General features: G+C 44.2%; 3 protein-coding genes and 2 pseudogenes across 7 annotated transcripts; 3 read left to right on the top strand and 2 right to left on the bottom strand.

Annotated features, from left to right (window-relative positions):
• The first annotated feature begins 41,032 nt into the window (after nt 1-41,032).
• LOC147608266 (uncharacterized) lies at nt 41,033-43,146 on the top strand. Its single transcript, XM_086788880.1, has 2 exons — nt 41,033-41,384; nt 42,012-43,146. Exons 1-2 carry the CDS (start codon nt 41,371-41,373, stop codon nt 42,802-42,804), a joined length of 807 nt encoding a protein of 268 aa, XP_086645006.1. The 5' UTR covers nt 41,033-41,370; the 3' UTR covers nt 42,805-43,146.
• A 28,853-nt stretch (nt 43,147-71,999) lies between these two features.
• On the bottom strand, nt 72,000-205,646 carry LOC147608263 (uncharacterized). 5 transcript variants are annotated; one of them, XR_015264428.1, is made up of 12 exons: nt 204,784-205,646; nt 178,350-178,575; nt 168,425-168,572; nt 167,567-167,689; nt 167,218-167,369; nt 166,853-167,030; nt 163,619-163,755; nt 122,336-123,023; nt 94,529-94,641; nt 74,861-74,931; nt 74,195-74,759; nt 73,570-73,717 (listed from the first exon to the last, which is right to left on the bottom strand). XR_015264428.1 is itself a non-coding variant. In XM_086788879.1 (11 exons), the coding sequence occupies exons 1-11, from the start codon at nt 205,076-205,078 to the stop codon at nt 72,393-72,395; spliced, it is 2,640 nt and encodes an 879-aa protein (XP_086645005.1). In that variant the 5' UTR covers nt 205,079-205,646; the 3' UTR covers nt 72,000-72,392. The 5 variants fall into 5 exon arrangements, 1 of the variants encoding a protein (XP_086645005.1); XR_015264429.1 differs by having other exon boundaries at nt 74,195-74,756; XM_086788879.1 differs by lacking the exons at nt 74,195-74,759; nt 74,861-74,931 and adding an exon at nt 72,000-72,716 and having other exon boundaries at nt 73,462-73,717.
• Nucleotides 97,744-99,746, top strand: LOC147608265 (uncharacterized; annotated as a pseudogene).
• Nucleotides 187,733-191,172, top strand: LOC147608264 (uncharacterized; annotated as a pseudogene).
• Nucleotides 205,647-241,772: 36,126 nt separating the features above from the next.
• On the bottom strand, nt 241,773-244,401 carry LOC147608262 (uncharacterized). The gene is made up of 2 exons (XM_086788917.1): nt 244,253-244,401; nt 241,773-243,953 (listed from the first exon to the last, which is right to left on the bottom strand). Exon 2 carries the CDS (start codon nt 243,858-243,860, stop codon nt 242,007-242,009), a length of 1,854 nt encoding a protein of 617 aa, XP_086645043.1. The 5' UTR covers nt 243,861-243,953; nt 244,253-244,401; the 3' UTR covers nt 241,773-242,006.
• Between the last annotated feature and the right edge of the window lie 18,349 nt (nt 244,402-262,750).

The raw sequence follows: 262,750 nt of genomic DNA, 5'->3' as shown, positions 1-262,750 counted from the left end.
AATAATCCCATTGCATCCTACAAGGCCTTAGTAGGTGTCTACCAAATGATACCAAATGTTCGTTGGACATGCACCCTTGTATATTGAGAACATGTGATCTTGCGCCACCATTTTCAACCATCTCATCGTACATCAGTTTGATTATCTCAAGGTAAATCGGTGTGACCACAAGCTTTTGCTTGCCCTTCTCTTTACCTAGTGAGAGTAAACATATTGCTCAATGAAATTCAAGCCTTAGAAGCCAAATCCTAGTTGTCATGCTACCCATTATTATCAATAGGTCAAGTGATTGTTCTCTTTGCACTTGACTTGTATGCCCTTTTGACGTTTCATATTCATTTCTCTCTTTGAGGTGGTTTGTTTCATTCACTTGTTAGGATATCACTTTAGTTAATGTTGAGCTTTCAATGTCAAAAAGAATCTATGAGGGGAAATCAACAAGCATTCAATTGCCAAAAGACAAAGTCCCCTACCTACTTAGCAAAATTACTTTGAACAAAAATGAGGGGTCCATGATCTTTCAAGTTTAAACAATTTGTGGATAATATTGAAGGCTCGCCAATTCCGCCAATGTTTACACCCTTTTGGCGTAAACACATTTTTATACTTACTTGTACATTTATATACATACATTATCAAAAAAGCTTAGCCAAGAGTTGTAATCTTTGAGTCCATGTTATAAAGCCTAATGCCATTTGTTCTTAGTCTTTTTTAAGTTTTGACCAACCATAGTGTGAATATGAGGTGTGGTATTCAAGTCACTTTGTGATTATTGTATAAACTACATAATTACAAGTAATTACAAGATTTCTTGCTTCATGTGTGTGAGAGAGAGATGGAGTGAGAGAGCTTGAGTAAGAGAGTGAGCCATCTATTGGTGCGGAGCAATCATGTGGTGAGTGACACACTAAACCAACAAAGTAAAGAGCATAGGAGAGGAGCGACCAAATGAAAGTTGCACTTTGGAGCTCGCTTAGTGTAGGTGCTCGGTGTGTGTAACAAGTAAGTTCTCAACAATAATTATATCCATTCTAGCCATAGATTATAGTTGTTGTTTTTTTTTGGGGGGGGGGGGGGGGGCTAGGGATATATTTGTTCTTGTTTCCTCTTTTGGATTCCTAGCTTGGCTCAATATAGTAGATAAGTAGAACTTGCCCATGGCTCTTGTGAGCTGGTGGTTATGTGTGTGTGAAGGAAAAAGGGTTTGTTAAGTGTTTTGAAAAAGGGTTTGTTAAGTGTTTTGAAAAGAAGAAAAGGTTGTTTTTGTGTGGTGTGTTTTACAACAAAGGGTTATGACCATTGGAAAACAATGGGGAAACCTTGTCAATGGGTGTCATTGTGGATATTTTTAGATTACATTGAAGGGTTATGACCATTGGAAACAGTGAGGGAAACCTTGTGAATGGGTGTCATTGCATAAATTAGATTCATTTGCATCAATTTTGTAACTTTTGTTTTTTGTTTGTTTGTGACAAAAAATCCATAGAAATTGTGATTAATTGCATACAAAATTGGGTGCGCATAGTCCTTATCTACTCTCATTGATACAAAAACAGCTTGAAGCTTGAAAACTCAATTTTTTATTTAAAAAATAAATGCCTATAATTACAAATCCAAATACCCACAAATGTTATGTCGAAACATTCCAACAATACGTTATGAGATTTAAAAAATTGGATAGCATTATCTAAATCAAATTAATTAGATTGTGACATGTGGCATGTGAATCATTAGCTAACATGTGGCATCTTATCGATCTAATTGGATTTATACATTGGTACTTTAGAAAATGTGTATCTATATTATGTAAGACCAAAACATACAAAATTTCCATGTATAATTTGGTTGGTACATTGTACAATCAAGTATACAATTGTACAATGGACAATTGAAAGCGTATGTTGGGAAGGTTCAATGGTACGTTAGACTATTGATTTGGAAATATCCTAGAAACATAAAAATGCTAGAAATTTATGAGAGATCGGTTCAACTTTGAACTAATCCCTTTAATGCACTTGTGTTCGAACGAATTCTTGAAAACGAACCCACCCAAACAACAATACATCAAAGAATCCAAAATCCTCATATAAGTCGAGCTTTGGTTCACGTCACTCTACTAAAGGGAGTGTAAAGTTATCTTTCATTGTTATGATGTTAAGTTTCTCACGAATTATCTTCAAGAACTTTATATTCCTTATCCAAAGAAAGCATTAACGATTCACATCTCTTGGAGTGTTAAATTATTTTGATAGATAATTTCAATCACACCATAACAATGGAGGTATGTGTTGACTTTATTTAACCAACCATTCACATCATTTAAATTTTCTTTTATTTTATAAAATAAGCATTCTCTTCCAAAACAGTTATACTCTATGTGTCAATTATTAAATGGATACCTGAGCGGTTTTGTCCCACCTATCCCAACCTCACCCAACCTTACTTTCAAACACGGGCCAGTTGATATGATGCAATTGAGGATAGTTGCTATCCTGGGCAGGAGGGATGCCACGGTTTGTCCGTCCATCCTTTTGTGGTGTTGGGGATGCCTAATAACTACTATGTTTGAAGCATGTCACTTGGGTGATTCCGAATATTCCATGTGTAGGACATATGAAATTAGGAATGGTTGGAACTAAGTGTTGGATTTAATGCTTATGTGTTGTCGTGTAACTTTAGCATATGTTGCTAATGTGAATGTGTTTGAATGGATAACCTTATGTAGGTTGCTGAGATTGATGGGCTTTATGCTCGTAAGTTGAAATGGTTAGGACGTGATGGTGGTGATATGGCATGAGTAATTACCGGGAAGGGTTTTCTCTATCACACACTGGATGAGAGTTGTTTTCTCAAGAAAGATGCACTGATCTGGTGTGTTTGATCACCCTTTGGGGTCATTGGGGACGCCCATGTCTTAGAGAAAATTGGACTTGAGTACAGGTTAGTACTCATGATTACTATCGGTGTTAGTAGTTGTGAGTTGCTAACATTGTGTGATGGTGGAGACAACTGGTATAGTTGGAGAGAGTGTGAACATGCGTTGCTCATTAGCTAGGGTGAATATGGCATGAATATAAGACAATGGATCGAGATTGTTAATATCTTAACAACAATATTGGGTTTTTGGTATGATGGGTATGCTTCTTACCAACTGTTATTGTTTTTGGAAATACAAAATAAAAAAAATAGCAACATGCATACCTTGTTGATGGTTTTAGTAGGACTTGCCAAACACATTTTATTGGTAATGTATGATTTAATGTACCATGTGCACAACCCTGCTGGTTTGTTGGACTTTTCTTTTGTCAAATTTCTAGACCAGGTTTTGCAAGCTACGCAACTGTTGAGGACAATTGCTTTCTTAACCAGGAGGATTGTTATGTGAGTGAACTTTCTTGAGAATTTAATTATATTTATTTAATAAAAATTATAGTTAGAGATGAGAGTATATGAATATCTCTAAATAATTTAAAAAATATAAAGAAAATAAATTTATGATAAAAATAGCATATTTATGATAGAGATCCCAAAAAGTAGGTCGGTTTTTGTATACGGTTGAATTTAGCGAAACGGTTCATGCGGAGTTGTAGACCAAGCCTATTCTCGTAATTTTAAGTACTGACTTGACTATATTCTGACAAAAAACCAGAGAGATACAGAGCGGCTACAAGTTACAGGCTTGTACTTGTATATAAGGAGCCAAGACAGGCAAACGTCTACAGGGAGTATTAGTTCTCTTATTGTTTTCCTTATATGGATTAAATATTTCATAAGAGAGAGAGAGAGAGAGAGAGAGAGAGAGAGAGAGAGAGAGAGAGAGAGAGAGAGAGAGAGAGATTAAACATGGTTTGTAAGAATTGTAGGTTCCTTGGATGAAGCTCTCTTTTCTTTCCATCCTCTGTTTTCTCCTTTGATGATAAGATGTATTGATTGTATCAAATTACTTCATACCTTAATATATCATTGAAATACTCATACGTGAGATCGCGGGTCTCGCATATGGGGGGGAGGCAAATTGGACCCAATGCTTTTATCTTGTATTCATAAATATTTTTCCGTTTAAGTTTTCCGTTCAATTCTTCTTCTAAGGTTGATGTATTAACTTAGTTAACTTATTTAAAATAATTTGTAAAATTTATTAAAAGCTTGTACTTGGAGAAAAGGTCTTGTAATAGACAAGAAAGGGCTCTAGTCAAGTATACGAGCATGGATGAGTTGGCAAAAATAATCTACTCACAAAAAACTATACCACTGGTAGGGACAACCCCAAGGGCAACCATAGCTACTTTCACAAGGCGAACACTGCTCAATTCAAGCTCCTCTACACTCAAAGATTTCTCTAACTCCACTACTCTCTTCGAATCTTTTACTCCTTTCCTTGACATTTACTCAACATCTCTTTTCTTAGGGAGTCAAGATCAGTGGTCTTTGTCGATACCTTCAATGGAGTTGGGTGACCTCTCTCCCTCGAGTGATATGGCATTATTGAGAACTGAAGATATAGGCTATTTGGAGCAATGATTAGTGTGGTTGAAGAAGAGGCCAAGAAAGGTTCCTACTAATTTGGGAAAGTTCCATTCAATGCATCGTACCATGGGCCAGGCGTGCACCCACCATGGTCCTCCCATCTGGAGATATACCTAAAGAGCTCTCTATCGTATCACAATGAGGGTTAGTTAAGGTGCTTGAGATAGTAGTGCCTATTCTTGCTAGATAAGTCTACAAAATGTTGAGATAATGTAGAGAATGTGTGTATATTGCAGGTGTCATCATGCAAGGGAATTGGTCTAAAGGTGTGACCGTGTAGAAGCTCCTTCCAATAAAAACTCTAACACACCACTTTTCGTGAATCTTATTTTTCTACTTTCTTCGACTCTTTCCATGCATCTTGTTTTGGTGGCATGCATGGATGAGGGTTTTGTATTGACTTTAGGACCATGAACAATTTTAAGGTAGTAGATGAGGCCTAGAATGGGGGTGAGACTTATCAAGTTGCATTGGTTCCAAACATATTGCTGTCGTCTCATAGAAAGATGTGATGAAGGGCTTGCAAGAAAGCCAATATCCAAAGCATTGTATGATTAAAAAGATACCACCGGTCATCTCATAGAAGGATGTGCTGAAGGGCTTGCAGGAAAGCCAACATTCTAACTACCACATGATATCAAAGGGTTTCTAGAGCCTGATATCTAGAATGTTTTTGAAAGTTACCACCCTTGTGGACCGTGGAAACATTTGACCATGCCATAAAGTGGACGTTTGGACCTTCATCAAAGGCAAAGACCAAATTCTCTTTGCTTGTTTATTGGTTCTTGAGAAACTCCTCAAGGATGAGAAAAATGAGCTAGAAGAGCAGGCATGTGGCCAGTATAGTAGGGCCGAGGAGACCTTGTGGGTCTAGTCCGTTTGTATGGGAATTTATAGATGGGGCCTTTGCCTTTCACATCCGTAAGAACTTGCACTAAGACCACCTTCTTTTGATTAGCATGAACCTAGGGGGTTGATTAGACTTCTTTGTGTGCAGCCATGTACTCTTGCCACATTTAGTGGTTGGTGAGGAGATAGGGCATGCACCACTTAGGTTGCAGTCCTATGTGACCAATAGCTGTGTAGTCCCTTGGATTGACAAAGTACCTGCCTCCTCTGCCCACGAGTGGTTGATCTTCCACTGGGAAAATATATTATCCATGTGTTGATTCAACCAAGTAGATTTTGGCCATGTCAAAAGGTATATCAAGGCTATTATGAAAGTTTTCTTGGAATGTGAGGTCTGAAACATTGGGTGGGTATGTGAGTTGATGTTTATAAATAAGCAACTCTCGGGTCCTTCCCATCATCTTCATTGTCTTATGGCAGTCATGCCTCATTGAGATGCAACACCTTATGGAATGATTCGATGATGGGTGGCTCATGGATGTGATTGAAGAGGTGGTTAAGTTGAGGGAGAAGCTCTAGGCTCGGGGTTTGAACTGTGAGATGAAGTATGTAATCCCATGGGAAGATAATGTGGATGGAGTTGTTAACCCATTCTTAGGGTTAACAAGAGCCACTACCATTATCTTATATCAAGGAGTCAAGGTAGATACACCAAAAGGTCATACATTCAAGATATGAAGCAATGGTTTCCAAATCTACAACTTGGACGGGCGCTCGTAATGGTCCGATGGAATATCTATAATGATTCTCGCTAGCGTGTGGTAGTAGTGAGTTAGGATAAAGTCTCAAGTGATATACTCATTGTAATAGCATTAGGCCTCTTCTGAGCTTAAAGTGCCCTGTCGGCCAAAGTTTAAGTGAGTGTGAACACTTATAACCATGTATATAAGTGAATTTCTCTCATAATACAAGCATACTCTCCCATTGTGCAATAGAGTCTTGCTCTTGCTAATCCTCTTGCTAATCTCTCTCTCTAATGCATGCTAGTGAGTGTGTGTGTGTGTGTGTGAGTGATGTGAGGTGAGAGGAGGGACGAGTACACATAGTGCAACGCGGCGGTGTGACAACACTCACGGTGGAATTGCTTCTCAAGGAGTTGTAGAGCTTGGAGACCTCAAGGGTTACGAGCTTGGCCATCGGAAAGATCTTCACAATAGTTGTGGTTCAACATGCAATCTCTTGTTGGATGTGTTTCAAGGAGGGTTAGGGTGAGTGCTTCCCATGTGTTGTTTATGTTTATATTTATATGTAATTGCTCTATGAAGCAAATACACATGAAGTTCAAGAATTGAGTCACATAGACTCTTATTGAGCTACTCCTGTTGAAGTAGCCACTTGTTGGTGAGGCTTGAAAGAATTATGTCATCTTGCGAGGCTTAGATAGATATCATTGTGTTGTGAAGATTCTAGCTTCATTTGGAGAGGTTTGGCAATTTGAAGGAAAATTCCAAGCGATGGGTTGTACTATTGACCAGGATTTCACCCACCATGGTCCCCCCATCCAGAGATGTACCTGGAAAGTTGTCTCGATGATGAGGCCTTGGTGCAAATATCATCCAATGCATGAGTATGAATATGCACTCATGGATCAGCTCTGCTGTGACATTAACTTAGTCCAAAGAATAGTAAGCTTTAAGCTTAATAAAAATGTAATGGCTATTGAAGATCCTTGGGAGTTGCTTGTGATATTGAAGGCCATATGTGTGACTCCCTTGTGTTTTTGTTTTTTTTGTTTCTCTCTCTCTCTCTCTCTCTCTCTCTCTCTCTCTCTCTCTCTCTCTCTCTCTCTCTCTCTCTCTGTTACCACCTTACGAGTAACAGGTTCTCGTGTCTACTCTCCATTTTGAGAGTATAGGTGCGTATGTCTGTTGTGGAGCTTCTGCTTTATAATTCACATCCAGAGGGGTGAAAAGAGCATTGTGAGTTTGTCTTTGATGCACTCATAAGTCTCTATTGCTAACGTGGGTATTGATTCTTAAATTTTTGGCTCAAATGTTGTCAAAGCGGTAAGACTGCTAGTTGGTTAACATTGGGGTTGCTTGAACACACATGCTCTTGTGTAGGTGCTGAATGCACGAGAGGGGTTGAGTGACTTGCTTGGTGTTGCTTGGGCCTCCATTCTTGTCGAACTTTAGGTGAAGCTATTGGGGTTAAAGTTGATAGTGAGACTGTCTTCACTTTGTTCAATTTTGGCCACCATATGATGGGAGTACCATCATAGTATCCTTGTTGTTGAAGCACGTGCCTATTGTTTTCATTATACCAAGAAAAGTTATAGAAAACAATAAATTACTTCCTACCCCACCGGCACAACCTTAGTCATGTGGGCTAGGCTAGGGATGTGGTAGCTTAAGTTATTGGTCCCTCTTAAAGTGTGCGATCTTAAACTATCAATCAAATGCATAAAAATATAGATTTTTGAAGAGACAAAATCGATTGCAATACTTCCATTAAAATCAAAGGGTTACAAGTAAATAAATGATGAAGTGATAAAAAGCAACTTCTCTATTTGACCTCTATCATAAGATACAATCTCCACAAATTCTCTTAACTAGATTGTTGTTGCATGTTTTTGTCTTTTATTGTTAGGTTGGTGTCATATGCTCTATAGCTTCTTGCATAGCCTCTAGTGCATCTAGGGTGAACCTTATCCCAAGACTATAGTCTTGAGCTATTTTAAGAACCACATGTTGGAAAGGTACTCTCTGACATACCTAATGATGATGAGTTTTTTGTATCGTTCTTATTTCCCTAAGTTCTTTGACACCATTGTTCTTATTTCCCTAAAATCTTTGATACCATGCTTGGTCCTTGGCTTCTTTAGAAATGTTGGGGGTGCTAGTGGTTTCACTTTAAGTGTAATTGTTAGTGTTATTGTTGGCTTCTTATCCTTTCCCCAAGGCCTAGATGGCCTAGCTTCTTCTTTTTCTTCTCTTTGCTATGGAGGTATTTCATGAACCACACATAGGAAAGGTACTCTCTGACATACCTAATGATTATCCCAAGTCTATAGTCTTGAGCAATTTCACAAACCACACATTGGAAAGGTACTCTTTGACATACGTAATAATAAGTTTTTTGTATTATTCTTATTTCTCTAAGTTCTTTGACACCATTCTTGGTCCTTCGCTTCTTCTTAAATGTTGGGGGTGTTGGTGGCTTCACTTTAATTATAATTCTTGGCTTCTTATTGAAGATCTCCTTTCCCCAAGGCCTAGATGGCCCAACTTCTTCTTCTTCTTCTTCTGCACTTTGCTGTGGAGGTTTTACAAGCTTCTTTTGACCTTTTTGAGAGATTTTCTTGGGCAATGGCGGAGGTGGTAGAGACCTGTCTTGGTCAATGGTGGAGGTGGTAGAGACCTCTCTTGGTCTACTAGTTGCTTTTGTTTCTTCTATAATATAGACTTCATGATACTTGAAAGGGATTTCTTTCTCGCTCTATGGTGGCGGTTCTTCCCTTTGTGCTCCATTTGATGGTCGTTTCTTACTTGGGGACCTCCTTATGGTCTTTATTGGAGGCTCTTGTACTTCTTGGCCTTGAACCAATTTTTCTATTGAGGAGGCTCTTTGTTCGTAGAGTAGTTTTCTGTTTTTTCTTTATTGGAGGCTCTTTGTTCGTAGAGTAGTTTTCTGTTTTTTCTTTGGTTGCTTTTATACTTGCTCTTTGTGGGGGATCCTATGGTTGATGTAGCACTTTTTCTATCTCTTGGACTTGCCTTGGTGGGGGGGGGATTGGAGAATCCTTCTCTTACTATGGCTCTCCTTTTTTGTTTTAGGATGTTTAGGTTTCTAGAGGTATGGACCTTTGAAGGCAAAGGTCCATACCCATTTCCTTTGAAGGCAAAGGAAATGGGTATTGCATATTTTGTTGTGATCAATGAACTTTTTTGCCATTAGCTTTGTTAGTGGAGCAGACTCTATATTTTGTATGTCCTCCAACCCTTTTACCACATCACCATATGCTGCAAGAAAAGGTTCAAGTTGATCTTGTGCTCCGACAGCTTGGAGCTCTTGAACAGGCTCATTGAAGAGTCCGTGGAAGTCTTTATATCTCTCCTCCTCTCCTTACTGATGAGGAGGTGGGTCTCTCTTCTTGTCTTTGCCATGCTTTATCAGAAACTTCTTTCTCTTTTCTCATGTAATGCCTTCTCTTTTTTCTTCTTTGCTAGCTTTGCAATCTTCCCTCTTTGTAAAGCTTGTACATGTGTAGTAGTAGTCACATGTCTAGGCTCAACTTTCCTTGTTGTGTCCTTAGCTCGAGCCATCCAAATCCTATAAAATGAGGAGGCAAAGCCTTTTTATAACAGTACAAATTACTTTTTAAAGATAGTGCCTAAAATAGTAGTTTTTGATACTAAAAAGAGAAAGTATATTTAAAACTCAAAATTTGATATTTGAATGCAAAACCACACATTTTCTCTAGCAAAATAGTGTCTAGCATCTTGTGCCTTAATCTTTTAGCCTACAAGTCTTCATGTAATAAGTAGCTTCCTGTTTTTCCACTACCATGTCGTGTAGTCTAGAAGTATGCAGTTCTTGCTTGATAATGTGACTTCTCTATGCCTTGGGTATTCCAAATAGCTAGGGCTCCATTTCCTTAATAAAATATAGTCTATATGAAAATAGAATGTGCTTCACAAACATAAAGAATTCATATAAGTAATACATCTCAGATTTCTATCAAATTTGATATTTATGTTAGTATATGTTCAATGCCTGCCTCTCTCAGCATGTATCTCACATTAATGTTGGTACACATTTGTATGGCCCCCATTATGAGGAGAAGCCATTTGTGCACATATCTTTACTGGGAACCCCAACTTAGATGCTGGAAAGGGTCGTAGTTGTGACTATGGATGGTTAGGAGATGATGAGGGGTACAATGTTAGCTGGGGTCCGAAAAGGTATAGGAAAGATTTCTTAGAATATTCCCATCAGATACTAATTTCATCGTTAGTAGGTGGTGGTCAAATTGGGATGCATTATGAATATGTGGGCGGAGCTACATCAATGCAGCGTAGCCACCTGTCTTGGACACATCCATCACACTATCTGCAACACTATAAGCTAAGGCATCCAATGCTTCAGAGAATATATTCCCTATACTCTCAGTACACTCTCTTTCCAGAGTCTGTCTAGATCGCCATCTAAGCTCTACACTAGAGCGCATGGGTGGACAACACTATCATATTGCACCTATCTCTTGTTTGGTATAGTCAAAATTTTAAAATTCTCTCCATTCTCTCTATTCCATTGTCTAGTGTACTTTCTCTTACTGTATCTTTTTTCATTGTGCTATATTCTTACAATTTACTCATAGAAACTTACCAAATAATATGTTATGTCCTTTTCTCCCCATGCCTCCACAATTGTTGTTATGAGGTTATTGATGTTACTTTTATAGTCACCTTCTTCTCTAGGCAGTCTTAGGGATTTAATGATTTTATCCAACTTTAACTAGACTTTTAGTCTTGAATTAGCCATTGTTGGATTACTTTCTTGATTGGTTGTGTGCTCACAAAGAGCTTTCCAACATTCCCACATAGCTATCACTTGTTTAACATCATTGGCTAGATATAAATTGTCTAGCTTTTGCTCCTTCTATAGATATTTATGATGACATATATGGCACATCACCTATGCCACATGAATTTTTAGCATCCCACTTATTCGTCCATGGAAACCCATGTAGGATTACAAATCCATAGAGGGAACTATGTCACTATAATACAGAAAAAAGAAGAATAACAACACATTCGAGTACAATATATTCAATAATGTTTTTATGGATGTAAGAGGAGAGTACAAGCTTCAATAGTTAACTATTACCAAATTACAATTGCAAGTGATATATTATTTGAAACCAAAAAAACATTTTTCATTCCTTTTGTTTGAACATCTATTAAGTCTTATTTTAAATATATTATCTTTATTTTTTAGAGAGTGTAATGGACATCTTTCCTTTGTGGTTAAGATTGTCTTTGTCTTTTCTCATTCCTTTTGTTAGTAGGAAGAGATATCTATTAGGTCTCATTTTAATAATATTATTTCTTTTTTATAGAGTGTAATTGACATCTTTCCTTTGTGCTTAAGATTGTCTTTGTCTTTTCTCATTCCTTTTGTTAGTAGGAAGAGATATCTATTAGGTCTCATTTTAATAATATTATTTCTTTTTTATAGAGTGTAATTGACATCTTTCCTTTGTGCTTAAGATTGTCTTTGTCTTTTCTCATTCCTTTTGTTAGTAGGAAGAGATATCTATTAGGTCTCATTTTAATAATATTATCTTTCTTTTTTATAGTGTAATTGAAATCTTGTCTTTGTGCTTAAGCTTGAGAAGACTCAAGTTCTTAACCATTAGAAGATGGAATAAATAAATGTTTCATTAATGAATAGAGCTTTAGATTACTCCAAATACAAGATTGATTCACCTAGATTTATTGTGCAATCTGAAATGGAGTTATAGTGAATGGCATCGACTCAAGTGCCAAATGGATATTCTCACACTTTGAGATTCCATACATTATTATGCTCAAAATAGATGTGAGTTACTATAAGTGAAAGATATAGGGACCTTCATAATAGAGTGGCATATGAGTGAAGAGATTTAAAAGCCTTAAAATGCATGTTTGGCATATCTAAAGATTTAAATGCAACACACCTCCTTGCTATTATTGCATGGTAACTATGGAAGACATGATCAACTAGTCAGGTTGTATGGTGGCTCAAGGAAATCCTCTAACTAGAGATAAGATGAAGGTCGTGCAACCTGATGTTCACAACTTGTACCCAAGGATTTGTCTTGGGATCTAATATTACCTATCTATAAGTCTAGAGAGAGTGCATATATATACATTGTATGTAGAGATAAGGATACTCAATAAGCTACTATGACTTCATCTTGATTATACTTACTCTATTATACTTACTCTATTATACCACCACAACTATTAGATATATGCATTGAACAACTACTATGACTTCATCTTGATTATACTTACTCTATTATACCACCACAACTATTAGATATATGCATTGAACAATGTGAAATTTTTATTGCCTTACCTTGCACACACTGTATAGCCTTGGTAGACCAAAAACTTGCAATCGACGAGGCTTGAGCTACTTGAAGAACAGCTTAGAGATGGCATGATATCCTTTCCTACTTATTCCAACTATATCACAAGCCTCCACATCACCTCATTTGGCTTAACCAATTCATAGAAATCTTGCAAGACTTCTTTTATAACAATCTTACATAGGTTTATACTACTTGGAAGCTTAAGCAACTTAATCAATTCATATTTACTTATCAAAAACTTAACCATAGAGACTTTATCACCTGATTCTTGAATTGCTAATTGTTGAAGGTTAAACCTTGCAACATTTTGAACATAGCTTTGAGCTATACACACCATTTATTAGCACCTCCTCTTTCTACCAAGCTATCAACATGCTTCATTTGTTTGTACCTCACCTTAAGGCCCATGGGTGTGCTTTTAAGCTTTTGCATGTTGTCTAACCATTTCTTCGAAGGGAAAACCAAAGTCTCCTTCTCTTCTTTTAGCTCCCTCATTGCTTCTTGAGAAGATTGAAGGAGTGACTTCAACTCCAAATATATATGCATTGAGTGGGATCAATACAATCATCAAAGATATATGCATTAAGTGGGGTCGTTTGGTTTTGCTTCATGATGGTGAGAGGGCAATTGGGATCAATCTCCATACACTTGGGCAATGAAGTTAATGGTGCTTTGGGATTTTGGTCCACATTTAGACACTACAAAAAAAAGAAAAAAGAAAAAGAGAGCACAAGTAATTTTGAATATAACATCCACAATGATGAGGACATCATCTAGATGCACAAGTTTGCATTGATGGATAGTAAAGATGTAGAAGAGTTAAGCTTAAATGGAAATCACAATATGTTAATGAGCCAAAAAGTTAGATGTAGGGTTATATTCTTAATGCAAATTTATATAAATGGATAGATGAGAAGAACTAAGATAAATTGCAAGTTGAGGCAATGATCCTAAAATCATTAGCCTTCTCAATAAGAGCTTATAAGACAAAGCCAATGATGATTATGATAATTATTCGCACAATTGTGAATGTTTAACATGGTGGAATCACTATCCATGTTATTAAGCATATGAGCTTAGGATATATGGGACATGAATAATTGGTGTGGACATAGGGCTAGGGCCAAAGGCAATATGACATAAATAATTGGTATGGACATAAAAGGGTTAAGGGCTAAGGCCACAAGGGTGGACATTGATAGGACATGAATAATTGGTGTGGACATAATAGGGCTAAGGGCTAAGGCCACCCACAAGGGTGGACATTAATAATGTAGTGTGCAATGGAGCTCTATGTATAAGACAACTATGAGCTTAATTATGTAACTAATCACTTTTAATAATAAAAGATTAATCATGTAGGGTTGCTTCATGCAAGCTTCCAAGGTGGTACTCCCACAATAGTGCAAGCCTATGGTATTTCATGTCATGAGTGCATTCCTTCTCTCTGTCATTACTATATCAGAGCTTGGCTTTTGATCCATGTTTGACCCATTTTCTTTCGAATATTTTTTAGTTCTTGATATTTCTTAATTTTAATTTTTTTTAAAATAATTTCTTCAAATCCTAGATCACATTTCCATCTCTATGCTACTTCAGTTTGTTACAAGATCTAGTGAGATTAGGCTTTTTTGAGCAATCTTTGAGCCTTTTCTTGATATTGAGGTAAAAATTAGGCCTTTTCAATTTCTTCACAAATTTGATTTTTTTTTTCTTGAGGCCATTTTCTCCAAACCTAGCCTTCTCCCATGCTTCTCCAAGCAAGAAGGACCAACATTGAGCCATTCTTGAGACTTTTATGAGTCTTTGTTGGTGATCGGGAGCAAGATTTTACCATTTTACAAGAAAATATGGCTCCCACCACAACAAATTCACTATCCATGGAGCTAAATTTTGGAATCACCCCTTCATCATGGTTTTTGGAGCTTCACTTGAGACTTTACAAGGCTTTACTAAGCAATTTTGAAGCATTTAAACCATTTCTTATGCGATTTGAAGCATTCTTGAGGCAAATGGGCAAAGATTTAGGGGTTTCTTGCAAGCTTCATGGCTTTGGTGTTTTGGAGAGCAAACCCTAACCCTAGGATTGTTTAATCACAGAGATTTTGTGAGATTATGCTTGTAATAGTTTTTAATGGCAATAAACTTTCTGGCTTGAGTACCAATGGCTTGATTAGCACTTAATTTGATGCTATGTGATGGATTTCATGAAACTTACTTTTCAAAAATTCATGGCATTATCATGCTTCTTACAAGCATTGGGTGACTATTCATGTGGTTGGTAAGATTAGGAGATAAAGCAAGCCTTCTTGGTGATAAATTTGGAAGCATTTTCATGCATTCTTGGCTTCATTAATGCCAATGGGTGTGCAATGATCCTTAGATGCTAATTGAAGGGTGGAAATGTAGAATGTGGCTTGTAATTAGGCACACTCTTTTTATCCTCCTTTGTTTTTTTGAGCATATTGGTAAGAGGCCTTGATAATTTTGATGGGAAATATAAAGCTATGGGAAGATGATGGTGCAATGGGAATATAAGCATGAGTTCATGTACTTGATGTTGAAGCAAAGTTTCACTGTAAGCTCCATTCAAACCAGAATCTAGTATGTGGAATAGGAGTACCCTTGGCTAGAGGAGTAAGAGGGAGCCATGGGGGGAGTGTTTTCGTGAATCTTCCTTTTGGAAATATAAACATGAGTTCATGTACTTGATGTTGAAGCAAAGTTTCACTGTAAGCTCCATTCAAACCAGAATCTAGTATGTGGAATAGGAGTACCCTTGGCTAGAGGAGTAAGAGGGAGCCATGGGGGGAGTGTTTTCGTGAATCTTCCTTTTGGAAAAGTGGTAAGGAGGAGGGTGAGCTAGATAGGCAGTAGTGAAAGTAGCTGCACAACATTGACTTTCTTCTTCATTGGTTGCTAAGTGTTGGATCACTTGTTGGGGATCTATGGGCTATTTTTCTAATTTTAATTATTATTTATGAATCACAAAAGTAAATGGTTACCCTTAGACTGAAGTGAAATGGCCTACATATTGGGAAAGTAGAGATTGCAAGCTTTCTATCAAGCTACAAAAATCTTGAATTTGACATCAATTTGGGTTTCAGCCACTTGGAATAAGTTTTCAGTTATGCTAAGGGGAAGATTAAGGAAGTTTTCGGAAGCATTGCAAGATGCCAATGTTGAGGATAATAATGTGGATATAATTGATGAAGATAATGTTACCCAAGTGCATTTGGGTGATGGTAGTCACAATACTATGGATCAAATACATGACATGGATGAGAATGTGGATAATGATGTAATCAATGATAATGATGATGCATTCTACGATGGAGGACATGATGGATAGTTTCAACAAGAAATAAGACAAGTTGATTGTAGAAATGATGATAAAAATTTCTTAACTTAGAAATGATATTAAGAGTAAAGACATGTATTATGGTGTCAAATCATCTTTTGGTGTGACTCACGGTGTAAATACAATGCATGGTACACAAGGAGTGGGTTATTCTTCTAGGGTTTATGAAGAAATGACATCTCAATCAAGCAAACAAAGATAAAGGAGTTCTCATGAAATTAAATCCAAGTAATTCTAATGCAGAGTTTGAAGAATGGGTCAACAAAATGGACATGTATTTCCAGCTCAATCCAAGGAGTGAAAGGGCCAAAGTCTATTTTGCCACTCTTCACCTTGAAGGATATACTCACACTTGGTGGAGACATTTCTTCTCACGATTATGAGGCCACTACTTGTACATACTTGAAGAAGGAATGAAAGAGACTTCTACATTAGAATTGCACAACAATAAGGCCATTATTACGTAGAATGATTTGGAATAAAAAGAAACGACTATTAAAGAAACAATTTCTCAATCTTGCTTTGCATGTGGAGGGGGTGAGTGAAAAGTACCAAATGATCAAGTACACCAAGGGCTTGAAGCCTAGCATGGGTGTCGATTTGAATACTCAAAGGCCTCTTTCTCTCATTGAGGCTATGTGTTGAAATATACAAGTGAATAGGGTGTGTGTGAGAACAAGCCCTTAGCAAGAGGCTGTAATAAAAGAGAATCTGTAAATGTGAGAGAAGCTGTGAAAAGGTGAAAAGTATCTACTGAGAGAGAATAAAGGGTAGAATGAGGAGATTTAGGAGGTGTGGAGATATTCTGGGAAGAGGTGGAGAGAATCAAGCAAAAGAGGTGGAGTGAATCAAGGAGAAATCAGTGGGATTAGATGCTTGGATGTAAACCCTATAAATTGAGGCATTGGCCTAATGAGAATTTGTTGGTTTTTGATTATACATGCCTATCAGTTAATTGCTCACTAATCACTAATCACTAATCACTAATCACTAATCACGTCTTAATTATCATTTAATCTCTTTTCTAATGATGTTGCTTCTAGCATTTGATCCACCATAGCTCATCACATTGTTGCAAATTTAACATGGTATCAAAGCCTAGCCTAGAATCCATCAATCTTATGAGCCCATTATCTTGCTAATCACTTAGCTAATTAGGATTAGTGGATAATTAAGTTTTTTTAAACCTTTTTTTCAACAAGCTCTCTACACCCCCAGCTAGTGGAGGGGCTTGATCTCCCTCCAGGCTTAACAATAGCCTCCAAGATCTTAGCCAAACATAGCCACCTTGCCCACCATTCAGCCCATCAAATCGGCGTGCCGCCAAACCGCCAAGAGGAGCTGCTGAAATTCGCGAATCTACAACAAGCACCTTTTTTCTGAGGAGAATTGGAGATATTGTCTACACCAGATGGAATGGTTCTAATTCCTCTTGGCCCTAGGGGTTTTCAAGGGTGCTCTACAAGCTGGTGAAGATAGTTTTTGATTTGATCAAGTCTACAGTGAGATCCAAGCTCTTCATCAAATCTGCAAGTGACTTTGGTAAAACAGAGATTAAGCATTCAATGTTTGGTCAAATCTTGTGTTTCTTGGCTTAATCCTCTACTAGACTAATTGCTATTGATGGCCTTGAAAGGATTTGAGCTCATTTGAAAACTAATGCCCCATATCTGGACTCCCCGCATACTCTATTTTTTGCACACAAAATAGAGGATTAATTTACTAATCAGTGATTAATCAGCACTAATCACTATTTTTTGGTGCAATTGGGGGTTCAAATTAACCATTAGGTATTTGATACAGATCCCTATAACTTCAGATTGTAATTCGGAGATGGTTTGATACTCCAACCATTCCGTACAGATTTGTTACCCTTGGTTTAATGTAATTTTTGATGAATTTATGCTGATAAATCTGTTGTAATCATCACCTAAACACCAGATTGAGTTGTAAGAGGGTAGACACTGCCCTTGAATCTTGAAATTGGATCAAGAGGTAAGACCCCCTTCACATCATTCGGAGTACGGCATAAGAGATAGCCAAATTTAATGGGGAGCAGTTTTACACATGGCAGACAAAAAGCATGTATTTGCTCATGAGAAAAAATCTGTGGTGAGGGAAGAGATGAATGCCCAAAAGTTAGAGGGAAAAATGAGTGGAAGAGCAGGAATGAGAAAGCATTAGGACTTATCACACTCAGTTTAAATGATGAAATCATTCATCACATCATAGGGATACAATGGGCAAAAGATGCATGGGATGAATTCAATAAATTATTTGGCACTCAAGCAAAAAATTCAAAGATAAATCTATTAATGCAATTCTACAAACTAGATATGAAGGAAAGTGAACCTTTAATCACACACGAACAAATATAAAAGCATTAAGCAACAACTGTTAGCTATTGGCAAAAAGGTAGAAGATGATAAGGCACTAGTAGTGCTTCTGAAGAGTGTGGACAAAGGTGAATATGAAAACATTGTAGCAACATTAAAGAATGTACCTGAATTGAAGCTGCATGAGATAGAAGGAGCTCTACTAGAGCAAGAGACCAGAGTCAAAGAGAAGAAATGGTTGGACTCAACAGCAGGAGAGGAAAAAGCATTCTTCACCCGAGGAGGATTCTCTTGAGGACAAGGACGAGGAAGAGGCACCTTCACTTGCCACAACTGTGGAAAGCTAGGACACATGGCAAGAGATTGCTACAGCAAACCTAGTGGAGAGGGAACGACAGCAAACTTCATGGAGGCTCCTAAGGAAGTGGAGTCAGATCATCTTTTCTGAGAGAGAGAGAGAGAGAGAGAGAGAGAGAGAGAGAGAGAGAGAGAGAGAGAGAGAGAGAGAGAGAGAGAGAGAACCCCACATCCCAATGTAACCTGCCCCAACAGAGTAAAACCACCTTTGAGCCACCGATGATGTAGGCCATGTGGTAGATGTATGTGTGAGCACTTTAGTCAAGGTCACGGGCACTTGAAGTAGCCTTGGACACATAGAGAGAGAGAGAGTGTCAAGGACTATGAGTTTAGGGACTTGAGGTACTGGTCGCGGACTATCAAGTAAGAGGGAAACTTGGTATAGGGTCCAAGTGTGCTAGGAGTATTCACTTGAGGGGAGGTGTTGAAATATACAAGTGAATAGGGTGTGTGCGAGAACAAGCCCTTAGCAAGAGGCTGTAAAAGAGAATCTGTAAATGTGAGAGAAGTTGTGAAAAGGTGAGAACTATCTACTGGGAGAGAATAAAGGGTAGCATGAGGAGATTTAGGAGGTGTGGAGATATTCTGGGAGAGGTGGATAGAATCAAGCAAAAGAGGTGGAGTGAATCAAGGAGAAATCAGTAGGATTAGATGCTTGGATGTAAACCCTATAAATTGAGGCATTGGCCTAATGAGAATTTGCTGGTTTTTTATTATCCATGCCTACATTAAGCTATCAATTAATTGCTCACTAATCACATCTTAATTATCATCTAATCTCTTTTCTAATGATGTTGATTCTAGCATTTGATCCACCATAGCTCGTCACATTACTACAAATTTAACACTCTGATGTTGGCCAAGATATATGAGGTGAAATATACTCATTATTAACAATACAAAGGCCCTCAATAGAGTGATTCGACTCCTATCTCTCATGTAAAGGCTTTATATGGTTCTACAATGGGACCTACCATTTTGAGATACCCTGCGGTCTATAGAAGAGATGCAAACTTAAATTTCACATTTTGGAATGCTTCTTCCAAGTGTTCAAGTGGGGATGGAAAGCCTTTAAGTGGCTTGACCAAGAGTAATGTGATTAAGGAGGATCACATTAATGAGCTCAACAATAAAGGCTTATGTTTTAAATGTGGGAAAAAATGGAGCAAGGATCATTATAAAGCATGCAAGGCTAAGAAGTTATCTTTGAGAAATGTGGGGAGAAATGGAGCAAGGATCACTATAAAACATGCAAGGCTAAGAAGTTATCTTTGAGCATGATTCTCTTCATGGAACAAGATGATGAAGGAATTGAGGATGAGGCTCAAAATTTTGTGGATGGCAATGAGCATGAGGATGATGATCATGATCATGAGCTTAGAGGGGAATTTCCTTTCTATCCCAATGAAATTCATGATGGGGATTATGATGATGTATTACCCACTACCTTGTATAGACTCATCAAGGAGTAATGCTACCTTGTGTTCCCTCCCCTTATGATGGATATGCCAGTTTGCAAAGGTATAAATACCTTGAGACTTAAAGCTTTGGTAAATGGAAGGGTGGCACATGTATTTGTGGATAGTGGTATAACACACATAGTTTTGTGAACCATAAGTCATTTTACAACCTTAAGTTGAATCCTATGGATTTGTCTTCCTTTTATATGGTTTAAGTGGAAAATGGAGCAAAGAACTATTGTACAATGGTTTGCTATGACATGGATGTCATGCTCTCTAATGAATATACATGAAAAGTTGATTTACTAGTGTTGGACATGGGGCTAATAAGCATTGTGTTGGGATGTAATTGGTTGTCCACACTTGGGAAGGGTGAAGAGGTTGGTGGGGTTGTCGAGGGAAACCTAGTTTTGGAAAAAGAGGGTGACGAGGAGGTTAAGGGAGATGTGGGGGATTTTGATGATGAGGTAGTTAGGAGAGGGTGGATGAGGTGAGGGGTTTGTCGAGAAAAATGTCGTATTGGAGAAGATTGAGCTAGATGTCTTGGTAGTGGAGTTCGAGAAGTTGAGGAGGGTTTTAGGGTGCAAGGTACAGAGAGTGGGAAATTTGGTGGGAGCGTCCATCAACTTTTTGCTACAGGGTGCTGGATGTCTGCCTCATAGATGCTGGCTAGGATTGGAAGGCATGCTTCGCTACTGCCCCCTGTAAATTGGGCATCTTTTTTCTACAATGTTTGCTCAACCACTTGCTTATATGAGTCGAAGGAGGCAGGGATCGTGTTATAGCCATCCTCAGCGGTTTGGGCTCAGTCCGACGCATGTCCTAAGCTTCTTGCTAGGTGAGGGAGCAGGCGTGGTGGAAGATTGGGCGTGCTCTCAGGCCGCATAGAACTGTTTGTTGGAGTTGGGTGATGGTGCCTAGGGTGGTTGCGAAGGTATGCTCTTGATCCTCTAGGGATGTTTGTAGGTGGAACTGTTTGCTGGAGTTGGGTGATGGTGCCTAGGGTGGTTGCGAAGGTATCCTCTCGATCCTCTAGGGATCTTTTTTCTACAATGTTTGCTCAACCACTTGCTTATATGAGTCAAAGGAGGCAGGGATCATGCTATAGCCATCCTCAGTGGTTCGGGCTCAGTCGACGCATGTCCTAAGCTTCCTGCTAGGTGAGGAGTTAGGCGTGGTGGAAGATTGGGCGTGCTCTCAGGTTGCATGGAACTGTTTGCTGCTGTAGTTGGTGGGTGATGGTGCCTAGGGTGGTTGCGAAGGTATGCTCTCAATCCTCTAGGGATGTTTGTAGGTGGGTGTTGATGAAGAGGGCTACTTGGAGGTCTTGTTGGGTTTGGAGCTGATGAGCTCAGGCCAAGAGCATCCAGGCCAAGAGCATGGCCTATTCGGTTGTGGCTACCTCCTTGTGTTGCCTTTGCAGAAGCTTTGCAGGTAGTGCATCATGGCTGTGACAAGGACCCTAGTGAGGATAGAAGCCTTCCGCATAGCTTCTTCCTTGGTAGTATCCTTGGGTTGTTAGTGACCTTTGTCACCCATCCCTATGTGCATGGATCACTGATTAGCTTTTGGCTTCTTTTTAGGGATCTATATCAGCTTGTCTTCGACCTTGATTGGCAATTTGGGGATACTTTCCTTTGGAATCCACACACATTTAGGCTTTTGGCTATTTGGTGGGCACATTAGTCAGCTCCCTTAGCACCTTAGCACTTTCCTTTGGAATCCACACACATTTAGGCTTTTGGCTATTTGGTGGGCACATTAGTTGGCTCCCTTAGCACCTTAGGTATCGACACTTGCTTTACCTAGTTCGTTTGAGACTTTATGGGAGAGTAAGGTAATAGGATTAGCAGAAGTGGTTGTTAGCCTCTGGTTTCCCTTATGGTGTCTGCTTGGTTTTCCAAAAAGCTTTTCCTCTTTTGGTTGGACTTTTACCTTCTTGACTTTTGGTTTTATAAGACGTGGATAGGGCTGGTTGGAGGAGGCCTTGAGTTTATGGATAATTGCACTTACTGGATCAATGGGACCTACTTTTAATAGCATAAATAACTTTTAGATCTCATTAGAGATATGTCTTAGCTCTCCTTCTATGAGAAGAACACTTACAGTCTATTGTGCAAGCTTGATTGTGGCCATCCTCACATTGTCCAATGTATGCTGCATAGTCATGTTGGCACTTACTCACATAAGAGAAAGCCCCATCCTCATCACCTTTTAGAGAAGCATTTTCTTGATTTCTTCACATAAATTTATGAGAAAAAACATCAAAATCAGCCCATAAGCCTCAAGAAGACTTATCATATCTTCTAAGCTTGTGAGAAGGGTAAAGATCAAGTAGTTTAGCCCATAAGCCTCAAGAAGACTTACCATATCTTCTAAGCTTGTGAGAAGGGTAAAGATCAAGTAGTTTAGCCTTTATTTTCCCTTTTTGAACATTCAAGCCTGGTAATACTCTCTATTAACTCCCATTATGTAAAATCTTCAGGAAACCACCATGAATGCTTGCTTCATTTAGCCACCAACTCCATAGGGAAGCAGTAGCTTCACATTGTTTGAAGAGAATGTCCATTAAGCCTTTACTTGTTCTCACAAATCCTAAAGGCAATTGTGGAAAGCCTCAAACACGATATTAGAAGAAAAATTGTAATACATGACTGTTGTAGCTTGCCCTTCAAACGTGCATTGAACTATGTGGTAGTGCTGTTGAAACCCTAGAAGTCCATAACCACAAAGACTTAAGTGTTTTTTTCTGAAAAACAATCTAAACAAGGCTTCAAAACTCCTAATGCCTCTCCATGGTTGTCCACGGCCTCCCCACAGTTCAATGGCTTGTCCACACAACCCACAGTGCACCAGCCCCTCCCATTTAGGTTAAGAGAATGAAGAATTTGAGATTAAAGTGCTTTCAAAATCTCCAACTGGCTAAGGGGTTGTGTAGATCTAAGAATTAGAGAAAGCTAGGATTTGCGCAAAGAACCTATGGAAAAAATTAATTAATTTGAAAAATTCAAAAGAAATGACAAAATCAAGCTTAAATCAAGGGGCATTTTGCTCAAGAAGACCCTAAGCATAGCTAGAATATGGATCTCGAAGAAACTTGAGAAAAAGGTGCACGAGATTAGGGTTTACAAGTTTTGAGAGAGAAATTAGGGTTTCCTTACACTAAACCTAGCAAGAAAAAGGACCAAAGCATTGCCCTGATACCACTAAAAGAAAGCGGAACAGTCATTATAACTGAAGTTTTTGGCATGGTTACACTCAATAGAGGAGGGCACACTCTTCTTCTTAAGTGAGATAAGCCACCATAGCCAAGATTAGAGAGAAAATTGTAATTGTGATTAGTATATTGATTAGCCTTATTTTCACTTATATAAATGGCTCCCCTTTTTACACTACACTTAAAAATCTCCATGGGCATGCCCAACCTTTTTCCTAGCCCTTTCCCTATTCACATACACTTAAAACTTTGGCCTTGGGCCCAATTTACCCATGAATTCCTTCTAGCCTTGGCCTTATGTCCAACCAGCTTGACTTGAGCTCTTTTAAGTTTTGTTATAGATGTAGATGAACATGCACATACACAACATTTTTAACTGAACGTGCATAAAAAATCCAAGCAAAAATATTGTGTGTGTGTGTGTGTGTGTACATATGTGTGTGGGTGTGTATGTATTTATATATGTGTGTGTGTATATGCATTTATATATGTGTGTATATATGTACATATGTATATATATATGCATGCATGTACGTTAGTACGTATACACACACATAAATCTACATGTGTGTGTGTGTGTGTGTGCGTGCGTGCGTGCGTGCCTATTCTTCTATCAAAGATCACATCCTAAAAAGGAATAGGGTAGCTATCAAGCCCTCAAAAGGAATAGAGTAACGATCCTTCTTTGTTGCCTTAACTTCTTATATTCAATGTAAACCCTCCATTTACTATTCTTCTTTGGTGTCACTACTACAGGAGATACCCATTGAGAATTTTTATAGGAACAATGAACCCTACACTGAGAAGTTTTGTCACCTCCTCCTGTAATACTCGAGTTCAAAGAGGCCCCAACATTCTTGGCTTGTGAACCACTCTTCTGCAATCCTCTTCTAATTCTATCTTTTGTTGTACACCATAAGTTTGCCTTGCTTCTTCATGGCAAATAGTTGTGGGAACCCCGCCTATCATATCCTCATACTCAGATAATTCTTCCTTGGTTAAAGTTTTGTCAAGCATGAGGCTGCTTAGTGAATGTGGGGGAGGATTTACCTTTTCATGGCTAATTGGATCCTCCATACCAATTGTGTATATCTTTGCATCCGCATCACTAAAATCACTTTCTTTAATCTTCCTCCTCACTTGAAGAATTCATGGCTTCATTATTCCTCTAGCTCTCCTAGTTGCACTAGAATTTTTACTAGGAAATCACCTAGGGCCATGTGCCGAGTTCCCAGTTAACTTACCACATTGATCTTCTGTAGTAACCATGATCTTCCCAAGGTTAATGGATAGTCCTCTACAGCCTCTCCTAGATCAACAACATGAAAGTCCACAAGTGTAGTTACACACAAACACCGTTCTACTAGAACTTCTTCAACTGCACCCCTTGGAGGAATCCTCCGATCATCACCCACTCTTATTCATACTAGTGTTTTTGTAGTGCATTTTAAGCCCATTTTATCATACACATAGGTCGACATCACATTGCATGAAGCTCCACCATCCCCACAAGCACCTTTAATCCTTATCCCTTTAAGTTTAACATCTATTGTGTGAGCAAAATGGTCAACATCATATGAGAGCATCTTAACTTCTTCAATCAAGCCAGGCAAGGCTTTCTTTTTCTTGTGTGTCCTGAGTGACACACATTGAGACATTTCCTTCCGGCTGAGTGCATAATCAACATTAGACAGCACTTTTCTCTCACAGTGGTACCATTGCTCGTGTAGATGCTTGTCGGGAGAGAGACAGCAATGGAAATGATGAAGGGGCTGATTGAACCAGCACTAATGGCTTGTGCAAGGATCTTAAAGCTTAGGTAGAAGCTCCCCTTTAGTGCCAAAAGACACTATCTTGAATGATAATGCACAGCTTTCATGTTTAAGAACACACTTAGTGCTTACCAGCACCCTCGGGAGCGTAAAGGCAAGCTTGATGTAGAGGTAGTCATGAATTCTTGAGTGAACGGAATCTTATGATGAAGCCCACCTTCAATGATTGAGCTCTAGACTGAAAACAAGCTTTTTTCTTGAAGAACTTCAAGTGATTAACTTTACTTGATAAGGGTTAGAGTTTAAAAACACTTAGAGTTGAAACTTAGAGCTTACAAGCTCTTTGGTTATGGTGAGAACTGTTGTACCCCTTCTCAATAAAACAGCTCTCACGGCCTGTAGAGGGGGTAGAATATGGTGAACCCTCTTAGAGGAATGAGAGAGAACCAGCCAGAATGAGAGAGAACCATCCAATGTTTAGCCACGCAGCCAAAATTTTTCCCTGAGGTGAGGAAGAAGTTCACCGAAAGACACCACATGCTTATTCTTTCCTTGTTTGGCCACTCGAAGCCCTCCACTAAAAATAGGCATGAGCTGCAGCTTTTGTGGATAGGATTTAGTGATATCTTATCCCCACTAATCTCTCCCTAATGACCCACTAATGATGCTTGGTGCTCATTGAGTTATGCAAGAGGAAGCTTAATGAGAGGATCAGCCAGGCTCTGATACCATGATAAAATGTTGAATAAGCCTTGCTTAGAATGGAAATGTATGTAAGGAGAGAGAGGGATAAACATGTACAAGAAATAAACTCTTGATTATTAATTTGCTCAAAGTACAACTAAGGCACTCTCTCTTATGATGATGAGGCCTTATGTGCCTTTATATAGGCACCTTGCCAACGTGGAGGATAAGGCTCCCCTTTTGGTTCACACACTCACACACCTCTTATAGCACCCATTTACAAGTGACATTCTCAACAAAAAGAAGAACCAACCTTTGATGATAGCGAATTTTATGGTCCAAAAAAATGTTGATGGAGAGCTAGCATTGAGGTTGGCATGGTTGACTAGGTGGAAAGGGTTGCTGATGTCAAAAAAAAAATGGGGAAAGAGATGTATGACTAGGTGGAAAGGGTTGCCGATGTCAAAATGTTTTGGGGAAAGAGATGTATGACTAGAGCTTAGAATGCCGATTCGTGAACAGGTTACACACAAAAGCTTTTTGTTTAATTAAGGAAGTTAAGACTGTCAAGTAATGCCTTTGGTGATCTCCCAAGAAACCCTAAAAATAGGCAATCAAACCTAAAAACCTAGCAAGGTCTAGATAGTTTGGTGGAGACATTGTCATGCCTTGGCAAGTATTATTAACCTTACTTCAAAGTTGTCCAACTTCATTGAAAGTTTATTAAAAAATGGTGTCAAATTTCTTTGAAAGAAATTCTTTTAGGATGGTCCTCACAAATCCATGCATATTTTAGGAATAAGTGCCTGCTTGGGATTATCAAAGAAATATGTGATACTTGGCCCACACTGTAAGATAGATGATTCACCAATTTAATCTCTCTCTCTCTCTCTCTCTCTCTCTCTCTCTCTCTCTCTCTCTCTCTCTCTCTCTCTCTCTCTCTCTCTCTCTCATAACACATAAGTGCGCCATGCGGCAAAACACTAACTCGCAAGAGCTGGAACCAGTAAGGCAAAGCTCAATCAAGCATGCCAACAAAGCTAACCCTCGGTGGCATCCAAGCTTTCATCATGGATGGGTGGATGATTCTCTGTCCTTCCTTGCTGAACGTGCACACAATAAGTCTAAACCTTAAGCCCATGTGTACATATGTAACATACTACCCCCGCTCAAGTAGACATTACTACTACCTTCACCAAGAATGATTTATATATAATAAAGCACACACGCACACAGACACACACACACACAGACACACAGACACACAAACCCAAAAACATAACAAGAAACGTCAAAAATAACTAAAAATATGCACATGCACACACATTTTTATACTTGCACACACATTTTTATACTCGCACGTGCACACACATTTTTATACCCGCACGTGCACACACATTTTTATACTTGCACACACATTTTTAGACTTGCACGTGCACACACATTTTTATACCCGCACGTGCACCCATCTTACACATTTTTATACCCACATGTGCACCCACACATTTTCACATGCACATGCATATGCATACCTACACATGGGCACCCACATTTATGCATGTCATATACGCACACACTTGCACCCACCTCCATGCACATGCACACACCCTCTTGCACATTTGTATGCACACTCTCACGTGCATACCACACACTCATTTACTCTTACATGTGCCCACACATTCACGCATGTGCACCCACATTTGCACTCCACACCTTTCCATCATGCCCACACATCGTGTATGTACACTCACCTTCACATGTTTGCACATGTGCATCCATTCACCCATGTGCACTTACCTTTGCATCATGTACACACATGATGCATGTGCACTCACCTTTCACACATTTGCACTTGTGTGTGCCCATTTACCCATGTGCACTCATTCATACATGCACGTGCACACTCTTACACATGCATGTAACCCCCACATTGCGCGTGCACCTACCTTTGCACATGAACTAGTATTTCCATTTGCACATCATACACGCACTTTTGTGTGTGCATGAACACATTCACACATACATCCCATACACTTACACTGCGTGTGCACATTCCCCCATGTGTAACATTCTTTCACTCCATGTGTACTCATTCACACATGCAAATATGCACACACCCATTTACTTTCATTCGTGCATGCACAAGCGCACACCCGTTCGCACATGCATATCCCAGTGCACCCATCCTTACATGCACAGATGCGCTCACGCCTTTGCATCCGCACATGCACCCCGTTCATTCACACCCGCATGTGTACATGCTTGCATGTTGCATGCATGCAAGCACACACTTACACCCCACGTATGTGCACACACTCAATCACATGCCCACCTCGTGCGTGCACATTTACATCCCACACATCTATACGCATATGCATATGCATAAATACTTATGCCCCGTTCATTCGTACCCACACGTGCACACACTTGCACCTCGTGTGCATGTGAATACACACTTACACCCCACACAAGTGCATACACTCTTTAACATGCACACTCCCCATTCATATTTGCACACAAATGCTCCTGTGCATACCACACTTACATGCAGGCATACGTGCACATTCACTTACACCTTTCCACGTGTACCCCATACACTTACACTCGTGCACACTCATGCACGCACCCATTCAGCCACGTGCGCACACACCCAGTTCATACACATAACACATTCATTCACATGCATGCACTTAACGTGTGTACTTTCTCTCCCACATTCCCACTTACACATAGTCTTACATTCACATTCGCACATTCACATCATGTATCCATTCACTCATTAGCATGCGCACCTACACCCCTCGTGTGGCATGTGCACCACACCACGCATGGGCACACATGTGCACATGAACACACATTAATACTCACACGCGCATGTTCACATGTGTGCATGCCCACACCCTCTTTCATCTCCCCCCCACTCAACCTTCTTTTATTTTTCTCTTCTTTTTTATTCTATTTTATTTTTCTTCTTTCTTCTTTTTGTGTTTTATTCTTCTTTTTATTTTCTTCTTACTTCTCCTTGTACTTTTCAATCCTTCTTTTCTTTTTCTTTTTTCTTCTTCTTTGTTTATAATTGCTAAAGTGATGATGATGCAAAGTTCTGAGCTAAGGTGGATGATGCCTAAGTGCACTCATGATTATGAGAACATAAATTAATTAGACTTTCGACTCAACTTTAATTAGGTTACAAGACTGAAACTTGTCCTCATAGAAAGACTTGAGAGTTTTCTTAACTTGATCACTTGAAAGTAATCGCTTTTATATGAGGTGGATACATCTTGGCTTTGTTATCTCATGTGGGGAAATTCCTACTTGGTCATGTGGTAGCTTATTAGACTTACACTGCTCCATGGCACCATATTGCAAACCCCCCCTTCTCTTTACTCTTATCCTCCTCTCTCTCTCTCTCTCTCTCTCTCTCTATCCTTCTCTTTACTCTCATATCCTCCTCTCTCTCTCTCTCTCTCTCTCTCTCTCTCTCTCTCTCTCTATCCATCTCTTTGCTCACTCTCTCTATCTGCCATTCCTCTCTCTATCCGTCTCTTTACTCTTATCCTTGCTCACTCTCTCTATCTGCCATCCCTCTCTCTTTGCTCACTCTCTTTCTCTTTGCTCGCTCTCTCTATCTGCCATCCCTCTTTCTATCCTCCCTCCCTCTCTCTCTCTCTCTCTCTCTCTCTCTCTCTCTCTCTCTCTATCCTTCTCTTTACTCTTATCCTCTATATCGTCCTCTCTCTCTCTCTCTCTCTCTCTCTCACTCTCTCTATCCATCTCTTTGCTCTCTCTCTCTCTCTCTCTCTCTCTCTCTCTCTCCTTCTCTTTTCTCACTCTCTCTATCCTCCCTCCCTCTCTATCCTTCTCTCTCTCTCTCTCTCTCTCTCTCTCTCTCTCTCTATATATATATATATATATATATATCTTTCTCTTTTCTCACTCTCTCTATCTACCATCCCTCTCTCTATCCTCCCTCTCTCTCTCTCTATCCTTCTCTTTGCTCTTATCCTCCTCTCTCTCTCTCTATCCTTCTCTTTGCTCTTATCCTCCTCTCTCTCTATATATATATCCTCCTATCTCTCTATCCATTTCTCTTCGCTCAATCTCTATATCGTCCTCTCTCTCTCTCTCTCTCTCTCTCTCTCTCTCTCTCTCTCTCTCTCTCTTTGCTCACTCTTTATTCTCCCTCCCTCTCTCTCTATCCTTCTCTTTGCTCTCTCTCTCTCTCTCTCTCTCTCTCTCTATATATATATATATATATATATATATATATATATATATATATATATATATCTCTTCGCTCACTCTTAATAGCCTCCTCTGTCTCTTTCTGTCCTTCTCTTTGCTCACTCTCTATATCCTCTCTCTCTCTCTCTCTCTCTCTCTCTCTCTCTCTCTCTATCTATCTCTCTCTATCCATCTCTTCGCTCACTCTCTATAGCCTCCTCTCTCTCTTTTTGTCCTTGTCTTTGCTCTCTATCTCTCTGTTAGCCGTAGGCTAGCCTGAGCCGTGGGCCAGGGCCGCAGCAGCCTATCGCATGTCAGCACCGTCAACCATCAAGGCTTGCCTACTTTATTACAGGAAACGGCACTTCCTTAACACTTAACCGGCGCATCTTATCATCACAGCCCTGTCAAATACTGCAAGAAGGCACTATAAATAGATGAGTCCTGAGCCTTGCAGAAAAAGGCTGGGACTGCCGATTGTATCACTTCCTATTTTTGATTAATATAAGCAAGATCGTTCTTTTTTGTTATCTTCCTCTTGTACATTCATCTTTCTATTACGTCTATGTGTATTTTAGTTCTGTTTTCATATGCTATGATCGTTAACGTTATCTGTTAAGCTTTCATGTTTTTACACTGTTTATTAAGCGGTTAGCCCGGTTAGTTAATCTGTGTGCTGTGTTTGTTTGTTTTGCGTTAGATACGTATTTGTCTAGTGTATGCTATCTGCATAACTAGTGAACCTCAGTAGGTTGCAGTGGGAATAAATGGTCACCTTTGGTGACCATGATGCTTTTTGTTGCTTCTTGTTATTGCCATTTTGCTTGCTACATGATTGCCATAGTGTTTGAATCTCTTTCCCTTGTTTTCAAACCCGTCCCTCATGTCAGCACGTGAAAACCGCTACTTGCAGCACAACCAAGCTCAACAATTCTTGTTCGCCAATCCTAAAGACCAACCCGACGAATCTGAACCAGAATAACCCACATCCCACTCAGAAGAAGAACCACTCACCCCTACTACCCCAACATCACCACCATTGTTCATACCACCTCCACCACCACCACCACCACCACCATCACCCTCACAACCCCGTCTCCTTGGCTACCTCAACATCATGCATCGACTAGCTGTCAACGTAAAGTACCCCAATTTTTTTTTGGAAAATCCTCGGATGATGATGCAGATGCTCACATCCTGATGTTTGACACCGCCTCGTGACCTGGCTTGGTTGATCAACAACTCAAAAAGGTTGCCTTTGTCCCACACTCCAGAAGAGTGCCGCTCTTTGGGTTGCTCAGTATGAGTATGCCCATTTTCCCACCTATGATGCCATCTGAGATGCATTCCTTCAACGCTTCAGAGAAGACAAGACATTGCATGTGTTGGATAAGCTGTATAGAATGAACCAGAGAAGAATGATAGTAGAAGATTATGATGTAAAGTTTCAGAAACTCATCGGCATAGGCTAGATGCATGTAATCGACCCACGGAGGAAATTCTCAACTCTTATTTCGTGAAGGGCCTAAGTAAGCAACTCAAATGCTCCATTTGCTCTGGTGCTGACCTTGCTAACAGCTTGTAGACTCAACTCTAAGAGCAGAGTGGGTACTGGTAGGCCTGAGCAAAGGCAAAAGTCCAAGAGTAAAAGCAAATCCAAGAAGTCCTCATCCGCATCTTCAGACGAGGAGAATGATTCTGATGATTCCACAGCCAGTGAGGAATCGGAGGAGGAAGAACATTGCAGAACTAGGTCCAAGAGCAAGAAAGTAGGGAAGACAACCAAGGAACTACTTGCAGCCATGGCTCAGTTGGCCAGTGTGAAGGTGCAAAGCCCACATCTAGTGTGTGAAGTGTCACAATTATGGAAAATAAGGCAAAGTGGCCTCGCCAATCAAGATGCAACGGCCCTAGTGTAGAGACACCAGGGTCAGAAGAATGTGCAAAATCACAGAAGCGGTTACCCAAGAAGGCTCACAGAAGCAGAACACCAGCCGTATGATCTATGGGAAGATCTTAAGCGGCAATCAATACACATGTCAGTGGAACAGTTACTCACATTGGTACCAAGTTTCAGGGAGCAGCTAATTGGTCACTTGAAACCTCAGAGGAGAGACGACGCCACCCTTGTAGTCAAAAGCCCTGAATAATGAAAAAGTAGATACCCCACCAAGGGAAGCCCCCATCCCAATGATCCAGGTCAGGTTGGCCGGAGTGGATATACTAAAAGTTTTGTTGGATGGAAGTTTTGGAGCCAACATCCTATCAGATGATGCAACATGCAGCATGCTCGAATTGGGCAGATGGGAGCCCGTGCCATTCGTTGTTAAAATGGCAGATCAGCATGGTGAGTGTAGCCACTCGGATTGATCCAGGAGCTCACACTGGAGGTATTTGGATATAGTTTCCAGATAGTAGTTGTGGTGCTCCAAATGAAAGTATCAAAGGTGCTTATCCAATGTTGCTGATCATCGATAGACCCTGGCTCCACCAAGCACGAATCAAGCAAGATTGGGATGCAGATATGATCACTATCCGATGTGGAAAGAAGAAAATAAAGATCTATGTTGCCAACAAGGGGAAGGTGAAGAAACCAGCCCCCCCGGCCAGAAATAGCCGAAGGAGTTAGCATGCTGGAAGGGCTAGACCTCGATGAGAGGAGGAGGAGGAGTATCTCCAGCAGAATGCTGGAAGGGCTAGACCTCGATGAGAGGAGGAGTATCTCCAGCAGAATGCTAATTTGATCAGCATGTTTGAGATTGATGTAGTTCGGATAATGGATAGGTATCAACCAAACAGTCCACACAAGGATAAGGTTCCCAAGGATCAGTCCACTCCATGGATGGAAGTACACAATCCAGAGAAAGCAAAATATTTTTATGAGGCTCTGGCTGAGGAAGGCACTACTCCGAGCCTATAGCAACTCATTGCAACAGAAAAAGCTTTTGACAAAGATCTCAGGCACACCAAGAGGCTCAAAGAGGATGAATTGATGGAAATGAACCTTGGAACTCACAATGATCCCAAGATGGTCTGGGTCAGTGCCAAGCTGGACACCGAGTTTCGTGTGAAGAAGTCCGGGTGTTGCTCACTTCTTTCAAAGATGTATTTGCTTGGAGCTACACCGAGATGAAGGGGATTGATCCTAGATTTTACCAACACCGGATCAATCTAAAAGAAGATGCCATCCCTATCTGGCCACAACATGGTTGTCATAATAGTGCCCAAGAAAAACCAAAAGTTGAGGGTTTGTCTAGATTATTAGAATCTAAATGCAGCAACCATCTCAGATCCTTTTCCCTTGCCTTCACAGATTCCATGCTTGATGTTGTAGTAGGCCATGAGATGTATTCATTCCTAGATGGGCTTAGTGGATATAATCAAGTTCAAATGGCCACAGAAGATCGGGAGAAAAAAACTTCCATCATAGAATGGGGAGCTTTTGCATCAAACGTCATGACTTTTGGTCTCAAGAATGCTCCCGCCACATTTTTATGCATGGTCCAAGAAATTTTTGTTGATTTCCTGACCACCTTTATGCAATTATTCATTGATGACTTAAGTGTTTTTGGCAAAACATCTCAACATTTGGTGCACCTACAGCTATGCTTGGCCAAATGCAGACACTCCATCCAGGTTAAGCCTGAATCTAGCCAAATGTGCCTTTGCTATCCAAAGTGGAATGCTATTAGGCCACGTTATTTCCAAGGAAGGAATAGAAGTCGACCCGACCAAGGTCAAGGTGATCTAGAAAGCCCCAACTCCAACAAATGAGAAAGAGCTAAGAAGTTTTATGGGACAAGTCAAATGGCACAACCTAATGCTCAGATACCTTGCCCATGTAGCAGCCCCCTTGAATCAAAGGATGGTGTTGATCAAAACACCTCTGACCAAGCAGTTAAGGTAGGCAAATTTCAACTGGACAAAGGAATGCAACATCGCATACTGGAGTCTCAAGCTCATGCTATCAGAAGCACCAATTGTCCAACCTCCAAACTGGGACCTGCCCTTTAAGGTCTTTGTGGATGCCTCTGATGTCGCAATTGGCAGTGTGCTGATGCAAGAGGCCAAAAAGAAATGGTTTTAGCCTGTCTACTATGCCAGTCGAAGGCTCCCTAATGCTAAATGGAACTACTCAACCATACACAGAGAAGCCCTTGGCATGATCTACTTAGTAACCAAGTTTCAGCACTACCTATTGGGTAATAAATTTACCTTTCATGTGGATCACTCCGCCTTGTTGTATTTGGTAGATAAGCAGAGTCTAGAAGGAAAGCTAGCCGATGGATACTAATACTCCAAGAATTTTAGTTCACAATAGTGCACACCCTAGGAGCCAATCATACAGTGGCAGATTATTTATCCCGGTTTGAGTCCGAAGAAGCCCTAACTGAAGTAGTAGATGACCTACTGGATGCTAAGCCATTTATAATAACTGACACAGTCATCCCCATCTCATAGACATGGTATGATGAAATGCTAACATTTGTTGTCTCACATGTCTAATGGAGGATAATCTTTCCAGAGATTGCAATCCGCAGCCACGACACTTCCAAGTCATAGCTGCACAAGCTATACAAGAAAGGGATCGACCAAATCCTCCAGAGGTGTATCCCACCACTCGAACAGGACGTTGTCCTCAATGAAGATCACCAAGGAATCAGTGGAAGGAACTTTGCCGGAGAAATCATCGGGAGGAAAATCCTCCAAGCAGGTCTTTGGTGGCTAACAGTACTTGGTGATGCACACAGATGGGCTAAACAATGTGACGTATGCCAACGTCTTGGCCAACTGATGGAGACAGGATGCCACACAAACTAATCCTTCCCTTAGAGCCATTCCAGAAATGGGGCCTTGACTATGTAGGTCCATTTAAGTTCCCATCCCATTTTACCTGGTAGCAATAGACTACAGCACCAAATGGGTGGAAGCCGGCGCTCTCTGGGATAACACAACACAATCAACTACCAAATTCCTATAGGAGATGATAATCACTCGTTTTTTCGAATGCTCGATCGAGTTGATTAGTGATCAAGGCAAGCACTTTGTCAATGATTTCATCAAAGAGTTGGTCACCCAACATCTCATCATTCATAAACGCTCCATAGTGTACTATCCTGCAAGCCAATGGTCAAGCTGAATTGACCAACAAAATACTCAAGAAGATCCTCACAAAGTTGGTCAATCAAAATCAGAATGATTGGGATGAAAAGCTTTATTCAGCTTTATGGGCATTCCGTAGATCCTACAAGATTTCGACCGGAATGACCCCATTCAAACTAGTTTATGGTACCGAGGCAGTCATACGAATGGAATTCCTAGTGCCAAGTCTCCACATCACCATTGTAAAAAAGTTAAGCCTGGAAGAGTCCCTTCAGCACCGCCTGGACCAGCTCCTTGCACTAGTGAAGCCCGCTTCAAAAGTTTCTATGTCACCCCACAGTCGTTCAGAAAATAAGGAAGAAATGGGTCGATCACCACTCCAAGTTTCGGATGTTCAAGGAAGAAGACCCAGTCCTCTTATTTCAGTCTTGCATGGGTCCACATCCCAGAAAACTGAAGCTCCGATGGTGGACAGGACCGTTTTGGAGTCAAAAAGTTCTATGATGGCACTTTCCTTCTTGGCACGCTCAATGGAAAACGATTCTAGAATCTGGTCAACGGCTACTGCCTGCTGCGACCCTACCACGCACCAATGTCGTTGAATCCCTTCATTAAGGTGACAAAACCACCAATCCACTACCTAAGCATCCATCACCATCATGACATCGCCCCTCTCCAAACAATCATGAAAGATTTGCCTCAAGTGCTGGGCGATATAACACAGTCTCATTAAGAAATTTCAACCGATGTGCGCTAATGCTACATGTTTACTCCTTATAAACCCCCCAAAAATCCAACTAATCTTGGTGTATTATCTTTTTGCATGCAGAACCCCTTCTCGCCCCCAAGCCTTAACCCTTCGCCTACAATGACCTTCTACACAACCATGAAGAAAACCATATATCTGCCCAAAGGCCAACTTCTAACCCTAGAAAACCCAACCCCCATGTCCAAAACTGAAGTACAACTCGTACTATCAAGATTCTCTCTCACATCAAGGAACTCAAGGCAAGTATGCTGGGAAGAAGTAAGTACTACCCCGAAATTTTTCTTCCAGATGTCTGCTTCCGGGAAGCAATCCCCGGAATTCATCTCGTGGAAGCCATACGTCGTCCTCCGCCTTCCAGGTGCACTCCTCCATGATGTGCATGCTACCCACAGCATTCAAGATCCGGCCTCTACAAGTGTTGAACCAGAGGTCATCACTAACACCTCCATTTGTTGTGATCAGAACTCACCCAGAAGTTAAAAGGCATCTAAAAGTCTGAAAGACGACAACATTGTAGGTTGGAGTCGTCGGATTGGGAATCCGACCCACCGGGTGTGCCAAGTGTTAGCCATAGGCTAGCGTGAGCCGCCGGACCACATGTCAGCACCATCAACCGTCAGGGCTTGCCTACTTTATATTGCAAGAAACGACACTTCCTTAAACGCTCAGTCGGTGCATCTTATCTTATCACAGGATTGTCAAAGAGAGAGAGAGTATCATGTGTGTGTGTGTGTGTGTGTGTGAGAGAGAGAGAGAGAGAGAGAGAGAGAGAGAGAGAGAGAGAGAGAGGTTTTTCCAAGTTTATTAAAATGTTTTTATTTAATGCCATATTGTGGATGTTTACTAACATATGGGAGCTTATAATTTTCTTTTGAATAATTTGAAATATTTTTGAAGTTTTTAAAAAATGTTTTTTAAATTTTGACTAGAAGTGTATTTGTGTGTGTGTGTGTGTAAGAGAGAGAGAGAGAGAGAGAGAGAGAGAGAGAGTGAAATAGTTTTGTGTGTGTGTGTGTGTGTGTGTGTGTGTGTGCTTGGGGTGTGATTGTGTGTTGTGTGTGGTGATTTTATCTGTTTATGTATTTATATGTGTGTATGTGTATGTATGTATACATACATATATATATATATACATACATATAACACACACATTTATTTGCTTACATTATTTTACACACACACACACACACACATTTATTTGCTTACATTATTTTACACACACACACACACACACACACACACACACACACACACACACACACACATAATGTCATTACATACATACACACAACTCTAAATATTATAGTCCTTCTTAAATCCCTAATCAATAACATTATAAGATGGAAGTTTATTAAAATGTTATTTTTGTAAATTCTATATTATGAAAGCTTATCAAAATATGGATTTTTTTTTGGAGTTACATGTATTAATTCAAACACACATATGCACATAGTAGTTGCAATTTGTTATCTACACATATGCACATAGTAGTTGCAATTCAAACACACATATGCACATAGTAGTTGCAATTTGTTTATCTACACCCATGTGCATACATAGATTAGTTAAAATTAAAATTTACACTTACGCACATAGTAGTCATGCGTCTACTTATATGTATGTATGATTAACATAGATGGAAGAAGTTACTTGCATATTTTTTGTGCACATGAGGAGTACTCTTTCCGTTGAGGAGAGGGTGAATTTGGCTACTGAATTTGAGCATCATTTTTTTCATAGTCCCAACTTGGTCTGGACCATGGCCGTTGAGGCTATTGGATGGAACGATGTTTATCAAATTAAAATACGTTTAGATTTAGACAAATTAGATGAAAATATTACACTTATGATTATTAAAGAAAGCCTGGGCTTGATTGATTGTTATAAAATAGACCCTATTGTCCATGTTGAAAGAGATCAAGTACGACAAGTATTTGATGAAGTTATTAAGTGTATCCCAAAGCATAAGCTCCTCCGAAAATAAATATGTTTGTTTTCTTCTCGAATGGATTTGGTTCTAGATTTGTTTTTGTATTTGAATGGATTTTATTTTTTCATTCTTTTCTTATAATGTCTCTTTGCTAAATACAAAAAAGTTCATGATTGTTATTAATGTATAGTTTCATTATGTTTTATGCAGAGACATGTCATTAAATATCTTAAAGTTGACTTATGACAATAATAAATTGTCAGATACTGTCTTCTTTGAGGAGATGCCACATTTAGGCTTTTTTGGATCCTAGCCAAGCCCAAAATGGGAAGTGCTTGGATTTGATGGGTGGGATGATGTTAATCCTCGGTATATATATATAGTTTTGGACCCTTATAGACTAGATGACAATCTCAGGCTCCTCTTAATCAAAGAAGCATTGGGATTACTAAATGGCTTTTACATTGTGGGTAGTCGATGTAGGAGCTCTGAGGAAAAGCGTTTCATTTCTGGTGAAATTCTGAAGTGCATTCCATTAAGGAAGTTGGTGAAGATAATGTAATAAGCTTTTAGATTATTGATGGGCATGTGTTTCTCACTCTCTCTCTCTCTCTCTCTATATATATATATATATATATATATATATATATATATGTTTGTCTTTCTCTCTCTTTGTCCCATACAATCATGTAATACACAAATAGTTATTGTTATGTTTTATTGTGTATTTGGATTAGAAAAATAGAGAGATTATAAGTTTATTATGTTTTATGGTTTTTTCGTGAGATTTGTGCAGAAGAAAGAACAAGGACGATAGCATCAAAACTGGTGATTCGAATCCAATTCTCTGTTCAACTTGAGGTTGGTTCCTTTGTTGGCATTTTGTCTTTATCTATTTGTGTGTCTATTGTATGGATGGCTAGAGAGAGAGAGAGAGAGAGAGAGAGAGAGAGAGAGAGAGAGAGAGCACATTAAAACAATATTATTGTGCTTAACTATTATTGAGGTTGGTTCCTTTGTTGGCATTTTGTCTTTATCTTTTGTGTGTCTATTGTATGGATGGCTAGATAGATAGAGAGAGAAAGAGAGAAAGAGAGAGAGAGAGAGAGAGAGAGAGCACATTAAAACAATATTATTGTGCTTAACTATATAAACTATAAAAATTCCATTTATTAGACTATTGCCTTTGAGATTGTATACAGAGCTCTGTAGATTGTTCTAACAAATAGTTATTTTAACTTCAGAACATTCTCAAAAAGTTTCGATAAATTTATGATTTTTCCCATACATAAAATATAGAGACACTTAAATGTATCTATGATAGTTTACTAGGAGGAATCTACATTTGTATAGGTAGGTTTCTAGGGTTGGTTATATATTGGTAAAGATATGAAGAGAGATTTGGTGAGCCTTAAGATATTAATTTTGAATTTCAGCAAATGGAGATTCTGAATGATAACAACCACTCGAGAGATGTACTGGCTATTTGTCTACTCCACCAGAGTTGATGAATGTTCGAGCTGCAAAACACCTCGCTAGGTCAAGGTCTCCATCCAGACAACCAAGCTCTAAACGTCTATAAAATATTGTGGAGATATGCGAGCGGTCCGAGAAAAATGAGGTTGCTTGCAAGGAGTACTTAGAAGTCCTTTGGGACGAGACCTGTGGAAGTGGTAGCCAAAAGGGAGATATGCTAAGAAACGAGTTGTCTCATCATCTCCATTGTGTCCTTGACAGCAATGGTCGGATGGAGGCTAGATGGAGGCTAACCAACTAGACCTGATTTCTTACATGGAGAATATGCATGTTGAAATTGGGGAACGTCAAGTCGGATGTAATGGACAATGTAAAGAACAAGTGGTTTCTCTAGAAGAGCAAGTACGTACTTTAGGTTTGGAGGTATTGAGTCTTAAGATATCTATTAATCGACTCAATGCTATTATAAAAAAGATGAGTCGTATGTTAGAAGCCCGGGTAGTTGCCTAGGGTTTTGGTTAGAGTATTGATGTTTTTACTCAAGGCACAAATTGTATTGCGACTTTCAGAATCGGCTCTCTCTTTTAGCTATATGTCTGAATCGGCTCTCTCTTTTAGCTATATGTCTGAATTTTTCATTTTCTTAAATTCCATACTTCTCTATTATTTTGATCTCTCGCACTTTTTTTATTGTATCTCAACTTCTATTTCCTGTGTGTGTGTGTGTGTGTGTGTGTGTGTGTGTGTGTATCTATCTATCTCTGTGATTGTATATGTTATTACCCTTTATCTTTGTATGAGATGGATTGAATAATTTATGCTCACTTATTCATCTAGAAAATGGTTTGTATACATTATACTCATGTATGAATTAAAAACTTATCTACAAGCCTGTTCAAACCCCATTCACCTCAAATATTGATCCAGCAAATGAGTTCTATAAGTTTTGTTATTTTCCACGAAAAGTTTATCTTGGACTAGCTAATGTTTTTTCCTTTAATATTTTTTTGCTAGATGGAGGTGAGGAGTATAGGCTTCCAAGGAGAGATAATCCAGTTGTTCGAAGATTGTTTTAAAGCTTTGTTCAGGTGTGTTGAGATTGTCAATCTTATTTTGGGTTGAAATGACATTGAGTGCTTTAGGAGTATATATATGGCAAGCATGGTGTGTTTATATATAGGTTGGCAAGTTAGGGACCATGGGGCCCATCATGGGCTTCAAATATACAGCTTATCCCTACTTACCCTTCGAAGATGAGCGTTTTTTTTTCAATTGTTTGGAATTAGAAAGTAAGAAAAAAAACACACCCGTGCGTGCCATCGCTTTCGCATTGAGGGCTTGAACACATGATCTTGGAACTCTAGAACAACACCTCTCTCTATGCACTGATTTGTGATCGACAAATAAGAATACTCTTGCCCGTCAGGGACGGGTCAAGCCACTAGTTCTCCTTTATGTGAAAGATCTCTCCTTCTCTTGCCAAGTGGGGCTCTCCTTTGCTTGCCACATGGCAGGTTATAAGTAATATATTTATAGAAGATATAGATATAGATGCTCATAAGTGGGTGCGTGAGTTGGGGCGAGTTGGTGTAGCCAAGCGAGGAGGCCTCTCGATAAGAATGTTCTTTAGTAGAATGGTCGTGTTCGATGCCTCGGGACCACACCCAGAAGAAGCCGGCGTGATCTCAGAGGAGGTCATGAAAACGCGTTCGTTTCGTGCGTCCGTAAGAGTTGGATCCCCTCCGTGCCCCCCCCAGGACCACACGACGGATGGTAAATATCCTCGTAATATATATGCCTACATATACAGAAGTAAAGGCTAATGTTGTGTGGAGAGGGGCAAGTGGATTCTCGTCCGCCTGTGAAGATCCTGTGTCCGCCGCCGGGTTAACGGGCAAACAGATTTTTAGGGTTTGCAGGTTCGTCCATCGCCATCGCCATCGCCATCGCCATCGCCATCGCCATCGCTTTGGTCCATCGCTTTGGTTGCTTGATTATCTTCTCCAAGTAAGGCCGATCTGCTCTGCTTTGCATACCCATATTCTCCTTCGAAGGCCAGTGGCCGGCGCGCAGAGTCCCAAGGAGGGAGACACAGGAAGAGGTTTGGTTCTCTCTTCTGGGCAGGGTGTGGCCGGGTTTGGTTGGGAGTGCATCTCCAGCCATTATGTACTCCAGAGGGTAAGGGGGACTCGCTCACTCACAACCAAAAAGACATGGTGATAATTCGTGGATAACTTATGCTTTTCTGCTCTTCTAAGGGGCTTCTAAGACAGTCATCTGCCTTCTGCTTTTTTCTGGTCTGCTATCTCAGTCTCCCTCTGTTAGTGTTAAAATCCTAACTTTGTGCAGTGCTTTTTTTTTTCCGGGCGGTTTACATGCTTGCTAAGTTCAAACCCTAATTTTGGGCTTCGTAGTAGTGATAGGAATAGAACAGTAGACACATAAATATGTACATGGAGTTTTGGTAGTCTACCCTAACCCTAGTTCCGTGCTGTGTTTGTTGCATATTTATGTATCTCGAACCCTAAATTTGCAGACATCCTTGTGCTTTCATGTCTCCTTTTTGTCATCAACGGATTGTCATCTTCTACAGTCTACTTACATTAATTCTTGATTGTGCAACTTCTCTGTGTTAATGGAATTGTAATCGGGTTTTGATGGTAAAAGATAAATAAATTCTGCATTAACTGTAGAATATATCAACACCACGGAGAGTCCCTTTAATACAGAAAACAAACCAGAGGTTTTATATTAGGAGGGTTTTATGTATTGACGGGTGGGCTTTGGGCGGTTTCTGGGTTGAAGGAATATGTTTGGGAGCATGGGACATGGAGATGGATACGACATGGGGTTCAAGAGGCGGCGTATGCTAGATGACGACCCTTACCATGGAACCTCCTCAGGGCTTCGATTGGCGAATGGTTATGGAAGTAGCCTAGGCTATGGTGGGCAGTCTCATCCGCTTCCAGTGGTTCGACTCCGAGGTCTCCCTTTCGACTGCAGGGAGCGTGATGTATATGAGTTCTTTGCAGGACTGGATCTGGTGGATGTGTTACTGGCCCACAAGCGTGGGCGCTTTACTGGCGAAGCATATGTGGTGTTTGGTATGCCCATGCAGGTAGAATTTGCCCTCCAACGCAACCGGCAGAACATGGGGCGCCGCTACATCGAGGTGTTTCGGTGCAAAAAGCAGGAGTATTATCATGCTGTTGCAGCTGAGGTTCATGATTCGAAATCTCCTCACAATGACGATGCACCGCCTCCTGCCAAGGCTGCACCGCCTCCTGCCAAGGCCGTGTCTGAGAAGGATGACACTGAGCACACAGGTGTACTGAGGCTTAGGGGCCTACCATTCTCTGTCACCAAGCGCGATATCATTGAGTTCTTTAGTAATTCTGTCCTGGAAGATGATAATATACACATCGTGACCCATTCCGATGGCCGTGCTACTGGAGAAGCATTTGTGGAGTTTAGTGGACCAGAAGAATCAAAAGCTGCCATGAAGAAAGACAAGATGACTCTAGGAAGCAGATATGTGGAACTCTTTCCATCTTCCCTTGAAGAAGCCATGCGTGCTGCTGCCAGGTCTCAGCAATGAGCTTTTACATTGTGGGGAACAAGTACAGGTCTGCATGGTTTTGTGGACAGGGTTTTAGATCTGGGAGTTACAAGTCTCAATGCAGAGTATTTGATTAGGTCCTTACTGGTTTAAGGCTTTTCAATGTGTAAGGTTAGACACCTTGTAGTGAGGATTATTTTGGAGAATTCAGTTTGATCCTTGTTTTGCATGCAAGGAACAGTTTTCCTTTTGTTTTTGGAACCTTCACATAGGAGAATGTGTTTCTACTCTTGATTATGTGTGAAAGGAATCATATAGCTTGCTTTAAAGCGACTATTAGTACGAAACTTGTATCTTTAAATGTTATGTCTGGGTTTTGGATGTCTTGCATTTGGTTGTTATTGCAGCTCATTCTGCTTTGTAATTTGCAGCAGAAGCTAACATTGTAGTTTTATTGCTGAGCAGTTAGGCATCTCTATCATTGTCAATTGAGGGCAGGTGTTCATAAGATGACAGTTCTTTTTATATTCCATACATGAATTTTGCCTTGTGATTTGAATATACACGAAGTACTCTCTCTCTCTCTCTCTCTCTCTTTCTCTCTTGGGATACTTGCTAGATTCTATTGAATTGGCGAAAGTGTGCAAAGCTTGCCTCTTAAACTGATAAACTTTGGGTGTCACTGCTGCCCTCCTATTTCCAACATATGATGAGCTTGAGCCATTGGGCATTTCATGCTATTATAGGGGAAGATGCTCTTTTTGAGGTTGGTAGCTGTGCTATTGAGCTGACATGGTTTGGTCAGGGTCAGCTGGTTGTGAAGATCAGTGGGGAATGTTTTTATTTGGCCTAGGTGGTCTCGGTAGGGTGGGAATCTTTTTCCAAGAATAGGCTGGTTGTGAAGATCAGGGGTGAAGGCTTTTGTGTGTTTCTAAGGTGGTCTTCATAGGCTGGAGATTTCTCTTCGAATGTTATCTGACTTAGGATTTTATGCTATAGCTTATGTGGGTACAGAAGCTTTTGTAATCACTATCAGCCTTTGTTGAGATATGAAATGCTTTTTTTGTGGAACAATTCGATGCAGGTCAGCTACACCAGTGTAACTTGCTACTTTTACACACCCACACACTCTCCTCTCTGTGCCGGTGGTTTTATCGATCACCCACGTCCACTTCTCTCCCTCCTTGCATACCTCTGCCTGACCTTGAGCAGCATTCCACCTTGTGGTCTCATAGACCCATTTCATAGACGTTAATAAATAAATAAATAAATCTCTCTCTCTCTCTCTCTCTCTCCCCAAATTTTATTTTGGGTAATTTTAACTTGTTTGCTTTGGGTATGGAGGAAGAATACATTTAATCAAAGCTATGATCAAAAACGGCAAATTTTTGGGTGTAGAGGAAGAACGCATTAAATAATCAAAATGAAGAAGTATCTTTAAAATAATATGGAGTGGAAATGTGGGATGCAGCATGCCAACCTCTACTTGGATGGATGTTGGAACATTAACAAGAAATTCCAGCAATCAAACTTATACTGAATTCTCCTTGAAGTAAGGAAACTGCACATTGAGGCATTCGAAATGTAAAGCGTGGATGCACACTTCAAAAGGTTGCCAAAGATGTAAATCAGAATTCAAGAGAAAGGTGGAAAAGACAGAGCAGGCTGTTTAACAAATGGATGGCTGACAACTAACAATGCTTTCGTGGGTGCTACACCTTAAGACTTTCTAATCCCTTGGAGGACCTCCTTGTTAATGAAAATATCTTGATCAATTAGGTTTGACCTGAAGGTACAGGAAAATTCTAACAATACAATTTGCACACTAGCTCCACACACTTGTTCTCCATTTTTGCAGAAAGAGCAACATGCAATTCACAGAGTTGCTGCCATATAGCTATAGGCTTTAATAATTTGCAATGTTAAGCAAAAGTAAGTGATGGTATGTACGTATGAGTTAGAGGACGTGTAAGGGACCATAAGACAAAGACAGATTAAGCTATACCTTTTTTGGAATTCCCTGATGGGAGTGGTTGGGCACATGAGACACTATGTTTCATGGAGTGATGATGGGGCTTTGGAGGGATGCACTATGATTAGAAAATACCTAGGACTCATGCATTTTCATGTAGAGCTATGCTATTGCATTATGTTTTCATGTTCCATGTATAGATCAAGGAGGGTGTTGGATATGCTCCATCACATGCACACACGACTTGATATAGTTCAAATCTCAAGGGTTATTAAGACATTAGTCTTGGCCCTTTTGCACTTATTAAAGTTCTTAGATATACCACAAAAATGAGACACCCCTTAGATTAAGATATTATTGGAGATATTCCTGCCCCTAATCAAGCAAACGGTGGCAAACGGTGGAGACAAATTATGAGAAAGGATTTGTATCTAATCATCATTAGAAGCCAAGATTAGGCGTGTACCTCTGCCTATTTAAAGAGGCATTAAATCAATCTAAAGTGTGTCTCTATTTCAATACTCTGCAGTGTTACTATGTCTTTATCTAAATATTATTATCCTCCTTAATTATCATATGGTATTAGAGCCACTTGCGCACCTGTGCATTCTTGTTCGATTAAGAGCAGACTGAGCTGCCGTACTTCACTCACTGCCGTTATTGATGATATGACTAGTTCATGTAAAGAAATCATACAAATATCATGTGACTCTGAAGCTTCGGTAAATCAGCCAGCTAAACGAACCCTTAAGCTAGGAAAAGAGTGATTAGAAAATCAAAATCAAGGCTCAATAGAAAACCATGGTATTTTAATTATGCCAAAGATATTGGTTTAGGTGATTTTCTTGCCACAAACATGCATTTGTATGGAACTGGAATGGATAACTAATCTCTTTCTATCTTAGTATCTTTGTACAAGGCATTAGACACTGCTTGAAGAGAGTCTCTCAAGTAAGACCTTGCCATCATGTCTCAAACTTCACAGCTAGAAACATTTACTGGGGGAAATTTTCATACTTGTTGGCAGACAAGGCACAGGTTTATCCTTCAAAAGAACGATTTGTGGAAAGTAATTACTACATTTGAAAATGATAGACCCACCACAAGGGAAGGAAAAGCACAATGGGAACTCTGTGACACTAAGGCACTTGCTATTTTAGCACTTGGGCTTGGCGATCAATATTTACATCATATTTCAAACATAGAGACATCTAAAATAGCATGGGAAACTCTTGATAGGATTTTTGGTGCTAGAGCAAAGAATTCAAAGATAAATCTCAAGCTACAAATCTTTAGGCTCACTATGAAGACCGGAGATTCTTTTCCCAATCATCTTAAGATGAAAATTCTCCTTGCACAACTAGCAGATATCAAGGCATCTGTCAGTGAAGAAGATACAATAGCTTTGTTACTAAACAGTATGCCTGAAGAATATGATAATATTGTAACTACACTTCTGAATGTTCCTGATCTCAAAATTCAAGATGTGGAGTCCTCTCTTATGGAAGAATATAAAAAGAAACAACTACGATGGATCAAGAATATGTCACTCAAAAGAAAAATATCAAACCTCCTCAATGCACTCATTGTGGTAGGATTGGCCATCTTGCAAAGAATTGTTATCACAAGGATAAACCAAAGCTTCAATGCACAACATGTGGGAAACTAGAACATCTTGCAAAAAAATGCTACAACAACAAAGAATCAGCAAACATTGCCAGCACATCTACACTTGAAGAAAACGTTGTACTATGCAACAATGCCTCTTATGATGATGAAGAGGCATCATGGGCTAAAAAAAGAGAGCCATGTAATTCTCTCCATTGCCCATATGTAAAAATCACCTCTAACCACCAATGATGTAGGTTATGTGATATGTCTATGCCCACATTGTCTCTCACTTGGCCATGTAGCCCTCAAAAAGGGGAGATTGATGGGAGTGTTGGGTCTCCATGCCCAACTCATGATAGTGCACATGAGGCACTATGTTTCATGGAGTGATGATGGGGCTTTGGAGGGATGCACTATGATTAGAAAATACCTAGGACTCATGCATTTTCATGTAGAGCTATGCTATTACATTATGTTTTCATGTTCCATGTATGGATCAAGGAGGGTGTTGGATATGCTCCATCACATGCACACATGCACACATCCCCTCGATATATTTCAAATCTCAAGGGTTATTAAGACATTAGTCTTGGCCCTTTTGCACTTATTAAAGTTCTTAGATATACCACAAAAAGGAGACACGCCTTAGATTGAGATATTCTTGGAGATATTCCTACCCCTAATCAAGCAAACGGTGGAGACAAATTATGAGAAAGGATTTGTATCTAATCATCATTAGAAGCCAAGATTAGGCGTGTACCTCTGCCTATTTAAAGAGACATTAAATCAATGTAAAGTGTGTCTCTATTTCAATACTCTGCAGTGTTACTATGTCTTTATCTAACTGTTATTATCCTCCTTAATTATCATTCCCAGCTTTTGCTATTATTCACATAATCTTCACTCTCATTATTGTTGAGGGATATGTTGACATCAATACATTTCTCTCACAAAAGAGGAAGCTTATTTCCATTGATGCCTTGATCAAAGAGGGGTTGTTTCTCTTGCATTTGCGTAAGAGTTCATAAAATTGTATCAATTTTATTGGAACCTTAGCTGATGGTTCAAAGGTAGAAAGGGTGTGTAAAACCTTAAATTGAAAATAACTAGTTGGTAGGAGTGGCTAGAGAAATTAGTTGAATTGGAGAAATTTTAGAACTTGATTGTAGGTTTAACTTTGAGGATTTTTTTTTTTGGGATGTAGGTGCCTTCTCTAAGGCTACAAGTACGTAATTTCTTTAGAAGAAATTAAGCAAGCAAGTAATTTTGAGTTTTCCCACCTGAGGGGCCTCTTAAAGGCCTTATGGGATATAGTCCTAAGGCTCAGGCTTGGCATCTTGTAGAAATTCGCTCTAGGCAGGTCCCAAAAGGCAAGTTATAGGGGCGTTATCTCACGTGGACCAGTAGCATTAGGGGACCTTCACACATCACGGACGGCATTTTCAAAACGTTATAGGCGGCATACCAAGGTTAGATGCGAACCCGTCCGCCATAGAAATCAACGCGGACGGCACTCATTGGGCACTGTACCATGGGTCCAGTGTAATTGCCTTACCAACTAGACCAATCACATGGTTGTGGTGGGGACTGGTGGCCTTTACTATGTAACCTATTTGTCCAATTGTGTGAACTGCCAGTGCCCTAGACAACCTTTACTCCCTCAATTTCATTCCCTGCCAGGCGCCCGCTTGTGAAATCCCCCTTACTTCTCTATATCCCTCTTTATATTTCTATATCTCTTCTCAATATTATATAAAGGACGAGTGTCATGGGGCTGCTACGTGGCATTATTGTAAGAATTACGGTAAAATTTCTAGAGGCTCGGACACGCATTTTGGAGGTTTAAGGAGGAGGTTCGAAGAGGGACAAGCTCTTACTCGGCAAAGACATGTGAGGTTACTCGTTTATTTTATGATGGAAAACTCTCTCCATGTCACCACCCATAAGCTTTACTTTTATTATACAACCTCACACCCTCTCCTTGTCCCATGCTTCGAATGATGATGTGCCTCTAGATTCTAACAACAAAATGGAATGGGAGCAGAGATATTTATCCCCATATGTCTCTGCAAAAATATAAAGTTTTGAGTGAACAGCACATGAAACTACACAATTTAATAAACCTCCAATTTCATTTGTTAGCATTGCTTTGTATTTTGATACAGAGTAACAATCCCAAAAATACTTCACAATCTTGCTATGTTGGTGCATAGAGACGTGTTAATGCCAAGTATCTACAAAATGCAACTAAAGGGGAGGTAGCTTATAAGCTATAACTGCCTTAGAATGTGAAAGTTGATCCTTTCATGTCAGTAGACAGAAAGAGATGTCGAGTGTTGAGGATAGCATTGTGACTCCTCAAGAACTTGTTGAGGATGAGGACTTATGTTCACATGAGCCGGGAAGTGCTCATTGATTTTAGGGAAAGATAGGTTAAAAATAAGCTAATTCCTAAGTATAAAATTAAGTGAAAAGATAGGGCATTGTAGGACTCAACTTGGGAGATAGTTATTGGTATACAACATAGGTTCCCCGATTTTCTTTCTTAGACAACTTTTATTTCCATGAGTGGAAATGTCTAAGGAGGTGTAGCACACCTCTTTGCCTTGCCTACGGTTAATATGGATCTTGCTCTGAAGGCAAAGGTTGTGTAAGATTCATATCAACCGTAGCAAGGTGTGTCCTAGTAGACTGAAGCTCTACCTCCAGCGTGGCGGCATGATTCTGAGATGCTGTAAGAGAGGCTCTGAGAGTAGCAACTTCATCACGTAGTTGTGTCATAGTAGTAGTAGCTTGTGTCAACTTCTCTTGAAGACGGGTTACTTCCTAAGAGCGTAGTTGATGTATGGTGTTATTGGCATGGCAAAGCTCTCCATGTAACCTGAACCATTCCTGTGATAGTAGGATGAAAATATATGTCATATACTCAGAGTAGATGCATGCCTCGAGGGACACACTATTAAAGTTACGCACAAGACATCGAGCACATGGGGCACGTAGAAGATCCAAGGTGTGCAGAAGCCTGGTGAAGGGGAGATCATCCCATAAAGGGTCGGGAGTGGCACATGTGAAAGGAGATTCTCGGGGATCCTGAAATGTGGAGGAAGAGGATGCCAATGGCGAGGATGCAGATCAAGATGGAGCTAAAATTCATGGTACCTCCTACAAGAAGCTAATTAGACTAATGACACATTAAGCACACACTAATGATACATGATTAACTTAATCCTAAGATGGGTGATGCCTAAGCAAGTTCATAATGAGTATGTGAAACAAGTGATGATCACAAGCTAATTAGGTTGCAAGATAGATTAACTTGCACTCATAGAGAAGCTTGAGATGTGCTTGTATTCCATTGCTTGAAATGTCCCCCTTTTATATGAGGAGAGTACAATTTGGCTTTTCTCTTACATGTGGGATAATTCTCATTCTCTCTAGCTCTCATGTCACCTCAAATGTCAACACTCCCCCTTGATGGTGACTTGACCTATCTTTGAGGCCTAGAGGTCATCTCTAAGAGTGAGGTCTTCCCGTTGATAGAGAATTGACCTATCTTTGGGGTCTAGAGGTCTCTTCTAAGGGTTAGAAATTTTCGATATATCTTTTACCTTGGCTACATCATCGGTGCCAGAAGGTAGGACATATAATGTATTTAGAGAAAATTTTTGGAGCTAGAGCCATCTTGAATTGCATTTTCTAACATAGAGTGATCTTCTTCTATATAGTTGTTTTCTTGATTCTGTTTGGAGTAGCAGCGTGTGCCCAATCCTTCCGCAAGCATTACAAATTCTTTTTGGGCAACAATTTGCAAAGATGTGACCAAGCTTGCCATAGTGATTACATCTGACAGTTTTTCCTTTTCCAATATACAAAGCATTTTGATTGATTCCTTGAGTGACATTTAATGTTTTTCTTTTTCCAATATACAAAGCATTTTGATTGATTCCTTGAGTGACATTTAATGTGTTTTTGAGTTTGGACTCGTGCTCAAGTAGTGAAGACAAGTTCAGTTAGAGTTTTATCGACATTTTTGAGTGTGGACACAAGAACATAGGGGACTTTGTCGACGTTGTTGAGGAGAGCTGCAACTGCTGTATCTTCTTTAATCTTCTTCTTGATTCCCGCTAGTTGTTGCTTGAGTGCCTTGAACTTATTGATGTGAGCCGCCATTGTGTCAGATTCTTCCTTGTCTAATCTATAAAACTGCATCAAAAGGTTAATTGTGGAGCGCTTTCTTTCACTTCCACAGACTTTCTTGAGTTCTTCCCACGCCTTCTTGCAATCTTTTAAGCCTACAATGTGATGTATAACTTCATCTTCCAAACTCTGAGCTATTATGCCAAGTGCTTTTTGTGATTGTTAAATGTGTTAAGTGATATGCCATCACTATCTTCACTAGGCTCAATTAGATTCCATAGCCCTATTCTCATCAATGTGTACATGGTTTTCATTTTCCAAGTGTAAAAGTTATCCCCATTAAACTTAATTTGCTCTAATGTGAGTTTCTCCATCATGTACGACAAGGGGGTCTTACCGATAGTATTGGTAGTGTATATCCCTTTTTGCAAAATGCAATGAGAAGGTCTTTGCATGTGATAATGATTCACGGCCACCAGTGTCTAGTCCCGGTACAAGATAAAGAAATGTATTGACTGTGTGGTGAGCACAGAATCTGCTGCCTGTCAATGCACTCACCCTATCCCCTCAATATCACTATTGGCGGCTCAAGGGGCGATGGCATATTTTATGGTCAATGCCGCGATGGCCAGCACTGCGCCAAGAAGTCATCCATGCTGCAGTGCATGGGCCAGAAGTGTGAGTGCATAGCTTTCACCAACATTCCTACCTCTCGTTGATGGGCGTTATTAAGCACATCAAAGCAAAGAAATAATAGGTCGTAATTCATCAACCAGCTCGTAAAGCAAAGCAATGTATAGCTTCAAAAGCCGGTGCAAGTCGATGGCAAGGATGAAATAAAATAAAACAAAAATAAAAAAATAAAAATAAATCGTAAACTTGTGCTTAAAAAAAAACAAAAAGCTTCACCAAAAAGGTGGGTTGAATGTGTGGCCCGACAGTGCAAAGTGGACTTTTTTTTTTTTGGGGGGGGGGGGGGGGTACATGGACACCATTGATGAGAATAAAGAATGCAATGGAAAAACGGTTTGGACTTTCCTGAAGATTGGCAAAGAGGGGGTAAGTGGGGAGGTGAAGAGTAGGTTTAAGATGGTGTTGGAGGGTCTACTAACCGGTACCGTTTGATCCAGGTTCCATTGATCAATGGGCACGGTTGACCATCCATGGTTGTGAGTTGAATAGTTCCGTGATCCAGGATGTGCTGAATGATGAATGGTCCTTCCCATGCTGGTACTAGCTTTTTTGCCCTTTTGAGGTACTATGCTTGGTACACTAGTACTAGATTACCTGTGCCAAAGTGTGGTTGGTGCAAGTGACGATCATGCCATGCTTCTCTTCTATTCTTCTCCGCTTGAAGTGCTTGAGAGGCTCTTGCCTGTGTCCCCTCCAAAACAGAGAGATGGAGGATGTTGGCGGTGTGCATGGCCATGGGTTGAGTGAGGCGAGAGGAACCTCTGATCCACTATTGAACTCAAAAGGAGCAACTCCCTCCAAGCCAAAAGCCAATTGAAAAGGGATGTGTTGAGTTGTGGCCTTATAAGCATTGTGGTATGCCCAAAGGATGCAAAGGAGAGCTTCTGGCCATTTGTTTGGGCGTTGGTGACACATCTTTTTTAAAAGCTAGCACAAAACTTTGTTGGTGATCTTGGCTTGTCCATTCGCTTGGGGATAGTAGGCACATGATTTCCTATGCTCGTGATTTCAAGTGGACATCCAAACCTGGTGAATATATGCTCGTACAGAAATCTTGCCACTATCTTAGCATCGTAATCTTTAGTGGCTTGAGCATTTGCCCACTTTGTTGCATAATCTGTGGCCACTAGAAGGTACTTGCACCTCCTAGGATGGGCACTGGGTTTAAGTGGTCCAACAAAATCGATTCCCCACCTCTCAAATGCGGACCATGCTAGAGAAATATGTAGAGGACAATGAGATTGTTTGGTGGGCTTGGGGCCACACCTTTGGCATGTGTCACAGCACAGCATAAACTCTTTATAATCCTTGAACATGGTGGGCCACTAAAATCCTGATTGAAAAAGATGGACAGTTGTGGTCACACCTAGGTAGTGTCCACCTGGTGCTGGACCAGCATGAGCATCTTCCACCAAGTGCGGCACCTCATGAGGACTAACACATTGGTGGAGAATCCCATCATATCATGCTTTGTACAATTGAACAGCCACCAGCTATAGAAGGGGCTGCTTTTGACTAGCAGATGAGGCTTGTCTTTGGGAGAGAGGTCGATTGGGTAGGAGCTTGTAGACAAAAGCAAGAGCACATCCCCGTACCAGTATGGGGCAGCATCAACTTTGAAAAGGACATTATTAGGTAGGTCATAATCAATACCTAAGGGTGTGGCTGGTTCTTTGGAGTCGATTCTAGAAAGATGATCGGCCATGACGTGATGTTTGCCCGAGCAAAGAAGAATTTCTAAGTCAAACTGTTGAAAAAGGAGGAGCCACCGCCACACCCTCCCAGCCACTTGCGGTTTGTTGAGAAGGTATTTCAATGCATGATGGTCGGTGATGAGAATGAAATGAACACCCAAAAGATAGTGCCAAAATTTTTGACATGCAAAGACAATTGCTAGACCTTCCCGCTTAGTGGTGCTGTAATTCCTTTCTACAGGGTTGAGTAAGCAATTGGAATAGTAGATTCGCCTGTCCACTTGATGCTCCTGGTTGGGCTGGGCCAAAACTACACCAACAACAATGTGGCTTGCATCTGGACATGAAAGATGACGTACCAATCAGGTGGGATGAGAATGGGAGCCTTAGTGAGCCATTTTTTGAGATAAGAAAAAGCGTTGGATTCTGTGGTGGACCATTGGAAGGAAGTGGAAGGGTTGACTACATGGGTTAATGGTAGGGTGATGTTAGTATACATCCTAATGAATTGTCTGTGATAACAAGTGTGGCCAACAAATACTTGAGTGCCTTTGGGGTTGATGGGAGGGGCCAACTTGAGGATGTGCATCTTTTCATATGTAACAATCTTCCATTGTAAAATGTTTCCTATCTTCCTCACTGAGGACGGTGAGCACTTTAGTGGTGGAAAACTATAGCCACCAAGGGTGCCCACATTGGGCCGGACCATATCTGGCATCACACTACCACACCGTAACACCATAACACCGCCACAATGGGTTAACCCTAGTGGAACCATCCTGGAGCATTTGATGGACTATCCAGAAGCAGAGGCGCAGATACATGAGAGGTGTATGCACTGGGCATCTTCCAGAGATAGGAGCTTCTACCAAAGGCCTCCACTCTGAGGGCATCTACCAAAGATAGGAGATGCCACCAACTCCGCCAACTTCACCATGTCTTGTAGGAATGCTTATATGGTCCCTTGACTCATCTTGAAGGACATCCTTCACACTATATTGTAGCCTTATCCTTAAATGGTCCCTCGACTCATCTTGAAGGACATCCTTCATGCTTCATCCTACATTGTAGCCTTAGCCTTTGGTGCTGTAGTCACTTGACTCATCTTGAAGGATATCCTTCACACTATATTGTAGCCTTATCCTTAAATGGTCCCTCGACTTATCCTGAAGGACATCCTTCATCCTTCATACTACATTGTAGCCTTAGCCTTTGGTGCTGTAGTCACTTGTTAAGCATGTGTGTCATCCTACTCTCTATGACTCTACTGAATGTGCATGGTATAGTGAAGGTCATGTAACAATGTCTTGGAGTAGTGTAAGTGTTATCTAGCCTTCTTGTTCCTCTTGCAATCTTTTCACTTATGTTGTGTTCCATGCCATTCTATCTATTCGTACATGTATTGCACTGTGAGCATTGAAGACTCTGGACATACTGTCTAGAGAAGAGCTACCACTTAGTGTGTTGGGCAACCAACACTGCTACGATGCCCCCTTTCTCTCCCACTTCCCACCCTCACCTCTGACTCGTCCACTCGCTCCAATTTTTTCTACTCACCCCCTCTTTCTCTGTCTAACTCACCCCCTCCTCGGCTTCCAACTCGCCCCTCCTCTCATCTCTCACTTGCTCCCCTCTCCCTCTGCCAGTTGACTCACCCCCACTCACTTGCCCCCTTTCCCTCTATCTGACTCACCCCCTCTTCCACTTTGACTCACCCCTCCTCTCATCTCTCACTCGCCCCCTCTTCTACTTTTGACTCACCCCTCCTCTCATCTCCCACTTACCCCCCTCTCCCTCTCCCTCTCCCTCTCCCTCTCCTTGACTCTCGCCTCTTCCTCTATCCTCCGACTTGACCCCACTGGCTCCCCTTTTTTTTGACTCGCCCCCTTCTCTCCCACTCCCCACCCTCCCATTTGACTCGCCTCCCCTTCTCCCTCCTACTCGCCTCACTTTTGACTTGCCTCCCCCTCGCCCTCCTACTCGCCTCACCCTCACCCTCGACTCCCCTTTTCCGCCCCTCTCCCATCTCCCCTTGACTCACTTCTCCCATATCCAACTTGCCCCTCCTCTTCGCTTCTCATCCCTCCTCCCTTCCTACTCGTCCCCTACACCGCTCCACTCCTCACAACTCAACCTCCTCTCCCACTCTCCACCCGGCCCCACCTCCCCCCGCTGATTGTCTACGCATAGGTTCCACCCAAAAATAAAGGAAAAATTTTCCTTTTGCCATCTCTGTATCTTCATATTTTGGCTTCTCCTCTTTTTATTTTTTTCTCTCTACCTCATCGCTTCCCTCTCTCGTCATTCCCTCATGTCAGATGGTTTACCCAAAACTCCTGTGCCATACAAGCACTCCGTTGTTCGCTTCTTACAACTAGTGGGGTGCTATCCCTCTTCACTAGTGGTGCTGCCCCTCTTCGCAGGTGGTGCTACCCTCTCACTCAGGAGCTTTGCCACCATAATGGAACATAATGTGATAGCATCATCCTCAAATGGAACATAATGTGAGGATCACTATTGAAAGATGATGTTAAAGAAGAGGCGTTCTACCTCACTGCCAATCTCATCCTACCTCCCCCTCCCCCCCTCTTCGACCCCATTCTGCCCGCAACCCAGCTTCTACCCCTATCTCTATACATCATTTTCACCTCTCTGCCTCCACCAACCGCACCACTCCCTTCACCATTAACTTCATCAACCCATCCCCCTTCCACCTTCCTCAACTTTCTACTTTATTCTCCCCAATCGAACTTGCGACCTTGGGCTTGCAAGGCCTGGCTTCTAACCTAGCTTTTCCTCACATGGAAGCCAGGCTCCACTATAGTACCGAGATTGAATTCCTAGATGGGGTCTTGGTAAGAGGGAAGGCTAAGGGGTTCCCTTGTCTTAGCTACTTTACAGAGGAGGGTGGGGTTATGAGCCAGTTGGTGGTAAGAGGGAAGGCTAAGGGGTTCCCTTGTCTTAGCTACTTTACAGAGGAGGGTGGGGTTATGAGCCAGTTGGTGGTAAATTGGGAAGGTGCCGTAGTGTTCTTTTGTTCAAGATTTAGGACACTCCCCCAAGGGAAAGGTTGGTTCTTCTACAGACAATTGTGTCGGTTATCTATGCTAGGGCAGTGGGAAATCAAGCCTATGGGTTGGGTTCTTGTAGGCCTTGTGTGTGAGAGGGATTTGTTTTGCACCCTCTCTTGGCGATCCATGGACGGGTTTCCCTAGCCCTATAGCCTGATAGTGCTTGGAGGAAGGGTTGGTGGAGTCATTTGGTACCTCCATGATGTCCACCATGTAGGATGTCAGGCTTTCCCCACCGCTTGGAGCCAGTCAAGTAGTTCCAACTCATCACCATGGGGAAAAAGGCCTTCTATAGGCAAGGCCAAGACGTGGTCTTCTAAGGGTTGGAAGATGAAGTTAGGGCTACTGTGGCACAATAGATCCAGCTCATCACCAGTCAAGTAGATCCAGCTCATCACCAGTCAAGTAGTTCCAACTCATCACTATGGGGAACAAGGCCTTCTTCAGGCATAGGCCAAGACATGGTCTTCTGAGGGTTTGAAGATGAAATGCCCTGGGGCTATTTTAGTACCATGGATCCCTTGGTCCATACCTTCCTCCAATTTTAGCTCCTGTGGACCGTGCTCCTAGGGAATCAACAAACAATCAGAACCCCGATCGTGCAGTACACCTGTACTTCTAAGCCATGGTCGTCACCAATGAGTAATGTGTAGGCCCCTTTGACTTCAAAGAGCCAGATCACCAGGTCACAATGAGTAAAATGACACATAGGCTCAAATTGATGGCAAGTGACTATAGCACCTAAGGCTATGGCTACAATGTAGTATGAAGGATGTCCTTCAGGATGAGTCGAGGGACCATTTAAGCATTATTGTAAGAGTTGGTCGAGTCAGTGGAGTCGATAGCATCTCCTATCTTTGGTAGATGCCCTCGGGGTGGCGGCCTTTGGTAGAATCTCCTATCTCTAGAAGATGGCCGTTGGAGTGTCGATGTGGTACCTTCAATGCTAGTGTATGCACCTCTCATGTATCCATTCATGGTGTGTCTGCACTTTTGGAAAGTCCGTCGAATGCTTCGAGATTGTTTATCTAGGGTTGACCCACTGTGGTGGTGTTACAGTGTTTTGGTGTGACGTTGTTATAGTGTGGCGGTGTGACAACAGCTAGAGATGGTCTGGCCCAATATGGGCACCCTTGGTGGCATCAAGAGCTAAATGCCAAGACCAGACCATTGGAAGATAGATGGAGAATAATATCAATTTATTAAATAAAAATATTCATTAAAAAATATCAATTTAAATAGTACGTGTGATATAAGAAAGTAAATTCAAACCTTAGAAAAGACCTTGCTAGTATTTAAAACGTGCCCTTGGAGGTTTGGGAAAGGAAATAAAAGCTACATCAAGTGGAGTTGCTTACTAAATGAGCCACAAAGGTGGTAAAGTCCATCCAATTTTTTCTTTTCAAAATACCACTTTGATAATGTGATAGAACTTGGGATAGGTAATATAGGATTGAACTTCCTCTCTTGAGAGATAGGTAGTATATAGGATTGAACTTGGGATATGTAATATATGATTGAACTTCCATACTCTCTTGAGAGATGACGATAATATTAAGAGATGAGGATAATTTTGAGAGATGAAGCTAATATAGGATTGAACTTTGTCTCTTTGAGAGATGAGAATAATCTTCTTTTCCCAAGATTCTGAAACAATCAAAGCTTTCTTCTCATTTGATTAGGTTGAGCCTCAAATAAAAGAAGGTGGAGGAGCTAATGGACATCACAAAACAAAAATTTCATTAACACTTTCCTTCCAAGAGAACATAACAAAAATAATTTTTAAAAAATAAAAAATTGGTAGATCAGGAGGTCAAGGAGATTCTACTAGCCAGAGCTAGATGTTTGAGTCTTGAATTCAAGCATCTTGGATGGTCAAGAGTACCTATTTTTGATGATAAATAGAAGGATTTATGTATTAGGGAGGATGAGGCTCTCTCATAATAGAAGGATTTATGTATTAGGGAGGATGAGGCTCTCTCCATCCTTGCAAAAATGGAAGGCAAATCAATATCAATTACCTTATAAAATCCTTGGAGTACATGTCCTATGTCGCCAAGCAAAGTATATAGAGGAAACAATTACTTCTACCTCCTTGTAATGTGGAGCCTTTCTACATACAAATCTTGGATGAGTAACTTAATAAAAATAAGAAGGTAACTAGTACAAGACCTATATATTATCATGTCCTCTGATGCAAACCAACATTTTGCCAAGCATTAACATCACCAAGTAACAAATAATTCAGAAAGATGAAGTGTTAAGTTGTAATCCACCTTCTTTTTTACATTGTGCCATTGATAAATCTTGTCACACAAAGCTCAATTTTTTGTAGGTGGCATTTCCCTTTAACTCTTTTATAGCAAGATATGGGGGAAAGAGGAGGAAAAGAGATCATTTTAGGACGTATTGTACTTGCATAGTACCTCAAGAAATTATCCCATGTGTGCTAAGTGTTTTTCATGCTGAGATTTTTCACCACCAAGAAAGAGTTGTTTAAATGCTACATATGTTTGTAAAGATCCAATCACAAGAAATGTATGCAAGGTAGTACCTATGCTTCAGAACTTAGCCTTATCTATTACATATTAACCATGGACAACCAAGGCACAAGGAGAGGAGAGAAAAGAAAAATCCTGGATTTCTAAAAAATAAGAGGAAAAAATCCCTTCGATTGACCCTTTGTATTCCGGCTTCCATTCCCGTGTTCCACTTCTTAAGGTCTATTATATACCACAGCAACGCGTGGGTTGAGTACTAGTATAGTTTTTATAGAAACAACCCAAGAAGATTTTATTAAGTAGAGTTTAGCATTTTGATCTTTTGGCTCACTAATCATGGCCTAATCATGTTATTAATTCTTTTTTATCCTCCATGAGTATTCATTGATCTCGTCCATTATTCTAGCAATTGGTGCTAGAGCTATAGGGCTATTAGGGTTATCACAAAGGTGATGATTAGTGTCAGTTTAAACTAATCTAAGTGAGGATATCATTGGTGATACAAAGAGTGTAAGCATGTAGTAGTTGATTCAACAAGTTCTTCATGGCTCACCACGTCTAGCTAATAGTGTGGAGACAATACAACAAGTAAGGTGGAAGAAGCTAATCAACAAACAAAGAGGTGAGTTGAATAGCCACCTTGTGTTAAGTGGATAAAGTGTGAGCTATCCATTTGAGTGGACATATGTTTTAGAATAGAATGTTCTCTCCTTGTTTGTAGAGGAAGATGATTTCCTATACTTTAGGAAGAATATTGCTATTATATTTTAAATGTAACAACTCCTTGTCAAATGACCACTACTATTTGTAGTAACTTTGGTTTGTATAAAGTGACACACTGTATCATTTGGAAATACAATCAAATTTCACATGCTATCAGAGCTTTGAGAACTCTTTAGCCATTCACAAGCCTCTTTCATCTTGAGATCTCACATCTTAGCTTCACTCCTCTCTAGCTCTAAGCTTAAACTCCTTCTCCTTCAATCAAGGTATCATGGAGGTAGTCTCTTCTTCTGCTGCAAACAACCAAGCCAAGGTTGTTCTCCATTGACAAGCTCAATGGCAACAACTACTTAGTATGGAAGCTAAGAATGAATCTATATCTTAAGCAACTCCAACTATGGAAGTACATCAAGGCTAATGGTAAACCCACCACTGAGGAGCAACCCGAAGCACTCAAGATTTGGAAGCAACAAGACATCACGACGCAGATGGAGATCATCCTTCACTGTTATGGAGATTGGCAAGTGCAAATGGTGAGAAGCTTGAAATCCTCACAAGTAATATGGAAATTCTTTAAAGATTGCTATCTACACACTTACTTGATTTATCAAGTGTCTCTAGTGAAGAGACTTGTCAACTTCAACATGCAAGAAGGTCAAGAAACTGCCAAGTTCTTGGATTCTTGGTAGGGTCTTCTAGATGAAACCCTTCTCTTTGGCCTTGAAATCCAAGAGACTTTACAATCAATGTTCTTGCTAGTAGCCTTACCATCAACATGGAGGGCATTCATTAACAATACATACTTCAACAACGGAGCTCAAAATTTAAAGCCTGGTGGCAAATATTCAACAAGAGGAGGCCTTAAAGGAGCAAACATCCCACTCCAACATCAAAATAGTGGCTCTAGCCACTATTTTGATGTTGGCAAATATTCAACAAGAGGAGGCGTTAAAGGAGCAAACATCACACTCCAACATCAAAATAGTGGCTCTAGCCACTTCTATCCATGCTCATAAACATGGTCATCCCAAAAGTGGTTCTCACCACTCTCAACGGCCTCATCACTTCAATCCAAAGGGGGGACACCACAAGCATTCTTATGGTAAACATACCCCTTACTCAAATGTGCAATGCACATATTGCCATCATCATGGGCATGAAGAGAAGGACTGCCGCACAAAGCAAAGGGCACTATCCAACAACAACAATCATCACAACAAGAGGCTATTTGGAAGAGCTCACTTCATTGAGGTTCAAGAAGGTAATCAAGATTCTATAATCCCCAATTCTATAACCCTCTCACTTCTCATGATTACCCTCTTCATCTATTTGCTACTAGTATCTCACATAAAGCTCCTTCTTCTACTATATATGGTATTTAGATACTGGTGCTACCCATCATATGACCATTAATCTCTCTTGGCTATCTAATTTTACTTCTCTTAACAACCCCTTAGATGTATGCTTAGGGGATGATAGCCTACATCTCTCTCCCTAATGGCCAATCTACCTTAGTTAAGAAGGTCTACTATGACATTGAAGAGATCTTATCTCATGCCAAAATGTCGCATTCATCTTTTTCCCCCACCCATGGTCACCAATGCAAAACTTTCTCTTGAAGATCTCCCCTATACTCATGTAGATAGGAGCTTCATGCATGACTTTCCATATGCAAACATACTTGGTAAAATTAGGTATTGCATTACTTGCACCTATTTGGATGTGTGTTACACTAGCCACATCCTTTCTCGTGCATTACATGAGCCCCGTAAAGTCCATGGCATTGCACTCAAAAGGTGCCTAAGGTACCTCCATGCCACCAAAGCACACAGGTTGACCTATGTTGCAGGAGGAGGCCCCCTCGCCTTGGAGGCCTTCACAGATGCAGATTGGGGGAGACATGTCTCCCACATGAGGAGTATCTCCGCGGCTATATCTTTCGTCTCGCTACTGGTGGAGCCATATCTTGGCAAACCAAGAGATAGCTCTTGGTGGCTTCCTTTACAACCGAAGGCAGAATATGTAGCAGCTTCCCTCGCCGCATGCGAGGCTCTCTGGCTTCACCAACTCATCAATGAACTTCAGCTCCCTTATGATGTGCCGCATGTCACAATGTTTTGTGACAATAGATCCACCATCACCATCACCAAATCTCCCAAAGTATCTGATAAGCTCAAGCACGTGAACATCGCCTATCATCTTCTAAAGCAGGTGGTTGAAGAAGGATATATCGACATGAAGTTTGTCCCCACTAAGGACAATATGGCGGACTTCCTCACCAAGCCTGTACCACATGAAAAGCACCATGCCTCTTGCCTTGGTGTTGGCCTTCTCCCCGGTCTCCATTTGAGGGAGGAATCTTCCAAAGAAGATGCTTGATGCTATTTTGTTATGTTTCAAATGTCCACCTCTTACCTTAAGGGGGGATATTAAGTGGATAAGGTGTGAGCTATCCATTTGAGTGGACATATGTTTTAGAATAGAATGTTCTCTCCTTATTTGTAGGAAGATGCTTTCCTATAGTTTAGGAAGCATATTGCTATTATATTTCAAATGTAACAACTCCTTGTCAAACGGCCACTACTATTTGTAGTAACCTTGGTTTGTATAAAGTGACACACTCTATCATTTGGAAATACAATCAAATTTACAAGGTGCTACACATACACGTCTCTCTCTCTCTCTCTCTCTCTCTCTCTCTCTCTCTTTGTGTCTTCTCTACACATTCTTCTCACTAACCTCACAGTTCTCACACCCTGCACACCAAAGCAGCGCCCTACACACTCCTCCTTTGCAGATAATTTGTGTGGAAGTCTGTAGCAAGTACCCAAGTGGCTCTCTTCCTCGAAGATTGCAACAATAATCTGGGCGGCTTTCTATAGATATCCATATCCATTGCTGGGCCCAGTGGAGGTGAAATGACTGTGCTAATCAGGAGCTGTAGGCTGTGAATGCCATACCCATTTGGGCATTGCCACAAAGAGAGTGAGCTCAATGGGCTGGCCGGTGTGTAAGACATTAGGATACATTTCAGCGGGCTCACTTTGTCTTATTCACACATGTAGGGTGAGATCGCTTTAAAAAATGCTCCCTTGTATAGGTGGCTTGGTCTCACCCTTACATTTGTCAATACGAAAAATATAGGTTGCTCAGATGTTAAGCCTTAGTATACATTTCTGATAGATTTTTTGTTAAACGTCACGTAGAATCCAACGTGCTCAAGAAGTTAATATTGGGCGCTCTAAGGTTCATCTTTAAGGTTTGAAAGTATTTGAGTATAAGACAACCTTAGAATTCTAAGTAGGACATAATCAATGGTTTTACTCCAATGCCTAGCTCACATGAATCATCTAATTAGAAACATCTCAATATCACTAAAACCATACAGAAGGAAAAAAACAAAAACAAAAATTACAACACCTCATTATTTCTCATATGCCAAATAGGCTTTAGGGTTTTTGGACTTTCTTCGGAATAATATGCACATGCATGGTGGTGAGGGAGGATTCTGGAAGCCAAGTTTTGATATTTTTGTAAAGAGCTAGACACTGTCTTTGGTAAGACCCTGTCAAAAATGGCATCCACACCGCTTCTCATTGAAAAGTTTTCAAGTTATGCCTTCCACACTTGGCAAGTTAAATGAAATTCCTCTTAACGAAAGAAGGTGTTTGGGATATAGTCAAAGGTCAAGTTCCCAAGACTCAAACTAGAGATGGAGAATTCGCATAGCCAAACAAAATGTGACAAAGCATTAGCCATGATTTCCCTAGGACTTGATGATAGCTATATCCATTGTGCTAGGGATTGTGAGTCATCTCTCAAGTTGCATGTGAAAATTTAGACAGCTTTTGGAGAACAAGCAAGGAAATAAGCTTGAAGGTAGAGTTTTAAACTTTAGACATGATGGAGGAAACATTGACATCTCAAATCATCAACAAAATGAAGAGCTAGCTAGTTGCCATTAAGGAAGAGGTAAAAGAGAGTGACACAATTGCAAAATTTGAAAATGTTTTGCCTACTTTGAAGTACATGAAGGATCCCTCACATGAAGGCATAGAAAGTGCCTTGCTTTTGAACAAGAAAAGAGGATCAGAAGCAACTCAAATTTTGGATATCTTTAGTCCTTCTACACCAAATCCTAAACAAAGAGCATTGGAATCGGTACAAAATGCACTCATTACAGGTTTAAATACAAACCAAAGTTGAAGTGCACCTATTGTGGGAAACTAGGACACGTTAAAGATAGATGCTACCACAAAAACAAAGCCAAAGTCAACATTATTGAAGAAGCCAAAGTCAACATTATTGAAAAAGCCAAAAGCCAATATGATTGGAGAAGTCCCCACAAAATACCCACTATGATGATGAATGGACTTTTAAATTCACATCTTTTATGGATGGCCATGTAATAGTATGTTAATCCTTAATAGTACATGAAGGATCCCTCACATGAAGGCATAGAAAGTGCCTTGCTTTTGAGCAAGAAAAGAGGATCAGAATCAACTTAGATTTTGGATATCTTTAGTCCTTCTACACCAAATCCTAAACAAAGAGCATTGGAATCGGTACAAATGCACTCATTACAGGTTTAAATATAAACCAAAGTTGAAGTGCACCTACTGTGGCAAACTAGGACACGTTAAAGATAGATGCTACCACAAAAACAAAGCCAAAGTCAACATTATTGAAGAAGCCAAAGTCAGCATTATTGAAGAAGCCAAAGTCAGCATTATTGAAGAAGCCAAAGCCAATATGATTGGCTTTGACTTCTCCAATATGATTGGAGAAGTCCCCACAAAATGCCCACTATGATGATGAATGGACTTTTAAATTCACATCTTTTATGGATGGTCATGTAATAGTATGTTAATCCTTAACAGTTTTTTGCTTGAGAGTCCACATAGAGCCCAAAATATGGGGTGTTAGAAGTTGTCCCCTAATGGCTATCTCCAATTATGGTTTTGTAATGGATATTGGGTGTTAGAAGTTGTCCCCTAATGGCTATCTCCAATTATGATTTTTAAATGGATATTGGGTGTAATGGTGATGGTCTTAGACATTAGAGGTTAATGGGGGCACATTTGATTTTGTTAGTAACTTGAGTAAAAGCTCAAGAATATACTAGAAGTGGTTGCCTAACACAAGTGGGAGAGTAGAAACATCTATTACATTTAATGCTTAAGAATATGGTGGCCTTGAACCCACATGGGTCCCAGATCCATGGGAGAGAATGTAGGGAATTATTTGACCTCATCAATGATGTCACACACCTTGTACCTTAAGCCTATATAAGAGGCTTCATCTTAATGAAAATTATGAGGGATTAACTTATTGATCTTGTCTTAACACTTTGATTATGAGGGATTAACTTATTGATCTTGTCTTAAATATGTGATTAGGTGTGTCATTAACACTTTGATCTTTTGTCGGATTAACTTATTGATCTTATCTCAAACATGTGATTAGGCGTATCATTAGCACTTTGATCTTTTGCCTCACTAGTCGGTGTCTTGATCATGTTACTAATTCTTTTTGATCCTCCATGAGTATTCATTGATCTCATCCATTGTTCTAGCATCAAAGAAGTTTGCGAAAAAGCAATTAATGTTCAACAAGGCATGATGAATTATGGATCATTGATAGGGAAACCTGACACCTTAACCTATGCTCTAGTGCCAATAAAACAACCACTAGCCCTACTACCCATACCAAATGCTTCTCAACCAACACATAATCCAGTGCCCATTTATGAAAATCCTTTATTGAGAGGTATGTACAGACCACCACCAATGCCATACCTACCTCTGGTATTACCACCCCAACTAGTTCCTTCTAGATCCACACAGATATAACAATACTCGTCGCTGATTTTTCTAGGAGACTCTGAGAGTAAAGAACAGGAGAGCTATGAGTCATATGAGCATTTCGATTCATATGGATATCCGGAACAACCCCTTGCCATATTGACTATGCCTCCTTGTTTGAAGCTATGGTGAAATAAAGAGCAAGAAACTTCAATAACCTATCACACATGCTACCTCTTTGATGTTTCCATTGCAAGGGCCCCACTGATTGTTTAGTCAATTGGTGGAAAAAAACTACAACACTCGAGCTTCCCCATGGTTATTGTACCCTTGGTGGGGATGAGGGCATGTTGCACCTATTAACATCCCAAGCCTCACCCTTGCTTATAAGCCATCACCTTAGGTAACCCCTAACACTCAACACTCCTCTTGCCTCGCCTTCCCACCACGAAAACCATTATGGAGATCTAAAACCTAACTGACATAAAGATGAACATACCCACACATACACACACTTTTTTTAGTGAAATACACACATACATACATATACATAGCATACACACACTAAAACACACGTACACACGTACACATACACCCTTACTACACGTGCTCACTCTCTACTTATGGTAGCACACACACACACACACACACACACACACACACACACACACACACACACACACACACACACATGCACATGCACACTAAAAAACTGTGTAAAAAAAAAGAAAATTTATATTTTTAAAAAAAGAAAAAGTGCTATGTGGCGATGATCAGGTGTGCCATGTGACAACGTAGGCTCATGAGTGCCATGTCATAAAAAAAATATTTTTTAAAGAAAAAAAGTGCCACATGGCAAGGTAGGCTTATATATGCCATGTGGCAACGTAGGCTTATAGTGCCACATCATCACGAAAAAAACTCAAAAAATAAAAATAGGTATCATGTGGTGACGTAGGCTTATGTGTGCCATGTGGCAACATAGGCTCACAATACCATGTCATCACAAAAAAAAACTTTAAAAAAGAATTAAAAAAAAGGAGTGCCATATGGCGATGTAGGCTCAGTTGTGCCGGCTCACGTGTGTCACATGATATATATTTAAAAAACTTAATTTTATATGTATATATACACACACACACACACACACACACACACACACACACACACACACACACACACACACACACACACACACACACACATACCTCCCCCGAGAACAGTCGAGAAGAGAACCTAAACAAGGAGAAGAGCTAGCAAGGCAATTGCTGAAGCCGATAAAAGCCCAAGACTGAACCGAGCTTCGCCTCTTCCTCCACCCACAAGGCACAAAACATGGCCGGAACCATGCTAATCAAACGAGGAAGAGATGACAAGGTCATTGAAAAGCCGCATCCCAAGGTCGTCATAGCCGTCCGTGTACCAACGCACATGTTATAGTGGTTGTCCTAAATTTTTTCATTCTCATGGGAAACCTAACCTCTTTCACACCTGCCTTATATCAACCACCCCGCTACACATCAACACTCAATTCCCTAGCTCAAACCATGTGTGAGAGTCGAAGAAAGTAAACAAATAAGTATCGAAGAAAGTAAACAAATAAGTATTGAAGAAAGCGGTGTGTTGGAGTTTTCACTGAAAGGAGGTTCTATACGGGCCCACCTTTCCCAATAATGCCCATGCACGCTACCAATATACACACATGCTTTGCATGTAGTAGACACATCAATAGGCACCGATATCTCAAGCACTTGCATTTAGTCTCATCATCCATGGCTGTCCAGGTACATTTCTCGATGGGGGGACCATGGGGGCAGGCGGCACAAGCTTATCCCATAATACGACCCATCACTTGGACCTTCCTCAAATAAGCAAAAAGAACCTTCTGTGGTATCTTCTTCGGCCCCACCACCCATTGATCCACATTACCTCTATCCCCAATGCTCGCTAAACGCCAAATCCCTTGAGTCGCAGCAGAGTTCACCTAGCTCCATTGCAGCTGCGAGCAAAGTTGACTACCATCTGTGAAAGGATAGGACAAAGAGAGTTGGAAAAAGCAGTTGAATTGGAGAAATCTTTAACTTAGAGAAGTACAGACACACGGGAAAACCTTTCGTCCATGGAAGATAAATCTTTAACTTAGAGAAGTACAGACACACGGGAAAACCTTTCGTCCATTTCCATGCACGCCATCCGCATATTTCACTATGGGCATCGCATGTTTTTTTCAAATACCACATCTCACGGCACACACAAACACATGCACCTACAACTAGCCTCATCAATGTTAACCCTCCAGGTACATCTCTAGATAGAGGGACCATGACAGGCGCAAGCCCATAGTAGCCCATGGTAAGACCCATCACTTGGAGAACCCTTGACCTTACATGTACCTCCAATGAGCTTAAGTGTACGCAACCAGTACTTTGACTTCAATTCAACACCAACAAAACCTCGCCCTAGCCATCAACGTATTCGACACAAAGAAGCCTAATCTCTAGGCATCACACCCATCGCTTGGAGAAACCTTGACCTTGCACATACCTCCAATGAGCTGCTTCAATGCACGTAACCTTTGCTTCTTCGACTCCAATTCAACACCAATAAAACCTAGCCCTGGTTGTTGCTGATGTATTCACCACAAAGAAGCCCAATCTCTAGGCATCACACTATGAGCTCGGGTTATAATATCATGTTGCGCCAAGAAGATCTAGACCACCATCTACACGTACAAATCATTCCATGGTGGTGGTCATGGTGCTTATTCTGCCAATCATAGGGTGCAGATTGCTTCTACCAACTACCAAATTTTTAAGGGTCCCAACCATTCCACAATAGAAGCAGGCCTCACATGAATAACTTCTACATTGCCTATACCTGTCATGCCACCTCGGCAAGTTGCCTACCTCTCCAAGGCTACCTCTCCAAGTTGCCTACCTCTCCAAGGCTACCTAAAGCTTCTCACCTTTATGCTATGCATTTGGCACTGCTTTTGCAGATCGATCCCGAACCATACTACTTAACCTTGCATGCCAAATTTATCGCATATCATGGACCATATCCACACATTTCCACCCTAGTGGAAACTTTACCACACTGATTAGGTTACTTGCATGACGCAAGGATGCGATCTCAACATTAGGAAGGAGGCTATGTTAACCATTCCATAAGTTAACATGGTTTCACTCGCCTGACCTATTGTAAAGGCGATTTGCCATCTTCCCCGCTTGAACATGCACTTATCTTTCATAAGACGGCACTGGAATTTATAAAGGGGATCTTAATGTTAATCTAAGGACTTTGTGTACATACTTGCATCAAGACTTCGTGTACATACTTGCACTAGGGCTATCCAAAGCTTCTCACCAAAATGCTCTACATCCCTGGCTATTTGCGGATTGGTCCCAAACCATATCACTTAATCTCACATTACATATCATGAACCATTCGTACTTTTCCACCCCGAGAGCAACTTTACCATTGACTTGAATGACGCAAGGATGTGGTTACCATTAGGTAGGGGGTATGTTAACAACCACTCCATATGTTAACATGGTTTCATTCGTTGCTCGATCCACCATAAGACACTTTGTTATCTTACCTGCTCGAACATGCGCTCATCTTTTATAAGATGGTGCTGGAACATATCAAGCGGTCTTACCTTGTCCTTAATGTAAAATGGGGAAAGTCTAAGGACTCTGTGTACATACTTATTTTAGACTAGTAATAGAGACCAAACCATTTTAAGTTTGACTGGTCTGGTGTGAAAACTAGTCATTTGTATATAAATCGTTTTTGCCAATAAGCAATACATAATCATTCCCTTGCAATAGTTTACTTGCGAGATCTCTTCTTTTTCCTCTTCTTGCACATGTATGCTATTGAATATTACATGTTTGATGGATACTTGCTAGATAGGATTGGTTGTGTAGGTTGTCTTCTTGCATTAGCTTTCCCTTCATTCCCCACCTTTTGTGAGAGAGAACCATCACAAAGGACCATCACGTGTTGCCTCAATCTAAGCATTGAGATCTCTCCCTTCTTCTTATGGGAAAGGAACATAGTGAGAACATGACAGACAAGCTAGCGCACCCACATAGGGAAGTTGCAATTGTAGCTCTAAGGCAAGGCCCAATGATATAGCTTCGGCAAGGCTAAGGTAAGCTCTTAACTTCAACAATCATCAAAGTTCTTTGTCGGAGCGAATGGGTGGACAAATGCTATGAGCTTGTAATTTGGTTTAAAAACAATAATTCATTTTTATTCTCCATCTCTCTTGAAATAAGTTCTGTGTGTAAATGCAAGTTGTATTCTATTATAGTTACATATATGTCCTGAATTCAGGGTGGATAAGGAGATGGATGGAGGAGACACCCCATCCACGAATATCGGCAAAGAAGATCTCTCCCTTCTTTAGGGATTTTTATTTGAATTATAAAGAGTCTGTGAACATGTGATAAACCATCTCTCTCTTGTAATTAAATTAAAGATTTTTTGAAAGTCCCCTTTGTATGTATACATATGTAGTTTGAAGGATATTTTTTAACAACTTAGTTACTTTACATGATAGGTCTCAAATGAATTAGATTCCAAACTTAACATATATAATGTTTTGAAGAACCTACAATTTCATTCGAAGGCCTTGGAGCATACTTTAGGTCCTGTGACCTCCAATGCAAGCTACCCTTAATTTTATAAGAGGCTAGGGCCTTATTCTTTGACAAATTTGGAGGTCCTATGACATCCTTTGAACTTATTTGAGGTCTTATGACCTTATTTAAACTCAAACACAAGCCAATCATTGTTATAGATGGGATGATCTTAAGACATGAATTGGCATGAGAATCAAAACAAGCATCATCTTGAAAACACTTTGAACCTTAATAAATAGAAGGCATTTAAGCCTATGACATGACAAGGAATTGGAATGCAAGCAAAGTATAACGTCTCAATTTTAAAAAGACAATAATCTATTAATCTAATCGAAATCCATAACATTATATCTTAGGTCATAAACTTTTTTACATCTTAGGTTATAAACTTTTCTATTTTCGTTCTAAAAAGATATAATCTATTTATCCAATTGAAATTCATAACCTTACATCTTGATTCTTTGATCTCAGATCATCCTAGCTCTTAGTTCATCTTAGATCTTGGCTCCTATATTATCTTAGTTCTTTGATCTTAGATCATCCTAGCTCTTAGTTCATCTTAGGCCTTGGCTCCTATATTATCTTAGTTCTTTGATCTTAGATCATCCTAGCTCTTAGTTCATCTCAGGCCTTGTCTCCTATATTATCTTAGATTTTTATTATCTTGAGATCTAGGATGATTTATGATCCAAGACCTTCATCTTGATCTAGCATAATCTTAGGATGTTGCACCTTGTAATATGATTAAGACAATCTTGAGGATGATCCTTTTGATCTTATATAAGGTCTAATATAACTTCTCAAGGTATAACTATCTTTTTGAGTAAACCATGTCACCTCAATCAAGTCGTGTTTTCTATACAACATGGGTTGTTAACCCCTTCCGCTGTTGAGCATCCACTCATGTCTACTTCATGTGGCATCACCTTCCTTGGGGAGTATGGATGAATGCTCTTGAAAGTCTAGCATCTTTGTCTTTCTGTCGTTCTTGCATTGAAGTCTCCAATTGATAGCATTTCTTCCTTCTTAGAAAATCCCTCTATGTATGATACATAGAAGGGGAACTTGGTTCAACTCTGGCCAAAACAGTTTTAGTAGCTCTGATAATGATTCAGCAACTTTTATTTTCATTATTGAAAATGCTCTACAAAACAAGAGAATGGAAGGTTTCTCTAAGATTATAATGCTCTACAAAACAAGAGAATAGAAGGTTTCTCTCTAAGATTATAGTTTTAAAGGAAGACTTATGCCACCTCACTAAACTTTGAATAGAAGGTTTCTCTAAGATTATAGTTTTAAAGGAAGACTTATGCAGCTCACCAAACCTTGCTTATACCTTTTTATGTTGATCCCCCATGTACACATGTACTCAATAAGACATCTTCACAATGGCTAACTTTACCAACAACTGATATTGGTGAACATATACATGTGCAAGAAGTCTATGAGATGATTCTTTCATATTCAATGATCAGAGCATCTGCCAAACTAATATGTGATAAACCACCTCTCTCCTCTATTTCAAATAAACGTTATTTTGAAAAAATCCCCTTTGTATGTATTCGTTCGTAGTTTGAAGGATATTTTGTAACAAGTTCGTTAATTTACATGACAGGTCTCAAATAAATTAGATTCCAAACTTGATATATATACCCTTTTGAAGAACCTACAATCTCATTGGAAGGCCTTGGAGCATACTTAAGGTCTAGTGACCTTAAACTTCAGCTCACCTTCATTTTATAAGATGCTACGGCCTTATTCTTGAACAAATTCGGAGGTCTTCTGACATCATTTGAACTTATTTCTCATTTAAACTCAAATGCAAGCCAATCATTGTCAAATGGAATGATCTTAAGACATGAATTGGCATGAGAATAAAACCAAGCATCACCTTGAAAGCACTCTGAACCTTAATTGGCATAGTTGGAGGAATTTTTCATTTCCACAAGAATTTTCCTCACGTTTTTTTAAATACCTATGGAGGCAGTTTTGGAATGTTGCAATCACATAGAAGCCGTGATGTTTTTCACACAATTGAGGCAATAATAGTTGATTCAATATCTTTTACTTTCATTATTGAAAGTACTCTGCTAAAGGAGAGAGTGTAAGGTTTCTCTGAGATTATAGTTTTAAAGGAAGACTTGTGCCACCTCAGTAAACCTTGCGTAAAGTTTTGTTTCCCTCTCACGCACACATGTACTCAATAAGTGTAGCCATAGTCAGAACAGTTAACTCTACCAACGAGCATATACATGTACAAGGAGTCTATGAGATGACTCTTTCATATTCAATGATCAAAGCATCAGCCTTGTTCATGACAATTACTTTTCAAATTTGAACATGTACACTTTTGATACCAACTTTATCAAAAACTAATTCTCCAAAAACAATCTAGCTTAGCTATAATCAAGGTCAATAAGATAACTTTCCAACAAGTTCACATTAAGTTCTAAAAAGTGTTACAAACATACAGATTGAGCTGCCAAGCATTCTAGTTTTGAACTCTTGCTAATAAGAATTGAGAGAGAGAGAGAGAGAGAGAGAGAGAGAGAGGGTGAGGTCCCTTGAAGAAGGCCAAAGTATGACCTCATTTTTCTTATGAGAGCTCTTGTTCTAGTGTTGCCCTAAATGAAGCGTTGTGTATCAAGTATCTTTCTTCCAAAATCCCCTCTTCCTTCCAAAAATACTTGTGATCTTTTTTTATATATTGACCAAGACATGAGCCTTCTTCATGCCAGAGGGAGAATCATCCATGATGCAGGATTCCCTTCAGAAGCTCTCTGCAAACCATTCCCTTACCGCTTCTGCAATGGCCTCACCTTTTGTGGGAGGCAAGGCCTCATCGACCTCAGACACTGTGTTGCCTGCTTCTCTGTGCTGATGGCCCTCATAAGGAAGAACAACAACCGGTGCGGCCGGTATTGTTTCCCACCAATCATTCAACTGCCTTGCCAACTTGAGCACCATCTCTCTTCGAAATTCCAACTCACAAGTGAACTGATCAAAGAGCACAAAGGCACACACATACCGGAATGGCACAAACAGAAGGATTAAAGCTGCCCCCAGCAATGCAAAAGCAACCATATTTTTTCCCTGCGTATTGGCAAATCACAAGTTTGGGTTGAAGAAGTTAGTTTACACAACTAATGTGCTCTTCCTACAAAGAGTCCAGCATGCTTTTAAGGCGCTTTACAGATTAGTTCCCCACCCTGAAAGGCGGTGCATCATGGCCGGCCATTGTACATGGACGGTGGGATTGTGTGTAAAGGCCCTACCTAAAAACCAGTGCTAAAATTGGCTCATTAGCCCACAATTATTACTTTTAAAATCAGTTTCAATTGCAAGTTCAATCTTTAGTTAGTTATCGACTGTCCAGCAAAAATCTGACATTTCTTCTTATACTTCTGGGAAAGCTCTCTGGCAAGCTTTGCACATCACTGAGTCACTCTTAATCATTCTATTTCTTGGTGAATAATACAAAAGAGAACAACATCATTAAACCCAAAAGAGAACAAGGCCCAAAATGCACCACCTACACACACGAAAGAACAAATGCATTTTGACAAAAAATGGTTCTATATTTTAAGCAAGCTAGTGCAGTGGTAAGGAAGAAGTTTGAGTGTCCCTATGTGATGGGTTCAAATCTCCCCCTGTGCAAGCCATGGCACCTAGTGTGCGTGAGTAGTGTACCTTTCAAATTTCCAGCCAAGCCCCAACAAAACAAAAGGGTTCTATATTGTACATATATGAGAGAAAAATCAAGTATTATCGTGCACAAGGATATCCTTCAAATCTCGAAAACAGGAGAAAGGGAGATGGTAAAAGTCAGAGAGCAGACCTGAGGATGCCCAGCTAGAGCAAGACTGCGAAGCTTTAAGAGTGCTATATTGACTTTTTGAATTTGAATCTCCACCTCTGCTAGAGCCTCCTTTAAAGATATAATCTTCTGCAGAGTGTTTGAAGGAGGCTGTTCCCTGATAGTAACTCTTCCAAATTTATCTCCTAGCCTTCCTTGCGGTTTCAAATTATGCAATGTGAATACAAGGGCTGCAGTTGTCAGTAGCAGGGCTGGAGCAAAAAATTTCAGCCAGTTCCTATATCAAACAATGGGAGGATAAATTGGTTAAATTGAAAAAATGTGTTTTAAAGAGACAGGAACTAACACTTGAGAGGACTAGTAAAGATACCGGACAAAGGAATTGCATGATGTCAATAAGACCTCCAAACATTACATTTGATGAAATGCTTGGAGGCCTTATTGACCTTGGTAAAATAACGCTTCTAATTCCAACTATCAAAAAGGAAAAATAAAGATTTATTAAATAAGAAGAACTATCCAACAAGAATAGCTTTAAAACATGGAAAGTAGCCCCTTAAATATCTCAAATTATTGAAAGGAAAAAGGAACTCTTAGCAACAAGTAAACACTGATGTACTACTCGTATGTAGCCCATCACATCCACCAACCCCACCCCCACCCTCGCACAACACCACCACCACAAAACACTAATAATCAACAACCAGTCCTGAAAGTCCCAAGGGTGACTTTTGTACATCAGAGATGGTGTAACCTTTCAGATCATCCAAGTGGTAGCGTGCAAGTTGCTGCATTGGTGGTGACTGCCAAAGTGTCAAAGGAAGCCGTCTGGTAGGTAGCCATTGCTCTTGGTCTTTATGGGTGTCAAGTCTGGCGGTGACCGCATAAGTGCTCCAAATTTTGATTGCCTTGGTCGTCCAAAAATGTCGATGGGAATGCCACTTTTCCAGATGTCTCCCGAAATGCCGATTTTGCCACAGTTTTGCCACAAAATACAGGTTGTCCACCAGGCGGAGAGGTTGGCAAATAGGAGATGGAGAATAGTCACCAAAGGCCATGCAAAACATAAACTGAAAACACTAATAGGAAATGCCAAAAAAAAAAACCGAGAAACTGAATGCTAAAATCATAAGACTAGCCCATGCAGTCGAGCTGCTAGGCCCTGTAGATGGGAATCCTTGTGTGGTTGCAGTCATGGAGGGACTCCAGATGTGTTGTAGAGGCCAGAACAACGAGTCTACCCAAAGCATACTGGGGTCTGATGGAGAGACACCAATTCTGTCGCTTGAGCTCGGACTCTGGAGCATAGGGAGCTCCTGCTGCACAGAAGAAGCATGGAAGCATGCCAATTCAGCATCCACTTCAGTAAGTCCTGCTCTAGCCGTCAAAAGATCTCTCTCCGTAGAAGCCAAGAACTCACCAGAAAAGAAAGAGCTATTTGCAAAGACGCCACATCGCTGCGAAGCCCGGTGTGACCCAATCCTCAGCGTGCTGATGACAGATAGTAGTAGCCTTGGTCTCGGCACACTAAAGACCCATCTCCTTGCATAGCAGATCTAAATGCCTATAGCTAGAACACGAAATGGAGCAAACATGATGAAAAATATTTTATTGCCTTCAAGAGTGGAGAAATCCCCTATTATACAAAACGCACCAAGGCATTACAAGCCCTTTGACTTATGGGATAACTCGCACACCCGTCTCTTCCTCACTTTCCCCATTTACACTAATGGGCACCCTAGCCCTCTACAGGTACCCCAAGAGAAGAGTCGGTCTGAAGCTGGGCTATCCAGTGATGAGGATCTTGACATCTTTTGCAGCCGTGAAGAAGAGAACAGACGAGATGGAGGAAGCTCGCACAACTGAGAGAGGGAAAGTTCGCCTGATCATGAGCCGGTTAGGTCACACAGTCAAGATGAGGTAAGTTCGCCTGGCCATGGGGGAAAATCACCTCTTCCTCTACCTGCAAGCGTGCAGCGCAATCTGACAGAAGTGGGAAAGGTACCTGTAATGACTGGCCTAATGCCATCTCCAGTAATTGATGAAGATATGCAAATGAAGGAATGGGTTGATGTCCAGGACGAGATGCCTTTGCTGGGGGTCAAACAGGCCATTAATAAGGTGAATGGAGTTAATAAATCTTTATGGATTCTCTTGGACTGCCATGGCTTGTCAAAGTATTGAGTGGGCTAAGAAGAGAATGTATCAATCTCTACAAGAAAAAGGCTTGCAGAAGTTCAACACGTAGAGGGAAAGAGAGGAGAATCTTCTCCAAATTCAGTAGAGGTCTCAGTTTCTTCTGAATTTGTGGACAAGCAAGTAGCACTCTTTGCCTCTTGTGGATTAATGTTATACTGTACAGGGAAGGTTCTTTCCAGACATGAGATTAAGGGCTGGCTAGAAAAGGAGATTCTACAAGCACCCGTGGTTAGAGAGATCTTCTATTTGAAAAAAGGGTACTTCAATGTCCTTCTAGCTGATCCCACTTGGGTTCCCAAGGTGCTTGCCAAGGCCCCGCTGTTTTTTATGAAAAGCTTTATCCATGTTTGTCCAGTCTGGGTGGAATTTGTGGACCTTCCACCTTGGCTATGGCCCTCTATTGGAGATTTTGCGAAAGCTCTTGGAAGACCCTTGTTTGTTCCCTCTAATCCATCCCTTGGAAAGGGCTCAAACAAGGTTTGCATTACTTGGGATACAGAGGTTCCCACCCCCTCAGAAATGAATATAAACCTAGGTCAATATGGTAAGTTAAGAATTAGCTTACAATTTGGTTCATTTGCAGGGGCTTGTTTCCATTGTGGGAAATTTGGTCATTTTGCCAAGGACTGCATGAAAGCAAAAGAACAATTACAAGCTGGGCAAGTGCAGGCTAGACAAGTACATGCTGGGCAAAGCAAGCACTTAACCCCAGAGCAAGGACAAATGAACAAGGAAAGGAAAAACTCTGATCAACATAAAACAGCACAATCTCCGACATTAGAGCAAACGTACTACAGGAGAAGAAAGACCTCTTTGCTTACCTCTGAGGTTCCATCATCCAGCAAGGATATTGGCAAGATAGGAGAACAGAAAGGCAAAGCAAAGATGGTGGATAAGTTTCAGCCCCGCTTAGAGGAAATGGTCCAAGAGAGTCAAGAAGATAGATGGCATGAGATCTTCAACATGGGAAGTATAAAAAACAGAACCGACTCTCCCTCCCCTATATATGTGAGGAATGCATTTGAAATCCTTGGTCAGGAGGAGTCTGATATGCAGGACATGCCCTCAAATCTTGATGTTCACATGTCAGGAAAGGTTCTGCATAGCACGGAGGTCCTGAGAGATTCTGAGGAGGGAAAGGAGAGAGTATTGGACTCTCAGCCACAATAAAGTGTATGGGACTTTCAGGATGATCTTGGAATGTTAAAGGATTGAATGCTAGACATAAGTGGGATGCATTTTGGGATCACATAAATGAATGGGGGTTGGATGCTTGTATGTTGCAGGAGCATAAACTCTATGGTAAGAAAGCTAAGAGGAAGCAGAGACTCAAGAGAATGAAGATTTTTACGGGGGGTTGGAGTATGGTTACACTGGGGTGATGACAGTGGTACATAATTCATGGAACCCCACAATGATAGCTAGCCATCCCTCGGGCAGAATCTTGGTTATTGAAGTGTCCAAGGGAGATGAACAATTCTGGCTGATTAATGTGTACGGAGCACACTCATCTAAAGAAAGAAAGGAGATGTGGGAATGGATTTGTGGTCTTGATAATCAGAAAGCATGGATCATGGCTGGGGACTTTAACATGGTGGTCAGACATGTAGTTATAGGTTCGGAGAAAACCAAATGGGAAGAGCTAATTATGCAAAAGAGGTGGTGGATGCTTGGGACCTTGGGGATTGGAGTTTTACACCGGGACATACATATTTCAGCTTGCAGTATATTTCTAGCTCTTCTAGGATTGACAGAGTTTATTTCAACAAGGATGCAAAATGGATCCCTCACATCTTTAAGGCATGGGTTGACCACGCAACCACTTCTTCTGATCACTTTCCCTTGAGGAGGGTTTGGGAGAGCAATAATTGCTAGGTTGAGGATAGATTGCCTTTTCATAAGAAGGAACTCTTTGTAAATAATTCTCTCATCAAGGAAGATGCCTTTGTGGATGGAACTAGAGCTCTAATTGCAAGGTTGGAAGTAAGGGCTTATCACGATGCCCAAGCATGGGTGAAATTTGTGGGAGAGATGCAATGCTTAATCAGAAAAGTGGAAAAGGACATGGCAGCAAAGAGGAGAAAAGAACAAGAAGCACTGCAGGAGGAATGGGATGCTTTGATTTTGATTAGACAGTCCAGACCCTTGTCACAAGCAGAGTTGAGAGATTTTATCAAATGTAAAAGTATGTGGGAGGAGATAGAAAACAGGAGAGCTCAAAAAGGGAGATTATTGTCAAGAAAGCTGAACTTTGGTCAAGCTCAAACCCCTTCGAAATTCTTCTTCAAAGCTCTCAAAGAGAAGAGGGATAGAGAATACATCTCCAAGGCTAGAGATAGCAATGGTAAAATGATCTCAGACCCCAAGGATTTGGCTGCGGCCTGGACCGCATTCCTAGGGGATACTCTAAGCCTGAATGAGGATGAGTCCACGGAAAGATTCCGTGCTGAAAATTGGCTTCTGGACATTATCCCTCAGGCAGTCAAGCTGGACCAAGCCAAATGGATTGAGAGGAACATCCAGGAAGATGAATGCTTGAATGCTTTGAAAGTAATGGGGAAGGATAAATCCCCTGGCTGGGATGGCCTTACTGTGGAGTTTTTCCTCGAGTTTTGGTCATATCTCAAGGTTCCAGTCACCTTCATTGTGAATAAGGCCTTCAAGCATCAACAATTGGAGAGTAGTGTGAAGGAAGGGCTAATCAAACTGATTCCTAAACAGGTGGCCTGCGAATGTTTTTCACATTGAAGGCCAATCACCATGCTTATAGTCTTGTATAAAATCATAGCTAAAGTTGTGGCAACGAGAATGACTCCATTATTACAAAAGGTGATTTCCCCCAGACAACATGGCTTTATTAAGGGGAGATCCATAATGGACAACATATATGCAGCCCTATTAGGGAAAGAGCTGGCAGAGAAGAAGAAGCAAAAATGCATCATGCTACCTAGAGAAAGCATATGACAGAGTCCATTGGTCATTTCTTAGCAGAGTGCTTGCCAAGTTGGGTTTTGGACCCTTGATCTCAAACATTATTTATGTGCTCAGCTTTGGTGCTAAGTCAAGTTTTATGCTCAATGGCTTTGTGGTTGGCTCATTCAACCTTAAAAGGTCGGTCATACAGGACTGCCCTCTTGCTCCATTGTTATTTGCTATAATTTCTCATCCTTTGATTCTAGCTCTTGAGTTGGAAGCTGCTGAAAATCAAATAAAAGGTTTACAAGTGAATGATGAACTGCAGATGGTGATTCAATGCTTTGCTGATGACTCACTTCTCTTCTTGGATGCATCCAATGATAACGTTAGAAAGGCTTTGGCAATTGTACAAGTCTTTGCAGATGCTTCTGGCTGCGAATGTAACATTCACAAGTCAAGGTTAATCAGTTTAACCAAGGATGAATCCTTTGATGTAACCAGATGGGGATGCCCCATCTGGTTACATCAAAGGCCAGATCTTTAGACATTTGGGATGCCCCATGGGAGTGGATGTTTCAGGTAAAGACATAGCGGATTGGCTTATGGACAAATTCATAGCCAAATTTAGAGCTTGGGACAACGTATTTCTTCCCTTTCATTCAAGGGTAGTAATAGTAAACATGGTGTTGTTGGCATGCTTTCACTTCTTCACTCCTTGTATAGATTTTACAGCATGCCTTTTTGGAAGAGAGCTTTAAGCTATGCTAAAGCTTTTCTATGGAAGAATAAGCAGGGCAAGAGACCATGTTCCTTCTTGGCATGGCAGAAGGCGTGTAAACCCAAGAAGGATGGGGGAATTGGCATCCTAGACATGGAAACACATGCAATGGCGAGAATGCCAAAAATGTTGACCTGCTTTCTACAGTAGAGTCAACCTTGGACTAGGATGCTTAAAGAGCTTTCTCTGACTATGATTGTGAGTTGGCAAGACAAATGGAGGGGACTCTCGTGGATTAATAAGATCTTTTCCCATGCTCCTCTTGTCTTTAAAAATATGCCCCTTGCTGAATTTTTGATTAAGAAATGGAAGAGGATCATTCCCCTCATTCAATGGTAGGGATCTCCCAGAATCACGGGAAATTCATTATTCATGTATAATGTTTGGTGGTCCCTAGTTTTTCCCCCCCCATTAGCCCTCATTGAGCCCAAAGTGAGCAAAAGACTCAACAACAAAGGGATAAGCAGATTTGAGAATTTCTGGGATGGTCCTCATCTAGGGTGGAGAGATGAGGATCAGCTATCTATCATGTATGGTCTCTCAAGATTTGATAAGAATCATCTGCATGTAATTATTGGTAAGCTCAAGACGCTAACTATCAATACTTCTAAGCTTACGGAAAGGTGGATCAAAGATTGGGGGTGGACAGATGGACTTCCCCTTAGTCGGGAATCAACTGCCAAGTTTTATCAGATGTTAATGCAAGAGAAGAGAGATTTTAAACATTTCAATACAATATGGAAAGTAGCTTGGCCGGACAAATGCTGGGAATCTAGATACAAATGATTTGGGGATCCAAACTGCCAACACATGCTCGGACCTTTTTTGTGGAGAATCATGGTTGGGGCTCTTCCGTTAGGCTGTAAACTGATGATAAGAAATATGGCCTCAGAGATATGCCCAAGATGCAAAACAGCCATCAAGGATTTCAAGCATGCCTTTTGGGATTGCTCGGCGTTAAGATCCTTTTGGACATAGCTCTCTAAATGGGGGGGGAACATTTTTGGGCTGCAATGTACATGGTCCCATTGGGTTTTGGGTAAAAAGATTGGTCCAACAGAGGAGAGTAATAGCCTTTTTGGATTTGCAAGATTTACATGCCTGCGGGAGATATGGTCTACGAGGAACACTCTGGTCTTTGTTAATGATGGCATGCAAAGTGTAGATCCTAAGAAAGTTATTTGTTTAGTGAAAGCTAACATTGCTAGTCTGGTGAGTATAAACAGACTGGAGTCAGTTGCAATGAAACTACTCACTAAGAGGATTTTGGATTGACCAGTTTTTGTGGGTAGTTCTTCTCTTGATTGTTCGAGAAGACTATCCCACAGTTTATATGTACTCTTTTCTTATTATTAATAAAAATACATCTTCACTATATAAAAAAAAGAAAAGCTGCAGACAAGACTAGGAAAGCCAAGCAACTGTCCCCCAAGTCACATGCATGGTGCAGCCACTCAATTTGCCCATAAGTTGGGCAAAACCCCAAATATGCTGTGCAATGTTGCATCCCCATAAACAATGCTGTACACTCTCAGAATCTGCCGCATATCTTAGGCAAATAGGTGCTACACCGAAAACCGATCTCCACTGATTGGTGGGAAGACCACCACATAAAAGTAGCCAAAAGAAATGAGAGATCTGCTCCTTCTCTATGAATGCCGAAGAATATGCCAATATCTGCGAGACATATCATAACTCTCCCAATGAGGCCTGAGAGTAGGGATCCTATGCATTTGTCGAGTGAGGAGAAGCCTGGCATTCCAAACTGTGAAACTGAAAAAGGAAAGGCTTTTCAATGGATCGAAGGCATCAATACACTCCCACTCTCCTGGATCCCACTCAAGATTGTAGCAGGGCTGGCTGCCCAGCACACTAAGTGGTGGCTCTTCTCTAGACAGTATGTTCGGAGTCCTCGATGCTCACGGCGTAACACAACAGACACTATGCAGTGGAACACAACACAAGGAGAGATGAGACTCTAGAAGGAACGAAAACACTTGCACTACTCAGAGAACACTGATACATGTCCTTCATTGTACCGTGCACACTTAGCGGAGGTCACATTGAAGAGGACGACATAGCTCCAGCTGATGATAGAACAAGGTGTACAAAATAGGTACAAAGTGGTACAAGTATGAGCATGAGGATGTTCTCCAAGTGAGATAGGCCTGCTAAATAAGGATGTCCTCCAAGATGGGACGAGGGCCATATATGCCCGAGGTCGAGTCGGTGGCATCTCCTATCTTTGGTGGATGCCTTGGGTGGTAGCGTAGCCTTTGGTGGAATCTCCTATCTCTGGAGACGTGGTGGAGTGTCAGTCGGTGCCGTTGTCAGGCTCAAAAATAAAATTAAAAAAAATCATGTATATATGTTTTAGGAGCAAGGAAATGCCCAACCTAGCTCAAAAGGACTACCTCGGGTGTGTGAGTTGTGGCTTGCTAGGATGTGTGTTATGCACCTTGCATTTTGACATTTTGTAAATATCTATAGCATAAATTCTTGTTATGCTTGTGTATGATAGCTGGGAAGTGATGACATTAATCTGCTTCCTTTTCTTCACCTGACTTCAAAGGTCTCCACATACAAGTATTGGAAGCAGCAAATGATAGGCCATTGGGGGCGAGGGTCACACTATGTGGTGGAAATACGAATAAGCTAGGTTTCTTCCGGTAACCAGATGAAGGCATATGGATGGTCACATACTCGACTCAGTTGGCAACAAAGGAGTGGCATGCATGGATGGCGTGCTTTCTTGATGAAAAATTATCGCGGAGTTGTGGATGAGGCTGGCCAGGTTATCCCATGTGAACCACTCCTATGGACTGGCCTTCCCTCTTCTTCTCCCATTTCCACCCAGAGTTTACCCAACTATTTACCCCCACCCAGCTCGCCACTTTGGGTTTGCAGGGTCTCGCTTCTCTCCCACCCTTGCCTACCCTTGATGCATCCCTCTGCGCCTCATTTCTCAATACCTTTCCACTACTGCCTAATGGACAGCGCCTCACCTGCGCTTACATTGCACAACTCCTTGGGCCTCCCGAACATTTGGTTTTTCACTGCCACTCCGACACTCGCATCTTGGATATTTCCTCAGTCAAGCTTTCCGCCACCACCATTGCCTTGCTAGCTCCCACCCCTTCACTCCCCAGTTCCCGCACTATCCACCTCTATGTTTTATGTCACTATTTTTTTCTAATCCGTGAAATCCCCACTGCTCCACTGCCATTCCTCTCCATCCATCACACCGAGGCCTTCTACTATTTATGCACGGGTCACGCTTTTCCATTCCATCATCTGTTATACGAGTCCCTCCGCCTTCGTTGCTGTCGTTTTCATACCCAACTCAGCACGCCCTGACGCCACCTCCTTCACTTGGCCTTCTGCTGTTTTCTCACATATCTTCTACAGCAGCCACCCATGCCTCTTCCCTCTCTCCCACTGCGCCAACCTCGTCAGTCCACCCCTTTTGCATCTCGCAGCTGGCCTTTTGTTGTTTTCTCACATATCTTCTACAGCAGCATCCCAAGACTCTCCCCCACCGTGCCAACCTCGTCAGACCACCCCTTTTGCATCGAACATCCGGCCTAGAGTGTTGCATGATCTCCCTCCATCCTCTCGCCGCCGCACTACCTCCCCCACTCTGCCACCCATTCCACCTAACCCCACTATAAGCAGCCCTATATCATCCCACCGCACACTACCCTTGCCCTCGGCTATTTCTTCATCTTCACTAGCAGCTGTTTCCACTCTCTCCACCATCCCATCTTCACCAGCAGCTGTTTCCACCCTCTCCACCATCCCATCTTCGCCAGCAACCGCTTCCACCCTCTCCACCACACCATCTTCTACATAGGGGGATTTCCCCTTCTCCATATCTCCTGCTCCTTCAGCTGCCAGGGCGACACACCCGATGGTGACTGCCACCATCCCTACTGCCGTCACCTCGCCTCTGGAGGGTCATCACTGCGTGCTCCCACTCTCGGAGCCCCGCATGAGGTGATATTCCATGTTGATTGAGAGAAGGACATGGAGCACATCGAGCTTCCTAATTCCCCATTCTCATACAGTGCTCCAGACATTTCTGTGGGCGATCTTCCATGCCTCCAATTTCCCAACCCCCAAGAGCAGCTCTTAGTGCCACATCCTCGTCCAGCTCATCGTATCGTTCAGGGCCTCAACAACCTCTCGGCAGATCTTCGCATCTACTCGACATATCTCACCAACTATATTTCTGAGCTATCTAGTGATCGCTGCCGTCAACGGGATCGCACCCGCCACATTGCGAATACCATCTGCAGTCTCTAGGCTCAGGTCTCCACAGTAGAGCAGCGCCTACAGGATACAGAGTCCGAGCTCACCCACCTCCGCTCTTCTCTTCCCACAGCACTGATGAGGTGGTCGGATTACGTGATCTCGTGGAGCAACAAAATTGGGAGCTGGTCTCTTTACGATCCCAAGCTATCGAGTTGGATACCATCCGAGCATCTCTCCGCCCTCTCCAGTTCCTTCTAACCAGTCTTTCCACTTCTTCATCAGCTGGCGCTAGCACTTCTTTTGGCGCACCTAACACTACATTTGGCAGTATTTAGATACACTATTTCATGATGGACATTTTCACTTGTATATACCATCTTTTTATGACATTATTTTTGTCTGCACTCTTTTCATCATTCCACTCAGCATAATGTAATCAGTGCTCTGCACTCTTTCCATCAATGTAATCCGGATAGTGACCGCCACCAGGGTTGGAGTGTGCATCTTCGACCAGATGTGGTACTTCATGAGGACTGACACACCTGTATAAAACACCATCGTGACCAGCCTTGTAGAGTTGGCCAACTATGATTTGGAAGGAAGGCTTTTGACCAGAAGCCGGCGCTTGTCCTTGGGGCTGGCACCCACCAGAAATTGTCATGTGGAAAGCAAGGAAAGGATATCCCCGTACCAGTCCGGAGCAGCATCAACTTTGAAAAAAACACTGTCAGGAAGGTCATTCTCAATACTTGTTGTTGTAGGCTCCCCTGTCTTGATGCAGGAAAGGTGGGTCGCCATGAGATTTTGTTTGCCCGATCGGAGAAGGGTCTCAAAGTCAAATTCTTGGAAGAGCAGCAACCACCGCCACACCCGACCAGCCACTTGTGCTTTATTGAGAAGATAATTTAGAGCATGGTGGTCTGAGATGACGATGAAGTGGGAGCCCAAGAAATGGTGGCGAAACTTCTGGCAAGCATACACAATAGCTAAACCTTCCTTCTCAGTAGTGGTGTAGTTCTGTTCCGCGGGTGTGAGAAGGCAGCTGGCATAATAGATAGGTCTGTCCATCTTGTATTTCTCACTAGGCTGAGTAAGAACCGCGCCAAGAGCAGTGAGATTGGCATCTATATGGACATGGAAAATGATCGTCCAATCGGGTAGGATGAGAATGGGGACTTCCGTCAGTCGCTTTTTAAGATATGAGAATGCAGTAGAGGCAGGATCGGACCACTCAAAGATGGTGGTGGGCTTGACTAGGTAGGTGAGGGGAATGGCCACGTCGGCATACATGTCAATGAAACAACGATGGTAGCCGGTGTGTTTGTTTTTATGTTTAGAAATGAGTTTTTTCTTGCTATTTTTCCAACACGTGTCTTTGCATGCAACATGCTTTCCTCTTGCTTGTCTAGCTAGGTCTACCTAGTATGGCCTATGCTGCCTAGCCTGCTCTGTGAGTGAGCGTCCTTGGAGCAACAACTCTCACAGACCAGGCTCCTTGTCTCGCTTCTAGACCATGGTTGAGCAAAAGACATGGGTGCCTCTCTCTCTCTCTCTCATTATTACAGGCTCAGACAGCTCCAGAGGGGGGGCGACAGACACAGATTACTACATTTTTTCAGAGATTCATCCCCCTCCCAGCCCCTACACGGCAGGGAATTACTCTCCAGAGAGCAGAGACACTTAGAGCCCGCAGGAGACAGAGGACACCTGGCTTTCGGACACCACGCCTATACCGGAAAGAGATGACAGAGATCAGAGCTTAGTTTCACAGAGAGGGTGCGGAGCGACTGGCTCGCTTCAGAGCACACCCAGGCATGTTCTTCAGGGAGCTGTGGACACCCCCTTCACTGATGTATACCATTTTATACCCCCAGTATGGTACAGGATGGAACTAGCTAGGTTGCATATCATGATTGTATGCTCCATGCATATAGCTTTGCACTCTCCTAGTAGTAGAGCTCCATCCCCTTCACCACTCATTGTACTTATTGCACACCCAGATTCAGCTTTTTAGTTCAATACTTTTTCATTTTGTTGGGATGACAGAGGATACCCCATACAGGTACTCCGATTTGTCTCATAGGCCGAGTTTGGTCTTTTGGAAGACGTTAATAAAATCTTTCTTTCTTTCTTTCTCTCTCTCTCTCTTTGTACCCAGGATGATGTACCTCATGGATATGATGTAACCTTTTGGTCTCATAGGTCATTTTGACCTTTTGAACCTCCAGGGGACAGGATTTGTCAGATTTGTTGGATAGAGTCAGAGACGGAGGAGCACTACATCTGTCGTTGCACAGCATATTATAAGATTCGAGGGCGCTACCATTGCCTTTTCAGAGAGGGATTTGGACCACTGGCTAGAGTCATGGACTATTGTGATTAGCGATGCTTGGGTTTTTATCTCCTGGAGATCCGTAGCCCCAGAGAGTCCATTATCAGGAGCAGACGCCCAACTGGCAGGGAGTCCACACAGACAGATTACTGAATTGCCTTACTTTTTCATCTATGCTTTTCAACTTGAGGTCACTTCTTTGTAAGTGAGAATGATTCGATTTAAGGGGTCCCTCATTTCATGTTCATCCCAAGCTGTCTATGCCCTATCTTACTCGTTCTCTAGAAAGAAAGGGCTTCCTGAAATCCTTCCCAAGTTTTAGGCAACTTCCCAACCTTTCTTAGACTCACGCACCAGTTATAAGCATGACTTTCTCATGAAAGAACGCCTTCTATCACTTGATCCTTCAGCAAGATTTTCCTTACAAATGCACCATTGGTTCCCACGCTTTGCACGCATGTTCCATGCTTTGCCGACGTGTAATCGAAGTAGTTGTAACATTCTCTCCCTCTTCTAGGAATCATTATCCTCCGTGACAAGCTCAGAGTAATGCTTACAAAGTTGAGACTGTTTCCAAGTTGGATTTGACAAGGGGGATGTCCTTTTCATTTTAAAAGGAATTCTCAAAGAATACGATTTTGTAATCTTGCTCTTTGTTCCAAGATCTTCTCTGGTCCATAATCTTCCTGATGTTGTTCCTGCAAAGAAATCTTACCAATGGAGATAACGATTCAATCAATACTCAGTGGAACAACAGTCTTGTGGTAAGTCCAAAGTCGAACTTATAAGTCACATCTCCAACTCATTTCAAGATCATCCACGGTCCATAAAATTTAGGTGACAACTTCATGGATTTACCGGCACGAAGCGTCCTAGACGTCTAGAGATGAGTAGAAACGCTTTCTCTCTCTCTTTAAAAGAACGCACTAAGTGTGTTTTACCATTGGATCCATAGCATGACGAATATATCACGGTCCATAAAATTTAGGTGACAACTTCATGGATTTACCGGCACGAAGCGTACTAGACGTCTAGAGATGAGTAGAAACGCTTTCTCTCCCTCTTTAAATGTCACGTGCATCCCGCACTTGGATGCCACGTAGACATTTCTGTACAGAAGGTGCAGGACCTGGGATGGTGAACTAGTCCCATGTGAGCCCAGTCCGGGACAAGTCAGCCAGGGATCCATCTCAGTCGTCCGAGGTCAGGTGTGCATTGTCCTGCACATGAGTCCAAGGTCAGGTGTGCATTGTCCTGCACATGAAACAGTGCCAGTCCGCGCTGTGAGTCTCCCTCTAGAATGATGTCAGATGTTCTGTGTATCTAGTTTGCAACTGGATGCCACACCTCTGTGGGCATGTAGGTTTGCACGTAGAGATGGGGCCAGCCCATAAGGCTACCCCAGTGCGAAGGTTTGCACTCTTAGTGTGGGCATGGGGGAGATGTAGAACCACCCCCCAAGGGGCCAGGAGGGCCCAGGCTGTGCCCACCAGCCATGGCATGGGCTGGAAGGGCTGTCGGCCAGCCCTAGTGCTTCTGGACAGGCAGCCGACAGGGCTAAGAACCCTACCCAGCAGGTCGGCCAGGTGTAGGGGGCAGTCCCACACCCATGCGCAGAGTGCCCAGCAGCCTGACACTGTCCTAGCAGGCATGCACAGAGTGGCCAGCAGGCTGCCTAGTGTGAAAGCACAATATTGCATAATGTGAAAACATTTTACTTCTAAGGACATGGTCGTGAGGCTTTATAAAGCTGGCCGACCGGATGAAAGGGGGAGTATAAATACTCCAGCCAAGAAACAATGAAGGCATCTCATAATTCACCAAGTGCATCAAGCAAACAAGGGCCAAGACAGCCAAGAAGTTGCTAACGCAAAGGGGTGAAAGACTGAAGGTCAAGGGCAGGATTTTCCAGCCAAGAAAAGGTCAAGTTTCTGTATTTGTTTTCAGATTTACATCATTCTAATAAAGCAAATACACCATCCGTGGTGGGGGCCCTACAGAGGGTAATTGGGACCCAATACTGTGTCCTCTCCATCTCCCCCTTCTCTCTCTATTTTTTGCACATCTCCTTTCAGTTTGTGCGTTAATTCCGTCGTGAAAAGAGTGCTGATTTCTGAGTTTTGAAGTACCGATCCTTCTCCGAAGCTTCCGCATATTACAGTGGTATCAGAGCCTACTTCAAGGACAAAGATTCAGCAAAGAAAACTAGAAATTTTTTTCGCTCGTGTGGTTGGTTTTTAGACGCCGGTGGACTACCCCTTTCGGAGTGACTCCTGTCCCTCGAAGGACGGTTGGTTTTTAGCCTCCGGAAGCCAGCAGCGGTTTCTACCGCCCCACTACCTTGAGCGACTCGAAGACGAGTTCAGGGGAGCGCGTCAGAACGCGCAACCAGTCCTTCAGTTTGCCAATAAAATTTCGACCTTGTGTCTGCAATTAGGCTTATCTGATACGGACAAGAAAGGGCAGTTTTTGTATGGCCTGGACACGCAAATCCAATGGGAGGTGCGTATGTTTAGGCCAGCCACCTTTGAGGATGCACTCTCGCTTGCGCAGAGTGCAGAAATGAAACACAATGGTGGCAAGCCCAAGACTTCCCAGCCGGCTTCTCCCAAGGCTAACGCCTCGGGGGGCAAAAGCCAGAACCAGATGGGGTCCTCCCCAGGACAGAGCCCGGGAGCCTCTAGCTCCAAGAAATCGGACAATGCGTCTAAGCTTACTCCAGACCAGAAAGCGGAGGCAGGCAAGACAGGTGGCAAGTTGAGTGCTGAGGAGCTTTCTCAGTACAAGAAGGAGAGTAGATGTTTCTTTTGTCACACAAAAGGACATACTTCTCGGGATTGTCCGAAGAAGCCTCCAAAGGCCGCCGCCGCCTCCACAGCTTCCGTGGTGAGCATAGCTCCCACACAGACCCCAGCGGCTACCCCTAGTTCTTCAACCCCCGGTGCTTCAGTTGGAGCAATTATTAGCCGGGAGCTCGAAGATAAGCAGAAGGGCGCCCATGACCAGGAGTATGAGCGCAACGAATTGCTCAAGTCCTTTGGCTACATAGGTGGCCAGAGAGTCGTTGTCTTGTTTGACAGCGGCAGCACGGAGGATGTGATCACGGAACAGGCCGCTAGGCGTGCCCGTTTCGAGCTAACTCCGGTGGACAAACAAGTTGAGGGTTTTAGCACAGGTATGACAACGAGCGTCAAGTATGAAGCTCTAGGTGCTAAGTTAGTGATTCAGGGCATAGAGTTTGTGCGTGACTTTATGGTTGCCCCTCTTGTAGGAGCAGACATAATTTTGGGTATCCACTGGTTTCACAAGTTTCTTCCTGATGTCAAGTGGGACAAGCACACGTTCCAGATCGATCGGAATGTGTCAAACACCCCGGTGACCATTAAGTGTGAGCCAGGTATTCCAAACTTTTCGCTCATAAGCCACTTGCAGGCTAAGCGAGCAATCAGGAAAGGCGCACAATGTGCGATGATTAACATCCAGACAGCCCCGACGGTGGCCAGTGCTTCCGAGAAGTACTCGGTTCTCCATGAAAAGTTCCAAAAGATTTTTCTTCGGGACAGTCTCCCTCCCCAGCCCCTCCCGTCCAGACCGGAGGATCACAAGATTGACCTCCTCCCAGGCTCGAAACCCCCGAGCAAGTTTCTGTATCGCCTTTCTAAGGCAATGGAATCGGAGTTGGACCGCCAACTCCAAGAATTGTTGCAAGCTGGCTTCATCCGCCCCAGCGTGTCGCCATTTGCAGCACCGATCTTGTTTGTCAAGAAGAAAGATGGGTCTACTCGGTTGTGTGTCGATTATCGTGCACTCAAGAAGCTGACTATCAAGAGCAGATTCCCGATGCCTCGAATTGACTATATTCTCGAGAGGCTGAATGGAGCTAAGGTGTTCTCCAAACTGGATTTAAAGAGTGGGTACCACCAGGTACGGATTGTAGAGGGGGACATCCCCAAGACAGCCTTCCGTACAGAACGGGCCCACTATGAATTTGTGGTTATGCCATTTGGATTGACGAACGCCCCAGCTACATTTAACCGCATGATGATGTTTCCGGGAGTTGATTGGAGAGTGTGTGTTCATATTTCTGGACAACATACTCATATTTTCAGCTACAGCCACGTAGAAATTTCTGTACAGAAGGTGCAGGACCTGGGATGGTGAATTGGTCCCATGTGAGCCCAGTCCGGGACAAGTCAGCCAGGGATCCATCTCAGTCGTCCGAGGTCAGGTGTGCATTGTCCTGCACATGAGTCCAAGGTCAGGTGTGCACTGTCCTGCACATGAAACAGTGCCAGTCCGCGCTGTGAGTCTCCCTCTGGAATGATGTCAGATGTTCTGTGTATCTAGTTTACAACTGGATGCCAGACCTCTGTGGGCATGTAGGTTTGCATGTAGAGATGGGGCCAGCCCATAAGGCTACCCCAGTGCGAAGGTTTGCACTCTTAGTGTGGGCATGGGGGAGATGTAGAACCACCCCCCAAGGGGCCAGGAGGGCCCAGGCTGTGCCCACCAGCCATGGCATGGGCTGGAAGGGCTGTCGGCCAGCCCTAGTGCTTCTGGACAGGCAGCCGACAGGGCTAAGAACCCTACCCAGCAGGTCGGCCAGGTGTAGGGGGCAGTCCCACACCCATGCGCAGAGTGCCCAGCAGCCTGACACTGTCCCAGCAGGCATGCGCAGAGTGGCCAGCAGGCTGCCTAGTGTGAAAGCACAATATTGCATATGTGAAAACATTTTACTTCTAAGGACATGGTCGTGAGGCTTTATAAAGCTGGCCGACTGGATGAAAGGGGGAGTATAAATACTCCAGCCAAGAAACAATGAAGGCATCTCATAATTCACCAAGTGCATCAAGCAAACAAGGGCCAGGACAGCCAAGAAGTTGCTAACGCAAAGAGGTGGAAGACTGAAGGTCAAGGGCAGGATTTTCCAGCCAAGAAAAGGTCAAGTTTCTGTATTTGTTTTCAGATTTACATCATTCTAATAAAGCAAATACACCATCCGTGGTGGGGGCCCTACAGAGGGTAATTGGGACCCAATACTGTGTCCTCTCCATCTCCCCCTTCTCTCTCTATTTTCTGCACATCTCCTTTCAGTTTGTGCGTTAATTCCGTCGTGAAAAGAGTGCTGATTTCTGAGTTTTGAAGTACCGATCCTTCTCCGAAGCTTCCGCATATTACATTAAAAGAACGCACTAAGTGTGTTTTACCATTGGATCCATAGCATGACGAATATATCACGGTCCATAAAATTTAGGTGACAACTTCATGGATTTACCGGCACGAAGCGTCCTAGACGTCTAGAGATGAGTAGAAACGCTTTCTCTCCCTCTTTAAAAGAACGCACTAAGTGTGTTTTACCATTGGATCCATAGCATGACAAATATATCTCAAGCTCGTTTCAAATTTGACATCATCTGAGACCAAAATTCAATTACACTTGGCACTCCGATAATCCGATTGTACCTAGCATTAATGGAATAAACCCATAGTTTAATTCAAATGGAAAAAAGTTCGTAGAGGAATGCTTGTGCGAATTATACACAAACTACAACATAAAGGTAAATACTTTTCCCAAGCGCTAGATGATTTTCTGGCATACGCTCTCAACATATCCTCCAAGAGTTCCTCCAAGACTTGGCTGACTCTCTTGCAATCTGTGGATGATCACCACTCCTCTTGGGAGATACCATTATGTTGTCCATGCATTAAAGTCTCCCAACAAGAGGACTTTTCCTTGTTGGGAGAACTCTACAATACCTGCAAATAATGGTGCATACGGGGCCTCCCCACTCTCTATCCCACTACATGCAAATACTCATGTTCTCAGTGGGAAGTAGCATACTGAATTATGCATCAATCTCGAGCCAGGCTGGCTAATCGCATCCACATAAAGTGGGCCTTCTCATCCCGTCTATCCACTATGAGTATTTGTCTCAGATGAGGCCGAAACAAGCATGCCACTCCTTCTGAACCACGCACCCCTCCAGTGGTGTGTGTCTGTCCTCTGAAGGCTGATTCCCATGTATAAACTGCCACCTTGGGTAGCCCTCTCTCAGGGCTTTGACGAGTTTCCATGTAAAAGATAATATCATCTCTGTGAAGCATCCTGTGTCCAACCATAGAGTTCCATGGCAATTCCACATACTGGCATCCTCAATGTATCTGTGGTCTCATAGACCCCGTGCTGTCATGTGGGGTGCTTATCTGTGATGATGACCTTGCCATCTTGGTAGACTCCCCACTTACCTGTTTTCCTGGCCTCCATCACCTAGGCCATCCCCGTCTTTCCATGTTCCACCTGCAAGGATGTGAGATCGTCCCCTAGATAGATCTTAGTGCCTTGGAGAGCCATTCTCTTTTTAAGAAACTTGCCTCATGGTGTATGCCGTTGAGGAACTTGTATTGTGATGTATGAGGGGTTGTTCCCTCTTTACATCTTTCGCCACATGCCATGCATCTAGAAATCAGGTACGTGTGACGCCCATTTTCCTGCATAGGGTGTCGCCATCTTCCCTAGGCATGGGGCCTTTTGCAAGGCCAACCACCCGCACATAGAGTGATATCAAAGCTAAGTTGCTCAAAATAGGGTTGCATAATTAGACCAAGGCCTACAACTAGTTGATCTTAAACCTCTATTCCTTTTATCATTTGCTAGCTCAACTGTATATCTATATGGTGATGATTGAGCTTTCAACTTCACTTTCTTGACAAGTTAAGAACTCACCACATTGTGGGTTGAGCCCGTATCAAAAAGTACATTCATTGGTTTCCTGTCTATCGAGGCCATCATCACAATAATGAGATCAGTTTCTGAGAGCTGAGAACTGTAGAAGGATCTCCTCATACTACTTGGGAAATCCCGGGAAGCTACGAGTGATGAGTCAAACAAGAATCCATGCTGCCATCAAGTGAAGTATGCACTGGCACCACGTAGTGTAACTTGCTGCACGAGACTCTCTCTGCAAAATCAGTGGAGTCAAACTTGTGCAAATGAACGCAAAATGATGTTGACGCTATGCATAGGTCCTAGACGTGAAGTATTGTGAAAGAATTTAAAGCAATTGCAGCAGTTAATTAACGGCAAAATCATTTGCAAAAATCCCTAAAGCAGAATTAGATGCAACAATTGAAGCAATTAAGAAGAAAATAATTAACTACACAAAGCAATTAATCATGAAAGCAATTGGCTGCAGCAAATAGCAATCTTAATAGTGCTGAAACTCAATGCTATGACCTATGTTACAACAGTTGTAGGGCCACAAACAAACATGGTACCTGCTCCTTCACCTTGAATGGCTTCAGTGTGAACGATTGGAGGGAAGAAGCAATTATAACATACGCAATATCACAGGAGCAAGTCGATTAGGTCGTCAAGCAGAGCTGCACATCAAGAAAATGTGGGCTGCTAGTAAGATAGGCGCCGGCAAGGTTGACAAGCAACAGCGTGGACTGGTTTTGGCGTGAGCTAGTCTGCACTTACATAAGTTGACAGGCTGATAGATCTGCTCCCAGGGGTTGATGGTTTGGTGATGTCCGCAAAGGGTGAGCCAGCTGGCCCAAGATGGCCAGTAGTGTGGGGAGCGGGGTGCCCAGCAGCCTGACCAACACAATGCCAAGCCCGGAAGCGAAGTGAAAGCACTCAACAGGGCGGCCTCACTAATTCATTTCACACCCAATTTTATTGACAGATGCCCAAAGCCCAAAACAGGTGAAAAACAGTGCCCAATTTCTAAAAGAAAAATGCATAATTTGCTAAGCCTCTTGTTCGTATATGGTGCACACTACCAAATGTCCTCCATGGGGAGCTGCCTGACCAAATGAACTTGACCCTGGTGCACTCAATATCATGATGTGTCTGATGAGAGCAGCTTGCAGGAGATCTCGAATCTATCCCCTCACCAGTCTGCTGCCAACAAACTGGCAAACTGAAGTGGAGGCCTCAAATGAGGCCACCAAGATAGACAAGATTTGGAGGTCCGCTAGGCAGGGCATACAAGATTGGAGAGGAAAAAGGGGAAGGGGAATCATAAAAGAGGAAAGAACAGGGAAAGCAGAGCAAGCAAGAAAAAAAAGGGAAGCAGGAGTGAAACAGGAAAATGTCGAGAGGGAAAGAGCTGAAGGGGGGTGGGGATGTGCAAGGCAGGGGAGAACAAAACAAAGGCAAGCACGCAGTCAAAAACTGGGAAGTGGAGGGAGGAGAAAGGGCGGGGCGGGGGGTGGGGGGGGGAGATGTGATCTGCTCACAGATGTTGGGAGCTCCCTGACCTCTGCGACACGTTTCCATCTTCTAATCACCTGAATCTCCATGTTATCCACTGTCAGGGGGGAGGGGGGGGGGATGTGATCTGCTCACAGATGTTGGGAGCTCCCTGACCTCTGCTACACGTTTCCATCTTCTAATCACCTGAATCTCCATGTTATCCACTGTCATCTTCTTCCTTTATCAAGAGTCTCACGCACACCTTATGCCAGTCTAATTCATACAAACTGTGCTTACACTCAAATGTTTTCACAACTTAAAAACAGCAAGAGAAAAAGAGGAAATAATCCTTTCGGAATCAAACTACATCTAACCTCACAGATGGATGGGCATTTGGCACCGTGCTTACTTGTAGAGTATCAAAGAACATATAGCGAGAAAAACGACCGTAAATGGAGGACTTTCCCACTTCTGTAGTTTCCTTACATTGATTGACAACACTGTAAAAGGCAGCATCAACTCCTGTGAGGACATCGGAAACTTCAAATTAGTTACTATGAATGTTCAATTAAAACACAAGCTCTAAACATATGCTCTTTATATTGAATGAGTTCTTATATTGATGGTTCAAAACACAAAGTAAAGTATTTCTTTGTCGCATAATACATCAAACCTGATACTAAATAAAGAAAAACCAAATGAAATGCTGGTAGAACCTAAAATCTCTACATTATAGAACCAAAGACTTGAAGCACCTCAAGAAGATGTATGAGAGGGACAAAATACACAGAAAGAGCTGTGAATATAACACTTGTCATACAAATGACAACTCTGCCTGGTCAAATGAGGGATAACAGAGCCTCTTAGAAGTATGCCTTCATGCTAAAAACGCCAAGAGTATGTGTACTGATATGTGCTCATAAGTGACATCACAGTCATCGCCACGCCCTATCATCAGCATCGATGACTCAATCACATTCGATGAAAGCTAAACATTGTTGAGGGCATTTTTGGTACATCTCCCCCTAACCCTACGATGTTTTGGGTTGCTTTTGGGCAGCTAGGCAAACGAAAAGTGGGCACCTAGGTGTGGAAAGTACAAGTGGACACACAAGGAGTCAGTCGGGCAGCCATATGTGAAAAGGATGAGGAAAAAGGAGGTCAATGGCAGTTGGATCTGGCTGACCAGTCCTACAGGCCAACCAGCCCCATAGTTACCTATAAATAGTGTATTTTGGTCTTATTTCAACCAGCCTAACACAGGTCCGAAGGGTGCTCGCTACAAGGGAATGTCTAGCTGTGTCCTTGTCCATAGGTCCTTGTGAATCTCGTATAGGCTGAGTTTCAACTGAGGCTCTCTGGTGGGAGCCAAAGAAGTCACTGATAGATGTCTATGCAGTATCCCGCATCTCGAGCTGCTGCCTCAATAGTTTGTCTCTGTGGTGCCTCAACTCAAGTAGGTACACTCCCAAGCATCTCTAATCTTTCTAATGCATCACCTGTAACCCCCCCAGCGCCCCCCCCACCCCCACCCCGAAGAGACAATGGTAGTGTCCATGTATCTCATAGTAAGCTGGGCATCTAAGTAAGTAATGCTCCTTAGACTCAATCTCCCCATTACTACATAGCTTGCATATCCGTCAGTCATCACGTAGGATGCCCTCTACCCTCCATGTCTCAATCCAAAGGCAGTGTGTGGACACCCTCAGCTGACCAATGGTGATCCTCATGGCATGGGTTCGGTGTGTGTGTGTGTGTGTGTGGGGGGGGGGGGGGGGGGGGGGGGGGGGCGTTGTGGGGGGTGTCATTTGGCTTTTGTGTAGCGCGTTGCAGTCTTGACCCCAGATCACCATGGTTATTGAAGGTCTTCTCAGATCACTCCACCGCTCTGAAGGGGAGTTTGTTGGGAATTTTGGAGTCTTATGTGTGAACAGCCTCTTAGAAGGCTAAGTGCGCTAGTAGTGTGTGAACCCACTCTTAAAGTGGTTCAATAAATATCTAGATATTTATACCTTCCTCGCATCACTGCTTACGTCGTACAGAAGGACCTTCAAAGGTTATAAAAGGCTTTGTACTTGGTGTACTTCAAAACATATCAATCAATCTATCATTGATTGAGGAGATCCGCCAGTGTCCGATGCGGCACATATTATGAGATGGAGGTACCTCCATAGTGTACCTTCCAGTTCCAGTTTCATTTTCTAGGTGCCAGTAGTATCATCTTTATTTTTCATTTTCTGGGTTTTTTTATCCAGACATTGTATCAGATCCACCATGATGTAACTTTTGGTCTCATAGGTCATTATGGCCTTTTGAAGACGTTAATATAACATTTCATTTCATTTCATTTCTAGAGCATTGAGTTTCTCTCTCACTCTCTCTCTCTCTCTCTCTCTCGCTGCCTGCCTGCGCTCTCTCGTGCTGCCTGCCTGCGCCCCCCTTCGCTCTCTCCCCCGCTGCCTGCCCTTCGCTCTCTCACGCTGCCTGCCTGCGCCCTCTCGCGCTGCCTGCCTGCGCCCTCTCCCGCTGCCTGCCTGCGCTCCCCCTCCCGCTGCCTGCCTGCGCCCCCCTTCGCTCTCTCTCGCGCTGCCTGCCCTTCGCTCTCTCGCGCTGCCTGCCCTTCGCGCCCACCCCCCCCCTTCCCGCTGCCTGCCTGCGCCCCCCTTCGCTCTCTCCCCCGCTGCCTGCCCTTCGCTCTCTCGCGCTGCCTGCCTGCGCCCCCCTTCGCTCTCTCTCCCGCTGCCTGCCCTTCGCCCCCCCTCTCTCTCCTGAAGGTCAGCACCATGTTGAGACCAACCCTGGTCTGCTGAAGTAACAGTCACAGCCCACAAGGATTAACGACAGAAGAAACGTCATGGAGGCACGTATGGAAAAGCTCGAAAAGATGCTGAAGGATTTGAAGAAAAACATGGACAGCAACCTCAACACTGTCCAGAAGAGCCTCCTCGATCGCATTGCTAAGCTGGAGACCGAGGCAGAAACATGGAAGAAAGAAAAGGAAACAATGCAGGAGGAGATTGCCCAGCTTAAAGGTGAAGTAGCTTCACTGCATGAACACCCAGAAGAAGGGGAAATCCTCGAGGCAGACAAAGAAGCCATGAAGGAGGAGCTCACCCAGACGATTACCAAAACCCTAGAGGGCAAGATGGAAGCAGTAAGAGAAGGATGGGTGGAAGTGGTCAAGAAAAACATTAAGAAAGAAGTACAAGAGGACACGCACATGGTACGATCCACACTCGATGAAGAGAAGATGAGGAGAATCCGTCGCCTGAACAGAGGGGTGCACCGCTGAGGCGGACTGCCGAAACTTATGCATAAAATTAGGCCATGCAGAGGATGCACCACTTCCATTCACCAAGATATGGAGGACAGCCCCACCCAAGGACCCCACCCAAAGTAAAGTCCTAGTGCTACAGTTCGCAGACGAAGTGAGCAGGCAAACCTTCATGAGACAGAGAGTTATTCTGAGAAACCTACCAGGGGACCCCATCTACTTTGATGATGACCTAACTTGGATGCAGAGACAACATAGGAAATCATGCATGCCACAAATTAAAGCAGCACGTGCTGAGACAACATAGGAAATCATGCATGCCACAAATTAAAGCAGCACGTGCTGAAGGGAAAAAGGCACATTACAGAGACGGCCATGTATACATAGAGGGCAAGATGGTGACATAGCGCCATATGGCCTATGGGACACAGGAAATTATCAAGAAGCACAAGGAGATATATGCAGCAGTTTGGAACTGCAATGGGGCTCTATGGACACATCCAGGCAGACTAGAGGAGGTTATGGAGAACCGGGACATCATGTTTCTGACAGAGACACATGAAAGCCCAGAGAGAGGCTTACCACGAGTAGCAGGGTACCAGTGGGAATCAGTGTATAGACAAGGGATGCGACAGGGCACTTCCAGAGGCTCAGGTGGGATCACTATACTATTCAGACGAGCACTACACCAACGTATCAGGGTGGTGTCGAGAGACCCAGAGGCACGCTACATGTGGATTAGCCTACAGCTCTCAGAGGTGAGAACAGTTTACTTGGCAATATGCTACTTCCCGCCGAAGGGGTCGAGATTCAACACAGGTCACATGGAGGACCAGATTGGAGGAGGAGAGGAGGGAGGGGCCCTTCCTAGTGAGTCTCCATACGCCACTCTATCCGCAGATATCCTACACTATTCGACCATGGGGGAGGTTCTCCTGATGGGGGGGACTTCAATGCACGCACACAGAATCGACAGTGTGAATCATTCGACTTCACAGATCCCCTCATCCTACAGGCACTAGACGATGTAGATGCAGGGACCACGAGGATGTCAGAGGACAGTGGGCCAGACAGTACAGGTTATGGGCAACACCTTCTGGACCTGGGAGCTAGACACCATCTCGTTATTTATAACGGGATGTCACAATGGCCAGAATCGGGAAGACTCACATGTTTCCCATCATCAGGAGGCAGCAGCACTGTGGACTACATATTGGGCTCGCGGGAGAGCACAGACCTAATAGACTCTTTCACTATCCCTACATGCCCCATTGGTGCGGACCATACTTATTTGGCTCTCTCTCTTAGGAGCTCTCTTGATCTGCCACCCCCGACCACTCAGGCATCTCGTACCATCTTCCACTTTACCCGGGAGCTTGCAGACGTTTATGATTCAAAAGTACATGATGGCCTCTTTGGTATGGACCCTACAGCACCCATCGATGTACTGACGGCCCAACTTTCACACATAGTGCACACAGCAGCTAGCCACAGCTTTCCACACCATCTCCAAACAGGGAAGCCACCTAGATCCGGGGACATGCCCCAGAATAGATGGTATGATAATGAGTGTAGAGAGCTTCATCGACATCTCCAAGCCCAGATAGCGAAAGGGGAAATAACACAGCAGCAGGCCAGTAGACAGATGGGGTCTCTTACACGCCGTAAGCGACACACATATGAGGAGGCTCAATACTGGGACATCTACCACATGCTCATGAGCAAAGATGCAGCCACTGCTTGGCGACGACTAAGAGAGCCACGCCCCCCCCACCCCGATTACTGATCCTCAACGCTGGCAGAGTTATGCAGAAGGGCTTTATGATGTTCCGCACTAGCCACTCATCCCTCGCCCCACCGAGACTCCACCGACCTCATCGGTTTTCTTTACTACCGATATGGTATCTCGAGCTATACATAGATTCCAACATGGGAGAGCTGAGGATCACACCGGCTTACAGGGTGAGCATTTCATTTATGCAGCTGACACACTCTCTCCTTTTATTGCTTACCTCTTTAACAGGGCTCTGGTAGAAGGTTGCCCGGCTGAGTGGACGATGCACACTATTGTACCGATCCACAAAGCTGGGGACATGTTGGACCCCGGTAATTACAGGACTATCATGATTGGTCATACCTTGGCCAAACTCTATGGGGCTATCCTGGAGGCAGAATTGAGAGCACACGCTGAGAGGGAGGGGCTTCGTGCCCCTGGTCAGGCAGGTTTTCGGCGAGCCTTCTCTACTATTGATCACATTTTCACCCTGAGATGCCTGATTGACCAAACTCGGGCACGGAGACAAACTCTATTGCTGTTTTGTGGACTTCCGCAAAGCCTTCGACACAGTCCTGAGAGAGCGCCTCTTCCACCGCTTACAGACACTGGGCATAGCCCCCGACATGATGTGGGGGATTTACACATTATATGAGCAAGTGTTTGGACGAGTTAGATGCCCAGGGGGACTATCAGATATGATTGCCAGCACCATTGGTGTGAAGCAGGGCTGCCCTCTCTCCCCAACACTCTTTGGCTTATACATCGACGAGGTAGCAGACTACATCATACACGGAGGAGGCTCTGGGATTGACATCTCATGTACGACTGTACACATTCTTTTATATGTTGATGATATCATTCTTGTGTCGGATACTCCGTGTCATGGCCCTGTGAAAATGGAACAGCACAAGTGTGGGCATGGTGGTTGCTGAGTCAAAATATTGAATGATTCACATGGGGGGTGCCTGGACAGAGTTAATGATGTGTGGACATCCCTAAGTGTGAAGGGGGGAACTAGAACATTAAAATTTTAATGTTTTATTGAAGGTTGCCCCTAGGCCTTAGTGGCCCCTAGGGAACTTTAACATTTATTAAAGTTGGGGCCCTAGGATTAATTTGGGGAGAGGGCAACTCCACTTTTGGAGTGTATGCCTCCCTCTCTTCTCTCTCTCTCTTCTTTTTGTAAAACGTGGAGCATACGTGCTGTGGGGAAGCGTGGAAAGCAAGAGGGAAGAAGTCGACTGCTGAATATTGTGCTGCTGCTGATTTCTGTGTGCTGGAACAGGCTGTACAGCATCCGTACATATCTGTACGACTGCAGGTACAACAGTACGACTGCAGGTACAGGCAGAGCCGTTAGGAGTCTGAACTGTGGCTGTTGCAGGCAGCTGTATAGCAGGCGGCTGTTGTTGCAGGTGGCTGCTGTTCCTGGTACAGGTCGTACAGCACTGTACGACTGCAGTACAATGTACGGACAGGTCTGAAGCAGGCGGTGCTGGACTGTGCAGGTTCAGTCGGGTACAGCTGGGAGCAGGCGCACCAGTATCTTCAGGTGACAACAGAACTGGCCGTACAGTTCTGTACGGACAGCTTCTGACACGTGTGCTGAGGCGGTACGGACTGGTTCTGTGCAGCTTCTATGGTCTGAACAGTCAGTTACAACACTGAAGTGGATGCAGAGAGGAAGGTACAGACAAGTACACTCACACGTGTGAAGCAGGGTTGTTGGCACAAGTGTCTGCAAGTACAGATTGGTACCGTTACTTCCTCTGGTGCTGATCCACGAGCTGATTTTGGTAAGCTCCGCATTTGTTCATCTATCTCTCTTTCTATTGCCTTATGTCTGTTGCAGATTTGAGTTATCTGGCCCTTTGTGAGAGGAGGGGTATGGCAGATTGAAAAGGGTGGAGACAGAGATTGAACAGTGAATGTATGTATGAGCTGAGATGTTGAATCAAGTGCTTGAGATATGCCAGATGTATGCTCATGGCTGCCCTGCTTAATGGTCTTGGCTGATCAGAGGGAGGCACAGAGTGTTACTTTGAGACACAGATCTGTGTGTGTGAATCCTCTGTGCTAAGAGGTACTGTGGGCTGTCAGATTGGACATACAGGTGTAATCTCTTCACTGATTTTGTTGTACTCAGCCTTTCAAAGTTTTGAAATTGAATAAAGAAATACCGCAAGGGACGCCAAGCTTTGGGGCCAATAGGTGTCGCTTTGTTTTCAGATTTGGGCACTCTAGCTCCAATCTATTTTATTTTCATATCTAGACTACAAGTGGAAGGGTGACTGCTAGTCCACCGCACTTTGGTTCATACCAGAGGCCGGTTTCAAGGTTCCATTGCCGGGACCAATCATCAACTTTCTGAAGGGGGTGAGCTCGTGGTTGCCTCGAAGAAAGCCATCGCTGAAAAATTCAGCAAACATGTCTGATACAGAGGATGAGTACTTCTATCGTGAAGAGGAAGAGCAAGAGACTTCTCCTGAGAGAGATGTATCTGAGGATATTCATGCAAGAGAACAGGCTGCAGATGATGAGCCTTATGAGGATGTAACACAGCCAGAAGATGTTCTTGGTAAAGAGGATGATGATGCTCGGTTCAAAGATCGTTTGGCTAGTGTTATGGATGTATTTATGCAGCTCACTCAGAGTGAGAGATTTACTGAATTTATGAGATCCCGTACAGAGCCCGAAAAAGAAGAAGAAGAAGGTTCATTCTAAGAACCTTCCTTAGGGTCATAGTGGTGCCATCCCACAGGATCCATCTCTTGGCCAGTTTCCGAACATGCAGCATGCTTATGGTGCAAACTCACAGAGTTCCTTCTTTGGACAGCCATCAATTCCTCAGCAGAATATGCATCCAGGTTATTTTGGTGGTGGCTCAGTGTTCCAATCCATGATTGGGGGTTACCCTCAGGGAGGCATGGGTATGCACGGGCCTTTTGGAGCTAATTTTCAGCTTGGTATGCAAGGGAATATGTATGGTGGTATGCAGTCCGGTATGCAAGGAAATATGTTTGGGAGCATGCAACCTGGAATGCAAGGCAATATGTATGGTGGCATGTAGCCAGGTATGCATAACGGAATGTTAGGAAACATGGCTGGAATGTATGGTATGCCAGGTGTGGGAATGGGAAATGTTGACCCAATGATGGGCATGAATGTTGGGGGCAGCAATCTTGCAAAGCCACTTCCATATGATAATCTAACGCCTATGGGAAAGGCGAAGGATTACAAGGAAGGGGGAGCTGCAGTGAAGTTTGATACATTCAGTGCAGCCAAAGATAAATTGAAAGCACTTACCTTTTTACAGCAGTTTGATGCTGCTTTTTCTGGTGGGAATTACACAGAGTCCTCTAAGGTGAGGAAAGCTGCCACTTTTCTCAAGGGCAATGCTTTGCAGTGGTGGTCTACTCTTCTTTTGCAGGGCATAGCACCCACCACTTGGGTACAATTTAAACAGGTTTTCTCTTCTGTATGGCTCACATCTACATTTGAGGTGGTTATGACCGCATGGCACAAGTTGGATGCTTCAAAGTGTGAAAATTTGGAAGATTATAACAAGAAGTTTTGGGAAGCTTTACTCCCAGTGACTTCTTACCGTGCAGTGCCATTGTCTGAGCAGGTAGAGAAGTATTGTTGTGGGCTGCCCAAAGAGGTGCGAGATTATTGTATCAAGACAAGAGTAACGAACATGTCACAGATGATTGAAAATGCTATGATAGCTAATGCGTTACTCACTGGAGGATCATCTGGGTTTAAAGGCAGTAAGAACTTGAGCAAGAAAGCTGAAAAATCTGGGCATGCTTCACGTGATGCTAAAGGGTCTTCAGAGACGAAGTATAAGAAGTTGCCAATGCCCAAGAGGACTTCTGAGGAAAGACAGGCTTTGAGAGATGCTCGGAAATGTTTTTACTATATTGAAGAGGGACATATGTCATTCAATTGTACATGCGGTGGTGGATACATACAATAGGAAAATCACTCTGACTCATAGAGGGAAAGAACATGTATTGGATGTAAAACTCAAAGGGGAATCTGTTCCTATTGTATCCGCTTCGGCGATTTCATCAGTAATGAAAAAGCATCTTTCCGCGTACTAGTTTTATGTAAAGGATGCACAAGATGATGAGTCTAAGTCTAATTTGTCTATGTTAGATAAGGACAGGACTGATTTCTTATGTGGGTTTCAAGACTGTTTTTTCGAGTCATTGCCAAGAGAACTTCCTCCTGAGAGGCCAGAAGATCATGCCATTGATCTAATTCCTGGTAGTACTCCACCAAATAGACCGCCGTACCGTGTTAGTGCAGCCCAACAGGAAGAGATTATGAGTCAGGTGCAGGAGCTTTTGAATAAGGGGTTGATACAGCCTAGCTCATCACCCTTTTGCTCACCTGTACTCTTAGTGCAAAAGAAGGATGGTTCTTGGTGCATGTGTATTGACTACAGGGCGTTGAACAAGAATACCATCAAGAATCGATTCTCCATACCGAGGATCGATGACATTTTGGACCGGTTACAGGGCTCCACAGTCTTTAGTCGCATTGACTTGAAAAGCGGGTATCATCAGATACGAATTAGACCCGAGGATGTGCATAAGACAACATTCCGAACCACGTTTGGGTTGTATGAGTTTTTGGTTATGCCCTTTGGTTTGACAAATGCACCTGCCACATTTAACAGAATGATGGACAGGATTTTCAGGCCTCATAGAGCGTTTGTGGGCACATTCTTTGATGATATGATTGTGCATTCACAAACTGAGGAAGAGCATAGAAGGCATTTGGCCATTGTGTTTGCAGAACTCAGAAACCATAGGCTCGTTGTTAATGGCAAGAAGAGTGAGTTTTTCTTGCAAGAGATACATTTCTTGGGGCATATTGTGTCTAAGCATGGAGTCCGTATGGATCCATGCAAGCAATTCTTAATTGGCCAGATTTGAGGACCGTGCATGATGTACGCAGCTTTCTAGGATTGTGTTCCTATTACAGGCGTTACATATGGTACTTTGCTGAAATTGCTTCGCCTCTACATGCCTTGACAAAGAAGGCAACTCCGTTTAGATGGGCTGATCGGGAAATTACAGCATTCAAAAAGCTCAAAGAAAAGCTTACTTCGGATCTAGTATTGGTGTTACCGGACCTCCGAAAGGCTTTTGTTGTCCAGTGTGATGCATGCGGAAGTAGCATTGGTGCAGTTCTCATGCAAGAGGGACATGTGATAGCCTATGAGAGTAGAATATTGCAAGATGCTGAGAAGCATTTACAGGTTTATGAGAAAGAGATGTTGGCTGTAATTCACGCTCTTTCTACATGGAAACACTACTTGCTTGGGGCTGATTTCACTGTGCAGACAGATCATCAAACCTTGCATTATTTCCTCACGCAAACTAAGCTTTCAGAGAAGCATATGCGTTGGGCAAACTTTTTGTCTATGTTCCACTTCCAAATTGTGCATGTGGAAGGCAAAAAGAATGTAGTGGCAGATGTTTTGTCACGCAAGCCACAGGTCTCTGCAGTTTCACTTGCTTATCATCATGAGCTTGATGAAATGAAAGAGCGGTATGCCCATGATGAGGACTTTGGCAGGGTGTATGATCAGATGTCTGAGGGTCAGCGGCATGAGCACTATACTCTCAGAGATGGGTTTTTATTGATGCATGGCAGACTGTGTGTTACCAGGCCATTGTGACTCAAAGTTATGATTGAAAGTCATGCTCCACCGTATGCAGGTCATAGAGGTATTGACGCCACGGTAAAAGCAGTGGAGACTTTCTTTTATTGGCCAACCTTGAGAAGAGATGTTGATGCCTTTGTGAGGCAATGCATCGTATGTCAGAAGGTAAAGTTTGACCGTCAAAAGACACCAAGGTTATTACAGCCTTTACCTATTCCAGATAGACCTTGGGAGAGCATTGCCATGGATTTTATATTTGATCTTCCACGGACACAAACGGGTAATGATGGCATTTGGACTATCATATGCATGTTCAGTAAGCAGGCTCATTTCATTCCCGTGCGTAAGACAATCAAAGTGGATCATATGGTGAAGTTGTTCATGGCGAACATCTTCAAGTATCATGGCTTGCCTACGTCTATCATTAGTGACTGTGATCCACGGATGACGAGTTTGTTCTGGAGAGGGTTGTTTGACAATATGGGTACAACTCTCAAGTTTTCATCGTCATTTCATCCACAAACAGATGGTCAGTCAGAAGAGGCTAACTCTACAGTGTTGGATCTTCTCAAGTGTTATGTGTCAGAGCACAAGCAACAATGGGAAAAGTATCTTCCTTTGGTGGAGTTTGCATATAACAACACTGTTCATACCTCGACAGGCAAGGCGCCTTTTGAGATTGTGGAAGGAGGGAAGAAGGTACCACCCATTTTGCATACAAAGGATAAGATCTTTGAGGCTGATTAGCATGTGGAAAACATGGATGAATCGGAGAGTTAAGTTGGCACTCCAGAAAACTCAGCCGCAAAGAAAGCCGCAGACCGTCACAGACGTGCTTTGGAGTTTGCATTGGGTGATTGGGTTCTTTTGCGCTTTGAAAAGGCTAGACTCAAGAAGATGAAGGGTAAAGAGCGCTTATTCCCTAAGTTGAGCATGCGTTATTATGGGCCTTTTCAGGTTTTGGAAAAGATTGGTGAGGTAGCCTATCGTTTGAAGCTACGAGATCACTAGAGGATTCACAATGCTTTTCACGTGAGTCTCCTTAGACCTTTCCGTGGGGATGTGCCTGAGGATGTATCAGATGAGGCTCAGCCGGAAGTTGAGGAACTTGATGAGGTTCTGATTCCAGAGCAGATACTGGCACATAAAGAAAGGAAGGTACGAGGTAAAGTTTCCCGTCGCTATCTTATGAAGTTCAAGAACTATTCACCGATGGATGCGAACTGGATGGAGGAAGGTGACTTAACAGATTCACCTCAAGTTTTGCAGCTTTATCTCGATGCCTTTGAGTTAGAGCCGACTCTTGTTGTGGCTCATTCAGGTTCAGCAGAGCATGGGTCTGGAGCATTACCTGATGCTCAAGAGGGGGTAGCACCTCCACTCCCTTGATACAGACATGCTCAGATGACATCTGGAGGTCGCTTGGTGCAGTTTTTATCTCACCCGAAGGTACTGAGGCTGACAGTACATCTGTTTATGGGACTTCTATGATATATGTGTACTAGTCACATGGGATTTTGTGGATATGTATGGTTCACAGTGGTATACAACTTGGACTATTACTACGCCATTGGTTTGCAGTGAATGTTGATACATGTGCATGGCTTAGAGAGATTGGGACGCTGATCTTGCCATATTGTATATTTCACTTTGGATATTTTGCTCTATCACCAGAATGCAATCGAGGACGCTTGCCATTTTTCAAGAGGGGGGTATGTCATGGCCCTGTGGAAATGGAACAGCACAAGTGTGGGCATGGTGGTTGCTGAGTCAAAATATTGAATGATTCACATGGGGGATGCCCGGACAGAGTTAATGATGTGTGGACATCCCTAGGTGTGAAGGGGGGAACTAGAACATTAAAATTTTAATGTTTTATTGAAGGTTGCCCCTAGGCCTTAGTGGCCCCTAGGGAACTTTAATATTTATTAAAGTTGGGGCCCTAGGATTAATTTCGGGAGGGGGCAACTCCACTTTTGGAGTGTATGTCTCTCTCTCTTCTCTCTCTCTCTTCTTTTTGGAAAACGTGGAGCATACGTGCTGTGGGGAAGCATGGAAAGCAAGAGGGAAGAACTCGACTGCTGAATACTGTGCTGCTGCTGATTTCTGTGTGCTGGAACAGGCCGTACAGCATCCGTACATATCTGTACGACTGCAGGTACAACAGTACGACTGCAAGTACAGGCAGAGCCGTTAGGAGTCTGAACTGTGGCTATTGCAGGCGGCTGTTGCACGTGCCTGCTGTTCCTGGTACAGGTCGTACAGCACTGTACGACTGCAGTACAGTGTACAGACAGGTCTGAAGCAGGCGGTGCTGGACTGTTCAGGTTCAGTCGGGTACAGCTGGGAGCAGGTGCACCAGTATCTTCAGGTGACAGCAGAACTGGCCGTACAGTTCTGTACGGACAGCTTCTGACACGTGTGCAGAGGCAGTACGGACTGGTTCTGTGCAGCTTCTATGGTCTGAACAGTCAGTTACAACACTGAAGTGGATGCAGAGAGGAAGGTACAAACAAGTACACTCACACGTGTGAAGCAGGGTTGTTGGCACAAGTGTCTGCAAGTACAGATTGGTACCGTTACTTCCTTTGGTGCTGATCCACGAGCTGATTTTGGTAAGCTCCGCATTTGTTCATCTATCTCTCTTTCTATTGCCTTATGTCTGTTGCAGATTTGAGTTATCTGGCCCTTTGTGAGAGGAGGGGTATGGTAGATTGAAAAGGGTGGAGACAGAGATTGAACAGTGAATGTATGTATGAGCTGAGATGTTGAATCAAGTGCTTGAGATATGCCAGATGTATGCTCATGGCTGCCCTGCTTAATGGTCTTGGCTGATCAAAGGGAGGCACAGAGTGTTACTTTGAGACACAGATCTGTGTGTGTGAATCCTTTGTGCTAAGAGGTACTGTGGGCTGTTAGATTGGACATACAGGTGTAATCTCTTCGCTGATTTTGTTGTACTCAGCCTTTCAAAGTTTTGAAATTGAATAAAGAAATACCGCAAGGGGCACCAAGCTTTGGGGCCAACAGGTGTCGCTTTGTTTTCAGATTTGGGCACTCTAGCTCCAATCTATTTTATTTTCATATCTAGACTACAAGTGGAAGGGTGACTGCTAGTCGACCGCACTTTGGTTCATACCAGAGGCCGGTTTCACTCGGACAAGGCTACAAAGGCATCTACAGGCCCTGGATAGTTTCTGTGCGGAGCGAGGACTCCCAATGAACCTTGGGAAAACCAAGGTTATGGTCTTTCATACACCAGCAGCAGTCAGATGCCAGACTATCCTTACACTAGCCCGGGGACAAGTAGAGGTGGTGGGCTCATATGTATACCTTGGGGTCACATTTACCAGCTCATCAGGGAGATTCTCTATGGCACAGGCAGCCAAAGACAGAGTGACACGAGGTACACAGCACTAGCAATTTCGGAACGCCAGTGTCACCAGGCAAACTTCCAAGAGCCCCGTACTAAGGGGTGGCTATTTGATACACTAGTTACTCCAGCATTGATGTATGCAGCAACAGTATAGGCACCAGGTTTGGCTACATCCTCATGGACACAGATAGAGTGCCCTCAGATTTTGATGCTCGCACGGATGATCCGCAGCAAACCTTCAGTACCACATGATATCCTTTGAGCGGAGTTTGCTGTACCACCTATGTTAGTAGAGGCCATGTTCCAGACTATATCTTTTATACACAGGATGCGGGAGCTCCCACTAAATCGGGTATCTCGGGCTGCTTTTGAGGCATCCAGATAGCTTGCTCAGGAGGGACATACCTGGTCATGGTACTTCCAGGTGGTATAGTGGATATCATCACACAGGATTGATATTGACAGATTACTATCCTTACAGTATGACCTAGCTGCACCACATAGACGCCTCTCTCAGACAGAGAGGAACAGAGTCATGAGACATGACATTTGGCAGGGCCACATACAGGAGACTTGGCTATCTCCTAGTCAGCCACTCCCGATGAAGATGCTCTACTACAGCGACCACTTCTTGACCACCTCCACAGACGGCTTCATCCAGCGACCACGATACTTGGAGGTCCACTTATCACATGGAGCCAGAGTAGCCATTGGGCGACTAAGGGTCTCATCACACCAACTAGAGATCAAGACTGGGAGAGCAGCACACATCCCTCGAGCAGAGCGCATTTGCAGATTATGCCAGACGGGGGTAGAGACAGAGGAGCATTTTGTTTGCTAGTGTGGTGCTTTGCAGGAGATCAGGACATGCTATCCTAAGGTTTTTAGAGGGACCACATCACTTAGACAGATCTGGGACTTACACAGATTTGGGAGAGATCGGACCAGAGACAACTAGGCAAACTACTACTAGCACTACACAGACAAAAGGAGATCTTACTTCAGACACCCGCACATCATAGCGGAGGAAGACAGTCCCAGTTGACTGACTTCTTCCATAGATTGGCACCAGTAGCCCAGCCACACACATTGGGAGTGACATCTCAACGAGCGGAGGAGATTCGAGCTAGGCGACGACCCAGACTAGCTGGCTACCAGACACCACGGCTACACTACAAAGAAATCGCGGCCATCCGGTCTCGACACCAGTAGGAGGTCCAGGAGCAGCTGGCACATTTTCGCTCTGATCCAGGACGCATATTCCAGATATTTACGGCATCCTTAGATCGGATGTATGACATATTGTACACAGACTATGGGACTGGATGGAGTTAGGAGTAGATAACATATCATACTTGTATCACCCCTTCAGCAGATAGAGATGCATTAGTAGCCCTAGTACTCCATCCACACCCACCACCATTGAGTCCCCTATGGTCCTGTTGTCATACTTGTACATTTTATTCTCACTCCACAAAACTCTTGATGACTGGAGGAACATCATTGTACTACTTGTTTGTCTCATAGGCCAATTTTGGCCTTTTGCAAACTGCCCTCTCTCTCTTCTCTCTATTTCATAAATGCACTGTGTATCATAAACCAAACTGCCCTCCTCCATGGCCTTAGTGCATCTAGCCTTCCAAATATGCCAGGATGGCCACTTGGGCCAGGATTCACGGACCATCAAGGGCTAAAGAGAGAAAACTAGGCCAATTCATGAGAGAATGGGATCATGGCATCTTTTTCACTGTCTCTCATATGGGCCTTGCTGGCAGCACAAGGTACCAGATTGGATGAGAGATTCTCCCTTGCTTGGTCTAAAATCTCCCTTCTTGGGAAAAACTTCATCACTCTCTTGAGCAGCGTGCGGAGTACCGTTTCCATGCCCAGGAATCCTTTTGGACACAAATGGGTGGCAGATGCAACAAACATTTCATTGCTACTCACGGCCCATCTCATGCCAAAGATAGTGTCAAGCACTTGCAGGATTCACAAGGCACTCTTCACTCAGATCCTCTTATGGTTAGACAGATTGCCACTGATTTATATCGCCAGCTTCTCAGTGCCTGAGCCGCACTCTGATTTGAGACATAGGGCATAGAGGAAGGTTTGGAATGCATTGCCATATTTGATCACTGAGGAGATGTGTACCGCTCTGGATGCCCCTTTTTCTACGCAAGAGTTCAGTCATGATCTTCATGCCTCACCTCATGGTAAGTGTCCAGGGGAGAATGGCCTCTCCCCTGTATTTTTCATGACTTTTTGGGATGAGATTGGGACTGAGATCACATCGGCTCTCCAGGAGATGTGGGACACAGGTTCTATGCCTTCTTCTCTCACTGAGGGGCTTATTTATCTTTCCTAAGAGTGGGGATAAGACATTGACTCGCCAATGGAGACCTATCACCTTGCTTGGGACTGCATATAAGATTCTTGGTAAGGCAGTGAGCATCGGATTGCAGCCAATTTTGCAAGATGTCATTCATGATACTCAGAATGGATTCTTACAAGGTAGGAGAATCTTTGATAACATTTTCTCGTTTTTTTTTTTTCAGAAAGGAGACTTCTATTAAGTATGAAAAATCTTTACAAAATGGAGAATTCACACCAAAAAAGGTGGAGATCTCAACCAATCAGGAGCCCTGTGCTGCCAATAGGGTCCCGAATGAGAGGGCATGAAAAAAATACCAATGTCCCACTCTCTCATAAACTGGCCGCGCTTCCTCTCCTCCGCAGCCCTCGAAGATTCCTGGATTTTGGCCCAGGTAGCCATGATGGTGTGAATAATATCACTCCAAATCCTGCAAAGACACTGAGAAACAAGAAAGGGAGTACCCTCAATGGCCTCGGTGCATCTAGCCTTCCAGATATTCCAGGTTGAGATGCTAGCAATAATCTCCCAAGAACTGTCTAACCTCTGTGCCGGAGGGACAAAGTGTGAAAGTGGCGAATCCTGAAGACAACACTGCCGAGCAACTACTTGCCTAACCATAATGGCCAAGCTCCTGTCAGTCTCCTCGAATCTCAACTGAGGCCCAGACTGTGTCAACCAAATGATAGAACCAAAAGAAATGATAGCATGCCTCTTAATCCTACCAAAGAGGTGTGCAATCACCGACCAAACCCTCTGTGCTTCCTTGCATTGCCATAAACAATGATAAACTGACTCTGAAGCTCCTGCACATCTAGGGCATGCTAGGCAAGCACCACTAACTGACCTCCACTGATTGGTGGCCAGACCACCATGAAGAGAAACCCAGATAAAGGAGGAAATCTATGGCTTCCTATAAGAATGCCACAATCTCCGCCAAAAAACCCTCTGAATGTCAATCGAAATGCCATAAGATTCCCAATGGGGTCTAAGAGTAGGGACACTCTGAATGTGTCCCAAGATAAGATGTCTAGCATTCCGCACCGTATAATTGAAAAAAGGCATGCTTTTCAAGGGGTTACAAGCATCCTTCCACACCCACTCACTGGGGTCCCAATGCAAATGTCTGATAGGGCAGCCACCATACAACCAAAGGCTAACACTCTCTGTGATCATCCTGAGGGGGGGGGGGGCAGGTCAACAAAGACGTGCAACGATCGGATTTGGTGGTGCCAGGCATAATAGCAAAGGTGCCTCCTCTGTCCAAGGACCAATCATCCACATAAAACCTGTCCAGACGTGCAATTTGGCCTTCTCTGGAAGTCATCCTCAGTCCAGCAATCCCAGCCAAAAAAGGAAAGCGTGAACCTCTCCAATGAGGCTTGCTCCAAAGGGTGTAAACCCCCTTCGCGTCCACTCTTCTTGTCAGAAGGTTGCTCAACCATATTAAAATCTCCTCCCACTACCCAATGATCAACCTGGGGAATGACATTTGTAATGGTGTCCCAAAAGGCCACCCTTTCACCTCTCCCGTTAGGTGCATAGATATTCAAGATTCCCAATTTCTGACCCTCATGCATGATCAAGATCCACTGCGCTCTACCAGGGATGATAATACCGTGCCCAATAACATGAGGTATAATAGATGCTGCCACTGAAATACAAACACCCCTCTAGTCCCAACTGTCGAGGACCAGAAGGTGTGGCCAGAAAGCATCTTACCAGTTTTGCCACACTGAGATCTATCCAATTTGTGTTCCTGCAACAAAAGCACATCCGTAGGCCCTCCTGTAATAGCAAGGTGAAGCTGGTCCTTCAGAAGGCGCTTCCTACCACGTGTGGGAAGCCCTCCAAGGCCCTGAACATTCCATGAGACAATTCTCATGGAAGAGAAGAGCGTTTGACCCCCAATCTAAGAAGATGATGGGCAGCCTGAGGACGCCTCTCATAATGCTAGAGGATGGGAAATTCCATGGGGCAAAGTCCACTGACATGCCCTTTTCCGAGGCCCAGCACCGTGCCAGCATATAAACGAGAAACCTGTTCGCCCTGCGGGGCATCAAGATTCAAGGGCAATGGCATCATGCTGAAAATCCTGCAATACATGATCCCCACTGTGCTGAACATCCTACATATCGCCCCCTCCAAGTAGAGAGGACTCCACAAAGTCATCCTGATCTGAGATATCATCTCTCTGCAAAGATGCATCAGCTGACACATCCCTCTGACCAGAAACGTCATCTATCTATACATGAACCCAGGAAGCCTTCCCATCAATCGCACCAGGGAGGCGGGCGTGAGAGAATGCTCGCCACACCTGGCGGACTGAAGGATGAGAAGGAACCAAGGGAGGTGGCGCCTGAGAGGCCCGCTTACAAGGCCTCCTGCGACCTTGAGCCCGAGGACAATCTCGAGCAAAGTGACCCTGTTGGTGACAAACCCGGCACTGATCGGGTTTACCTGCAATCTCCATACGTTGCTTCAAAGGGCCACAAGGACCCGGAAGCAAAACATAGTCCTCAAAGAGCTCAATGTCACGGGCAAGAACCATGACCCTGGGGATAGCATCCGCCAAGGCAGTGACCACCTGGGCAGAAGATGTCGGCAAGGCGTGAAGGGGGGGCACTTGAAGAACAAGCCCAAAGGCAGACCCGATGGCCTCTGACATAGGCCAATATGTGCGAGGAAGACCTGGGAATCTGAGAGTAATCAGGAAACGGTTCCGGTCTTCCTCAACAGGGTCAAAAAAGCTGGAGTAGGGAAGAAAGAATATCTTCCTCGGGCCCAATGGCAAAGGGCTGCCCTTTAAAACCTCTGAGGCTATGTCCTCAGAATCAAAATCCACTTGGAAGAAACCTCTTCCAAGCAACCTGACATCTCGAAAGTGTAGAGCGAGGTTGGAGGGCAGAGCCGCCAGGACCCAATCTCGAGCCTGGAGACGGGACGGGTGAGATCCAAAGATTCTGGCAATGAGGGTCATATTGGAGTCTTTTTCTATTTCGGCGTAGAGGACCGCGAGCTTGGCTTCGGAAAATACAATGGTTCGCCCGGCCGAGGGAGAATGATTAGCCATGATGCTAATTGTTAGGCTAAAATCTGAGAGGGTTTTTTGGTCAGTGTACATATGGTGCGTGTGGTGTGTGAATAAAATTTGCCCTGAATGCCCTGGCAAGTGTACAGGCCGAGTGGTTTGGTCGTGAGTGGGTTTATGCACGTGTTTATTTTCCGGAGCAGATGCTGGTGATCCGGGAATTTTATGGCAACGGTGTGATGTGCGGGTGGTTGCTAAATATAGGGCACCAACTGGAATTTGATGGGCTTGATGATAATGATGCTGACGAAGACGGGGGACAGCTCTCGCTCTTATTTTGGAAAATTATGGCCGCGGCGTGATGATCCGAAGTGCAAGGAGAAGGGGCTCTTTTATTATTTGAGGGTGGCCATCATTTTGTGTTTGGGGGCTTTTAAAGAAATAAATAAAATATATATAATATGGCCAATTTAGAAGACCACGTGGAGTTCTTATATGCGGCCAGCAGCACTTCGAGAAGGTGGTGGAAGAAGTCGCCGAGGAGGAGTAGCAAGGAGAGGTCGCCAGAAAAGGTAGAAGAGAGAGTCGCCTTTGCGGAGGGCGTGAGGCGCTGCAGAGAGAGCTGTTGCGACTGGAGAGGGCTGCTGGGGTGGCTCTAATCCAAAACAGTGGGCTGGCGAGTTGGCCTGGAGACAACCACGTAGGTAGCTGAAGAGGGCCTGGGTGCGGTGAAGCTGCCGGGTGTGGCACTACGGGGGGTTCTGCTGCAGCGAGGAGAGGTAAGAAGGCAGACACTGTGAAGGGGAGCCGCCAGGTGCGAACCCGAGGAAGAGAGCCTGGGCCAAGGCAAAGCGGGCGCGGGTGAGCCAGCAGGCCGTCGTGTTGTGAAGCCCGCTGGGACGAGTAGCAACGAAGAGAGGGAGCCGTGTGTAAAGCAGTTGGTGTCGTTGATGACAGCTGCTGCTTCTGTAGGCGATAGTGCAAGCACCTCCGGCAACAAGAAGGGCTGCAGGTTGGCGTTGGCAGATAAGGAGTCGTGGGGACAAGGGGTCTGGAGCACTTGAGCAAAAGAGAGAGAGGGATTGGTGTGTGGCTAGGCGTTTGGAAACCAACGTGGAACAGTCCACGTGTGAAGGGCTGGAGTGCAGCCATATATGCGAAGAGAACCAAAGTGAACTGGCCGCCGGATAAAGGGAAATACAGAGGCTGGTATGGGCCTTGTGTGTTGGTTATAAGTGGGCTGGAGTACAGCCGGGTGAACAGAGAAAGAGGCTGCAGGTCTCTTGGGTGATGTCTAGTGTGGGCATCTGATTGGAGCAGCAGAGAGGGCTGCTGTGAGGAAGGGTATATGAGATGTGGCTTGGGTTAGGTATCTGGGATGCTACGGTGAGCAGTGGGTTGTGGTGCTGAGGATGGTTGCGAGGCTCTGGTGGTTGGTGAAGCTGCTGGTCACGACATACAGAGAGTGGGAGCTGCTGAGTGAAGGTTAGCTCGTGTGGGCGCCTTCTGGAGAGAGTAGCTGGTCTTGTGTGGGCGGTGATTGCAGGTAGTGCGTGGATGCTGACCAGAGAGGGAGCCTTGGGTTTTTGTGTGTGTTGGATGCAGAAGTGGTGCTGATGTGTGGGCTGGAGACAGTGGGGCTCGCCTACGACAATTGGCAAGTAGCAGCAGACAGAGAGTAGCCAGGCTACAGAGAAAGTGAAGAAGGGTTGCTGGTGTGGGCACCCTCTGGAGATTACAGGGACCGGGAGACAGAGGCTTGGTCGTCAGACGCAAGGGTGTGATTCCCTTGGCAGTAAATCCTGGCCAGAGTCCTGGTCTTTGGTGTATTTGCTGAGTTTGTACATGGTTGATGCTGTATATGTTTTTTGTTGAATGATCATCTGTCCTTCATGGTTCTGAGCTGTCTTATGGTGTGGGTGGGTGGCGAATGTTGAGAGAGTGTTCCAGCCGGTGGCTGGTGGTGCCCCGTTCGTGGTAGTCTTTCCAAGTTTGGGAGGTGGAAGAGCTATAGAGGCAGGTATTTCTTTCTTTTTTTCACCTCACATCCTTCTGGTGCCCCCACTGAGGATCGAACTCAAGAATTGTGTGACTGAGGAGTGGCTCTTTCTGGTATTGTGTCACTGAGGAGTTGCTCAGTTGACAGAAGATAGCTCAGGGATTTCTCTTACGAGGGTGTATGCCCCAGAGTGAGAGATTGAAGGAAGGTGTTTTTGGGTTTTGTTTGGGATTGAAGTGAAGTTTGGGGGGTTAAGATGATGTCTTACCCAGAGTTTTATGGTGGTCCGAATGAGGATGTGGCAGACTTCTTGGAAAGGATGGAGGTTGCATGTATAAGCAACCATATCAGTGAGCAGGTACAGGTGTTGCGGCTGCTGAGCATCTGTTTGAAAGGGGATGCAAGGACCTGGTACAAAGTTTATGAGGAGTCGTTAAGGGATGCTGTTCCACGCATTGAGATGACTGAGGATGGACTGAAGACAGCACTTAGCAACAGGTTCAAGAAGGTGGAAGACCCCGACAAGGTTTGGCATGAGGTGCAAGCTCTGACACAAGGTGAGTTTGAATCAATAGATGATTATATGAAGAAATTTTCTTTGCTATGGGAGACTCTATGCAGGGCTTTGGGAGAAGACCAGGTGCCGCCTGGTATGATGAAGAAGAACAAGTTTGTAGCTGGACTTAAGAGGAGTATTCGCTGGAAAGTGGAATTGAAGGAGCCCAGGTCTTTTGAGGATGCGGTGGAAATTGCTAAGTCAAAAGATTGGAAATTGCAGCGAATGAATCAGCTGGGGATGATTCCAGTGGTAGCACAGCCGGAGATTCGTAGAGTGGAGGCTACACCTATGAATGCAGTGACGGAGAGGATGAAGCCCACTGAAGCTCAAGCTATGCAGAGAATGCCTCAAGCTAGTCAGGGAGTACCTATGGTTTCTGCAGGTTCTGATGAGGGATTGCGACAGGATATGAAACAGATGGTTGATCTTATGAAGAATTTGAGCCTAAATTTAATGGGAAGTACAGGTGGTGGACGTGGTAGAGGCCGTGGCAATAATTATGAGGGAGGAGATGGACAAGCAGGATATGGACGTGGACGCGGTAGGGGCCGTCATTTCATTCCTACATGCTGGAACTGTGGTGAGGTAGGTCATCTGAGTACAGATTGTGATAAGCCTCAGCGTATGGGTGGTGACATGTATCCACTACCTTCACAGTTACCTGATAGGTCAAATGATTATGGTATTGATATCAGGGATCAAGCAGGTCCGAGTGGAATTACAGCTGAGGAGAAAGGAAAAACTAAGGTGATAGATGTGGTCACCCTTGAGAAGACGAAGGAGGCAGAAGTTGATGTGATGCCGTTGGGGAAACGGATGCCACAGGAAAGGGAAAGCAAGGATGCTGCAGAGCCCAGCAAGAAGAAAGGAAAAGTGAAGGAAGGAGAAGATGTGAAGGTCAAGCAGAAGAGGAGGTCTCGTAGGAAGTTTCAGGTAACTGATTTTCCGCTAGGGGGTGGGCAGGATAGTTATAGCTTGCAGGAGGACATGGCTGAAAGGAAGGCTAACATTACTTTTGGGCAATTGATAGAGTTAGCTCCCAATTTGAAGCGTTAGTGGAAAAGATTTGTGAATCCGAGAGAGAAGGAGCCTGCCAAAGGGATAGTGACTGTTCTATCTGTTCAGGAGTTACCTGATATATGTCCTGTGGTGAATGTGTGGTATAAAGGGAAGAATCTGGGAGAGGCATACATAGATGGTGGAGCACAGATTTGTGTGATCACATTGGCAGCTGTGGAGAGGCTTGGTCTTGATTTTACTGAAGCATCTGGATTTCGAATTCGGCTGGCTAATCATCAGAAAGTCAAATGCTTAGGTATGGTTAAGGAATTGGAATTGGAAGCTTTTGATGTGAAGGTGCTTGTGGATTGTCATGTTATGCCTGCAGGAATGGGTGCATTCCCCATCATTCTGGGAAGACCATGGCTGAGAGCAGTGAAGGCTGTTCAGGATTGGAGGAAAGGGGTTATTACTCTGTATGACAGGAGAGGGGATAAGAAGCAATTTAATATGGATAACCAAAAGCCTGTTTGTGATGAAGAGGAGAGTGAAGCTGATTCGAGTGATGATACGACCAGTACCACTACTAGTGAGGAAACAGAGGATACTTCATCGAGTGAGGAGGATGCAGAGATGGATGCCGTGGTTATTGATGAAGAAGTGCTTGGTGATGAGGTTGCTGAACAGGAAGAAGCCATACATGAGGAATGCAAGGAGGTGCAAGTGGATTCTGAGCAAAGGTATGCCTGTGATGTGAAAGAGCTTGCTTTTAAGTCTTTGGATAATGAACCTGTGTGGGATGAGTGGGATATAGACAGTCTACAGGATGATGAGCCTGAGTTGGAGATGGATGATGAGATGTGCATAAATGTTAAAAAAGCCATGATCAGAATTGAAGCTATGAAGAAGGAGAAACACCAGAAAACTTTGAATGATGCTGCTGCTACGGATGAGAGGAATGCTGCAATGGATGAAATTCTTGGTGGTTTTGATGAAGATGAGGATACAGGAACTGAGATGGATGCTTTGGCAATGGTGCCTGTTGAAAGGGAGTTTGTTTTGCCTGTGGTGGCTGGCTTTGATGGTGAGGCTTCTTATGCTGATGGACAGGAAAGTGTTATGGCACAACAGGTCTTTTTTGATGAAGCTTTCATCAGTTTTTACCCTCAGCAGGAGCTGCTGCATTGGTTCTCTGATATTGGTGCTGATCGTATCAGGGATTTTGGGTTTGAGATGAGACGGGATGGTGTGTATGTCAGAAGTTTTGTTTCGAGAAGCTCTGGTGTTGTGTTGTGGGATATGGGATGGAAGATTATGCCTGTGGAGGATGACGGTGTTTCTTGGATCACCTGGAACAGAGATGTGTTGATTACACTGTATGATGCTCAGAGAATTGATGGAGGGAAACGTGGTCATCGGAGGGAAACGTGGTCATCGGAGGAAAACGTGGTCATATGCTTTCTGCTGATCATAAATGATTCAGCAGGCTAGGGGTTGGGCAAAGTATGTTAGGCTAAAATCTGAGAGGGTTTTTTGGTCAGTGTACATATGGTGCGTGTGGTGTGTGAATAAAATTTGCCCTGAATGCCCTGGCAAGTGTACAGGCCGAGTGGTTTGGTCGTGAGTGGGTTTATGCACGTGTTTATTTTCCGGAGCAGATGCTGGTGATCCGGGAATTTTATGGCAACGGTGTGATGTGCGGGTGGTTGCTAAATATAGGGCACCAACTGGAATTTGATGGGCTTGATGATAATGATGCTGACGAAGACGGGGGACAGCTCTCGCTCTTATTTTGGAAAATTATGGCCGCGGCGTGATGATCCGAAGTGCAAGGAGAAGGGGCTCTTTTATTATTTGAGGGTGGCCATCATTTTGTGTTTGGGGGCTTTTAAAGAAATAAATAAAATATATATAATATGGCCAATTTAGAAGACCACGTGGAGTTCTTATATGCGGCCAGCAGCACTTCGAGAAGGTGGTGGAAGAAGTCGCCAAGGAGGAGTAGCAAGGAGAGGTCGCCAGAAAAGGTAGAAGAGAGAGTCGCCTTTGCGGAGGGCGTGAGGCGCTGCAGAGAGAGCTGTTGGCGACTGGAGAGGGCTGCTGGGGTGGCTCTAATCCAAAACAGGGGGCTGGCGAGTTGGCCTGGAGACAACCACGTAGGTAGCTGAAGAGGGCCTGGGTGCGGTGAAGCTGCCGGGTGTGGCACTACGGGGGGTTCTGCTACAGCGAGGAGAGGTAAGAAGGCAGACACTGTGAAGGGGAGCCGCCAGGTGCGAACCCGAGGAAGAGAGCCTGGGCCAAGGCAAAGCGGGCGCGGGTGAGCCAGCAGGCCGTCGTGTTGTGAAGCCCGCTGGGACGAGTAGCAACGAAGAGAGGGAGCCGTGTGTAAAGCAGTTGGTGTCGTTGATGACAGCTGCTGCTTCTGTAGGCGATAGTGCAAGCACCTCCGGCAACAAGAAGGGCTGCAGGTTGGCGTTGGCAGATAAGGAGTCGTGGGGACAAGGGGTCTGGAGCACTTGAGCAAAAGAGAGAGAGGGATTGGTGTGTGGCTAGGCGTTTGGAAACCAACGTGGAACAGTCCACGTGTGAAGGGCTGGAGTGCAGCCATATATGCGAAGAGAACCAAAGTGAACTGGCCGCCGGATAAAGGGAAATACAGAGGCTGGTATGGGCCTTGTGTGTTGGTTATAAGTGGGCTGGAGTACAGCCGGGTGAACAGAGAAAGAGGCTGCAGGTCTCTTGGGTGATGTCTAGTGTGGGCATCTGATTGGAGCAGCAGAGAGGGCTGCTGTGAGGAAGGGTATATGAGATGTGGCTTGGGTTAGGTATCTGGGATGCTACGGTGAGCAGTGGGTTGTGGTGCTGAGGATGGTTGTGAGGCTCTGGTGGTTGGTGAAGCTGCTGGTCACGACATACAGAGAGTGGGAGCTGCTGAGTGAAGGTTAGCTCGTGTGGGCGCCTTCTGGAGAGAGTAGCTGGTCTTGTGTGGGCGGTGATTGCAGGCAGTGCGTGGATGCTGACCAGAGAGGGAGCCTTGGGTTTTTGTGTGTGTTGGATGCAGAAGTGGTGCTGATGTGTGGGCTGGAGACAGTGGGGCTCGCCTACGACAATTGGCAAGTAGCAGCAGACAGAGAGTAGCCAGGCTACAGAGAAAGTGAAGAAGGGTTGCTGGTGTGGGCACCCTCTGGAGATTACAGGGACCGGGAGACAGAGGCTTGGTCGTCAGACGCAAGGGTGTGATTCCCTTGGCAGTAAATCCTGGCCAGAGTCCTGGTCTTTGGTGTATTTGCTGAGTTTGTACATGGTTGATGCTGTATATGTTTTTTGTTGAATGATCATCTGTCCTTCATGGTTCTGAGCTGTCTTATGGTGTGGGTGGGTGGCGAATGTTGAGAGAGTGTTCCAGCCGGTGGCTGGTGGTGCCCCGTTCGTGGTAGTCTTTCCAAGTTTGGGAGGTGGAAGAGCTATAGAGGCAGGTATTTCTTTCTTTTTTTCACCTCACACTAATCAAGGAAAAAGGCCGACTTAACATTTTCTCGTTTTGGGAGGCCGTCAAATGGGCTAAAGCGAGCAATCAGCCCTTAGCCATTCTGCTCTTGGATTTTGAGAAGGCCTATGATAGTGGATTGGGACTTCCGTGAGGGTACTCTTAGCCATATGGGCTTCTCTCAGAGATGGATCAAGGAAGTTTCATGCATGTATCGTGATGCCCACAGTAGTGTGCTCGCTTGTGGTGATAGAGGAGAGTGGTTTCAGATTTCTCGCTCAGTACGGCACGGTTCCCTTAAGCCCCATTATTATATATCATAGTTGCAGAGGCCATGAGCATCTTTCTCCGCTCCACTGCTAGTATTTTTGGATTGAAGTTGCCTCCTCGTAGTTAAGAGGAATTGGTTGACTCTGAGTTAGCTGATGACACAGCCATGTTCTTGGAGGCTTCACATATATGCTTATGATCCTTCCGGGTAGCACTAGAGGAGTTTTGTTTGGCAACAGGAGCACTCATTAATTGGCACAAATCTGTTGGTTTTTGGGTTAGTGATTCACCGAGAGTTGCTTGGAGTGTAAAGCTTGGTTTTACTTGGATCAATAGTAGAGGATGCACTGCTAGATATTTGGGATGCCAGGTTGGGATTGATATTTCTCCTGCATAGCAGTTTGCTCCGGTACTTATGAGTATCCGGAAGAAGCTCCTTCGTTGGAGCTCCAAGAGATTAGATTTAGCTTCCAGAGCTTTGGTGGCTAATTAGGCATTGCGTGCCTCAGCTTGGTTTATTGCCTCGTGTTGGTGCTTCTCTCTGTACTCTTATGGCTACTTGGGCTCGTATTCAGGGGTCCTCTCGTTCTGGCACAGGCAAAGCGCGTTATATTTATGCAAGAGTGGGACCATGGCATTTTCTTTTCCTCTAGTCCCACAAGTCTTTCATGGCATCATGATGCTCCTCGGTGGTTGAAATCACCTTACATATTGGGGTGATTCTATTCTTTTCCGGCTTATAGCTATGATTGTTGTATGTCTTTTTCATACTTAATAGAAGTCTCTTTCTGAAGGAAAAAAATTCTCCCTTCTTGTAAAAAAAAATCATACTTAAGAGAAGTCTCTTCTCCGGGGAAAGAAAAACTAGCAAAAATAAAAGACAAAAGGCCCCATATATAGGTGTGGAATTGATAGAAGAGATTTAGTTAATAGCTGGTTGGGCCAAATCTTTTCATTTCTGTTTTCCACCTATAAAAGACTCCCTTATGCTCGTTTTTAGAGCCACCTCCCTTGCCCAAACCACATACTTCGGATAATGTGAAGGGACTGTTCTGGCACATTTCTCACCCATTTGCACCTCTTTTCATCAAGTGAACAGCTACTCATTTCTCGTATTCAATATGGTCATCTCCTCTGGTGGCCAACAAATGTTGCAAACCTTGGGGTGGTACATAGTTTCCACGACCAAAACCTTTCTTGATTACAATAAGCTTGTCCAAGCTTTTTCTTGTCAAGACAGTGGATATGATCTTGACAAAAAAGTAGGGAACTCCATCTCTAAGCAAAAGCTGAAGCTCCCACAGCATCATCAATCTCATGGTATGGGAGAAAAACACAGCTTTTTCACTAGTCTAGTCATTACAAAAGAAAAAGCATGGGTTTGCACACTTACTTTAAAAAGGTCAATATTACTTGGAATGCCCTTCACTAAAGCTCCATCAATTGTGGCCTTGGTCCTCTCCAACATCTGGCTTTGATCCTTGCAAGCCTTCACTGCCCTGTCAAGATAAGTAAGATCTCCAACTATAAGGTCCTTCCCTACAATCAGTCCCTTCCCTCCTGCCTTGTGTTTCCAAAAAGTTAAAGACGATGAGCTTTCCCACGTTGACGACTTCATCCACCTTTGAAGGTAAACACTTCCATCCACATCTGGGACATGAAGGCCAGTCCCAATTCCATCCATAGCGTGTGTGTCATCTCTTGACAATCTCTTCAAGTCTTTGTGGTTGGCTTCAAGATGGCCACCCCAAAACCCTACTGCCAAGGTTTGTTTCACAAGTTCGCCACATGGAGCATTTGTCAAGTGTGAAAACTGCAGCAGCCTTCCTGGATGCTCCAGCAACCTGCCTAATGTTGACTGTACAGCCTGAACTCTGGCAACACCATTGACTGCAGATGCAACTGCCTTTTTCCAGCCATGTTGAGACCCATATACATGAGGAAGAAAAGGATCATCAACCGCTGGACCATATTCAGAGATAAATGAATAGACAGAAAGTATTTCGTCTATGAATGCAAACCAAACTTCCCGCCGTCCATCCCCAGAAAAGTCAACAAATTCCAGTATCCATGGTTCAGATCTGATTTGACCAACATTTCAGAATTTAGTCAAAAGTATTAAGTTTTAACTAATACAATCCAGAGTTTAAATTTAACTTCAGAGCAGTTCAAGAAAATCTTCTAGGAACATACAGAACAGCTCCATGATGAAGCATACCGTGTATGCATACACATCAAAGCCAAACATAAAATATCATTACTTTCATTGAGGCCACATCTGACCTATACTGCCGGCCCCCTCAATCTTGCCTTTTCCGGTTTGGGTTGCCATGACCCCCTAAAACCTTGCAAGGCTCGATCACTGCTATGTTGATGAGTGGCCAGCAACCATAGCGGTCAACTGACAATCCAGTAAGCACCACATTCTCAGACCAGCTGCCTGTTGTCTTCACCTTCGATGACCCCCGGTAGCAAACACAAGTGATCCTTGGCAGATTTCTCCATAACCCAAGCATCCTGAGGCAGGTTGAGGAGATCAAGATGATCCGAAGATGACATGCCCAAGAGCGTTTCCAACTTAGGAAACAGATTCCTAGAATTGTGCAATGAATTTGAGATCTCATTGCAAGGATGTTGTTTTTGATGAGATGAATAGGTAGTATACTCAAGCGAAGGATTCCGTAGAGGCTGATGTAAACAATAATGTGGTTGCAGCGAACGGAGAGTAGCATTCACAGATGCTTAGTGGACCTTGAGAGTCCTCTAGCAGTGGGTATATTGTTAGACCTTGGTTAGGACAGTTGAGGCAGAATGCCATGAATTTTGACCAGTCATTTGGTTGTATTACAGGTGCTGAAAATTTAGAAAATTCACATGTATCATGAAAGGGCAAAGAGAAGGTGGATCAGCCTTTCATAATGCCTAATGTTTCAACAGGTCAAGGAATGCTCCCACGAAGCTTTCGCCTACTATGGTGAGCTCGACCCACAAAGTTTAGAAAGTAGCAATGAGCACCACGTCCCCGTCTCCTCCTCACACATGTAAAAAACGATAGCATTACACATCATATCTTACTCCTCACACATGTAAAATTGCCAAAGATGCACAAGATGCTCCTTCCACTTGGAGTGTGTACGCATAGGTCCTCAATGAATACCTCCAGGATCTTCTAGACGAGATCCTTAGAGACTGTGCACATCAAGCTTTGAAAGGTGTTGGGGACTCTTGGAACTAAGTGCTCACTAAGAGTACTTTTACTAAATGCTCACTAGGAGTACTTTTAGTCTTGGTCATCTCAGTGTATGCCATGTGGCACTCAGGGATTTATCCCATATGCACTCATGCTCAGCTCTTGTACTTTCCCCCTATATATTCAAGGGGTCACATCAATGGGATCATCTCAATTTGCTTCATCCCTCTTGTACTCTTCCCCATGTTCTAGTTTAGTGTGATACCATGCTAGATTTCTAACATGGTATCAGAGCCATGTAGATTCCTCTTCTCCTCAGCCCTTTAGTCTAGATCTAGCCATAGATTTTCTCTAGGTCTAGCTTCCTTTTTAGCTTTGCCCCATCGGGGGTCTTAGATCCAGCTCTAGCTACTCTCCTCTCCTATTCTTTGAGGTGCTGCTGATCTGCCACAAGCTGCCCTCGACATGATCTGCTGCAGCAGCCTGCTCCTGCTTTTCTCTATACTGCTGAAACAGGCCGCTCTCCTGTTCTACAACGAGTCTTCTGCTGCTGAATCTGCTCGACATCTTCAGCTCCTATTCGACACGACTCTACTGCCCTGATGTCGCCCATATTTTCTGCAGTCAACAGTCCCTGATCCCGCCATGGAGCTACTTCTTTGCTTCGAAATAATTCTGTGCTGCCTTGCCTCAACGTGATGCTCATATGCCCCGTTATTTTTCTGCCCCGCTTCTGTTCAGCAAGCAGGCCGACCTGCTCTCTTTCCCTGGGGTCATCTCCATTTTCCTCATTATGCTACAGCAGCAGGCCGCTTCTGAGTTCTTAATTTGGCCCCCTTGTCTTCTACATGTCGACACCTTTCTTGCTACTCGTGCTGCAACAACAACTCGCTTTTATTCTCTCAAGGCTGCGCACCTCTTGTTTTCAGTATGGGCAACCCCCATTCTCTGTTCAAGACATATTCTCTACTGGCTGCTCCACTCCTATATCAAAACGAGGTATTAGTTGCTGCTCTTTTGCTTCTGACAGGCCCGTATGCCTCTCTCTCTATCTGCAGCAACATTTCCTCTAAGAAATCTCTGTTGGCAGCTGCCTTTCTCTCGGGTTACTCCCTGGATAGCGTGTCTGTGACATGGGCTTGAAAGGGTGGAAGACCTGAGGTAAAAACTAAAATGGATTATCCTTTGTATGCTGCTATATTCTCAGTTCTATTTTATTCTTAAAAATTAATTTTCAGAACTGAATTTTATCTTGTAAGAGAACAGACACTGCCCATCAAAATAGGGGTAAGACCTTCTCATTTCTGATGCTGTCTCTCATTTAATTATCTTTGGCATCTCTTCTTGGGTACTCTGCCCTAGCTCTCTGCATAAAAAGACCTTTTTTTTCTCTCCTACTTTGGTCACCACATGATGTAGGCCAAAGAGGACTCTGTTCTGGACGTACCTTCCCTATCTGTCTGATCTTATAGGCTTCTCCATCTGTTCTGGGAGATGTCCTTATGAGGGATTCAATCTGAGGGGAGAAGTCACATCTTTCTGTCTGTCTGGACCTCTCTTTTATTTTACACCTACCCTGTGGCAATCCCTGACATGGCATGAGAAACTGGGCCATGAGCACCAGATTTATCCTGGACCAGCAGGAGGGATAGCCCTTGAGGAGGGATTATCTATCAAGGTCCATCTCTCTGTCTATCTACAATCAGTCAGTCTCTCTGTCTATGTGTCTATCTTGTGTGATCTTACAGTCACATGTCTCTGACACTCTGTCTATCAGTCTATATGCCTATCTTTTGTGGATTAGTTACCCACATGTCTTTGGCATTTTGTCTATGTCTCCATCTATCATCTTGTTGTCAGACTCTCTAATGTCTATCTGACAGTCTCTTTGTCTGTAGGACCACTCTACTGGCTGATTGTCTTCTGTCCCTACCCTTGTGGACCCATATGAGGATATCACTTGAGGAGGGGTGTCTTAGGATTTTGTCGTATGTTTCTGTCTTTCAGTCTTAGTCATTTTATCTTGTCTTGTCTGTCTGTCTAGTCATCAGTCATCAATCTCTTCATCTTTCCTTATTATCTATCTTTGTCATCTGTCTTCTTGTCAGTCATGTCCTCCTAGTATCACTTAAGGAGGGTGTTGGAACTAAGTGCTCACTAGGAGTACTTTTACTAAATGCTCACTAGGAGTACTTTTAGTCTTGGTCATCTCAGTGTATGCCATGTGGCACTCAGGGATTTATCCCATATGCACTCATGCTCAGCTCTTGTACTTTCCCCCTATATATTTAAGGGGTCACATCAATGGGATCATCTCAATTTGCTTCATCCCTCTTGTACTCTTCCCCATGTTCTAGTTTAGTGTGATACCATGCTAGATTTCTAACAGGGACATTGGTCAAGCTGACATCACATGATATGTGTAGGTTCCACATTTTGTAGCAAATGCTATCTTATATTGATCGGCTGGGTCGATCAACACTTGGTTGGAGTTAGAGAAGCCATCCAAGAAGTCGTAAGCTTTCTGCTCTGCCGGCGACTCTTTCCAACATATGGCCGTGTGAGGCAAGGGATAGTGATCACGAATTGTGGTGACATTGAACTCTTTGAGATTAATACACACTCTAAGCTCTTCGTTCTTTTTGGGAATGATTACTATCGACAACACCCACTCATTGTGCTTGATCTCGTACACAAATCTCGCGTCAATGAGCTTGTCTAGCTCTTCTTTGATCATTTGTCCTTAATTGGGAATGATTACTATCGACAACACCCACTCATTGTGCTTGATCTCGTACACAAATCTCGTGTCAATGAGCTTGTCTAGCTCTTCTTTGATCATTTGTCCTTAATTGGGATTCAAGGTTCTTTGTTTGGATGGTTTCGCGCCTTCATAGATAGGGATGGTGCTACAAGCAGACCCACCACTCCTTTTGACAGCAAGGGTATCATCAAAGCTCATTGCATAGCAATAGATGTTATACACTGAATAAACTAGTTCCTCGTAATCCGGTGGAAGACCAAATAGATATAGCATATAAACCAACAACTATGGGTCCTCAAAAGCCTTGGAGCATTGAACTCTTGTGAATAGGTATCAAGGCTCTTCTTCCCCATCTCTAACTTAAACAACTTCTCAACGAGGTCTAGATCGTTAATAGAAAAAAAATCCACAACTTCTCAGCCCATGTCATCGGGTTTTACACGGAGATCCTTCCACCACACCAATGATTTATTCTGAAGCATGATTTGTATCTATATCTGACTGAAGACTTTCTCGAGATGACTTTGTTGCCAATGTTGGTGATGACTCCCTTGACGAAGCCCACATCATATATATAATGAAGACTTCAAAATGATAAGCACATGTGAACTATCCCTTGTTGAAGCCTCTTTACACCGCATGGCTGGTTACTCCCTTTGTACAAAGGAGATAAGTTCTGGGCAGTGGACATTGGGTTTTGTCCACCTCAAGACATCAGTATGTGCGAACACAAGGCTGGTCATAACTTATAAGTGAGTTTTAGTCACCCACTTATAAATTAGTGCTAATTCCTAAGGCTAGGTTTATGACCAATACTTACCTCCTGTCACATGCCACATAACCATGTCAATAGACAATTTCACACGCACGGTTCATGGATGAGCGTCCCCTTACCCAAAACTACACATTGGTCAAGCAAGCATGAAAATAGCATGCAATTTCAATTGCAAGCAAGCACATAAAGATGTTATGCAATGCAGCATTGGTATGGACAATCCCTGTTCATGAGACTATACCAAAATAGATGTGCTCCTGGCAAGTACACGAGGTACTAGACTCAATGGAATAATCCTCCAGGCATTTCCGGGCATGTACACACAGGTACAAATCCCAACGGAAAGCCAAGTCTAGACTATCACATGAGTGGCATCAATCCCCGACATATGCAACTGCCATGGATGCCAGCCCAATGTACATACATAATGAGAAAGCAGGGGTGGACCAATTGGGTGGCCAAATGGTGACACCCGGCAAGAAGTCAATTGGCACAAAGTAGGTGTATAAGTTGAAAAGAAAATCTGACGGTACCATTGGCAGGTACAAGGCCAAGTTTGTGGCTAAAGGGTATGCCCTGAAAAAGGACATTAATTATGATGAGACTTTTGCACCTACTCCTATGGCCACAATTAGATGTGTTGTTGAATTGGCTGCCCATCATGGATGGAAAGTGCTTCAGTCGGATATTAAATCAGCTTTTCTGAATAGGGATTTGCAAGAAGAGGTTTATGTAAATCAACCCATTGGTTTTGAGATGTCTAGTCATGAAAGCAAAGTATGCGGGCTTCGGTCTCAAACAAGCTCCCTAAGCTTGGTATGAGAAGATACATACTTATTTGACCAGCCAAGGATTTCAGAATAGTCCAACAAAGAGCACCCTCTAGGACATGTTGCCAACTCGGAATGATGAGAAACGGATTTCAACCTTCAAAGCTGAATTGAAAACCTCACTTGAGATGACAGATTTGGGGATGTTGCATTACTATTTGGCCATACAATTTGTGGAGACAGATGTTGGGATATATGTACAGCAATCAAAGTACATTCAAAAGCTCTTGCACAAGTTTCGGTTTCAGGATTGTAAGCCCATCTCTACTCCAATGGAACCAAGGCTTAAATTGATCATGTATGATGTTGGAGAGTCTTTTGATATAAGTGTTTACAACCACGCAGTAGGCTATCTTATATACTTATGAAACACACGCCCAGATATTCAATTTGGCATTTCATAGTGTAGCAAATTTATGCACAACCCAAGTATAAAGCATTGGCAAGCAATGAAGCGGATCTTCCACTATCTTCAGGGCACCCTCTGTTGGAAATAAGTGCACACTAGGTGTACTATTTCTCTAGTCTAGTTTCAGTTCAATCTTTGTGTCTTGAGTCTAGTGCCATGTGGCACCTCTACATTTATCCCATAAGTGAGTCTACTCAATCTTGTACTTCTCACCTATAAATTGTAGGTGTCACATCAATGAAAGCATCAATCTTGTGTCTTGTCTACACTCATCTCAGGGTAACTCTTTGTCTTTCATTTGTGTTCTTGTTTCATTTCTAGTCTGCTCTTGCTTTCATATTTTCTACATGGTATCACAGCAGGCTACTCTTGCCCTGTGTTGCCCGCCATAGCTTCAGGCCACCATCTCCCTAGCTGCGCTCAGCTTGTAGGACCAGCCTATTCACATTCTGCACAGGCTGCGCCGGCCTGAACTTTCTGCGCCATTTTTTTTTTTTTTTTGGCTGTCCGCCTTGCGCCGGCCTGTTTTCCAGTTGCTGCTGCTGGTGTTTCTTCATCTACAGGCTGCGCATCACTTAATACCTTCTGCTGCTGCTGGCGCTTCATCCTCTACAGGTTGCGCATCACTCCATTCCTACAGCTTCTGTCGGCCATACCTGCAGCTACTGTCGACCTCCCAATCTGGATGAGCAGCACTTGTACTGCTTATTCACAGGAGCTGTATTACACCTCTGCAGCAGCCTACGTCTATCTGCTGGAGGCGGTGTTTCTTCATCTACAGGCTACGCATCACTCCATATCTGCTGCCTACTCCTCTCGTTTTCTTGGAGCTGCTGCTGCCCGCTGTACTGTTGCAGCTCTCCTTTGGCTGCCTTCTTCATCGACTCAATGGTGCGCATCATCTAAAGGCAGTTCAGTTCTGCCATCGCTTCCTCTTGAAGAATCTACAAGGTACTGTGCATTGTCTCCTTCAGTTTGCTGGTCAGTCCTTTTCTTATCCTCATATCTGCAAACTACTAGTTCCTCATGCTTCGATGGGCTGTCACATGCTATGGCCTTGACAAGTGGTGAGAGAGCCGGCTTCTAAAAACAGTTTGGATCTCTTCTTTCATTCATTTCTACAATCTTGTAAGGGAATAGACACTGCCCTTGCATTTTAGCAAGAGGTAAGACCTTCCCACATGGCCTCTTCTACTCATTCTCTCATGTCTATCGACAAATTCAATGGCTCCAACTTTCATACTTGGCAAATCAAAATCAAGTGCCATCTTATGAAAGAAAGTCTTTGGGACGTTGTTCACCATGCTGCTCCCGAAGATTCCGACATTGAGCAAGTTATCACTTATGCTCCCACTGCCAAGAATGACAAAGCCTATGCTATCATCCTGCTCGGTCTTGGAGATGATTACATTCATCACATCTCCGACATACAGTCTGCTTCTCGAGCATGGATCACTTTGGATACCCTTTTTGGACCCCGCTCTAAAAACTCTAAGATTGCACTTATGATCTCATTCTTTGATCTATATATGCAGGAGGGAGCTACTATAGCCTCTCATGTCAATTATTTTCGCAGTCTTATGGTTCAGCTTGCATCAGTGAAGTCCCCGATCTCCGAAGATATTGCTATTGCTGTGCTTCTCAAAAGCTTACCTGACACCTATGCTACTCTTGTCACTACCTTCAAGTATCACAATAATCCTACTCTTGAAGGTATCATCAATGCTCTCCAAGAAGAGGAAAGAACAAAACAACAAAAGGTAACTGACACTGCATTTTTAGCAAAGAAAGGAGGTTCTAAAGTAAGAAAGCCTTGCACCCATTGTGGGAAAACTAATCATATGGAGAAGGACTGCTTCAAGGCTCATCCATGCACCATTTGTGGCCGTGATAATCACCGGGAGAAGGACTGCTACTCTAAAACCTCTACATCAGCCCCTGCATCTACCTCAGCCCATGTTGCTGCAGCATCTACATCAGCAGATCTTGTTGTTCATTCCTCACATGATGAGGAGTGGGCTTTCTAATTACTTCACCTTTCTTGTCTACCACTTTGACCACCGATGATGTAGGTCAAGGGGTTCTAGTGTCTTACTCATTATGCTTTTTGACCTCTCTCTTGTCCCTACCCAAGAGGCACAGATTGCCCTTGAGGAGGGGATGTCTTCAAGGTACATCTGTTTGTCTACAGTCAGTCTTCTGTCTATCTAGTCTTGTCTGTCTGTCTATTTGTCTATCAATCTGACTGTCTTGTTTTAGATCCATCTTGTCCCTATCCTTGTGAACCCATATGAGGATATCACTTGAGGAGGGGTGTCTCAGGATTTTTGTCTGTCACGTCTTCTATCTCAGTCTATCTGGTCTCTCTGTCTTGGTTTTATCTTTTGTCATGTCATAGTCTTGTTTTTTGTCTTCCTCCTAGTGTCCACTTAAGGAGGGTGTTGGAAATAAGCACACACTAGGTGTACTATTTCTCTAGTCTAGTTTCAGTTCAGTCTTTGTGTCTTGAGTCTAGTGCCATGTGGCACCTCTACATTTATCCCATAAGTGAGTCTACTCAATCTTGTACTTCTCACCTATAAATTGTAGGTGTCACATCAATGAAAGCATCAATCTTGTGTCTTGTCTACACTCATCTCAAGGTAACTCTTTGACTTTCATTTGTGTTCTTGTTTCATTTCTAGTCTGCTCTTGCTTAGAGAGTGATCTGCTACCGACCTTGAACAAGTTCACATTGCCACTACAAGGGGGATTTATTGGCATATTACTTGGTTGTAGTGCCACATGTGAACAGTTCATGACTAGGGACACTTTTTCCATAGTCACATGGGACACGAAATGGGGTCGGAAAAGATTGAGAATGGCAATTCGCTGTGACTATAGAGTGACATGGGACGGGAACGGAAACGGGAAGATGCTGCCATCCCCGACATTCCTGAGTCTAAAAATGCTCATTCCCTGTGACTATGACTGTTTTCCTTTGAATTTTTCCCCCTAGCACAATTGGTATGAAAGGACACCTACTTATTTTATGTTTATTTGTATTTGGATATGAGGTGGGTTGACTTCTCAACTCCACATATTCCAATGCAATCTACAGCTTTGCATCTCTATCTATCACCATCTCTGTGTACTGTTTATGAGCTTGCTGCTGTGTGTAACCCTAGCTCCCTTGGGCCAATAGTAACTAGGGACCCTTTTTCCCTTTGGGATTTCCCCCGTAGCACACTTGGTGTGAAAGAATACCCACTTATTTTATGTTTATTTGTATTTTGATATTATGTGGGTTGACTTCTTAGCTCCACATATTCCAATGCAATCTACAGCTTTGCATCTCTATCTATCACCATCTCTATGTACTGTGCACTGGCTTGCTTTTCTGTGTAACCCTGACTCCCTTAGGGGCCAACATCGCCATGCCTCTACTCCAGCTAGTACCGCATCTCGCAAGCATGTCTCTTCACTTCCAGGTACACGTCATAGGGAACCGACTCATGTTTCGCCCCCTACAAGAAAGGAACTAGAGCGTTATGTTCCTCATGTAGATAAAGACGAGGAGAGCCGATATTGGTGAGGAGGATGTGCATCAAAGAAAGAGGACTAGTTGTGGTTGGCAAGGGAGTGGAGAGTAAGAATGAGTATTAATCGGGAACTTTTTAGGCAAGACCTTGCAAGGTAAGAGACAAATTTGTAAAATTTGAGAACTACCATGGCGAGTATGACTCCACCAAAGCTTGATTTTTCATCTCCCAATTGAGATTGCCTTTCATGAGGGAGAGTTCATTCAAGGATCAAAGCTTAGACATGTTGACATGTATTTGAAAGGGACTACTGCACATTGGTGGTTGGCTGAAAAGCTTTCCGACAACACCATTGCCGCATGGGCTGAAGTTTTATGCTCAATTCGTGCCTCCTAATTTTGCTTAAAATATACACAAAATGTGGGATTTGTTGGGTCAGAAAGAGAAGTCGTCAATCACTTATGATGTATCAAAGTTGTGGAAGGTCCTGTTGGTGAAGGTGATTCCCTTCATGAAGATTGATGAAGAGGAAAAGTGCCACATGCACCCATGCACTGAGGTGCTATGTGACACACTGGCTCATCATTGGTGCTATAGTCATACGTCAATAGAACCTTTTAGGGATTTAATTGTCATATCTCGTGACCCTTGGTCTAGGGACATCTCAGGCACAAGCTACGTAGGTCACATCTGAAGCCTTCCATGTCAGTATGTGCCACTTAACCCACTTAAAGAACATAGCATTTTGGTCATCCTAGGGTAGATGCATGTAGCAAGCATGTAGGAGCAAAGGGCTTTAGGCTTGGCATTAGAACCAGCCTTAGGTAAGCCACCAAGAGCCACAAAGGACAAGCCTTGACACTATGTCCACTAGAGGCCCGCAGCCACGCCTGTCAATGTGCCTGCATAAACACCATTTTCAGCCTGTCATGGGCATGAATAAACAGGCCGACAACATCAAGCACGGCCGACTTGTAGTTGGTTCGCATATATAAGCAGCCCATAGCCCCATTCACTAAATCATCTCATTCTTACATATTTCAGCAGTGAAACAAAAAAGTTATCATGTGTGCTTGAGTCTTCTGACTTGTGCATAGGTGCTAAAAGTTATCTTCAGCATTCAGCCATCAGTCCCGCATCCCCTAAGTAGATCTGGGTGTGCATATTGGCTCCCAAAGTGGCTTCTAAGTTGTCTGCAAACCATATGATGGTTCAGCCAATGTTTGGTCTACCTCGTCCTTGCATTTGGCATTCCATAGTTCTTGGTAAAGTTTGCATTATAAAGTTCTCCAAAGTAATAAAACCAACTACTACTTGCGGGAAGGGATCCTTAAGTAGTTGGGACCCCATCTAGTGTCGACTCTCCATCTTCTATCTCTAGAGCTCTATCTCCTTGTTCAAGGATTAAGGTGGATTGCTTAAACTCACTTAAACATAAAGGTATAAAGAAGGCCTTGTTGTGTGTTACACGATCACACCCAGTTGCATGCTACATTGGTATCAGAGCTTCTGATTGTGACCCAACTTGGCTACCTAAAGTGAGAGCATCCCCTGGATGGTAAAACTGAGGTCAAGAAAAACCACCCAATCGTCCACCATGCCAAGAGAAGAAGAAGAAGAAAGCATCAAGGATACACCACCGAAAAAGAAAGCAACAAAGAAGACACCACCAAAGAAGAAACAACTTTTCCGCAAAGCAACAAAGATTTCATCCAAGAGCTGATGGAGCAAAATAGACTGCTAAAGCCAAAACTTCAACAAGCAAAAGAGGTTGAAAAGCCTAGGGGGCAGCCTAGAGAGTAGGGTCCCACGGAATTTGAACGCATGCTTCTCCTGTTGAAGCAAAAAAGATGCCGAGAACTTGATGGAGGAATGGAAGGCTGAGGAAGCCAAACGCACGGTTGAAAAAGACCAGCGCCGTGCAAAACTCACGGCTAAGGAGCACCAACACAAGCTAGATCGAGAAGCCATGCAACTCCAGCGTCAGCATACACTCCCAAATGGCACCTAGTCCCCGTTCCTCCACCACCGTCATTCGTGCTTAACCGAACTTTAGTAGTATGATAGTAAGTGTGATCATTCTAAAGTTTTTTTTTTTCCAACAAAAGATCCTTCCATTAGTTACCAAAATGCAGGTGGAGGCTATCTCATACAATGGTGGGGAAATAGCCAAACAGGTGGCATGTAATGCCAAGTAACCTCGTTGTCTCTGATCCTGAGGAAAGGACCGTTGCTCCAGATCCGTAGAAAAGCTTCTCAGCTGAAGCTACTATCTGCACACACACCTCCTGGCTGTTGTCATCGCCTCACTTTGCTTGTCGCCGGCATCATCACCGTCTGTTGCTCCCTCCACGTCTTACAGCAATCGCCCACGCGTCACTAGTCAGCCCGCTAGTTGCTCAGTATTTCTGCCTATTATACAACGCTCCTACTGTTGCGTCCTCAACAACCACCTGTCCATGTCTCTTTGTAAGCTTAGCTAAGCCTAGCCAAGCTTCAGCTAAGCAGCTGCTGCTGCTGCCGGCCAGCAAACAGCCAAGATCAGGCGGTGCCTATCAGCAAGCAGGAACAAAAATGACGACACGTTTACACACACTTCAAAAAGGGGGAGGCTCCACGAATCAACAAACAAAAAATCACATCAGGAAAGCTACAAAATTCATTTTTTCTATAGATCTTGCTTAATCAAAGCATTAAATGCTAATTTCTCAACATTTTTCAAAATTGAGGGTGCATTACAAGCATTATAGTGTTGCTAGAGCTCCCTAAAGTATCATTTCCAAAAAGCCCTAATTTTTGGAAAAGCGTAATTTCAAAAAATCGTAACCCTGATTTTCTTTAAAAGCGTAGACAATGGCCTCCGGCATGTTCATCAAAAAATTCAATGGGGAGAGTTCACACCTGGGAGACTAAGCTTAAATTCAGTCTAATAAGAGAAGGGCTTTGGCCTTTCACTGAGGGGGAGGAAAAGATGCCTGAAGCAGAAGGTGAAGCCCAAAAAGCATGAAAGCTCCGAGATCAGGATAAGCTCTTTGGAAAGAAGAACTTCAAAGGTACAAAGTGTTCCTTTTGTGGTAAGAACCATAGTGGTTGAGTACTTTAGGTACGGTGCAGTATGGTACATGTATGGTACGAGTACGTAAAGTACGCATCAAGACAAGTACTTTAAGTACACACGTTTTTATATATATATATACACACACACACACCCACACGTGTGTGTGTGTGTGTGTAAAACAAGAAACATCTAGCATCCATTCACTAACTAAAACAATTAAAAAATGGGCCAAATAAGTGTTGTACATTGAACCTCATATGTGGTACGAAGATCTTATCTGTACGAGGTATGGTACATATGGAGTGGTACAGAAAGTACTGAAAGTACTCATCCGATGAGTACGGGTACGGAATGCAACTATGGTAAGAACAATCATGCAAATAAGGAGTCTTATTCAAAGAAGCCGTGTAAACATTGTGGGAAAAACAACCACAATGAAATGTACTGCTTTTACAAAAAGGAAGATGCCAATATCATGGAGGAGACAGAGCCTTCCACACATGAGACCAACTAGCATGTTGATGACGGGGCTTTTTAGAGTGAAAAATATATGTGGTGTTCTATTTAGTTGTATGTTGTTTTCAGTCATGTGTGTGACTTGATCCTGTGTACTTTACCCAAGAGATCCCATAACTAGCCTGTGAAACTAGAGCCATGTGATTTATCCTTGACTAGAAAAACTGGCATGAGAAACCATGAGCCTAGATTTATCTTTGACACAGTTTGAGGTAATCCCTTGAGGGGAGGATTGTTGAAACTCCGAAAGCTGTCCCACAGCCGTTTCCAAAAATCACAAAGGAAACACCCAGGGATGTCTTAGGTTTGCCAATGTACTACTGCCGGTGGCGTACTATCAACCTCTGGCACCTGAATCCTATGGCCAAAAAGGATTGTGTACTTAAAGAACAGGATGTCAGGGGCATCCTAAGGGGTGAAGGGATCGTGCCACTACCACTCGCCTAGATCCCACTACAGCCGCATCGGTGGTCGGCCCTCCCATAACCATAATCTCCACAATCTCTCTGGCCACTTTGGCTAGAGGAGGGTTGACGTGCCATCTGTGGTCATGAAACCCGATCACACTCATTCTCTGTAAACTACAGCCGCTGAGGTCCTCTATCGAGGAGGGGGATGGTTCAATCAGCCCTTTTCCCAATAGAAAAAGTCATGAGGGTCCCTCCATCTACACCATGGACCGCTATCGAGATATCATGTCGTCTGGTACAAACCCCTACCTTGTACTTAGCAGCTTCATAGTTAGAAGTGGCTTCTTGTTGAGCCATGATATATATGAGTCACCAAGGCGAAGACAAAAACCACTCGTGGACACTCCTGTCTCGTAACATCCAACCCATTCCGAGTTCATAAATGCATGCAACTATAACTTATCCCCCTTAGGATAAAAAAATCCAAAGTTCTTGGTGTTCTTTAGATAATGGAACATCCATTTATTGATAGAATACTAATGCTTTGTTCCTCGGCTATGCATGAATCTGCTCAATTTTGAGACCCCATACTGAATGTCAAGCCTGGTGTTACATAAGAAGATAAGGCATCCAACAACTTCTTGATACAGGCCAGCACCAGGCAGTCCATCTAGGGAATCAGGCATGAGTGTACAAGAAATGTTCCAAAAGATGATGCGAGCAATCACAGAATAGAGTACCAAGTTGGAAGAGCTGAAGACGCAAATACTGGCTCTGGAAGAGTGCACACGTTCTCCAGCTCCACATTTTCCGCCGTCTCCTCCCTCTCCTTCCGTTTCCTAGATCCCAGATCCTCTACACAGGGACGGGAGGCGGGTTGTGGAACGGTGTGAGCCACTCCGCAGGGATGGAAGAGTGGATGTCAACTGTGAGCATGTCTCTGCCTCGGATCCCAGGCGAGTCTCCACTCCTCAGCCTCTGGTCGGAGCCTCCTGAAGGTTATCTACTCTCCAAGAGACTGGGCCGGTCCCTCACACAATGCCCCATGAGACGTGAGGATGGAAGCCTAGCATGTGGACACAGGGAAGGGTAATCAAGGGGCTCAAGACCAGTGTGGTTGACGAAGTTTCTCCTCATCCAACGTCGGAGGACTGGCGAAGAGCAGAACGAATGTGGTCCCAAGCTTGGAAGACGCTAGCCGCAAAGCGGTCCTCAAAGGTTGGGCTCAAGCCATGGGTCCTTATCTCTAGGAAGATCCATCTCGGGCTCACAGGAGAGAGACTGCCAAGAACTGGAGGGTGGACGGAGACAAGGGCCAATAGAACGTCCTTCCATAGCTCACCACCTAGGAGGAGGCCTCTGATGATCAACTTACTCAAAAGGGCTCTGCTCTGCATAGAAGGATCAATAATGCCCAGGCTGCCTCCATCGCAAGGTTGAATGATGACTCTCCAAGTGGCCCGTGCCGGTCTACCACCACTGCCTGCCCTGACCAATACGAATCAACCGCTGTACTCGACCAATACACGGGAAAAGGCCCAGTAGTAGGTGATGTACCACATGCTAGCGAGGACTTGGTTTGCTACCACTATTCTACTAGCGAGAGAGACTAGTTGTGCTCCAGTATAGAAGCTTCTTCTGGAATCGCAGGAGGGGGCAAGCTGCTACTCTGAGGTAACCTGACCTAGCAGCCAAGGTAACGCATTGGGGTACCCCACGGAATCCAGTGGAAGGACTCAACTGGGCGCCAAGTTAATTTGAGCTCCGGAGGCCCGACACAATATCTCAAGTGCATCTACAAATCTCTGAAGATTCTCCACATCTCTAGAGAGGTAGGCCAATGTGTCATCTGCATACTCTGAATTGAGGAGCTCCTCCTGAGATCTGATAGGTAGCCTGAGGCCGTGTAGTCCAATCTTTTGGGAGGCTAAAAATCTCATCGCCTCCACCATAAAAAGAACGAGGAAGGGCACAAGGGGACATCCTGGCGAACTGAATGAGAAAGTGGAAAATTTTCACCCCGAGTGCCTTGGATCAAGGCCTGACTATGCGAGGCGGAGTAGGGGGATAGAGACACCTCGCATCCAAGCGGCGAGGGAACCCATCCTACGCAGTCCCCTCGAGAGAGCACCAATCCACCCTGTTGTAGGTTTTCTCGAAAACCAACAAAAGAATGGCCAAGTCATGCTGCTGCCATAGACAGGTGATGGCAAACACCTCCCAAAAGGTGAAGATATTATCCAGGATGCTCCTATTCTCGATAAAACCTGTCTGCATGCCATGGATCAAATCTGGAAGGTGGGGCTGCAATCGACGGTTGATGGTTTTGGTCAGGATTTTGTACGTTGTCCCCAAGAGGGTGATAGGTCTGCACTGGCGAATCTCCAACCTGTCACCTCCCTCCTTGGGGATCATGCGAATCGAACCCTCTGCCAGTCTCTCTGACATAGATACCGAACTCATAATCTCATTGAAGGACATACGGAAGCCACCCTCCATGAGATCCTTGTGACGAAGAAATAGGCAAACCGGAAGCCTATCCTCACCTGGGCACTTGCCCCTAATAAGCACTTGCAAAGCCTCTGCAATCTCCTCGAAAGCGAAGGGTGTCAAAAAGAAGCTCCGGAGAGCCAGTGGGACCACCTCATGTGTGTGCTGCTGCCAAACCCTCTCTCCTTTTGTAAATGAAACAAATTTCTCATGATCAAATGGAAAAATCAGCGATAGTCTTGTAGATGGAAAAAATAACCTACTCTTAGAGGAAGTGGAAGGACTCCCTTTATAGATGGAACAAACTTCTCATGATCAAATAGGAAAAATCGGTGATGGTCTTCATACATGACCTTTTTGAGATGCTTTGGCCATGATAACAAGTGATGGTTCACAAATTGGACAAGCATTGTGACTGGATGTTGTGAGTCCTAATTATGTACAATGCATAAATAATTTTTATTTAGAGACAACTCATATTTGATAATTCAAATCATAGGAAGGTGATTGAGCATAGAAAACATACCGGAGCACTCTCCATATCCTAGAAAGTCATGTATTGTCCACATTAAAATTGCCTTCACCTCTATGCTACGTTGTGTAAGTAGTCGGAGCACATCATGCACTTGGATACCATGCCATAGTGTATCAATCTCCACGATCAAAGGTTCAAGGTACCCATCTATGTTCTTGACCTTATGCGTACCAAGCATGAGAAGAGCTGGCAGCACATGACCATTGTTTATTGACTTCCAAGGAGGGAGATTGTAGTTCACTACTATCACTAGCCATGTGCTCCATGATGTCGATTTAAGACCAAATGGATTGAATCCATCCATACCCAATCCAAGTTGGGCAATCTTGAAAGATCTGAGTTATGCTATAGCTTAGACACTATCGTAACAATGCTGAGATGCTTTTGGCAGCTTCCGCTAAGACTCGATAGGGGCACTCTCTTTTGAGGTGTGGAACCCCACAAGTATAGCAAACTAACGTTTGCTAGGATCGTAGAATTCATCTCTCGTGCCTGGCCGCGCCAGGCCCGGAGCAGAGGCAACCGGCGAGTTCAGTCCGCCGCCTGATTCATCGTTTCTCGAAGCTAGTAGAGATGACCATCGTTGCCTCTCTGGTGAGGGCTCTCCCTCCACAGTCGCCATGAGCTCCCCCCCACCCCAGGTTTTGATGCAGCTAGTGGATTACACCTTCTTCCGATGTCTTCCCGTCGAAGGTACTGGTATGTTCGAGGAGACCGTGGCTCCATGGTGTTTCATCACTCTAGGCACGCCACAGAGTGGCGTGATGATCTTCTCCCTCCCCTTGAGTGCAGCGCCGGGGATGGAATGGTATATGGATTCAGTGTCTGCCACCATCTAGGGACATGCAATCGAGCTCTCTCAACATGATCTACGCATCACCGATGTGCTTACCCATCCTTGGCCCTTGGCTCGGATGGAGTTGGGAGGCTCAGGCCATAGACATTAGGATGGGAAGGTGCTGTCCTCCAGCTTAGAGGTGCTGCTCTTTGTGTTCCTTCATATCTTAGTGGCAGTACCCCTTATCCCCTCCTACAGATACCTACATTGCAACAAGTGGAGCCCACATTATGCTTATTCCTGGGCTTGGACAGAGTGGCGTCACATGGAAGGCAGCATCCACACCCACCTGGCGCATCTTCGTCCCAAGACCGACTGTGACTACTTCCCGTAGAAACCCACACCCAAGACTCCTCGAGTAGAGGGCAGTTCCGATAGTTCCGCTTCGCACAGAGATTAGATATGCGGATTGTTGGAGTTTTCTCACCACTTCAGTGACCTGGGGCTCACGGACCTATTGCAGACCCGATTACACTCAGCCCGCATGAGCTTGTTTGGCATAGGAGATTCGCGGGTGGATCCGGTCCACACCTCAGTTGAGGCGGTGCTACTAATTCTCCTCCACGCCGCCCCGAGGGTGCAGCCTACCTTTCGATACATATATGCAGAGGATTGGTCTCACGCCTTTGCCCTCGACAGGGCGAAGGCGGAGTGGGGCTGGACACAGAGAAAGGTCACCCTCTTTTTGGAGAGACTCCGCACCCAGACAGACAGTGACTATTCTCCCTCCAAGCCGGAACCCAAGACTCACAGAGTGGAGGGCAGCTCATCCGGGCCGGCTGAGAGGGGTGAGCCAGTGGGCGGCTGCTTCACTTGCCACAGCTCATCCATGAGGATCCTCTCATGGAACATCCAGGGTCTTGGTGGACCACGCTGCTACATTGGTCGGGGCAGACTTCGCCAGGAGATCCAGAGGGCTCTCGTTGGAGGACCCATAGATATCCTTTTCATCCAGGAGCACCACCTTTCTGCCGGGCGTACCCGCACCTGCGGGAAGATCTTGCCAGGCAGGAGTCACACTTTTTGGTCACCGGCATATGGCTCCCAGGGGAACCAGGGGGGAGTATGCATCTCAGTCAGCGAGCAGCTTCTATCCGAGGTTGTGGATTCTGGCACTCTGGTCCCAGGTCGAGCGTAGTGGATCATCCTTCGGGTTGGGGAAGACCGCATTGGCTTCCTCAACTTCTACGCCCCTAATGGGGCGACCGGGAGAGCTGAGTTCTGGAGCACCATTAGGCAGTCCCTCCCCATGGCAGACCATTGGTGCCTAGGGGGGGATTGCAACATGCTGGAGGATGCAGAGGACAGGAGGGGGGGCAGCCAGGAGACCATTCATGGGCCGAAGCTCGCTGCCTGGGAGGAACTAGTGCTGCAGGTGAGAGGCCAGGATTCGTGGACTCTCTCGGAGTTTGGTAGGTTGCAGGAGAGTTTATCTTTCTTGCGCTCGGATAGACGGGCCACAGGAGTTAACCTTTACCCCCTTGACAGGTCTTACATTGATGAGTGGGCTTGCGATAGAGGTGGCACTGTGGGTATACTTGCAGGCTCCTCGTTTTCAGACCACTTTCCAGTGCTTCTCCAGATCGATGACCCTACGAGAGGAGAGCGAGGCCAGAGCGTCCGAATTCCAGATTGCCTCATAGAGGAGCCCGAGATTGCGACCAGAGTTGAGCAGGTCTGGCAGGAGCTTCAGTTCAGGAGAGGATCGGCAGCCAGCGATCTTGACAGGGGTTTGCAGGAGATCAGTAGGATGCTCAGACAGGCTGCCCTGGACCGGCTGGAGGCTTTCAGAGAGCAGGAGAGGAGCCTGCGGAGGAGTCTAGCTTCCATTCAGAAACTTCAGGAGAGGGAGCCTACGACCCTTGGATTTCAGAGCAGATGGAGTCAGCTCGCACAGACATCAGATCCATCGAGGAGAGGAGGGTGGAGTTCCGATTCCATGCTCGGGCTTCTTTTTGGACACAGGCGGGAGACAGAGTGACTCGAGACTTCTTTGAGGCGACAGGGCCTCGCTTCAGACGAGAGGGTCTCACGCATCTTCGGCAGGCTGATGGCCAGGTGGTGGTGCATCTCCCCAGGGTTCGGGCGACCGCCACAGATTTTTACAGGGATCTGCTCTCTGCTGAGCCAGCAGATGACAGGGTGAGAGAGGCTCAGGAGGCAGTCTGGAGCTTCACGAGACCGGTTGTGCCGGCCCATTTGCAGCACTCCCTTCTCTCCCCCTTCTCGGATACGGAACTGGAGGAGGCTCTTCAGGCACTTCCTCGGGGCAAATGCCCAGGTGAGGACGGTCTCTCAGTGGCTTTCTTCCAGAGGTACTGGGGTCTCTTGCATAGGGGTTTCAAATTGGCATTCCAGGAGATCATGGAGTCGGGAGACATGCCGGACAGCATGGCAGAGGGGTTGATTCACTTGATCCCTAAAGAGGGAGGAGACAGACTGGAGATTAGACAGTGGAGACCGATCACCTTGCTAGGCACGGCCTACAAGGTCCTAGCTAAGGCGATCAGCAAGCGGCTTTAGCCTCACCTTCCGGACATCATCCACTCCACGCAGACAGGCTTCATCCAGGATAGGAGCATCCTGGATAACATCTTCTCTTTCTGGGAGGCTACGGCTTTGGCTGGATTTCGGCAGGGGGATCTGGCAGTGCTCCTTCTCGATTTCGAGAAGGCATATGATCGGGTGGACTGGGCCTTCTTGGAAGGCACTATGGAGAGGATAAGCTTCCCCCCTCAATGGATCCGTGGGGTCTCTGCACTCTACACATCGGCCCATAGCCAGGTGTTGATACAGGGCGTGCGAGGAGAGAGGTTCCAGCTCTCGCGCTCGGTGCGGCAGGGGTGCCCCTTGGCGCCCTTTCTTTTTCTTTTTGTGGCGGAGGCGATGAGCACTTTCTTCAAGGCACAGGATACAAGTTTGCGGGGCCTCCAGCTCCCCATCCGCACCACGGAGGAGCTCCTAGACTCGGAGTTTGCGGATGACACTGTTGTCTATCTTCAGGGAGGGGAGGAGAACCTCCGCTGCTTCGCCTCAGCCATGGACAGGTTTTGCAGAGCTTCGGGCGCTTTGATCAACTGGCACAAGTCGTGTGGGTTGTGGGTCAGTTCTATGCCCCCCCCCGACTTGGAGGCCAGTTGATGGGTTTCAGTGGCTGCCCCCCGGCACTACAGTGCGCTATTTGGGATGCTAGGTGGGCATTGACATATCTCCGGAGTAGCAGATAGCCCCCCTTCTTCTGAGCATTAGGAAGAAGCTTCTGTATTGGAGTACCGCTCGTTTATCTCTGGATGGCCGAGTGGTTGTGGCCAACCAGGTTCTGCTTGCTACCATGTGGTACATCACTTCTTGCTGGGCCTTCTCGCGGGCGTGTATTGGCCAGGTGCAGAGGCTCATCAGGAACTTTCTTTGGTCCGGTGGCGACGGGCGGCCCGCCAGGGCCAAGGTGGCATGGGCTGTGATCACCCAGCCGAGGGAGAGAGGCGGCCTGGGCATAGTTGATCGTATTTGCCAAAGCCGAGCTTTGCTTGGCAAGTTGGTGGTTCGTGGCCTCCTACCAGGCGCTGAGCCGTGGAAGGAGTTTCTTGTTTCCAGGATTCTCAGCCGCACTCCTTCTCTTAGCGGCCCCTGGACCCCCAGCATCAGGTGGATCTTTACAGAGCAGCGATCCAGAGGAGGAGCGTTTTGCAGCTAGCCTTCTGAGGGCCTGGGAGCATCTGAGGCTGTCACTCTTCCAGACTCCACCGGGCACCGATGAGGAGCGCCTGAGGCAGCCATTGATCTGGAACCCCTTGATGCGACTTCCCAGTGGTCATATGGTTGGATCGCGATCTCACGTGTCGTGGGGCCCGTTGAGCTCTGGCCCAGCCCAGTCCCTAGACGACTGGATATGTTTTCAGCAGCTGCCTCCAGAGGCTCAGGAGAGGAGACTCAGCAGGATGAGGAGCAGAGAGTTGATGAGGCAGGACATTGAGGCAGCCATCCCCCGAAAGTGGCGGACTCCAGCACAGGACCCTCCACCTCCACAGTGGATGGGCGTCTTTACTCGGCATGAGATCCTTCTAGCGGTCTGCGGCTCAGCAGAGAGAGTCGCCCCACTCACCTTCGAGGTGGGAGAGGGAGGCCAGCTTCAGAGGACCCGACTAGATTTGGATGAGTTTCAGGGTTGTATCTTTCAGAGGGTGCGGGTGGTCGGCTTTCATCAGAGACAGTGGCATGTAGACCCCTCACTGGCCTCGATAGGGGAGGACTATTGTTGGAGATTATGGGCTTGGGATAGCAGGCCTCTTATTCGCCTTCAGTGGGATCCAGGCGAGTGGTTTTGGCGAGATCCCTACTCGGCCCCTACCAGCCCAGGCACCCCCTTTTTTCAGTACACAGCGAGGCTAGGGCGGCGGATCCAGAGGCACAGGACAACGGGCACCCCGGCGGCGGCCGAGCATTGGCGGCGACAGGGGCTCTCCCATGCCTTCCTTAGGGACTTCTGGCAGCGCCTTTGGGCCAGCTTCCGGCCCCGGAAGGTGACGCTTTTTCTCTGGCTTCCAGCGCATAGAGGACTGGCTGTGGGGGCTTGGCTAGCTTTTGGCAGACACCCAGCGTCCTGCCCTCGGTGCGGCCATGCACAGGAGTCGCAGCGGCACTGCTTATGGGATTGCCCATAGGCACAGCAGGTCTGGCAGCGCGCTCTCAGGATGGTTTTTGCAGGCTCGCGAGGTGAGATGATGGCGACGTGGGGTGCGGTGGCTTGGGCCACGGACAGCGGCCCGGCCCTTGGATACGAGGACGTCCCTGGCAGTGTGACCATCCAGGTCTCTGACAGGGCGATGGCGGTGGTTCCGACGCCAGACTTCTCTTCGGCAGTCTCCCAGGAGGGGGACGGGAACAGATGGGAGATGATCAGCAGCATGACGGCTTGGCACATATGGAGGGCCCGATGCAGGGAGGCCATAGACCACCAGGCGACTCCACCGGCAGAGGTCATACAGGCCCTCTGGGTGGACATCATTCACACCTTGGGGGAAACTTCAGGGCGACTCAGATCGCATGAGAGGTCGCCGCAAGGCGTTCCTCCGCACTTGGCAGCCTGGCCCTTTCCTCATCGCGAGGGGCGAGGATGTCACTTGGCACTACAAGCCTCCAGTTTGGCTCTTCTCACCTCCCGCATGTACTACTAGGTAGCCCCCCCCAGAGAGCGCCCAGCCACGGGGGTGGAGCTCCGGTGTTCACTGTGTTTATTATCCCTCCTTGTGAGGTGAGCTTTGTAGCCTTATGGTGTTTTCTCATTAACTAATAGAAGGATCGTTTTTCCCAAAAAAAAAAAAAAGAAGAAGAAGATATGCGGATTGTCTCATGAGTCGTGGAACATTCAGGGTGAGGGGGGCTCAGTGCTTTTAGAGGTGTGGCATCCTTAAAGGAGAGCTTCACAGAGCAGTAGTTGGGAGACCCGTTGATATCCTCTTCCTCTAGGAGCACCATCTTTCAGAGGGGCGTACCCATCGATGTGGGAAGATACTACCAGGCAGCAGTCACTTTTTGGTCCCCCTCCAAGACGCAGGGGGGAGTATGTATTTCTGTCAATGAGCAGATATTCCCAGCAGTAGTAAGCTCAAGCATCATTGACTCTGGTCGGGCTCATTGGGTGACCATCAGGATTGGAGAAGACTGTGTGGACTCTTTAACTGTATATGTGCCAAACACCGCAATAGGTAGAGCCACCTTCTGGAGTACAGTTCGTTAGTTCCTTCCACAGGCGGACTTTTGGTGTATGGGTGGGGACTTTAACATGATAGAGCTAGGAGAGGTAAGATTCGGAGGAGGCATGGCTACATTATCTAGCTCAAAGTACTCTGCTTGGGAGGAGCTGATCCTGGCTCTTAGGGAGGAGGACCCTTGGCATTTACCAGAGTTTGGACGCAGCCCCGAGAGTCTATGCTTCTTGTGGTCAGAGAGGAGAAGCACTAGCCCCAGCCTATCCTAACTTGATAGGTTCTATGCAATAAGTGGACTTGTGGTCGTGGGGGCATGATTGGTATTCTACTCTCTCCGAGGATCCTTGTAGTAGGAAAGACACTTGAGCACTTGGATCCCTAACAACCTCATTTAAGACTCCGAGATATGCAACAGGATAGAGCAACTTTGGGAGGGGTTGGATTTTCTCTCAGGATCAGCCACCGCAGGTACTTTGGATGCACGCCCAGTTGAGATTAGTTGTTTACTGCAAGAGGCAGCACAAAGCAAAGTGATTGGATTCAGTGAGCCACCAAGGAGCATCCACCAAGGCCTTGCTTCTCTTCAGCAATAACTTCAAGAGAGCTCCCCAGATAGCCCATGGATTGAGGGTCAGTTCGCTGCCGCCCGTACTGAGCCAAGATCTATAGAGCATAGGGTGGAGTACAAATACCATGCAAGAGCTTCCTTTTTGACGCAGGTGGGAGATAGGGTCACTAGGGATTTCTTTGAGATTGCAAGCTCTCACAGGCGGAGAGATGGTATATCCACAGGTTGCGAGGCCAAGATGGATCTATCATTTCGGAACACCCCATGTCAGAGCCATAGTCACAGACTTCTTTAGATCCCTCCTCCACGGGTGTCCCCTTATCCTCATAGTTGGTGGCACGAGAGCGGGTTTGGCAGAATACGAGAGGTGGTTTTCTCCGCTCTCCATACCTTCCTACTAGCTTCCTCCAGAGCTGAGGAGCTCGCAGAGGCCTTGACGGCACTTCCTAGGGGCAAATGCCTGGGAGCAGACGGGCTTCCAGTTTCCTTTTTTCTTCGTCACAAAAGGAAGGTGGCCTTAGAGCAACCTTCAACGAGATTATGACTACGGGTGCCATGCCAGAGAGGCTCTCAAAGGGCTTGATCCACTCGATTCCCAAAGAAGGCGGTAACAAATTAGAGATTCAGTGGTGAACCCATCACCCTCCTCGGAACCGCTTACAAGATTTTGGCCAAGACCATCAACTAGAGACTATAGCCTTTCCTCCCTGACTTGATTCATGATACTCAGACAGGTTTTGTTCAAGATCAGAGCATTCTTGACAACATCTTCGCTTTTTGAGAGGCGACTGCTTCGGCCAGGATGCGCTAGCAAGATCTCACTATGCTCCTATTGGATTTTGAGAAAGCCCATGATAGAGTTGATTGGGGCTTTTCGGAGGGGACGATGTGCCGGATGGGATTTTCAGAGTAGATCCGTGGTGTTGCTGGACTTTACTCAGCCTCCAACAATCAGATTCTCATTCAGGAAGCTAGAGGTGACAAATTTCCCCTCTCTTGATCGGTAACCAGTTTGGCAGGGCTGCCCTCTAGCACCATATCTCTTTTTGTTTGTGGCCGAGGCCATGAGTAGCTTTCTCTCACCTCAGGAGACTCGGCTTCAGCGATTGCGTCTCCCCGTTCGTACATAGGATCTGCTAGCTCTAAGTTCGCAAATAATGCAGCAACATACTTATCAAGTGACAAGGGGAACCTTCAGAGATTTGCAGAGGCAACAGAGATCTTCTGCCGTGCATCTGGAGCATAGATCAACTGGCACAAGTTGCGTGGATTTTCGGTTGGCGCTTTGCCCGCCCCGCAGTTGATGCCTTCCATTGGATCCCGAGAGGCACACTAGTCCATTATCTTGGATGCCAGGCAGGCATCAATATCTCCCCGGATCAAAATTAGCCCCTCTTCTTTTGAGCATTTGGAAGAAATTACTATACTGGAGTTCTACGTAGCCGGCCGGGTAGTTGTGGCGAACGAGGTTCTTCTTGCCACCATGTGGTATCTCACTTCCTGCTGGGCCTTCTCATGGGCCTGCATTGGTCAGGTTCAATGGTCGATCCACCACTTTCTGTGGGCTGGTAGCGATGAGAGGCCTACCCGGGCCAAGGTGACGTGGAGTGTGACCATACAACCGCACCACAGAGGGGGCTTGAGCATCATTGACCCCACCATACAGAGCCTAGCCCTTCTAGGCAAGCTGATTGTTAGAGGCCTCTTCCAAGCGGCGAGCCTTGGAAGGACTTCCTCCTGGCCAGGATTTCAGCCCGTAATCGAGTCTGGGGGGCCCTTGGCCGGAGCACTAACTAGATGGATCTTCACAAAGATGCGAGATTGTGGCTTTAGCCCAATTTTTGAGGGAAAATTTGCAACCAGTTTATTATGAGCTTGGGATCATCTCAAGCCAGCCCTTCAGCAGTCTGTTCCAGTAACCTTCGAGGAGCATCTCCAACAACCCTTGATCTGGAACCCCCTTATCTGTCTACCTAGTGGTCACATGTTAGGGGCTCACCCACACGTATCCTAGGGAGCTTTGAGCACGGGCCCTACTAGGTCTCTTGGAGATTAGCTCACATTTAGCGACCCCCAATGGCCAGGAGAGGAGCCTGCCCGGCACGGACAAACTCAGCCTCGACATCAACTCTACCATTCCTCCGGAGTGGCAGACCGCGATCTCTGACCCTATTCCCCCGCAGTGGCTAGGAGTATTCACCAGGCATGATTTTCTCCTAGCAGTTCATGTCACGGATGAGTGCCTTGCTCACCTTTTCGATTGGACCTCATGGTAAATTGAGGTTTTTAGAATAACCCTACTTTGAGAGTTATTGATCAATTGAGTAAGCAAGCACACCACATTTCTTACAAGTTAGATGTAGATGCTAAAGTACCTTCGAGATTTTAATTCAAGAAATTAAAAAATGTGAGCAAAGCTCTTTGAATTTTGTGTTTATTGTATGGTGCCTTTGGTTTGATATTTTAAAGAATCGCCCAAGTCAGCTATCATTTTCTATAAGGTGGGTTGGAAAACAAACAAAAAAAAAACATGGCGCGGATGAGAGCTCCACCTTGCTCACCTTTTTGATTGGACCTCATGGCTGATTGAGGTTTTTAGAATAACCCTACTTTGAGAGTTATTGATCAATTGAGTAAGCAAGCACACACCACATTTCTTACAAGTCAGATGTAGATGCTAAAGTACCTCTTTGAGATTTTAATTCAAAATGTGAGCAAAGCTCTTTGAATTTTGTGTTTATTGTATGGTGCCTTTGGTTTGACATTTTGAAGAATCGCCCAAGTCGGCTATCATTTTCTATAAGGTGGGTTGGAAAACAAACAAAAAAAAAATACACTGCGACCAGCAACACAAGGAGCTAAAGGGCCTATACCCCCCCCCCCAAAAAAAACAAAAAAACAAAAAAAACTCTTCTCCATTTCATCATCAATCATCTTGCCTTCTTCATCAACAGACAAGCAGCCAACCATAGCTCTAAAGCCTGAGCTTAAAGAAGAGAAGTAGCACATTTTGGTTGGTTGCTGCTGAGATCTGCTCCTGCGAGCTCCGCCTCTCCCCCCCTCCCGCTGCTTCTCGCCGTCGCGCCCCCCCTCTCCCCCCCGCCTGTCCCCCGCCTTCTCCTCCGCCTCTCTCCCCCGCCTCCTTCCTCACCTCCTCCCCCGCCATCTTCCCCCCCCCCCCCCCCCCCCCCCCCGCCTTCTCCTCCTCCGCCTCCTTCCTCGTTTCCTCCCCCGGCATCTCTCCCCCCCCGCCTCCTTCCTCGCTTCCTCCCCCGCCATCTCTTCCCCCGCCTTCTTCTTCGCCTCGCTTCTCCCCCCCGCCTCCTTCCTCGCTTCTCTCCCCCGCCTCCTTCCTCGCTTCTCTTCCCCCGCCTTCTCCTCCGCCCCGCTTCTCTCCCGCGCCATCTCTTCCCCCCCCCCCCCCCCCCCCCCCCCCGCCTTCTCCTCTGCTGCGCGCCCCCCCCCCCCCCCCTCCCCCGCCTTCTCCCTCACCTCCCCTTCCGTCCCGCCCCTCCCCCCACCGCTAGCCCCCCCGCCTCAGCTCCCCCCCCCCCCCCCCCCGCTCCGCCCCCGCTATCCTCTAACCTTCCGCCTCTCCGTTTCCTCATAGGGCTGTGTCCCTCCCGTTGGTGACCCCGGTTTCTGGCCTTTTCCCTCTGGAGGACTCCATGGAAGCCGCTCCGACTACCCTTGCCGATTCCGGTCTCCGTCTAGAGTTCACAGCTGCAGATCATCAGTTGTTTGTTTCCACAGCATCCGCTCTTGAGGCCTCCTCCTTGGTCTGCACGATAGTGGGTAGCCGTCCGATGCGGAGAGAGCTTCGCGACCTTCTGCAAGGCAGCCTCGTTGGCGTGCCTGCCAAGATCGTCAGCGTCGATTTTTTGGGACGTGGCTACTACCAGGTGGATTTCGAGTCCCCCCAGGCAGCTCAGATGGTGCTGGCTCGGAGCCCCATTGCCCTCCGCTCATCCCGGGCGTTCCTGGCGCGATGGACTCACGGTTTCGACCCCGCTTCTGACCCGCTAGAGCAGGCGCGACAAGTTTCCCCATCACTATCTGCTTTCCTGGACTCCACAGGGAGTACTTGCCCCTCTTGTCATCCATTGGCAAGGCATTCGGACAGGTGGTGGAGACGCCTCAGACAGCGGCTTCAGTGATAGCTCGGGCAGCAGGACTCCCGGCCATTCGTGTTGTGGTTCCGTCACCGGAGTCCCTCCCGAAGACGATCCTCCTCCCTTGTCTTTCTGGAGAACATTTGATACAGCGCGTGGAGTATTCGGGCCTCCCTGGCCAGTGCTACATCTGTCGGGAGATGGGCCACCTCGCACGCGCCTGTCCCCGCAAGGGGGTTCATCCTTCATGCTCTGCCGCCTCTGGACCCCCTTCAGGAGGCCCGAGGGGTGGCCATCCACCTCAGAGACCGGACATCCCTGGCTCGTCTCAGTAGGCGCCATCATCTGACGAGCAGGCCCCGGCGGAGGATGCCGCGCAGACCCAGGAGGCTGGCGGATGGCAGGAGGTTCGCCGGGGCGCCCGGCCCGCAGGGACCATCGCAGACGCCAGCAGGCAGCACAGGCTGGCGGACAGGCGACTCCGGCTGGCGTCTTGGCACCTACCCGCACTTATGCTCCAGTCAAGGATAGGCGGCCAGCAGGTCCCACCCCGATGGACGAGGATTCAGACTCAGTGCCCTTGAGGCCGCCGGTGGAGCCCCCCATGTGGAGACCCCGCTCCCGCCTCCCCCCGCGGGGGGCCCCGTCCCCTCCATGGAGCAGATTCCTAAGGATCCCGGGCCGCACTCTGCGACCCCCGGCTCCTCTTCCCCTCACTCGGAGAGCACTCCTTCCACCCCCCTCTCCCCCCCAGCCCCCCCCCTCCCGCCTCCCCCGGCGGCCCCCCTGACACCTATCCTCTGGCAGATGCCTCTCCATCCTCTCCTCGCTCTCCCCCCTCCTCTCCGCGAGCCACCATCCCTCCCTCGGCCTCTCCAGGATACTCCGCCAGACCACCCACTGCCCCGACGCAGCGCAGCTGGGTAGGCCAGAGTTCAGTCCAGCGGCTGTTCCACCGCCACTCCGGGCCGGGGGAGATGGCGATCCTAGCTTCGCCCGCCAGCTAGCCTCCCATGGGGGCCCCCGCGACGAGTGATGGGGCTCCCAGTGGATTACGGTTTTTTCAGGTGTCTCCAGCAGCTGGATGCTGGCCCGTTCGAGACACTGGTCGCTCCCTTGCGAGTTTGCGTGGTGTGCCATCCCTCTCGTTCTCCTTCAGTGGTGAGCAGCATGGTGGCCTTCTCCTTTCCTCTTAGTGTTGCCCCAGACACAACATGGGATTGCAACACTGTAGAGGAAGTTTTGCGTGATCAGATACTGGAGTTTTCTCACCACTTCAGTGACTTGGGCTCACGGACCTATTGCAGACCCGATTACACTCAGCCCGCATGAGCTTGTTTCGTATAGGAGATTGGCGGGCGGATCCAGTCCACACCTCAGTTGAGGCGGTGCTACTGATTCTCCTCCATGCCGCCCGCGAGGGTGCAGCCTACCTTTAGATACATATATGCAGATTCACGTGCAGAGGATTGGTCTCACGCCTATGCCCTGGACAGGGCGAAGGCGGAGTGGGGCTGGACACAGAGACAGGTCACCCTTTTTTTGGAGAGACTCCGCACCCGAACAGACAGTGACTATTCTCCCTCCAAGCCGGCGCCCAAGACTCACAGAGTGGAGGGCAGATCATCCGGGCCGGTTGAGAGGGGTGAGCCAGTGGCGGCTGCTTTACTTGCCATAGCTCATCCATGAGGATCCTCTCATGGAACATCCAAGGTCTTGGTGGACATCGCTGCTACATTGGTCGGGGCAGACTTCGCCAGGAGATCCAGAGGGCTCTCGTTGGAGGACCCATAGATATCCTTTTCCTTCAGGAACAACACCTTTCTGCCGGGCGTACCCGCACCTGCGAGAAGATCTTGCCAGGCAGGAGTCACACTTTTTGGTCACCGGCATATGGCCCCCAGGGGAGCCAAGGTGGAGTATGCATCTCAATCAGCGAGCAGCTTCTATCCGAGGTTGTGGATTCCGGCACTCTGGTCCAGGGTCGAGCGCAGTGGATCATCCTTCGGGTTGGGGAAGACCGCATTGGCTTCCTCAACTTCTACGCCCCTAATGGGGCGACCGGGAGAGCCGAGTTCTGGAGCACCATTAGGCAGTCCCTCCCCGCAGACCATTGGTGCCTAAGGGAGGATTGCAACATGCTGGAGGATGCAGAGGACAGGATGGGGGGCAGCTAGGAGACCATTCATGGGCCGGAGCTTGCTGCCTGGGAGGAACTAGTGCTGCAGGTGAGAGGCCAGGATCCGTGGACTCTCTCGGAGTTTGGCAGGTTGCAGGGAGTTTATCTTTCTCGCGCTCGGATAGACGGGCCACAGGAGTTAACCTTTCCCGCGTCGACAGGTTTTACATTGATGAGTGGGCTTGTGATAGAGGTGGCACTGTGGGTATACTTGCAGGCTCCTCCTTTTCAGACCACTTTCCAGTGCTTCTCCAGATCGAGGACCCTATAAGAGGAGAGCGAGGCCAGAGCGTCCAGATTCCAGATTGTCTCATAGAGGAGCCCGAGATTGCGACCAGAGTTGAGCAGGTCTGGCAGGAGCTTCAGTTCAGGAGAGGATCGGCAGCCAGCAATCTTGCCAGGGGTTTGCAGGAGATCAGTAGGATGCTCAGACAGGCTGCCCTTGACCGTCTGGAGGCTTTCAGAGAGCAGGAGAGGAGCCTGCGGAGGAGTCTAGCTTCCCTTCAGAGACTCCAGGAGAGGGATCCCACGAGCCCTTGGATTTCAGAGCAGATGGAGTCAGCTCACACTGAGATCAGATCCATCGAGGAGAGGAGGGTGGAGTTCCGATTCCATGCTCGGGCTTCTTTTTGGACACGGGCTGGAGACAGAGTGACTCGAGATTTCTTTGAGGCGACAGGGCCTTGCTTCAGACGAGAGGGTCTCAGGCGTCTTCGACAGGCTGATGGCCAGGTAGTGGTGGATCCCCCCAGGGTTCGGGCGATAGCCACAGATTTCTACAGGGATCTGCTCTCTGCTGAGCCAGCAGATGACAGGGTGAGAGAGGCTCGGGAGGCAGTCTGGAGCTTCACGAGACCGGTTGTGCCGGCCCATTTGCAGCACTCCCTTCTCTCCCCCTTCTCGGATACGGAACTGGAGGAGGCTCTTTAGGCACTTCCTCGGGGTAAATGCCCAGGAGAGGACGGTCTCTCAGTGGCTTTCTTCCAGAGGTACTGGGGTCTCTTGCATAGGGGTTTCAGATTGGCATTCCAGGAGATTATGGAGTCGGGAGACATGCCGGACAGCATGGCAGAGGGGTTGATTCACTTGATCCCCAAAGAGGGAGGAGACAGACTGGAGATTAGACAGTGGAGACCGATCACCTTGCTAGGCACTGCCTACAAGGTCCTAGCTAAGGCGATCAGCAGGCGGCTTCCGCCTCACCTTCCGGACATCATCCACTCCACGCAGACAGGCTTCATCCAGGATAGGAGCATCCTGGATAACATCTTCTCTTTCTGGGAGGCTACGGCTTTGGCTAGATTTCGGCACGAGGATCTGGCAGTGCTCCTTCTCGCCTTCGAGAAGGCATATGATCGGGTGGATTGGGCCTTCTTGGAAGGCACTATGGAGAGGATGGGCTTCCCCCCTCAGTGCATCCGTGGGGTCTCTGCACTCTACACATCAGCTCATAGCCAGGTGCTGATACAGGGCGTGCGCGGAAAGAGGTTCCAGCTCTCGCGCTCGGTGCGGCAGGGGTGCCCCTTTTGGCGCCCTTTCTTTTTCTTTTTGTGGCGGAGGCCATGAGCACTTTTTTGACGGCACAGGATACAGGTTTGCGGGGCCTCCAGCTCCCCATCCTCACCTCGGAGGAGCTCCTAGACTCGGAGTTTGCGGATGACACTGCTGTCTATCTTCAGGGAGGGGAGGAGAACCTCCGCCGCTTCGCCTCAGCCATGGACAGGTTTTGCAGAGCTTCGGGCGCTTTGATCAACTGGCACAAGTCGTGTGGGTTGTGGGTCAATTCTGTGCCCCCCCCGACTTGGAGGCCAATTGATGGGTTTCAGTGGCTGCCCCCCGACACTACAGTTCGCTATTTGGGATGCTATGTGGGCATTGACATATCTCCAGAGCAGCAGATAGCCCCCCTTCTTCTGAGCATTCGGAAGAAGCTTCTGTATTGGAGTACCGCTCGTTTATCTCTGGCTGGCCGAGTGGTTGTGGCCAACCAGGTTCTGCTTGCTACCATGTGGTACATCACTTCTTGCTGGGCCTTCTCTCGAGCGTGCATTGGCCAGGTGCAGAGGCTCATCAGGAACTTTCTTTGGTCCGGTGGCGACGGGCGGCCCGCCAGGGCCAAGGTGGCATGGGCTGTGATCACTCAGCCGAGGGAGAGAGGCGGCCTGGGCATAGTTGATCCTATTTGCCAAAGCCGAGCTTTGCTTGGCAAGTTGGTGGTTCGTGGCCTCCTACCAGGCGCTGAGCCGTGGAAGGAGTTTCTTGTTTCCAGGATTCTCAGCCGCACTCCTTCTCTTAGCGGCCCCTGGACCCCCAGCATCAGGTGGATCTTTACAGAGCAGCGATCCAGAGGAGTGGGCCTTGGCTTCGAGGAGCGTTTTGCAGCTAGCCTTCTGAGGGCCTGGGAGCATCTGAGGCCGTCACTCTTCCAGACTCCCCCGGGCACCGATGAGGAGCGCCTGAGGCAGCCATCGATCTGGAACCCCCTGATCCGACTTCCCAATGGTCATATGGTTGGATCGCGATCTCATGTGTCGTGGGGCCCGTTGAGCTCCGGCCCAGCCCAGTCCCTAGACGACTGGATATGTTTTCAGCAGTTGCCTCTAGAGGCTCAGGAGAGGAGACTCAGCGGGATGAGGGGCAGAGAGTTGATGAGGCAGGACATTGAGGCGGCCATCCCCCGGGAGTGGCGGACTCCAGTACAGGACCCTCCACCTCCACAGTGGATGGGCGTCTTTACTCGGCATGAGATCCTTCTAGCGGTCTGCGGCTCAGCAGAGAGAGTCGCCCCACTCACTTTCGAGGTGGGAGAGGGAGGCCAGCTTCAGAGGACCCGACTAGATTTGGATGCGCTCCAGGGTTGTATTTTTCAGAGGGTGCGGGTGGTCCGCTTTCATCAGAGACAGTGGCATGTAGACCCCTCACCGGCCTCGATAGGGGAGGACTTTTAGTCGCAAGAAAGCTTCCTGCCGCTTCCGCATGCAGTCTGAACCACCCTGTAACTTCCCCCACTGACCGCGGAGGGTGTGAATGATATCAAGCCATATGCTCCTGATGGTCTCCGCCACCGGAGTGTGGGTACCCTCGATGGCCTCTACTATGCTACTGCAAATCTCCCATCTCTGCCATGAGCCTAATCGCCAATCGCCTGTGACTAGTACTGCTGCAATACGATGGTGAGAGATATGAAGGCCTAGCCGTCCCCCATCCTCCTCATAAGCCCTGACCACTCCAGCCTATGGGCGATCCAATCTCCAAGAGACCTAGTTGGTCCCATGCTCAAGGCGCCCCAAGAATGTGCGATCGGGGCCCTAGCATGTGGCCACTGGGTAAGCGGATCAAGGGGTTCCGGACCAAAGGCTGCCGAAGCCGCTCCTCTGATGCAATTGGAACTATATGTCTGAAGGCCGGGCCTATGGTGCTTCCAAGCATGAAGTAAGTTGGCTGCAAATCTGTCCTCAAAAGCTAGGCTAAAACCACGGGCTCCCATCTCTATGAAGATCCATCGGGTACTATGCGGCCAAGGGCCCCCAAGACTCGGAGTGCGGGCTACAATCCGGGCCAACAGAAAATCCTTCCGGGGCTCACCACCGGGAAGAAGGCCTCTAACAATCAACTTGCCCACCAGGGCACAGCTCTGAATAGTCGGGTCAATGAGGCCTAGCCCCCCTCTATAACGAGGCTGAATAATCACTCTCCATGCCACCTTAGCACTGGCTGGCCTCCAATCACTTTCGGCCCATAAGAAATTCTGGATCAATCATTGAACCTGGCCAATACAAGCCCGAGAAAAGGCCTAGCACAAAATGATGTACCACATGGTGGCCAGAAGTACCTGGTTTGACACCACCACCGTGCCTGCTAGGGATAGCCTTGCCGAGCTCCAATAAAGAAGCTGAGCTTGGGTGGTCCAGACGCCCACGACTACGGAGGAGGGCATCCCAGCATAGACGGAGGTTGCAACGGCGGATTCGGATTATTCTTGCGAGACATGCGGGACACCCAGTCAGGGTGCTGACCACAGAGGATATTGAGGAGATCCGCCAACGTCTGATGCGGCACATATTATGAGATGGAGGCACCTCCATAGTGTACCCCCCCGTCCCACATGATATTGTATCCCCTCACTGTACTCCACTCACCTCCATAGCGTACCCCCCCCCCCTCACTATATTCACACCCTATAAGGGTTTTCTGTTTACCTTCCAGTTCCAATTTCATTTTCTAGGTGCCAGTAGTATCATCTTTATTTTTCATTTTCTGGTTTTTTATCCAGACATTGTATCAGATCCACCATGATGTAACTTTTTGGTCTCATAGGTCATTATGGCCTTTTGAAGACGTTAATATAACATTTCATTTCATTTCTTCCTTTCCTCCGCTTCCTTGCCTACCTCTTCCCCTTGGTTCGGATTGCTCCTAATCCGGGTTCAACTCGGCCTTTTTCTTCGATTAGCATCATGGCTAATCATTCTCCCTCGGCCAGGCGAACCATTGTTTTTTCCGAAGCAGCCGAGCTCGCGGTCCTCTACGCCGAAATAGAAAAAGAATCCAAAACGACCCTCATTGCCAGAATCTTTAGATCTCACCCGTCCCGTCTCCAGGCTCGGGATTGGGTCCTGGCGGCTCTGCCCACCGACCTTGCTCCACACTTTCGAGATGTCAAGTTGCTTGAAAGAGGTTTCTTCCAAGTGGATTTTGATTCTAAGGACGCAGCCTCAGAGGTTTTGAAGGGCAGCCCTTTGCCATTGGGCCCGAGGAAGATATTCTTTCTTCCCTACTCCAGCTATTTTGACCCTATTGAGGAAGACCGGAACCGTTTCCCGATTACTCTCAAATTCCCAGGTCTTCCTCGTGCATATTGGCCTATGTTAGAGGCCATCGGGTCTGCCTTTGGGCTGGTTCTTGAAGTGTCCCCCCCTCCACGCCTTGCCGACATCTTCTGCCCAGGTGGTCACTGCCTCGGCGGTTGCTGTCCCTAGGGTCATGGTTCTTGCCGTGACATTGAGCTCTTTGAGGACTATGTTTCGCTTCCGAGCCCTTGTGGCCCTTTGAAGCAACGTATGGAGATTGCAAGTAAACCCGATCAGTGCCGGGTTTGTCACCAACAGGGTCACTTTGCTCAAGATTGCCCTCGGGCTCGAGGTCGTAGGAGGAATCGTAAGCGTGCTTCTCAGGCGCCACCTCCCTCAGGTGTGGCGAGCTGTCTCTCATGCCCGCCCCCTGGTGCGATTGATGGGAAGGCCTCCTCGGATCATGTATAGATAGATGATGTTTCTGGTCAGAGGGATGTGTCAGCTAATGCATCTTTGCAGAGAGATGATAACTCAGATCTGGATGATTTTGTTGAGTCCTCTCTACTTGGAGAGGGCGATATGCAGGATGTTCAGCGCAGTGGGGATCATGTATTGCAGGATTTTCAGCATGATGCCATTGCCCTTCATGCCCCACACGGAGAACAGGTTTCTTGTACATATGCAGGTATTGTGCAGGGCCTCGGACAAGGGCATGTTAGTGCACTTTGCCTCGTGGAGTTTCCCGTCCTCTAGCATTATGAGAGGCGTCCTCAAGATGCCATCCTCTTCTTAGATCGGGGGTCAAACCCTCTTCTCTTCCATGCGAATCGTCTCATGGAATGTTCAAGGCCTTGGAGAGCTTCCCACCCGTGGTAGGAAGCACCTTCTGAAGAACCAACTTCACCCTGCTGTTACAGGAGGGCTTATGGATGTCCTTTTGTTGCAGGAACACAAATTGGATAGATCTCAGTGTGGCAAAACTGGTAAGATGCTTTCAGGCCACACCTTCTGGTCCTCGGCAGTTGGGACTAGAGGGGGTGTTTGAATTTCAGTGGCAGCATCTGTTATGCCTCATGTTATTGGGCACGGTGTTATCATCCCTACAAGAGTGCAATGGATCTTGATCATGCATGAGGGTCAAAAATTGGGAATCTTGAATATCTATGCACCTAACGTGAGAGGTGAAAGGGTAGCTTTTTGGGACAACATTACAAATGTCATTCCCCAGGTTGATCATTGGATAGTGGGAGGAGATTTTAATATGGTTGAGCAACCTTCTTACAAGAAGGGTGGACGCGAAGGGGGTTTACACCCTTTGGAGCGAACCTCATGGGAGAGGTTCACGCTTTCCTTTTTTGGCACGGATTGCTGGACTGAGGATGACTTCCAAAGAAGGCCAAATTCCTTATCTTTCTCTTGGCATAACCGCCCGCAGGAGCGGGGATGAGAGCATCTTTGCACGTCTCGACACGTTTTATGTGGATGATTGGTCCTTGGACAGAGGAGGCACCATTGCTATTATGCCTGGCACCACCAAATCCGATCATTGCCCCGTCGTTTTGTGTCTCACGGAGCCTGGGGCTCGCTCGGCCTCTCCCCGTGTCCGTATCCCTGACTCTCTTTCTCTAGATGCTGACATCTCCCTTGAGATCAAAGAGAGATGGAGATCTTGTGACGGTCCTGATCCTCGTCATAATATTGCGCTAGCTCTTGAGAGGACCAGCCATCATTATCATAGCACTGCCTTGTCCAAGAAAAAGGAGGCTTTGGACAAGGAGAGAGCTATCAAGCGTAGGATTGCTGCTCTTCAGAGGGAACATGAAAATCATCCACATGCGTCTCGGATTACAGACCTCTTGACCACAGTTAGAGTAGAGCTGCAGTTGGCCATGGACAGGAGCGCTGAGTTCGCCTTTCATGCGAACGAGGCTTTTTGGTCTCAAATGGGTGGCAGATGCAACAAAGACTTTTTTTCAGCACACAGGCCTTCCCATAGCAAGGATTCTGTGAGGTACTTGCAGGATTCACAAGGTGAGGTTCAGATTGAGCTTGATAAGGTGAGGGGTATTGCTTCAGATTTTTATCGGTCTTTGTTGACTGCAAAGGTGCCCTCTCCTCAGAGAGATGTGGCACGGCAGAAAGTTTGGGAGTGCATGCCCAGGCTCATTACAGATGCTGTGTGTTCTTCCCTGGATGCCCCTTTCTCGAAGGATGAATTCCGTCACGCACTGCATGCTCTTTCCAGTAGTTCATGCCTAGGGGATGATGGTCTTTCTCCTGCCTTCTTTATTCTTTTTTGGGATCAATTGGAGATCCTATCACTGTTGCCCTTCAGGAAATGTGGTTGTCGGGTATGATGCCTCCATACCTCACGGAGAGGCTCATTCACCTTATCCCCTAGAGTGGGGACAAGACTGACATCAAGCAATGGAGGCCCATCACCCTCCTTGGATCTGCATATAAAATCTTAGCTAAAGCCTTGAGTATAAGGTTGCAGCTGATTCTCCAAGGGACTATCCATGATACCCAGAATGGGTTCCTCCAAGGAAGGACTATATTTGATAACATCTTTTCTTTTTGGGAAGCTGTCGAGTGGGCAAAGTCTAGTCAACAGCCTCTTGCCATCCTTTTGCTTGATTTTGAAAAAGCTTATGATAGAGTGGATTGGGATTTTTTTTGGAGGGCACTATGGCACACATGGGGTTTTCCCAAAACTGGATTAGAGGGGTGTCCTGCCTAAATAGCGAGGTTCATAGCACTGTTTTAGCCTGTGGGGGACGCGGTGAGCGTTTTCAAATTTCCCGTTCAATGAGGCAGGGCTGTCCCCTCACCCCTTTACTGTACCCCATTGTAGCTGAGGCTATGAGTAGGTTTCTTCGGGCTGCCCTTGGTGTTGTGGGTCTCAGGCTCCCTTTATGCACGAAGGAAGAGTTGTTGGACTCTGAGTTGGCAGATGATACAGCGTTGTTCCTTGAGGCTTCGCATGCTTGTTTATGTGCTTTCCAGACAGCCTTGGAGGCCTTTTGTTTGGCAGCAGGAGCTACTATCAATTGGCATAAGTCAGTTGGTTTTTGGATCAGTGATTCTCCTCTTGGAGATTGGGGTAAAGATGTTGGTTTTACTTGCATTGAGAGACGATGCTCTGCCTGATACCTTCGTTTTCAGGTGGGCGTTCAGATCTCCCCTGCTCAACAGTGCTCCAGTGCTCTTAAGCATTAAAAGCAAACTTCACCAGTGGAGTAGGAGGAAGCTCGACTTGGCCTCGAGAGCTTTGGTGGTTAACCAAGTTTTGCTAGCCACACCTTGGTTTATTGCTTCGTGCTGGATTTTTCATGAGGGCTGCATTGGCCAGCTTCGTCGCCCTATTCGGAACTTTCTTTGGTCACGGCTTGATGGAAATGCACACACCACGGCTAGAGTTGCTTGGGACACCATTATCAGGCCTAAGCAGGAAGGGGGATTGAATATCATTGACCCTGAGGTGCAATGTAAGGTTTTGCTTTGTAAGCTTGTTGTTAGGGGCTTTCTTCCAGGCACACAAAGCCGTGGAAGGACTTTCTCATGCAGCAGATCACAAAGTGTGTACATGTTCGCGGAGGTGACTGGACTCTCAACTCACGCTTTATTTTTTCGGATGCAGTTCACCGCTCCCCTTCGTCCCCCCTCGTTAGGTCCCTCCTACGGGCCTGGGACTGCCTGAGGAGTTTCTTGGTACACATCCCCCCACATTCAGCGGAGGAAACTAACCGGCAGCCCATTCTGTGGAATGATTTGATCTTAGATGTGCATGGTAGGCCTCTTGGGGCAGCTATGCATATTCTTTGGGCTGGCTAGGAGACCCTATGCCTCACAGTGCTGGCTTGGAAGAGGCTTCAGAGCCTCACCAATGTGCAGAGATTGGATTTCACGCAACATTTGAGAGGCTCTAGCCGGAGGATTGCACAAATTGATGCAGCCATTCCCAACCACTGGATTACTGGATCTTTTTTGGAATGTCGCCATCATTCTTGGTTTGGGGTTTTTTCTGGGACAGGTGTTCCTCTTCAGGTTATGGGTCTCTCCTTGCCTAGGGAGGATGATGTACCGGTCTTTTTTTCATGCAAGATGGATGGCAGCTGGAGAGGTGTGATGTGCAGGACCTTATTGAGGATCCCCAGATTCATCCAGTCAAAGTTGTTGACTGGTTAGGGAAGCACGTCTTTGTTGACCCCCCCCACAGGGATGATCCCAGAGTGTGTTAGCCTTTGGTTGTTTGGTGGCTGCCCTATCAAGACATTTGCATTGGGATCCCGATGAGTGGGAGTGGAAGGATGCTTGTAACCCTTTCAAAAGCATGCCTTTTTTCAGTTATACGGTGCGGAATGCCAGACATCTTATCTTGGGACACATTGAGAATGTCCCTAGTCTTAGAACCCATTGGAAGTCTTACGGCATTTCGATTGACATTCAGAGGGTATTTTGGCGGAGATTGTGGCATTCTTATAGGAAAGCCACAGATTTCCTCCTTTATCTAGGTTTCTCTTCATGGTGGTTTGGCCACCAATCAGCATATGTCGCAGATCACGAAGTGTGTCCCTGTTCGCGGAGGTGACTGGACTCTCAGCTCACGCTTTATTTTTCCAGATGCAGTTCACCGCTCCCCTTCGTCCCCCTTGGTTAGGTCCCTCCTACGGGCCTGGGACTGCCTGAGGAGTTTCTTGGCACACATCCCCGAATTATTGCTAGCATCTCAGCCTAGAATATCTGGAAGGCTAGATGCACCGAGGCCATTGAGGTTACTCCCGTTCTTGTTTCTCAGTGTCTTTGCAGAATTTGGAGTGATATTATTCACACCATTATGGCTACCTAGGCCAGAATCCAGGGATCTTCGAGGGCTGCAGAGAGGAAGCGCGGCCAGTTTATGAGAGAATGGGACATTGGTATCTTTTTCACATCCTCTCATTCGGGACCCCATTGGCAGCACAGGGCTCCTGATTGGTTGAGATCTCCACCTTGCTTGGTGTGAAATCTCCATTTTGTAAAAAAAAATCATACTTAATAGAAGTCTCCTTACTGAAAAAAAAAAAAAAGAAGCTTCTTTCGAATACTCAGAAGAAGCGGGGTGAGATGCTGCTCGAGAGAGAGATCAATGCCAACTTGGCAGCCGAGATATCAAACTGGAGTGCCCCTCCAGATCCACAGGAAATCCTCAATTAGTCGCCAAGTCGGGGTGGGGTGCTAAGCCTACCCAAAAACCACACGACTTGTACCAGTTGATCTATGCTCCTGATGTGCGGCAGAAAACCTCAATCGCCTCCACAAATCTCTGTAAACTCCCCACATCTCTTGCCAGGAAAGCTGTTGTGTCATCTGCAAACTCTAAGTCTAGCAGCTCCTCCTGCATGCGGAGGGGAAGACGCAATCCCTGAAGCCCGGTCTCCTGGGCGGAGAGAAAACTACTCATGGCCTCGGCGACAAATAGGAAGAGGTAAGGTGCCAGAGGACAGCCCTGTCTAACCGAGCGGGAGAGGGGGAATCTGTCACCACGGGCTCCCTGAATGAGAACCTGGCTGTCTTGAGACTCCACGAATCCACTCCATGGGGAATCCCATCTGGCACATAGTAACCTCCAGAAAGCTCCAATCCACCCTATCATAAGCTTTCTCAAAGTCTAGGAGTAGCACAATGAGGTCCTGTCGCCGCATCCTGTTGTCCATAATGCTCCAATTGTGGAACATTCTTTTGTATATTCCGCTCACAAAATTAATTTAGAGATTAATTAGTAGGGTATTCAACTGCTTGTGTTGTTCTGCAGTCATAATCTTTCTATCTAGCTAATAGCCTTACAAAAAGGCTCATTCATCTTCCCGTGAAAAAAAAGGTCATTCATCTAATCTGAGAGAAGAGGCCATCCTGAAAATATTGTGCACATGTATGGAATGTGCATGTATGATCGTATTTAAGACAGCAATTTATCAAGTAGAAACAAGAACCTACTTACTCAGCATTGGACGTGACTGTAATAGCAGAATCAAAAACTGGTGCACCAAAAGGTCCAACCTTCTTCCTTTGTACATTCCCATGACCTCCTTGCAGATCTAACTTCATTGCTGTTTGATGTTGGATAATACCATTGCGCTGCCATAAAAACATCGAGCAACAGATCCTCAGGATCATTACACAAGAAAACAGTCGCATGATACATCATCTTAAATTTCAAAATATTTGATTTCTCATTTGTTTACATGATACATCATATTGAATTCCAAAATATTTGATTCCTTCGTATAAGACAATCCTTTTGCTAACTTCAAACAAGAAGGTGCAGATAGGGAAGCACCAGGCGGATCATATCAAGCAGCCAAAGATGATGGTGTGAAGGAAAGAGAAGGGGGAATTGAAGAGGAGAGAGAAAAGGAGAGGGGAGAAAAGAATTAATGAATGGGGTCTGAAGAGAAGTTGTGCCAATGCCTACCGAGCCGGTTTTCAAGCGGGGTGGGTGGCTCTCTTTTTTTCTCCCCCCTTTTTTTCCCCCTTTTCATTCAATATTTGGGCCTGCCAAGGGATGGTTTTCAGGCCGATGTTGGAGGTAGATTTTAAGCCTGGACCCATTGACTAAAGGAAGGCGCTCATTGGACAGGGTGCACAATTGCACTGCACCTTGTGGCAGGATGTCTTGAACCTTGAAGGGGCCTGCCCACGGAGGTACCAGCTTTTTGGCTTGTTTAAGGTACCGAGCCTGATAAAGGAGCACTAAATCACGCTGACAAAAGTGAGGGCGACATAAGTGTCAGTCGTGCCATGCCTTGCATCGTGCTGCTCAGCTTCCAATGCGAGGTTGGCAATGGCACAGGTTTCTTCCAAGATGGAGAGAGGGGTGATGAAGGAGGAATGAGAAGCTCCAAAGCAAGAGACGCGGGAAGTGCCTACCCAGTAGGAGTCGTGGTTGAATTCAAAGGGGGCGATGGCTTCAAGCCCAAAGGCCAACTGAAAGGATCTGTGTTGAGTAGTGGCTTTGTAGGCGGTGCGATACGCCCAGTGTGCAGCACCGAGAAGAGCATCCGGCCATTGCTTGTGATGCTGATGACAAGTCTTGCGGAGAAAGTGACAGCACTTTGTTGGTGCTCTCGGCCTGGCCATTGGCCCGAGGGTAGCAGGCACAAGATTTGCGGTGAAGTACTTGCTAATTGGCGAGGGGGTTGGTGATGACTTCATTGACAAAATGGGAGCCCCGATCACTGGTCAGCTCCAAGGGACAACCACAGCAGGTGACAATGTGCTCATAAAGGAATCGGGCAACTGTAGAGGCAGTGGCATACGGCTTTTCCCCCCAATACAGATAGTGACTACTCTCCCCCCAAACCCATGCCAAAGACTCTTCGAGTGGAGGGCAGTTCCAATAGCTCTGCCTCCCACAGATCTTAGTTATGTGGATTGTTTCATGGAACATTTAGGGTTTGGGAGGACCGCAGTGCTTTCAGAAGCACAAGGTCCTTAGAGAGGAACTTCACAGAGCAGTAGTCAGTGGGGGCATACAGGAACCTAGTGTTAGGGTTTGTGGGGCGATGGAAGCTCTCACACACACACATAGAGGAAGAAAATCGATTGAGAGAGAGAAAGAGGGAAAATTCCTTGCACACGACAATATAATAAATGAAGTACAACTGATAATAATAAACCTGTTCTAGGTGTCCTTTCACACCAAATGTCCAAGGGGGAAACCCCATAGGAGAGAAGTTCCCCTGTTGTTAGTGTTTGTTAGCATAAAGCACTACATATAAGCATGTGCCCTCACATGTCACATGCCATGTGGATAGCAATTGGCCAGCCCCTGTTGTTAGTGTTTGTTAGCACATATAAGCATATGCCCTCACATGTCACATGCCATGTGGATAGCAATTGGCCAGCTGAGGGTATCTTCTCATCGCCTTGGGATTGAGTCTGGCAGAGCTGAGGGCATTCCACAAGATGCACGTATATGTCGAGTATGCACCACCAGCGAGGCGGAAGAAGAGGAGCACTATTTGTTCAGATGGCCCCCCTACTATGAGATCCGTGGGAGATTTCAGTCTCTTCTAAAATAGATTGGGCCCCCTCTCACATGTTATGCAGTATGAAGACCAGAGATGTTTAGGCATGTATTTACTAGAGCTTCGCGTCATAGAGAGCTCATACTGAGAGACAAAGCCAGTGAGGCGCCTCCTAGACATCCATCACAAATTTCTTAGGGTAATAGCCATCAACTATAGTGGCCCGACAAAGGACCAGCCACGTCCACAACAGCCTACACAGACATGTGACCCTCACGCCCCATGTACGCAAGGTTCACTAGTGAGCATGCGCAATCCCTTGAAGCCCCAGATCTCAGAAGCCTCATCCCCTCACCTGCCACCTCCACACCCAGGATGTCCTCCGACGACATTGAAATCTCCCATCACAGAGGGGAGATGCTATGGCTACTCTGCGTTCTATTCTGCAGGAGGATGGTATCACTTTATGACCACACATTATCATCATGTAGCATCACATACTTTAGCTTATGTAGCTAGTTTTCTACAGTTTTTTCTTGCCATGGTTCATTATTCATCATGGATACATTGTACATCATGGCTATTGAGCCTCAGAGAGAAAGAAAGAAAGAAAGAAAGTTATATTAAACGTCTTCAAAAGACCCGGTGGGTCTATGAGACCAAAAGTGATACAATAGTGTCCATGTAATCTCATCATGGTACAAAAGAAAAGAAAGACTAGAGCTATGAGCTGGGAATATCAAATCCGAGCCATATGATAAAAAGTAAAGAGCTCTGTCAATGTTGGCATCATGAATGCATTGTACATCATGGTTATTGAGCATGAGAGAGAGAGAGAGAGAGAGAGAGAGAGAGCTCAAAGTAAAGAGACCTCTCTGTCAATGTTAGCATCACGGATACATTGTACATCATGGTTATTAAGCATGAGAGAGGGAGAGAGAGAAATGAAATGAAATGAAATGAAATGGAATGAAATGTTATATTAACGTCTTCAAAAGGCCAAAGTGACCTATGAGACCAAAGTTACAACCATGTGACATCTGATACACTGTCTGGAAAAGAAAAGAGATAGCCCCACAATACATTAGTAGGGGGGAAGCTAATGCTACTAGTCAAAGTGGGGTACATGAGTACATGGATACATGAATACATGAATATGAGAGAGAGAGAGAGAGAGAGAGAGAGAGAGAGAGAGAGAGAGAGACCTCAAAGTAAAGAGCCCTCTCTGTCAATGTTAGCCTCCCTGGCCAGGGGATATTATTTTTGTTCCACATTTGAACAGGTTGTCTCTTGTTTGTACCCACACAAAGCACAGACTCATGAGCATCAAGGCTTAAAGTTGAGCCTTCATCCATCCTGTGTTGTAGCCTTTCCTCATGGACTCTACAAAAAAAAGCAAGGGTTTAGGGGCTTAGGTCGTATACAGTGCAGGACTGAAACCAAATCTAGCAACAGCGAGACTGAAGAGACAATCTACTTAATCATCAACTGAAATCTGTGTTTTAAACACCTGCATGAAAAAATAAGCATATGTAGCATGCAAAATGACCCCAAACTAGCATCAAGTTACCTCAGAAGCTCTGAAAGATAGGTATCCCAGACACTAAAAGAAAGCCCCTTGCTGTCACTGGTAAGAGCTTCAAAGAGGTGATGTGCGGTTGGTCTGTCAGCTACCCCAGAAACCGCTGGTGCAATTCGAGTAAAGGCCTCCTCTCCAACAATCTTCCTTGCATCCAAATTTAAGTAACAACATGACAGAAAGGCTTTAAAAAGACGGTAATAGAAAAAAGCTCCTGTCACACCTAGAAAATGCAGAAATCTTTATGACTTTGTTACAAGCTAATAGATAGCAGCTTGCTAAAATGGATGAGTGAATTGATATCAAAACTTAAAAGAAGGACAATGTAAAGAAATCTTACCCATGTCTTGCCACTATCATGCACCTTTTCATATCCATGCACCATTAGGTTGTTTTGAGTATTACCATAAGGTTGCTGCCACGCAAGCATTGTTATGAAGATCAGCCTTCGAAATGCAGCCTCCTGTATGCATCAGAAACCAACCTGATTACTTGAAGGTGATATGCCACCACTGCCAAATGATCTTCTCCTAACGTACAGACAATGCATATTTGAAATTAGTTTAGATTCTATAACATGAATATTTCTTTGAGTAAAGTAAAGTAGACAGTTGTAACCCAAGATACGCTTAGATAGCCTCCACATATCCAAACAAGAAACCTATTGGTGAAATCTACCAGCAAGAAAAGCTCTCATGTGGTGTGACCAACTTCACACTCACACCTAAGATCTTTCCATGCACACAGATTATGCTCAAAATTACACAACAAAAAAGATGAGTCAAAACCAAAATTTACTGCGAAATATTCCCATTGATACAACAGACAAATTGCAAGTTCCACGCATGTGGTTCGTGGTTGAAGTTTAAACGGCTCTTGAATTTCTCTGACAGAGGCTGCAATACTGAAGTATAAAGGGGGTTTCGTCTGTGCCACAATGCATGATGGAAAAGTAAGATGATCTGTGAAAATGTAAGGTATATACCCCTATTTGGCTGTCCCCATGTTTGTCTTTTATGCCACACGTCAAGGCCTAGTAACAGCCTACATTAGGCCTCCTTAGGGGCTCATGCCATGGGCACCATCCTGAATAGCATCTCTATTTCAAATCATGATTATTTCCCATATGTTTCTTTGCAAAGTTTCAAAATACTGCGTAAACCTACCTTTGCAAAAGATTTGGGGGGAGGGGGCACACCTTCAAGTACGGATGAAAATCCGTGCTGCATTTAGATAAATATCGAAAGCAACAGTACTCCACCAAATGTCTTGCCTCATTTTGAACAGAAACTGGTGACTGTGAATAAAATTTTTGTCTCATTTGCTTCCCTGTAAGTCCGTTCAGTCTGGTCAAATTTAAACAAGTGTTAATTTTAGACACATTGATGATAAGTCCCAGTCCTACAACTAAAGATATCACAACACTTCTGAGATTCCAAACAGTTGAAAGTGTACACGTTATGTTATGGCATCCATGTAGATGGCTATTAATTGATAATGCCTGACAACCTTACTACACTCCTCTTGGTTTGAAACCGGAGAAGGATACACAAAATCAGCAAAAAACTGCACTTCTCTTGGTTTCAAACTGGAGAAGGATAGACAAAGTGACCAAAAAACATGCCATTACACAAGCTTCTATTCAAAAACTCTCATCAAAGAGAACGCTTAGCTCCCCAAACCTTGGCCTGCGCCCCTCCGCCTCTGTGCCTGTTTTGGCCCCATCCTTCCTCCACCGCTGTTCGCCCCTGCCTCTGCCCGCCCTTCTTCCTCCCGCTGTCGTCTCCTGTTTGCGTTGATTCGCCTGCCCTCCTTCCTCCGCCTCATCCCTCTGCGCAGCCCTTGTTGTGATGCCTCTCCCCGCCTCCCCTCCTTCCTCCGCCTCATTCCTCTGCACAGCCCTTGTTGTGCTGCCCTTCCTCTTTGCACGTCTGGACAGATTTTATGTGGATGATTGATCCCTGGACAAAGGAGGCACCATTGCCATTATGCCTGGCACCACCAAATCCGATCATTGCCCCGTCGTTTTGTGTCCCAGGGAGCCTAGGGCTCGCTCGGCCTCTCCCCATGTCCATATCCCTCACTCTCTTTATCTAGATGCTGACATCTCCCTTGAGATCAGAGAGATATGGAGATCTTGTGATGGTCTTCATCCTCGTCATAATATTTGCCCTAGCTCTTGAGAGGACCAGCCATCATTATCATAGCGCTGCCTTGTCCAAGAAGAAGGAGACTCTGGACAAGCAGAGAGCTATTAGGCGTAGGATTGCTGCTCTTCAGAGGGAACATGAAAAGCATCCACATGCGTCTTGGATTGCAGACCTCTTGACCACAGTTAGAGCAGAGCTGCAGTTGGCCATGGACAGGAAGGATGAGTTCGCGTTTCGTGCGAACGAGGCTTTTTGGACTCAGATGGGTGGCAGATGCAACAAAGAGTTTTTTTCAGTGCACAGGCCTTCCCATAGCAGGGATTCTATGAGGTACTTGCAGGATTCACAGGGTGAGGTTCAGATTGAGCCTGATAAGGTGAGGGGTATTGCTTCACATTTTTATCGGTCTTTATTGACTGCAGAGGTGCCCTCTCCTCCGAGAGATGTGGCACAGCAGAAGTTTGGGAGTGCATGCCCAAGCTCATTACAAATGCTGTGTGTTCTTCCCTGGATGCCCCTTTCTCGAAGGATGAATTCCTTCACGCACTGCATGCTCTTTCCAGTGGTTCATGCCCAGGGGATGATGGTCCTTCTCCCGCCTTCTTTATTCCTTTTCGGGATCATATTGGAGATGCTATCACTGTTGCCCTTCAGAAAATGTGGTTGTCGGGTATGATGCCGCCATACCTCACGGAGGGACTGATTCACCTTATCCCTAAGAGTGGGGACAAGACTGACATCAAGCAATGGAGGCCCATCACTCTCCTTGGATCTGCATATAAGATCTTAGCTAAAGCCTTGAGTATAAGGTTGCAGCCGATTCTCCAAAGGACTATCCATGATACACAGAATGGGTTCCTCCAAGGAAGGAGTACATTTGATAACATCTTTTCTCTCTGGGAAGCTGTCGAGTAGGCAAAGTCTAGTCGGCAGCCTCTTGCCATTCTTTTGCTTGATTTTGAAAAAGCTTATGAGACAGAGTGGCTTGGGATTTTTTGGAGGGCACTATGGCACACATGGGGTTTTCCCAAAACTGGATCAGAGGGGTGTCTTGCCTATACAAGGAGGATCATAGCACTGTTTTAATTTCTGAGGGGCAAGGCGAGCGTTTTCAGATTTCCCGTTTGGTGAGGCAGGGTTGTCCCCTCGTCCCTTTACTGTACCTCATTGTAGCAGAGGCTATGAGCACGTTTCTTCGGGCTGCCCTTGGTGTTGTGGGTCTCAGGCTGCCTTTATGCACGGAGGAAGAGTTTTTGGACTCTGAGTTAGCAGATGATAGGGCATTGTTCCTTGAGGCTTTACATGCTTGTTAATGTGCATTCCGGACAGCCTTCGAGACCTTTTGTTTCGCGGCACAAGCTACTATCAATTGGCATAAATAAGTTGGTTTTTGGATCAGTGATTCTCCTCTTGCAGATTGGGGTACAAATGTTGGTTTTACTTGGATTGAGAGAGGATGCTCTGCCAGATACTTTGGTTGTCAGGTGGGCGTTCACATCTCCCCTGCTCAACAGTTTGCTCGAGTGCTCTTAAGCATTAAAAGCAAACTTCATCACTGGAGTAGGAGGAAGCTCGACTTGGCCTCGAGAGCTCTGGTGGTTAACCAAGTTTTGCTAGCCACGGCTTGGTTTATTGCTTCGTGCTGGATTTTTCATAAGGGCTGCACTGGCCAGCTTCATCGCCTTATTCGGAACTTTCTTTGGTCAGGGCTTGACAGAAATGCACACACCAAGGCCAGAGTTGCTTGGGAAACCATTATCAGGCCTAAGCAGGAAGGGGGATCAAATATCATTGACCCTGAGGTGCAATGTAAAGCTTTGCTCTGTAAGCTTGTTGTTAGGGGCTTTCTTCCAAGCACAAAGCCGTGGAAGGACTTCCTCTTGCAGCAGATCACAAAGTGTGTACTTGTTCACGGAGGTGACTCAACTCTCAGCTCACGCTTTATTTTTTCGGATGCAGTTCACTGCTCCCCTTCGTCCCCCCTGGTTAGGTCCCTCCTACGGTGCCTGAGGAGTTTCTTGGTACACATCCCCCCACATTCAGCGGAGGAAGCTAACTGGTAGCCCATTCTGTGGAATGATTTGATCTTAGATGTGCATGGTAGGCCTCTTGGGGCAGCTATGCATATTCTTTGGGCTGGCTAGGAGACCCTATTGCCTCACAGTGCTAGCTTGGAAGAGGCTTCAGAGCCTCACCGAGGTGCAGAGATTGGATTTCACGCAGCATTTGAGAGGCTCTAGCCGGAGGATTGCACAGATTGATGCAGCCATTCCCAACCACTGGATTACTCGATCTTTTTTGGAATGTCGCCATCATTCTTGGTTTGGGGTTTTTTCTGGGACAGGTGTTCCTCTTCAGGTTATGGGTCTCTCCTTGCCTAGGGAGAATGATGTACCGGTCTTTTTTTCTGTACAGGATGGATGGCAGCTGGAGAGATGTGATGTGCAAGACCTTATTGAGGACCCCCAGATTCATCCAGTCAAAGTTGTTGGCTGGTTAGGGAAGCACGTCTTTGTTGACCCCCCCAGGGATGATCCCAGATAGTGTTAGCCTTTGGTTGTTTGGTGGCTGCCCTATCAGACATTTGCATTGGGATCCTGGTGAGTGGGAGTGGAAGGATGCTTGTAACCCTTTGAAAAGCATGCCTTTTTTCAGTTATACGGTGCGGAATGCCAGACATCTTATCTTGGGACACATTGAGAATGTCCCTACTCTTAGACCCCATTGGGAATCTTACGGCATTTCGATTGACATTCAGAGGGTATTTTGGCGGAGATTGTGGCATTCTTATAGGAAGGCCACAGATTTCCTCCTTTATCTGGGTTTCTCTTCATGGTGGTTTGGCCACCAATTAGCGGAGGTCTGTTACTGGTGCTTGCCCAACATGCCCTAGATATGCAGGAGTTTCGGAGGTTTACCATTGTTTATGGGAATGCAGGGAAGCACAGAGGGTTTGGTCTGCGATTGCACACCTCTTTGGTAGGATTAAGAGGGATGCTATCATTTCTTTTGGTTCTATCATTTGGTTGACAGAGTTTGGGCCTCAGCTGAGATTCGAGGGGACTGACAGGAGCTTGGCCATTATGGTTAGGCAAGGAGTTGCTCGGCAGTATTGTCTTCAGGATTCGCCACTTTCACACTTTGTCCCTCCGGCATAGAGGTTAGACAGTTCTTGGGAGATTATTGCTAGCATCTCAGCCTCGAATATCTGGAAGGCTAGATGCACTGAGGCCATTGAGGGTACTCCTGTTCTTGTTTCTCAGTGTCTTTGCAGGATTTGGAGTGATATTATTCACACCATTATGGCTACCTGGGCCAAAATCCAAGGAGCTTCGAGGGCTGCGGAGAGGAAGCACGTTGGTATCTTTTTCACATCCTCTCATTCAAGACCCTATTGGCAGCACAGGGTTCCTGATTGGTTGAGATCTCCACCTTGCTTGGTGTGAAATCTTCATTTTGAAAAAAAAAAATCATACTTAATAGAAGTCTCCTTTCTGGGGAAAAAAAAAACATGCCATTCCATGTTCAGCATGCATGCACACATTATGTCCCACACAAATTGCTAATTGCCAATCAGATAGGACTCTAGTGCTTTTTAAAAAGTTTTGAATGGATTAGCCAAACTCATTTCCATGCACAACCTAATGCGCAGAACATGGAAGGGGGGTTGAGGAGCTGTCAAGGGCTGCTGCTGCTGGTTGGCTTGGTTATGGCTGGGTCTCTGAAACTAAATGCTCACAAATAGTATAACCTGCAGGGCCCTAGGCTTGCCGGCCAACCCATTCCACCAGGTCACCCACCATCCATTTTCCATCATGCTGCTACAGATCTGGTTCCTCATGCAGACCACCATCTTCTAAACCACTGCTAGGCTTATTTTCATTAGGTGACTCATACTGTTTGCTCTCCAGTACCCTGCCAGCATCCTCCTAAATACCTCCTGCATCTGTGTTTGTCTTCCAAGCTGCTAAGACTGGTTTCCTAAATATGAGGAACTTGCAAACTAGAGTGTCAAGGGTGGAACATCATTTTCAGCAATCCTATTGCTCAAAAAAATGTAAGGCTGAATCAAATCTAATTTACTCTTAACTAAACTTGTGTAGTCTAAAACTTCATGAAGGCCTCTCGTCGACAACATGCTTTACTAGACATTCCATCTCAGCTACACACATCGTCTAGACTCTACTGGAGAGCCTACTTTTTCACAAAACGTCGCGATGTTCAGATCACTACAGTAACCTTTGCTAAACTAAACTATTTCTATATGCAAAGGTTTCCGAAAGGGGTTGGAAGTTGCAAGGAGAGGGGCATGGTATGCCTTGGGAAGGGAGCCACAAAGGTATACTATATTCAGTCAGTTTGTGAAACATGAGAGGAGCATCAGCCCCCAATAGATGGTATAGCACTCTCCAATATATCAAGCATGGGGCTAATGAGTATGTCCGAGAGGTCTCCCTCAGCTACGTCACGTGGAAAGGTGGCTCGATGGCGGTGGAGCATCTCTGGATCTGGAGCTGATGAGTGGATCGTTGGCTATCGTCCAGGGGGGCCGTGGGCGCCGGGCGCGCTGTACTGCACATGCTTAGTCCGACCCGGGCAAGGTGGGTCCAGGATCCACTGTGTGGTGTCCTCTTCCTGGGTCCGGAAGAAGCCAGTTATGGTTGGATGGTGAGGGAGGGGGCAGGGTGGCTGGGGCCTTAGCTCTCTCAAGGATGTGTCCCTGTGTCTATGGATCTCGAGCAAGAAAAGCACTAGGTAGCAATGGTCAAGGAAGTCAATGATCCTGGAAAGTGGGCCAAACCCCTCATGAAACAAACAGTGAAACCTCCCACAGATCTCATAGTATACTGGGTAGTGACATATGTAATGCTCCTCTGTCTCAACCTCTGTGTGGCATAATCACCAGATCCTCTCCTCCCTAGGTCTCCATATGAGCTCCCCGGCTCTGAAGACGCACTCATCTATCCCTGTCTCCACTCTGAGGAGGTGGGATGAAACCCATACCTAGCCAATCACAATATGCATGGCATGGGACATGTGAAAACTCCGGTAGCCTGGCTGCTAAATAAATCCAACCTCAATGAGCTTGAGGAAGTGAAACATCCCTTGCTCCCAAGTAGCTCCTGCAAGACCAATGCACACACACAAACCAATTGGTGAAGTGACCAGCAACTCACCTCACCTCCCAACCATCGCTCCATCCGGAGCACCCTAGAGCTAGACACTAGACCAACACCACAACCATCCTTGTCACACAAACCTTGGCGTCCCATATCATCGGAGCCTTATGTCCAAGTTTCAAAATAGAACATTACGTGTAAACATGGATGCACTCACTTCTCTCGAAGAAAAGGACTTGGACATCGAAGCAACTAGGCTGAAGGTTGGTATCACCAACTTTGGCAACCATTCTTCTAGCATTGCTTTGATTAATACGCGGGCAAGTCACAACTTACTCTCATGGGAGACTTCGAGTGAACCACACCTTGAACCCACAAATGCTAAAGTCCGAAGTGTAAACTCATGTATGGTGAAGGTTGAAGGATTGTTAAAGGATAATATTTCCATCAGTAATAATCCCTTGGCTAGAAAGATTTATGTGATACTTGTAGGAACAATGGAAAAACATGTGTTGCTAGGACGGACCTAGATAAGTGCAACCAATTGAACCATCCAATGGGCAGACATAACCACTCAACTCAAAAGGGAAGGTGACACAATCACAATGCCACTATGGAGCCCCACCAAAGCAACAGATACTGCAATCATCTTCACAAGACAATTACTTCTCCAAACCACAAGATGGTCAAGAGGCACATGAGGAACAGCAAACACGGTGCCTAGGGAGGAGAAATCAACAAGTGAACCCACACCCCTCAAATCAAAGACTCGATCTAGTAGATAGCAATGGGTTGAAAAAACATCTTCTGCAATCACAAGGATACTATGAAGGAGAGAAGAAGATGTGGATATCAAACCAAGAAGCTCTCAAGCAAAACACAAGGAGTACCAACCGAGGTAAACCTCAACATCGACAACAAGCCCCCAAAACCTCTTCAGCAACCCTTTTATGTACTTGAGCTCTAGAATAACAATGCCATCATCACGCTCGATACACCATATACTCAAGTAGTAGTGCGATGGACCTAAATCTGTCATCTCAAATGACGTTTGAATGCTGAAATACCATCATTATAAGGTCCCTTGAGTAGCATGTCATCCACGTAAAGGATAAGCACAATCAAATCCTCTCCATCCTTCCAAACATATCCAACTAATGCACTTTCCATCCTAAATGAGTTGCCAAAGCAATAGCATACCTCATGGTAGTCATCCTAGAAGTGGGAGCAAACCTTTCACACTATCCCATGCCATAAGAATCCATAAGTTGTTTAATACCCTTATAGTCCCTATCTAGAGTCGCTGGTATAAGCCTGGCCACGATTATATTGCTAGTCATATTGTGACCTTTGGGGCCTTCTATGAGGCTCACCCTAGCACGTAGAGTGGTGGTGGCGAACCAAGTTCTTCTTGCCACCATGTGGTACATCACTACATGCTGGGCATTCTCTTGGGCATGTATTAGCCAGGTACAGCAATTGATCAGGAACTTATGGGCCGGTAGTGACGCGGGGCCAGCCAGGGCCAAGGTGGCATGGAGAGTGATCATTGAGCCGCGTTGTAGAGGGGGGCTAGGCCTTATTGACCCTACTCTTCAAAGCTGTGCCCTGTTGGGCAAGCTGACTCCTTCCTGATGGTGAGCACTGGAAGGACTTCTTCTGGGCCCGGATTCCAGCCCACACCTTGAGTCTAGGGGGCCCTTGGCCGCAGCGTACCAGATGGATTTTCACAGAGATGCGGGCCATGCCGTAGAGGGGGGCTAGGCCTCATTGACCTTGCTATTCAAAGTCGTGCCCTACTGGGCAAGGTGATCGTTAGAGGACTCCTCCCCGGTGGTAAGCCTTGGAAAGACTTCCTCTTGGCCCGGATTTCAGCCCACACCCTGAGTCTAGGGGGCCCTTGGCCGCAGAGTACCAGATGGATTTTCACAAAGATGCGGGCCCAAGGTTTTAGTCCCGCTTTTGAGGACAAATTTGCAACCAGCTTACTTCAAGCATGGGATCACCTCACGCCGGCCCTTAGGCAGATAGCTCCAGCGGCGGCTTCGGCAGCCTTCGAGGTCTTAAACCCGTGATCCGTTTACCCAACGGCCACATATTGGGGGCCCGACCTAATGTATCATGGGGCGCCTTGAGCATAGGACCAGCCAGGTCCCTTGGAAATTGGATCGCACAAAGGAAGTTATCCCCGGAGGTGCAGGAGAGAGGCCTAACAGGGGTCCGGGGTAGAGAAAGGCTGAGCATCGACATCGACTTAGCTATCCCTCAGGAGTGGCTTACTCCTATCCCAGAAAACTCCCCTAGTGTGGCTAGGTGTGTTTACTAGACATGATATTATCGTGGCGGTCCACGGAGCAGATAAGGGCAATAGTCTTGCTGACTTTTTCTATTGGATCCCATGGCAGACTAGAGAGATCCGAGCTTCCCTTAGAGGATTCCAGTTGGCTGCACCTTGCAGAGGGTGAGGGTGATTAGTTTTCAAGCACGGGAGTGGCACATAGACCCACCACCGGCCAAGGTGGCCAGGAAGAGATTCTAGTGGCTATGGATATGGGAGTGCCAACCTCTCATGCGCCTACAGTGGAACTCAAGTTTTTGGAAGAGACTTTGGGACAGTTTTTGGCCTAGAAGAATCACCCTCTTTCTTTGGCAGATGGCACACAGGAGCTTGGCGGTCGGCACTTGGATGGCAGTTGGAGGTCCGTCAGCAACTTGCCCACAGTGCGGCCACCCTCAGGAGTATCAGCAACATTATCTTTGGGATTTCCTTAAGGCTCAGCAGATTTGGCAACGGATTCTCCGCATCTTCACTATGGACAAGCCCTCGACCCGAATCATTACATGGAGCACTATCGCTTGGACCACAGAGGTTGAGGAGGTCAGGACCTATGAGGAGGATGGGGGAGGGCTAGCCCTTCAGGTCTCTCACCATCCTATTTCGGAAGTACCAGTCTCACAGCCCCGCCTACAAACCACTTGCAACCAAGCTCATGCCAGAGATGGGAGATTTGCAGTAGCATCGTGGCCTGGCACATTTGGCGAGCTAGATGTAGTGAGGCCATCGAGGGTACCCACACTCCGCCCGCTGAGTCCATCGGGAGCATTTGACTCGACATCATTCACACCCTCCGCAATCAGTGGAGGAAGTTACAGGGAGGTTCTGACCGCATGCGGAAGCGAAGCTTTCTTGAGACTCTGAAGGCCTGGCCCTTTTCTCACAGATAGAGGTGGTGACCCCCACTTGGCATTACAAACCACTTGTGTGGTTTCCCCCCCCCCCCCCCCCCCCCCCCCCCCCCCCCCTCTGTATGAGACAGCCTTCTCCTCACAAAGCGGCCAGCTGGAGGAAAAGTGTCTCTTCCCCTTGTGATCATTTGATTCCTGCCCGTATATAAGGCGAGTTTGTATCTAGCCCTTCATGGTTGTATCTAGCCCTTTGTGGCTGTCTTTCATTAACTAATAGAAGGATCTTTTTCCCAGAAAAAAAAAAGCTTCTTGAGAGCCTAGCACACTTGATGTCTGGTTTGTGAGCTGTGAGCTTTTGTCACGTGCATCATGCCAGGAAGCATGTGCCATAATACTAAGAAACCATTTATGTTTGGGTTTAGCAGAATGTGTAATCAAGGATCAGAACACTAGAGTCCCAATGAGGTTTAGGCATGCACGAGGAAGAACAGGTGTCAGTCTGTGACGGGTTTCCAAGTCCTTGACGCATTATTGGCCAAGGAGGATGACAGGGTGGGAGCCAAAGGACCAATGTTAGGACACTGGAGAAAAAGTAAATCCAACATAGCAAAGGTGTGGACCAGAGAGTATTGTTTGCAGAAAGCCTCTGTAGGGATCAATTGCTTACCGACTGAATTGTTCAATACAGCTGATAGCAGCAACAGAAAGATCTCCTCTTGGAGTACTGGTGTCGACCGTCCGATCAGAGACAAAGGGGAATTCCAAATCAACATGGTTGTGTGTTTCTTTTTCAGAGTCCTTATTTTCACTTATTTTCACAAAGGGAATGTTTGCACCCTCCCAAAATGCATTCCTTCTACCAGCTGGAGTGAGATAAAAGCGCTCCAAGCTAACTGTGACCCAAAACAAAGAAAACAAAGCCATGTATGATTATCACAGGTAGCTGATTGCAATAGCTAAGCAAACTCTTGAAAACAAAGGGAAAAGCAAAAACTGAAACAGAAAGCTAACAACAGATGATCTATCTACCATTGGCGAATGATGACATCCACACCATGAAAAGCATGTAGCTACATTGTGCACCATTGAAACGCCATAGTTTTAAGTTCACTCCCTAAAGTTAAGATTTTTCTAAATCCTTGAGGTGCTAGATGTATGCCGTGTTATCTGTTGAGAGATGTTAGAAGATCTAAGATCATACTACAAGCACAAACTGTCTGCTGTATACACCAACCTGTCAATCCCTGAAAGCTTTTGGTCGTGTTATACCGTTCTATGCTATCTGTTTGGTGTGGGTGTAACAGTGGTGCATTTCTTGAACTCAAATAAAGAGACATATCCATTCTTGGGGAGGGGAATGATGGGAAGAGGGACTGCAGAAACAGCTGGTTGTTAATGTGATTATGCCCTTGAGGTCCTTGTGAAACAAGTGAAGGGCTTGCCCATTACTTTCTACATTCCAAGCTACTTCACTTGTTTGTATCAGTAGAGTCAGGAACATTTCTTCTATGAAAGGTAATGCATCAAAAACCAAAGTACAATCTTGACTCCATTAGAGTGCCTCAAGTTTTGCTCCCCCCTTGCTTGGAAAGCTTTTGCTACAAGCTTGAAAGAAAAGAGGTTTTCCAAACAACAGTGCATTTTGCTTTGTGCGTAATGTTTTGACCACATAAACCTGTTTTCTAGCTTGGATGTTGCTTGAATTTATTGCCTAAAGCTGTTCACGGGGCGGGGGATGCCTCGGAACCACGTGGATGGGAGCACATACACTTGTCTCAGCCTAACACATTATATTTTGTGTGTTTTTGTAAGTGATACGTATGTTTCCTAGGTCCATTTTATTTTATAAGGTTTTATCCCACAAATATTAGCTCGTCCTCCGAGACTCCAGTGCCAGTGGTCCCCCCCTCCCCCCTGGTTTTCATCCACTCCTGTGTTCTCGCACCCCCCCCCCTCTGCGGCCGTGGTTCCACCCCCTCCTCTCCCCCTCTAAATAGGCCTCCGCCCTCTCCCCACTTGTCTCCTCCCTCTGTTTCTTCCCCCCCCTCCCTCAGCCTCCCCTCTCCATCCCTGCCGCCCCTGACCCCCTCCAAAGTCTTCAGCCCAGACGGGCCAAGCAACGGATTCACCCTGTTCACGGATCCCGTGGAGATGACTATTGTAGCCTCCCCTGGCTGCCCTTCCCCCTGAATCGCACCCCCCCTCCCCCCCCAACAATCATGGGGGCCTCAGTTGACTATGGCCTCCTCAGATGCCTTCCTGTTGAGGCCGGCGAGTTCTCGAAGATTGTGGCACCACACCGCATTTGTGTGGTCTTTCACCATACTCAAGGCAGTGGAGCGGTGGTCCTCTCTTTTCCTCTCAGCGTCGCCTCTGGTAGGGAGTGGGATTGCAAGTCAGCCTGCTCCGCCATTCACTCCTAGGCGCTCTCAGCACCTAGGAGATAGCCCTCTGGTGGAGAAAGTCACCCATTTTTGGGCCCTAGCCTGCATGGAGTTAGCAGGCCCTTGCCTCAAGCTTAGAGAGGATATTGTATGTGTTCCTCCATGTGCCAGTCACTATTCCCTTGAGGCCCTTCCTCCACTTCCTTTGCTGCAACAGATGGAGCACAAAGCGGGCATACCGCAGGGCCAGAGTAGAGTGGAGTGTTATGGAGGACATGACCAGGGATCACTTCGCCCACATCCAACCCAGGTCAGACTGTGATTCAAACCGACCCCAAAGACCCTACATGGAGAGGGTGTCCTAAGCAGGTCCCATCCTTAGTTATGCGGATGGTCTCTTGGAGTGTTCACGGGATGGAGGGGCCCCACTTCCACCACAAAAGAGGAGTGCTTCCCCAGGAGCTTCAGAAAGCCTGTGTAGGAGGCCCACGTCATCTTTTGTTCCTGTAGGAACATCACCTTTCAGCAGGGCGTACCCACAACTGCAAGAAGATTTTGCCTGGACGCGTCACGCAGCCATACCTTTTGGTCCTCAGCTTTTGGCCCCAAGGGGACGCATCATTGTTCAAGGGAGGGCACAATGGATTATTATCAAGGTTGGAGAGGAGTGGGTGGGTTTTCTCAACATTACGGTGGCGGGACGGACTGAGTTCTGGCCCAGGTGAAATAGGTGCCCATCTAAAAGGAAAAAAAAGGGACAAAAAGGCCAGCTAAAGGGGCTACCCTAGCCAAGATTAGGGCCTATATAAAGCATACCGACGTCACATGCATCCCGCACTTGGATGCCACATGGACATATCTGTATTGCAAGACTTGGAGTGGAAACTGATCCCATGTGAGCCCCAGTCCAAGACGAGTCAGCCAAGGTTCCACTCTAAGCGTCCAAGGTTAGGTGTACAAGTCTCACACATGGTCTTGGTCAGGTTTTTAGATTCAGTATGTTGTTTTTTTTCATCATAAGAACCCGTCATGATAGCGATTGTGGTCTAGAAAGGGTTGTTTGCCTTGCAAAGAAGAGGAAAGATGGTTTTGAACTGTATAAACGGTTTCAGCAGAGAGAAAACACAAAAAAAAAAAGCATGGTTGCTTTTGAGTTGAACGAGAAAGAGAGAGCGAGCGAGAGAAGTATTCAATTGACTCTGCGGGGTCGCATGCTCGTGCTGGTCGTGGGCTACTGGAACGCGTTGGCAACAGCATGTAGGCAGCCCTGCCTACGCAGGAGCCCAGCCAAGGCCTACGCAGGCGCCTAGGCCAGGCGGGCAGGCGCCCAGGCCAGGCCTACGCAGGCGCCTAGGCCCACGCTGCCTTATGGCCAGGCCTACGTAGGGGCCATGCCTACGCAGGTAAGCTGGCGCAGACCGCCGCGAAGACCTGCATGGAGGAGCGCTGGCAGCTCGGTGGGCGTAAGCAGTAGCGTGGGTGACGTTTGCAGACAGGCAGTCGGCGGCACTAATCCGGGAGGGATGGGAAAAAAAAAACAGTCCTGCACACTGCGAGTCTCCCTCTGGAATGATGCCAGGTGTCCTAACTGTTTGGTTTGCAACCAGATGCCAGGCATCTGTCTGGAAGCATGTAGTTGCATGTAGAAGGGGGGAAGCCCTTAGGGCTACCCCAGAAAGGGGTGTTGAATCCCTTGAACATGGGCACGGGGTAGGCCTTAGGCCACCCCAGGGGGCCAAGATGGCCCATGGCCTTTGCCCACTAGCCAGGAAGGCTAGGGCTTGCTGTCGGCCAGGAGGCCTAGGTAGCAAGGCCGCCAGGCATAGAGGGGTTATAGGACAAGTCTATTAGCCCCCAGGACTTGGCCAACCTGTCAGCCAGTAGCCAAGAAGGCTATGGTCTAGGCATAGCCTGGACAACGTGCGCAAGGCGGCCAGCAAACAGGTGTCAAAGCACATGGATTAAAGGCATCTTTTCCAAGTCGTGTAGGGAAAATATGCAGGCCGACAGCTTCTAGAGCGAGCCGACCAGCATTAGAAGGGGCTATAAATAGCCAAGCCTCAAAATCATTCATTCATCTGATCATTCACAAGGGGTTGCTGAATTCCAAGGACCAAGACAGCCAAGGGGAGCTCTCAGCCACACAGTGAAAGTGAAAGGTCAAGAACCAGATTTCATTTGCAGATTTGCATCATTCTAATAAAGCAAATACACCATTCTTGGTGGGGGCCCTACGGAGGGTATTCGGGACCCAATACTGTGTCCAAATCCCTTTCTCAGTTCTTCTGACCATGAAAGGATGCCCCACCAGCCATGGATGACATATGCATAGCCTCATCGAGCCACACCCCCTGCTAGACCCCACTCTGTGCAAGCAACACAGACATCAGCCCCAGCTTGAGGAGATCTTGGAGAGGCACAAAGCCACCTTCCCACACCCAGCGGATCTGCAAAGCCTTCTATAGGCTAACCCCATGCTTGATATCCTTGATGGCCCCCTCCCCCTACCGGGCGGTTAGCTCCATAGGTTGAATGATAATGATGGTCCCACTTTGTTTCATATGGCTTGGATTTGACATTCCCAGCTCATAGCTCTCGTCTTTTTTTCTTTTGTACCATGATGAGATTACATAGACACTATTGTATCACTTTTGGTCTCATAGACCCACTAGGTCTTTTGAAGACGTTTATATAACTTTATTTTCTCTCTCACTCTTTATTATATAGAGTACTTTGTACTTTTTTCCTTTTGTATCCATTTGATGTCCATTGAGACATGATGATGGTGTACACAGGTTTTGTCTCATAGGCTATTTTTTGGCCGTTAGAAGACATTAATAAAATCTTTCTTTCTTTCTTTCTTTCTCTCTCTTTCCATGGACAGTTTTGTATCACCCCAATGAGATAGCTATATTTATGTTTTCATATATGCCATGGACATTATTGTACCACTTTGGTCTCATGGGCCCATTGGGTCTTTAGTAGACGCTTAATATATCTTTCTCTCACTCATTGTACTTATTGCACACCCAGATTCAGCTTTTTAGTGCAGTACTTTTTCATTTTGTTGGGATGACAGAGGATACCCCATACAGGTACACCAATTTGTCTCATAGGCCCAGTTCGGTCTTTTGCAAGACGTTAATAAAATCTTTCTTTCTTTCTCTCTCTACATGCTTATGCACAGGACAGTGGCTGGTGTTTAACACTACAGCTCAATGGGTTTGAAGATCAGCGCCTATTTTCACATATGGGCAGGCGACAGTGGAATATGTTGACTCATACACATATCTTGGAGTGGTGTTCACTGGGCCCACATTTTCCATGAGGGGGGCAGCAGAGGCCAGATTGACTAGAGGATATGCAGCACTAGGAGGTCTAGAGAGGATGTGCTCACAGGTATAGTTTCAGGAGCCACGCACTAAGCTGTGGCTTTTTGACACGCTGGTCACATCGGCTATGCTATATGGAGTACAGATATGGGGGCCTAGCCTAGATCGTCACAATCGATCAGGACACACATACGATGGATGGAGATCGATGGAGAGACCACTTGTGTCCATGATCTCCAGGATGATTCGGGCTAAGGCCTCGGTACCCCATGAGATTATTAGAGCCGAGATGGGAGCACCACCGATCGTAGTCGAGGCTCTTGTCAGATCAGTGTCCTTCATTCATAGCACCTGGGAGCTTCCCCGACACCGGTATGCACAACTTGCTTGAGAGTCCTCTCATCAGCTAGCCATGGAGGGAGACACTTCATGTTGGTATGCGCAGATAGCATCCTGGTTTGACCTCCACGGGTTCAGTTTAGACAGACTTCCACCCTTCCAGTACTCTCTGGAGGCACCCTCTCTCACCTTGACACATTCTGAGATTAGCAGAGTCATCAAACAAGACCTCATTCAGTAGACATGGCTAGAGCCCTCACAGGAGTTGGGGACGAAGATGGCTTTCTATAGAGACCATCTTCTCCGCACCACTGAGGATGGCTTTATACTTAGACCGAGCTACATGGATACCCATCTGTCTCATGGATTGAGGTGCGCCATTGGGCAGATCCGCACCTCTTCACATCAGTTAGAGATAGAGACTGGCAGATTTAGAGGCATACCTCCAGGGGACAGGATTTGTCAGATTTGTTGGATAGAGCCAAAGACGAAGGAGCACTACATCTGTCGCTACACAGCATATTATGAGATTCGAGGGCGCTACCATTGCCTTTTCAGAGAGGGATTTGGACCACTGGCTAGAGTCATGGACTATTGTGATCAGCAATGCTTGGGTTTTTATCTCCTGGAGATCCACAGGCTCAGAGAGTCGATTATCAGGAAAAATGTCCATGACTGATATAAATGCCTAAAATAGCCTAAGAAATATGGGAAAAATCCCTTAAAATATCATATAAATATCTGGATAAAAAGCAGGAAAAAATGGAGTAAAAGAGAGCTGGAGATGACATGTCCAACACCTCCTCTCAGCTCTAGCACGGGGGTCTAACTCCCATACAAGTAAGGAGCTGATCAATAGTATCTTGAGGAAGAGGTTTAGTGAAGAGATCAGCAATGTTGTCCTGAGAAGGACAATACTCCAGTGTAATGATGTCATCGATGACCAGCTCACGAACGAAGTGAAAGTGGACCTCAATATGTTTGGTCCTGCCATGGAAGGATTAAGTTCAAGCCACCCAAGGCACTGTGGTTGTTCTTAAAGAATACAGATCAGAGAATCCGAGAATACATCAAGATTGTTCATCATCTGGAATAACCATAAAAGCTCATAGCAGGTATCGAGATAAGCACGGTACTCAGCCTCAATAGAAGATAATGAAACTGTATTCTGCTTCTTGGATCTCCATGAAATAAGACCAAAACCAAGAGTGAAGCAATAACCAAAAGTGAATCGTCGAGTATCCTGATCACTTGTCCCATAAACATCGGAGTATCCAACATGCTCAGTGCCTCCTCTGAAAGAGAGACCATGGTCCAAGGTACCGGATAAGTATCAGAGAACCCTCAAAGTGGCCTGGCAATGAGAATGTTGAGGAGCGGAGGAAAACTGACTGAGAACACTGACATTGTAAGAAATGTTGGGCCTTGTGTAAGTCAAATAAATAAGAGAACCAACAAGCCTCCAGTATTGTGTACTATCCTCGAAGAGGAGAGAGGATCATCACGGGAGAGCTTGGAGTTAGGACCCATCGAACAAGAAATTGGACGGCGCTCAGTCATCCCAAATGTCTCCAAGAGCTGCGGCAAATATCTGTACTGGCTAAGGAACACTCCATCAAAAGACTGATAGACCTCCATCGCAAGAAAGTAGTGGAGAAGTCCTAAATCAGTCATCTCAAAGGTGAGAGCCAAATCAGACCAGAGCTGTTCAATCTTGGTAAGATGTGAGCCAGTGATCAATAAATCATCAACATATTGTTGTCTGTAAAGCATCTATGGAATCCAAGGGAAAGAAAGAATGCATCAATCTTATCAAACCGAGCCTTGGGTGCCTATTTCAAACCATAAAGGGCTTTGTGCAATCTATACACCTTACCCTCATGTCCGGAAACCTAAAAACCTTGAGGTTGTTCAACATACACCTCCTCATGTAAGTCACCATTAAGAAAGACAGACTTGACATCCATTTGGTAAACTGGCCAGTGCGCATGAGCAAAGAGTAAGAATTGTCCGGATGGTGGTGTATCTAGCTCTAGGAGCAAAAGCTTCTTGTGTGTGTTTGTGTTTGGTGAATGAGAGGTGCTCGACTAAGAGGAGCAGCGTCTATGGTCTACCTGTGTAGCGCCATCCGCTGCTTGCCGCCCTCTAGTGTATTTGCAGCGCCGGCCTCTTGTCCTCCTACAGCGTTGGTTGTCTTCTGTTGTTTCTTCAACACCAATTGTTCTGCCGCCAATTGCTGCCTCTGCAGCCTTGCATGTCTACCACTTGTCCCCTGCTCCCTCTCCTGCTGCTCGTTATTTCCTTCTCTTGTTTCTTCTTGGTGCGACTGTGTGTGTGTGTGTGTGTGTGTGTGTGTGTGTGTAAGAGAGAGAGTGAGAGATGTAAGAGAGAGAGTGAGAGAGTATGTGTGTGTACACCCTTCCCCTTTGTCTCCTATCCCTATCCGTGTTAAATATTTTGCCTGTTTTTCTTCTTATTTTCTGCTTTGCTCCCCTCCCCTCTTCTCTGTGTGTCTGTATCTTCTTGGTTTTTGTGTCTCTTGTTTATTTCTCACCTGTGTTTCCCCTCTCTCTTTCTTCATGGCCCAATTTGTAGCTACTTACCACATAAGGGAATTGTCTATTGATTCCAAACGCAGACAACTGCAACAATTTTGTGACACTTTTGAGGAAGGCTTTGTAGACATCCGACAAGCTTCGGATGCACTTGTGCCGGATTTTCGTTTGAAAATCCTTGGTCATGTACTCCTCAATCCAATTACAAGACTATCTCAAAAGTGGTAATCCAAAGGATAAAAGCCATGCTTGGTGGATACTTTGTGGAAGGGGATTACTCTACAGCAAGAGGTTTCTATGAGGTTATTCTCACTGAATCCAAGCATAAACGAATGCTGTTGGACCTTGTTCTTTGGACAACAAATGGTGCATGTATACCCTTGGTCGCCCACCAAGGATTATCAGAATTTTATCAAACATAGGTACCCTGTATGGGTTGAGGTGGTGGACCTCCCAATCTATATGCGCCCTACATTCCCTTTTCTGGCGGAATCATTGGGTAAGGTTGTATGCCCTCCCAAATCTTTTGGCAGTGTTAACAAATTCTGTATCCTTTGGGATACAAACAAATAAACCCGTGACAAGGTTGCAATGGATATTGAAATGCAAGGCATTCCAACACATGAAGTTTTCTTTAAGCTTAAATGGGAAAATTTTGCAGGTTCTTGCTTTACTTGCAAAAAGTTTGGTCATATGCAATCAAAATGTGCTTTGCTGTTACTGCAGCCGCCTTGCAGCCATGCCCTCTCAGCCATAGTTTTTTTCGTACGCGTTCGCCAAGAATTCCGAACGTCCGCCCACGTCCACGTCCCACAGCGTACAGAATGTTTTTCCGTACGGTGCCCTAAAAATTGGAGGTTTTCGAAACTTTTGGCTGCTAATTTGACGTGCATGGCACTACGTGCTATTGCACTGCACGGCTGCTGTACGCGACCGTGTTGAGGCCCCCAAGCAAAGCAAACTCCAAAGCGACAGCGGGCTAAGCCTTAAGGTAAGAAAATTTACAAGCTGAAGTTTGAACTTTGAAGTTTGTCAAACCCCACGACTGTAGCCTAGGCCTTGTAGCCTGTACTTTTTTTTGCCTACGCTCCCCTTTACAACCTATAGGCTGCCCTCTTTTTTCTGCCTACGCCCCCCTTTACAACCTACGTCCCCATTTTTTCTGCCTGCGCCTCCCCTTCCCCCTCTTGTGAGACTTGAGTCTTGAAGTTGAAACCTGGAAATTTCCAATTTCAACCTTGTAGTTGTGTCACGTATGCCCACTGCCTTCCCCCTGAGCCCTCTTCATGTTACATACTTCAAGAGTCCCTTCCCCCTGAGCCCTCTTCATAGTACATACTTCAAGAGTCAAGAATCATCACTCAAGTTTGTTCAATTTGCTGCCCAATGTCGACCTCTTCAACCTCTAACGAAGTTCTGTCTAAATCACCCTTTTTACAAATGGGCCAATCCAAGCGTCCGGAGTCGCAATATGTGACCCAAGTGAAGACCCTTGGGAAAGGGCTATTCACCTGTAAATGCAATTAATGCCCTCACCAATGGGATGGAGGCCCGCTACACATTCGGGCACACATGTTGGGCTTGGTTGCCCATGGTGTGGGGCCTTGCGCAAATGTATCAGAAGAGGTTAAAGATGTTTGGAGGAGGTTACATGCAGACAGTCGTAGCAGTGTTCATGGCCGAGAGGCTTTTGTGGATGCTTTGGTGGATGATTTTGGTGGAGCTGTATCTCAGGGTGCAGGGTCCGCATCAATGGACACACAAGGAAGTACACAAGTGAGCAGTAGTGCAAATGTTTGGTCATCATGTAAGAAGAGAAAGATGTCTAAAGGGAAGGGAGATTTGGCAAATGCATGGAATGTACAAGCGCGAAAGCAAGCAACCATTGCAGTGCGCAGATTCTTTTATGCGGATGACATTCCCCATTGGAAAGTGAGGAGTCCTTACTTTTTGGAGATGGTGAAGGCAATTGGACATGCCGGTCCTTCTTATGTGCCTCCATCTTACCATTACTTGTGCACCACTGAGTTAGTGGATGAGGTCAAATGCATTGATCATGAGATCATGGGTGTGCACGAGAAATGGAAAAAATATGGATGCACCATTGCTTCTGATGGATGGTCAGACACTAGGCGCAGGCCTATCATAAATTTTCTTGCATGCTCCATTCATGGTGCTGTATTCTTGAAATTTGTGGACACATCTTGGGAGTTCAAGTCTGGGGAGTTTATTTTCCAGCATTTAAAGCAGATTATCATTGAGGTTGGCCCAGCAAACGTTGTGCAGGTATGGATAACGCATCAAATTGCGTTCGGGCTGGGGAATTGGTTGAACAGGAGTGGTCGATCATTTTCTACACTAGATTTGCATGCCATTGCTTGGACCTCTTGTCTGAGGACATTGACAAAATTTCTTGGGTTGCGAAAATGCTAAACCAAGCAACTCAAGTTGTCCCATTTGTCACAAGGAAGTCCACAGTGTTGGCATTGTTTAGAAAACTCAGCAAGAAGGACTTGGTGAAGCCTTCTACAACTCGGTTTGCATACTTTTTTATTATGCTAGTTACTGTCTTGTGGATGAGAGATGTATGCAGGGTGTGCGCAAGCTGATGATTGATGATAAATTTGTAAAAGTGAAGGTATCAAAGACCCCTCAAGCAATTGAAGTGTCAGACATTGTGTTCGCTGCATCTTTTTGGCAAGAGGCAAGAACCATTGTCAAGATATGCGCTCCCATTTTGAAGATTCTCCGCTTGGCTGGCAGGGAAGGAGCCACCCCGGGCCTCAAGTATGTGCTAACAGATTGTATGGTAGAGCAAGTGCAAAACATGCAAGGCATTGAGGCCAATAAGATGAAAGAGATCGAAGACCTATGCATTGGTAGATGGGAAATGATGCACGCACCATTGTATGTTGTGGGCTATATCTTGCACCCTGAATGGAAAGGAAAAGAGCAAGATAGTGACTCAGAGGTGCATGATGGATGGATGGCATTGTTGGAGAATACACTAAGGGTGATTTCGCCTTGCAGGAGATCTCATTGATGAGCTGGACAAGTATAAGGAAGAAAGCGGCACATTTGCTTGTCCCATTTCAAAAGATGAGAAAAGAATGCAAGAGGGTGTGAAATGGTGGGAGACATTTGGGGCTTGTACACCCAAATTACAAGCTATTGCACTTAGGGTGCTTTCTCAAGGCACATGTGCCTCCCCATGTGAAAGAAATTGGACCACATTTTCTCTCATTCATACTAAGAGAAGAAACAAGCTTCTCCCTTCTCATACGGAGAAGCTTGTTTTCATACACACAAACTTAAGGCTCATCCCCAAGATCAAAGAAAGAGGCTATGAGAGAATGGAGATCACATTGGATATGCTTAACAAAGAAAAAGATAAGGAGCACTCCATCATCCATGTTTTTGCTCGCTTCCACTCATGTTTTATTTAGTTTCTTGAGGCTTGGACCTCCTCATGTTTGTCCAAACTCCACATGGCACAGCCTATAGGCTACAAGTGACAGGCTTTGCCATTTGCCTACTCCACGCTCCCCACTTATGTAACATGTTACATGATACATCATTGATCATACATGTATGATGTAAACAGTAATATAAAGTCCCGAGTTTGGATTCTAGCTCTACATCATTTATGTTTTTTCTAATCCCAAAATCTTTGCAGTTTCAACTTTCGAGTTTCTTTGGTTTTTTGTGTCATATGTAGCATGTTTTTCCTTAAATTTAGGGTGTCGTATGGTATTTGACGTAAGGAATTTCTTGGGGGTCTGAACAGTACTTTTTTCAGACTTCCATACCCATATGCGTTTGCCGTATGAAAAAGCTATGCTCTCCGCAATCTACTCCAATGCCATTTGTGCAAACTCAAAAGGACAAGAATGTTAATCATTCACAGCATACAAGTCTGGATAAAGAAAAAGCAAAAGTTGCCTCGACAGGTTCTCATGTGATGAATGTGAAAGATAAAGACAAACCTGACTCTGATACATGGCAGACCCCCAAAAAAACAATACCTTCTAGATAGAGACCCTGGTCTCTCGTAACTGGGCGGAAGGAGCTTCTACATCTGAAGGAGCTTCTACATCTGCTTCGACTTTGTTAGAATTAGTGCATCTCAGTGTTATGGGGTTGTTCCTATTTATTGGGGATTTTATGTATTTTCCCTTGTGTAGTAGGTTGTAAGCTGGTCAACCTATTCTAGAGGCAGTCGGCTAGGTTGTTTCTTCACTATATAAGGAGTCTCCCCATTGCTCACTTCAATCATCCAATCCCATGCACATTGTTCAATATCTCTTGCTGGCTATTGCCATTGTAAAGCTGTTTGCTATTATAAAAGGTGATCTTGTCCACAAGCTCTCTCTACTCTCTCTCTCGCTTGTTCAGTTTATGCTTCCCCCTTTGCATTCTCCAACATGGTATCATTCGCTTAGGTTCTGGCTACTCCATCATTTCTGAATTCTGCTCGTCATCGTCTTCTGTGCTGCGCGTTTTGCTTCCATAGCTTCTCCTGGCTGCAGATCAGTCTCCTACAGTGGCTGTGTTTCACTACCTTGCTGCGTTTTCTGTTTCAGCCACCATCTTCTTGCTATCGGCCGGCCCCACCGGCCTTGCAAACTCTCGCCGGTGCTCATCAGGTATGGTCTAAATTGGAGGATCTCTTTGCTCGAGATTAATCAATGAGGACAGTTACTTTGCAAGGGCAACTCTACGGTTTGTTATTTCCTGCAGGCAGTTCTATGCAGTCGTTCCTCATGAAGGCCAAGGTTATCCATGACCACTTACTGACAATGGGTGCTGCTTTGTCCTCTACTCAGTTGGCTGCACTTATCCTCACCAAGCTTCCCCCGGAATATGATGTGGTTTCTTGAGCTTTGCAGTGCCAGGTCACCACCACTCATTGGATTTTGATGATCTTAGCTATCTACTCTTGGAGAAAGAGCCCATCCTCATTTCTCAAGGTAAGATTAAGGTGGGTCTCAACAGTTTTGATCAGGCACTTACTTCAATTCAAAAGAAAGATCATAGTCGCTACTTCTCGTGTGGGAAGAGAGGACATATGTCCAAGGATTGTTTGTCCAAGAAGGACAAGACCAAGGGCAAGTCTTCATCTCAGAAAAAGAGCAAAGACACGACAAACGACAGTGATACAAATTCCTCTAGTAACACATCTAGGGCTTCCAAGGCGCTTCCGGCTCAAGAGGACCTAGATGGTGTACTTCTCTAGTATACATGTAGTTCCCCCCATGTGCTTCTAGCCAGAGGAGGCTTGTGGGTGGGAGAGGGGGCTAATTGCAACTCTACTTAGTGGTGCATGGGAACCTTGATTCGGAGTTCCAAGCATTAGACGCCTGGCGCAAGACATGATTATCTTTGGTGTAGCAGAGATCATGAACAGGATCTATTCCGAGTTCATTGTTCAAGGCTTTTGGGGCATGATGTGTTTTCTGTCCAATGTTGGGGATTACGGACGCGGTGTGTCCAGTAGCTCATCATCTATTCTTGGAGTTCACTGCACACTTGTGTGGGAATTCGTAGCCAAGCAAAGTTCCTTGTTGTTCATGGTGACATTTTGTTTCAAGGAAACAAGTTGGCGGATGCTATCTCTGAGGTGATTCCAGTATTCGCGGTGCTGGAGGGTCTATGGTTGCATCTTCATCAACTTATTTTCTTCAGACTCTTGCACACTATGAGCTGCAGAGGGAGTGTTAGAATTAGTGCATCTCAGTGTTATGGGGTTGTCCCTATTTATTGGGGATCTCATGGTAGTCAACCCACAAGACTATATAGCTATCAACTCCATTATGCATAGTATGGACTAGATACTACGACATCCCCACTAACATCATCAGTGCCCAATAGTGGGTGTAGAACTCTGTATTAAGATATGCTCTCACACACACACTCCACACACACATAAGAGCATATATTCACACAAAGCCCTTCATACTGAGTTCTGGGAAACCTTTCGGGAAAACTGCAAATCATCTGTATAACATGTTCCTTGAGCATTATCTGTCCCAAATAAATTGTTACTCCTAAAAAATTTATCTTCTGAAGGAGCATGTGAAGCTTTGTTTCAGAAATCACAAATCCAGATTTCTGAAGTTCATTGAAGACTTGTTCCAAGTGCTCGAGGTGCTCTTTAAGACATTTGAGAAAATTAACATGTCACCGATGTAAGGAGCTACAAACTTCCTGAATTGCCTGAAGACCGAGTCCATGCATCTTTGGAATTCTGAGGGTGCATTCTTCAATCCAAATGGCATCACTTTCTATTGAAATTGTACCTGTGGGACTACAAAGGCCATTTTGTGTTTGTCTTTCTCGGCAATCCTGATTTGATGAAAACCGGACTTCATGTCCAACTGCGAGAACCATTTAGCAGCAGAGATTGACCTGATCAGATCATCCTTGCTGGTGGGGATAGGATACCTTTTATCTGTCAGATGTTGGTTCAGCTTCCTGTAGTCTATCACCATTCTCTTTTTTCCTCTTTTGATTTCATTATGATTGTTGACGAAGAAAGTAGGAGAGGACCAATCTGAATCTGCTTCTTCAATTAATCCTTTGGCTAGCATTTCTTGGGTAAGGCTCTTGCATTCTTCAAGATCATCAGGATTCATTCCAGGATGAGAGGCTTTGGTCGGAGTGGCTCCTTCTTTAAGTGGTAGCTCGACTTCAAATTTTGATCTCTCCCATCTGGCAGCAAAGGGGTCTTCGGAGTAAAGGGTTAGATACTTTTTATACATAGCATCGATTTCTGCAGCATACCTCTACCTTTCAGTGTTGAAGAATGCCTCTGTAGAATCCTCTTTGCTTGGTAGCTCGACTATCTTCTTGATAGGGCGGGGTGGCTACTCCTTTTATCTTCAGATCTTCATAATGTCCCTTTTTAATCTTGATTCGGAAGATGTTTCTTTCGGGATACACTGCATACATTTCGAAGGTGTACAGAAAGTCGGTGCCGATTAGGATATCACAGTCATGCTTTTCATAGACATACAATCTGATGGGAACTGCTAGATTGTTGATCAGGATGTCCGTGACAAATGTTTCTCTGATCAGTCCTTTAGTGCCATTTGCATAAGTGACATCTATTCTGCATTTGTTCATCCTTTTGGGTCGAATGAGCCCTGGCTTGATTAGGCTTATTGTGGCACCAGTGTCGATGAACATGTCTAGGGAGAGGAAAGCAAATTGATTGTTGGCGATCTCTGTTCTGATCCTTGTATCCAGAATTATTTGATCGAGAGAGCTACTAACCATCTTGATACTGGTTTCGAAGGAATTGGCCAGTGCTTCTGTGCATTGAATTTGTAGTAGCTCCATTTTGGCCAGGAGCTCACCATTCTTTTCTAATAGACAGTCGAGATCTTCCTGCTGTCTGGCAAGTGCCTTTTTGTACTTTTCAAGAAGTTCTTTCAGCTACATATTATCCTGGGCAGATGATTGATTATCCATTATGGCCTAGTTATAGCAGTAGGTCACTTGTCTCAGTTCTTCTGATTGTTCAGCCAATTCTGCTTTAAGTTTTGTCACTTCTTCTGTGTTGCTCTGGAATTTTCCTTTCGCCTTGACTGGCAGTCTGGGTGGAGATTCATCTCTGCTCCAAGAAAATCCCTTGGTTATTTCTGCTACTTGCTATAGGGTGAGATGATTCTTCTTCTTTTTAGAACGTTCCTCTTCCTCTGAGTCCTCTGATTGTCGCAATAGTTCTTCAAGCTATTTGTACTGCTGTTTTGAAGATCGGTTGTTGTAGAGGAATTCTTCTTCTTCATTGTAGTCGGGTGTTTTCCAGTGGCGGTTATTATTATCTCCACCATGCTTGCACTGAGGGTGTCCATCAGTGCTTCCCTGCTGCTGGTACTCCTTTTGCTTCCAATGTCCACCAGTACTTCCCTATTGATGCTCGATTTGCTTCCATTTCTGCTTTTCAAAACCGGGAAACTGAGGTTTAGTTCTGAAAGCGTTGATTCTGACAGACTTCACTAGTTCTTCTCCAAAGTCGGAGGAGGATTCTTCTTCTGTAGACGACGGCGGAGGACTTGGTTCTTCTTCTGAGCCTGAGAAGTCCTTGAGGACGTCCACGGAGATATCTCCAGCAAGTTCTAAATCTGTTTGAATCAATACATACTCTGCATTTTCTGCGAGGAGAGTCATTACCTTCCTTTAACTTGCCTTAGGACAATCTTTGGCACAGTGGCCTTTCTTGCCATAGAGAAAGCATGCATCACCTGTATTAATTGTTTTCTTTCTGAAGACTCTTCTGAATGGTTTTCTTTTGAAAAACCTTTTGTGTCCTTTGGAGGCTTTGTGTTTTACCTTATCTGACTTCTTACAAGAGCAATTTTCCGTTCCAAACTTGCATCCATAGTTTCTAGATTCATTCCAAGTATCACAAAGCTTCACTGGAAGGTTTGCTCTTTCATTATAACTCTTCATCATTTTTTATACCCTTTTATCTTTGCACATTTGTTGGAGAGTGAGGAGGATGTGCCTATGCACTTCTCCAAATGTCATGTTTTGAAGCTGCTCAAGACCTCTGTTACTTGCTTCATCTTCTGTGGTTTGAAGATTTTTACAACCTTTTCTGATAACTCCTTTGGATAAGAGCTTGTGTAGAAGTGTTGGCCGAGGGATCATTCCATAGCTGCCCTCGGTAGATCAAGTGTTGAATATTATCCCAGCACTTCATTGATTCTTGTTAGATCAAAGCACTTTATTCTCCAGAACTGATTTTTATAATGTTCCTTCTCATCAACTGCTTCTCCAAAAAATTGCCTGAGTAGAAGCTTTTCAAGAGAGGCTATCCCTTTGCCCATCTCTATGGTTTGTGTTTCTATAGGAAGCCGGTACCACCATGTTCTCAAATTTCCTTCAAAGAAGGTGAGTAGGGTGAGGATCACCTGATTTGGATTTTTCTGATCTCGATGGAGGTTTTTCTGAAGAAGTATGCAGTCATTCTGCCAAGGACTGCTCTGGCTTGTTGCTTTGTAAGGCCATCTAAGTTTATTGATTGCAGTTCTCCTTTGTTTAGTAGCTTTGCTTTGCTGATGGCTCTCCTTTTTCAAAGGGGACTACTTCCATATTGATCTTTGCATTAATGCTCCTGATGAGTTCGGCTTTTGCAAGCTGTCTGTTGTAGTCAAAGACTCTTTCAGAGTCGTCGACTTTCTCTTCCCAACTGAATGTGAAGGACTTTCCTTCTCCTATATCTTCATCTTCTATTACCCATGCAACTGGGAAAATAGGTTGGTCATTCCGAATGTAGGGAGCTCTTCTTGTGATATTATTTGTCTTCTTCAGGGAGCTTTCTACCATTTGTCCCTTCATGAGAGATACATTCTCTCCATCCAATATCAGCTTCTGAGAAATTGATGGAAGAAGGGGCTTCTTGCAACATGAATGTTACGGGTTTTGTGTCTCCTTCCACACATTCTGGGGCTTCTTCATTATATGAATCTGCAGACAATTCTTCAACTATTTCAAAGTCAGGCTTTGGATTCAAACCTGATATCATGGCCTCGTCGGTCTTTTGGGGTTCGTTGATCTTCCTGGAAAGCTTCATCTTTTGGAACATATCCATAACATTCTCCCATTTTTCTTTTGCAGCTTTGATGCTGGCCTTTTGTTGCCGAATGTCATCTTCCCTGTAAGACTGTATCGTCGCCACCATTTCTACAGTGGGTGAGGATTTGTGGGTTAGCGAAGATGGCTCGTTTGTTTGCTGAGGATATTTCTCTTTAAGGGTCCTGTTTAACCTTGCTAGGTTTTCTACAAGCGAATTTTTCACTTCGATGTGGTTGAAAAGCATCCTTGACTCGATTTGGCTGAGTCTTTCATTTGCTTGCATGATAGCTTGCCTGTTCTGTATTGCCCTTTCATTTATTGAAAAAGAGCCTTGGAGTGCCAGTTTGAAACAGAGAGACCTGTGTTTACTGCTTGATCAGCTAGTTGGTCTTCATATGGTGCACATACCCATAGGTATCCTTGCTTCATGCCTTCTTGGTCAATGACTATGGTGACATCTGGGCTAGGAAATAGATTTCCGGTGTCACCTTGTTGTCTACCAGCAAGTGTACTCATCATAGATACTCTGCCTTTTGCTCTAACCACCACACATCCACAAGCTGTGCAAAGCTATGTATCTCCATTGGTGATGGTTTGGGAGTGATCACAAAGATCAAGCCTCATTGTCCCAAGTTTTTGGGACAAATCTGCAAGCTACTTCAGCTTTTCTTCTTAAGGATTGATGACAATAGGATCAGAAGGCCGGAGCTCTGATACCAAAAAGCTTTCAGTACATACATCCTGACCTCATCTTCCGGTTGTTGTATTGTGCACTGTGCACCATCTGATACTCAGAGATACTACATACATTGTACATGGTTTTGTCTCATAGGCCAGTTCTCTTTGTCCTGAGAGAGACATTAATACAATCTTTCTTTCTTTCTTTCTTTTGTTAATACAACCCGGAGATCATGCTCCGAGGTATTTTTGCCTCACCATCGCCTATGTATCACATATTACACCCCCATTATGGTACTAGTTGGAGCTAGACAGATCTGCATTGCATTCTTGTATACCCTACGCATATAGGTTGCATACTAAGCCTCTAGCGGTAGTGCTCCATCCATCACCTCCTCCCACTAGCTCAGTACTTTCATAGTTTATTTCATGTTCATTTTGTCCTCTTTTTTTTTGGACATCCAGAAGACATTGACAGTTGTACATTGATTTGTCTCATAGGTCAAGTTCGGCCTCTAGTAGACGTTAATACAACTCTTTCTTTCTTTCTCTCTCTTCGATAGAGGTGAGCGCATCTTCAGAGCCGGGAAGCTCACACGGAGATCCATAGAGGAAAGAATTTGCCGATTATGCCACACAGAGGTTGAGACGGAGGAGCATTACATATGTCACTGCCCAATATACTGAGATCCGCCGAAGGTTTCACTGTCTATTTCGTAAGGGATTCGGTCCACTCTCCACGATCCTTGACTTCCAAGACCAGTGTTGCCTAGGCCTCTTCCTACTTGAGCTCCGCAGACACAGGGACACCTTCTTGAGAGAGCTTCGGCCCCAGCCACCTCCCTCACCAGCCAACCATCACCAGTTTCTTCCACACCTAGGAGGTGGAGGCCACCGATATAGTGGATCTTGTGGACCCTCCACGAGCTGCTCTGGACCTGCCTCGCCTGAGAGGAGTTACCTCGGACCAAGCCTCTCTACTCCAACGTGCCTTACGCCCCCGACCCCCCCGTCGGCCACGATCACCTCATCAGCTCCAAATCCAAGACATGCTCCACCGCCATCGAGCTACCTTTCCACGTGACATAGCTGAGGGAGACCTCTCGGCCATACTCATTAGCCCCATGCTTGATATTTTGGAGAGTGGTATACAACCAACTCGGAGCTAATGTTGCTCTCATGTTTCTATGTTCTTAGTATTCCATGATGAGTTTCCATGGACAGTTTTGTATCACCCCAGTGAGATAGCTACGTTTATGTTTTCTTTCTGTTTTATTTTCCATTCCATGATGAGATATGCCATGGACATTATTGTATCACTTTGGTCTCATAGGCCCATTGGGTCTTTCGTAGACGCTTAATGTATCTTTCTTTCTGTCTTTATCTCTCTCTCTCTCTCTCTCTCTCTCTCTCTCTCTCTCTCTCTTTTCGTAATAGAAGATCTATTACCAAAATTACTTTATAAATGGCCACATGGCCACCATGTGATGTACTAGCTTTCCCTCACTATCAAAGAACCACAGGTGTAGCTCGGAGTACCCTCATCCAATATATAGCCGTGTCATTCTCCACCAAATGAGCTAACTGCAAGGAAGAGACTTGCCACAGTAGTAGCTCTTTTATATGACCTATGTGAGTTGTAATACCAACTTTTGCATCAAATATGAAGGCATTCCTAGTTAACCAGATATGAAAAAATGAAAGAAAACTGAATGTTCTCGGTTATCTGGCCCATTTGGAATCTTGCCAAAAATCCAGTCTTTAATCTTTACGGGCCTATCTGTCAACGGAGTCCATACGCAAGAAAGGAAATCCCACACCTTCTTTGTCACCGGACATGAAATGAAAAGATGCGGGCATGTTTCCAAGCATGTAGTACAAAACACACGATTACCAGAAGCAATCCGCCGCTTTCGCAACTGGTCTCCCAATGATAGGCCTCCAACTAGCATGCGCCATAGAAACACCTTCCCTTGATATGGAATCTTAGACCACCAGCTCTATAAGATTACTTCCTTCCACCAAGCCATGCTCTTCCTGATGTTCCACACCCTATTAGCCTTCTCAGTGATCCAGCGCTTATCTTCTACCATCATATGGTACACTTGATTTGTTGTACACTGGACAATGTCCTGAGGCTTTCTAAATGCCCAATCTAACCAAGGTTGCTGATCCTCCAATTGAGGAATATCACCAAACGGTGTAAGTGCTGCCCTCACCTTCTCCCATAACTGTACATATCCATGTGGAACCCGAAAATATTGATGGATTTTCCGACAAGACAATAAGCGGCCTCTACGTGACAACAAAGCATCCAGAATTCTCACTAGTCCCCAATCCAACCATTCTATTGAATTTTGGCCGCTCAACAAGTTTGTCAGGCCACTCCAGAAGTCGGGAAGTAGCCAACACCTCACTTGCCATAGAATTCAATTGCAACCGCTGATCTGAAGGCTTCCATTTAGTGTGTGCCAACACTTCCTTCCATGAGAGCATCAAATGAGAAAGGAGAGGTGAAGCCACTACTCGAACCTGTTGGGAACCATTCACTATATCCTACCATGTACCCTCAATCCTTGCATTACCATGCACAAGTCTCTTTCCAATTCATTTGCAGAAACATCTGATACCTGGGACGAACCAAGTGAAACAAAGACTCTCTAGCTGCAATGACATCAGGAGATATGACCTCCTGCGGACCCAACAAATGGCGATAAAAGTCCATACACACATCTAGAACACAAGCAAGATCAATAATCAATACTCCTTGCCTATCTTGCGTCCTGACAATATTCTCACGTGCATGCTTTTCCTGCAAACGAGCAAAGAACATATGTGACTGACAATTAGAATCCATTACAGCATCCATCCAAGCCATAAGCTTATATCTCACATATTGATTCTCATGCAATGCTACAACAACCAATCAATAGCTATCTCAATGTCAAGCCAAGAACCGTCCTCTTGAACCACCTGGTTCAAATCAACCAATAACGATTCTAGGTTCCGCAACTTCTCCCTAAAATATGATGCATTATGAATCCCATGCTGGCGAGCAAGCTTTTGAATATTAAACATAAAACACTCCTAAGCTAACACCCCAACAGAGATTACATGGCCTCGAAAATTTTGTAACACCTACAACATAAACTGATGGAAAACGGTATGCTCCAAGAAAGTTTGGTTAAAATTAAGAGGAGCCTTTCCCAATAATGGCCTATAAGCATCCACATAATGGCTATGCATCTCCAATACCAAAGGGAAATGATCTAACAAAATATGATTATATTCCACTTGCATGGACAATATCTCTAGTAGAAACAAATCATGCTGGCAAATATACGTTCGGTCCAGACGAGCTCTTGTACCCACATGCTGTTGAGAGGCATATGTATATCCTCTCTCCTGCGGGTGTAGCCATGACTACATATCTTGTTTCAAAACTAGATTGGCAAACACATTCCAGTTGAGCACCTCTCTCTCTCTCTCTCTCTCTCTCTCTCTCTCTCTCTCTCTCTCTCTCTCTCTCATGGAGAGTCCCCGTACCTGCCCCTTTATGGTGACATTATGAAGTTTTCCAATCTAGGGAACATCCTCCTAGCTGGAGACTTCAATGCCCGCACCGCAGGTACACAGGTACACTTCTTTGAGACAGATGATCCCATGTACCAGGAGATTGACACGGTGGGTACGGATCTAGAGCGGACATCCTATGATACAGCAGCCCGCACAGAATATGGAGAGTATCTCTTAGCCCTCGGCGGGGGTCACAGGCTAGCCATTTATAATGGCCTGGCTAGATGGCCTAGATCCAACTCCTTCACCTCCTACCCCTTCGAACATGGAGCTAGCACAGTGGACTATCTAATGGGATCCCAGTACTTGGCCAAGTACGTGCACCCGGTGGGACCTCGGGAGATATATGTAGCACTATTGGGGTTAAGCAGGGCTGCCCACTCTCACCTACACTCTTTGACCTATACATTGATGAGATCGCAGTATTTGTGGATAGTTTCGGAGGTAGAGGTTCACCATTGGCTCAGACAGTAGTGCCCATATTGCTATATGCTGACGACATTGTCTTGATCTCAGATTCAGCCGAGGGTTTACAGAAACACTTAAATGCATTGGACAGATTTTGTAGGGAGAGAGACCTTACGGTCAATTTGGGCAAAACCAAGGTTATGGTCTTCAACACATTTTATGCAATCGCCTCACGATTTTCTTTCATATACAGAGATGCCCTAGTGGAGATTGTGCAAAAGTATGTGTATCTAGGAGTCACTTTTACAGGCCCTTTGTTTTGCATGACCACAGCTGCTACTAACCGACTTGCGAGGGGGCACGCCTCACTAGCCCGTATGGAGAGAGTGTTTCCAAGCACATTTCCAAGAAGTTAGAACCCCACACTAAGTCCTGGCTCTTTGATACTCTAGTACGACCAGCGGCTATGTATGGTCACTGGTGCAGCCATTTTACTTTTTCTTTTAGTTTTCCATGGTTCACTATATCCATGGTACCATTGTATTACTTTTGGTCTCACAGGCCATTGGGGTCTTCCGTAGACATTAATATAACTCTCTCTCTCTCTCTCTCTCTCTCTCTCTCTCTCTCTCTCTCAATGGCGCCTTGAGGACAGATGCAAGTTTGTTGGAGGAGACATTTAAAGGGAGAGACTTGGTCGTATACACAGAGACTCATCAGTGCCAGGGGAGTCGGCTTCCAGAGGTGAGAGGATACATATGAGTTTGTTCACCGCCCCACGCACAATAGGGGGTACCCGGGGGTCGGGAGGGGAGGCTTTACTATATAGGGAGGAACTTCAACATGTGATACAGGTGGTCGGACGGGATGAGGCCGCACGGTCTTTGTGGGTGAGGATCCAGACAGAGAGGGCCCGAGACATCTACCTTGCAGTCTGCTACTTTGCACCCTCCAATTCTAAATATGCCACCCATGGAGTCCTCGTACCTGCCCCTTTTTGGTGACATTATGAAGTTTTCCAGTCTAGGGGACATCCTCCTGGCTGGAGACTTCAATGCCCACACCGCAGGTGCACAGGTACCCTTCTTTGAGACAGATGATCCCATGTACCAGGAGATTTGACACAATGGGTGCAGATCTGGAGCGGACATCACAGGATACAGTAGCCCGCACAGACTATGGAAAGTATCTCTTAGCCCTCGGCGGGGCTCATAGGCCGAACCCTCCTCACAGCGGAGGTTCAGAGGCCTTAACTGGCCAACGGTCAAAAGGCCGGAATAACAAGGGCAAAGGGAAGGCTTCACCGGAGAAGCCTTCTGAGAAGAAGCCTGACTCAGAACGAGAGAAACTGAAGGCCGAGCGGTCCTGCAATGATTGTGGCAAGAAAGGCCACTACTGGAGAAAGTGTCCTAAGCGGACTGGGAAGAGTGCTGATTCTTCAACCTCAGCTGCAAAGACTCCTACATTTGTGCACTTAGAGATGGTGGACTCCAATGCTTCATCGTCTTCGAGCGAGGAGGCAGTTAGCTTCACCGCAAAGGATACCCGGGAATGGATTCTTGACAGTGGTGCTTCCAAGCACATGACTCCGTCTCGTGACTTCTTTATGGATCTGAAACGGCAGTCAGGTCGCATTTTCATTGGCGACAACTCCACCATTCCGATACCTCCCGACGGCAAGGGGGACAAGCATGCCTCTCGTGTTCATGTCCCTGCTCTTGGTTTTCATCTTCTGTCAATGCATGAAGTATGCAAGATTGGCTTTCGGGTGGAATTTGAGGAGCATTCAGTTGCTCTACGGGACCGTGAGACTGGCCAGGTTGTTTGGGAAGGCGGTGTGGAGAATGGTATCTACAAGCTCTCTGCACTCTCCTCAGTGTGACAGGTTCTCAGGTCGGAGATCTGTGGCACTTTCGTTTTGGCCACTTAAATGTGGATGCACTGCGGCGAGCTTTCCGGGACCAGATGGTGGTTGGCTTGCCAAATGTTGGTAGCAGGCAAGGACGTTGCAGTTCTTGCATACGTGGTATGCAGCACAGGGAATCCTTTCCGAAGTAGGCTTCCAGGCGGGCTTCAAAACCATTGGAGTTGATTCACATTGACTTGTGTGGACCTCAGCAGACACCATCAGTGGGGGAGGATCTCTCTATTTTATGCTGCTTGTTGATGATTGTACCAGATTCACGTGGGTCTACTTTCTTTCACAGAAGGACCAAGCTTTTGCACAGTTCAAGGATTGGCACGTGATGGTGGAAAAAGAGTCTGGATTGCAGGTAAAGACTCTCAGGGCTGACAAAGGGGGTGAATTCTCCTCCAATGTATTTCTCAGATTTTGTGTAGATCATGGCATCAAGAGGGAACTGGCCAATACAAGATCGCCTTCAAAGAATGGAGTTGTAGAACGCAAAAACAGGACTGTGGTGGAGATGGCGAGGACCATGCTGGAGCATCGTGATCTTCCTCGTCCACTTTGGGGAGAGACTGTGGCAACGGCTGTCCATACTCTCAACCGGTCTCCAACGACTTCAGTACCTAACATGACTCCGTTTGAGGCATACTTTGGCAGGAAACCTGATGTCTCGCACTTTCGTGTTTTGGGGAGTGATGCGTATGTACATATTCCGAAGAAGCAGAGGGGGAAGCTTAACTGCAAATCCCGCAAGCTTATATTTGTGGGGTGTAATTCTCTTTCCAAGGGATACAGATTGTATGATCCAGATAGGAATGAGATTGTTTCAGCCGGGATGTGGTTTTTGATGAGCATGTTCCAATATCCACTGTCGAGGAGCCGCCACTTCTTGGAGATCCAGAAGAGTCTGATGATGATTCCCAGACTATTGTTCCAGTTGATCCACCTCAGTCAGTACAGGAGGTTGAGCCCGCAGCTGGAGTGGAGCCCCCGCAACAACAGGAGGCTCCACAGTCTGTTCGAGTACCCAGGTGGTTGTTCGGCACCCTTCGGGAGTCAGGTGTCACGGAGTTACCCTCCGAGTGGACCACAGAGGACGGCCCTCGAAGATCGCACAAAGTGACAAAAGCAATACAGCGGAGCTTCTTTAGGTCAGAGGCAGAGTACCAGGCTGCTTGTGGTGCTGCTTGCGAGGTTGTGTGGCTGCGGAGGCTGCTAGGCGAGATTGGGTTTCCACAGCAGGAGCCCATAGTCATCCAGTGCGATAACCAGAGTTGTATAGCTATTGCTCGGAACCCGATCTTCCATGCCCGAACCAAGCACATAGAGATTCAGTATCACTTTGTCCGTGAGAAGATCTTGGCTGGTGACATCTTGCTACTTTATTGTTCGACGGAGGACAATGCAGCGGACCTCTTCACAAAGTCTCTACCTCAGGCTACGCTCAGGCGGCACTCCAGCTCCCTGGGGTTGATTTCACAACCAGGAGCTGAGAGGGGCTGTTAGAAGTCCTCTCCTGTCTTTATTAGACACCAGGGCCTCTGTTGTGGGTGTGCCCGCCCTGTATAGGTGTTTTCTCATTTTTCCTCACTCCCCGTATTTTTTCCCCATTTTTCCATGGTGTGGGTGGCTGCCACATGCTGGCAGGAGCAACTAGAGCTGGCCGACTGCACTCTTTTGCACATGGAGCTGGCCAACCTGCTCAGTAGGGGTCGTGGGTGATTTCTATGCTGGCCGACTGGAAGTACCCAGTCGTGTGAGCTGGCAGCGCATCTCAGCACTGGCCGACTGCAGTTTGGGGCCATATAAATAGGTCCCATTGCCCCCACATTGTTGTATTCAGTTTTCATTGCGGGATCTTGTGTATAGAGAAGAGTTACATGCCTATCTCTCTCCTTCTCTTATGCTGTCTATTTTCTGCACTCTACTTGCTCTTGTGATCTCAAATTTTGTTATCATCTCCGCTGCGTATTTTGACATTATGCAGGCACATGGGTGTCATAGAAACCCTTTGTAGATGCATGGCAAGTCGGGAATGACTTGTCAAGGGAACAACCCCTCCTGTCACGTATGCATGCATCCATGTTTGATGGTCTCTCCTGCCACCAATTTGCCAAAAATGGAAATTTGTTGTATCCTTGCCATCTCATATACTCTATCCCCCCCTCCAAAACAAAAAATTCCTTTTCTTTTTCTTAAAGGATAAACAAATTATTTCTTATAACCATGACATACGAATGAATAACATCAAGCAGAAACATTTTAGTGTTTCCCCATGCATTGTGTGGAACAGCAGACAATGCACAGGCATTTAACAACATCACATATGAACCCTTACCGACATCTCGTTTCAAATACTCTCCAAACCGAGCAATTTGTTCGGACTTGGTGAGGTGCACCCCTATCTGCTGCAGAGCCTCTGCCACATTGCGGAGGCCAAAGTTCAGATCTTGAAAGCAAATCACGGCCTGTTTTTGTGGCCTGCACTTGCTTCGCTTCCTTGTGAACGGCCTATGTGTAGAAAACCTCAGGCCTGCGTGGACGTAGTCAGCAGAAATGCAAGCTTGGCGCCTGGAAAAAGAAGTATCCTTTGCATGTGTTGTATTTGGAAGTGGCAGTGATAGTAACTTCATGCTTGAAAACCACGTTGATTATCCAATTATTCTGCTGGATTGCCTGGCTTCATAGCAACGTCTTGACAAGCTTACAGTGATGGCATATGGAAAAAGTGAATAGATGAAAACTCCACAGTTTCCACCTGACCAAAGAGGCACTCTCCTGCCCTAAAATGGAATGTTTCTAGTCTAACAGGTATCAGAGAAGAAACAGTATTTATATGCTTGGTGTACTTTCAGCTAGCCATGCCAGTAAAGCTACAGCTTAGCAATGAATCAAAAGGTTGCAGATAGGTTCTTTGCATTCCTGCCCTGTGAGGGAGTGCGTTTATCGCAACTGAGACCAGAAAGAAAAACAGGCATCATCACCATCACCATCATCAGCAGCATCAGCATCATCTAGAGTGCATGTTCATCCGAAGCAGGAACCTTGGAAAGTCCGGTATATGGACAGGTGCCTCCCTAACGTCAAAGCTATGTCCCAGCACACTGTTGCTTTGATAGCGCTTTGCAAGTCAGGCCTGTCCTGTGTAGCAAACTCAAGCTAACACGTGGCTTCAAGCAAGCCCATTGTGTTGCAGTCACTCTCTTGTCTCCACATTGGCCTTTGATGCCTGTTGTGTACTTTTTGAACACGTGTAAGGACAACCCACATCAAAAAAGAGAACCCACATCAAAAAAAGAGGAGAACAATTAGCTTTCACAAAGGTGGACCCTATAGTGGATGCCACATGGGCACTGGAGAATACCTGAAAGCTCTAGAACTAGAAGGTTATTATGCCCTTTAGGGCCACAATCCACTCACCCAGCTTACAAAGGGGAAATAATCAACAACAGGTTCGGTGTCGGTGTCGAACACACTCACATAGGCATGATTAATAGTTTAATGCTATCAATATAAATTTTATTCAAAGATAGACATGATAATTATTTGCTACATTGAATTAAGCTGATGCAATAGTCTATATATCTTAGAAGTTAATTTATTAAAGTTAATAAGATGTGTACAGGAGAGAGAGAGAGAGTGTGAGAAAGTATACAGCTCAAGTAGAGAGAGAAACTACACGACTGTAATGATGTGACTTGTTGCTTAATTATTCCAATGAAAGTATAAGTACCTTTATAGGTTACAAAGGTTGCTTCTATGACATCACTGCTTACGTCAAACTCACACAAATATCTAGATATCATTGTGATCCCTCTAAGAGGTGGTTCACACACATATACACATATATATAAGTGGCCCCTCTAAGTGCTAATTCACATGCTAATTCACATGCATAGGTAAGACCTTGATTTCCACCCTGAAGGGATTACCTCATACTATATCTAGGATAAATCTAGGCTCGTGGTTTCTCATGCTAGTTTTCTTAGTCAAGTATAAATCACATGGCTCTAGTTTCACAGGCTAGTTATGGGATCCAATGGGTAGAGTACACATAGGATCAGGTCACAAACTCACAACAAACAACAACACATAACACAAACTTGAACTTTAAAAAAACCCATTCATCATTACAATAGTTTGCTTCCCCTATGGAAAGCTCTTTCTCCACAATGACGCTGGCATCTGCTTTTTTATGATAGCAATACTTCTTATTATGGTTGTTTTTCCCACACTGTTTGCACGGCTTCTTTGAATAGCAGTCTTTTTTTGTATGATTATTCCTACCACAAAGGGAACATTTCATACCTTTGAAGTTATTTGTGAAGAAGGAGTTATCCCCTCCTATTACCTTATTCTTGAACTTCTTCTTTGAAAGAGTTGATGGCTCCTTCTTCGAGGGTGAGGTCTAGGAGACTTTTTAGTGTGGTGATGAGGTTTCTGTAGGGATCTTCAAGCATTGACATTGACTTGATAAGAAGAGCTACGGCCACGTCTTCATCCAACTTGGCTTTAAGTGTAGTAAACTACTTCATCAGGTATTTCATCTTGTTCACGTAGGGTCGAAGTTCTCATGTGACTCTATCATTAGGCCATAGACCTCTACCTACAAAGAGATCTTAGAGTTCTTTCCCTATGCTCCAAAGAGCTTATCCAACATCTCATAGGCTTCTTTGGAAGTCGAGAGATCCGTAACATGGTGTATGAAGTTGTCGGGCACGCCTAGGGCTGTGAGGCCAAAGGCTTCTGATCCTCGAGCTTCCAAGCTCTCTGGGTTTCATCTTCTACTTCAAGCATCTTTTCCTCCCCCTTAACGAAAGGCCATAAACCCTCTCTTATGAGACTAATTTTCAGTTTAGTCTACTAGGTATGAAAATTATTCCCATCAAATTTTCAATGAATAAATGAGAGACCATTATATGAGAAGGGGGTCTTAGCTCTTATAATGTTTGAGATAGTGTCTACCCTTTTACAAATAAAACAAGTTTTTAAAAAAATTTAAGGTTTCTAGTATTAGGGTTTCCAAATTTGGGGATTTTTGAAAATGATGCTATAGGAGGTTATAGCAACATGTTAATGTTATATATGTACCCTCAATTTTAAGAAATGATGAACGATTTTGGATTAATGCTTTGATTAAGATAGATTTTTTGAAAATGATGAAAGCCCCAAATCTGTACCTTCCTGTGTTATTGATGGGACAATTAGGGTTGATTTCCATTTTGACAATTTTGCATGTGTTGATTGCTCTGCTCCTTTCATTGATTTGATGTATTAATGCTTTGATTAAGATAGATTTTTTAGAAAATGATGAAAGCCCCAAATCTATACCTTCCTGTGTTGTTGATGTGTGCATAACAAGTGCAATATAGTCGCGACATCGCTCTGCTGACATTGCCATCCACATCTGTTGTTGGCGTATGCTGCCTCATGTGCTGCCCAATCTGCGCCAATTGGCCATCAACAACTATGTCAGGCGGAGCAGATGTTGTTGATGACCAACAAGCACAGATTAGGTAGCACACAAGGCAAACATAGCAAGTGTGGATGGCAATGTCAGCAACAATGGGGTGCAACAATATGGGAGGCAATGGGTCGACTAGCATAACTAGCAGACGTGGAATGTGTCACACAATAGCTTGTCAGTATTGATCGTGGTTGCAAGTACATGTGGGCAACGAGACTGAGTGAAGAGGGTACAGGACAGGAAGATACTCTGATACCAAATAAAGGACAAGGGATGTCCTAAGGTTTATAAGGGCCAAGCTATGGTGGTTTGAACTAAAACATCATCGTGGAATTTGATTGAGAGAGAGAGAGAGAGAGAGAGAGAGAATGAGAAAGTACAAAGCTCAAGTAGAGAGAGAAACTACACGATTGTAATGATGTGACTTGTTGCTTAATTATTTCAATGAAAATACAAGTACTTTCTAGGTTACAATGAAATGGATCTTTACTCCAAGTCAATTTGCCATATAATTAAATTCAATGACGAATACGTTTCAATTACCAATTGCCATAGCATATGAAAGATAATTAAAACACATATGCAAATAAGAGAGAGAGAGAGAAAAACCATAAGAATATGACACAAGATTGGGTTCAATCTCCCCCTCCCATGCGTGAGGCTCTCTCCACGACATGGGTAGTTTAATCATGTTCCAAAATTTTAGCCCTTGAGCCAATAACAGAGTTCACGTACAAGATTGGGCTTTCCTTTTGCAAAATTGGCAAGGCACTTATCCTATTTACACCTATGTGCCTTCTACCATAAACTTTATTAATGTGCACATACAATTTACGTGTCTATGTCTATACATAAAAGGGACGAATAAAATATATACACAATTTCATGGTGCACTGTCATAGAATAACCATATGAAATAATAATTCGAGTTGACACAAAATAGGATCCTCCACGTGCAACACACACACCGCTCATCACCTATCTCACAAAAGTAACTTATCAGTTGTTCCAATTAATTGTTATACCTCAACAATTAATCCCAATATGAAATGTTTGATAGGCACAAACATACACACACACACACTCACTCACTATTTGCACCTTGTACAACCTTTAAATAAATTAATCAAACTAAAGTGCTCCTTGTGCACGTATTTTTCGCTTGCACCTTGTGTAAATAATTTTCTCGCACATTCGTCTTAGGGGTTGGTTCTTGCACACATATTACGCGAGCATATATTCTTTCTAAGATATTGAGCATCAAAAATATAATAAATTCTATACTCGTTAACAGTCCTCCCATTTGAAGAGCAACTACTCTAGTTGTGTAAAGAATTGGAACTTCGTAATAGTCCTCCTATTTTGAAGAGCAATTGTCCTCAGTTGTATACTCAGAGGTCCAATAACGAAGCATGGTTCAGAGGCTCATCACCCATGGCTTAAAGCCTCTATGGACATGTGTTAACCACAATGGTGAACATTATTCTAAAGCATGGTTACATTTCATGTAACTCATTTTTATGTAAACCACACTAAGCGCTTCATGTAAAAGATATATGGGATGATTGAGCTTACGACATGTGTAATGCCGGCCACATGAGTATAAACCTAGGTGTACATAGAGCTAGAAGAAGCAATTTTGGGCCCCCAATTGTTAAATGGGTGGCCAACCATTGTAAAAACAGAGCTCGCGTATATACGTGACTTATGAAATGAAATATAAAAAGGGACAATCCCATTATCACAATTGAGTTTTGCTCTCTCTCTCTCTCTCTCTCTCTGGTTATGGTGGTGAGCTTGTGTGTATGCATGCTTGCTTGATTGGTTCTATGTGTGTGCATGTAGGTTGTGGTTCTTTGGCTTGCCTTTCCTTCTTCTTCATCTTGCTCTATCTCTCTTTCACTCTTGAACACACATAGGCATTAAGTAGAAGTTGAGCTCTCCATATCCCCTTATGGCATTGCTCCTTGCCTAGCTTGAGGAAAGCTCCACTTGGGTGACATAAGTGGTGGTAGAGTAAGCCCCTAGCAGCTTTACATCGAGGAGCTAACCCTCATTAGGGTTGGCTAAGTGACCAACCCTTACATTGCTCTTTTCTCTTATCTTCTCCTTCTCTCATGTAAGGAAGTATGCTCATTTTGGTGAACATCTTTGGCATCACTGCCGAGGATTGCATTTAGCTTGGGGTCCTCCACATTCTATTCCCCTTAGCTAGAGTCTTGATTTGCCCAGATAGAATGCAAATCCACCATTAGGAGTAGGTTATGAGATGCATGTTTAATTTTGTTTTTCTTCATATACAATGGAGCACAAGGAACACGAGGAGCTTGGGACGCTACACCAAAAGTGGGAGCTACAAGTAAGTGCCCTAATCTTGCTCTTGAAGCCACTAATTTTTTGTTTTTCTTCAACTAGCTAAAAACTACATATTGACAATCTTATAAATGATCTTATTATGATTAATTAGGCATTTTATAAATCATTGGATAGCTTGGGACTAGCATGAGCCATCCATAAAAAGAAAAATATAAAAATATCATTGAGGGATTGAAATCAGTGAAAAACCAGAGAAGAAACTAGGTGCAATTCATAGCCTGCTTCTCTGAGAAGTGAATGGCCGTTCACTTTATCTAGAGGTACAGTCGTACGCTTTTAAGACACGCCCATTTGCTCTTAAGGTCGTACGCTCTTAAGGCACGCCCATTAGCTCCCTCGGGTAGAATCTTTTTATATCTACCTCATCAATGTGAGTAATATGCATTAAATAAAGCATAAAGTGCATTAAAAAGGGTATAAAAGAAGTACAACTAAACTGTCATGGAAATATTTGAAGGTAGCTGTAAGAAGATACACCGTTTTGGCACAAATATTCCCTTGATAGCTAAACTGTCATGGAAATATTTGAAGGCAGTTGTTAGAAGATACACCGTTTCGGCACAGTTAAGATACCTGCTAGTGTCTATGAGTGTACGTTCGTACCTTCATAAATGTACGCCCATTCTGTACTAAACATCCATTCCCACCACTAGAAAATCTTTTTGCTGACACTAGTCACACGACCACACTTCTCTTAAGTGAACGACCATTTCTCCACCAAGGAACGTATGTTCCTCAACTTATCCATGTCCGTATCCTTTTGGCTCACAAACGCTCGTTCCTCTATAGGCGAACGTCGTTCTTGTTCTCAATTCTCGATCATACCGGCATTAACATATGGTCGTAAGTCTCACTAAGCCATGCTCGTATCTTCATGAAAGAACATCCATTCCTCTGTGAGAGAACACCTATTCCTAAGCTTCCAGAGGGCAAAAATTTCCATGTCCAACATGTGATTCTATATTCTCTTGACACATTCATGCACCTACACTCAGGGAAATTGGTGCAAAGAAACCCTTTTTTTTGACAATGGTGAACCATCCTATGCACAATCACTTATGAGATCTGACCCTTTGGTCCAACACAGCATGGAGTCAAACTGTGTTAGTCCTTGACTGCACCAATGAAAGCAAAGAACATCCAAGCATGGGATGCACTACCCCTGACCTAGAGATAGGAGGATTGGCTGCCTAGTGCATGGATAAACCATTGACTCACAAAGGAGCAAGACCATGGATCCCCTGCACATTCACAAAGGAGTCTTGCCTCGAGACTAAGAAACTTTATCCTAGGAAATGCACAATCGAAAAAGCCTCATCCCAGGGACACATGCATGGAACGTCAGCAAAAGAGAACTATCACACCACTTCTAGACCCTAGACCGGAGGTGGGGTGGGGCCCAAGCAACCAATCTAGATGGATCCAACAATATAGGGAATCATGTGGACCCCCGTGAAGATGGTAGATTCATACCAAGATCGTAGGCTAGCACCAAACCTAGGCCAAGAGCCAGCCCACCAAGGTTCAGAGACCTCTTGCCAAAGAAAAAGGACCCATGCATAACATTTTAGTCAACACACGGCACAAATGAACAACCACTACACGCCTCGTGGAGTGTATCCCGGATACCATATCGACCCTTACGAATTACACACCGGCCCACCACTCAGGCACGGTCCACAGATGGGATATTATCCACTAGGCCTAGCTCCCCCACCTATCATGCCCCAACCTACACCAGCCTTAACATGGTAGTACTGACACCAAAAATATGGAAGATAGCAATGGAAATAGGGAGGGGTAGCTTCAAGAATTTCACCACCGGCACCTGCATAGCCACTGCAATGGCCACTGCAATGGCCAAGACTTGAGATAAATAAATTAGTCCATTTCTCCAAGCTTATCACTAAGTTTGACAAGTCAGGAGACCCCATACCTCATCTAGAGATGTTCAACCAGATTTGTGAGGCATTTGGCCATGTGGACGATCAGGTTAAGGTGAGTTCCTTTGGTGTCACCCTTGAAGGAAAAGCAGGATAGTGGTTTCACTCCACTAAAAGTAGAAGACAAGGCTACCTTTAATGCTTTGAAAGAGGCCTTTAAAGTTGGATATTTGAGACAAGGAACTCAATGGAGTTTGATCGAATAGTTACACAATGTAAAATAAAAAGAAGAAGAATCCATCAACCAGGTGAGATACCTTCACTCTCGCTGTAAACGATCGAGACAAGTTCTCTAATGAAAGATTGATTGAGCGATTCCTAAAAGGCCTTGAAGATGTAGCTTTGCATAACTCCTTGTATGCTTCAGCCCATACTTCCTTTGAGTAATGCCGCAAAAGAGCCATGGATTTTAAGGATAATTTCAAGGAAACTCATTTTGATAATTGCACAAGGGCGCTTCTAAAGCTTCCTTCAAAAGTACAAGCACAAAATTGGAAGGAAAGGGGAAAGAGTCCTCTTCAGGATAACAAGTGGAGTAGCTCTAGCAGAGCTGTATTAATGTAGCAAATAATCCAACAATGGAGAGTAGGCTATGGCTGTGATCAAGTTGTACAACCCCATATTTATCCCAAGCGAGAGCTCTTATGGTGCCCAATTTGTCGAGCAAACCACACTAGTATAGAGTGTCCACATTTGAGACCACAACCCACTTTCTACTATGCATATTGCCAAAGGTGACGCAATCACGAAACCTCCAACTTCTACCACCAAAGATCTACTTAAGCAAGGGCTCTACCATAGGCCTTGCCACCAAACACGAGACAAATGCTGGCCTTATCAGCCCTAACACAACACAATGCACCTCAACTTGGCCATGAAGTGTCCCTGAGAGGAATCCTTAGGGTGCCCAAAGTACCCTTACCACCCCTAGTTCTTCCACCACAACCACCATTACCTCAAGTGACCCATGTTCACACTAGCTAACCCTGATAGAGATCTTTGAACAAGGTGAGGAGGCATAAGCCATTAAAAAAACCACCTTTGAACCCACTGAATCAAGCAGCCCACCCCCGTAAATGTTCAGGCACTACGTAATGGAGGGTAAGCACATGTACCCCGTGCACCAAGCAACCCGTGACGTGACACCTCAGGGACGAGACTTGAACAACATGTCTAAACAACTACCTATGTAGTGCTATCATTGTGCTAGACCTCATTGAATAGCTAAATGTCCAGTCAGAAAAGAGATGGCTAGTACTCTAGTAAGTACTCCCACCTTAACTCCCTTATGCATAGGCTTTGGGATAGACCATATGTACAAGGATTATCCATTAAGAATGGGTACAATGGGAAAGGGAAATGAAGCTAAACCTAGCACTAGCATTAACTTGCTGAGTATATGGGATGGCTTCATTCACACGGTGCCTCTGAATGTAGTCACTCGAATAATGCAAAGTAGAACGAGAGCAATAGCTCACACTGCCCCACCGAAGCGTCTATGTCATCACACAGAAGTAGGACACCCCATCACATGCAAGGATCTTATCTTCTAAGGAGGTTCCTGAGCAAGCACGCATAACTAGGCGCTCTCAAAAGAAAAAGGCCACAAAGATCGGCAAGGAGATAGCTGTGTGCTTATAAAAAGTGGGTCCAATGAGGGTACAACATCCAATGTGTCATCTTCCTCATCTGATGAAGAGAAGATACTACCATCCGCCAGCAAATAGACCCCAATCGGCTACCCCGAAAGATCGGCAAGGAGATAGCTGTGTGCTTATAAAAAGTGGGTCCAATGAGGGTACAACATCCAATGTGTCATCTTCCTCATCTGATGAAGAGAATATACTACCATCCGCCAGCAAATAGACCCCAATCGGCTACCCCGAAAGCTAGCCAAATACCCAAACCCAATCGAGGAGAAGAGAAAGCTAAAGGTCGCTCAGGAGTTGGTCAAGGGTTGTCAAGCTCAAATGGAGGAGAATCCTCAAGCAGTTCAACCTGCAAGAAGTTCCTCTATGCCTAACTTACAATCAACTGAGGAAACCCAAGAGCTTAACAAAAGCCCCAAGGAGTTGGTCAAGGGTTGTCAAATGGAGGAGAAACCTCAAGCAGTTCAACATGCAAGAAGTTCCTCTATGCCTAACTTACAATCAATTGAGGAAACCCAAGAGCTTAACAAAAGCCCCAACCACTAAGCACTCCTTGAGAATCTCCCCCAGCAAGAGGTAGACCCAAAAGCCATGCAGTCCCACACCAAGTAGATCCTATTGCTACGTATCTCAAAAATCTGATGGATGATCACCCAAGAAGAACTGATACTACAAAAGTTCATATCCCGATACCCTGCACCCTGAAAGACCTAAGCACGAATACGTATAATCTAATACAGGAACTTGCACTCCTTTTTGTCTTCACAAGTCCAGATTCCCATTAGCACCTTACTTCAAGGCAACCCGAGTCTATGGAAGGACTTGAAGGATTGGATAGAAGGACGGCTTGGAGTAAGAATGGAAGAATATGCGAAACTAGGAAGTTTCGATGAGGATGGATTCATAGAATCATACAGGATTACTGGTGTTCCCAATGTCTGAGTGAATGAGTTAGAGTAGTATTTTGAAGAAGAAAAACTCAACGCATCACTGCCCTTAACTTTCGATGACCTTCAAGTCACCGCCATCCTAGATGGTGGGATAAGAGTAAGCATTGTTACCAAAACAAAGCTGGGAAAAATGGGCAAAACCTCCTATGGATGATATTGCAATGATTGTGAAACTTGCTGACGATGCCACCACAAAGCCCATATGTGTTCTGCGGGATTTAAGGATTAAGATTCTTGGAACCAATTTTTGACATACCTTGGTGATGAACTTTGCGCAGCTGGTTTCCTATGATTGCATTTTAGGACGTCCCTTTATGAGAGAAACCAAAATGATCCATGACTAGGACACGGGTCATATTTACATTCGGAAGAAAGAACGAATGCTAAAGGTCATCCTACGCACTTGGAAAATCCATCCTATGAGTGGGGGACCTTAGCAGAGGACTCAGTGACGATTGTCGGATCCTCAGCAATACACTTATGCCAAACTTGCCATAAAACGCTAGATAATGAAACGATATAGCATGGAATTTGCACATCCTTGCTACCATAGATATACTTCCAAAACGCATGGGTACAAGATTTTCCACTGCCGACGGGCAAGAGATCACATGCCTCTACATGCTCAGCACTGTGTGTATGCCTGATGCTACAAGCCATGAACTGGTAAGCGCGTCAGAGAGGAAAGACCATTATGAGAAAAACACTCCTACAAAAAGTGTAAATCAAACGACTTCACAGGAAACGAGGCTTACATCTTCCCAATAGAATCGGAAGAACATTGGCTGAGATATGTGGAAGTTGTTAACACACATTCCTACTTTTGCCAAGTCTGGCAAAAGGATCTCGACAATGAGTTTCCCATTCTAGTTAACACCATGACCACAAAAAAGGAAGAATCAGCCAATTCCCAGCCCAAACCCCAAAAGCTTTGTCGATCTACACACAAAGCATGAAACAAAAAATTGGTCCAAGTGGAGAGAGTAGCCAAAAGGCTAATGGATAAGGAAAGTGCTAAAGCTAAGGAGACCAAATAAGTCCCTAAACACTCCAAGGCCTACAAGGTAGGAGAACGTTTTGTACAATATGAAATAGACCCAAAGAACCCATGAGGAGAAGCCAAGAACATCTTATGATGGTCTGGCCAAGGTCAAGGAAATCAAGTTGGCAAGATCCAAAACCCATCCACAAGGCCCTGAACACTTCAAGGCCTACAAGGTACAAGACCATTTTGTACAATACGAAAAGGCCAAAAGAACCCATGAGAGGAAGCTAGGAACATCTTGTGATGGTGTGGCCAAGGTCAAGGAAATCAAGTTGGCAGACCGAGGGGAAGATCCAAAACCCATCTACATAGGGGAAGACCTCTCTGTAGAAGAAGAGAAAGACCTTGTTGCCCTCCTCACATAAGTTCAACATTGCTTTAAATGGAAGTATAGAGATATGAAGGGTGTCTCTCCTGAAGTGGTCAAGCATAGTGGCTCATAGATGCCTCATTCATCTACGAGATAGAGCACACCGAATGGGTTTCACCCATAGTGATAGTGACCAAAAAAAATGTAAAAGTGAGAGTGTGTGTGAAACTTAAAAAGATTAATGCCGCCCACAGTACGGGCCCACTATCCATTGCCCTTCACAGAACATGTGCTCAAACGGGTAGAAAGGTAGGAAGCCTACAGCTTCCTTGATGGATTTTTCCACTACAAACTAAATGGGGCACTTATTCATATCGAGTCATGCCATTTATTGACCAATGCCCTAGGCACCTTCCAATAACTAATGTGCACCGAACACCTAATGCCTACAAGGAGTATCTATGAAATTTCCTTGAAGTCTTCATGGATGACTTATGTGTCAGCTCTTCATGAAAAGCACATTTGTGGTGTCTGAGGAAAGTGCTAGAGAGATGTTGGCTTTACAGGATCTCTCTTAACCCTCTGAAATGTCAATTTTGGGTCCGCCGACATGGAGTAATCCTGGGACACATTGTCTCAGAACATGGTATCTCCACAAATGATAGCAAAGGAGTGACTCATTCTTGAGCTGCTACCCCTTACCAATGCCACCACAGTACGGGCCCACTATCCATTGCCCTTCACATAACATGTGCTCAAATGGGTAGAAAGGAAGGAAGCCTACAGCTTCCTTGATAGATTTTTTCGCTACAAACTTAATGGGGCACTTATTCATATCGATTCATGCCATTTGCGTTGACCAATGCCCCAGGCACCTTCCAACAACTAATGTGCACCGAACACCTAATGCCTACAAGGAGTATCTATGAAATTTACTTGAAGTCTTCATGGAAAGCACATTTGTGGTGTTGTCTGAGGAAAGTGCTAGAGAGATGCTGGCTTTATAGGATCTCTCTTAACCCTCTGAAATGTCAATTTTGGGTCCAGCATGGAGTAATCCTGAGACACATTATCTCACAACATGGTATCTCCACAAATGATAGCAAGGAGCGACTCATTCTTGAGCTACCACCCCTTACCAACTTTAAGGGAGTCCAGCGATTCAAGGAGCATGTCGATCATTACCGGCGTTTCATCTTTATATATGCCGACATAGCTCGTCCCCTTTACGAACTCCTAGTGATTTTTGAATGGATAAAGGAGTGCCAACAAGCATATGACACCCTAATAAAGACATTAGCTCTCCCATTTTGAGATCCCCTAATTGGGAAATTATCTTCCATGTCCACATAGACTCCTTTGCCTTCACAATTTGTGGTGTGCTGGCTCAACTTGGAGAACACAACATGTTAGCTTTGCCTTGCCAATTAAACAAAGTAGAACAAAACTATATCACCACAGAAAGAGAAGGGTTGGCCATGATCTATACAGTTAAAAAGTTTCATCTCATTGCCTTTTGGGACCCAATTTTTTTTCTTTATAGACCATGAAGCTCTTCTTTATCTGGTAAACAAATCCTGCACCATGGGTAGAATCACCAGATGGCTTCTAATTTTACTCCAATTTGACTTTATTGTCATCGTACATAAAGGCTCCTAGCATGTATTGGTCGAATATATGTCGCGCATCCCTAATGGAGAGCCACACATGGGTGTTGATGATGACTTGCAAGATGCCCCCCTATTCTAACTATGTTTGATTCTTGAATGGGGAGAGGAAGTTGCACACTTCCTAGTTAATGGCCTGCCCACCAAAGCACCAATCAACAAGGATTAGGCAAGATGCCTTATCAAAAAAGCCATCCCCTATCAATTGATTACAGGACAACTCTACAAACAAGGAAAGGATGGAATCATGAGACGTGTCCGTGAGAACAAATACGTCTTTTTTTAGGAGCAAGCCAACTATAGAGTTGCAAGCAGACACTTTACAATAGCACTTCTAATTGCACTATCTCAAGTGAACCATACAATGATATAGGCTTTCTAGCCTTATCTCACTTTACATGTCATCATCCATGTGGCACTCCCTTTTCCACTTCTTTGGTCAACACTCACACACCATACATGTGGCTTTCTTATCTTACCACAATATCTTGCACCTCTAGGGTGCTTTCACACACTCAACCAAATAACCCATTCATTTTACATTGCGCATTTCAACACCCCTCCTCAATGTAAACTTGGGTGTGTGCATAAAACCTCTCCAATCAATTTGATCAACTCATCTCTCACCACTATCAATTTGGCATTGATAATCTCAACACTCCCTCTCAATGAAATTGGAGTGTTCTCAACAAGTGTGTGTGCAGGTGCCTAGTCAATCTAGGCCTAGCCAATCTAGACACGAAGTCCATTTTGAGCCGACTCGCTCACAGCGGAACCACTGAGTCTGATTTGAACATAGAAGTTTGGGTGGGAACCAACCCATACGCATGCACCTTGCACGTGCATTGCTCATGCACACATCACATGACAACCATTTCGAGCTTTTAGGTGAGCTCGGGCAAGGCAACCCTCATACCAATGGGTGAATACACATCTCGTTTTGAGCTCACAGGCTCGAGCACGGTTGCCCTCATAAATCTGGGTGAGATGATTTTACAAACCTTTGTATGTGCTATGCAAGGGCAGGATACCCGTCTCAAAAAGAATGATCAACATCCACGGCTCTTGCCACCAAAGCCGATACTGTCCAATATTCCAAGCCGATTTAAACCTTTGTGTGTATGACTTATATTTTTTCTTTGTTGCATCCGGGGTCCCATGTGTGTGAATGGGGGCTTAATAAGGGAAATTTTTAGCCTTAGGTTTGAACCTTATCTTTTATCTTATCCCTATTTTTTTAAATTAAAAACATGTAAACCTTTCACTTTCATTGCTAGGGCAGCTCTGCTATTTCAGACTCCTCTTAAGCTCCCTTTCTGTGCGTATGCATAGTTATTTTCATGCTGCCATCTTTTGCATTCCGAGCTCGCCATATCCATGATGTGTTGTTATTTTGTCTTGCACTGAGGGGAAGCTTAGTTGCCGTCCTTGCGCACATACTCGTAGCAAGGCTTGCAGGACAGGGAATGCACATTCGTTGTGCAAGCCATGAACAGTTCACCGCCGCTGGTGGTTTCTCCCACGTTGTCGCCACAGATGTCGCACACTTGGCCGCTGGAATGTTGCCCGCTGGTGCGATGACAACAAGCTCATTTCGCTTGTAAGAGCCAACGAGTTCTGCATTGGCTTCCATGGCAAAACTGAACGGCAAGCCCGACCTCGAAAATGCCGCAGAAATGGGATCTATGCACAGAGGGTGAGAAGACGAGAGCACATGGTAACCTGAGGGCCCTTCCAAGTTGGCTGTAGTTTGCGATGAGTGTTGATAGTTGACACCCTACCCCTCACTTTCGAAGAAGCTTTTCCATCTCTCTTCTTATTACTGCTACTATTACTCACGCCATAGCTACACATTTTTGTGCTATTCCAATCAACCCATGTTCCTGCTGTTAGCAAAAATGACACATACGCTGCTGTTATTTCTCGTCAGTGCTGTTGCAACTACCACCTATCCCCCCGCTGTGTCATGGCAGTTCAGCCCGCCAGAGTTGTTACTTTTGCCATTTCATGGTTGTGCGACCTTACTCTGCTTCAAAAATGGTGACATTTCTATCACCATATGTAGTCTCCTTTTGCTACAACTTCTCTGTAAACGATGTTCATTTTCCTGCAGCTTGGAGCTCTACACTACACATGCCTTTTGCTTGCTGCATGCTTCCTTAGGGGTGCTTTAATCTAGTCTCTCATTGAGACCACAAGGTGCCAAACATGTGAAAGCCCAAATGCCTCCACTCCTTGCCCATCTGCTATAAGCAACACACAAATGCATCCTCCTCTTCATGCACACACATGGACTCCCAAATGAGTCCATAAACTCGCTTGCCACAACAAAGCAAACATGCACCTTCTCGTCCTCATTGCCATATGCAAGGGACATGGGATTCGCAAATCCCATCACATAGCAACCCTTCCAACTTGAGCAAATCCATGCTCAACCAAAACTGAAATGAGACAAAAACTTCACAAATCTCCCTGGCAACTTCCTTGTTGACAAATGAAGACTCCATAGCCTTCATACTTGCTGAAATCTTCATTTTTAGCTTCTTTGATGATGAGTAGGCTTTCCATGTTGCAAAACTCCCATTTGCAACTCTCTTGGGAAGCTCCTATGCAACCTCCTTGTTGCAAATCTCCTCTCAAACTTGAGAATGACATCTCCAAACCTCACTCAAATCCTCACAAATGCAAATCCAAATGATCATATGAGTGTGTATATTTTTTTTTCATAATAATTGAAAATAATGCTTAATCAAAGAACTCATAACCAAGAAATCTATACATAAATATTCATCATGACCAAGAGCCCACCCAAGCTCTGATACCATGTAAACAATCCTAAAATGGGATTGATCATGGTGATAGACATAGATTAAGCTCTGATACCATGTAAACAATCCTAAAATGGGATTGATCATGGTGATAGACATAGATTAAGCGACATAATTAAGGTGGATTAAACCACACTAAGAACTCCATGAGAGAGAGAGAGAGAGAGAGAGAGAGAGAGAGATTGCACACTCGACACTCAATTCTATTGCACTGTCTTAAGTGAACCATACAATGATATAGGCTTTCTAGCCTTATCCCACTTTACATGACATCATCCATGTGGCATTCCCTTTTCCACTTCTTTGGTCAACACTCTCACACCATACATGTGGCATTCTTATCTTACCACAATATCTTGCACCTCTAGGGTGCTTTCACACACTCAACCAAATAACCCATTCACACACTCAACCAAATAACCCATTCATTTTACATTGCACATTTCAACACTTTGTCCTTGCCTTATCTAGGCTTCACAATAGAATTCACAATTCGAAAAGATATAAGAAAAAATATTTAAAATAAACTAATTGTATAGTTCATACCATGGTTGATTGCTTTGCTTTATTGGCCCGAGTATGCTTTGCTTTATAGGCCCGAGTATACATCTCCTTCTCACTCTTGGGAATTTTTTACTTTTGGAAAGTCAAGGAACAATGTGCATCTCTTGTATATCCCTGCATCCCAAAGGTCTCAAAGTTGTTGCTATGTATATATAGTTCTCTCATGTTTTGGATTGCACCAATCTTTTAAGATTGCAAGCACATCTGCAATGTATCTCTCCGCATGACACTTACAAATCCATCTACACATCATTATTTCTGTTTGGTTTACGAATATAAGAGTACAACTAAGTAGCAAGTAAGCTTTGTAGAATGTTACACACCTAAACACAGCATGCTTGGTAGCCTTGACAGCAGGGTTTGAAGCTACCACACCTTGTTTCTTTAGGGATCCCACCATTTCCTCGAACAGCTTCCCAAAATAAAGTCTCTTAAGATCGGCGAGGTCCTCCATGAATGTATCTGGGAAAATTATCTTGTACTTTTTTGATATTTCTGCAAGGAAGGATACACCCTATGCTCCAATCTCATGCCATATGACTTGTCTTCGAAGCCAATCCCTAATTAAACTTGCACTTTCTACGTTTCCATTGAAATTGTTATTCAAACAAAATAGAGTGCTTTGTATATATCAAGAAGATATGGAAAGTAATTATTACTTACTTTTAGGTATTTGTGAATCCTTCAGCCTCTGCAAATTTCCATCAATCAAAATATCCAAAATCTATGCTTTGTGGTCATTTGGCAAACGAGCTAGATGCCAAACTGTATAGCCTATCCTCTATCAAACAATCTAGTTTCTCATCCCAATTAACTTGCACTAATCGTCTACAACATAACACCAAAATTAAACCACAACATTAAAACCATAAAAAGTTGTTGTCTACTACAAAATAGATAGAGGAAAGAGTGTAGGATTTCTTAATCAAAGAAACCTTTCCCTTGTGTAGGGTTTGAAATCACTGCTAGCCACCTTGTAGCATGCCTCCATTTTCTTTCATCTTTATAAAATACAGTTCTCCATTTCTCTTCAAACTCATGTGCAGGCAAGCGGGTGGCTACTACAAGTTACTCATCCTATTATATTCACAAATTATAACATTAGTTGATAATATGCAAATGTTAATCATATATTGCAAGTGTCAAGATTGAAGGTTTACCTGGAATACTATTTGGAAAAGTTCTGAAAGCTTGTAGTTATACCAAGATGGGCGACCCTTTTTTTTTTGTGTTGAGGCATGCTTGTCCATCCATGCCTTTTTCACGTCTCTAGTGTGCTTCATAATTGTTTCTTTGTTTGCAAGTCCAAGCGTCCTAATGAGGCACAATTTGTCCACAAGAGACAAAGAAACATAGCCCACTTCATTCATCCTATGGCAAAAAAATTTAAGGTTATGAAAGATTGAAACATAATATGTCGAACATTCCAAATTCAAAGAGACTTAAGACATATATTCTGAGAACCTCCTCCTCGTTACTATCCTCATTGAATTCAATAAGGATATTGTCAACACAAGGATGACATGTATATGAACCAAGGTATAGTTTGGTCTTGAAAAGTTCTTAATAGATTTGATCTTATTTTCAGTAGTTTTCCAACTGTTGTATGATGGCATGCAGCCTGCAAGAACTCATGAGTGACAATTGCAACTTCTGAAATGAACGATAAGGACACAGTGACACAAGCGCTTTTCTAGGAAATGATTAACAATGTTGTGGTCCAAAAAGGCTAGGGCACAAGAGCGACTATGTTGTTAAGTGGCATTGTGCATTGAGTAAAGATGAGGCACTTTTAAAATACAGACACATTAGATCATGTTGGTGGATGAAAGGTAAAGTTGCTCATGCGAACTTACCAGCCATGGATTGTTGGCTTAGTTGGAGGAAACATCTTGTAGGGATAAGTATTACTTTATTGGTTTTTGAAAAGAATAACTTGCATTTGGAATCTGAATTGTCAAGTTAATCTGACAAGGTGGTCAACACAATAATGTAGAGGGAGAGACAACTAAAGTAGAGGTGCAGGAAATTGTGGAGAGTGACATACACGACTCAATGTGGGATATATGTCAAACATCTCTACACACCAAGGTTGCTTGCCAAGGATGGTTAGGTGGCCAAGATGGCAAGTGTAAAAAGAGCATCAAGAAATGCGGGCAAGGTGTTCCAACTCCTTCTTTCTATGGTATGTGAGAATGGTCTAGGGAGGTTCATGCGGTTTTGTGACAGCAGTGTGAATCATACTTGGAGAGTATGTAACACCATCTGTCAATCACATGACTGTGGATGAGATCCGAGCATTGGAGGCTGGTGGGTTTGTGTTGCAAAAGGGAGTACGTCACAGGAAGCAAATGATGTAGGCCATCGATTACATAAGTGGCATATCGGGGCGGATATGGCAGCCAAAAAATAGATTCGGCAATTTCAAGCACAACTATGGTCTTTAAGCATTTGGTCATTAAGGTCAGGAAGATGGAAGTGTTTGTAATTGAGACTGAGGAATCACTAGTACACAATGAAAAATACCAGGTGACTATGGAAAAGAATCCATCATGCAGATGTCCCAATTTTCAAATCAGGGTAGGTGCTGGATGACCATATTGTGCATGAAAGAACCTTTATTTTATATATTGGCATATCTTTGGGTTAGATGTGAACCTTTATATGTTTATACATCAACCCACTCTAAAAAAGGAGGACCTAATGAGAATGTTCATCAGCAGGAGAACAATGTGAAAAGGGCCTCGTACTGTTGATGACATTATACTATAGTTTTGAAAAGATCCTTCATGTTGCAATAATAAAATGTCCTTTTTCTCAATTCTCGAGCAAGGACTATTTACTTTTGGTTTTTTTATTGTTTTAACAGGAATAGCCATATTGATCATCCCCGTAATTTAGAAAAGTAGATGGAATGGCTGTCCCTTTACTTTTGGCTTGAATATGTTCATTCCATTCATCTACTTTTCTAAATTAAGGGGATAGCCATGCATCTACTATTCTAAATTTAGGGGAGAGCCATGTATCTACTTTTCTAAATTAAGGGGATAGCCATGTATCTACTTTTCTAAATTAAGGAGATACCCATGTATATACTTTTCTAAATTTAGGAAAAATCCATGGATCTACTTTTCTAAATTTAGTGGATAGCCATGCAAAGTACCTTTTAGCTTTTAGCTTTGTGTATCTATAAATATGACCCTTGCCTCGTACTCTAATCCTCACATACAAATCTAATTGCCTCCCTCTCCCTCTCATTGTATTTCTCTCCCTCACCATCATTGTCTTCCTTTTTACAACCCTCACCATCATTAACTAACCTTTGTTGATATCTAATGGCTTCTTCTAATGGCCCCAGTTATACTTTGAAGGATACCCTCACCATCATTGTCTTCCTTACAACCCTCACCATCATTTGAAGATTTGTGCAAGAAAATGGGCGAAGATATGACAGAACATCTCAGAATCACGATAGAGGTCCGTAATATTTGGAGCAAGAAGCTGCTAGCGGATGAGCCTATTAATTTTGGAGATTTGTATGTGTGGAATATGAAGATTAGAAGTGCTATTGGCACTTGGCAGAGTTATGGGTACATTGCCGAAGAGACGAAGGAGCCCCTATGAGAGGAGTTAAAGAATAGAGTAGCCCAAAAAAGCGCATAGGTGTAGGAATTGCTAGTTATGGTATGTCATCAATTGTAAATAATGTTTGATTGCAGTAGCCCTTATGAGCACGTATTTGTCTTTAGCCCGAGAGAATGATGTAATAACCTTTCTAGAATAAAGTTGTCTCAACGAAAGAGAATGTGGGAGAGAGAGAGAACTTGAGTTCCTTGTTGTTGCAAGCAAACACACACACACACACACACACACACACACAAGTGAGTGCAAGACACAAGAGAGAGATGGATGGCTGAATTTTTCTCTATCTTCTTCTCTTCTCTACAACCATATAACTAAAAGATAAGAGTACATACATAAAGGGAAATTACTCTCCTACAACAACATACAAAATGGTCAGTCTATAGTGTGAACACGACTATATGAGCTAGCGTTATAACTATGCCATAACTCTAGTACTCCAAAGTGGCTGTCACATAGCCTATCATCCACTGGCGGCATATCAACCATAATGTCACCAACCATGCCAATGGCATAAGTGCGAAAACTTTCACCCTAGCGGGTTATCAATATCTATCGTAGCACTAGTTGAGCTCGATATCTCAACACTCCCCCTTGAGCTCAACTCCACACACTACACTTCAAGTAGGCTCCATATACCAGATCTACATCATCTGCTAGAACCTTCTCCTTCACAAAGTGATAGTGTACCTCAATGTGCTTCATTCGAGCATGGTATACTGGGTTACTAGTAGCCAATTGTATGCTACTCATGTTGTCACAATAAATGACAACTGACCTATCCAACGGGCTCACCCATATCACGAAGTAGCTTTTGAAACTAAGCTACCTCACAAGCTACCATAGCAATACCCCTATACTTTGCCTCTGTACTCAACAAGGTAACTATTGACTTCTTCTTACTACTCCAACTCACAACAGTGCTCCCAAATGAAAACATAAAACCACTAGTAGACCTCATGTCTGCAACACTACCAGCCCAATCAACATATGTGTACCCATGTAGTTGTATCTCTATACCAGCCTCATACAAAAGTCCATAATCAATTGTGGACTTGAGGTACCTGAGAATCCATCTAGCCACATCCAAGCATGGCTTCCTAGGGGCCTACATAAATTGGCTCACAAGTCCAACAGCATAACTCAAGTCTGGTCTAGTAATGGTCATGTAGATCAAGATACCAACTATGCACCTGTATGTAGTGGGGTCCTTCAAAAGCTCACATGTATCTACGAAAAGCTTTGCGTTTTGCTCCAATGGCATTGAAATATGATTACAACCTATCATACCATACTTGGATAACATGTCTAAGCCATATTGCATCTACAATAACAAAATGCCCCATGAGGTGATCTCACCACCTCTATGCCAAAAAAATATCGCAGCTCACCCAAATCCTCCATCTCAAGCTTTTGCTTCAAAAACCTCGTGACATCATGTATGTCAACATCACTATCACCAGTGATAATCAAGTCATCCACATAGATGAATAATAGCATAATCTCTCTATCTGTCTTTTTCACATAAAATGAAAAATTTGGATTGGATATCTGATATCCAATGGTAACAAGATACTCGCCAATCTTGTTTGACCATGCTCTGGGTTCCTGCTTCAAGCCATACAAGGCTTTACGTAACCTGCACACAAAATCTGGGTGTGCATCACTCTCATAACCTAGTGGCTGCATCATGTAAACTTCTTCTTGTGAATCACCATGAAAAAGGAATTCTTTACATCCATCTGCAACTCTCACGGTTGCCATTCTTGCAACCGAGTTGAATGTCTCTTCATAGTCAATGCCATAAGTCTGCGCATAGTCTTTGGCCACCAATCTTACCTTAAACCTGCTCACTGAATCGTCAGCTTTATGCTTGACTTTGTACACCCACTTATATCCAATTTCCTTCTTTTCCTTAGGCAAAGGCACTGATTCCCATGTTGCATTTAAATCCATGCTACCATTTCCTCATTCATGGCATCTTCCCATTTCTTATTTCCAAGTGCCTACTCAAAACAAGTGGGCTCCAATTCCTGTATTGCTTTAACCATGTAAGCATAATGATGGGATGTACATCCATCATATCTCAACCTGTTAATAGGGTACCTAACCCTCATAGACCTACGTACACCTGGATCACTGCTAGGTGTCCTCAAAACATCCTTCTTCTCCTTACACTAGGAGTAACCACAAATGGAATGCCAAGCTCCTCATAAAGGCTCTGCTCAGAGCTATTAGAGTGACCATCCACATATGAGTGACCTGTTGACAAATCAAGCACAAAAGGTTGATCTACCTTTTCCTTCCCTTTGCGTGATACTTATGTACCTACATCTATCCTCAACCTACCTGACCATGGGGGCTAACATTGGATCCACTACTAGAGGACTCTCCAGGTCCACTAAGCACCTTTGATTGCTGCTCTACATGTGGTGCAACATCAATACTTCTTACATCTGCATCTTCTATTGTCTTCACTGTTGGTGCATACCAGTGCATACCAGCTACTCATGTCATCAAAGACAACATCTCTGCTTACTCGCATCTCATGAGTGGTAGGGTTATAACATCTATAACCTTTCTGCTCCATAGTACAACCAATAAAGATACATTTATCTGCCTTTGGATCCAACTTTGTTCTCACTTCTTCAGGAACATAAACATATGCAATACACCCAAACACTTTCAAGTGAGACACATCCGGTCTTATGCCTGTAAACTTCTGTTTAGGCATCATACCATGAACAACTGTAGTGGGTGTCCTGTTCATAATGTACAAAGCAATTGCTACTACTTCTGCCCAAAAATATTGTGGCATATTCTTTTCAGCCACCATAAAGGCACGTGCCACTTCTGCAATGTGTCTATTTTTTCTTTCTGCAACAACACCATTCTGTTGAGAAGTGTACTTACATGTAAACTGTCTCTTGATTCCCTGCTTCCTTAAGAAACTGCTGAACTTATTGGAGAAATATTCTCCCCCCACCATCTGATCTCAGGCATTTTATTTACATGCCTTTTTCCTTCTCGACTAAGGCTTTAAATCTCTGAAAGTGAGAAAACACTTCACTTTTCTCCTTCATGAAGTAAACCCACACTTTCCTAGTGTGGTCATCAATGAATGTAACATAATACCTGCAACCTGCAATTATTGCAACCTTGGTCGATCCCCAGACATTTGAATGTATGACATGTAATGGCCTTGCACTAACATGCTTTTCATGTTGGAAAGCATGTTTGGCCTACTTACCAAGTTGGCATGCTTCACATACTTTGTGCCCATCAACCTTAAACTTTGGCAAACCTGCAAAACAACAATATTTTGGGCATGCATAGACTTCAGTCGTTGTACATTCACATGACCAATGTGCTTGTGCCATATGTCAATATCTACAATGACACTGTTCCATGCGAAAACATGGCTGCCTTTACTTCAGGCATGTCCATATCCAAAATGAACATCCTGCCATTTCTATTACCCTTTGTAATGAAGCGACACTAATTTTTGAAGTCTTCCACAACCTTGAGGATTAAACCTCACTTGCAAACCCTACTCAACCATCTGTCTAATAGAACCCACGTTCTTTGTAATATTTGAAATATGAAGTACATCTGCAAAGTACTTCATTTTGCCATCCTACGTAGACATTGGCACTTTACCAACATGCACAATGGGATGCGCAGTATCATCACCTGTTTCTACATAACCTAGTTTTTCCATTTTTTACATGTCTCTAAACCACTCAACATGACTGGTCATGTGGTTAGAGGCGCTATAATCCACATACCATGTATCTTGAGATCTTGACACATCTCCTATCATGGAACTAAGCATGTGTTGCATCAAAAACAGTTGCTCACTTCTGTCATCACCTCCCTGTTTATTACTAGTAGATGATGCATAGTTGCCTTGCTGCAACTTTCCACTTTTAATGTCATTTTGCTTTTTATAGTAGTCTTTTGCCCTGTGCTCTCATTTTCCACAATAATAGCACTCTATTCTATTTGCATTCTAATTTCTTTGTGCCAACCACCGGGCCTCCCCCTGCCTCTAAACTGGCCTCTTCCACATGTGTGTATGATTATTTTTGCTGCTTGTGAATCATTGGACTGTTATTGTCTAGAATTCTGATTTCCTTGTCGGCCACCACCTTGGCCTCGTCGACCGCGACCTCTACTTGAATTGGAGTAGAAGGCATGTTTTGATGTGTTGTTGCTTTGTGAGAAGAAGAGTCCTCACCGAAAGACTTTTCTTCTATGATCAGCATAGACACCAAGTCCCTAAAGTTGGGAATATTCTCTCTGACTGCAATGGAGGTCTTGAATGGCTTGTACTCTTTGCCAAGCCCATTCAAACAGACACTTACCAAGTCATCATCTTTCACTGATACATTGATAAACCCAAGGGATTCAACAATGCCCTTAATGTTTAAAGCATACTCATGAGTGATAAACATGTCTTTCTTTTCCACACTATGCAGCTCGTGTTTTAGTTGTAATTTTCTTACCTTTGTGTTGGTCTGGAACATCTGCACCAGGTTCTACTACACAAACTACTGGACTATTGGCATCCTATATGTGTCCTATCATCGTGTCTGTGACACTAATTGAAAGACAATACATGACTTTCCTTGAACCCTGGCTCTAATCCTTGAATGCCTTTATGTCTGTTGGAGTGGCATTCTCTTCAAACAACTCAGGAGGCTCCTCATTGTCTCCTTTGACATATCCCAAAATCCTTTACCCCCATAAGGAAATTAGTCATTTTGAACTTCCAAACATGGAAGTTGTTCTTGTCCAGCATCTCACTAATAATCTGATTGATTCTGTCAGACATGCTTTCCTACAACAATCAAAAAACTGCAACAAACAATTTCTATATGTAACCTATAACACAACAGTATCTTTTGTGACTACTTCAACACAACCTGTAGGTCACTAGATCTGACCAAAGTATATGTATATACACCCAATGTTAACAGTATGTGTAAACACTGTCTGCATTCCCAAAATGCACTGCAATAACCAGATTTTAACCAAAGACAGTTCTCAACCAGAACTTCCCAAAACTGTAAAAAATACCTTTCAGTGATGAAACAGAGATTGAAACGTGCCCGAAACACAAATCTGGTCGCAAAACAATAGTACAAAGTACTGTGTGTACAGGCACCTCCAAGCCCTGCAAAGACATCTCCTCAATTGGAGATGTGTAGCTCCCAGAGCTTTTGAAGGGTGGTGTACCTAAACCAAGAAGAGAAAGAGATGGTGATGCTCCCATAGCTTTCAAGGGGTGGTGTACCTAAACCAAGAAGAGAAAGAGATGGTGATGCTCTTACCCATGTACTGCTTCCTTGCTTGCTTTTTCTTGCCTCCTTAGCTCTCACACGAACCAGAGCTCTGATAACATAAAGAAAATGTGAGGGAGAGAGAGAACTTGAGTTCCTTACAAGCAAACACACACACACACACACACACACAAGAGAGTGCAAGACATAAGAGAGAGATGGATGGCTAAATTTTATTCTATCTTCTTCTCTTCTCTACAACCATATAACTAAAAGATAAGAGTACATACATAAAGGAAAAATACTCTCCTACAACAACATACAAAATGGTTGGTCTATAGTAGTGTGAAACCGACTATATGAGCTAGCGCTATAACTATGCCATAACTCTAGTACTCCAAAGTGGCTGTTACACACAGCCTATCATCCCCACTGGCGGCATATCGACCATAATCTCACCAACTATGCCGGTGGCATAAGTGCGGAAGTTGTCACCTAGGCGGGTCATCAATGTCCCTCCTCATAGCACTAGTTGAGCTCGATATCTCAACATCAACTATAGATCGCCTTGTCTTTTGTATTAATTGCCTTGTCAAATTTTCAGTTTGTTGTTGTTTTGATTAATTAAATAAAATTTTTGGTTTATTGTATGTTTTGAATATACCAATTAATGATAGAGGAGTTATATATCGAAGTTATATGTGAATAAACTTGGTTATATTTTTAATTGAAAGTAGTATTTTCAATCCTAAGGATGTAATGTTGTCATGTTCTTCTCTCTCTATCACTCCCTCTCGCTCTCTCTCTCCCTCTTCCTCTCCAGTAATTATGCCATGACCTCAAAAAATTATTGACCGTAAATAAATTTACATTCTTCACTGTTTCTTATGAAACAGTATGCAAAGCATACTAGATATCTAGTATGCAAAGCATACTAGATTATCTTGTATGTATAATTGTGTACATTATTCACCTTGTCAACCGTACTCATATGTAATGATATAAGGTCATATGAAAAGGATTCAAGTGACATACAATCACATGTAAAGGAATGCAATAACATGCAACACTATGTAAATGACATGCAACACTATGCAAAGGGCAAGAAGTACCATGCAATGGCATGCACATATAATAACATCCAGATGCAATGCCATGCCATCTGTGCAATGCAATGTATTGTAATGGCACATACATGCATTGACATACAAAAGGATAATAAAGAGTAGGCAATGTCATGCAAACACAAAAATACAAATGTAGAAAATAAACTCACATGCAATGCTATGCAAAGGCATGTGAAGATGTGAGGGAGAGAGAGAGAGAGAAACAAGGTGAAAGAGAGATAGGGGAGCAAAGGAAGGGAAGAAGAGATTATGAATAGGGAGGGTGGGACAAGGAGAGAGAGAGAGGGAAGAGGGTGGAAGATGAGACAGAGGGAGGGTGGGAGAGTGAAAGGGAGGGAGGGAGAGGAGAGAGAGGGAGGGTGGGAGAAGGAGAGAGAGAGGGAGGGTGGAAGAGTGAAAGGGAGGGAGAGGGAGGGTGGAAGAGTGAAAGGGAGGGAGGTAGAGGGTGGGTGGGTGAAGGAGAGAGAGGGAGGGTGGAAGAGTGAAAGGGAGGGAGGTAGAGGGTGGGTGGGTGAAGGAGAGAGAGGGGGGGGAGGGAAGAGGGTGGGAGAAGGAGAGAGAGGGAGAGTGGGAGAGTGAAAGGGAGGGAGGAAGAGGGAAATGAAGGAGAGAAAGAAGTCAAGAAGGACAGAGAGAGCTACCAAAGAGAGCAAAGGATAGAGAGAGTTAGAAAAGAGAAGGATATATATATATATATATATATATATATATATATATATATATATATATATATATATATATATATATATATATATATACAGAGAGAGAGAGAGAGAGAGAGAGAGAGAGAGAGAGAGAGAGAGGCAAGAAAAGGATAGAGAGAGAGGGGGGAGGATAGAGAGAGTGAGTAAAGAGAAGGAAAGAGAGAGTGAGATAGGGAGGATATAGAAAGTGAGAAAGAGAAGGATAGAGAGAGTGAGAGGGGGAGGATAAAGAGAGTTAACAAAGAGAGACAAGGATAGAGAGAGTGAGAGAGGGAGGGTGGGAGAGTGAAAGGGAGGGAGAGATAGGGAGGGAGCCTGAGGAGAGTGAAAGGAAGGGAGAGACAAGGATAGAGAGAGTGAGAGAGGGAGGATAAAGAGAGTTAACAAAGAGAGACAAGGATAGAGAGAGTGAGAGAGGGAGGGTGGGAGAGTGAAAGGGAGGGAGAGACAGGGAGATGAAGGAGAGTGAGAAAGGGGGAGGGAAGAGGGTGGGAGAAGTAGAGAGAGGGAGGTTGGGAGAGTGAAAGGAAGGGAGGGAGAGGAAGGGACGGTGGTAATTGAGAGATAGAGAAAGGAAGAAGCAAGGTTGGTGGTGTGGGCTGGGCTAGGCTGGGCGATGGTGGGCAGAGATGGTGGTGGCAATAGTTAGAGAGAGATTGTTTAAATGGAGAGAGAGGAAAGCCAAGAAAAGTCTCCTCCACCAACCTCCCTCAAAAATCACACTCAGTTAGGAGGAGCAATAAAGTTAATTCCTTAAGATACACAAAGAACCAATAGAAATAAATTTTTATGAACCTCACTCAATCAAAAATCCTAGACTTTTTCCTCACACTCTGCTTGCACTGTATCCTTAATTAGGATGTTATTTGGACGTCATTTTCGAAAGCATTTAGGTGTCACACCTAATTGACACATGAATTAGGCATTGTTTTACTCATTGGCCTCCCAAGCACTTGCAAAATGATGCCACATCACTCATGCACTAAACACATAGGCTATAAAAACCTCAACATTGAAAGCCCATGTGAGTGTCTTACATAGCATGAGAAAATCGCATTGAGCATGACTAGGGCACTAACACTATATGGTGTAACATTATGCATAAAAAATCATTGAGATCCAAGCACCAGCACTTTAAAATTTTCAAGGGAAACTTCTTGGGTCGTAATGATCTGATTTCATGAATCATCAATCCTGATTTTAGGATTAAGATGTGATATATGTCTTGGTAATCATAATCACCTTTATGAGGAGGGGCTATGCAAGTCCATTGAACAAAAATTTGAGGAAAAGGTGTTGTCTCGTGCTACAATTAACCCTTTTACTATTGCAAAACAACTAGAGACAACTGTGGCTTAAGATGTCATTTTGGACATGCTTATGGTGGGGGATAAGAAACCTAGAAGCTCGGAGATTGGGGAAGATGAATGTGCAGAGTTTCTTGAGAGTGTCACCCTGATTTCAAATAAAAGGAGGATGAAAGATGTTTGGAGTATGAAAAAAGAGCCAAAAACAAGGGTCTTAAAGAAGTTCTTGATCTCAAGAAAAGATGTAGATATCATCTATAGTATTGTTAGAAATAGAGTCGCAGGAATGCACACACACACACACACACACATACACACACACACACACAATGGAAGGAGAGTGTCGAATATGTCTTGCGAACATACATTTTTATGTTTTTTACATGAAAGCTAGGGCTAAATTGCATCTTTCATAAATACATCTCTACTCACAAGAATCTGCTTGGTAGTAGGATGATAGAGACAACATCCCTTACTTTTTGAGTTGTATCCCACAAAAATACATTTAACAGCCTTATCACATCAAGCTTGCTGTGAATTTGTTCAAGCACAAGTGCATAAGCAAGGCTTTCTACCATTCCAAGCTTCAAAAGATGTAATTGTATGCAAAGCCTTTGTAGGACACCTGTTCAAAACATATGTTGCACACACATGACTGCTTCTAGCCAAAACCATGAGATAACTCTTGCCATATGCAAAAATGGCTACCATACAATACATCTGCCATCCACAAACTGAACCACTAAGCCAGCCTTAGTATTGGCAGAGACGGATAACAAGTTCTTCTTGATCCCTAGTAAATATAATACATCTAAAAGCATGATTGTTCCACCATTTGCAATAGTGAGAAAAATTTAACCAACTCCTTTTACATGATACAAGGAATTGTTTGCACATGTTACAGTGTTGTCCTGTGGAGTAGATTCAAGTGATGAACAAACTACGATGAGAACTTAGAAGTAATGTGCTTCCAGCACCACTATCAAAGTACCAAACATGTACATCTATGAGACAACAAAACTGCACTGCATAATGAAAACCCAATCATCATGTGCATAATTTACAAATGCATTGTTTTTTGCATTAGATGCTGACACATTAGTATAGCCATACCTAAGTCTTTCTTTTTCTCCTTCTCTAGTCGTTTTCTACACTTATTAATGTAGTGACCAGGTTTCCTGCAATAGTTACATTTGCCCTTTTTCTTTGTTCTACTGTCTTCTTTGCCTGCAAGCTTGCCTGATGACTCTGATTTTGGCTTGTAATAACAACCCTAAGGAAAGGATTTACCTTTCCCTCTTTGTTGACTGGCAGCAAAAGCTTGATCTCCTGTATATATGACATATCTGTTTTTCTCGAATTGCTCTTCTTTTCCAAGAGCACAGAAACCAACTCCTCAAACTTCAAGGCATTTAGATTGCCTTTTATCATGAGTTTGATGGTAGAAGAAAAACCTTGACACAAGTCCAGAAACACATTCAAGATAGTAGTCACCAATGAACTATCAAGATGTACTTCATTAACCCTGGCCAACTACGCATTTGAATCCTTGGTTTTTGTAAGGAAATTTTCCATGGAGTCTCTCTCATCCATATGCTTTAACTCTAAATGCTTGTGTATATAAGCAACACGTGCTAAATGCTTGAGTATAATGACATAAGTGCATCCCAAGCATGCTTACCAATCCTACATGACTGAATGTGAGGAATGATACTCCTCTTAATTGACAAAGCAAGTAATGGATGTGCTTACGCATCTCTTCCATCCCACTTTGTTTGTTCCTACATAGAAGGCATGCTTTTATGTGGTTATACACTATGTGAAACTAAGTCTGTGTCTACAAATGTGCCTTTGACATCATGTTCATCAAAGGAACTAAGAAGTTTCTCAGTACCAACCACAACATTCCATATCCCTTTTGGCTACCAATCTATGCCACATCATATAGGACCATAACAAGTAGTTGGTCCTGTCAAGCTTATATGCCACATCATTTTCTACCATTTTTGATAATATCTAAGCAAGTAATCACATAACCTTCAAGTGCAGTGCTCCTTGGATGCAACTAAGGTGTATGAAATAAATTGAGAGTGAGTAGAAATTTTACTCATAAGATGTAGAGATCAATGCCGCTGAAGTATAGCTCATAAACAAGATCCAGCGTGGTGAGTGTCTCTTGATGCTTTCTTGTGTATCCGCACACCTGTTTTTAGTAGATCTAAAAATACTACTCTAGAATTGGATGAAGAACAATGCAAATCCGGTCCCTAAAGATGTCTACACAGAATCGAAAACCGCGTGAACGACTCCCAAAATGTGCCCATAACAAAAATCTGATAAAAAAACCATAGTACAAAGTACTGCACACTTTATGGTGCTCTTTCTTCTTCCAAAAGGGCTCCTTGATCGATTCAAGAAGACATGCAACTCGGGGTGAAGGGTAGGTAGTAGCATAGGGGATGAGGAGAATCTCTAATACCAAATGTTGGAAATAGAGTTGTAGAAATGCACACACACACACACACACACAGTGGAGAAGCTCAAAGGAGTACACAGTGAGATGATAGATAGATAATGAACGTGTGTTGTACAAAGATGATAAGTATACCCCAAGATGGGTGTATATTAGCATGAGGGGAAAAACCTCCTAAAGAGGGAAAAAGTGCCCTGATCGGTCCTAGTGTGGTCACACATCACTACCAAGTGTGCTTTTTCCTGGGCAGTTAAGTGAACGACACCAACCCCATGTATTTAAAATGTCCACTAAAGCTTCTATAAGTGTATTAGACTTAGTTAATAGGATGAGACGAGGAGGAAATCTGCAAGATATGTGGGTTCATTTTGACCATGTCCACAGAGTCCTTGGTTGGCCAACAATGTCTGGTCATGTGTATGACCCTTATGTCCGTGAGCTTCTAACTATAGCTAGTGTGAGTTCAAAGTTGAGGAAGTTGAGTATAGGTATGCACAAATTGAATTTTGAAAGATGGTTAATAATCTGAGGCAATATAATGACTATGGAATACCATAATTTAGAGGGTTCATGGCTAATGAAATAAATGCCAATTAGATTGGGGTTTGCACTTTGTAAACAGTGTTTGGATTGGGGTTTGCATTGTTTCCTTTGTAGGGGCAAAAAGAAGGTGCCAAAGAAAGAAATAACTTGCATTTTTCACTGGGCGCAAAGCATGATGCATCATACACAGAAATACATTCGGCCCCCTTTCCATGAGGATCATAAGTCTCTATCCCGTAAACGAAGAAATGCACCTAGAGAAGTAGCGATGTGGCTAATAATTGCAAAAACAAAAATCAAGTAATTTTGGTATAGATAGGACATGCAATACAAGTGGGGATTGTAGTGTTGAAAACATGGATGGCTTGGTGGGATATCATGGCATTCCATTGGGGATCTTGGCTCGTGATTAAGGTTGAGTCTGGTGTTTTTGTGCCAACGACTAACCTTTTAGAGATTAAAAATGCAAGCATGTGAGTGACTGTGGGTATAGCCAATAAGCTTGAATATGTGACTATTATAGTGAACCATCGATAAGGTGCCCCAAAAGGTACACAAGGAGGGAAAATTGAGGGATGCCTCATGTCAAAGTTACTCAAAACAATGTGGGCTATTCGAAGGATAGAGCCAAGTTTAAAAATGACTTGTTTTAGGAAATTTCCTAGGCAAAGTGGAAGATGTGGGAGATACATCAATGAGGCAAATGGAGATAGAAATGACAGTGTCTGCACCACACTTTTGGGGTCGTAAATACCCTGGTAGTGTTGTGGGGGGGGGGGCAGGGGGGTTTGTTTGGTTCTATAACTCGGAACCACATGATTGGTACACTTGGCCCTGCACTTGGAGTGTGGCCAATGGATGATGGGACATGTTTGCAGTCACATGAGACATAAATGCTTCAAGCAAATGGATTTGTGCTTCAAAGTGGGGGTCCACCTCCGCCATATCAGTTGAAGTAAACACAACAACAACAAAAGTTGCTAGTGATTTTTGTCCAAAATACACGGATGGCAAGATTGTTAAGTGGAGTGCCCGATTGACTAAATAATTTCACAAGAGCGTAGTGAAGGGAAGGACCTTGTATGCATAGGTTGTTCGTGAGGCCATTATTTTATGCAATGAATGCCACATCTTGTACGTTATTACTGAAGGGTCCATAGAAAATGGTGTGACCTACTCAGTGTCCATAGAAAATGGTGTGACCTACTCAGTGTCAATAGAAGAATTTCCACAATGCACATATGAAGAGTTTCAAAAATGAGAGAGCAAGCACCATGCATACATGCCATGCAAGCACTTATATTTCACGTACTTGGATTCATTGGCTCATGAGTTGTTTCAGACCCTTAGTGATAGAAGATGCAATGTGCCTGCATCATAAGGGATTGTTTTTTATGGTGTCACTTGTTGAAATATTGCACCTTGACACATGGTGGAATATTTTGTCTGAAATATAGCACCTTGAAATATAGTGGGACTTTTTTTTTGTCTGAAATATAGCACCTTGACATATGGTGGAACTTGTTGTTATGGTTAGGCTGTGCTGAAGGTTCTTATGGTTAGCTCAATATTAGAGGCATGCTTGTATCCTTTCGAATATAAAAAATTAGCTTACATTAGTGCCCAGACTTAAATTTACTATGGCTGGGCTTTAATAGTGCGTGAGGAAACCAATGTTTTAATGTTTTTTTTGGGTGATTGTTAGTGTCATTTCTTTAATTACATGTTTTAATTTATATCTTAACTATAGTGTTATGCTTGCCTGTGCATGTTTAGAAAGTGTACCTATTTCTTTCTTCTTGTAGATTATTTGACGGGTTTTACTAGGCTTTTCCCTTTGCTAAAAAAAACTCGCTCGAAGAATGGTTTTCCTTTGTGTTCCTCAAAAGGATGATTTTAATAAAAGGATCCTAGTCGAAGCTCACGATAACCTTATTGCTAGATATCCTGGATATGTAAAGATAGCCAAGAGGAGCTACTTTTGGCTTGGATTGAAAAGGGATGTGTTAAATCATGTATGACAATGCCTTATTCATCAAAAAACTAAAGCTGAAGGAGTGAAGATGCCTAGAAAGTTACATCCCCTTGACATTTCACATATGAAATGGGAATGCATAAGTGTGGACTTTATTACCGGTCTACCATCAGTAAGTACAAGCTATGAATAGGATGACTAAGATCGCACATCTAATTATAGTAAAGAAAATTCTATACGGTGACTTCAGGGACTGTAAAATTATTGAGATGCCAAATTTACCTCTAGATTTTGGACATCCTTTTTTGAGGCAGTTGAAACTTCACTTGATTTAAGCATAACTTATCATCCTAAGACTGATTGGGTCAATCAAGTTATTGAAGACACTCTTAGAGCCTTTATGGTTGCCAAGTGAGCCGAAAAGATGGTTGAATTATCTTCATCTAGTGGAATTTGCCTATAATTCTTCTCACCATCAAAGTATTTGTATGAGCTTATTTAAGACATTGTATGGACAAGAATGTCTTACACCCTTAAATTGGTCGGATCTCTAGTCTCAAAATAGATGCTACATGAAATGAATCATCCGATGCAGTCCATAAAGAAGCAGTATATCAATCCGAAGAGATCTGCCACATAATTTGAAGGAGGAGAAGTGGTGTTTCTTTGAGTACGACCCAAGAGAAGTTCCCACTCCCCTTGGGAAAGTGCAAGAAGTTATAGATATTATGGACCAAATGTCGTTATTCGTGGAATTGGAGAACAAACTTATGAACTTCTTGTCCCTCCTTGTCTTCAAATCCACAATGTATTTCATGTAAAATTGTTAAAGAAATATATCCTAGATCCTAATCATGTTTTAGAGAATGATCAAGTAATTATGCCAGCTCAAGGATAGATAGAATTGGAACCCAAGGAAGTTCTTGACACTAGGGAAAAAAACTTCTACATAGTATTTATTTAAATAGAAGTTCTTCCTAGTAGAGAATTCTACATAGGAAAAAGAAGAAGACTTAGCTTGAGATTACCCTTAGTTTACAAGATGAGAACATCTTGAATCTTCAAGTGGCATAGAAAATAGGAATAAATGATAAAGATTATCACTAGTTGAGGTACAAAATTTTAAAGATAAATTTCTTATAAAAATTAGTTGTTGTGGGTGAACCAAATTTTTTGTGGGTGAACCAAAATTTTTGAGGTCAGAAAAACCAAATGAAAGCCTTAGGAGCCTATGTGCACATGTGTGTATGACCTTAGTGGTAGCAGGTAATGAGTGAAGATGAGAGAATTTAAAGAAATGGACCCCAAAAATGAGTTCACTGCATGTCAATTATCCTAGTGCAAACATTTGACATAAAATGTTATGGTTTTCTCCAAGAAAAATAATTAAAAACCCACCTTAGGCAAGGAGTGTGCACATTAATTAATAAAATCTCCTAAGATTAAATGGACTAAGATTAAAAACCCACCTTAGGCAAGGAGTGTGCACATTAATTAATAAAATCTCCTAAGATTAAATGGACTAAGGTTTCAAAACCATTGTAAGGTGAAAAACCAACAGTGAAATTATTAGGTGGAAGGTGGAAAACCATGGGTTGAATTCAAGAGTAGTAAACCAACTTAGGTGTCATGTATATCTTTATTAGTTCACTCCAGTAAAAAGGGGGCTCATGCAAATCTCAAACCTTAGTGTAGCCCATAATTCACTTAATTGCACTCAAAATAACTATGGTTGCATCTAGAGTGGTTAGACATGAATGTGGAGCTGGCTAGGGCTATAAAAAGAGGCCCTCTCCCTTAATTTTTCCATGCCTCCTTCAAGAGGTCCTAGATACTAGATTTTATCATTATTACCCTCTTACAATAGTACTCCAAGCTCTTACATTGTCATAGTACGCTACATTATTGATAATTGAGCTAGTACATATTTTCTTTTTGGATGCATCTTATATTTATATCATTTTCTAGGATTAATGCGTTTAATCATATGTGTGCTAGTATGATATAGTCAAGATTAATGTGTTTAAACAGTTGTGTGCGCTAACTAATATTATTTGGATACATGTGATGATTGAGTGGCAGATTATTTGTTAATCGGGTGAAACATTTGTTGGACCACAATGAGATATTTTAGAAGACATGTGAACACCTATCATGGTTACATATTTTGGTATTAATATTTTTGAAAGGTTAAGGCCTCAAACCTTTGTACATACCAATTAGCATTTATATTTTTGGTAAGCCCAAGACTTGGTAATTGTTGCTTGCTATATTCTTGGAAGAGCTTTTACTCTAAAAAACTCAAAAGCTCTTATGCTTTATTTTTAGAGTTGTCTTTTTGAAAAGCAAGATTTTAATACATATAAATATAGATGAGTGGTACAAAGGACCACACTCATCCAGGGAAGTTTAACTCAATCTTGTGTCGATGTGCTTTCCTATTTTCAAGCTCTCTAACAACAAAATCTACAACATTAATAGAATGTGAAAGAGTGAAATCGAAGGACCAAAACCATAAATTTATTGCCGGATTAAAGTCTACTCTTAGAGCACATATCAGTATGTTTCAACCTTACTCTCTCTCTACGGCGATCTCTTTGGCTTACAATTATAAAGAATGGGGTTAAGTTTATAACCCTATAATTCGCGACAATCTTTTTGCTTCCTTATAAAGCCTCTTGGAAAAAGGAAACATTAGTTCAAGTTCAATCTCGCTATCGGTTTGATGATATTTGAGGAACAATCAACTAGCATTGATGCAAATAATAATAATTATTGGCCGTTTCTTGCAAGTACCAACAAGAAGAACTTCACAAGTGCTCTTCAAGGACAAATGCTTATTGGCCCTATCTTAACTAAATCCTAAATGTGGGGATGTGTGTTCAAGTAAAAAAGGGGCCAAGTCCAAAAGCAGATTTTAAAAACAGCCCTACTTGCATGAACCTGCTGTCTCAAAACTATTCGGTAAACATAAGCAAAAGAGGAGCAAGAGAAGGAATTTGACCTAAACGAGTCTGCGCCAACCATGCTGAAACTACTCCATTCCCCAGAACTCCTATATGCACGTGCAACCAGACCACGATTGTGGCTCATGTGAAGTGTAGTGTATCTTCCTTTTTTCTACCAGCTTTATCTTGCACATTTTTCCATATAGTAATGCTGACCCCCCTCTCTCTCTCTCTCTCTCTCTCTCTCCCTCTCTCTCATACAGACCCTCTGGGTCTTTTGTAGACTCTCTCTCTTTCTCTCATAGACCCTCTAGGTCTTTTGTAGACATTAATCTCTCTCTCAGTTTTTCTTTCATTATCCATCGTGGAAACTTTTTTGTACTGTATTTTGTCTCATAGACCCTTGAGGTCTTTTGTAGATGTTAATATAACTCTCTCTCTCTCTCTCTCTCTCTCTCGTGTGTGCGGGAAGCCCTGTGAAACTTGTGAGTTTCTTTAAAGTGATAGTAATAGAGACTGATCCATGGGGGGTAATCCAACTATAAGGACAAGTGATTACACATAATAACCAACTCCGTATTACATACGCAATCAGAAATGTGTTAAAAGGACTTTTTCAACACAAATTTTCAAATACATTACACTTACACAGGGTTCCCAGAACGTGACACATTGGCCAAGGCCATACCAGGTTAACAGCAAAATTCTAGTGTTGATACAAACAGCCCACACAGACAGTTATAACTTGTGTGTCCGGCCTATTTAAGCCTGTCCAAAAAGTCCTCAAGAGATCTATATGAAAACTGTGAGGGCTGATCATGTTTCGACCGGGCTGACATGTAGAAAATCAACCACACAACCAGAAAATATACCTGGGCTGTACAGATGACAAAAGCTGCTGCAAACTGACCAATCACTTGCTGGAGCAGCCAGCGAGACGTCCGGCCACAAACCATGGCCTCGAGCAGCCGGACCACTAGGGCCTGCACTTCCATGCTTTTCACCAGACTGTAGCTTCTTGAAATGGCTCCGAGGCCCCGATGGTTCCTCTCCATGATTGTAACCCAGCAAGCCACCACATAAATGCAGTACGCTATGCCATCAAAGATGTAGTCAAACCCGACAAACAAGCCTATGCGGACAGCCATCCCAAAATTGGTAGCGTCCACATCCATAAACGGGGACAGAAAAGCGAATGGAGTGGCAGATAATCTGAGGACCAGCTGCTCCACCTGCTCCATCTCCATCACGCCACCGAATAACGTCTTCATGAAGAAGAGGCTTTGCAGGCCACGCGAGGTTGCATGCAGGATTGCTAGCCACATAAGGCGCCCAACACCTGATTTCAAACTTGATCTTATTGCCTTCCTAGCACTGGCCCTCTTCCCCATGTGTGTAGTCACGACACTGTATGCTACTGACCCTAGAACCACTGAATGTTGGAATCCAACAACAGCAAGAAAAATTGTCACAGCTGCAGCCACCAAAAGAAACATGAGAAGCATTGTCATGCCACCATGAGGCATAGCCCCCTGATCCAACCCTCGTCCACCCAGTAGTTTGCCAGTGAAAAATGTCAAATCAATTGCGTCTATCACAGTTTCTTGGACCAATTTCTTCGTCTCGTTGGAAACTGTTTCAATCTTTAGATGTGGCAAGTCAGAAGCGGCATCTGTGTCCTCCTCATTCTTTTCAAACAGGTCCTCAAAAAGACTCTCGTCATCAGCTTCTTTACCGCTGGTTATCCAGTTCTTGCCTTCAAACTCTATGGTATCAGAGTCCACATTTTCACCTGAAATACCATTTTGATCAATCTGTCTCCCATTATCTGACAAACCAGTGACACCACCACCATCTTTGCCTGAATCCCCATCTTTGTAAACTGCCTCCTGTAAGCTTTCAAGTGCAGGAGGATTGTCAACAGTATCAGAGTCCACGTTTCCACCTGAAATGCTACTCTGATCAAGCTGTCTACCATTATCTGACATTCCAGTGGGACCACTGCCATCTTTGCTTGAATCCCCATCTTCTTGAACTACCACCCCCTGTAAGCTTTCCAGTTCAGAAAGATTCTCAGTGTCAGGAGAAAGTTCTCCATGATCCACCTCTTCAGGCTGAAGACCTAGCAGCTGTGCTGCATCGCTTACATCGCTACCCATCCCAGGTGAGGATGGCTCTCCATGCTTGAGCTCAGCAGCATCCTCAGCATCCCTACCCATCAGTGCTGACGTTGTCAGCTCTTCCTGTTTCACACCTTGAGGATGGAAAGCATGATCATCAGGTGGCAAGAATGCCGTAAAAAGGCGAGAAAGAAAAGAGTCTCCTGTGTCCGCTCTCCTGAGCTCACCACCCATATTTAATTCATTATTACGAGTTTGGACCGGCTGCTGCTTTGGCTCGAAAGAGAACTGGAACGAGAAGTTTGAGTTTTGTGCTGAAGCGGAGATGCCCGATAGCAAGGCAGAGCGCTCTACGGCCGTCTCATAGATGGACGAAAGTAAGGCAAGGGTAAACAAAAGTGGAATGCTTGCTTTGAATGAAATGGCGGCTTGTCGAAACAATCCCAGCACATCATGGACCTCCAATTCTGCTCTGCGATGATCCCTCGCCATCGCCACACTGTTGCTGCCCTCAGTTCCACAGCAGCATTTGATTTAAGTTTAAATCAAGATTAGGGAGAGATCGATCTTGATCAACAGACAATCCTGGACATCAAAGAGGAGAATGAATCAACAACTCTCTCTTTCTCTCTCTCTCTCTCTCTCTCTCTCTCTCTCTCTGTGTGTGTGTCACACACACACATAACAACAGTAGAACAGTAGACCCCAAGTGTTCAATTCTTAACCGAAAAATCAAAGTCGGAAACCATCCTTGTTACAGAGATGGATGTGAATTCTGTACCAAAAACCCTAATCCTTTAAAAACCCTAGAAATCACCAGGTGTGGAAGCCCTAGAAATCGCAGCAGTAGAGGGTACATCTGAAGCAGAGATGCGAATTCTTACCTTGATCAGGTGGCTAGTGGACTCCCGAAAAGCATCCCGAACCTTCGAATTCCCTAAAGAAATGAAGGAAAAATATGAAAACACGAAGAGAAAATGTATCTGATTTGTACGCATGATCAAACATAAAATACATTTGATTGTCCACACATTTCACATGCATTTGTCAATGTCTATATGTGTGTTGATTCTCCACACATTTCATATGCATTTGTCAATGTCTATATGTGTGCGCGTGTATATACGTATGTATTTATGTATATACATACATACATATATGTGTGTGTACGTATGTATATATGTGTGCGTATACACATTTAAAACAGATCAACAAAGCATCAAACATTTACTCTCATAGCCCCTGATTTCTGACCGCGCAACATATCAAATGGGCGTCATTCATCCAAAGCATCAAACATTTACTCTCACAGCCTCTGATTTCCTAATCTAAACCCGTGTAGGAGAATTCATAAAAGTGGGAAACGTAGGAATATATATTCCATGAAGTAACTCCAATTCATAAATAATAGAAAACGTGAGAATATATATTCTATGAATTAACGCCAATTCATAAATAACAGAAAACGTGGGAATATATATTCCATGAATTAACATGCCCCGGGGGTGAGAAGCAACTGTCTTGTCAATTGTCTCACAAAATCTGAAAGATTCACGGGCAAGTATCCATGTAAGATGCAATCAAGGACAAATAGGCAGTGATGGCATGATCAAGAAGTCATTGAGCCTCTTCGATGGAATGGCTTCTATACTTCACTAAATATCTGTGATAAATGGTTCCTCCAATACCTCTATTCAATTATACAATCAACAAAAAGTAATTGAGAATAGCAAATAATCATGAATTCACTTAGTAGTTCCGCTTAAAAGATGGTCGAGTAGTAGCTCTATAACTTTGTAGAAGAAGTCAGAATCTGATTCGATCGTTTACTAGGTCAAAGCCGTACTCCATATCAGGGTGGTCTTAAATAGCTACGAGAAAGAAAAAGAAAAACAATATGACTATTTTGATTGTGGAGCATTGCCATAGCTCTGATACCACTGTTGCGCAGTGAAACAAATTAAAATCCAAATAATCAAATTTTCACTTCAAATAATAATTTGTAAGAAAATAAAGCAGAGAGATATAAACACCATATTGGGTCTAATTTGCCTCCCCCATGTGTGAGAGCGAGTCTCACGCATGAATATTTCAATGATTTATTAAGATATGAAGTAATTTGGTACAATTAATACCTTTGATAGGGAGAAAACATCATCTCATCGAAGGAGAAAAGAGAATATAGAAAGAAAGGAAAGCTTTATCCAATGAACCTGTAATTCTTACAAATAATGTTTAATAGAGTTCTCTCTCTCTCTCTCTCTCTCTCTCTCTCTCTCTCTCTCTCTCTCTCTCTCTCTCTGTCATAAAATAATTAAACCATAAAAGAAAAACAATAAAAGAAACTAAAACTCTATGTAGATGTTTTGTGTGTCTTAGCCTATCATGGCTCCCTGTATGTAGATACAAGCTTATAACTTTTACAGCAGATGTAACTCTCTGGTCTTTTGCCACAATATATTCGAGTTCATACTAAAAAATACAAGAATAGTGTCGATCTACAATTTAGCGTGGGCCATTTTGCTAAATTCGGTCGTATATAAAAGTAGACTACTTTAGAGATGACTATTTTAAGAAAAGTTTACTTTTCTATCAATTAGCTTTTTAGTATACATATATTATTATTATATGATATAAAAGTATATTTATTTTACTTTTGGAAAAGTCTGTTTTAAGAAAAGTTTACTTTTCTATCAATTAGCTTTTAGTATACATATATTATTATTATATGATATAAAAGTATATTTATTTTACTTTTGATATTTTATTTTATTTTAATTTTAATAAAGATAATTATAACAATAATCAACCTTAAAGTATTCATAACAATCATTTTGGACATGCATGTCCGTTCGGGACATCTAAAAATGAGTCTCACAAAATATATTCCTAACCACTATCAGCTCACTTTCATTATCCCATCCAATGATCTACACTTACATCAACTACGCCAATCAATTAATAAATTAATTAAGTAAAAATATAAGTAACCATACAAAACTGAACAAAACAAGACGATGCAACCCATACTCTCATGCATGTACGAAATCACCCACATACATGCAAAGTAAGCTATGGTCGCCTAGATTTAGAAAGGCATCCCAATCTAAATTTGTCTAGGAGAATTCATAAAAGTGAGAAATGTGGCAATATATATTCCATGAATCTACTCCTTATAAGCATGAGTGATACATTCAGTCAAGGATTGTGAAAGCCTCACCATGATGCATGACTATATGTTTTACTTGTTTGCCTTGTATTCATTGTGAATTTTTTTGCTATGGACACCTGTGAAGGTACTACACAAGTGTGTGATTTGCCGTGCAAAGTGGTTAGTCTTATCACACAAAGATGATCTCCCAAGACCTTGACCCATCTCAATCAAACTTAGGTGTGGCTCCTATGAGGCTGGTTGGCTAGAGGGTTCTTGCCTTAAGATTAGTATAGCTTTTTAGATAAGGGTTTAATTTGATCTAATAGCTCACCATTAGAGCCCCTATCTTGCTTGTCCAAAACAAAAACAAGAACTATGTGTGTAGGTTACAAACCATCATCTTGTGCATAGTAACATCATCTAACTCATCACCTAGATTATCTCTTAGCTTTATGTTCTACTCCAATGGTGTTTCCATAGCCTCAAATTGCATTGGGCACTTGAAAGTTTTTGGTTGTGTGGCTTATGTACATGTGCCTGATGAGAGAAGAGAAGGAAATTGGATCCAAAAAGGCACAGAAGTGTGTATTCATTGGGTATGCACAAGACATAAAAGCATAAAAGAATTATAATCTAGCGAGATAAAACATGTCCTCATTAGTCATGACGTGATATTTGATGAGGTGGATAGTTGGTATAAGGAAAGTGAGAATGTCATGGTTGATGACATTGATGCCAATGTGGATGTATATTTACCATTAGAGAAGTCTACTAGTATGTCTAGACCACATGAGACATCTAGTAGTGATAATGTGAGTCTACTACCGAGCAGTTTGAGAAATGATGTGAGCACTACAAGTAGTGCTCTGCACAAAGGCAAGAAGAAGGTTGAGAATACATTAGCATTGGAAATGCAAGTTATGAATCATTTAATTTGGAAAGTCTTGATGATGAGTTGGGAATCCGAATGGTAAGGACTCTAGGTGTGTAAAGCATGACAAATATGTACCAAGCAGTTTGAGAAATGATGTGAGTCTATTACCATTAATAGCTATTGTAGGTGTCTTGTTCTCAACAAGTACATTGTTGTTGCACATACTTGTGCCCAATAGTAATTTGGCATACTCTTGTCATTAAGCATGGCTCATGCTATCTCACCACACATTGACTCTTTTCTTCCTCTTAGTAACTCCATTTTACTGAGGTGTGTACCTACATGTTAGTTGCCTTTGGATCCCATCCTCTCTTAAGAAATTTGGCATACTCTTCTCATTAATCATGGCTCGTGCTATCTCACCAATGACTGTACCAGAGCCACCTAGGGCTAGCCCCATAGTAGGTTGTAGAAGATCATTAGCAAATGAGATTAGTTTCCTTAAACATGTCTACAATTACTTGCTAGCTGTCCTAGATCCATGATTTTTAACATGGTACCAGAGCTAGCCATAGTAGGTTTTAGAAGATCATTAGCAAATGAGATTAAGTCTTACTTAGACATTAGGGTTTGTGTTTATTCCATGAGGGTCGGGGTAAGTTCTCCTCTATTTGGTCATCTATCATGTTGTTGGCATTTGTGAGTGCTAACCAAATCAACATGCTACCTTACACAAGAGAGTGAGAGAAGAAGAGGAAGAAGACCGTGCAAGGATTGGTTTGGAGATTAGCACTTAGCCAACCCTAATGAGGGTTAACTTCCTGGTGTGAGGCCACTAGGGTCTCACTCCACCTCCACTTGTGTCACTCAAATGGAGCTTCCATAGGCTAGGTAGAGAGCAAAGAGGAAGGGAGCTATGGAGAGCTCTACCTCTACTCAATGCCTATGTGTATATAAGAGTGACCTCAAAGAGAAGACAAGAAGAGGGAGAAGAGAGGGCGAGACATGAATCATAACCTACATGTACACACCACAATCAAGCAAGCATCCATCAACCAATACAATCCCACCACCATAGCCACAAGAGAGTGAGAGAGGGAGAGAAGGCAAGACTCAATTGTGATAATGGGATTGTCCCTTTTCATATTTCATAAATCACTTATATATATGAACTCTCTTTTTATGATAGCCGGCCTCCCATTTACAATTGGGGCCCAAAACTAACTTCTTAGCTCTATGTACATCTAGGATCATTCCTATGACCGGCATAATGTTGAAATTAGAGGAATGTGATGAGCTATGGTGGATCAAATACTAGAAGCAACATCATTAACAAAGTGATTAGCAAATAATTAAGATGTGATTAGTGAGTAATTAAAAATAGCTTAATGTAGGCATGGATAATAAAAAACCAGCAAATTCTCATTAGGCCAATGCCTCAATTTATAGAGTTTACATCCAAGCATCAAATCCCACTGATTTCTCCTTGATTCACTCCACCTCTCCCAGAATATCTCCACCTCTTTTGCTTGATTCTCTCCACCTCTTCACTTTTCCCAGAATATCTCCACACTTCCTAAATCTTCTCATGCTACCCTTTATTCTCTCCCAGTAGATTCTTCTCACCTTTTCACAGGTTCTTTCACATTTACACATCCTCTTTTACAGCCTCTAACCAAGGGCTTGTTCCCGCACACACCCTATTCACTTGTATATTTCAACACCTCCCCTCAAGTGAATACTCCTAGAACACCTAGACCCTATACCAAGTTTCCTTCTTACTTGATAGTCCGCGAGTTAACTTAGCACACCTGGACCCTATACCAAGTTTCTCTCTTACTTGATAGCCTGCGACCAGTGCCTCAAGTCCCTAAACTCATAGTCCTTGACACACTCTCTCTATGTGTCCAAGGCTTACTACAAGTGCCCGCGCGACCTTGACTAAAGTGCTCACACATACATCTACCACGTGGCCTACATCATCGGTGGCTTAGAGGTGGTTTTACTTTGTTGGGGCAGGTTACATTGGGTAGTGGGGTCTCTCTCTCTCTCTCTCTCAGAGATTTTCACATGGCTCCTCACTCTTTGGAGCTTCACATCTTCTCTTGTCTTCAGTCTTCTTGTCGTGGGTGGTAGCTTCTCTCCACGCATCCATGTCTTCCTCTTATTTCAGTCTTCTTGTGGTAGCTTCTCTTCTTGTGTCCATGTCTTCCTTCAATGCTTCCTCTAGATCTTCTTGGTGTGGATCTTCTTCTTGGAAAGAGATGTTCTTCTTCTTTCATGGCTGGGGCCATGAGCTTGTCCGTCAGGTCTTCTTGCTCCATGTGAGCAACATGTTTCAATGTTTTGTTGACAGTTCTTTTGGGCTTTTGATGTTTATCTTGTGTCATTATGCAATGCAAACCCAAATTTATGCGGGAGGTCTTACCTCATGCCTTATTCTGGACAAGGGCAGTGTCTGATCCCATATTTACACTGATGCAATGTGCCCAATACATAATGCGTATAGCATTCATTCTTATGCACATTCCCAAATGCAACTCTGGTTGTGAATAATCTTGAATTTGAGTGAGATTTACAAGCATTAACCAAGGGTTAATGCTTGTAAATGCACATTCCCAAATGCAACTCTGGTTGTGAATAATCTTGAATTTGAGTGAGATTTACAAGCATTAACCAAGGGTTAAATGCAAAATGATGATTATCACAAATTTATCAGCACAATTTTACCAAAAATTACATTAAATCAAGGGTAACCAATTTGTGCAGAATGGTTGGAGTATCAAACCAACTCCGAATTGCAATCTGAAGTTATAGGGATCTGTATTAGATACCTAATGGTTAATTTGAACCCTCAATTGCACCAAAATATAGTGATTAGCATTGATTAATCAATCACGATTAGCAAATTAATCCACTATTTTGTGTGCACAAAACAGAGTATGCGGGGAGTCCAGATCTGGTGCCTTACACTTCAAATGAGCTCAAATGCTTTCAAAGACATCAATAGCAATGAGTCTAGTAGAGGATTAAGCCAAGAAACACAAGATTTGACCAAATATTGAATGCTTAATCTTTGTTTTACCAAAGTCACCTTCTGAAGAGCTTGGATCTCACTGTAGACTTGATCAAATTAAATTCTGACTTCACCAGCTTGTAGAGCATGCTTGAAAACACTTGGGGCTAAGAGAAATTAGACCCATTTGAACTGATGAAGAAGAGATCTGTAAATTTCTCCTAGAAACAGGCGCCTGCTAAATTCGCAAATTCTCCCTCATCCGGCGGCAGTTTGCTACATTGTTTCGACTGGCTGGAGTAGCAATGAGTTGGCTAGCTAATGTTAGAAGCAATAGGCCTAATTTTGAGTGTGCAAGGAGCTAGAGCTCCTCCACTGGCTGGGGGTAAAGAGGTGAGTTGAAAAATAACTAAAAATTTGATTAATTTCTAATTATCTACTAATCCTAATTAATTAGATAATGGACTCATAAACCTAATGTATTCTAGGCATGGCTCTGATACCATGTTGAAATTAGAGGAATGTGATGAGCTATGGTGGATCAAATACTAGAATCAACATCATTAATAAAGTGATTAGTAAATAATTAAGATGACGTGATTAGTGAGTAATTAACAAATAGCTTAATGTAGGCATGGATAATCAAAAACCAGTAAATTCTCACTAAGCCAATGCCTCAATTTATAGAGTTTACATCCAAGCATCAAATCCCACTGATTTCTCCTTGATTCACTCCACCTCTCCCAGAATATCTCCACCTCTTTTGCTTGATTCTCTCCACCTCTTCACTTTTCCCAAAATATCTCCTAGAATATCTCCACCTCTTTTGCTTGATTCTCTCCACCTCTTCACTTTTCCCAGAATATCTCCTAGAATATCTCCACCTCTTTTGCTTGATTCTCTCCACCTCTTCACTTTTCCCAGAATATCTCCTAGAATATCTCCACACTTCCTAAATCTTCTCATGCTACCCTTTATTCTCTCCTAGTAGATTCTTCTCACCTTTTCACAGGTTCTTTCACATTTACACATCCTCTTTTACAGCCTCTAACCAAGGGCTTGTTCTCGCACACACCCTATTCACTTGTATATTTCAACACATAACACATCATAAGCTCGGTCATCCCATATATCTTTTTCATTAAGCACTTATCGCGCTGTTACATAACAATGGATTACAAGAAGCGTAACCACGCTTGAAAAATGATGTTAACCAGTGTGGTTAACATACCCCCTCCCTAATTCATATCCATCCTTTTTGGAGCTAGCAAGGGTACTTATTAGCGATAGTAGATGGAGTAGGTGTGCGGATGAAGTCAAACCGTGACTTGGGATGTGGGGGGGATCGATGGAAGACCCTATAGCTTGTCCAAAATGTGGTCTCCATCATATCTTTGAAGGCCTGCAGGCACCAGGTGGGGTGGAAGAAGCGGATGGTAGCCACACTTGTTGGATTAGGCAGCACCTTCTCATATCTGTCGAGGAAGGTGTGGATCTTCATGAGCATGGTGGCCTCAGTGCAGGGGCTTTGGGATGTCGATGGGGTGAACCATGGAAAGTTGTATCAGAGTTTAGGGTTCACTATTTGCTCCTGATGAAAGAGGTCCCAAGCCCAGCATCAGCAAATGGGGGATGGGGGGATTTTGTCTTCCACCAGAGGTGTGGGGGAAGGGAAGTTGGGGTGTGATTGTGATGATGAGGATGGAGGGGCTATCGATGGAGGGGGTACTGTGGTGTGAGGGTTGTAGTAAGGAGAGGTGGGGGCCTTGTCAACATTGAGGGAATATCTTTTAGGTTGAGGGGGAGGCCTAAATGAACATGGAGGGTGGGGGATGAAGGGGGTGTTGGTGATGGAGGCGGAGTGGGTATGTGAGGGGGTGTAGAGGATTGTGAGGGGAAGAGAGAAAGGGTGGTTCCTGGGGGTGGTGGTGGTGGTGGCAGTTGGGAGATGGTATTGGGTTGGGATGGGTAGGGGGGTTGATAAGGAGGAGACAAGGGTGGGGATAGCTCATTGGGGGGGTTGTCCAAGAGCCACACGTCCATCTTGATCATCGTCGTTGTTGTCGTCTCATCGGAGCAGGAGTTATTGTTCGGGCCCTTGGAGTAGAAGAAGCGGCGGTTAGCGTCATTGGCCTCTTAGGAGAAGTCCAAGGGAAAGGCCACATGGGAGTCATTGAATTGCATGATCCAAGTGGCCTAGATAATTTGGAGTTAAAGGTGGCACTTGTGGTAGGGGATGAGAAATTTGTCGGGGGTGTAAGGGGGGAGCTCGTAAAAACTGTGGAGCGACTTGTAGGCCGTGTAGATGATTTCCCACCCCCTCTGGTGGAGGAAGTAGAGGTCTTTGGCAATGCAAGAGGGGGAGTAAGGATATGGGCAGAGCCCATCATCATTATGGGGATGCGAGGTTGATGGTGTCATGGAAGTGGTTGCCCAAACCAAAGGAGGTGGGCCCAATTGAGGAGGTTGGCTTAAAGGGGGTGGACGGGGAAGTCGAAGAGGGTGGTCAGTTGTGTGGAGAGTTGGCCCTAGAAGAAAAGGGTGGGAAGAAAGGAGATGGAGGCGAAGGGGAGCTTGGTGAGGATGTATGAAATGTAGCAGGAGAGATGGGTTCGTCGAGGAAGACGTTGTGCTAGAGAAAGTTGAGGCGAATGGCTTGGAAAATGAGGTCAAGGAGTTGGGCAACGTTTTGGGTAGGATGGTGAGGGTGGGGAGTTCGGTGGCTATGTCTATCAGCACATTGTGTGAAGATTTTTGAAAACCCCAAACTCAACTTGTACATGTGTACATGAGTGTCCGTGTTATGCTAAAGTCATGGGAGCACTGATTGACTCAGTGTGGGCGTCATGGATGTGTGGTTATATGTGGCAATCAAGCTTAGGGCTTTGATGGAAGTGTATGTGCAAGGAAAATGATGAGATCTTGGAAGTATAGACTTGTCCAGAGCGTGGTCTGCTTGAGATGGTGTCAGTCATTCGGTTGCTATGTATGTGTGCGTGTCCCAAAAATAAAAATGGGTACTTGTAAATTGTATTTGAAAATGTGCAAGTGCATGGGGGCAATTAGTTGTTGGGGGTGCCAATTTAATGTGTGTATGAGGGGTGAAAATGTCCAAGATTAAAGGGAAGCATGTGGAAGGGTGATGTGGTAGTGCATGGCTACGTGTGTGCATAAGCTGGTTTTGGAAGGGAAAGGAAAAAGAAGGTGGTGGACGTGTGCATGACGGGGGAGAGATGGCGCAGGGAGCATTCGACGGAAGGAAGGATGCCGATTTGGGCCAAGGGTGGCGGGTTTTTCCAGAACGAGGGGGCAGTACCCACGAAGGCTGAAGAGGAGAAGGAGTGTGATGGAGTGGGAAGAGACTTGAGCGCAGGAGCGTGAGCTGCTGTGGGCTGGAACGAAGGACGACCAGGAGCAAAAGAAAGGGAGATGGGCAACAGAGGTGGAGGTGAGTTGCTGCTGAGAGGGAGCCTTCTGAGAAAGGCCAACGACTGTGTGTTTTTTCTCTCAAGAGCCCGTGTGTTGTGCACTAAAAAATGCAAAAGATAGAAGGCTAGGGTTTGGTTCAATAGAAGCGAGGCTACAAGATCTAGTGACAGGAAACGTAGAGGGAAGGCGTTTGGAACCCTGCGTTGTGTGGGGGTTACCAAATCATGTAGGAAGTGAGGAGTTGAGGAGGAGGTGTGTATGTTACTACAGGCCAGGAGGCAAACAAGAAGGATGGGTTGCTTGAGAGCAGCGGGAGCCTGTATATCAGGCTGAACTGTGATGAGTATGCGGAGGGAAGCTCTCAGGCGGCAGTTGTGCTTGTTCCAACAAAAGAGGGGGGAGTCGTTGTGCTGAGACGGAAAAACAGCGTGTGTTGGGCCCAAAGGCAGATGCAAGTTGGAGCAAACTTGGGCTGCCAGGAAGCGCAAAGAAGAGAATCTCAGTGTGAGGATGACGGTTCTTCAGACTACAGTCTGGGTAGAAGTGAGCATGCCGTGGAGAGTTTGTTGTTGGCCATGAGGCATCTTGTGTGTAGAGATTGAGGACACAGGGACGCCAAGGATTGGAGGTGGTGTTTTGCGGCTTGCATGGGCTGATTTTGAATGGGTGTTAGATGAAGATGGTTTTGAAGATGTAATGGATGTTCAACTTTGTAAAGACGAAGACTTGTATTGGAATAAAATTTTGTACATGCTCTTGGGTCTGGTGTTCTGGGTGTGTTTGTATCAGTGTGTGGAAGTGTGACACTCTATAAAGGCATATATAGCTATACCGCTTCCGTGTCATCACTTTTTGGTGCCTCCACAGAGGAAAAAATTTCCTTCGGTTCGTGAAAGAAGACAAGGGTTTGTGTGAAGAAAGATTGGGGAGATGGCTCAAGATTTTCCAGAGTAGTGGGGATTGCCACAGGAGGATTACCACAGGAGAGTGCAATCAGGTTTCTGGAAAAGATGGAATTTATAGCTTTGATGAAAGACAGGGCAACCCCGGAGATCCTCTCTCAGATTTTGACTTATTGCTTACAGGGTGATGCAAAAGCATGGCTACAGATGTTTGTGACTACATACAGGAATGCTCATCAACAGGACATACAAGAATGCTCATCAACAGGACCCTGAGGACCCTGAAACCAAGCGGGTTTCACTTCCCATTCTTCTTCAAGGTCTATTACTTGGGCCATGTTGACCATGATGTTTTGCTTGCCGCTCTTTGGCTTCTCCTTGGGCTATTTCTTTCATCTATTTGTGCCATTTTTTCGTTATTTTTTGGCATGAATGGTCCTTAGTGTGGTTTCAATGGAGTGGGCCATAGTAGCATTTCAATTTGCTACCATTGAAGTATCCCACCATCTTGATGCCGTTCAGCATTTCTATGCACACTACGCCTTGCGAGGGTATCTTAGTGACTAGGAAAGGTCCTAAGCCTTTGAATTGTAGTTTCTTTTTGTGGTTTTGGGTGCTATAGAGGACCACATTTCCCTCATTCATTTGTTTGTCTTTGAGTTGGTCGTCAAACCACTGTTTACGCCTCAGTTTTTCCATAATCATACTGTATACAGTGAGGAGTTGTGTTTCATTGATCCTTTCTAGCTCAAAAAGGCAACAGCCAAGGATATTTCCTGTGAGTTTTTCCTCTATAGCAATTTTCAAGCTGGGTACTAGGAACTCCTTAGGCATGACTGCTTCAGTATCATAGGTTAAACTAAAGTGATTTGTGAAGCAGGCAATTTCTGTTCCCAATCATTGTGGCGGTGGCCCCCTCGACTATTTTGATCAAGATAGCACAAAGGACTTTATTTGTACTCTTGGCTTGGCCATTGGCTTGGGGATAGTATTTTCTAGAGTGACTAGGAATTCTTGTAACAAGAATTGTATCACTTGATTAACAAAGTGCGTGCCATTGTCACTCATGATCTCAAGAGGGTGTCCGATGCAAGTGATCATCACTGATTCATAAAGGAATCTAGCAGTGGATCTCGTGCGTTAGCCTTGAAAGTGGCCCTAGCTTCAACCCATTCAGTGAAATAGTCAGTGAATGTTATGATATATCGAGCTTGAGTGTATCGAGCCGCTGGACTAATGAGTCCTATGAAATCGATACCCCCCATTTCTTAAATGGTTAACCGAAGGACACAATAGGGTTCAGGGACATACTGTCCTTAAAGCATGGTATTGCCACTTCTTGGCATTCCTCACATCGTTTGACATATTCTGCTACGTCTGCCATCAAGGTGGCTACCATAGCTGTGCTGTGAGGACTTTGCAAGTAGTGATGTTTGCTGCAAAGTGTCCTCCAACACAGGAAAAGTGGGCCTATTCTAAAAGGAAGACAAACTCTTCTTTGTAGACACAATGTCTTACAATTCTCTCCTTCCCCTGCTTGTAGAGCTGTCTCGCAACAATTAATTGATAGGGGGTCGTCTTTTTAATGAGGCACCTTGCTCAATCGTTTTTGAGGAGTGGGTCAACAGGTAGGCCATTGGCAAGGAAGTATGCAACCTCCTCTCCCCATTTAGGAAGACAATCCCATTATTCTCATTTGAGCCTTGCCTCTCTCTCTCTCTCTCTCTCTCTCACACTCACTCTCATGAGCTTGTGGTTGTATGCTTTCTTGTTGTGCTTGCATGCTTGATTTTTGTCGGTGTGTGCTTGTAGGGATGGTGATGCTCTAGCTTCTTGCCTTCTCTCCCTTCTCTTTGCTCTCTACCAAGTCCCTCTTGCATACATGTGGCATGAGGTGAAGGTTGAGCTTTCCATAGCTCCCTCCTTCTTGCTCTCTACCTAGCCATTGAATCTCTACTTAGGTGACACAATAGAGGTGGAGTGAGCCCCTAGTGGCTTCACATCGAGGACTTCACCCACATTGAGGTTGGCTAAGTGCAACTCTCCAGACTCGACCCTTGCATGTTGTCTCTCTTCTCTTCTCTTTCTCTCTTGTGTGCAAGGTAGTATTTTAGGATTAACACTAATTGCTTTGGGTACCATTCCTTAGCTCGTGTCCTTGGACTTGGGGCACTTGGTTTAAGTGTTGTTCTCTCCTTGTTTGTCTCTTAGTCTCCAGCTTTTTACCGAGGTAATTCAAGAATAGGTGTTTGCTTCCCAACTCTTGATTTCTTGTTGTTTCTCTAGATGTGAGTTTTTCACTTCCCCATTTCCATTCCTAGTATTTTCCTCTTGGAACTCCTTTGGTTCCTCCCTCTTTCATTTATTGTTTTGGTTATGTTCTTCATTCGGCTTTTGTATTTCTTGTTTCTCAACTCCTTTGAGTTGGTTGTCATGCTACCTTTTGTTACCTTTAAGACTTTGATCGATTCCTACTTCTTTTCTTCCTTGATCCATTTCTCCCATCTTTTGCTTCCCTAGCTTGATCATCCTCTTTCTTTCTATTTCTATGTCTTTGTTTCTTGTGAGCACTGTTGGTCTTATTGTTTGTGCTACCCCAGTCACTTTCCCTCATTACTTTTTAGGACCCCCTGACTCATTTTTGGGGATCCATATTTCTATTCTTGGCTTTTTCTCTTCTTCCCCAACTATGTTGATCAACACTCGCTAGAAACGTTTAACCAATGAGAACTGAAAAAACATTTCTCTCTCTCTCTCTCTCTCTCTCTCTCTCTCTCTCTCTCTCTCTCTCTCTCTCTCTCTCACAAAGCATGTAATTAGACAATACGATCAAGAAGACTTAACATCATGAAGACCTGAGATCATATTCTGATTGATAGATCCTTGCAATGATGATGAGATTACTATTAGTCAAAAAGGCTTACTAGTCAACTTGCTAATCAACGAATATTCCACACTTCAGAACTCTCAGAACACAGAACTCAAAACAAAACCCTATTTACAAAGTTTGCAATTTTTATATACCCTTGTAGGATCTTGCCAGCGACTATGGGCACTATCATTCTATGGTTGGTTACAATTATTAAGCATAAGATCCTATCCTGGATTACTCATTTGGCTGCTTTCACCCAAGTTTATGTTGCTTCTTATATGTTTCTCAATGTGTTTGTTATGTTCGTTGAATGTGTTTCTTCTTAGCTTCACACCCGTCTTTCTCGTCTTCACATTCTCAAGTCCACTTCAGCCTACAGGTTGTGTGAGTATACTCGGCCCACCATTGGTCTTGATCTTCTTACTATGCCCTCTCATAGACATGCTCTGGCCATTTCCATCCACCCTACTCGCTCCACTGGCTCATTTTTCTGTACTCGAGCTTGCAACAATTCTTTAACTTCCCCAATCATGCTTTCATAATGTAGGCTCAAGGACTAGTTTGCCTAATAATATCCAAGTCTTATAGGACATTAAGTTTCTACTTGATCTTATACCCAATAGAGCAAGTTTGTCTATACACTTTGCATTTATTTTGAAGTCTAAGAAAAAGCCTTGCAAGGCGTTACTTCATCTTCTATGTTATCATTGTCTATTATAGCCATGTGGATAGGTAGTGTGCATCCCCTTTGTTTAGCTTTTTCATTGTGAGCCTAGGCTTCTCATCGAGCTTGTTTCTTCTTTTCCATGTCCTTCCTCCTTGTTTCCTCAACTAGGTGGATGGCTTCGAGTTGCTCATCCATAGAACTTTCTAAGTTTACTTTTGTTAAGGAATCCTTCCATTTTGTCTCTGTCCAATGTTTCTAAGCAGACTTCTCCTCCCCTGGTCATTGGATCGTGAAAGGGCCCATTCCCCTTAGCTTGAGTTTTTTTAAAAAAAATCTTGAGGTTGTGAAGTACTTTCTTAAATCTCTTAGCTTTTATGTTCAAATCCAACCATATTTTCCTTCTTTTCTTTTCAGTGTACATGCCCACCAAAGAGTATAACCTAGCCTCTTTTATTTTTTGAAGCTCAGTGAGTTGTTCACAACACTCATCTAGTCAATTTTGTACCCTCAATGTTGGATCATGAATTCCACAAGGGGAATTGCATCCAGTTCAAGACTAAATTATAAGGTGTGTTCCCCGTCTGTTGATGTCTTGTAGGCAGTTGGGTATGCCCATAATATTGATGAAAGTTTACGTTCCCACTTTGTTCTATAATCTCTTGTTTACTCGTATATTTTCTTGTGGTTTCACTTGTGTAAGGGTGGTGAGAGTTTTTTTTAAGGTACTCCACTTTTAGGTGGAGAGGAAATATTTATCCCTTGTTCACTCGTGTAAGGGTGGTGAGAGTATTTTTTAAGGTACTCCACTTTTAGGTGGAGAGGAAATATTTATCCCTTGTTCACTCGTATTTTGCTTCTCGTAAATAATAAGCACATTCTTATGTCTTCCCCCAATTGTGAGGAGAGGTTCTTGTAGACTTCTTGCACTTTTCTAGGCTATCACACTATTTAAGTTGAAACAACTAGTTAAAATGTTTTGACTATCCGCTTTTGAATGTACCAAAGAAGAATGACAAGATCTGTGTATGTGTGAACTTGAAAAAGGTAAATGCTAGTGCACGGTGAGAGATCATTACCCGTTGCCCCTTCAGCATGTGCTTGAAAGGATAGCACGGAAAGAAGCTCATAGCTTCTTAGAGGGATTTTCTAGATACAACCAAAGACCAACACAAAACCGCATTCGCTCTGAGGAGAGAACATTTACATATATAGTAATGTTGTATGGACTCACAAACCCACCACGACGTTTTAACGATGACTGATGTCCAATGCTTACAAGGATTCCTCATAGGTCTTCATGGATGACCTCTGTGTGAACTCAAAGTTGAGATGAGAGAGTATCCTTCATCTACAACAAGAGGTGTTGATATTATAGGTTGTGCCCATAAAAGTGTAAACTCATGGTTAGGCATGGTCGAATCTTAGGGCATGTGGTGCCCAAAAATGGGATAACAAACAGATGAAGGAAAGATCCAAGTTATTTTAGAACTTGAGAGACCTAAAAGCCCAAAAGCTCTTCAAAGATTTATGGGGCACATGGAGTATTATAGAAGATTCATATTTATGTATGTAGAAATCGCTAGACCTCTGTATGCCAGCCTTGCTAGTATGTTTCTATGGAAAGAGGAATGTAAGGAAACATTCCACAAGCTAAAACAATCTTTGATCTCAACTCCAATTTTGATAGCATTGAGATGGGATGTTATCTTCCATCTGCACATTGATGCATCAACTAAAAAGACCCGTCTCGAGAAATGCTTCAACCTACCCCATATGCTCAACATCTACGAGCTTGCCATTCCATGTGCCAACACATACATCAAAGATGGTAGCAATGCCAACAGATTGGAAAAACTCTTTTATATGGAGAACATCATATGTAGTCTCTCAAGCTTCTTGCTAGCTACATAACTCTCATCAATCATTGAGTGTAAAGGCTATGTTGCGCTAGCTCTTAGCCAATTAGTACATCACCATAGATTGAAAGTCAAAGCAGTTTAAATTATTGCTTTATTATAACAAAAGCACATGTCCTTCAAAGGAAAAAAGTGACCAAATGTCCAAGAAAGCAAGAGTATTGGAGAAAATGAAGAAAGTAGAGAGGAAGCAGAAGAGTTGGAGGTTAGCAATGGATAGGCGAAGTAGTTCCCACACCTCTACTTGAAGGAGAATCCAAACTCTTGGTCAAACAGGGCCTGAGCTACAAAATCCTCCCATAGAAACCAAAGACAAGTAAAGATTACTCAACACCCACATTGTCAACCAACCGGATGATCATCGAATGATGGCTTATATCATTGCCCCCACCATCCCCTGAGATTGACAAATAAGCAATAAGGTTGTCTAACATAAGATCCCTAGTTTATTCTACCTCTACAGCTAGGAGCAACAAGCAGTCAAATCACATGAGTTGTAAGGAAGCACAATGATTACTTCATCAACGGCTATGACCCTTTTCCTCTTGCTTGTTCCTCTTGATCCCCCTCGTCTATACAATTACTGCATTTCACTATTTTATTTGATGTTAGTAATTACCCATCCATTGTACTCATTCTTTTACAAAAATGTAGAAGTATTCTAAAGACAAATGAAGAGAAAACATAAAAGAAGGAAAAATCAAATGATTGCACCAAGGCCCACAAATCAAACATCATAATCTCAAATGCCTACACATTGAGTAGACTCGATGGACCTTTCCTCAGTATTACTCCCCTAACTTCTTTCAATCATGCTAATACCCTCACCCCATCTCTTTTGCAAAGACAATAGCCCAATCATCCTACATCTCTCAATTGTTGCAATCTCCACCTCAAGTGCCACAACCTCCTTGTTTACCTCAACTAACTTTAATTTCTCCAAGACATGATCAGCATGAAGAAGGGGATTATATTAAACATCTAGATTGACATCTAGCTTGGCCTATTATGTTCACACTTTTATTGTTTGAGCGTCCACATAATATTGTAATTTTGTCATTTGACATTGTAAAGTGCTTTAAGGATGCTTCCAAGTCTTGTAAAATCCTTGTAACTAATGATGCTTATATATATAATCCTCCCCCCCCCTCTCTTTGGGAGGGGGGGTTGTTTGGGGGGCTCCTTTTGTTTTCAAAATTATTATTTTACAAATGTACCCTCTCTCTCTCTCTCTCTCTCTCTCGCGCGCGCGCAGGTGAGCAACGTAGTGAGAACATATAAGAGTCAATTTCTCATGTTTGTAAAGGGACAGTTCACTATGTATGCTATTGAGCTAGTGTGTTCTATAGTCTTGCAACTCTTTTATGAACTAAGATGAGTGAGTGAGTGAAGAGAAGATTTGTCATCACTTGTTAAATGCGGAGCCGCTGTGCTGTGACAACATACATGAGAAAGACCAACAAAAGAGCTCTCTACAAGGGTAAAACCCTTGCACTTTGCTCGAGCTTAGTTGGACTTGCCCAGCCCCACGACATAAGTTAGAACAACAAGGAGGAAGAAGCACTCAAGAATTTCCAAACATGCAATTGAAGTACATTTCAAAAGGGTAGAATCAATCAAGAAATGATTCCCTCCAACAAATTCACTAAATTGATAGAAGATCCCTAGGATACAAAGAAGGATAATAAAGAATGATTAGCTTCTGGTATGGTGTGGATCTGAGTGGCCAAAGCACCAGAATTCATGAGATATGTGTGTGATAAAGCAAGGGCCTAATGGTGTTTTCAACTATGTCACAGCTTGGTTGGACCCTTCATATACCCAACAGTTGGCTGGATTTAGAAATCATTAATAGCCAACATCTATGCAAACACTAAACAAAAAAACCATAAGCCTTAAGCTTTCTCCAAAGACTATGCATTTGTATATGATAATTCTACAAGATCAAGAGACATCATCTCAATGGCTATCAATGTATCTACTTAGAAGAACATCATCTCAGCTTGTTCCTCCACTAACCTAGCAATCCAAACTTCTTCCTGGTAAGAGATGAACCTCAAAGGTGGTTGGTCAAAACAAGACTGTTGGTGATTTCACCTCACAGTTTCCTTTGAAAATAACATAAGATAGATAGAGCAAAAACACTCACCACTCACAGTGCCTCTTCTTGGAGGCACCCACTTCCATATGTAACAAACTCAGTTCGTTGAGAGCACCAATGTTAGACATGACGTTAGTGGCTGAGGACACACAGTTTACCCAAATTCTCAACAGACAAATTTCGTTGCTGTGCTACCCACCAAAATTGAAAAGGCTCTTGCTCCAGCCCCATCCTTTGACTGGTAATACTTGAAAACTTACGAAACAGTCAGAAAACGCATTGGCATTGGAAGTACCCGTGATGGCAAAGTACTTAGTGTTAGCTTTGATTGGCACGTGTGCACACTCACACACATACACACAAAAAAACACACAGGAGAAAATGTGTTGGCATTGGAAGCACCCGTGATGGCAAAAGTGCTTGTGTCAGCTTCTTTAGGCACATATCCACA

Source organism: Cibotium barometz, chromosome 53 (assembly GCF_041138505.1).
Source record: "Cibotium barometz isolate CiBa-2024 chromosome 53, ASM4113850v1, whole genome shotgun sequence".
Taxonomy (NCBI): Eukaryota; Viridiplantae; Streptophyta; class Polypodiopsida; order Cyatheales; family Cibotiaceae; genus Cibotium; species Cibotium barometz.
This window is presented reverse-complemented; position numbering and strand designations above follow the sequence as displayed.

Bases quoted from the DNA above. Each gene is read 5' to 3' on its own strand.
- LOC147608263 (XM_086788879.1), bottom strand. From the start codon at position 205,078: ATGAAGTTACTATCACTGCCACTTCCAAATACAACACATGCAAAGGAT. The intron at 168,573-178,349 runs GTAAGCAATTGA...AAATTTGACCAG, and splicing joins TGTATTGAACAATTCAGTCG to ACTGAACGGACTTACAGGGA. The intron at 163,756-166,852 runs GTCTCTCTCTCT...TTTTTATGGCAG, and splicing joins AGAGGGCTCTTTACTTTGAG to CGCAATGGTATTATCCAACA.
- LOC147608262 (XM_086788917.1), bottom strand. From the start codon at position 243,860: ATGGCGAGGGATCATCGCAGAGCAGAATTGGAGGTCCATGATGTGCTG.